Genomic DNA, 288,358 nt, shown 5'->3' with positions numbered 1-288,358 from the left:
GGTATTTGGCAATATATTTATAATGAGGTAATATTTAAGTATTTCATTTTCTTAATTCCCGGAGAACCCCTTTAACCCCTTAGTGACCACCCATACACCTTTTTACGGCGGTCACAAAGGGGCCTTAGGCTGGGCCGCTGCTTTTGTACAGCGGCCCAGTATAAGCCTGCACGGGTCTCCCGTGCAGCGGAGAGCAGGGACCCGGCTCTCACATGAGAGCCCCGGCCCTGCTCTAACAGCCTGGACCGGCAGGAGTGCCGATCCGGGATGTTTAACACTTTACATGCTGCGGGCAATGGCGCCCACCGCATGTAAAGTGCTAACAGAGGGAGCAGACTCCTTCTGTCTACCATCGGAACCCAGCAAATGCGGGGGGCCGATGTGTGTGAAGGCTTCCTGGGGTCTGATGTAGGCCCCAGACCAGCCTTCAGTAATTTCCAGCAGGCTGTGCCTCTCTGGCACAGCCTGCTGGTCAATGTCAGAAAAGCATTGCCATTAAAATGCAATGCACTATAGGGATAGTGCATTGCATTTTAAAAGCAATCAAAAAGCTGTTGTAGTCCCCTTGTGGGACTATTAAGTGGTAAAAAAAACCAAACAAACATTTATTTAATAAAAAAAATCCCATAAAAAAATTACGCTTTTTTTTCCCATTGAAAATACGCTTTTCAATGAAAAAAATTGCAAAAAAGAAATCTTCCCTATATGTTTGGTATTGCCACATCCGTAACGACCTGAACTACATAAATATATCACGTAAATTAACCCCTACGGTGAACGCTGTAAAAAATTAAAATAAATGAATTGCTAATCTATTCTTAGTTGCCACCAAAAAAACTTAATAACAAGCGATCAAAAAGCGCCATTTACTCCAAAATGATACCAATGAAAAATACAAGTCTTGCCCCAAAAATCAAGCCCTCACACAACTCCATATAAAGAAAAATAAAAAAAGTTATGGGTTTTGGGAAGTGGCAATGCAAAAACATATTTTTCTTTAGTTTTGCAAGAAAGTTGTAAAACTTAAAAAAACTATATGTATTTGGTATCACTGTAATCGTACTGACCCAGAGAATAAAGATATTATGTTATTTATACCGAAAAATGAACGCCGTAAAAAATGCAGTGGCAGAATTGCTGTTTTTCCCATCTCCCTCCCAGAAAGAGTTAATAAAAGTTAATCAGAAAGCTATTAATTAAAAACTACAACTTGTCCTGCAAAAAACAAGCCTTCATAAAGATATATAGACAGAAAAATAAAAAAAGTTATAGCTCTTGGAAAGCGACGATGAAAAAAGGAAGAAAAACACTTGGTCAGTAAGGCCCAAACCATGCTGGTCACTAAGGGGTTAATAAGTATGTTCCGTTATACAAAACCCTATGTGCTAATAGAAAGTGGGCACGCCGGATTGTACTGGATGCCACTGCTGTCCGTCTCCTACTTAAGCCTCTGTGAAATGTCACCGTTATGTGAGTCCTTGGAGACGAGATGTATGAATGAGGGCGAGGCTGGGTGTCATTTGTTTGTTCTTGTTTATTGTTTCGTTCATTGTATTTTTCTTTTTCTTTTGAAAATGACAGGTAAAGCCTTTAAAAAAAAAAATACACAGGGATAGGAGTTGCATTTTTGGTTCAGGTAGTCCCAGGAATCCCAGCTGGAGGCAAGTATGTAACAAGCTTTATTGGACATCATATTTTTGGAGTTCTGATATTCATGAGCTTCCGGCTTCTCCTCCAGTAGACTTTCCATTTAGCGGACTCCATGCTGGAGCTGTTCAGTACTTATTTTAGCTAAACAACAGGGTCAATTCAAAAACGTGACCCAGCATGTATCAAGATGCAACTTTTTGAAGTCACATTTGATGTCACTTAGAGTTGGCAAACGGTGTCCCAAATTTTTCAAAAGAGTAGCACAATAGATATATATGCGTCATGTCATAGATATAGAGATATATACAGTGGGATGCGAAAGTTTGGCTAACCTTGTTAATCGTCATGATTTTCCTGTATACATCGTTGGTTGTTACGATAAAAAATGTCAGTTAAACATATCATATAGGAGACACACACCGGGATATTTGAGAAGTGAAATGAAGTTTATTGGATTTACAGAAAGTGCTATAATTGTTTATACAGAATTAGGCAGGTGCATACATTTGGGCTCCACAAAAAAGAAATGAAATCAATATTTAGTAGATCCTCCTTTTGCAGAAATTACATCCTCTAAACGCTTCCTGTAGGTTCCAATGAGAGTCTGGATTCTGGTTGAAGGTATTTTGGACCTTTCCTCTTTACAAAGCATCTCTAGTTCATTCAGGTTTGAGGGCTTCCGAGCATGGACAGCTCTCTTGAAGTCACACCACAGATTTTCCATTATATTCAGGTCTGGGGACTGAGATGGCCATTCCAGAACGTTGTACTTGTTCCTCTGCATAAATGCCTTAGTGGATTTTGAGCAGTGTTTAGGGTCGTTGTCTTGTTGAAAGATCCGGCCCCGGCGCAGCTTCAGCTTTGTCACTGATTCCTGGACATTGGTCTCCAGAATCTGCTGATACTGAGTGGAATCCATGCGTCCCTCAACTTTGACAAGATTCCCAGTCCCTGCACTGGCCACACAGCCTCACAGCATGATGGAGCCACCACCATATTTTACTGTAGGTAGCAGGTGTTTTTCTTGGAATGCTGTGTTCTCTTTCCTCCATGCATAACGCCCCTTGTTATGGCCAAATAACTAAATTTTTGTTTCATCAGTCCACAGCACCTTATTCCAAAATGAAGCTGGCTTGTCCAAATGTGCTTTATCCCACCTCAAGCGGAGATAAGGCTTCCTCTGCATCACTCTCGCCTACAGCATCTCCTTGTGTAAAGTGCGCCCAATGGCTGAACGATGCACAGTGACTCCATCTGCAGCAAGATGATGTTGTAGGTCTTTGGTGCTGGTCTGTGGGTTGACTCTGACTGTTCTCACCATTCGTCGCTTCTGTCTATCCGAGATTTTTCTTGGTCTGCCACTTCGAGCCTTAACTTGAACTGAGCCTGTGGTCTTCCATTTCCTCAATATGTTCCTAACTGTGGAAACAGAAGCTGAAATCTCTGAGACGGCTTTCTGTGTCCTTCCCCTAAACCATGATGGGGAACAATCTTTGTCTTCAGGTCATTTGAGGGTTGTTTTGAGACCCCCATGTTGCTACTCTTCAGATAAAATTAAAAGAGGAGGGAAACTTACAATTGACCCCCTTAAATACTCTTTCTCATAATTGGATTCACCTGTGTATGTAGGTCAGGGGTCACTGAGCTTACCAAGTTCTAAAGGTTTTGGAATCAATAAAATGACAACACAGTGCCCAAATGTATGCACCTGCCTAATTTTGGTTAAACAATTATAGCACACTTTCTGTAAATCCAATAAACTTCATTTCACTTCTCAAATATCACTGTGTGTGTCTCCTATATGATAGATTTAACTGACATTTTTTATCGTAACAACCAACGATTTATACAGGAAAATCATGACGATTAACAAGGTTGCCCAAACTTTTGCATCCCACTGTATATATGGCCTCATGCAAACCGGAGCCATATTATAAATGTACCTAATATTTTAGTCTACGTATAATATTTGTTCTGTACTATGCTGCCTGTTTTGTTTTTTTTCTATTACAGATAGGTCAATGTCCAGCGCGTTTTTATTTCATCCAGGACACAGATGACGATTTAAAATCCAAACCGCTTACGTGTTTCAAGCGAGACCTTGGATTTTAACTTTAGTGCTGGACAATCGACCTGTCTTTGGAATTACTGACTGTGAGCCAGCCCAGCTTGACCTACGAGCACTACTTTCTCTTCCAACAGCTGATCAGCAGGGGTGTCAGGTGTCTGTCCAGGTTATCTTGCATGTCGTGTTTCTGTTCCAGGATGAACCGATTAAGGCTGGGTTCACACGGGCGTGTCCGGATTAGGTCCGGATGCGTCCCGGTGTATTGCGGCAAACCCGCGCGATTAGGTACGCAATTGCAGTCAGTTTTGACTGCGATTGCGTTCCGATGTTCAGTTTTTATCGCGCGGGTGCAATGTGTTTTGCACTCGCGTGATAAAAAACCGACTGTGGTACCCAGACCAGAACTTCTTCACAGAAGTTCAGGTTTGGGTTAGTTGTAGTGTAGATTTTATTATTTTCCCTTATAACATGGTTATAAGGGAAAATAATAGCATTCTGAAAACAGAATGCTTAGTAGGTGATCAATTGAGGGTTAAAAAAAAATAAAAAATGAACTCACCTTCTCCTCTTGATCGCGTAGTTCCCGGTCTCTTCTTTACTTCTTTAATGATGAACTACCGGCTAGGACCTGTGGTGATGTCAGATCACATGCTCCAATCACATGGTCCATCACCACGGTGATGGACCATATGATTAAGGCATGTGATCTGACGTCACCAAAGGTCCTTTAGCCGACAGCTCATCAGAAGAGACTGGGAACTACGCGATCAAGAGGAGAAGGTGAGTTAATTTTTTTTATTTTTTTTTAACCCTCAATTGATCACCTACTAAGCATTCTGTTTTCAGAATGCTATTATTTCCCCTTATAACCATGTTATAAGGGAAAATAATACAGTGAATAGACTGTCACCTAGCAACCATGCGTGAAAATCGCAGCGCATCCGCACTTGCTTGCGGATGCTTGCGATTTTCGCGCAACCCCATTCACTTCTATGGGGCCTGCGTTGCGTGAAAAACGCAGAATATAGAGCATGCTGCGATTTTCACGCAACGCACAAGTGATGCGTGAAAATCACCGCTCATCTGAACAGCCCCATAGAAATGAATGGGTCGGGATTCAGTGCGGGTGCAATATGTTCACCTACCGCATTGCACCCGCGCGGAAATCTCGCCCGTGTGAGCGCAGCCTAAAGGGCATTCTCCATCAAATCAATTGCTTGTAATTTTTTGTGGCACTTACTTCAACTGCATACCCTTGAATATAACGGTGAAGCAGAGTTTTTAGCTTCCTTCACCCTTCAACCCATGGTTCGGCACCGGCAGGCGTCATTCGGTGATGTCATCATTCTTGCTGTGCAAGCTGCCAATAGAGATGTTCTCTATTTGCCATGGCAATACAGGCTAGTAGTAATTGTTATGCAGCGTGAGATTTTATTCCATTAATCTAACAGATTCACTAGTCTTTTGCAGTTTCTCAGAGCATTGCACGGTCTGACCTTGGGGTACATTTGCTAGGACATCAACTCCTGGGTAGATTGTCAGCTGCGTTGAGTGTTTTTCGCTTTAGATCTTTCTGACTTTAGGATGGTGAACTTCAGATTCTTTGGAAACGGCTTTATAACCATCTCCAGATTGATGGGTACCAACAATAGCTTCTCTAAGATCATTGCTGATGTTTTTCCTGCTTGGGATTGCGTTAACACACGCCTGAATGCTTCAGACCTGCAAACTGCCAAAATGTCTGCTTTCCTAGAGCTGGTGACACTTGCTGATGAACAGTTACTGGCTGCTATTTACCCACTTAGGCAGAGGATTCCGGCAGGCAGTTCCGTCACCGGAATTGCCTGCCGTATCCGGCAAACGGATGGCATTTGTCAGACAGATCTGGATGTGGATCCGTCTGACGAATGCATTGAAATACCAGATCCGTCTCTCCGGTGTCATCCGGAAAAACGGATCCGGTATTTATTTTTTTAACAGATTTAAAGGTCTGCGGAAGGACGGATCCGTCAATGCAGCAATTTTACATTTCAATGGAAATGAATGCCGGATCCAGCTTTCCGGCAAGTGTTCAGGATTTTTGACTGGAGAGAAAAATGCGGCATACTGCAGTATTTTCTCCGGCCAAAAAACGTAAGAGGGACTGAATTGATGCATCCTGAACGGATTGCTCTCCATTCAGAATGCATTAGGATAAAACTGATCAGTTCTTTTCCGGTATTGAGCCCCTAGGACGGAACTCCATTCCGGAAAAGAAAAACGCTAGTGTGAAAGTGCCCTTAATTCACATGGAAGAATCAAGGTTGTACTTAATTTTTCACACACAGCTTCTACATTTTGCCTTAGTTATTTTAAAGTAATGACACTATTTAATTTGTCATGCTCCGTAGAATTCTAAGAGGCTGTACTTGTGTCTTCCTAGCCACCCTGAATGTGGAGATCACTTTATGTTTTGAAGTAAAAATCTTGCAAGTTGATGGGGCGCCTCTAATGAGGTGTACATCCCACAACCCTATTGGTTCATTAATTTTGCACTCCTTAAAGGACCTGCCTCACTTGACACCTACAGAAGTCTACTGTATAGATAAGAAAAGTTATTTGGGTCTTTTTTCTGGTTGGTCGGTCGATATTTTGAGAGATTATGGACTATTGTGAAATAAGGGGTTTGCCAAATTCTTGGCTACTGTTTACTAATGTTATGTTGAGCAAATTGCTATGTTTCATAAACTATGTCCTCCTCTTGGGCAAATGCTCTGTGCTGTCTGCATCCTTTCCATAAGACGGCGGCCGACAGAGAGTCATGTGACTCTAATATTGACTATTGAGAGAAAGCAACAAAAAATGAAAGGACATCGCTGCAGACTGAATGCTTCCCAGTGATATGCCACCAATGTCTCACATGAGACAATCCCTTTAAGGAAGATTTGGGTATAGGGCACTCGAGAGGTGCTACATGGCACAAATAAAACGAATACACTCTTTTCTGCCATTGTTAGTTTTATTGATAACAGCTAGCAGGAGAGTTTCATTTTACCTGGCTAATTGGTTGGAATTATAACAGAGGTCACCTCAAAGTCAGTGATCTGAAAACTCGGAATAGTTTAAAACATAAAAGCAGAAAGCAAGATGTCACATTTTCAATATTTGAAAAATGTATTTTTTCATGTTCAATCAACTCATTGCTAACATCAGTAATCCGCACATTAAAGAACAAGTATACAAAATTGTATCTAATCAGAAAAAGCAATGCACATCACAGGTATAGCATTCATCCCTCCCTCCTCTGGCTTACATGGTATCATTCCACGTGTCACATCCCTTTTTAATATTTTCTTTATAGTGAGGTGTCTGTATTTTTCTGACTTGAACCAGTTTTTCACAATGACTTTAAGTTCTTCATCATTTTTATAGTTAATGGTTATGTGAAGGTCATCTTGGGATCTCTGTTGACTGATTTCTAATTGCACATAATAATCAACATAAATGTCATCTGCTTTCCCGTCACTGGCAAAATTATCAATCATTTTAATTCCTGTAGCATCTATCAGATTATAGATATCTTCTCCTTCTCCTCCCTGAAGAAAGTCAAAACCACCCAATGGTTGAATAAGATCGTTACCTCCTGCACCTCTGATGTAGTTACTATCGTAATTTCCTATCAAAATGTCATCATAACTGGTGCCCACTACATTTTCCATTCCAGAGTAGAGGTCGCCTTCAGCATCTGAGCCAGCTCCATATCCAAGATACAGATTTACATATACCCCAGTTTCATTGCCATGATCTCCAAAGAATAATAATGTATCTGATCCTGAACCCCCATATACTGTGTCTCCCCCCAGGCCAGGGTAAATAACATCATCACCTTCACCACCTAAAATGAGATCATTCCCTTCACCTCCATGAATCTTGTCATCACCAGCTCCTCCTGAAAGATAGTCTTTCCCACGAGAACCTTGGAGAACATCATTTCCTTCTAGACCATACAGAACATCAATGTCCTTTCCCCCTATCATTGTGTTATTCAAAGAATTTCCAGTGATGAAGTTTCTTCGCTGGAGGGATCCATATACAGTTGGTACAGAGTGGAGACTCTTACTAGAAAGATCAAGGTGTAAATCAGCAGACATGGATCTTTCATCAACAAATAGTGTCTGGATCTCCAAACTGTCAGAGAAGGTGAACCACACGTCATTGGTCTTAACTATCAAATGTCTCTGATTCTTACTTTTACCAAACATTAAAAGACGACATTGCCATCGGGCAACACGTGGAGCACTGATTTGTGCGTTCAGAAATGTATTTCCCACTTTGAACTGAATATCTTTATAGTTGATATCAAGTATAATATAATCCACCTTTTCATCTTCCGCGTAATTGTTAATTTCATAGTTGCCTTCGTAATGTTTTCTCAGTACATAGGTGTCGCTGCCTTCTCCACCTGTCATTGATGCTCCCTGTGTCTCCGGGTCAATATAATTGTTTTTTTCATTCCCGTATATGTTAATGAATCTAGGAGGACCCATTATCTTAGTTGCTCCTTCATATATACCTGACCTGGTGTCTATGACACTGATCGGTAATGTATCTCTAGAGTTGTCTACGGCAAATATCACAGGAGTGCTTCCCCTGGGAATGCTGAATGTAATTCCATCCTCCGTCCATATTTGTAAATGTCTGTACCTTTCTGATGAGTGCCAATTTAATAGTGTAATGTCGCAGGCGGAATTAACACTGATCCTAAGATTTTTCCTAACATTTATATCAAAGTAACTTGACTGAACTATTGTATTAAAGTTTAGTGAGCTGTATTTCGCCTTGATAAAAAGAATATCCATGGTGTCATCTTCTGAGTAGTTATCTATAATGAATTCACCTTTCTTACAGTCGATGACATATGTGTCACTTCCTCCTCTTCCAGTAAGTCTTCCTCCCCCTTTACCTCCCTGAATGAAATTCGGCTTATTATTCCCTTTGATATTATCATAATGCGAGGAGCCTATCACAGTCATTATATTTTCATTTCCAGGAATGGAATTTAAGTCAACGTCTATCCCGTCCGTAGAGTCGCTATAGTCTAATATCAGTGGAATCAACTCTGGCTTTGATGTGTTTGTTATCTGGAACAACACAAAATCTTTGGATTTCAGTATGATGTGTTGCCATTGCCATCCTCTGTTCCAATCCTTCATGATAACACACGTCTTTCCCTTGGAATCCCAAATCTTCAGAGACCGCAAGGGAACAATGGCAGCCCTCAGGTCTGCATAGCTTCCCGGCAACTCTACTATATCTATCAGGTCATCATTAGCAAAATTATTAATGGTGTCGCAGTCTTGCTTTTCTTGGATAATATACATGTCTTTCCCATCTCTTCCAGCAAGATCATTTTTACCCCCTCTTCCCTGAAGAACATTATTGAGGTGATTCCCTTGTATATTGTCACTATGGTTACTGCCAATAACTGCGACCACTGTCTTCCAAAGTGGATCTTCAAGGGAAATCTGTGCACCTGAATCTTTACTAGAAAAATCCAAAGTGTAAGGCTCCAAAGGAACAATCCCATTCAACTTAACTTCCCCAACCTTAAAGAGAGCCCCGTCCATGCTCTTAAAGCTCATATGTCTATATTCTTCTCCACTAAACCAGTTTTTTATCAGGATTTCATGAAGATTGTTGTTGAAAAGCTTAAGGTCATTTTTTACCTTTCTTGCATAGATTTGTCGAAGAGGAATGTGGAAAATGAGGAGGTCCATCTCTTTATCATCTGCCTGATTACAGATCTCAGTTTGTCCCGCGTTGTTCGGGATATAATAGACATCCTGACCGTTTCCACCATGGACAAAGGTTTTCTGAGGCCCTAAATAGAAAATGTCATTGCCGTCATTGCCATATAATTCATAGTGGTATTTGTCCAGGGTGTAAGAAAGTCCTTCGATTACATTCTGCTGCACGGCATAGAATCGATTAGGTTTGGAATTGCCCACGTATGTACCATGCAGAGATTTGTCATCTGGTGTCAAAGAAGAAATAACATCTTTTGTTTTCACGGGAATGAACCATAGCAAGGTGGCCGTTTTCTGTGTTAGTTTAATATTCACACCTTCTCCAATCCCCATAACTAGATCCACCAACTCACAGTCCTTTTCAAAGGGAATCTCCTTCACAATTCTGTTGGACGTAAGAGGATCGGTTAATGTAATGATAACTGAACTGTGGTCCGTTAACTCAACGTGTAACTTTCCTCCATAGGCAGATTTCTCCCCTTGAGTGAAGTCTATCTTTTTGTGACACACGTCTCCATCACTTTCATCTAAGATTTTGTAGTAGTTCTCAGCTGTTTGCAAGTTGTGTATGATGTCCATGGACCTTTTGTGCTCTTGTTCAAGGTTATAAACATTATAAATTACACCTGGTATACTTATTTGTTCCCATATTTGTACAAAGCTATTCCCTATGTCTCTTAGGGCTAATCCAATTCCCTTGACCACAGCCACAAACTTGTCGCCTACACTGGCATCAGGGGGTAAAGCATCCAATTCATGTTTTATTTCATTGTACATTGGGTCAATAGCTAGACGGACAATACTCAAGACCACAGTGACTGGAAGCATTTCAGGACCGGCCAGAGCGGTTATAAATATTGCACCATCAAGAGCAGCATCTACTATCCCAATTGTAGTGCCCTGGTGGAGATCCTCATATATATTAAACACAGTGAATCCTAATGATAGAATTGGGACTGCTTTAGCTAATTCACCAGCTTCAGCCAGAGCGCTTGTGAACTTTACTGCTGAAGCTTCCTCAAGCCCGGTAGATATCTGGGAGATGGATTTCTGTGCAATATTTCCAGCAATTTTATTAACTGCTGAATTTATACCAGTCATCTCTGTTACTCCATGAACGCCCTGGGCCAGCATCACTCCTCCTTCCCACTTTCGTCCTTCAGCAAACATCTGATTGGCTCCTTGAAATCCCATTAGGGTCCCATAGATTGCAAGTCCATGATTGACTTTATTGTAACCGGAAACATCATTGAAATAGGAATGTAAGACTTCTTCTGACCTTAATGATCTGATTTCACCAGGGAGAAAAAGATCTGATGTCACTGAAGGATTTTTTATATCTTCTACTATTGCTTTAGTGCCACTTTCATAATTCTCTATTGACTTAACTCTCCAATTCTTAGCAAAGTCTTCAGAGACTTGTTCCTTTATTTTATTGGACAACGTCTCCACCAGTTGCTGTTTGTCCTCCATAATTTTTAAATGTAATTCTGTCTCTAAACTCTTTCCTCTTGCTCGCTCTTCCAGGTCGTGAAAATAACTTGGAAGATCTTCAGATAATTGCCCTGGACGCTTTCTGCAGTTCACATCAATTATTGAATTATATAGAGGAAGCCTTTCACATTCACCTCTAATCTTTTCTTTGGCCCCAACTGATGACATTTCTATTGGTTCTGGTAGATCTTTAGGTTTGTAGTCATAATACATTTCTCTGTATTTTCTGGTTAGCCAAAGCTTCATAGCCATTGTAGTTTCCTGTGCAACTTGTTCATTCATGTACGGCTCAGTGGTCTCATAACTCAGGCCTATAGCTGCAGGGTTTCCTTTCCACGTATCTCCTCTTGTCATGGGGTTTCTGTAACGAAACTGTCCCCACGTTGCTTCCACATCCCACAGGAGGCGATTTATCATAAACATTTTGGGATTCCGAACAGCCTCAGAAATATGAGTGGCGAGGACAGCTATCCCGTCATATCCATTTATTTCACCTATATTGTTGTGGTTGTTTCTTACCCATTTTTGTGCCATGCTTGAAAATGATCTAGTATTTCTCATAACGTTCATGTCAGGATATGCTACATGATCTATATTTCTAAGGTCACAAAACTCAACAGATTTATCAGAGTCTTTAAACAGATTTTCATCAGTTGTTCCATATAAGGTAACATAAAAGTCTTTTAGGTTGATGCGGTAGATGTAGTCCTTAAAGCGATAGTATTTAAATGTGTTTTCCAAAGTGTTTTGAATGTCATTATAAATCAGTCTAATTTGTCTGTTATCCCTTAGATTTGAGAGAACTTTCCATGTTTCTTTCAGATTCATATTATTGTCAGCTCTAATTTGATACCTTCTCAGTACATTAGCTTTATCCATCAGCTTTTGCCTTCTTATGTCATTAGAACTGCGTATGATGTCTTGGATATTATTTTTTAGACTCTCTAATCCATCTACAACTTGGACCTGGATGTTTTCATGCAGTATATTTGAATCAATACTTCTTTTATAATATACATCTAAAGGCTGAGTGTCGACATGTTGACCTTCTGTGTTAAACAATCCTCTAACAGTTTCATCGATTCCTTGACCAATATGTTCATCGTCAATATGGTAGAGAAGCCCATTGTCATAGTAGTATAGTGGGTTGTTTTCCATAGTCCTTGGACCTAAAGGGTCAAGTTCATTGCCTATGCTCTGACTTTCTATCCATTCTGGACTTCTTTCCTTTGTGTTGCTCACTTCTATGAGATCCTTATTCTTACCTAAATAGAATTTACGCTTGTGATCGGGGATATGTTTGCCCCAATGCTCTGGATCATCAAAATCAACAGTCACTTTGCTCCCATCTTCCTGCACTATGGTCTTTGTTGTGCGAACAGAGAGTGAACCCACAGATAATCTTGCATTATCCAGGCCTAATAAGAAGTCTTTGGCAAAGGTTTTACCTTCTTCTCCTGCACCAACATCACAAGAGACTATGCTGATTTCTTCTACTTTGTGTAAACCAGATGGCCAGTGAACTTGGGATGAGGGTTCTCGAAGCTTTAGGATAACTTTTGCCAATTGTTCTGATGTTTCCCCACCCACAGACACTCGACCCTCTCTCTGACCTCCATGTCCAACCACAGAGATTTTGGTATTTTCAGTTATATGTACTGTGTCAGTTCCTTCCAATTTTACCAGTTTGAATTGTCCTGATTTTACAACAAACTCCAGTAAGACTTTAGGACGATTTGTATTTGTCTTCTTGTTGAACAAGTAGTCTCCAGCATTTTGTACAGTTTGATCAGACCCAATTCGGACAATTATTTGTTGGTCTATTCCTGTCTTTGATATTTCTTTTGCCACTTCCTTGTCATATCCATTCATAGTTTTGGACACCACCTGTGAATTGCATGTATGAAAAAGAAGTATATAAGTAACTGATAATAGGAACAGAGACAGGTTTATATAGTACTTCTAAAGAATAAAAGGGGAGAGGGGTAGAAGTGAGAAGAATGGTAAGTACACCACAGGAGTCACACTTGGAAGAGTGTGTCTACTCTTCGAACATTTCCAAAAGGTACACACAAGTACAGAATAAGACAAAAATCTGTATTGTTCCTTACTGAAACAACCAGACATAAACCAAGAGATTGTCCCATCATAAAAAGAGCTGATCACAGAGGAACTTGACGTGGGTCTTGTCTATGCCAGCACAGTTGGCAGTAAAGAACTCAATCTAATAGACAACCTTGAACGTTTTGCAGCGGCTCTCTGCAGTGGATGGTTGTATGTGGTTAAATAATGTTAGAAAGTTTATCTGGTTTAGGAAACATTTGAAATACTTAAATAGGAAATTTGAATTAACAATTAGGAACTCATATTCAGAGCCCTCATCTAATGGACAAAGTGAAGAGGGGCTACAAACAGCATTATTCATTTTAGACAAATCAAGATGTCCAGGTATTACACAGACGAACCACAGCTGTCGGTGTGCACTGGGTAATGCTTAATTTTCCCTAAGGTGAAACTGCAAGGGTACTGAACAAACTTCTCACATAGGTTTTAGCTGAACACTGGAAGTCCAGTAGTAGGGCACTTAGAGATCAGCTTAGCACAGGAGGCTCATTCTAACAAAAAGAGTGTCTCTTAAACAGATAAAGCCTTTAATATAACCAAGTAGGGCATTTGATTTAAAGAGGTTGTTACTACAAAATGCATGCAATCTGCAGGCAGCATGTTATAGAGCAGGAGGAGCCAAGAAGATTGATATGCAGCTTTGTGGGAAAAGATTTAGTAAAACCTGTCATTTATAAATTTATACCTCTGCTTTTTCTACCTCCTGGGAGGGAACAGCTATTGGTACAGGAGGGAGGTGTTATCAGTGACTGATAGCACTATGTACACAAGAGATTGTTCCCCTGATTACCGCCGTGGTCCTGGGCACCGTGTTCAGCGGTGATCTGCTGCCTGTGCTTCCCCATTCACCACTGCAGTCCTGGGCCCTGTCCTTGCAGGTACTGTTTGTTCTAGGATCCGCTCCACAGTTTCTTTTCAGCCCTGGCCACAGCATGCTTGCTGTTTCTTCCCTGCAGCACTTTCTTAAGAGCCAGCATGTGTCACTTCCTGTGCTTTATGGGTTAGATCATGTGACCTTGCCAACCAATCCTAGTCCTCCTACACATATATAAGTGGCTCAGCCCCCTTCCCAGATGCCTGAGTGTCAAGGTCCTTGTGTCTTGCAAAGGTTGCTGATTTCTCTGCTTGTGTTCCTGTGTACCTGATCCATGCTTGTGTTACTGGACTCTGCTACCTGTTTAATCCCTGCCTGCTTGCCTTGACTCTCCTGTCACCAACCTGTATTGCCTGATCTGTGCCGCCTGTCCTGACCTATTGCCTGTCTGACTTCGCCTCTGCCTCCTCCTTCGGTCCTGCACTGTTGCTTCTGGTTACCACTCGCCTGCTGACTACGTCTGTACCTCTGGTACCTTGCTCAGGTATCTCCTGGACCACCTGCCTCATGTGCCAATCCTCCTCAAGAGATAGCGACCTGGTGTTCCCCTCGGGAAAGTCTATCCCCACCATCAGGGATACTGTGAAGAATGAGGGGTTCACTTAGACAGCGCCCTTAGAGGAGGTAGGATGTGTGGCGCAGTGGGTTCACACCCCTGGTTCATGACAGAGATAGCTGTCAGTCACTGTTAACCCCTCCCCCTGTACCTATAGCTCTTCACAGGAAGTGGAAAAAACAAATAAATACATTCATAAATTACAGGTTTTACTGAATCTTTTTCCCACAAAACTATATATCAGTCTGCTCAGCTCCTCCTGCTCTATAGCTTGTTGTGACAGGTCTTCTTTAAAGGGGTTCTGCAGTTTATTTAAACTGATGATCTATCCTCTGGATAGATCATCAGCATCTGACCGGCAGGGGTCCGACACCCGGAACCCCCGCTGATCAGCTGTTTGAGAAGGCAGCGGCGCTCCAGCAGCGCTGCAGCCTTCTCACTGTTTACCGCAGGCCCAGTGACGTCCTGACTAGTATCAATGGCTTGGGCGAAGCTAAGCTCCGTTCACTTGAATGGAGCTTAGCCGCTCCCAGGCCAGTTGATATTAGTCATGATGTCACTGGGCCAGCAGTAAACAGTGAGAAGGCCGCGGCGCTCCTGGAGCGCCGCTGCCTTCTCAAACAGCTGATCGGCGGGGGTCGCGGGTGTCGGACCCCCGCCGGTCAGATGCTGATGATCTAACCAGAGGATAGATCATCAGTTTAAACAAACTGCAGAACCCCTTTAAGCTATAATTGCCAGCTGTCCTGGAATATAAAAAAAACTTCCTAAAAAATGCAAGAGCTGTGAAGTCTTTTGGGTCTTAAATAAATGCGAATCTCTCCTCATTCCCCAGTTCTCTGGAATCCTGAGCGCCAAGACAGAGCAACACCCTGGGAGCGCCCTGCAAACTACAGGAATGAGAAGGGAGTTTAGTATGGGGTCTCTGTTAGTTTAGGGAGCTTCGTCTGGGATCTATATTTATTTTAAGTGAGTGGTCTGCGGCCTGGAGGGGGGTCTGATCTGTATATTTATTTAAGGGAGTCTGTGTTTAATGAGATTGGTCTGGGCCTATATTTTTTAGGGTTTCTAGGACCAGGATTAGTTTATGGGATATGGTTTCTGTATTATTGTAGATGGTTTGGGGTCTATTTTCATGTTTAGAAGCAATGAAAATATCATTACTTAATGTATCGCTTCTCAAAATGTCCCTGTTGTCACTTCACAAAAGTCGGCAATTATTCTTTCCGTCATGTCTGCTGCTATTCCCCCTACACACCCCATGATATCAGCAGGTAGGGGAGATTGGAACAAGATGTACTTTAGTATATTCCTGGTTGTTGTCTATAGGGAAGCATTAATAAAGTTTTAAAATTTCCATTTTCCCAAATATGTGCTCAATATCAGGGTCATAATCTGCAGTTGAAAATTCTACTTGTTTGCTACCTGATTTTTCTCCTTATAATCTCTGCTATAAGACGTTTCTTTCCATGTTCGTAATAATTGGTTCCCAGCTCTGTAAAGAGTCGTAGCAGACAGTGTTAATTATTCATCACCAAAGACCAAACCCAGGACTAATACAGACCTCCCAGAATGGCTGACCCACAGTGGTGATCATACTTACCTGGTCCCCACCTCTGGGCCTGGTCTCTATTGCTCTCAGGCTGGCTCTTCCTCTGCCTGAAGCCCTGAAATCAAGGGGGATATGTGACCACTGCAGCCAATCACAGGCTGCAGTGGTGACTTTCTTCTCTTCTATCACACTGGTCATGTGGTGTAAGGGGAGCAGCGGGGACCAGGTACAGTAAGCATGATCACCACTTTAATATAAATATATATTATATTCTCTTTAAAGAATAATAAAGTTAAAGGGGTTATCTGCACTTACTAGCCCAAATGAAACAGATCATCTTGGTTTCTGACACAAAACAACATTTTCCTGCAGCCAACATTAAAGGGGTTCTCCAGGAATTAAGAAAATAAAAAAATACTTAAATATTACTTTACTATAAATATATTCCCAAATACCTTTTAATTGGTGATAATGGCTCGTTTTGTCTGGGGAGCAATCATTAAGAGAAATAAAGTGGCCGCCGTCCTATTCGTACACACAAAACCTTTCCTAATCACACAGGGCAAGTTACTTGAGAGCACTGAGCTAAAAAGCTGCCTTATCCTCCTTTCTGCTTTGCTTGTCAGGAATTATGACCCTGAATAGAGATGATACGATCTTCAGATGAATCTCTGTGGGAATGGAGTTCATAAGGAGACATGAACTACAGAGAAGACGGACAGAACAGGCTGTGGTAATGGAGGACTGCATACAAGTGCTGCTGCTCATTATCCACATCCCCATCCTCCTCTCTGTACTTCATGTCTCCTCATGAACTCCATTCCTACAGAGATTCAGCTGAAGATCATATCAACCTTATTCAGGATCATAATCCCTGACAAGCAGAGAGGAGGATGAGGCAGTTCTTTACCTCAGTGTTGTGAAGTAACTTCTCCTCCTGTGTGATTAGAACAGGTTTTGTGTGTACTAATAGGACGGCAGCCATTTTATTTCTCCTAATGATTGCTCAACAGACGAAAGAATATTTGGGAATATATTTATAATAAGGTAATATTTAAGTATTTACATTTTCTTCATTCCTGGAGAACCCCTTTAAGGGGAGCTAAGTGTAAAGAAATGTTATCAGCTGCCATTTAGTTCAAAGAGTCAACTAAATTCTTATGTAGTGAGCTCCCACTAGTGGTGGCTGCAGGCAGACAGTTTTTTCAAATCCAGAAACACAGTACATTTCTGACAGTTAAAACAGCACCATATTTATTAAGCACTACCACTTTATCTGACATAAGCATTGGGTAAATAGGTTAGGTGGAGCACATTTATTAAAAATTTCACTTAGGCCCCTTGCAGACAAACATGTCCGGATAAGGTCCGGATGCGTTGCGGCAAACCCGCGCGAGTAGGTACCTAATTGCAGTCAGTTTTGACTGCGATTGCGTTCCGTTGTTCAGTTTTTATCACGCGGGTGCAATGTGTTTTGCACGCGCGTGATAAAAAACTGAATGTGGTACCCAGACCCGAACTTCTTCACATAAGTTCGGGTTTGGGTTCAAGGTTGTGTAGATTGTATTATTTCCCCGTATAACATGGTTATAAGGGAAAATAATAGCATTCTGAATACAAAATGCATAGTACAATAGGGCTGGAGGGGTTAAAAATAAATAAATAATAATTTAACTCCCCTTAATCCACTTGTTTGCGCAGCCGGCTTCTCTTCTGTTTTCTTTTTTGAGGAATAGGACCTTTGATGACGTCACTGCGCTCATCACATGGTCCATCACATGATCTTTTACCATGGTGATGGATCATGTGACGGACCATGTGATGAGCGCAGTGACATCATCAAAGGTCCTTTTCCTGTGCACAGCAAAGAAGAAGACAGAACAGAAGCCGGGCTGAGCGATCAATGGATTAAGGTGAGTTATATTATTTTTTTTTTTTTTTTTTAACCCCTCCAGCCCTATTGTACTATGCATTCTGTATTAAGAATGCTATTATTTTCCCTTATAACCATGTTCCCTTATCCCCATCCCGATCGTCTCCTAGCAACCGTGCGTGAAAATCGGACCACATCCGCACTTGCTTGCGGATGCTTGCGATTTTCACGCAGCCCCATTCACTTCTATGGGGCTTGCGTTGCGTGAAAAACGCAGAATATAGAACATGCTGCGATTTTCACGCAACGCACAAGTGATGCGTGAAAATCCCTGCTCGTGTGCACAGCCCCATAGAAATGAATGGGTCGGGATTCAGTGCGGGTGCAATGCGTTCACGTCACGCATTGCACCCGCGCGGAAAATTCGCTCGTGTGAAAGGGGTCTTTACTAAGTTTTGCTTTGTTGACCTATGAGATCTGTGTATCACCCTACTCCTATATACACTGCTCAAAAAAATAAAGGGAACACAAAAATAACACATCCTAGATCTGAATTAATTAAATATTCTTCTGAAATACTTTGTTCTTTACATAGCTGAATGTGCTGACAACAAAATCACACAAAAATAAAAAAATGGAATCAAATTTTTTAAACCATGGAGGTCTGGATTTGGAGTCACACTCAAAATTAAAGTGGAGAAACACACTACAAGCTGATCCAACTTTGATGTAATGTCCTTAAAACAAGTCAAAATGAGGCTCAGTAGTGTGTGTGGCCTCCACGTGCCTGTATGACCTCCCTACAACGCCTGTGCATGCTCCTGATGAGGTGGCGGACGGTCTCATGAGGGATCTCCTCCCAGACCTGGACTAAAGCATCTGCCAACTCCTGGACAGTCTGTGGTGCAACGTGACGTTGGTGGATAGAGCGAGACATGATGTCCCAGATGTGCTCAATTGGATTCAGGTCTGGGGAACGGGCGGGCCAGTCCATAGCATCAATGCCTTCATCTTGCAGGAACTGCTGACACACTCCAGCCACATGAGGTCTAGCATTGTCTTGCATTAGGAGGAACCCAGGGCCAACCGCATCAGCATATGGTCTGACAAGGGGTCTGAGGATCTCATCTCGGTACCTAATGGCAGTCAGGCTACCTCTGGCGAGCACATGGAGGGCTGTGCGGCCCTCCAAAGAAATGCCACCCCACACCATTACTGACCCAATGCCAAACCGGTCATGCTGGAGGATGTTGCAGGCAGCAGAACGTTCTCCACGGCGTCTCCAGACGTCTGTCACATGTGCTCAGTGTGAACCTGCTTTCATCTGTGAAGAGCACAGGGCGCCAGTGGCGAATTTGCCAATCTTGGTGTTCTCTGGCAAATGCCAAACGTCCTGCACGGTGTTGGGCTGTAAGCACAACCCCCACCTGTGGATGTCGGGCCCTCATATCACCCTCATGGAGTCTGTTTCTGACCGTTTGAGCAGACACATGCACATTTGTGGCCTGCTGGAGGTCATTTTGCAGGGCTCTGGCAGTGCTCCTCCTTGCACAAAGGCGGAGGTAGCGGTCCTGCTGCTGGGTTGTTGCCCTCCTACGGCCTCTTCCACGTCTCCTGATGTACTGGCCTGTCTCCTTGTAGCACCTCCATGCTCTGGATACTACGCTGACAGACACAGCAAACCTTCTTGCCACAGCTTGCATTGATGTGCCATCCTGGATAAGCTGCACTACCTGAGCCACTTGTGTGGGTTGTAGACTCCGTCTCATGCTACCACTAGAGTGAAAGCACCGCCAGCATTCAAAAGTGACCAAAACATCAGCCAGGAAGCATAGGAACTGAGAAGTGGTCTGTGGTTACCACCTGCAGAACCACTCCGTTATTGGGGGTGTCTTGCTAATTGCCTATAATTTCCACCTGTTGTCTATCCCATTTGCACAACAGCATGTGAAATTGATTGTCACTCAGTGTTGCTTCCTAAGTGGACAGTTTGATGTCACAGAAGTGCGATTGACTTGGAGTTACATTGTGTTGTTTAAGTGTTCCCTTTATTTTTTTGAGCAGTGTACATTTATCCTTTATTTCCAGATTTCATATTCCTTTTCCTGCTCAGGAAGTAGCACCACCATAAATTTACATCAGACAGTCTGGAATTTACCACTACACATTTAAAGTGTGGGCTGAAGGCTATAGGCACCTTCGACAGTACTATTCTTTGTGTGACAACAAAAACCACAATAGAACCCTGCAGATATGTTAATAGGGTCCATTGCGCATCGGTGGTAAATTTTCAGCCATTTCTGAGTATAGGGGTTAAAAATCAGTCTGTTTGGAGGCTGTCAGTTTCTGTTTTCTTTGAATCTCCTGACCTCATAGACACAAATTATAGCTCAATTCTTATTAAACTGATCAGAATAGGGCTTAAGTAAGTGTTTATGAGGTAAGGAGATTGGCGATAAATTCTACACAGGTGATGGGATTAAAAAAAAGCAGAAAATGACAGACTGATTGACTAACCCTAACCCATGTATCTCAGAAAAGGCCAAACATTTTTAATAAACACCAACTGAAAAAATACTTTTTAGCCCAAAATAAGTAAAACACATTCATAAAGAAATGCCCCAAAGATGTACATAGGCATTAAAGCCAGACAGCGAGCAAACACTGCTTTGCATCCAGCAGAGAAGGCAGAAGTGGATTGCTTGAGCTGGGTCTTGGGCCTTACTCACACTAGTTTTGTGGCTTTCCACCAATTGACCCTATTAACATAAAATGGGACCTGTAGGGTTCTGTTTTGGTTTCTTTAGTTTGCACTCACAGAACAGTAGTTCCAAGGCAAATCGCAGTGGTTTTAATATGCTTGTGTCTTTGCCATTTTTGCAAATAAACTGCAAAAACCATGCAGATATGGACAGGCAAGAATATGCTGATTTATGATACACCTCCATTTTTGGGGCTGCAATTTGGACACAACATGTACCCCAACACTAGTAGATATCACCTAGGCTTGGACTCGCCCGCAGGGATACAGGGTAATCTCCCGGTGGGCCCCTTGTCTCCCACTCCCTGCACAAATGGCACATAACACAGTAGACTTACTGCACCACATACAGGTGAAACTCGAAAAATTAGAATATCGTGCAAAGTTCATTTATTTCAGTAATGCAACTTAAAAGCTGAAACTAATATATGAGACTCATTACAGGCAAAGCGAGGTATTGCAAGCCTTTATTTGTTAGCATTTGGATGATTATGGCTTACAGCTTATGAAACCCCAAAGTCACAATCTCAGGTACCCTTTGCTCAGGGGGTATGGATTTATTATCTGACTAGAGTGTGACACTTTGAGCCTAGAATATTGAACCTTTTCACAATATTCTAATTTTAAGTTGCATTACTGAAATAAATGAACTTTTGCACGATATACAAATTTTTCGATTCCATTTTTTAGCATATAAAAAACATGTTAGATTATTTATTATATTTGAATGTATCCATACGGTGGGCCCTAAGTACCCCAGTCCAACACTGATATCACAGATTATTTGATGGCACTGACCTGAGATCCTGATTTCTCTCTTCTGTACCAGAGAAGACGACTCGGTAGTTTTCTAAGTGCTGAAATCCTTCAGGTACTGGAAACAGATCATACATAAATACATGCTACTTACATAGGCTGGAGCAACACATCTCATGGCTAAAAATCAGAGTGTGAAGATGCAGCATTGTAACTAGTGAAAGTGAATGGGATTGCAGTGTTGTCCTCAAGAACCTGACAGTTACAAAAATCTAGATCTGCTGGACTTTTTGCCAGTTTTGGGTAGCAGTAATATGCGGGTCACAGTGTGATCCCACTCATTTTTTTTAAGATGCTGTGATGTACAGTACAGGAGCATCAAGATGCTGCAGATTTTGGGAGCGAGAATTGCATTATTGTCAACATCAGCATGTAGCACCAGCCTAATAGAAGATACATTCCATAAATGGATCACAGAAATTAAAAGATATATTACTATTATAAACATCTAATGGTCATTACTCAGCATCTCCAAGTTGATGTTTATTATACCTATAGCACCTCTCCTGGCAAATCCTACTATATTGAACCAGCAGAATGGCGAGCGCAGCTCTGGAGTATACTACAGGCTTTAACTCAAGATTGGGACAGGATAAGTAATGTTATATATGTACACAGTGAGAGTGCAGCTCTGGAGCACCAGCACGAGAGTGAGTGTAGCTCTGTAGTATAATAGAGGATGTAACTTAGAACCATCACAGGATAAGTAATGTATGTACGGTGACTCCACCAGAAAAGTGTAACTCCGGACTGGAATGCAGGAAGAAACTCTGGGTCAGTACAGGATAAGTGATGTAATGTATATAGGATGTAGGTCACTCTCTTGGACGCCACCAATTTAAATAAAATCACCACTATATGTGCTTATTTGGTCTCCCAGATCAAGCACGAGACGTCTGATTTTCTTCAAAACTGGGAAACAGATCTTGGCACTTCCTTTTCTACTGGAGAAGTGACCCAGTTATTATCCTCTAACCAGAAAGTTTTCTAGGTGTGTGAAGCTACAAGAAAACTTTTCTATAGTGCTCACCTGCTGGTACCATACTACGCAGAGACTGCACGCTCTATTCCCAGAATGCAACCCAATATGTCGGTGATGCCACTCCTCAGTAGGCACTTTTCTGTATATCTGGTGACAGTGCCCCATTATTTAATCTTTTTGGCACATCATTTGCAAGACAATCTCTCAGATATGCAAAGTTGAGATAGTACTCTCTCCAAAGACATGTCTACTGGGACTGCTTAGATGTATCCAATGTACCAAACCGTTGTGGGCTTTAATCACACATTACTGGCTGAAGCTTGGATCCTAATTGCTTCTAATTGCAATGCAACATCTTTCTCCCAATGGCTGGTGAAACGTGACAGTAGATACTGCATGGAACAGATAGCAGGTTGGGAGACTAGGAGGACTGCCTGGTTTTCTGCACGGTGGGAGGCCTGGATGAAGTATAGAAAATTCTCTGGTCACTGATGGTTCTTAAAAATCTACTTTGAACCACAGTAGCTAGTCTGCTTTCATATTGCTTTTGCCTTGATATAATTTCCTTACCCTACTACCCTTCCCACCTTCCCTAACCCCCCTTTACCCTACTCCTTATTGTTCCATCAGATGTGGACATCCTGCTGTTGCTTGAATTACTGCCTCTTGCACCTGTTGTATTGCATGTTCTTTGTACACTGTTACTTGACTTTAGTCAGGCTATAACTTTTATTTTTATAAACAAACTGTTAAATCACTAAAAAAATCATGTTCCATCACAGACCTGGGCACCAGATCAAACCAAGAAAATCTAAGTTTCTGAAATGAAAGTTGCATAACTTGTGCAGCTAAATTCCCCTTACCATCTTCAATGTCGTTCACACTTTCCACTCTCGGGGAAATCAGCACCAGAGCGAGAGTCCACAGGGCAACACACACCCAGGACGTCTTCTTTCGGGGCAACATCTTCAGATCATCAGCATCTACTACAGAAAAAGGTATACACAAGGTAAAGCTTGGTCACCGCCAGTGATGAGAACATGGTCTCATTGAAGTCAATAGGAGAAGAGCTGTAGTAACGAGCTCCTTCCACTACAAGGTTGTCGGTGCTATTTACAACACCAGAGCTACACCTGAACAGTTCATCGGTGGGGTGTCAGACCCCAGCCAATCAGTTAGTAGTGACCAGTGATGGTCAGTTCGCAGTGTTCGTCAGCGAACACATGCGGGCTGCCATCTTGACTCACAAGTCCGGCAATGCACAGGTAAGCCCTTACCTGTGCCGGGAGCCGGTCTGAAATCAAATGCTGTCACCGGGAGCAGGCAGTTCCGAGAACAGCCCGATGAAGGCCCCCGGCGGCTGATCTCGGAACTGCCTGCTCCCGGTGACCGCATTTGATTTTAGACCGGCTCCCGGCACAGGTAAGGGCTTACCTGTGCATTGCCGGACTTGTGAGTCAAGATGGCAGCCCGCATGTGTTCACTGCGAACTGACCATCACTACTAGTGACTTATCCTGAGGATAGTTAGTAATGCTGGACAACCCCTACTGCCCGACTTTAATATGGGGTTTAGAGGTGGGATATGATAATAATATGGGGATTTGGGTCTGATGTTAAAGGAAGTCTGTCAGCAGTTTTGACTATGGTGTGTGTGAGCGTGATTCTTCATTCTGGACACTGCTTCTTTTTCTGGAGTGCACAGCATGACCTTACTGCTACAGAATCATACTGACAGCATTATTTTACTATGATTCTGTAGCAGTAAAGTCATTTAGCGACACACAGCATTATAAATCGGTATAATGCCATGCGCCTTAGAGAAAAGAGCAGTGTCCAGAACGGAGAATCACTCTCACACACAGAGAGTGATTTCCGCACTAGACACGTTCGTCTGAAACAGCCCTTAAAGATTTATAAGGACCTCTAGAAACAAGTGCAGTCCTTTAAAATACTCAATTTAAAGGATTGGACTTGATGCATGACCGTCAATGAGCACAATACCTGTGAACTGGTGTAATGCTGGGTGATCACATTATACAGATAAAACTCGAAAAATTAGAATATCGTGCAAAGTTCATTTATTTCAGTAATGCAACTTAAAGGGTGAAACTAACATATGAGACTCATTACAGGCAAAGCGAGATATTTCAAGCCTTTATTTGTTATAATTTGGATGATTATGGCTTACAGCTTATGAAAACCCCACAGTCACAATCTCGGGTCCCCTTTGCTCAGGGGGTATGGATTCATGATCTGACTAGAGGGTGACACTTGGAGCCTAGAATATTGAACCTTTTCACAATATTCAAATTTTAAGTTGCATTAATGCAATTCCTTTTAAGTTGCATTACTGAAATAAATGAACTTTTGCACGATATTCAAATTTTTCGAGTTTCACCTGTATGAACCAGACAAAAAAGGACCATAAAAAACACAAGTTACTGATTTTTGAGAAAAATCTTACCTGAGCACGGCTAAGTTGATCGGTCTGACAATTCTGATGGGTGATACAGCACGTTGCATCCTCTGTCCAGTTTTTATAGAGAAGGTTAATACGTTATCACTGCAAACATTACATATATTCAAAGTCCAAGGAAAAATTGAAAGGACATTGACAGTTCCTAGTTAATAGGAAGCAATTTCTCTTTTCTCAGGTATCGGATGTGGTTGCAATGCCCCCAGGTCTTTGTACACATTAAAATTCCCCAAATTTGGGAAAAACAAGAGGGACAGGTGGTAATAGGGTAATATGTATTAGCTGATAAACGCAAATTTGAATAATTGGGCTCCCCTTTTCATGTTGTGCAAACGTAGGTACAACACTAGTGTAGGCGTGTGTGTAGGGAACGGTCGGTGCTGCCGGTGTCGTCTAATTCTCACTTCAAGGGGCTGCCAACCCTCTGGAGGAGTGTAGATCAATGAGAAAAAAACAGGGGGGGGGGGGATGCAGGCAAGTGGTGGCCCATGGTAATCTGACACTTCTTTGGTGCAATATAATGACCACAGCAACGGGTAATAAGGGCTTTTACTTCAAGAGTGATGACAACGCGGTTCGGAGTAACAAGACTCTTTTTTCAAGTCTAAAAAAAATACAAATATAGAAAGGGGGTATGTGACGGTATAGGTCCAACTTATTAGTACCTCAAACAAATATCATAGAGGACGTTAAAAGCTCAAAAACAAAGGGTTTATTCGTTTATTGTCATTAAAAAGAGGGGCATAAAACCCAAATCGTTATGTGTTATAGGCCAAATAGAGGTGAATATACTTGTTCACAATTGACTACACAGGTGTATCTCAGTTAAATACTGCACACCATTGACATGTGTGCGAGTCACGTGAACTGTTCCTCTGGGTGTCTATATGCAAGCTCAATCTGAGCCGTAATGCAGAGACACACAGATCACTGCTGGAAATATTGACTGATACTGTCCATGCACACAGTGGACTATGTAGATGTTGCATAGAATAGCACTGCGCATCAGTTGGTAGCTATCAGTCAATATGATCAATGTGCCAGCAGCAAAAGTATCCACAACAGGCTCAGGCTACTTTCACACTTGGGTTCGGAGCGGATCCGTCTGGTGTCTGCACAGACGGATCCGCTCATATAATGCAAACGCTTGCATCCGTCTGCATAACTGTTTTTTTCAGATCTGATTTTTCACTTGGTGAAATCTCAGATCCGACAGTATATTCTAACACAGAGGCGTTCCCATAGTGATGGGGACGCTTCAAGTTAGAATATACTAAAAGAACTGTGTACATGACTGCCCCCTGCTGCCTGGCAGCACCCGATCTCTTAGAGGGGGCTGTGATCCGCACAATTAACCCCTCAGGTGCCGCACCTGAGGGGTTAATTGTGCGCATCATAGCCCCCTGTAAGAGATCAGGTGCTGCCAGGCAGCAGGGGCCAGACCCCCCTCCCTCCCCAGTATTATATTCATTGGTGGCCAGTGCGGCCCCCCTCCCTCCCCAGTATTATATTTATTGGTGGCCAGTGCGGCCCCCCTCCCTCCCTCCCCAGTATTATATTCATTGGTGGCCAGTGCAGCCCCTCTCCCTCCCTCCCCAGTATTATATTCATTGGTGGCCAGTGCGGCCCCTCTCCCTCCCTCCCCAGTATTAAATTTATTGGTGGCCAGTGCGGCCCCCTCCCTCCCCAGTATTAAATTTATTGGTGGCCAGTGCGGCCCCCTCCCTCCCCAGTATTATATTCATTGGTGGCCAGTGCGGCCCCCCTCCCTCCCAGTATTATATTCATTGGTGGCCAGTGCGGCCCCCCTCCCTCCCTCCCCTAATTAAAATCACCCCCCCCATCATTGGTGGCAGCGGAGAGTTTAATCGCTGGGGCTCCGATCGGTTACCATGGCAGCCAAGACGCTACTGCATCCTGGCTGCCATGGTTACTTAGCAATTTTAGAAGCATTATACTTACCTGCGATGTCTGTGACCGGCCGGGCGCTCCTCCTACTGGTAAGTGAAAGGTCTGTGCTATAAGCAATGCGCCGCATTTGAAAATCCAAGTCCGATACTGTCGGAGGGGGTGGTAATATCCACTCTATACACTGACCTAGAGGTGAAGGTGTTAGAGGCTCAGCGAGACACATCGGATTCTTGTCCCTCTGGGAAATTGTTTGTTCTATCTGAATTGCATCACAAGGTTTTCTGAGGAACATCACTGTACAGTTCTTATGGGACACCCTGGGAGCAGATTCACTGCTGACCTAATTTCTCGTAGATATTGGTGGCCGGGGTTGCCTAATTGTGTTGAAGACTATGTGTTAGCCTGTAGAACTTGTGCACAAGCTAAGGTGACACATACTCGGCCATACGGATCTCTACTTCTGTTGCCCATCCCGTCCAGACCATAGACTCATTTATCCTTGAATTTTATCACTGATCTACCTAATTCTTTAGAAAAGACAGTTATTCTGGTGGTAGTTGATCGCTTTAGTAAGATGGAGCTCTTTATAGCATTGCCGGGCCTACCTAATGCTAAAACTCTTGCACAAGTATTTGTTGATAACATTGTGAAACTACATGGCATTCCCTCTGACGTGGTCTCAAATCGTGGGACTCAGTTTGTTTCCAGATTCTGGAAGGCGTTCTGTACTAGACTGGGGGTACAACTGTCCTTTTCTTCAGCTTTTCATCCTCAGTCAAACGGACAGACGGAAGACGGAACGTACTAATCAGAGTCTGGAGACTTACTTGAGATGTTTTGGTTCTGAGAACCAGGAGGAGTGGTCTTCATTTTTGTCTCTAGCAGAGTTTTCCATAAACAATCATAGACAGGAGTCCACTGATAAGCCGCCGTTTTTTGGGGCATATGGGTTTCACCCGCAGTTTGGCACATTTTCTGGTTCTGATACTTCTGGTATTCCTGAGGAGGAACGTTTTTTGTCATCATTGTCATCTATATGGCGGAAAATTCAAAAGAACTTGAGGATTATGGTATAAACGTATGGCTGACAGGAGACGTATGAATGGTCCGAACCTAAGAGTGGGTGATTCTGTGTGGCTGTCCACAAGAAACATTAAGTTGAAGGTACCTTCTTTTCAGTTGGGTCCAAGGTTTATTGGTCCATATAAGATCACTGCCATTATTAATCCGGTAGCCTTTCGTCTTGAACTTCCTCAGGCTCTGAAGATTCATAATGTGTTTCATAAGTCTTTGTTGAAGAGATATATTGAACCTTTGGAACTGTCTTCCTTGGCACCAGCTCCTGTCATGGTGGACGGTAGTTTGGAATTTCAGATTTCCAAGATAATTGACTCTCGAGTTCTCCGTAGATCTCTTCAGTATCTTGTGCACTGGAAGGGTTAGGGACCAGAGGAGAGGATGTGGGTACCAGCATCCGACGTGAATGCCAGTCGTTTGGTGAAAGCTTTTCACAGGTCTCATCCGGATAAGGTCAGTCCTGGGTGCCCGGAGGTCACCTGTAAAGGTGGGGGTACTGTCACGGACGTTCCAGTGACAGGTGCCAGGAGATCAGTGAGACTGGCAACACTTGGTTTGATCTGACAGGTTTCTTGTGGATCAATTCATATGTTTTGTTTCTGGTGATGGCCCCCCTTTGTCTCAGGTGGTGCTTATGTGGTAATTTATCCTTCCCTATTTATTCTGGCTTCTCCCACCATGCTGTGCGGTTTATACCTTCAGTCTGGTTTTGGATTGCTGGTGTTTGGATCTCGGCGGTGTTCCAGTGCTTCCATAGTTATTTGAAGTTAAGTGTTGCCATTGCCACCCTCTGTTCCAATCCTTCATGATAACACACGTCTTTCCACTGGAATCCCAAATGTTCAGAGACTGCCCCAGAATAACAGCAACCCTCAGGTCTACATAGCTTCCCGGCAACTCTACTATATCTATCAAGTCATCATTAGCAAAATTATGATTGGTGTCACAGTTTTGCTTTTCTTGGATAATATACATGTCTCTCTCGTCTCTTCCAGCAAGTTAATTTTTACCCCCTCTTCCCTGAAGAACATTATTGAGGTGATTCCCTTGTATATTGTCACTATGGTTACTGCCATTAACTGCGACCACTGTCTCCCAAAGTGGATCTTCAAGGGAAATCTATGCACCTGAATCTTTACTAGAAAAATCCAAAGTGTAAGGCCCTTTTCACACGGGCGAGATTTCCGCGCGGATGCAATGAGTGAGAAGTCGGGCTGCGTGATCAAGTGGATTAAGGCGAGTTCAAAAAAATTTTTTTAACCCCTCCAGCCCTATTGTACTATGCATTCTGTATTAAGAATGCTATTATTTTCCCTTATAACCATGTTATAAGGGAAAATAATACAATCTACACAACACCTAACCCAAACACGAACTTCTGTGAAGAAGTTCGGGTACCAAACATGCCGATTTTTCTCACGCGCGTGCAAAACGCATTAAAATGTTTTGCACTTGCACGGAAAAATCGTGCATGTTCCCGCAACGCACCAGCATCTTTTCCCGCAACGCCCGTGTGAAACCAGCCTAAGGCTGTACAGAAATATGATGTTGTTTATCTGTGAAGCCTAAGATATTGCATTGTGTTCTCAGATGTAATAAAGTCGGTTTAATAAACTTTAAACGTGTTTTCCTGGACTTAACTACTGATGTTCTATCAGATTGGCAGTGATCTGACTCTTGGCACCTCCGTCAATCAGCTGTTTTCAGGAGCTGCTGTCCCGGAAACAGGCACCAGAACTACATAGCTTTGTACATGCCAGGTTACTGCGGCATTCAAGTGAACGAAAGCAGGGCTGCAGTAACCAGGCATGTACAGAGCTATTTAGTTCTGGTTCCGGCTCAGTTGCTCCTGAAAACAACTGATCAGTGGAGGTAGAGATAAGATTCTGGGAAATGTCATCTACTCCGGGCTCTGTACAGTTAGTAACCTAACTGCATCACAAACTAAGCTAAGCTGTTTGGGATGTACAGTAGTGCTTCAAACTTTGTGAACCTTTAAGATTTTTTTTATATTTTTGAATATATTTGACCTAAAACTACATCAGATTTACAGTCCTGAAAGTGGATAAAGATAACCAAATCAATCAAAAATATCAGACTTGGTCATTTATTTATTTGTCTGTGAGTGATAAAGGTATGTGAATCTTTAGGATTTGCAGATAATTTGAAGGTGAAATTAGAGTCAGGTGTTTTCAATTAATGTGATGACAATGAGGTGTGAGTAGGCGACTTGTTTTATCTAAAGAACATAGATCTATCAAAGTCTGATTTTCACTACACATGTGGAAGCGTATCATGACATTCCTGAGGACCTCAGAAGAAGAGTTGTTGATGCTCCTTGGGCTGGAAAAGATTATAAAAACATCTCCAAAAGGTTTGGACTCCAGCAATCCACAGTCAGATTGTGTAAAAATAGAGGAAATTCAAGACCATTATTACCCTTTCCAAGAATTGTCAACCAACAAAGATCATGCCAAGAGCAAGGAACTAAAGGCATTTCTCACATCAGCTAATGTTAATGAATAGGGATGAGCAGGAGCTCCGTACAGTATTAGAATGTATTGGCTCCGATTAGCCGAAGTTATTGCTTCGCAAAGTCTCGCGAGACTTCATGCAATAACTTCATAAATTAATTTGTACTGTAAAAAAAGCATTTCCCTAACTCGGGTTCGGTTCGAGTTAGACAAAGTTTCATGCGAACATCCAAAGTCGATTCGCTCATCCCTATTAATGAACACTGAACAACAATGATGTGTATGGCAGGACTGTTGCCAGTCTGCAGGTTGCTAAAGATTTTAGCCCAAAATGATTAAAGCACAAAATCATAAAAAATGCCCCCGAAGGTGTACATAGCTTTTAAAGCTGGCCAGTGAGGCATCCAGAAGAGAAGACAGAAGGGCCGTGCTCACACTAGTTGTGTGGCGTTCTTTTATAACAGAAAGTAAAAAGTTCTGCCACATCGAAATATAATGGATACCAATAATGGACCCTATTAACCTGTCATGGGGTCTGTAGGGTTCTGCTGTGGTTTCTTTTGTTTTCATGCATAGTGGTTTTAAAGAGGACCTTTCATGGGTTTGTAGTGAGATAAATATCTGTATCTGTGGGGTATCCCACGCTGATGCTGCCACCCTGCCTGTTTTTTTTTAAATAGCGCTCCTGTGCCCCGTTATGGCCCGCCCAAAAATGTTGCGCTTAGTATGCCAATACTGGGCATCGGAGCAATGGGGAGGAGACGCAGTCTTTCTCTGTGGGCGTCTACTTCTCCCTGGTTGTAGCGCTGTCCTATCGCAGCGCAGAGCGTCACAGACAGGGAGGTTTACACACGGTAAAGCTCGGTCACTGCCAGGGATGAGAACAAAGTCTCATTGAAGTCAATAGGAGCAGAGCTGTAGTAACGAGCTCCCTCCACTACAAGGTTGTTGGTGCTATTTCCGACACCAGAGCTACACCTGAACAGCTCATCGGTGGGGTGTCAGACCCAGAATCAGTTAGTAGTGACTTATCCTGAGGATAGGCCCCCGCTTGGTAAAGGCTGGACAACCCCTGCTGCCCAACTTTAATATGGGGGTTTAGGTCTAGGATATGACAATAATATAGGGATTTGGGTCTGATATTAAAGGGAGTCTGTCATCAGTTTTGACTATACACTGGATAGGGGCCTGAGAGAGCAGTGCAAACGTAACTTTTGTGGAGCTTTTGTTATCAGGAGAAGTGTGAACATGAAGTTTTATTTTGCCTGATTATGCTCCTACAAGTGCCCAAGAAGAAGAGAGTAACTGAAGTGTTCTCTGAAGATCTGCTTTGCAGCCCCTCACCCTCTGAATGGCAGTGCTCTTCTGGTTAAATGCTACAGTTGTCACTAAGCAGAGGAGAGGGTCTGTGCAGCAGCAGAATACAGAGAGCACTTCACAGTGAAGACCTGCCTCCTGGGCACTTGCAGTAGCAGAATGTAGCATAAAAGAAGTTCACATTCACACTACCTCTGATAATACCTCCAAAAATGTTATATTTGTCTCTTTCTACCTGGCCCCTACCAGGTACTGTCAGCAGTTTTGCATAGTTAAAACTCCTGACAGGTTCAGGTCTGGGGTCTAATATTAAATGGGTAATAGGTGATAAGTTAGTAATCGGTAGGGAATTGACGGCCGGGACCACCACAACAGCATGAGTCTCTGAGTCTGTTGTGTGAATGGAGCTGCCGCCACTCCATTGAACTGTATGTGCTGCTGGAGACGGCTGAGCCCTATACTTGGCTAGTTCCGGTAGCCTCATAGAGTTGAATGCTTGACTGCCACTCCTATTACACAGGGAACTCGGGGACTCCTGCTCTTGTACTTGGTGGTGGTCCCAGCAGTCAGACCCCTCCCCTTCACATACGGTGAGGGATCCTAATCTAGTAATAATTTACTCTTGGGATGAGCGAAGCGCGCTTCAGAACCTAGAGCCAAAGTCGCTTTGCGCAAAACTTCCTTCTAATGCTGTAAGGAGATTCGTCTCTATACAGCATTAAAATGTATGGGCTCTGGCGAGGCGAAACGCGTTATCACCAAAGTATCACAGACAAAAGAAAGGTATCTTTTTAATCAGCTTGAACGAGTCCTACCAGGCATTATTCCTGGTTTAATAGGGTTGATCATGCTGACAGAGCCTCTTTAAAATCTCTTCTATTTTGCTGGTCCTATAAAATCCTGTGGTAGCAAAAGAGATCGATCGATCGATCAGGACCTTTAGAGACAAATGCAGTCATTAGAGGATTTAAAAGATGAAACTTGATGCATGACCATCTGTGAGCACAATACCTGTCAACTGGTGTAATGTGGGGTCATCACATCGTATGTACCATAAAATAAAGTACGCGTTACTGAAATCTTACCTGAGCGCGGCTAAGATGAGCGGTCCGACATTGCTGATGGGTAATACAGCACGATGCATCCTCTGCCCGCTATTTGTAGAGAAGGTTAATAGGTTATTACTGCAAACATTACATATATTCAAAGGGGAGATTGAAAAGATATTGACAGTTATTAGGAAGCGGCTTCTCTCTGTTCTCAGCTATCGGCTTCTGTTGGAATGCCTACATTTGTGTCATACAGTAAAATTCCTTTAAATGTTTTGTTTTTCTCCCGGGAAATCAGAATTATGGCCAAGCCTTTGGAGCGGTCTCTAATATGGAAGGGGCCGCTCTGCTAGTCCCTAAGTATATCCCAGACACAGTGGCGTGTCTGTACATAGGCCTTTGCTGCTCACTGGACAGCGCTGCACTCAGATGTTTCCATCAGTTCCACAGACATTGAATGGGTCCCACTAACCTATGCAACCGATATGTCTGTGGTCTGACAGGTGGAATCATGAGAATGTGGTCCATTTGGGACAAAACACAGCGCTATCTTCATCCGTAATTTGATATTAAATATCAGCACAATCACTGGAGCTACAATGCAAGACAGCACAAGGTCAAAAAGGTAGAAATGATAAACCCCAAAGAGAGCAGAAGGAACTGAAGGATCGAAGGGATCTATGTAATACTACTTTTACCCTATAGAGGCCGCTGCACACAAAATGAGTAGTCAACGTCAACCTTCACTGGCCGGAGGTCTCGGGGTCGGACCATATTAAAAGGGTTGTCTGTCTTCAGTGTGAAGCTACGTATATATTTTCTGACTTTTTCCCCATATTGTGCACAGTCTGATGGGAGATCATCCATGTAGATGAACACAAGATACAGAATAGAAGCACACAGGATTATACGACAAAGTCCTGATTTTATTTCATAGAAATGATTCCCTTTAAAATATACAAATTTACATGGATGATCATGTACATAAATATATTTACAGAAAGCTTTGTGTTTAGGCTCGGAAAGAAAGACGTGAAGATCCATTCACTGACTGACGGATTCATCGTTGCTGTGAGTGAGGAATTGGAAGATTTTTTAACCTGAAAAGAAAAATAGGATCATGATTTTCTTAATCGCAGCTAATCCACAACATTTTTATACAACAACAAAAAATGCTGTTTTGCAGCAATTAAGAAAATCACAAAAAGAGATGACAAACCAGGAAAAAAAAAGGTTGAATCAGAGGTGATGCACTTAGGTCGACTCGTCTGTGTACTGTACAGCATTCCTAAAAGGTTAAGGCCACATGGGGAGGCTGCCAAGTGACCGAGACATGGCTGTGATGATATGGACAAAATCTGAATCAACATGCTCTTCAGCACTATTTGCTCATCTACTGTATTGTTTAAAGAGGACCTCTCCCCGCTCCTGACCGGCCTGTTTTAATAGCTTCATGCATTCCCCATGTAATAACAATTCTGGAGCATCTAGTATTAGGTCTGTATGTTGTGCCATTCCTTTATTATTTCTACTAGAAGTTATGAATAAATTGCTAGCAGTCTGCAGTAAGGGTACAGGGGGCGGTAACCAGTTGGGGGTGTGTCCTTGCACAGACTGACTCTATCCAATCAGTGCTGCCATTATCAGTCTGTGCAGGTACACACCCCCAACTGGTTACCACCCCTTTTTGCCCTTACTGCAGACTACTAGCAATTCATTCATAACTTCTAGTAGAAATAATACAGGAATGGCACAACATAGAGCCATAAGACTAGATGTTCCAGAACTGTTACATGGGGAATGCATGAAGCTATTAAAACAGACATGTCAGGAGCGGTGAGAGGTCCTCTTTAATGGCTGCATAGTTTTGGTCTATTCATTAATGGCTGCACGATTTTCACCCTAAAAACCCGGTGGCTATTAACAATAGATGTAAGCCATGTTGAACAGCAATCCGGCGTGGTTTACCCCAGTCGACCCTCCCTCCAATCCCATTTTTTCCTTTGATCCTAAGTTTTTTTCATGCCACAATTAAAATAGAGAAATGTAAAAGCAGCCATGTCCCTCCTCCTCCTCCTCCTCACTGACTTATGTCTGGCTATAAGATAACTGGATGGAGCAGGAGCTCCCCCCCCCCTCAGTCCCCTCATGTGGACAAAGTTAATACAAGGCACTTACCAATGTATTGTGATTCTCCATATTGCTTCCTTTGCTGGCTGGATTCATTTTTCCATCACATTATACACTGCACGTTTCCAGGGGTTACGACCTCCCTGCAATTCAGCAGCGGTGGCCGTGCTTACACAGTATAGGACAAAGCACAGGCCTCTCTCCAGGCTGAGACCGTTGGAGCACGCATGCGCAGCAGCTCCTGTCGCAGACACCTCGTATCTGCGCTGCAGCAGTGGTCGTAACCCCTGGATACAAAAGCTGTACAATGCGATGGAAAAATGAATCAAGCCATCAAAGGAAGCAATATGGACAATCACAATACATTAGTAAGTGCCTTGTATTAACTTTCCCTACGTGATAAAGGCCACTTGCTGAAGTGAGAGGACCCCACCACCATTGCTAAGGTCCATCCTCTCAGCCATTCAACAGCTAAAAACTGAACAGATCAGCAGGAGAGTAATGGAGCTCTCTACAGGATTTCTACAAGGCTGTTTCAGGACCATGTCACAAATCCTGGAGACTGACAAACAGTGGGAGCAAGATTATCTCCGGTTAACTCAGGAGTTACGGATGTAACTGTAACTCGCTGTGCGACAACGTTTCATTCTCTTCTATTAGAGTTGTAGAAACCATGTCGCACGGCTCACTAGGCCATTTATGTAACTTTGGGAACGTATCGGTCTCATAAGAACGCTATTCCAATCTCTGAGATGGGAGTACCCTTTTTAAGACCACTCACCTCTTCAGAAGCTCTCTGGGTGTTATGTCCGCCACGTTCTCGTTGTCACTGGGGCTTTCGCTGCTGTCATCAGTGTCTGTGCTCTTCTCATTGGTTTTCCTACTTTTTTGTTTATTTTTATGCTTTTGCTTTTTGTGTTTTTTCTTCTGTATTAGAAAATTCAATCAACATACAGTAAATTAGAAGAGATTTCATTGTTACCATCTCCAAAGAAATACTAATTTTAAGACTGCAGTTTTTAATATCCCGCCCATTCAACCAGGGCTGTGGAGTCGGAGGAAATTTTGGGTACCTGGAGTCGGAGTCGGCAAACAATACTCCGACTCCTACTAAATTTAGATTGGAATAAAAAAAAAAAAAGCAAGTTTAAATTTCCCAATTCACAAAAAGTTATAATTAATGACTTCTCTACTGTAAGAATAAAGACCAATGCATGCAGTGCCTCACGTAACCGCAAAACGAACACGTTAAGTGACTGTGAAGAAGCTTTTCATGTGCTTCACTATATGGCAGGCAACGCACAATTAGGAGCTGCAATACTTATACTTTCCATAGTGTTGTGTTCTGCTTTTACAGGGAACGCAGCGTCCATGTGTAACCTCGCCTCTCACTGATAAGGGATTAAATAAATATGTTTTTTGCAGGACTAGAGAGTGAGACACTTGTATAAGTGAAGGGAATGGAGGGCCAATAGTTCAAGACTGAAGCTGTAAACCATTGGAAAAACTGCTGTCATTTAGCTAAGGCTATAAAAACTTGTAAACTCCGATTGTTAGCTTAAACTTTAAACATGACTATGGGATTCTCCTAGGAAAATCATGTTTTAGGATAAATGCCCCGTCCTGGATCCTCCCACTGCCCTATCTTCAGCAGAAGATCAGCACACAACGGAGAAAGCAGCAGGCCAACTACCTCTCTGCTAGAAGAGCTTAGAAGAACTTGTGTTTGTCTTTTGGTTAAACTGTGCAATACAGTAGACTGTTGGCTTCCCAGCCAGTAGTCCTGTGGTAGGTTGCGTTTCTTTCCCTCAAGGAATGTATAAAATACATTTGCATATTAATACAGAGGAGTCGAAGTCGGGGAGTCGGAAGTACATAAAACTGAGGAGTCGGAGTATTTATCTACCGACTCCACAGCCCTGCTTTCAACGACCATTTTTAGTTGCTTTTACAGTAACCACAGTGGTTGTCACCCAGCTTTCCAAAGAACCTTAAAGGGGAAATAAATGTATGGCATATCTATACCCTGTAACCCTCATCTTGTACAATCCATGATGGCTGGCAGCGCCAGCATACAGGAAGACAGGACTGCGACCGTTCCTGCTCACATTCAGAGACTGAAAACACGTACAGTTAATGTGCTGCTCACACAGCGGCATAGGAGATCTCTGACATTGAGTGCTTTGTTTCCATACCAAAACGGTAATGGTTAATGATAATCCTTGCGTCGTTGGGCATCATGAGCTATGGAGAGGGTGGATATTCACACATTATACTAAGTTTCAGTCTCACCTTTTCCTTCTTGTGTTTATGTTCCTTCTTAACCTTGTGCTTTTCTTTGTGTTTTTTAGGTTTCTGCTTCTTAGCGGCTTCATTCAGACTCCCTGATGAGTAAGTGCTTGACGTCGGAGGACCACCTGAAACAGGGTGAATACAGAAAAATTGGAACAGCACACATTGGAAAAGGGCGACTGCCATCTATGTACACATTTCTGCCCGTGTTAACTAATAGTAACAAAAAGTAAAAGCAACTGGTGCAAATATTAAAGGGGTTATCCAGGGTGTTCAAACTAACGGCCTATCCGTAGGCCATCTATGTCAGGTTGGTGGGAGTTTGACACTTGGCACCGCCATCTATCAAGCTTTTTGAATTGGTCTATAGCCTTATTAAAGGGGTTGTCTCATCACAGACAATGGGGGCATATCGCTAGGATATGCCCCCATCGTCTTATAGGTGCATGTGCCACCTCTGGGACCCGCACCTATATCGGGAACGAAGCCCCGCAAGGTGGTGGCTGGAGGACTCCGGTCCGTAGAAATGAATGGGAGCGCACCGCGCATGACTGGCCACCGCTCCTATTCACTTCTATGGGTCTGACCGAAATAGCCGAGCCAGCGCTCGGCTATTTTCGGCGGCCCCATAGAAAATGAATGGAGGGCTGCTGCGCATGTGCAGTGCGCCCTCCAACACTTTCTGGGCTCCGTTCTCGATATAGGTGTGGGCCCTGCACCTATAAGACAATAGGGGCATATCCTAGCGATATGCCTCCATTGTCTGTGATGAGACACCCCTTTAAAGCTACAATCCCCCGCACCACTGCTACTAAATGCACAGCATGTGCAGTACAAACCATGTCCAGCGTGTCCGGGACTGAGAGATTCTGATGATATGTCACATTTTCCAAAGGAGCAGCTTTGGGTACATGAGCAGCAGCTCCACATTTTCTTTGCACCAGTTGAACAACTTACTAGATAGCGGAACAGGTGGCAACTTAGGACCAAATTCTTCCGTGTCCATTTTTTCCAAATCTTCCTTTGCTGCAGGAACAGCAGGAGGAGCCGTGAGCTTTATTGTCGATTCAGGTTCTGTGAATAGAAAGCTCTTTATTAAGATTGTGCAGCATTTTCTTTCCTGTTGCCCCTTCCATATAGCAATTTTACATTCTCTTACCGCAGTATAGGGAACTGCCAGATCGCCCTTGTCATGCTAAGTAAATCAAGACCAACACGCAGCGTGAAGACATCTGACCTGTCTCATAAAGACAGAAGGCTCTGCAGAAAAATGCCGTATTACATGCCGACTATTGAAATGAATAGCTGACCATGTAATAAAGGACATGCTGGGTCCTCTAAACCAGAACCATCAAACCTCATAAAGTAGCCCTGAAACGTGCAACGGTGTATTTAGGACAGCCTGCCGGAGCTCCCCGGATCCAGCATTGCCGGACACTGTACGATTGCCCGCCGATCCCATTGCTCCCGGATCTCCACCAGTCCCCATTATAGTTAAGGGGGCCGTCTGGCAATGCTGGATGCAGAGAGCTCTGGCATCTCTGACCAATACTGTGAAACTTGCCTTACTCTCACTCTTTTCTCTCACTTGAAAGGCATTGATCCGGATACGGCCTTAAGCTAAATGTCGTTTCGGCGCATTGCCGGATCCGACGTTTAGCTTTTTCTGAATGGTTACCATGGCTGCCAAGACGCTAAAGTCCTGGCAGCCATGGTAAAGTTCAGTGGGGAGCGGGGGCGCAGTATACTTACCGTCCGTGCGGCTCCCCGGGCGCTCCAGAGTGACGTCATTCTGGAGCGCCCCAGGAGCTGCACGGACGGTAAGTATACTGCTCCCCCGCTCCCCACTACTACTATGGCAACCAGGACTTTAATAGCGTCCTGGGTGCCATAGTAACACTAAACGCATTTTGAAGACGGATCCGACTTCAAATGCTTTCAGTTCACTTGCATTTTTCCGGATCTGGCGGGCACCTCCGGCAAATGGAGTACACGCCGGATCCGGACAACGCAAGTGTGAAAGAGGCCTTAGGCAGCAGGCCAAGAGAAAGGCAGGATGCCTCTGTACAGTATAGCAGCCACGTCCTTTACATCATCATATACAGCAAAAAATATATATATGTATATGCCGGGAGTCTTCCTGATGCATATGCCAAATACAGCAGTTTGTATGCACCCTTACTGCAAAGCAGTCGATTCTGGCAGGATCAGGAAATCCACTAAATGTAGGTTAATACTGGAGGAAATAATCAGCCGAGTTGGATGTTTGGGGGCTTGTTAGGGCCTACTGCCTTTGCTTCTACCACCCTAACTGTGATTTTGGATGGAATCCTCTTAAAGTGGATCTGTCATATTAATATGATATACAACAGTGATCTATACAATAGTGGCCAAAATGGCACAAAAAAGTAGTCATTTGGCCACTGGCAGTTATGAAAGAATAGAACGGACACACAGCTTCACTCAGAGTCTGGAGGAGCGCTCTCCTCCTCGACTGCCCATCAATGACCACTTGAGGGCCAGGGAGGGGACGCTCTGATCATGAATACATTGGACTCATATGCCACGTGTCCGGTGAATTCTTTCAGCGTTCTTAATGAAAAAAATGGTGTCATATTTTTGTGTAATTTTGGCTACTAGTACGACTGACCGGTAGGGCGGCATGTTAACTAGTGTAGGAAGGCGCAAGGGTCCGTCGTTGATGGAAGGTATGTGTCACCGAGGTTCCTGGCCTCGGTAAAGTAAGAGCCGGTATTTTCAGGTGTCAGCGGCAGCTAATGCCGATTGACACTTTGCTTTTTTAGTATGGCTGTATAGCTGATCCGGGACGGCTCTTACTGGGAGTAGTCAAAGTGATGGGTGGGTGACTACTCCCCACGTTCCAGGCTGGGTCTTGACTGGCCTATAAAAAAAAACAAGCCGGCAGTGTCAGCTGGGTGTGATTAGCTCTCTCCGACAATCGCTGGTGTGGGAACTGAGCCCTGTGCTGGGCTGAAAAGCTGAGACCTGTGTATTGGAAGAGCAGGCCACCTAAAGCCTTCAATTTGACTGCTGGAGGCAGAACTTCCGACAAGGTGACGTTTTTATGTCATGCACAAACTTTCTACCTGGTGTGAACAAACACCAACCTTGCAAAGAGTGTTTTTGGTTTGACGACCTAATGTGGAAATAAACATGGACATTTGAATTACGAACTTGTACTTTGCCTCTGTACTGCACCCGCTTATCCCAACTACCAGAGCGAATCCCCACACTAGACAGATTCCCTTCAAGATGATTCCACCCGCAAGGTTCACTTTGGCTTTTGCTCAGATTTATCATTTAAAAATGGTCATTTTTTTAACTTTTTGGGTGTGAACGCTCTTGATATCTTCCTGGTAACAATAGGATTATGAAAATGATAATAAAAAGCTGGTTACAGCTGTGGTTTGTGCGAGTAGGCATCACCTCCTTGGGGCCAGTACTTTTGAGGTGCATCACCTTGTACGCTGGATGATGCCGCAGTCTCCGTTTTGCTGGTCTCAGCTTCTGCGTTGGGAGCAGGAGACGAGTCCTCTTCGCTTTCTTCATCTGACGAGGAGGATTTCTCATCGGAAGACTCCGCAAATATTGCTTTAAACAAATCGATAGGCGGCCTCTTTTCTTCCTCTTCTGGATCCTGCCCTGATGAACCCTAAAAATAATACATTTAGCATGACCAAGAAGCGTGAATGGAGAGAATATATCTTTATATCTGCCCTTTAAGCAATGCTATGTGATGAGATTCTGCGACAGCTAGCAAACTTATTTCTGTTGCACTTGTAGTAATAGATAGACTTGCCTTGAACTGGCTCCGAACAATAAGTCAGTGGTTCAAAAACAGCGCCACAGCCATTCACAGGTTGTGTATGGTATTGCAGTCCAGCCCCATTCACTTTAACGGAGCTCTCCTACAATACCAAAGACAAGCCATGGATAGGTGTGTGCTGCTCGTTTTGTATGAAAGCAGCCTTGCATTTTTTTTTTTTACTGCTCTTGGACACCCCTTTTTAATTCTATTACAGTAGGATCGCTCGACCATGTGCAGAGCATCATGATATAAAATAAATTAACTCACTAAGATAAGCCCTTTCCCATATGAACACCATAGAGAACTCACTTCAGACCCCCTTCTATGAACAAGAACAATGAGCCCCTATATTATGGATGGAGGAGAATACAGCGACAATCACATATAAAGCTCAACATACAATCAGTGCACAACAGTTTGGCTGATCAGTCTGTCCACGCATTACATGGATAGCCATTCACTTTGGCCTAGCCCCTTGGTGCACCGCAGCTCCTCCACTTTCCACTGCTGTCCCTGCCCCTTGGTGCACTGAAGATCTCATCTGCATAAGGAATAAAAGTATTTTTTTTTTGGGAATACTGCAACCCATTTTCACAAGACAGGTATGATTTTAATAAGCAGAATCAACCCTACCAAGCGGTATGTCTGGGGGAAGGAGGGGATTAAAAAAAAAAGTTTTAAAAAATATATATAAATTATATATATTTTTTTTAAATAATCCCCTCTCCCTGTATAAAAAATAAATAAAAAAAATTATATATATATATATATATATATATATATATATATATATATATATATATATATATATTATAGACCCTTGCAGCAATGGCTATTATTAAAATATAAATGGGTTTATCCTGTACATGAACCCTCTGATGTGGGCGCTATGTAAGTAGTGTTATTACATACATATATCATAGCTGTACCTGGGCTGGGACAATAGCAGCTTCTGTAGACTGTAGAGAATCCTTCGGTTTTGTGTTAGACTCTTCTTTTATTCCTTCACTCTTACTACGAGCTTGACTTAGAAACTCACTGATGGAGTCTGTCTTCTTTTCTTCAGCAGCCGACACATCCCACCTGGATGATTTCTTTGACACTGGAATGTATAAATTATCAGAAAGAGTGCTGCATTACATTTTGATTTCCTGAAGTATACGGTATAGGTTTATTGCTCAAATGCGTCTAAATAAAAATAAAAATAAGGCAGTTTTGCAAATCTGGGTAACCATGGAGACACATAGATCTGCGTTTCTTCAAAATCAAGACTATTTGCAGAATTGCTTCATATCCTTATGTTACATGCATTTAGAATATGCAACTCATTTCAAAAGTCTACAGGCTCTTTATGTATCAGGAAACCCAAATTCCCCATCTTGGCGATACATCTAAGGGTCCATTCACACGTCTGCAAAATGGGTTGGCATCAGTTCCACATTTTTGCGGAATGGATTCGGACCCATTCATTTTCAATGGGGCTGCAAAAGATGCGGACAGTACACAGTGTGCTGTCCGCATCCGCACTTCCGTTTGGAAAAATATATAACAGGTCCTATTCTTGGCATTTCTATTATAGTGCCGGCCATGTGAAGTCTGCAAAATGCGGAACGCACATGGCCGGTGTCCGTGTTTTGCGGACCACAAAACAGTTGCGGAAATGTGAATGAACCCTTACATGTCTAAGGCATGATAGAGTAAAAACAGGCCCACTTACTGTTCTCAGAAGCCTGCTGCAGTTTCTCGGGTCTCGTTGAGGTCATGGGATTAGTTGATGCTTGTGTTTCAGGAACAGTTAGAAAATTGAAGACGGAGTACTTGTCCCTTTTGATTTTTGGAAGCCCAATGATGGTTGATCTGGAAGTCAATTTTTTTATCAACTGTATATAAATCACTAAGTCTATACTTCACCAAAATTCATCCATCGCCATTCATTCGTTACAATATCCATACATCTTTATACAGTATCTATCTCATCCATCCACTTCTCCTATCTATTGACTCCTATCAATCCATCTTCAGCCATGCCTCCATCTGTCTAATCGATCCATCCATGCCTCGGTCTATGCTATCGATCCATCCATGCCTCGGTCTATGCTATCGATCCATCCATGCCTCGGTCTATGCTATCGATCCATCCATGCCTCGGTCTATGCTATCGATCCATCCATGCCTCGGTCTATGCTATCGATCCATCCATGCCTCGGTCTATGCTATCGATCCATCCATGCCTCAGTCTATGCTATCGATCCATCCATGCCTCGGTCTATGCTATCGATCCATCCATGCCTCGGTCTATGCTATCGATCCATCCATGCCTCGGTCTATGCTATCGATCCATCCATGCCTCGGTCTATGCTATCGATCCATCCATGCCTCGGTCTATGCTATCGATCTATCCATGCCTCGGTCTATGCTATCGATCTATCCATGCTATCGATCCATCCATGCCTCCATCTATCTTTTCTATCGATCCATGCCTCTATCTATCCTATCGATCTATCCATGCCTCCATCTATCCTATCAATCTATCCATGCCTCCATCTATCCTATCAATCTATCCATGCCTCCATCTATCCTATCAATCTATCCATGCCTCCATCTATCCTATCAATCCATCCATGCCTCGGTCTATGCTATCGATCCATCCATGCCTCCATCTATCCTATCGATCCATTCATGCTTTGGTCTATGCAATCGATCCATCCATGCCTCCATCTATGCTATCGATCCATCCATGCCTCCATCTATCCTATCAATCCATCCATGCCTCGGTCTATGCAATCGATCCATCCATGCCTCCATCTATCCTATCGATCCATCCATGCCTCCATCTATCCTATCGATCTATCCATGCCTCGGTCTATCCTGACAATCCATCTCTGTATCCCTCTATCCTGACAATCCATCTCTGTATCCCTCTATCCTGACAATCCATCTCTGTATCACTCTATCCTGACAATCCATCTCTGTATCCCTCTATCCTGACAATCCATCTCTGTATCCCTCTATCCTGACAATCCATCTCTGTATCCCTCTATCCTGACAATCCATCTCTGTATCCCTCTATCCTGACAATCCATCTCTGTATCCCTCTATCCTGACAATCCATCCCTGTATCCATCCATCTTATTAATCCATCTATGCATCCATCCATCCATTCATGCATCAACCCACTCAGTGATATGCTGAAGGTAGATATTACTGGAGAAATAGAAGAATGACTGGTATGCCATCAAATGAGTTACTAGGTAGCAGTGACCCCCCCGCCCCCCCCAGCTGCCAATCACTGGGCACCTCCTCCATCTCTGACAGATTCAATGACTCTATAACCGGTTGCGATGCCGTTTTGGGACGGCGCAGGCGAGGTGCAAATTATTAGTGTTTTACTATAATATCTAATATAGCGATGAAGAGCTCTGTTTTAGTGATGACAACCATCAAGTTGTCACAGCCTCGCCCTCATTTGTGCTGCAATTCAGAACTATCAAGTAAACACTGTGAAAATCCAAATTATAAGTTTTTTTGACTGGTCCTAGGTTTTAATGATAAGCAGCAGAACACAATCCCGGTATATCATTATCCTTCACTGCGGTCTTTATGAATTGCTGTGGAAATTTCTAAGCAGTTTAGGTCACGTATGGCTGATTTCTCGATGATCATGGAACTCTAGGAAACAATAGGCAACTCACTAGTTCTTGGCTTTCATGGTCCTTTTGGTAGGGAAACCATCAGAGCAGAGGATAAGATTTACCTGGCTCTCACCTGGCTACACTCCTACACCATTTGTTATATTATGGATGGAGGAGAATACAGCGACAATCACAGATAAACTAGATCAACATACAATCAGTAGACAACAGAAGAGAAGCGACTTTATGTGCCCCTCTACCGACGGGAGCGGCAGGCAAGCCGGGGCCTGTAGAGCGCTGTATGAATAGCATTCTCCTGCAGCTTACCCTGGATAAGGATCGGGGATATTAAAGCGTCTGCACAGCAGTCTGTCCGGGTGCCACTCAAATTTATCCCTCGTCAACTTCCCAAACATTTTCATTTTCACTGCCGCAGCCTTGTCACTCATGTCACCCTGCAGGAGACATGGGGCACATGAAATAAATTAAAGGAGTACAAAGCAATGCTGGACTAGAGGCGGCCGCAACAAAGACTAAGGGCGGCTTCACCCATAGTGGGTTTTAGTACAATAAGATCATTGGCTATTGCATTTTCAGATTGTTTTAGCACGTTAATGTGCTTCATAGTAGATATTAAAGGGGTATTGCTTTGAATCTCAATATGTGAAAAAAATAAAAATAAAAACTCTTCGCCCTATAAGATGTACCTGCAGACCAGACCCCCAATGTTAATTAGATCTCAGCTCAGAGCAACGATGTTAATAAGACCCCCCAATCAGACCTCAGATAATACCCCTAATGTTAAGAAGACCCCATTCAGAGCCTCAATGTTAAGAGGACACCCAATCAGATTTCAGATCAGACCCCCAATGTTTATCAGATCTCAGCGCAGAGCCACAATGTTAATAAGACCCCCAATCAGACCTCACCCCTAATGTTAAGAAGACCCCCATTCAGAGCCTCAATGTTAAGAGGACAACCAATCAGATTTCAGATCAGACCCCCAAAAGACCAGGAAGCGGTAAGTACAGAGCCCACACAGGGAGCACTGTATTCACCGCTCCTCGATCCTGCTGTACTAATGAGCACTCATTTGTATTCGCCCCATAAGACACACTGACATTTTTCACCCACTTTGGAGGGGGTGCATCTTATATGGTGAAATATAGGGTATTTCGGTTTTAAAATCAGCACCATTCCTGTGTGGCCCATGGTACCAACCTTGGTTTCGTTAAAGCGGAACTGAGTTTTAGAGCTTCTCACAAACTAACCCGCTCTTTCTGGGGACAGCGTGAGGATCCATTCCAGCCTCCCCCAGTACTGCTACCCCCGCATCCAGCAAGTCTCAAGCCTGGGGGCGTGTCCTAATACAGGCAGTCTGCCAGTACTATACTGGTCTAGACTTCCTTTCCCATACTTCTTAGGGGAGTCAATTATGATGTGAACTACGCCACTTTTTGGCATAATTTTTTTGCAGATTCGGTAACAAAGGAGATTTGAGGCCAAATCGGACTTTTCCCCACTCACGCCACATTTCTGAGGCAGTGGAAAAAGAGGGTGTGATGTGGGCAGCCCATCTCATTTATCATTTTCTATGCCTGTTTTTGGCGTAGAAAATTACCGTACTTAAAAGGGGTTATCCAGCCCCTATAATGACACCTCTCCAATGCTACTCATATAAGTTATAGTTACCCCGCTCCCCCAGGGAGATGAGGCATGGCTTGTGATCCCTGCACGGCCGGGCAGCAACTCGTGATGCTAGGGAGGCTCGTCCCCGTCAGGCTGCGCCTATATAACTTAGGTGCATTGAGCGCCAGCGGACATAGACTAAGACCGGCATCTAAATCACGTCTTGGTAAATGTCCCTCTTAGTGCCCATTTAAAGACCTCAACAACCAATTGCTGGTAACATACCATCCATATGGTCATCACTGCTATAGTCAGTAATGGGCTGCTAGGGTCACACATCCAGTACGACAAATTATTGCGCTTCTCACAAGACCCTGCATCGGTGACACAGGAAAGGTGAGGAATTTTAACCGTGATTACATTACAATTTGTTTGTTTTGCACATTAGAGATCAATGGTGGTTTTATTTTTTATTTTCTTAGAAGTAATTGGTTTTTCGAATAATTTTCTTACACAGCTCATTAAAAAACAGATACCGATAAACTTTTTAATACTGAAACATTTTCCTCTTTTCTTTTTTACCTCTTGATCCCGCGGTACTTCAACTGTTTCTGAATCATCATCATGTTTTCCTCGGGTGAACCGAGAGGAGAGATGTGAGTTGGTGGGTTTATAAAGCATGGCGGATCGCATGAACTCCTCTCGCTCACGGGAACGTTCCCATTCTGTCATGCTGGAATCTAGACAGCACGCCAGAGCATCTGTAAAAAAAAAGACAGAATTCCAATGACTATTCTGTACATATTGCAACAGGAGTACTTAAAGGGTTATTGCACTAATTGGCCTGGTATAAAAGTGAGAGCCTTCAGGTTATGAAATATATACAGTACAGACCAAAAGTTTGGACACACCTTCTCATTCCAAGAGTTTTCTTTATTTTCATGACTATGAAGGCATCAAAACTATGAATTAACACATGTGGAATTATATACATAACAAACAAGTGTGAAACAACTGAAAATATGTCATATTCTAGGTTCTTCAAAGTAGCCACCTTTTGCTTTGATTACTGCTTTGCACACTCTTGGCATTCTCTTGATGAGCTTCAAGAGGTAGTCCCCTGAAATGGTCTTCCAACAGTCTTGAAGGAGTTCCCAGAGATGCTTAGCACTTGTTGGCCCTTTTGCCTTCACTCTGCGGTCCAGCTCACCCCAAACCATCTCGATTGGGTTCAGGTCCGGTGACTGTGGAGGCCAGGTCATCTGGCGCAGCACCCCATCACTCTCCTTCATGGTCAAATAGCCCTTACTTTCAAAGTTTTCCCAATCTTTCGGCTGACTGACTGACCTTCATTTCTTAAAGTAATGATGGCCACTCGTTTTTCTTTACTTAGCTGCTTTTTTCTTGCCATAATACAAATTCTAACAGTCTATTCGGTAGGACTATCAGCTGTGTATCCACCTGACTTCTCCTCAACGCCACTGATGGTCCCAACCCCATTTATAAGGCAAGAAATCCCACTTATTAAACCCGACAGGGCACACCTGTGAAGTGAAAACCATTTCAGGGGACTACCTCTTGAAGCTCATCAAGAGAATGCCAAGAGTGTGCAAAGCAGTAATCAAAGCAAAAGGTGGCTACTTTGAAGAACCTAGAATATGACATATTTTCAGTTGTTTCACACTTGTTTGTTATGTATATAATTCCACATGTGTTAATTCATAGTTTTGATGCCTTCATAGTCATGAAAATAAAGAAAACTCTTTGAATGAGAAGGTGTGTCCAAACTTTTGGTCTGTACTGTATATAAGCAGCTCTGACAGGGGTTTTCTGATGACAAAAAACACCTTTCAAATTTTCCCTACTAGGGCATGTGGACATTGTACTGAGGGGTGCTTTATAAGCAAGAGTGAAGAAATACAAAATAAGCAGTCATTCTCAAATATTCGGGCTGACACATGTAATACTACATTTCCCCCTCTAGAGGCGCTGCAGAAGACTTCAGTAGATAATGGTAACCTCCACTTGCAAAATCTTGCAGTGTCTCTCATATTAAATCAGTTACAATAGGGCAGTGGCGGCTAACCTCCGGCACTCCAGCTGTGGTGAAACTACGACTCCCAGCATGCTCCATTCATTTCTGTGGAGTTCTGAGCACAGCCAAGGAAGTGTGCATCTTGGGTGTTGTAGTTTTACCACAGCTGGAGCGCCGGAGGTCAGCCATCACAGCAATAGGGCAATCTCTTTAAATTATTGGTCATTGGTACCTTTTTGTCCCGTGTGAAGGCTCCTAATGTAGTTTTCATATCTCTTTTGCTTTTCTGGATTTTTATCAAAAGGTCTAAACTCTTCAGCATTCTCTGGCACCAGTCGTCTGTCAAGCAGAGCTTGCTGGGCCTTGTTGTCCTTCTCCGCTACGGCAGAGGACTCAAAGCGCTTCTTTAAAGCCTCTTGCGCAAGTTTCAGGGCCTTAAGTCTCTGTTCGTCCAGATTCTGCTTTACATCTCGGATTCGTTCCCTGTCTTTCTCGGAAAGGAGCTCCAGCACTGAACTGGGTCCTAAATAATCACACACAAAAATACATTAAAAAAACTAAAGAAACACCCATAATCGTAACGACAGCAAATTGACCGGTGTCCACCTCACTCACCCTGAAGTGGAGCTTCTCCCAATATCTCCCTTCGCTGGGAAGAATCAAGTTGGTGTCTGCTGGTCGGGTGCTCCTTGACAGGTGCCACACTGGGTTTCGAGGAGGATCCAATCATGGACTGAAGAATGGCAGAATTCTGACTGTTCTCAGCAATCACGGGTCTAAAATAGTGAACGGGTCTGTAATCCCTCGGGAGGTCAGGAGCTGGGTAAATCTAAGGACGGTAAAAGACATTGGATGGAAAGAGTAATGGAGACTGATTCTCTCCGAGAACTGGTTTTCGAGCAGATATGAACCAGCAAACCTGAAGTGTAAAGCATGGGGGACAGTGCAATAGCCTGAGCCTCTAATTAGGTTGAGTTCACACTTAGACAGCATAGCTAAACTATAGTATAGTGTTTCAGAAAGCAGATCATAGGGATGCTGGGAGTCAGACCCCCACTAATCAGATATTGTCAACCTATCCTGAGGATAGGTCATAAATATTTAAAACCCCTTTCATTGTCAGACCCCTACCTATTTTAAAGGGGTTCTCCAGGCTTTTCTAAAAACCCGGCAGCCTTCTGACCTGTGCAGGCAAGATGGTTTTCTCAGTACTTGCCCCTCTGTCGATTCTGCCGTCTCTGCGCTCATGTGACTGCCTGGACTGGCTGCAGCGTCTTCCGCTCAGGTCTTGACCAGATGTGTTCCTGAATCTTCCTTTTTGCAGCTGGATGGGAAGACTTAGGAACACATTCAGTCAGGACCTGAGCAGAGGAACCGGCACACAGTCCAGAAAGTCACATGAGCAAGGTGGAATCAGTGGCACCATGGAGGGGTAAGTGCAGAGGAAACCATCTCATCTCCACAGGGCAGAAGACTGCCAGACTTATACAAAAGCCCGGAGGATTGACGATATTTAGATAGATCATGATAGCATAAGGGCTCATGCACACAACCGTATGCCCTACGAGACGTACAGTCCGTGAGCGGGCCATATGTCCCGGAGCGGATTACATCGGGAGCGCACAGCATCATAGGTTACTATGATGCTGTGCGCATCGGGCCGCCCGCGGGGCTATTGTCCTGCACTCATAAGATCATAGGAGTGCGGGACAATAGCCCTGCGGGTGGCCTAATGCGCACAGCATCATAGTAACCTATGATGCTGTGCGCTCCCGATGTCTGCCGCTCCAGGACATATGGCCCACTCACGGACCGTATGTCTCAGAGGGCGTACGGTCGTGTGCATGAGCCCTAAGAAGGAGCACATTGCAATCCTTTAGACCAGGGATGCCCAACCTGCGGCCCTCCAGCTGTTGCAAAACGACAACTCCAAGCATGCCTGGACAGCCTACAGCTATTAGGGCATGCTGGGAGTTGTAGTGTTGCAACAGCTGGAGGGCCGCAGGTTGAGCATACCTGCTCTAGACTCTAAAGAATCACCTACCTTTTTAGATGGAGGCGATTGCGTCGCCAGACAAAAGCCTTCCAGCATTTTGCCGATATACTCAATCTCTTTTGAAGAGCCTAAAAGAAGAGAACAAAAATCAGAACTTGGTCAAGTATAAAAAAAAAAAAAGTATAAACAGTGAAAAAAGGAAGAAAAGGGAAAACAACAATATTTCTAAGAAAAACGCATCAATGGTGCAAGCAACGAGAGAGCAGCAGCAGCAACATAGAAAGTTATCCAGCAACTACTGTGTCCTATGGTAACATTGACCGGGGCACATAGCTGAACTACAGCGGGGGCAGAGGAGGCGACCAAGGGAATTTAGGGAATAGGTGGACTGCAGAAAACAAGTTACACTTGGGGGCAACTATGACAATGTAAAAATATATGAAAAGGACAGCACAAAGATTGTTCTAAAAGTCTTTCTATACCTAGACCTGTAACTAAGGACAAGGAGACATTTTGGTTTCATCATCATAGACAGGATTCTTTACTGTAAGAGCAGGGAGACTATGGAGCGCTCTGCCCGAGGAGGCGGTGATGGTTGATTCATTGTACAGGAGGAGCCGGGATGCCTTCCTTGAATGTAATATTACAAGTAATAAGTACTAGATTACTGGAGACTGGATGTGGCGTTAGGGATTTATTCTGATAAATAGTAGTTAGGAAGGAATTTTACCCTAATACCGGACAACTGGCGTCCAACTCATGAAGGTTTATTGCACATTAGGCTGATAGGGTGGACTTGATGGACATGTCTTTTTTTCAACCTTATCGGCTACGTAACTATGTAATGGTCACCTAACTATAATTCAGGAGAATATCATACTTAGGGCCCATTCAGACGGCCGTAGTGCTTTGCGGATCCGCAAAACACGGATACCGGCCATGTGCGTTAGGAAATTTGCGGACCGCACATGGCCGCAACCGTAATAGAAAATGCCTATTCTTGTCCGTGATTGCAGACAAGCTCTAGATTTTACCGCAGAGCGGAACTGTGTGCTGTCCGCATCTTTTGTGGCCCCATTGAAATGAATGGGTCCGCACCCGTTCCGCAAAATTGTGGAAAGGATGCAGACTCATTCATGCGGCCGTCTGAATGAGCCCTTACTTATAAGAATACGGCCTTTCATAGCGCAAATACTGCAGTAGCGGTGAACGGAATGAGATTTTAAAAAAGGTCATCCGCACGCTGTGGAGAGTGTCAAGTACGCACACAGTTTCACATGTGTGGATTTTAAATCCACAGCACGTCAGGGGCAGGAGATGAAAATCTACTATTAATCTGCACTGAAAACCACAACAAAATCTGGCACAATTTCTCGTGGATATTTTCCGCACTTTTAGCATATCATTTGCAAAAACACTGACTTTGATTGACATACACATGAACTGCCTATAGGTGGCGCTGGAGAGTCATTTTCTCCCTTCTGGAGATGAGCACTTTGCAGAATTCTTCTTCTACGAAGCATTGTGTATAGATGACCCCCAACTATTAGCCTGGCTACAAACACTGTCTACTGTGATGTCCGCGCACTGATCTTTACGGACTGTGCGAGGCATCATTTTCCCTATGCTGGTGGATTCGCCCGCAGATTACATAGGTCCTAGTGTTGGGACACCCTGCGATTAGCAAGAACGCCTCTAACAGCAAAGAGATAACCCAAAGTGGACAACCCCTTTAAAGTCTCCACAATGAGTTGGATCACATGGACATCACAGGTGGAAGGGAAGTTCTTCACTCCAGCTCCACTAAGCAGCAGACAGTGGCTCTTGCTTTGTTACAAGGTCCTCTATTGACTTCAATAGGCACATAGCCTAGAAAACCTAGAAGAGTATCTACAGGAAGGAGTAAAAGTAGAACGGGAGAAGCTAAACTGAAAACCAGTGCAGGTGAAAATGTCTCTGGGCAGCTCTAAATAATCCCGGCACACAATGGCTGGATGTGCATCTCTTGCTTAGTTTCTGGCAAGGACGGGGTTAACCCGACAGCCGTGGTTTATGGAGTGGATGTAAACAGGAGGACACGGCAAACACTGCGCTGCCCACAGCTACGCAAACAAACACCGCGGTGGGCACGCCCCTGTTGATACAAGCGCTTGGCACACAGCATTCGCCAGTCTGGATGTCTGTGAGAGAAAGAGGCTGTCGATAGATGACCGCCCCGGCCGCAGCTGCCGTCATACAATATCCGCTTCTCACAAATATCTATCCCACAAATACCGGGCTGAGGCGTGGAAAGTAACACCTCTAATGGTTCTTTTATCACCATACTATGGGGGTCATCGATCATCAGATATATGCCAGTTTTCTTGCGTATATCTGTCATAGTTTTCGCGCAGAGGTTATTTGCAGCGCAATCTGCGACTTTTCCACACTCATCCGAGGTCTTAAAAGAAGAGGAAGTGACACCAGAATCTTAAATGCCATTCTTAATAAATGACCCCCTATGTGTTTATTTTAAATATTTTTATTTTACTATTGAGTATATAATTAGCTCCTCTCACCTCTCCTGACAAGTCTGTTTTAGTAACTACTTCCCCATGTAATAAAAATTCTGGAGCATCCATTCTTATTCCTCTATTATTCCTGCTACAAGTTATTTTCACGATCATAGAGGGTCAGAAGTCGGACCTCCACCTATCACATAGTGATGGCGTATCCTAGCAATATGCCATCCCTTTATAACATGGGAATAACCCCTTAACCATTGAGACTCATTGGTTTTCACACGAGGTGTATACACAAGCCATGCGATTTATTTGTATTTTTTAATTATGACTAGTGTTGAGCGAACTTGTGTTTTAGGGTTTGCTACAAATGCATCAAGACTAGACAAACATCTCTTAAAGGCTAGGATATGCCCCCATTCTCTGAAAAGGTGCGGGTCCTACCTCTGGGACCCGCACCTACAATGAGAATGGAGCGGGGAAATGAACGGAGAGCGCAATGCGCATGCGCAGCCGCCCTCCATTTATTTCTATGGGGCCGCCAAAAATTTCCGTCTGCCCCATAGAAATGAATGGGAGCAGGGGCCGCGTGTGCACGGTGCGCTCCCATTCACTTCTATTGGAGCAGCGCTTGGTGGTGGACGGATCCCGGGAAATCCGGGGCCCTCCAGCCACAGCTCTCCCCACTCCGTTCTCATCCCTCCTCTGTGACCCGCACCTATCAGACAATAGGGACATATACTAGCGATATGTCCCCATTGTATGTGATGGGAATACCCCTTTAACTAGGCACATCAGCAAGCCAAATCTCTCCTCTGTTTGCTACAATGTATCAGTGCAGAATCAAAGGAGAATTGAAGAAAATATGTGTCTGCTGTGAGCTACGGTGTTAATTATTACCTTTTTTATTCTTATACTCTTTTGGTGCCGTCCATCCAAATAGTCCATCTCCAGTCTCCTCCTCCCGCAGGACCGTGTCGTATTTTGACAAGGGGTCAATGCGGTAAATATCATCATCATCATCTTCCATTGCACCAACACCAAAAGCCTGCCAGACACCGAGGAAACGTAACAACAAAATAACATTATATGAGAAATTCAGCCCCATAAACACACATTACAGATCTAGTGGATGTCAAGCATCTTACCTGGCCAGAGATCCCGACCTTCCTCCCTCTGCTGTTCCGTACGTCACCTAGTAGACTGCTTGTCTTTTCAGAGGCATCGCTGAATAGATTTACATGCGTATCAAAAGAGCCAAACAAAGCCTGATGAGGATTGAGGCCCCGGTATCCCAGCCCATGGACATTGTCTTTTACTGTGAAATCGATAGGAGTCACATCTTTGGGAGCAAATGTAATATTCTCAGGTACGTAGTCATCCTCTTCATCCTGTGGGTCAGCAAAGCTGAAAGGTCACAGTCTTCTACAATAACCACCAATAAAGAGTTTTACATTTTATAAATCTAGAACTAATCTACAGAAAAAGTTGAGTCACTATGTAAATAGACTGCAGAAAATACAAAGATCCCGAGTTACATCCTGTTTTATACTCCAGAGCTGCACTCACTATTCTGCTGGTGGAGTCACTGTGTACATACATTACATTACTGATCCTGAGTTACCTCCTGCATTATACTCCAGAGCTGCACTCACTCTTCTGCTGGTGCAGTCACTGTGTACATACATTACATTACTTATCCTGTACTGATCCTGAGTTACATCCTGTATTATACTCTAGAGCTGTACTCACTATTCTGCTGGTGCAGTCACTGTGTACATACATTACATTACTTATCCTGTACTGATCCTGAGTTACATCCTGTATTATACTCTAGAGCTGTACTCACTATTCTGCTGGTGCAGTCACTGTGTACATACATTACATTACATATCCTGTACTGATCCTGAGTTACATCCTGTATTATACTCCAGAGCTGTACTCACTATTCTGCTGGTGCAGTCACTGTGTACATACATTACTTATCCTGTACTGATCCCGAGTTACATCCTGTATTATACTCCAGAGCTGCACTCACTATTCTGCTGGTGCAGTCACTGTGTACATACATTACATTACATATCCTGTACTGATCCTGAGTTACATCCTGTATTATACTCCAGAGCTGCACTCACTATTCGGCTGGTGCAGTCACTGTGTATATACATTACTTATCCTGTACTGATCCTGAGTTACATCCTGTATTATACTCCAGAGCTGCACTCACTATTCTGCTGGTGAAGTCACTGTGTACGTACATTTTATTACTTATCCTGTTCTGATCCTGAGTTTCATCCTATAGTATACTTCAGAGCTGCACTCACTATTCGGCTGGTGCAGTCACTGTGTACATACATTACATTACTTATACTGTACTGATCCTGAGTTACATCCTATAGTATACTCCAGAGCTGCACTCACTATTCTGCTGGTGCAGTCACTGTGTACATACATTACTTATACTGTACTGATCCTGAGTTACATCCTATAGTATACTTCAGAGCTGCACTCACTATTCTGCTGGTGCAGTCACTGTGTACATACATTACATATCCTGTACTAATCCTGAGTTACATCCTGTATTATACTCCAGAGCTGCACTCACTATTCTGCTGGTGCAGTCACTGTGTACATACATTACTTATACTGTACTGATCCTGAGTTACATCCTATAGTATACTTCAGAGCTGCACTCACTATTCTGCTGGTGCAGTCACTGTGTACATACATTACTTATACTGTACTGATCCTGAGTTACATCCTATAGTATACTCCAGAGCTGCACTCACTATTCTGCTGGTGCAGTCACTGTGTACATACATTACTTATACTGTACTGATCCTGAGTTACATCCTATAGTATACTCCAGAGCTGCACTCACTATTCTGCTGGTGCAGTCACTGTGTACATACATTACTTATACTGTACTGATCCTGAGTTACATCCTATAGTATACTTCAGAGCTGCACTCACTATTCTGCTGGTGCAGTCACTGTGTACATACATTACTTATACTGTACTGATCCTGAGTTACATCCTATAGTATACTCCAGAGCTGCACTCACTATTCTGCTGGTGCAGTCACTGTGTACATACATTACTTATACTGTACTGATCCTGAGTTACATCCTATAGTATACTCCAGAGCTGCACTCACTATTCTGCTGGTGCAGTCACTGTGTACATACATTACTTATACTGTACTGATCCTGAGTTACATCCTATAGTATACTCCAGAGCTGCACTCACTATTCTGCTGGTGCAGTCACTGTGTACATACATTACTTATACTGTACTGATCCTGAGTTACATCCTATAGTATACTTCAGAGCTGCACTACTCACAACTAGTGAAGCTCTGAATGCAGCTTTTGAATACAGGGAGTGCAGAATTATTAGGCAAGTTGTATTTTTGAGGATTCATTTTATTATTGAACAACAACCATGTTCTCAATGAACCCAAAAAACTCATTAATATCAAAGCTGAATATTTTTGGAAGTAGTCTTTAGTTTGTTTTTAGTTTTAGCTATTTTAGGGGGATATCTGTGTGTGCAGGTGACTATTACTGTGCATAATTATTAGGCAACTTAACAAAAAACAAATATATACCCATTTCAATTATTTATTTTTACCAGTGAAACCAATATAACATCTCAACATTCACAAATATACATTTCTGACATTCAAAAACAAAACAAAAACAAATCAGTGACCAATATAGCCACCTTTCTTTGCAAGGACACTCAAAAGCCTGCCATCCATGGATTCTGTCAGTGTAAACGCTTGATTGTTCGATGATCACGCTTCAGAAGCTTTGCAATTTTAAGAGTGCTGCATCCCTCTGCAAGATATCTCACTATTTTTGACTTTTCCGAGCCTGTCAAGTCCTTCTTTTGACCCATTTTGCCAAAGGAAAGGAAGTTGCCTAATAATTATGCACACCTGATATAGGGTGTTGATGTCATTAGACCACACCCCTTCTCATTACAGAGATGCACATCACCTAATATGCTTAATTGGTAGTAGGCTTTCGAGCCTATACAGCTTGGAGTAAGACAACATGCATAAAGAGGATGATGTGGTCAAAATACTCATTTGCCTAATAATTCTGCACGCAGTGTATAATACATTACTCATGAGAACTACTGATTTGTAGCAGCACTCTACTCGGAACTTTCCCATTTGCAATTGCGTTAATTCTGGTAACCTACCTCAGATTCTTCTGAGCCTGTAGGAGGCAGCGCACAACCATACTTCTTCACATTACCTTCTGAAAAGCAAAAATAACACTGTATATTCTACTGTATAATAGATTCAAAGATAGCCTTAAAGGGGTTATCCGAGTTAATAAAAAAAATAAAAAAACACTTAAAATCCATCAGGATATACATATAATTTGGTTAAGCTTGATTTCATCAAGTTAAAACCCATATTTGCACCTTTTCATGGTCCGGTCATTGCTGTGTTTACATGCTGAAGTACATGCTGAGGGGGCGTAAAACAACAAAGCCTGAGCTCTGCCTCATGAATATTTCTGGGCGTGAACAACCTGACCTTCCCCTCCCCCTGCTTTGCACTTTGCAAAAAAAATAAATAAATACACACACAGGGCAGAAGACCTCCCTGTCACATTGCAGCTGCACAGTGTAAGTTATGTTATTTTTCATACATTTCTTTCATGTTTGGTTTTGTTTCTAGTCTAAAAATTTTCTTTCTGTTATTACAGTATATCAAGGAGGACGTATTTGCACTAATTCCAAATTCCGTCACCATAGAAAATGAATGGGTCCGCACCCGTTCCGCAAAATTGCAGAACAAATGTGGACCCATTTGCGGATTTGTGAATGGAGCCTAAGGCTACTTTCACACTAGAGGCAGGATCGATCCAACAGGCTGTTCACCCTGTCGGATCCGGCCAGCCGCTATTTTGCCGTGCCGCTGGACTGCCGCTCTGTCCCCATTGACTATAAAGGGGACGGTGGTGGAGCTATGGCGCAGCACGGCAGTGCACAGCGAGCGGCCACTTGACTAAAAGTCCTGGATTTTCGACTTTTTATGGTACTTTCACACTAGCGTTAGTGTGATCCGGCAGGCAGCTCCATCGTCGGAGCTGCCCGCCGGATCCGCCATTCAGTGTGACAACTGACAGCATTTGTAGACGGATCCAGGTGCGGATCCGTCTAGAAATGCATTGCAATAACGGATCCGTCTATCCGCTTGCCATGTCGATGGACGGATCCCTCTTGCAGTCTTTTTCACAGTTTTCATGTTCTGCGCATGCGTAGACCGGAAGGGCAGATCCGTCCTTCAGTTGTTTTGCAACGCCGGATCCGCAAGGCAGCTCCGTCGTCAGAGCTGCGTGCCTGCTGGATGCGCCGATCAGTGTGACAAGTGACAGCATTTGTAGACGGATCCAGGTGCGGATCCATCTAGAAATGCATTGCAATAACGGATCCGTCTATCCGCTTGTCATGTGGATGGACGGATCCCTCTGTCAGTCTTTTTCACATTTTTCATGTTCTGCGCATGCGCAGACCGGAAGGGCGGATCCGTCCTTCAGTTGTTTTGCACGGCGGATCCGCAAGGCAGCTCCGTCGTCAGAGCTGCGTGCCTGCTGGATCCGCCGATCAGTGTGACAAGTGACAGCATTTGTAGACGGATCCAGGTGCGGATCCGTCTAGAAATGAATTGCAATAACGGATCCGTCCAGCGGCACTGTCAAATAGCGGCAGGGCGGATCCGACAGGGTGAACAGCCTGTCGGATACGTCTTGCCGCTAGTGTGAAAATATCATTAGCATTATCTGTATCTAAGCAATATCTATATTATTCAAACATATATTCAATATGGATATTGCTTAGATAAATCCATATATTGGTGGCAGATAAGGATTTTATATAGCTGAATAATGATGATGATGATCATAATGATGGCCAATTATTTATTTATATTACCCAAGGGGTGTTGAATGTGTACTAGTGGAGGGGGGGGGGGGGGGGGACCAGGGCTGTAATAACGATCCCCAGATGCAGAGGGGAACGTTTACAAACTGACACCTCTAGCCCCAGTGAATGCAGGAGGGACAAACATACCCTGTGCTGCTGGAGAAGAGATCGCATAGCAGAGCCGAGGCAGTGACAAGAGCTGGAGGGGGGAGGGCACCAGAGGCTCTGACGTCTCGTTTACAGAGCCTGGACACTCCCTCAAGCAGAGAGAAGCTTGTAAACGGGACGTCACCAGCAGAGCAGGCTTACTGACGTCAGGTGTAACATGACCCTGAACTGAACTGGCCAAACAGTGATAGATAGGTGATGAAAGTAATTTTAAGAATCTTTCACTGGTCTACAATAAATGCAATTAGAATAGATTTATTTAAGTCGGATAACCCCTTTAAAGGCACCTGTCACCTTTAGTTGTTGCCTTGACACCTGTATTACCCAGCGTACACCTGCATCTCATCATATTAAGATTGGGAAATTAAGCGGAAGTGCAGTGATACTAGAATAGTCTCACTGAAGAGGAAAGGATGCTGTAACAGGTGGGCCCTCAAACGCAGCTAAGTTATTCACGTTTATGGGTGTGCTTTCCTCCCTATCTACAGCCTGTGTGAGCTGCTCTTCTTGGATGCTTTCCAGCCTCCTCACTTTCTGATCTGCCATATACAACCTCCTTCCCTTCCCTCAAGGTTGGACATAGCAGTGTGGAAGGGGAGGAGTGTGACAGCAGAGAGAGGAGTCGGAAACTGGAGCAGAGCTCTATTGGATATATTTCAGATTCAGCAGAACCACCAGCTAGGTGAAGGACTGCAGAAGCAGAAGACTATTTAGAAAGCTGCTGGAAGCCAAATAAAAAACATTTAAAAAAAAAAATCTGTGCAATGGTGTCCATAGCCTTTACATTAATGAAACTTTTATCAGACATTCTGGATTACCGGATGGATGCATTATAAATAGAAGCACATTGTTATAAGCCACTTTTTCTTCTGCAAACATGCTGAAAAACAGGTTACACCACAGAAGAACCTGATGCATTCCTGTCACATGAGACCTGTTAATAAAAGCAGCTGAGATTCTGCGAGACACAAGTAAAGATATGACAGAGCGTGGCCTGGAATTACTTTCCCTGTGTAAACAGATCGCTCATGTCCTGCAGGAAAGTATTAAGATTTGATTCTGATGGGTTTATGTCTCTGTAATGTTACTTGCGACTGAAGGCGATCGATGAGTCAGAGCAGGAATTCCTATGCATCTATAAAAAGGAGCATTACAGACTCACAATTATACATTACCGATAGCTTTATGGCCGAGGTTTTCCCATAAAACTCTGTAACAATGTGCATATATTTATAATCACCCTAAAAATGACATAAACTGCCTGTAAAACTTTACTGCATACCTTTTACACTTAAAGGGGTTGCCAGTTATAAAAAAGGACCTAATTAAAGGTTATATCGGATCCTCGGGTGCGAGGACTTGTATGTGCTTTGGTTCTGAGGTGCCGCATGAACACCCCGTATGGAAAGGATGTACTGGAAGAGGAAAATCCATCATGAAAATCCTTATTTGTGGTCATGGCTTAGGGGGTACTGGCTCTCCTTAAAGGGGTTATCTGCCTTTTTTTTTTATGGTACCTCCTTCATGTGATTTATTGATAATGTTCCCTGGTGTAATTACATGCCGAATGTATGGCACGAGATCCGGGAAGTTCCTGCAACCTAATTACACCGAGGAGCGCAGCGCTGGCCTGGCAGAAATGTGTTCAACACTTTCGCAAAAATCACATGGAGAGGGGAAGGGGGGGGGCATTAAATTTTATTTTTTTTTAATTATAACCGTTTTTTTTAACCACTTTTAAGCTGACCAACTGTGTATGAAAGAATTATTTTTAAATGGTGGCACTAGCGAGATGGTCCTTCTCTTTTTGCGTGGTCATGTGCCGCATGGTACAGGCGTAGCATGTGCCCCCATATGGGGTCTAGTCCAAGTTTATACCACCTGTAAGTTGGTTTACTTTGTGCTAGAATTTTGCACCAAAATAATGGCGCACATGGTAGCATCTTAAGCTACAGCCCTTGGGTGAGATTACAAAAACTGGTGCAAGACAACGTGAAGCACGTCATGTAGGCCAGTATTTGGTGCAAATTACTCCAGAATCATGGCACATTTTGACTAGTAAATGTCCCCCACTGTGTTTATGGACCTGCTTTTTGTTTTTCTGTTTGGACAGAGGAGCAGAAGCACAGAAAAAAAATAAAAACTGAGCCGGACCAGCAGCAGAACCAAATAGACCCTACTGTATGTAAGTCATCATTTTGATGGGAAGAACTGCACGGCATGCTGAGCTATCCGATTTGGGAGGAGGCGCGAACAGGGGATAAATTCATGCTTTCAGTATCGCTCTGCTTACCAGGTTTTTGCTTCTGAGCTCTCCTCTTTGTCCTGGGCCCCACTCCTTGCCCTTCTTTCCACCCCATCTGCCGCAAAAGTTGCACTCCCATTGTGATCCTGAAAATAACAGAACAGCATAGGTCACCATAACAAAAAAAGGAACGGTCTAAATTAGGCGCATTTCTGGCTCAGACTGCAGCACAAATGTCCTTTTTGCGCCACAATCTGCGACTTCTCCCAGCTTACGTAAGGGCTAAAAAAGGGGAATTTACAATTTTCTATGCCTGTTTTAGGTGTAGAAAATGGTCTCAATGTAAGACAGCTAGGAGGCTAGAAGTCAGGGAGGATCCGCCGAAGTTATGTAGAGGCCGGCGCCTCTTCACAACGGCAGCGGATCCACCGCCAAGTATAGGGGTTATTAAGATCGGCGTCTAAAACACCGGTCTTAATACATGTGCCCCTTTGTTCTTTTTTCACAGCGATTGTGATTACAGGCTTATTAGAGAATTGGTATATTTGCTGTTGTCTAACACAGAATTGCATTAAAGGGAACCGGTCATCAACTTTATGCTGACCTCGCTGAGGACAGCATCAAATAGTGACAGATATGCTGATGTCAGCGCTGTGTCACTCATGAGCTAAAAGTAGGTGGCTGCGGAGAACCAGCATCATAATCATTACAGCCCAGGCCTTGAGAAGAGTCACATCCACCTGAGAAGAGTCCTGGTTATTCCTAATCTCCTGCTCTCTCACCCATCTGCTGATGATTGGCAGTTCTCTCCTAGAAAGAAAGCGAGAAAACTAGGTAGAAGACTGTCAGTCATCAGCAGGTGGGACGGAGAGCAGGAATTTTTGAACAACCATGACTCTTCTCAGGTGGCCGTGACTCTTTTCCAGGCCCAGTCTGCAATGATTGTGATGTTGGTTCTCGGCAACGACTTACTTTTAACTTTTAAATGACCGCTGAAATCAACTCACCTGTCTCTACTTTATGCTGCAGTTAGTATGGGCAGCATAAAGTTAATGACATGAAACACCCAGAAACTCGCTGATAAACCAGCCACAATGCTGTGTAGGGCTGGCTCAGCTGAATGTAATGATACTATCACTTAGCGATTCATTGCTTCATTCTGGAGAAAAGGGACTTTCAACCCATATGTGAGATGTTAAGAGCAGCAAGGACAGGCCCAAGCCACTCTGAGCACTTTTGCTCCTTTGTCAGCCCCTGCCGTTGCTTCTTGATTGACAGGGCCTGGTCCCTAGACAGTCATCTCACCTGGCCCTGTCAATCAAGGTGTCGGAGGGGCTGGAAGAGGGAGCAGGAGGAGCATGGGTGCACACAGAGTGGCTTGGGCCCGCCCCCGTGGCAACTTACTGCTCATTTGCATAGCAATTGAAAGTCTCCAACGAAGCAGCGGATCACTCAGTGAAAGTTACCAATACATGAAGCTGAGCTATTCAGCAAATGAGAGGCTCAAGACAGATTCTGATAACAGAAGTCTATTAGGAAGGTTCTGTATGTAAATGTTGCTGTTACACCTTAGAAAGATTTTCGAGTGGATGCCTTTGACGTAAGCCACTATATAGCCATACAGTGGCATATGTCACTGTGAAGTGCTCTCTGCACTCAGCTGCTTCATACCCCCATCCCCTCCGCTTAAAGGGGTTTTCCAGGCGTTTAATATTGATGAACTCTCCTCGGGATATCGGTGGGGGGTCCGACACACAGCACCCCCGCTGATCAGCTGCATGAAGAGACGTGCCGTCTCCTGTCTCTCTTCCTGCTCACCGCTGCTATATCGACAAACCCTGGAAAACCCCTTTAATGTTCCCATGCATGCAGAGCTATTAAAAATGGTGAGGGATTCAAACACAAATCATTAGAAAGCTGCAAAATGTTACAATGATTACACTTTAGACACAAAACCGTTAATCTCCTTTAAATTTATGGACAGTCCCTTTAAGACCAGTATGACACTGATAATGCTGGATCCTTTGCTGACATGATTATTAACATGCATCGTATGTTGAATTGATATAAAGGTCTATACGTACTTTCCTGGCGCTATTAGATCTTCCAGTATGGTGGCTCCCGGGATTGGTGCCGTGACTGATGCAAGCTCTCTGGCTTTTTCCCGTATTCGGTCTTTAGTTTTTGACGCAAAGTCATCCGTAGTCATGATCTCATTTGGAGCTATCCCAAACTCACCGAGATCCTGTAAGTCAAGTAAAATTTTAATAAGGACTTGGGGAGGAGATAGACGATGCAGATCTCATTACACTTGGGGAGACATCTGTTCTTCACTATACACATATGCTCTGCCTACGAGACGTCAATGGTGGCACACAAGCAGCCACCGTCTTCCTTCTCTTTAAGGCTGCATTCACACGACACGTTCGTTTCAATGGGGTCACAAAAGATACATCCGTAGTTCTGTTCCGCGGCACCGCAAAAATATAGAGCATGTCCTATTCTTCTCCGTAATCGTGGACAAGAATAGGCATTTGGTATGTAGCGCCGGCCATATGTGGTCCGCAAAATGTGGAACACACGCGGCCGAATCCGTGTTTTGCGTATCCTCAATTTTGGGACCGCAAAACACTTACGGTTGTGTGAATTTAGCCTGATATATGGGACCCACGGATGTATAACTAGCTAGCCATATAGACCATTTATAGGCCTGGGAAAGCAATCTCTGTGGGAACTGTGATCGGTGGTCTCAGAGTAGCTGTGTCATATCAAAACCACTTTACATACGACATATTAGGGCATATGGACATCATAAAGGGTCCCCTCTCAGAACCGCCTTCTATGAGCCTCAACAGAGAGCTACTATGTAGAAATGCCTGCCATTGAATACTATACATTTCTTACAGAACCTGCTGTAGTTCCTGGCCTCCAGCCTTCCCCAGCAATATCAGCTGTTTTCTGGGGGTGCCAGGAGCTGGACCTGGGTCCACATTCAGAAAGGGGATATAATGGGACAACACTATGAATCAACAAGTCATTGTGTCCGTTTAATACCTCATCATCCATATAATCCTCCGGCCTATTGACTTGCTTTTCGGACCTCCCCTGCCGTGAAGATACAAATGTTGATGGCGTCCAACCTAGAAAACAAGAAAACAAACAATTACCAATGCAGCATATGCCAATCTGACAACCTAAAGGGATTGTCCCATCATAAGAACGTGTTCCCTATCCACAGGAATCAGGGGGGTCTGACTGCTGTGTGTAACGGGGATAAGTTGTTATGGCCGGACAACCCCTTTAAAGCAGAAAACATTTCAGAAAGTCGTCTTCAGACTCTGCCCATTATAGGATACGACGATTCACCTTCTTTTGAGCCAACTGTGTTAAAGTATCCAGCAGAAAAGCCTCCGGTGAAGGCGCCATGAAAACGTTTGTAGCGGCCTTTCTCATCTTTGACGGTTTGATCCTGGAGAGGTATGGGCTTCTTGGGCTGCTCTCCTAAGAAATACAACACATTACATGAGATGTTATGAGAGAATTACAGCACAGGCGGATCAATGGGGGGGGGGGACAACAGTAGACAACAGCTGCAGCGGTGCAATAACGGGTACAGGCCCGTCAATGAGCTGAATGGGGTGTCAAACCTTTCATGCAAAAGGAACACTCGGGCTAGTACTGCTTAGGTAGCTCTGCTGCAATGGTTATAAGGGTAAAGGAGGTATTTGAGGGCATGGAATATGTTTATTGATGGAGGGGTACCACGGCTAACACAGGTTACAGGAGGGGTACCACGGCTAACACAGGTTACAGGAGGGGTACCACGGTTAACACAGGTTACAGGGGGGGTACCACGGGTAACACAGGTTACAGGAGGAGTACCATGGGTAACACAGGTTACAGGAGGAGTACCATGGGTAACACAGGTTACAGGAGGAGTACCATGGGTAACACAGGTTACAGGAGGAGTACCACGGGTAACACAGGTTACAGGAGGAGTACCACGGGTAACACAGGTTACAGGAGGGGTACCACGGGTAACACAGGTTACAGGAGGGGTACCACGGGTAACACAGGTTACAGGAGGAGTACCATGGGTAACACAGGTTACAGGAGGAGTACCATGGGTAACACAGGTTACAGGAGGAGTACCATGGGTAACACAGGTTACAGAAGGAGTACCATGGGTAACACAGGTTACAGGAGGGGTACCACGGGTAACACAGGTTACAGGAGGGGTACCACGGGTAACACAGGTTACAGGAGGAGTACCACGGGTAACACAGGTTACAGGAGGAGTACCATGGGTAACACAGGTTACAGGAGGAGTACCATGGGTAACACAGGTTACAGGAGGAGTACCATGGGTAACACAGGTTACAGGAGGAGTACCATGGGTAACACAGGTTACAGGAGGAGTACCATGGGTAACACAGGTTACAGGAGGAGTACCATGGGTAACACAGGTTACAGGAAGGGTACTATGGCTGATAATGGTTACAGGAGGGGTAACATGGTTGGCACAGGTTACAGGAGGGACACCATGAAAGGAGCAAGCCATGCAGGTCATAGGAAGGGGCACCATGAATGGTGCAGGTCATAGGAAGGGGCACCATGAATGGTGCAGGTCATAGGAAGGGGCTCCACTACAGGCACAGATAATAGGAGGAGGCAAGCCGAATAATACAGGCCATAGGAAGGGGAACTATGACTGGCACATGCCATAGAAGAGGCAACCATGACTGAAGCAGGCCACAGGACAGGGCACCATGACTGGTGCATGCCACAGGAGGGAGCACCACTACAGGCACAGATAATAGGAGGAGGCATGATGAATAGTACAGGCCATAGGTGAGGGAACCATGACTGGTGGAGGCCACAGAAGGGGCACCATGAATGTTGCAGGCCATAGGAAGGGGCACTATGACTGATGCAGGCCACAGGAGAGGGAACCACACCTGTCACAGGTCAGTTGAGACACCACAGTTGGCACACGCTACAGGTGGGGGCACCACGGCTGACACACGCTACAGGTGGGGGCGCCACCGCTGGCACACGCTACAGGTGGGGGCGCCAACCGCTGGCACACGCTACAGGTGGGGGCGCCAACCGCTGGCACACGCTACAGGTGGGGGCGCCAACCGCTGGCACACGCTACAGGTGGGGGCGCCAACCGCTGGCACACGCTACAGGTGGGGGCGCCAACCGCTGGCACACGCTACAGGTGGGGGTGCCAACCGCTGGCACACGCTACAGGTGAAGGCACCAACCGCTGGCACACGCTACAGGTGAAGGCACCAACCGCTGGCACACGCTACAGGTGAAGGCACCAACCGCTGGCACACGCTACAGGTGGGGGCACCAACCGCTGGCACAGACCATTGAGGGGGGGCACCTCAATATTTAGGAGCAGGCTTTGCGTCCAATGCAGGGGGCACTATGGTGCTGTTCTGGCGGTATAGTCCTGATCTGGGACAGAGCTCAGGTTATACCAGGGGTAGGCAACCTCTAACACTCCAGCAGTTGTAAAACTACAACTCCCAGCATGCATTCTTGCTCTGCTCCTCTCATAGAAATGAATGGAGCATGCTGGGAATTGTAGTTTCGAAACAGCTGGAGTGCCAAAAGTTGCTGATCCCTGGGATACACTATCCCCCATAACTCCGCAGAGCACAGCAGCTGCTCCTGGCAGGAGACACTCATCTCAGGCTCTTGTTTATTGTTAATATTGTGTTATAAATAAAGAATTGCAAAAAAACAAAAAAAAAAAACAAAAAACTTTGCTTTCCCCTCCTCCCTGTCACCAACGCTTCGCCCACCATACGGCTACAGCCAAGTTATCAGCGAAATGCCAGCTCCGGTGCATCTCAGAAGTGTCCCCGATCCGCAGGGTCCCCGGCAGCCCCCTCCTCACCCTCTTCGTACGGCTCCAGAGGTTTCCCGTAGGTGACAAAATCTTCCTCCCCATCACTGTCGTGCGCCGCCATCTTTCCTATACAACTACGGACACCGAGCGGGGACAAAAGTCCACCATGTGATTCGCTCCCTAGGGCTGAGGGGCGTTCCTATGGTAACCGACAAGGCGCTGGGCCAGGCCTGGCTGCTTTCAGTCAGGGCTGGCGGCTGTGAGGCTGCAGCAGGGTAATTACCCGCGTCTCTGACTGAAGCCGTGCACTCTGTGGCTGTGGACTTGGTTTAGTTTCGTTGCTATTTACAAAGTCAATGGGGTTATAGCTGAAAGAAAAAAAAACACATAAAACATATCATACCCTCACAAATTACACATGGCTGCCCACTGCGCCAATGTTTTTTATATGCTCCTATTGGAGTGCCCCCACATTGTCTCCAGAAGAAGCCAGAGTGCCCCCATAATAACAGTATGCATTACCTCCATGGTGCCAGCCCCGGTCACCCCCAAATATCCAACCTAAGCCCAGAAACGCGTCAGCCACCGTACACCCAAAGGCACCAGTCATAATTCCTCCACCATAGTTCCTACAGAGTCACAGTGCCCCCATAAGTTACAGTCATAAGTCCTCCAGAGTTCTTCAAGAGCAGAGAGGATCAACGTTTTCTGGTCCGGGGGCCACATATACCAGAACCCATCTCAAGGGCCGCAAAAGAGGTTTTCTGGGAAGCAAAAAGTCCCACAAATCCCCCTTAATTACCCTTAACACCCCTGAAGAAGAAAGTTTGTAATGTACTGACCATCTTGAAGTTACCCCTTCAGGAACCCGACCATGTAAGGCTCCTCTTCTGAAAATGCAGCTTCTGCTGAAGTCACGTCCTTTACCGGGTTTCTGGCTATGGACGGGACGTCACTTCTGTTGTGGACAGGACCAGAACTATGCGCAGGCTCCTGCATCCACCTCATCTGCGCATGTGCCATGATGAGGAATAGTTCTGGTCCTGTCCAGAACATAGTCCAGGCCGCAAACCTGAAAATGGACGCAACGTCAGTGGAAGCAGGATTTTCAGAAGAGGAGCGCCATGCGATGAGGTTCCCAAGAAATGTTCTTCTACAGACGTGTTATATGTAGCTAAGGTGGATTTCGGGGACCCAGAAGACTTCTTTAAGGGGGTTATTACCATCAGAGACAGTTATGCCACATCAAAAGTCCTGTATATGTCAGAAATGTTGTATAGGTGCAGGTCCTACTTCCAGGACTCCCACCTATCCAGATAATGGGGGGTTTCCCCTCGCCCGCAGAGTGCTCCTTTCTGGCGTGCCACACAGGACAGATCTGCCAATACTGTGGGGATCATGGAGACGGCCACACAGTCTACGCCCCCATAACACAGATGCCACAGTACACACTACCCCATACATACTGTGGCCTGTTAGGGCAGTGGCAAAACTACAACTCCCATTAAGAACGAGTTGGGCATCACAATTTTAGGGTATAACGACATTATAGATGGGGGGGATATCCCGCATTCTGTAATTGTCAGGCAATAATGGGCGACCGATGGTTTTGCAGACAAGTTCAAACAGTTTCTTCTACGTTTAGTGTGTGCGTTTTTCCATCCAGATTGTATCCGCATTGCATGCGTTTTTCACGCACGTGAAGATAAACGGAAGAATAAGGCCTCATTCACATTTCCATTTTTTTCACTGATGTGTGCTTTCGCACTTTCTGTGGACAGCATGCGTACCCATTGCTTTTAATCAGTATTGTTTTTACTGACAGTCAGTGAAAAAAATCACAGAGACATTCACTACCTTGGTCCGTAATGGGGACCAAACACGTCCATTACAGTCTACGGGCCCATGAAAAAACGTGGACACAACACGGATGCCACCCATGTTGCGTCCGTGTTTCACTGACCACTGAGAGGAGACGATTTGGAAATTAATTTTCAGCTGAGCAGTGTCCGTGGAATACAGATGACACATGAAGGGCAAAAAAACGGACCAAACACGAATGAAACACAGACTGATTTTTTCGAAATAGACGTCAAACGGACACGGGAATGTGAAAACGCGGCCTAACAATCTACATCTAGCAACCATCAGTGAAAAACGCATTTTATCTGGAGGCCTTTCCGTTTTTTTACGCAAGCCTCATTCGCTTCAATGGTGTCAGAGCTGTGTGAAAAAAAAACCACACAGTATAGAACAGGCGCTTCCGCTGCTGTGAAGCTACAACTCCCATCAAGCAGACATGCTCAGCTGTTCTTCTAACTCCCACAGAAGTGAATGAAGAATCCTGGGAGTTGTAGTTTCTGGACTGCTGGAGGTTGCTGATCCCTGATATAGAACATGCTGCGGTTTTTCCTGAACGCTGAAATGATGCGTTAAAAATAACTCCCATGCGCAAAGACCCACTGAAATGAATGGTCAGGGTTCAGTCCGGATGCTGTGCACTCGCTACACGCATGCGGATGGAAAACGCGTTTGCGTGAAAGTGGCCTAAAGGAGCGTTCATGTAAATCAGCAGATTTCCTCCATCTGGGATTTTGATCTGACATGTATGGATCAGACACGCTTTGGATATACCATAAATATCTATGGTCAGAATATCCTTCCCACCGAGAGGTCACGCCCCCTTATGGCCGTTTAGGGGAAAAATACCCAGTAGTGTGCATTCAGCTCATAAGCAATACATAGAACTCTTTTTACATTGTAATAAATGAATACAGATATTTCCATAGAATAACTCTGCGCTTAGAACGTTCTATGACATCTGTGGTTGGGCTGGACAGCGCCAAATACTGCCGATCCTCCGACTTTGTCCCTCGCACGTACTTCAGCTGTCCCTTAAGAATCCGGATAGTGCAAGGTAATGATTTGTTCCCCGTCTAGCAGTATGTTAAAAAGTAAGGTATGTGAAAAAAAAGATAAGTGGGCCCTACCATATCAAATAGCAGCAAGAAGGATCTGGATCGCCCAAGTGAAGAACGCACGGACGCATTTTCAGTAAATACCCCATGTAGCGGTTTCCACTGACCAAGGCCTGTTTATTCTAAAGTCACAGCCACATCCGAATGAATCTAGTTTCCGAAAATGTTACTTAAAGGGCATCTCCTCTGACATTAATAAGTATGCGGCAGCGTGTTACAGTAGAAGCAAAGTGAATGAAATTTTAAAGAGGAGCCGTCCCCTCCCCTGACACCCCTGCTTCAGTAACTGCTTGTATTCCCCATATCATAACAATTCCGGATCAATCTTATGACTTTGTGTTGAGTTATTCTTCTATTATTCCTGCTAAAAGTTATCAATGAATTGCCATCAGATGGATGTCACTAGTTGGGGGGGTTGCCCTGCACAGGCTGATACTATCCAATCACTACTTCCAGTGTCAGATTGTACAGGGAACCCCCCCCCCAAACTGGTAACAGGCATCTGGTTCTTCAGTGCAAACCGCTACATGGGGGATGCAAGTAGTTACTACAGCAGTCACGACAGGAGAGGGAGCAGGTCCTCTTTAATAAATCTCCTTAAAGGGCATCTGTCAGCAGTTCTGTCCCTATGACACTGTCCAACCTGTTCCATGTGCGCTTGGCCGCTGAAGCCATCTGTGTTGGTCCCGTTTTCCTATGTGCCCGCATTGCTGAGAAATATGATGTTTTATTATATGCAAATGAGCCTCTAGGAGCAACGGGGGCGTTACTGTTACACCTAGAGGATCTGCTCTCTCTGCAACTGCCGCGTCCTCTGTACTTTAATAGACAGGACCATGCAGTGAAAACGTCAACACACCTGGCCCTGTCAATCAAAGTGCAAAGGGCGCAGAAACGCCCCCGTTGCTCCTAGAGGCTATAATAAAACATCATATTTCTCAGCAATGCGGACACATATGAACATGGGACCAACACAGATGCCTTCAGTTGCCAAGTGCACATGAAACAGGTCAGCCAGTGTCATAGGGACTAGTGTTGAGCGAACTTCTGTTTTAAGTTCGGCGTCTAAAGTTCGGCTTCCGGTTAGCGGAGAATCCCGATATTGATTCCGAATAACAATGTGGTCCGTGGTAGCAGAATCAATAATGGCCAATTATTGATTCTGCTACCACGGACCACAACGGAATTCGGAATCCATATCGGGATTCTCCGCTAACCGGAAGCCGAACTTTAGACGCCAAACTTAAAACAGAAGTTCGCTCAACACTAATAGGGACAGATCTGCTGACAGGCACCCTTAAAGAGGACCTTTCAAAACTAACTATATCAGTGGGCAGAGCGGCGCCCAGGGGTCTTCCTGCACTTACTAGTATGTCTGGGCGCCGCTCCGTTCGCCCGGTATAGGCTCCGGTGTCTGCAGCTCACTCTGTTGTATGGGGCAGAGTTTTTGTATTAGGGTTGTCCCTTGCTGCAGCGCTGGCCAATCGTAGCGCACAGCTCATAGCCTGGGAGTCCCAGGCTATGAGCTGTGCGATTGGCCAGCGCTACAGCCGTCTCCTCCTCCCTGTACCGATGGTCTAAATGAAGGGATCAGGCACCAAAAACAGCAGGGGGGCAGAGAGCGGCAGAACGGAGGGGTATTTTAGAAAAAAAAAAAAAAGTGCTGGCATCTGTAGGGGCCGCCCTATCTGGTAAGCATACCAGTTACTAAAGCCTGATGCAGATGTCCGTGGAACACGGTCCATGAGATACTGGACTGGCATTCTGCTTAGCGTCATTGGTTGCTATGACGCTGTGCGCTTTATGCCGCGGCATTACAGTAATATACTCGTATAGATCATATGAGTGTATTACTGTACTGCGGCGGCGACGGCACAAAGTGCATGGCGTCATAGCAACCAATGACGCCGTGCGCTCCTGCACTGAGCAGGATGCCAGTCCGGTATCTCACGGACCGTGTTCCATAAAGGGTCGGCAGTGCGATGCCACACACAGGTTGTGCCTGGTACTGCAGCTCAGCCCTATTGACTTCTCTGGAGCCGAGCTGCAATTCCAGACACAACCCATGGACAGGTGTGGTGCTGTTCTTGGAAGAACAGACTATTTCCTAATCTTGGAAAACCCCAGTAACCACAGAACAATTCTAAATGTTGATTGTTTGTTCTACATTCTCTGCTATTACTAAACCTCCTTTCCTGATTTACCTCCATGACTAGGTCAGTCTGGGAGCGGTCACACAGGCGGATCCACTGGCTGGTTACATAACAACGGTGCAGGACTTCAGAGGAAATGCTTTACCTACCTAAATGCCTGTGTTTAAAGGGGAACGCCAATCATAAATAGGCATTGCCCACCAAGTGACCAGTAAATATATATGTCCTTGAATCGTTGCCTCTTCTGTCATGATGGGATAAATCCTATTCACCAGGACATTTCCTGATAAACCAGTCACTTGTAGGGATGGCTCAGCTGAATGCAATGATACATTTTATGTGGTGATCTGTTCTGGAGAAAAAGTACTTTTAATCCATTTGCAAATGGGAAGTTAAGTGCACCAGGGGCGGGCCCAAGTCACTCTGTGCACCCTTGCTGCTCCTGCTTCCTCTGCCAGCCCCTCCCTCTCGATCACTATTCAGGAACCTGACCCTGTCAATCACAAAGGTGAAGGGGGGGCTGGCAGAGGAAGTAGGAGTATTAGTGGCTTGCACCCGCCCTGATGATAGGTAATCAGTATTAAACACTGGGACAACCCTTTAGGGCTCATTCAGAAGGCCGTATGCTGTCCGCAAAAATGCAGATCCGTTTTTTTGCAGACAGTTCAGCATCCATAGACTTCAATAGGGCCATGTCCTGATTTTCACTGACAAGTATGGCCTCATGCACACGACAGTATTTTTTCACGGTCCGCAAAACGGGGTTCCGTTGGTCCGTGATCCGTGACCGTTTTTTCGTCCGTGGGTCTTCCTTGATTTTTGGAGGATCCACGGACATGAAAAAAAGTCGTTTTGGTGTCCGCCTGGCCGTGCGGAGCCAAACGGATCCGTCCTGACTTCCAATGCAAGTCAATGGAGACGGATCCGTTTGACGTTGACACAATATGGTGCAATTGCAAATGGATCCGTCCCCCATTGACTTTCAATGTAAAGTCAGGAGTTAATATACCATAGGATCGAAGTTTTCTCCAATCCGATGGTATATTTTAACTTGAAGTGTCCCCATCACCATGGGAACGCCTCTATGTTAGAATATACCATCGGATTTGAGTTAGATCGTGAAACTCATATCCGACAGTATATTCTAACACAGAGGCGTTCCCATAGTGATGGGGACGCTTCAAGTTAGAATATACTGAGAACTGTGTACATGACTGCCCCCTGCTCTTACAGGGGGCTGTGATCCGCACAATTAACCCCTCAGGTGCCTCACCTAAAGGGTTAATTGTGCGTATCATAGCCCCCTGTAAGAGATCAGGTGCTGCCAGGCAGGAGGGGGCAGACCCCCTCCCTCCCCAATATTATATTCATTGGTGGCCAGTGCGGCCTCCCCTCTCCCCCCCCCCTTGTTAAAATCACGGTCCGAATCCCCCATCATTGGTGGCCAGTGCGGCCTCACATCCCCCCCCCCCTAGTTAAAATCATGTTCCCCCATCATTGGTGGCAGTGGAGAGTTCCGATCGGAGTCCCAGTTTAATCGCTGAGGCTCCAATCGGTAACCATGGCAACCAGGACGCTACTGCAGTCCTGGTTGCCATGGTTACTTAGCAATTTTTAGAAGCATTATACTTACCTGAAGAGCTGCGATGTCTGTGACCGGCCGGGCGCTCCTCCTACTGGTAAGTGAAAGGTCTGTGCGGCGCATAGCTTATAGCACAGACCTGTCACTTACCAGTAGGAGGAGCGCCCGGCCGGTCACAGACATCGCAGCTCGCAGGTAAGTATAATGCTTCTAAAAATTGCTAAGTAACCATGGCAACCAGGACTGCAGTAGCATCCTGGTTGCCATGGTTACCGATCGGAGCCCCAGCGATTAAACTGGGACTCCGATCGGAACTCTCCACTGCCACCAATGATGGGGGAATGTGATTTTAACTAGGGGGGGGGGGAGATGTGAGGCCGCACTGGCCACCAATGATGGGGGATTCGGAACGTGATTTTAACAAGGGGCGGGCGGGGAGATGAGAGGCCGCACTGGCCACCAATGATGGGGGATTCGGAACGTGATTTTAACTGGGGGGGGAGAGAGGGGAGGCCGCACTGGCCACCAATGAATATAATATTGGGGAGGGAGGGGTCTGCCCCCTCCTGCCTGGCAGCACCTGATCTCTTACAGGGGGCTATGATACGCACAATTAACCCTTTAGGTGCGGCACCTGAGAAGTTAATTGTGCGGATCACAGCCCCCTGTAAGAGATCAGGTGCTGCCAGGCAGCAGGGGGCAGTCATGTACACAGTTCTCAGTATATTCTAACTTGAAGCGTCCCCATCACTATGGGAACGCCTCTGTGTTAGAATATACTGTCGGATATGAGTTTTCACGAAGTGAAAACTCATATCTGAAAAAGCTTTTATGCAGACGGATCTGCGATCCGTCTGTGTGAAAGTTGCCAACGGACGCGGATGCCAATCTTGTGTACATCCGTGTTTTTTCACGGACCCATTGACTGGAATGGGTCAGTGAACCGTTGTAGGACAGGTCACATTTCTTTGACGGACAGGAAACACGGATCACGGCCGCGGATGTACAACGGTGCATTTTCAGAGTTTTCAACGGACCCATTGAAACTCAATGGGTCCGCAGAAAATCACGGAAAACGGAACAACGGCCACGGATGCACACAACGGTCGTGTGCATGAGGCCTATAGGACATGTTTCATTTTTTTGCTGAGCCGTGCAATGGAAGAAAAGGACCCTATAGAAATGAATGGGACAGCATCTAATCCGCAAAAAAAACGAATCCGCATTTTTGCGGAAAGCATACGGCCGTCTGAATGAGCCCTTAAAGTTATAGAGAACCAGTAACCTCTTCCGATATGACTGTTTTAGTAACCAATCCCCATATAATAACAATTCTGGAGAATTTGTATGACTCTGTGTTAAGCCATTCCTCTATTATTCCTGCTAGAAGTTATGAATAAATTTGGCCCCTTTCACACGAGCGAGTTTTCCCGCGCTGGTGCAATGCGTGACTTGAACGCATAGCACCCGCACTGAATCCTGACCCATTCATTTCAATGGATCTGTGTACATGAGCGGTTTTTTCACACATCAGTTCTGCGTTGCGTGAAAATCGCAGCATGTTCTATATTCTGCATTTTTCACGCAGCCCTGGCCCCATAGAAGTGAATGGGGCTTCAGTGAAAAACGCATTGCATCCGGAAGCAGGTGCGGGTGCAGTGCGTTTTTCACCGATGGTTGCTAGAAGTTTGTAAACCTTCAGTTTTTTATCATGCGCGTGAAAAACGCATTGCACCCGCGTGGAAAAAACTGAACGCAATCGCAGAGAAAACTGACTGAACTTGCTTTCAAAATGGTGCGAGTTTTCCTGAACGCATCCGGAGCCGATCCGTCACGCTCGTGTGAAAGAGGCCTTACTTTTTACTCTTGTCTTTGTTTCCCCCCTGCGTTGGAGGAGAAAGACCCTATTTTATGATGAGGCTCGGGCCTTGTCATAAATTTGGCGCACAGTTGGCAGACCGAGGACTCTATAATAATAATTCAGGCGTTGCGACTATTTTTACGCCAAAAGCTTGTGTAAAAATATTCGTAAATGACCCCCAATATCACTTTTTTCCCTAAAAAAATATGCATGTATAAAAAAAATTTCGCTCTTGTTTAACGCTCTCTCGTGCGTGTCCGTGTAATAGGTTGACTTGTAGCAGACAAAGGGACAGTGGAGCCTGATGCATAGTTAATGCTGAAGGTCGTGCAAATAAAGACGAGATCTTTGTACTGGAACATCTGCTGGATGAGAGCCGACTTTGTGGATCGTTTGCAAATGAGACGTGTCTGCAGCGCTGCCGCCGGGAAGAGAGCCTGATCAATTTAAAAAAAGATGTTACTTACCTATTGGCTTTACTATGTTCTGTTAGTACATACAGTACGCCTGTAACAGAGTATCAGCCAGAGTGATGGGCCACGAGGAGTTAAAAGTTCAACCATCAGGCCTGCACTTTCCTCTGCACCACCGGGCTATCCTGCCGATTACAGCTGATCTCTGGGAGCAGGACCCGCCGGTGACCTGCCACCTCTCCTAAGGCCTCTTTCACACGAGCGTGACGGATTGGCTCCGGATGCGGTCAGGGTGCGTTCAGTGAAACTCGCACCACTTTGCAAGCAAGTTCAGTCAGTTTTGTCTGCGATTGCGTTCAGTTCTTCAGTTTTTTCCGCGCGGATGCAATGCGTTTTTCACGCAGCCCCATTCACTTCTATGGGGCCAGGGCTGCGTGAAAAACGCAGAATATAGAACATGCTGCGATTTTCACGCAACGCAGAACTGATGCGTGAAAAACAACGCTCATGTACACAGACACATTGAAATGAATGGGTCGGGATTCAGTGCAGGTGCTATGCGTTCACATCACGCATTGCACCCGCGCGGAAAACTCGCTCGTGTGAAAGGGGCCTAACAGGTCTGTTAAAGGGGGTTTCCGGCATTATCATATTCATGATCTATCCTCAGGATAAGTCATCAATATGAGATTGGCGGGGGTCCGACACCAGGGATTAACCGCATGAAGAGGCGGAGGCGCTCGGTGAGCACTCAGGCCTCTTCCTAGGCCATTTGACGTGACATTCATCGGTCACATGGCATAGGCACAGCTCAGTCCCGTTCAAGTAAATGGGCCTGGGCTGCAATACCAAGCACAGCCACTATCCAATATACGGCGCTGTACTTCTCTCCTCAAACAGTGGATTGGCGGGGGTCACGGGGTCAGACCCCTGCCAATCTCATATTGATGATGTATCCTCAGGATAGGTCATCAATATGATAATCCCAGAAAACCTCTTTAAGATACTTTTGTAATGACACTTCTGGAGCATCAATTCTTATAAGACTATGCCATGCCAGTTACTAGTTGGGGGGTGCCCCTATGCCATGCCAGTTACTACCAACTGGAACTTTATTACAGACTGCTGGCAGTTCATTTATAATATTCTAGTTGGAATAGTAGAGGAATGGCTCAACATAGAATCCTAAGAATAGATGCTCTAGAATTGTTATAACATGAGGAATGCATGTAGTCACTAAAACAGACATGTCAGGAGATAGGAAATAGCTGAATTACCATTTCACAGACCCCTATTATTCTCTTCTAGGCCTGGACTGAAGCCTGCCCCTGGTGAGCAAGCAGAGGTAGTATTTCGTATGCAGATGCCCACTGCCCAGGTCCCCAGACAGGCTTTAGGAAGACATTGGTTGATCTCATTGGTTGAAAGTGGCTTTCAGGTAAGTCAAAGTTTAGGGGTAAGAGGGGTGAAGAATCATCTAGACCAGGGATGCTCAACCTGCGGCCCTCCAGCTGTTGCAAAACTACAACTCTCAGCACAACTCCCAGACAGCCTACAGGTATCAGCCTACAGCAGGGCATTGTGGGAGTTGTAGTTTTACAACAGCTGGAGGGTCGCAGGTTGAGCATGCCTGATCTAGACTATTAATCTGCCCCCTTAAACAACCGCCATTCCAAGTGGCGGTATTACTATTATTGATCCAGTCCTAGCAACACAGAGGCTCAGGTTATGACAGCAGGTAATGAGCTGGTAGCAGTGTTATCACATACCTAAGATAAAGCCCTGCAAGGAAACGCCCTGAAATCTTGCAAGGCAATCGGGATTTCATGACAAAGAGGAAAAGACGTCAGCAGTAGGTAATGAAAGCTCAGCTCCGACCTCCAGTGAGAAGCACGGAGCTGCTGAAAGCAACAGCCTATTACTGTGAGAAGCGTATTTATAGCTGAGCATGGCACTGCCAACCAGGGCTTAATAACAGTCATCTCGACCCCGAGTCCCTGATGGATGCTCCATGTTATGATGGGGGTGGGGTGCTCCAGGTGCAATTGTCTCTCTGCTCCGCAGCCACTGCCTCATGAATAGAGGACGGGCAATTATCAGGGAACATGAGAGCCCTCCACTAATCACTGTACCTTCATCGCAGGCAGGCCTCGCTATATTCATGTGATGGGTCATGATTCTCAGCATACGCTGGAAAGTGCACCTGTCAATCATATAGGAGACTGACAAAGCGCCGTGGTGCACCAGCCATAGTGCAAGGGAAATTTGCAGGAATATTTCAGTTCCTTGGCACGAGCAAGTTAGATTTGGAGCCGTTATAGGGTATGTTCTATCGGAGGATTTTGGGCATGGGTTTCAGACCAGATTTTGTGCCGAAAACTAGGCAGAATCTGCGCTGAAACCGCCTCCCATTTATTTCAGTAAGAGGGCGTGCAGCAGATGTTTTTTTTTTTGCAGCGTGGTTTTTAAGACCGTAGCAAGAATGTAAAGGTCCATTCTTGGCGCGGTTACCGCGCTGACCCCTCTCGAGGCCGCAGTGGGGGCCTGGTCCCAGTTTAGCTCCTTTCAATGGAGATGAACCAAAGGTGGGTCCACATGAAAACCCACGGCACATACCGCAGCACAGTGCATTTGAACATTTTTTTAGGGAGCGCCTAAAACTGTGGAGTTGGGAATTAACCACCTGATGGGGGGGGGGGGGGGGGGTAGCGCATTTCTAGAGAATCGGTGCAGCTCAGGAGAAGTCTTGGAGACGGCAGCGAGAGGTTCGGATTGTAGAGGATGTTCATTTTGAAACATTAGCACAACAGAGAGCAAGGGTAGGGTGGTATAGAGATGAGGGTGAAGATGCAGGGGGTGCAGCACTGTGGGGAGCTTTGTGAGGGAGATTGAATCTTATATTACATGGGTAACAAGTGCAGCGATTGGCACAGCGTACAAACGTCAGTGTAGTGCAGGGATCACCAACCTTCGGCACTCCAGCTGCTGTGAAACTACAACTCCCAGTATGCAAACATGGCTGGCTGTTCTGAAAACTCCCATAGAAGTGAATGGAGAATTCTGGGAGTTGTAGTTTCAGAACATCTGGAGTGCCGGAGGTTGCTGATCCCTGGTGTAGTGACTGGTGGGGGCATCAGTATAGCAGATAGATGAGCCCAGCTGCTGCGTTCAGGATAGATTGGAGAGGAGAAGACCGAATAGTAATGAGTTCCAGGAATCAAGATGAGAAGTGTGGTAAAACTGAGCAACACCAGCACCTATCGGACTGTGTTCACACACTGCAGGTAGGTTAGCGGTAGGACCCACGCCACACTGAGATACCTTGACTCCGATATCTTCTTGACTGGAATATATTGGCCAAAGTCTCACTTTTTAACATCAGCCTGAGGGTTTGGCCAGTATGGTCAGTAGCATATTATTGTGGTGCACTTTTTGCAGTGTTTTATAAAACCCAATAAAACCCAATAGAGAAACTGTTTATTTTTAGTCATTTTATGTTGTGTTTTATCAACTGAATGACGCTCATAAAGAGAGTTACATCGTGTTCTAAGGAACTTTCACCTGTAGCGCGGTGGACGATGTGACACGTCATTACTTTACTCATTTATTACTCTCGGAAGCACAATAGCAGCATCACCGCGCATACATTTCCTCTATTGCTTCTATTAGCTATAAAAATCACAATAAAACATGCAGTGCGTGAAAGTCAGCCAATGCCATTATACCAAACTGTGAGCAGGAAAACTGCTAGGTGTCTAGACACATCAGAACCGACGGCCTGTCTACTGGGTATGAGGGCGTCCCAACTCTTCGATGTCGGGGGAAAAGAAGAATCGGGCATGTAAGATTTCAGTGTGAACCATCCTATGCTCCCATGGGAGACACATCTAGAAGCAGCTTATTCTCTTTCCCCAGTGAAAATACATGCACACTCGGCCGAGCTGAGTGGGAAGGAATAGCTAGTGAAATTAATTGCGAACTAATGACACCGTCGATGACATCACTGCTGTTTTGAGCTCTGTTTGGGCCGTTACTCAGGCATGATGATGGGTGATGTCGCAGTTCACATCGCCTCTGATTGCCAGGGAACACCCTGTGCCAGCAATGATCACCACACCTACTGGACAATCAAAGGCCGGCTGCGAGAGGACCAGAGGAAACTGCTGTACGTGTGGGGCCTCGTTCACATCTCTGTGTCCGTTTGATCCGTGAAGTGTCCAGGTTTGGTCCGTGTGTCTGTTTTTTTGCCCTTGGACAATTAATTCCCAGAGCATGTCCTACAAGTGGTCCACAAAAAACTACTGACAGGACACGGATGCCATCCTGGTTGTGTCGGTGGTTTTTCACAGACCCATGGACTTTAATGGGCGTGTTTGGTCCCCATCACGCAAAGTGGTGCATGTCTTTGTGATTTTTCCAGTGACCTAATGTCAGAAGAAAACCACTGATGTGTGAAGAAACACATTAAAATCAATGGGTACGTGTGCATGGAAAATGCAGATGGCACGCGTACTTGAAAAACGAAAATGTGAATGAGGGCTTAGGCTTTACTATGAAACCTGCGAGACAGAATCAGATCATGGCTTAAATAGAGTAAGATTATAGATGAGCATTCCTGCCTGTAGATGATGAACACGACGCATCATTAAATCAATCCGGCTGATTGCAAACAAGAAAGACACATTGATACATTGTATATTCTGGACCAATGGCACATCGCTGTGTGCAATGAGAAAATGACACAAGGTAAAACTTTTTCTAAAACCTGTATTACACCGTACATTTTTTGGGCAGATGATCAGTAACGAGCAATTGTATGATCACTTGTTAGCGATCATCTGGCAGTGTAATACTGCGGCCGATTGCCCAATGAACGAGCTCGATCATCAGGCAATCCAAATCTTTTGACATGTCAAAAAATGATCATTTGCAGGCGGCAGATCATGGTATCTAATCACGATCTGCTGCCGGCAAACCACTATACAGAATGGGAACAAGCGATGGCATTACGATCGCTCCTCCCCATGCTGCAGAGGAGATCGCTGCATGTAATAGCAGCGGTCTCCTCCGATAGTGAGCAGGCGATTGTCGGTAAGGAAGGCTTCCCTCCCGACAATCGTCTGCCACATCGGGCTGTGTAATACAGCCTTAGGCCCCTTGCAGACGAGCGTTCCTCCCGCAGCGAGTCCGCATTGCAGCACCCGGCCTGACCTCCCAGCACTGACGAGGGTCACATAGCAGCATATTGATTTATGATGCTATGTAACCCTTACAGTTCTGGAATGTACTGGATAACACTTGCATAATGCTACCAGTGTTATCCAATACATTCCAGAACTGTAAGGGTTACATAGCATCATAAATCAGTATAATGCTATGTGAATCCCGTCAGTGCTGGAAGGTCAGGCCGAGTGCTGCAATGCGGACTCGCTGCGGGAGGAACGCTCGTCTGCAAGGGGCCTCAACAATGGTAAATTGACGCTAGGACTCTCAGATTGATGGTTCATTAAAAGCACTTACAGGGGTTGTGCCGTCTATCTATCCACACAATACAGGAGATATAGCTGGTCGCTGGGGGTTTCGACTGTGGGATCCCTGCTGATCCCGAAAACAGGGGTCCCGTTCCCCCATTCTGATGGAGTGGCAGGAGGTGCATGCGCACTGTGGCTCCATTCATTCTCTATCAGAGACAGCCGAGTGCTGCATTGTACTCTGGCGGTCCTATAGAGAATGAATTTAGCAGCAGTGCGCATGCACGACCTCCCGCTCCATCAGAAGGGGCGAATAGGGCCCCCATTTTCAGGATCAGTGGGGATCCCAGCGGTCGTTCCCCAGCGATCAGCTATCTTGCGGCTAGAGAATAACTTATAAACTTGGCAAAACGCCTTTAAGCGCTTTTCATGACCGTCAGAAAGGGAGTACAGGACCCCTATTGTCGGGATTGGTAGGGAGAACGGATAACTTCAAAACTTGCCACAACCCCTTTAAAGGGACATTTCTATTAGAAAAGCTTTTATATCCTACTGTATATAGATGGGTAATCTATTGTCAGTTTACTACTGCTGTGAGCGGGATATGTTATCTGCATGGTAATCGTCATGGTAATAGTAGGAGTAGAATTGGTATAACAGCATGACAGCTCTATCTTTCTCTTGGTGGACCTAGATAAAGATCCCCACAAAAGAGCACTGCACGCAGTCTCATATTCGATGCTCTAATAGGGTCCCTCTCTTGCCATAGTGACGGTCTAACCGGGAGAGTTACAGTAAGCGAGACTGCTTGCCAGGGCAGGAAGTAGAATACATGGAGTGATTTCAAAACATTATGGGGGTCATTTATCAAACTCGTGTAAAGTAGAACTGGCTTAGTTGCCCATAGCAACCAATCAGATTCCACCTTTCATTTTGGAGAGCTCCTTTGGAAAATTAAAGGTGGAATCTGATTGATTGGTTGCTATGGGCAACTAAGCCAGTTCTACTTTACACCAGTATATATATATATATATATATATATATATATATATATAGAAAGTTTTTACAGTATATGGAATAGCTGCAGGGGTTCCTGACATAATCCCCCACCCCCTTCCAGACACACACATACACACTATCACCACCCGGGTAAAAAGCGTGCCTAGAATTGCCCATATGGGGCAGCAGGGGGTCAAAAACGCCACCACAGTTGCAAAAATTGGAATGTTTTTCCCATAAATAAATGTTTCAATCCTAACAAATGTGAGAGGACCCAAAGTACGACCTATAGGTGAATGATCATATATTGTGTTATTTAGAGGGTCAAGTGCTGAGTGCTAGGGGTGGGGGCAATAAGCCCCTATGTCCTCAGACTGGAGCATTGTCTGCACACACACACAGTGCAGTAATGATACATTGTTACAGATTGTCTGCTGTCACCTAGTGATCCTGCCCTGCAGGCTACACCACAGCCTGTTGTGTTTACAAGATGCAGGGGGCGTGTCTGAGCCTAGCTCTGGGGGGGTGGTTCCAGACTAAACCCCGCCCCTGACATTGAGATCGTCAGCCAGGTCTGCCAGAGGCTCAGACTCAGGAGGAGGCAAAGGACAGGACGCGGCAGGAGGATCCGCACTGACCACAGAGACTTCTATCTACGGGGCCGGAGACATGACTGACACTCTGCGTCCACGGGACCTCAAGGGGGGCGCTCTGCCCGATCGCAGCTACTTCCGAAAGGTGAGAGGCAGGTGCTCATCCCCAGAGATCTGTCCCAGCAGGTGGCATGCTGGGGGTTGTAGTGCTACAAAACCCAAATACAATATGGTGATGGAAAAGAACTCCAAACATAGTAATCAGATTGGGGCTTCCTAGCTGCTGTCACTCATGCCATGCTGGTGCTTGTAGTTGTTGACATGCTGGTGCTTGTAGTTGTTGACATGCTGGTGCTTGTAGTTGACATGCTGGTGCTTGTAGTTGTTGACATGCTGGTGCTTGTAGTTGTTGACATGCTGGTGCTTGTAGTTGACATGCTGGTACTTGTAGTTGTTGACATGCTGGTGCTTGTAGTTCATAACATTCTGGGGCTGTAGTTCATGCTATGATGGAGCTTGTAGTTCATGCCATGATGGTTCTTGTAGTTCATGCCATGATGGTGCTTTTAGTTCATGCCATGATGGTGCTTTTAGTTCATGCCATGATGGTGCTTGTAGTTCATGCCATGATGGTGCTTGTAGTTCATGCCATGATGGTGCTTGTAGTTTGTAGTTCATGCCATGCTGGAGCTTGTAGTTCATGCCATGCTGGAGCTTGTAGTTCATGCCATGATGGAGCTTGTAGCTCTTGATGTGCTGGGGCTTGTAGTTCTACAAAAGCTGATGATGCTCAGACTTCTCTCTCTCTCTTTATATCTATCTCTATCTGTATATCCATCCATCCATTTATCTTTCTATCTAAAATATATAGGATATTGTAAGTGGGAAAATGTTTTCCCAGCTGTTGTCTTGCTGGATGTTGTAGTTCCTCCTGTGAACCTTGAAGTTTGGCGATGCTGATCATTTTAATGGTGTATTTGTATTCGGATGACAGACCGGCACCTGCTGCAAGTCAGAAAGTTGTAGAATTATTAGAATTAGGGTCTGATGCTGCCAGATTAATAAGAAAATGATGAAAGCGGCGTTTATTCATGACATGGTATCTTACATTTTCCTGGGCTCAGCTATTTGCTCATTTATTTCTATGTATTAAAGTCCCTACGTTCTTCCTGATACTCCCTGCTGGGGCCTGTAGTTCCACAAGCCTATGGTTTCCGAAGTCCGTCACTATCCGGTAGTCCCCCTGTAAAATATCTAAAAAGAAAAATAGTTCCCTATAATAGTCGATGATATGATAAGAATGGTTTTCACGCTGCTGGGACTTGTAGTTCATCAAGCATCTAAAGATGATTGTTTGTTGGCGCAACACAGGCTGGATCCCTTGTGTTGTTGGGTCCCAGGCGTCCTGTTTGGCAGCTGATGGGTTAAACCGAAAGTCACTCCTCGACGTCGACTGACTGACTCATGTTTCCATCAGAAGTTTCATAAAAGGAGCTGTTATCGCCGCCGTCCCTGTTGGTTTATGTGGGGCTCGGAGACTTGTCACTGGGAGGAACTTCTTACCTGTCCATAATGGAGGGATGGGGGGGGGCAGCTCCTCATTATAAAATGGTTATATATATGCGTCACCCCCCAAAGTAAATCACTGCTGAATATCTCCAATAGGAAATGTCATGTGTGACTGATGACGCATGTGGTAAATGAAGTTACATCAGGTAAGGTGGTGCAAACAGTAAGCACTCCGAAAATACACTTTGCTCCTAGATTACTATTATTTTAGTGTGTGTGTATGTGTATATATATATATATACACTGTAATAATTACATAGGTTTCAGGGATATCCAGCTTTCCTAGAAACAGATAAAATTATTCCCTCCTTCACACGTCAGTGAATCACGGATGTGTTCTGTCCGTGGTCCTCACAGACACACACATATCCATTGACTTTAAAGGGGTTATCCAAGGCTATAAACTGCCCCCCCCTACAAAAACTGAATATACTTACCTGGCTCCCTGCGCCGCTCCTGCTCCCCGCACCGCCGCAGCTGCTTCTCCCCGTGCGCGGATAAAAAAAACATTGGGTGTTAGGGGGAGACCGCCAATGGCAGACGGGGACGAGCCTCCCTAGCATCACCCATGATGGCAGATGGGGGAGGCTCGTCCCTGCCTACCATTGGCTGCTCCCCCCCCCCCCCAACACCCGATGTTTTTATCCGCGCACAGGGAGAAGCAGCTGCGGCGGGGAGCAGGAGCGGAGCGGGGAGCCAGGTAAGTATATTCAATGTGAGGGGCCCGGCATATGGGGGGCACTTTATAACCTTGGATAACCCCTGTAATGTCTGTATTCACACATAAGGGGTTTTCCATGGATCGGGGTCTGTGGTGACGCCACGGAGATGATATGTCCTGTTTTGTCCGTCATTACGGATCCCTCACACACCTTATAGGCTATGGGTCAGTGAAAACCATGGACATAAGGCTGTCGGTGTTTTGGTCCGCGCATTTCAGGGATTGTTGCTAGAATATGCTTTGGAAATAGATTTTCAGCCTGCCAGTGCACGTGGAATACAGATGGAAAAACGGAGGGCAAAAAACTGACACCCAGACCACACGTGGATCCTTCACGGACATCTTCACAGATGAACCACTGGCCATCTTGTCACAAATGTCATCACAGACACGACTTGTGAAAGGGGCTTTAGAAATGGCCGAGTTTACGCTTTTATTCATTCCGTTTTTTTGGGGGGGGGGGTTTACGAGCATTTTTTATTGTTTTATAACATTCATTTTTCTGGTATTTTTCAAATCCTATAACAAAACCTGTGGAAAAAATGCCTGAAAAGAAATCCTACCCAAAGAACAATGCGTTTGGGTTGGGGGGGAGGGGGGGGGGGGCTACTGACCCTAGAAAAGCCACTAAAATCTGAAAAACAAAATGCACTGAATGCAGTTTGTTTCAGAAAGCACTACAGTGATGGCTGACCTCCGGCACTCCAGCTGTGGTGAAACTACGACTCCCAGCATGCTTCATTCATTTCTATGGAGTTCTGAGAACAGCCAAGCAAGCGTACATCTTGGGAGTTGTAGTTTTACCACAGCTGGAGCGCCGGAGGTCAGCCATCACAACACTATAGCATCTGGCTGTATGACATGGCATAGATTGTACCCCGAAAAACTGAAACCAACCTTCGGGTACGTCCACATGCAACAGGTCCGATCTCATCCACATTGCCACTACAGTATCAGGGCTCATTCACACAACCGTATGGTCGCCATTGCCGTGCCGTGGACCACAGTGCACCGACGCTGGCTGCGTGAACTCCATATTGCCATCATTGATTTGAATGGGTCCGCAATCCGCAAGATACAACAAAAGGTTGGCACGGACCCGAAAGAACACGAAAGCGCTTCCAAGTGTTTCCATGCGCTTCCTATCCGCGCCTCCGCTCTGCAAAAGATAGGACAATGGGCAAAAGATTTCTGTATCAAGACACTGTGTATTTTTGGCGCACAGTTCTGCTGCAGATATTCCGTATCGTGCCAGTGTAGGCATATCCTAAGGGTCCATTCACACGTCCGAAGTGTATTGCGGATCCGCAATACACCCGGCCGGCACCCCCCATATAACTGCCTATTCTTGTTTGCAATTGCGGACAAGAATAGGACATGTTCTATTTTTTGTGAAGCCGCGCTCTGGAAATGCGGATGCGGAGAGCACATAGTGTGCTCTCCGCATCCATTCCTGCCCCATTGAGAATGAATGGGTCCGCACCCGTTCCCGATATTGCGGAACGAAAAAAAATGTTGGTGCGGTTTTAACTGCACCCTAACCGCTGCGTGTGAATATACCCTAATTGTTACTTTACAGCTTTGTCCTATTTGCAAGGTAGAAAAGTCCCACAACATCAGGAGAGTCCCTGGTTAATCACCTCCAGCTGACAATTCTTCTTTGAAGACTAATCTTGTGTAAAGGAGGGGGTGCAAATAATAAATACCCCTCCCCCGCGTCTTTCATCCCTTTTCCCGTCCTGAATAGATAGTGTGATGATTTTTCAATGGACACAATTGGAACTAATTTACCTTTAGGATTCAAGGTGACAGAAGCTTTTAATATAACTGACTAGTTGGTGACAACCTCCAGCAATGGAGACAACGTATCATTGTGTATTTTTATTTTAAAAGATTTCCTACATCGGTGACCTTGAAAGACGCGAAACCTGGTAATAGAAAGGAAAATCTAAAATTAAAACGGTAAATTTTTTGTCTCCAGCACTCCCCCCCCCCCCCCCCCATCAATTTTTTAATGTTCAGGATGCAGTGCAGCATAAAGCATCAATAAATGATTACATTACTTTATTACAAGCGTGATACATTGTAGCAACAAATCAGAATTCAGGTGTCTGAGTGGGGGGGGGGGGGGGGGGCCCCTCCTGGGACATGTAAACTAACCCTGCCCCACATCAATGACGGCTGGTGCGTATTTTAACCCCGTGAGGACAGGGAGATTTTTCAGTTTTTGCGCTTTTGTTTTTTACTCCCTGCCTCCCAGGAGCCATAACCTTTTTTATGTTTCTGTTCACATAGACATACGAGGGTTTTTTTTTTGCAGGATAAGTTGAACTTTGTAATGTAATATTGCATACAATGTAGTGGGAAGCTGGAAACAAATTCTGAATGTGGTTTTTTCTTGTGTAAAACTGAAAAAATTCTGACCCCCCCCCCCCATAACGTTTTTCTAATTAAAGGGGTTCTCCGGGCTTTTACTATTGATGACCTATCCTCAGATCGACGGGGGTGCCGCGTGTCGGATCAGCTGTGTGAGGAGACGGCGCGCGCAGTGCACACGTGCCGTCTCTCTTCCTGTTCACCGCTGCTGTCTATGGCAAAGCAGGCAGGAAGAGAGACGGGAGATGGCACGTGCACACTGCGCTCGCCGTCTCCTCATACAGCTGATCGGCGGGAGTGCCGTGTGTTGGACCAACCGCCGATCTGATATTGATGACCTAATCTGAGGATAGGTCATTAATATTAAAAGCCCGGAGAAGTTGTGCTTGATAAGCTATGAGGAGGCTGTTGTGCTCACCGAAGTCTTCCTCATACAGCTGATCGGCGGGGGGTGCCGGGTGTCGGACCCCCACTGATCAGATATTGATGACCTATCCTGAGGATAGAAAATCAATATAAAAGTCCTGGAAAACCCCTTTTAACTTGATGCACATCGTGTAATACGCATTTTAGGGTTCATATTATGGCTGCAAGATCAGAACCACCTGCGGCTCTACTGAACCAGACTAAAATGGTCATAAGGCTCGGTGTCCAGTTTCATAGAGGTCCAAGTATTGTGGAGTATGATAGTGATCAGGCTCCTATATCCGGCGGCACGCCAGTTGTTGTGAAACTACAACTCCCAACATGCATACTTGCTCTGCTCTGCATACAAATAAATTGAGCATGCTGGGAATTGTAGTTTCACAACAACTGGAGTGCCGCAGATTGACCACAGACATAGATAGATAGATAGATAGATATGAGAGAGATGGATAGATAGATATGAGAGAGAGAGATATGAGAGAGATAGATAGATATGAGAGAGATAGATAGATATGAGAGATAGATAGATATGAGAGATAGATAGATATGAGAGAGATATTAGAGAGAGATATGAGATAGATAGATATTAGATAGATAAATAGATATTAGACAGATATATTATTACATAGATTTCTCAAACGGTCTAGAACGCTATGTGGGCAGAAATGACTCTTGGATGTCAGCGCTTTGCATGTGGATCTTACATTTCCGGAAAGACCAGTCTTCTGTTACTGTATTGTCTTGTACTTCTGTTTGGTCTCAGTCACTGATCAGAATCAGCTTTAACTCTTTAGTTTCCAGCTAGAGTTACCAGTTCTCTTGTACTGTGCCACAAAATACCCTTTAAATCCTGTCTTCTGTAAATCTACCCTCGCACAGGTTTCCTTTAGGGTATGTTCACACGGCATAAATTTCAGACAGGTTTCAGCGCGTATTATGCATCAAAATCTTCCTGGAAAAAAAACACGTGACTTCCGCACCCCGTCGTTTCCGGTGGGAAGCCACATTGACGTTCATGTATATATTTTTTCTTTTCTGCAAGAATCAGTGCAAAATACGGCGTACCCGGATTTCTGTTCTGATCCCATGGCAAGTACCTGTTGTGTTTTTCCAGCTTGCATGACCGGCAGTGTGAACCACCACGGTAGTTTTTCTGCAGCAGAATCCAGTGTGTTCTGCGCAGATTTTCATGAATTTTGCTGCCGATGTGCGACAAGGTTCACCCGATGCAAAGGGTGAAATCTGAGCTGGAAATCTGTAAAACAAATTTTACGTATTATCGATTTAAATTCCACACAGGAGGTCAGTTTACTCTGTGGATTATCTTATCGCAGCGTCTACGGCATAGCACTTATGTGGCATTCTTTTTTGCAAAGTGTTAGCGCAGTTTTTGCTGCGATCTGCATTATAAAAAACGGCAACCCTCAGCAACTCTGAACCACAAGTCTCAACATGTCCTGACTTCTAGAGGAGCCCGGTATTCCTCGCAGCTGCCAGGCCTGTGCTTATGTAACAGCAAACCAAGGGGGCCCTGACAATAAACTCTTTTTTAGTCCTTATCCTGGATGGGCCACTTCTGAGTTCGGGCCCCAAAGCAGCCGCTTCACCTATAGCTGCTCCCCTGTCTGAATCCATGTACATGCTGCACAGTCATGTTTTTCCCAATTTCTACTAACGTTTAACCTGTGGCTAAGGATACATGCACACGACAGTGCGTGTTTTGCGGTCTACAAAAAAAAAAAAACTGATAACATCCATATGCCATCGTTTGTTTGTTTTTTGTTGCGGATCCATTGTAACAAGGCCGAAAACGGACAAGAATAGGACATGTTCTATTTTTTTTTTTTTGCAGGGCTACGGAACGGACATGCTGATGCGGACAGCACACTGCATTTTTTGTGGACCCATTGAAATGAATGGGTCTGCATCCTATCCGCAAAAACAAACAAACAAACGGAACGGACACGGAAACAAACAACGTTCGCGTGCATGTAGCCTAATTGTGACCAGCGCTCCCAGTGACTGACCTGCTTCCACCACCTATTAGAAAAGCTATGAGACCAACCTTCCCAGTTGACAAAAATGGACGATTTCATGATAATTCTGGAACATACATACTGTATAATTGCTCCATGTCATTGGAGCTACAAGAGTGCCCCTTGACTTGCTGTATCATCGATCGGCGCTCGTTTCAAGCAAAAGTTCTGCCCATGTAAATGAATCCCAAGGGACCTCTTACGCGGGTCAATAACGAGTGGGCCTTTCACATGGCCTGATGATGCAAAATGCGTGGGCGACCATTGTTACGACCGTTTGTTTCCCATTCTTTGCATAGAGTGAGTGCTGCTGACAAATGCCGACTTTGGCTGCTGCAGGAAATGACAAATGAGCGTTTTGGTTATTTATCGGGTGATTAGCTCCACATTTTATACAGGCCAGTTATCGGGAGCAAGCGTTCATATGAATGTTCATTTCCGATAATTGGCCCCTAGGATACATATACACCATTGATGGGAGGATTTATTACATAGAGCACAAAGCATCTGGACAGGACAATTGTCCCCTTATCAGCAGAAAGGCCTCCGTGCGGACAAGATAACGTTATTTCGCTGTCCCAAGTCATCCATTGTTTTTGTCGCCTTAATTGTTCTTCTTGAACCTTCACATCACAAGGAAATGGGAATACCGTAATCCATTTTGTCTTATCTTCCAAGGGTCAGTTTCTCTTTCAGACACAGCCAAGCAAACATTCACATCCCCTCTAAACACAGGACAAAGGCCTTTATCTGGGGTATTTAAATACAGTTTAGCCCCCCACGGCCACCCTGCCGAGCGTCCCGAATCGGAGCGCTAAATCCTGCCTGTGAAACAAACCTGCGTTCCTTCCAGAAGGGACGTCGTATTGACTCTCGGGATCAGCAGTCAAAGCTTTATGGAAAATGGACCGGCGTAGACTGAGGGGGTTAACATTTCGGGGGACGGCGGGATGGTGATTATATAAATTTTGGGTTTTGACAATTTAATTTTCCCCCAGGAATAATGTCCCTATAGAGGAGCTTGCACTGACCTTGTTAAATAACACGGCTTAAGGAATCTCCAGCAATTAGTTGGGGCCCGGAAACTGAGAGAAGGGGGCCACTTTGTGTCTTGTTTTGTTGGCCTGTGTGTTTCTGCATCAATCAAGCACAAGGAGCCGAAGACAAAGGTTCCATTGAGCCGCACGGTGAGCATGGTCGCATTTATGGCTAGCATCCCAATCTGGCAGCGGTGCGGTACTTCGCCCATAGATAAAGATATTACACATTAATGAGCTGTTGTCTCTGAGGAATCTGGACCTTAAAGGGGGTGCCCGACTTTATTTTAGCCACAAAACGTGCTAAAATAAAATAAAATAAAAAGATCCTCTACACACCAGTTAGCCTCGCCATTTTTGGCACCACTGATCCGCTCACTCTGCATTTACATGACTGTAGCTATACATGCCGAATGACTACTGCAGCCAGTCTCTGGTCTTGCGCTGTATACTACTGATATGAAGTATATAGGACGTCCTGTAAACAGATGACAGTATCATCAGGGCTGGAAATAGCAGGGAATTAACTGGTGAGTATAGGATCTTTTAGTAAATTTAGCCGCATTGGGAGTACCCCTTATTAGGTAAGGGGTCAGCAGCCTTCGGCACCCCTGCTCCTGTGACACTACACCTCCCAGCATGCACACTTACTTGGCCGTTCTTGTAACTTCCGTAGACGTGAATGGAGGATTCTGGGAGTTGTAGTTTCAGAACAGCTGGAGTGGCGGAGGTTGCTGATCCCTGCAATGTTTATGGGGTGGGAGGCTCCCCAATGAGCTATACGACATTAAAAAAACCCACATTTAATTCATGCGGGCACCTGTATCATTGTTTCTGGGCGACAGATCTGCTGCCCAGAAACGGGACGAGTGACTGCAGTAGCCATTGCTACAGTGGAGGAGATCGCTGCATGTAAATGTGGTTGAGCAGGCAATTATTGGGAAGGAAAGGTTTCCTCCTGATAATTGCCTGCTCAGTCTGTGCATGTAAATACAATGTGTATATTAGCACAAAGTAGGGGACAAATAGAAGAAAGAATGGGATCGGACTACACAGACTATGGGATCGGACTACACAGAATGTGTTGTGTGTTACCATGGCGATGCATTGCCTGCATTGGATCTGTCGACACGTCAGCAATTTTTTTTATATTTTATACTTTATTTCGAATCAGATAATTTACAAATCGGTGCACGTAACCTTCAGATTAGGACACCTATACAATGCCGTAGCAAACCTGTGTATATGTCAGTACTGGCCCCTTTAGACCAGGGGTGCACAACCTTTTCTGGTTAGGGGGCCACATTGTCAGCCTGAACCGATTCCAAGACTTAAAGGGGTATTACCAACAGAAATACTATATTTATGGCATATTGAACATACAGTATATATATCCTAAATGTCTTGTTACACTTCTAGTCCTCGCATCTAATGGGAGAATACATGTGAGCAGCCACAAGACACGGACATACACGTCTGTTACCAGATGGTTGGGGGCCGCACAGAATGGTATCGGGGCCGCAGCTTGTGCACCCCTGCTATAGACCCACACAAGTATGATGTCACTGGAACTAGAAATTGAAGAAAGAACATAAGGGTTAAAAAAAAATATATATATGTATATATCTACAAGGATAATTTACAAAGCAATTGCATTTTGTAGAAGGGTAAATGGGTCAGTAAATTGGCGCTATTGCATTGCACTCTATGGAAAGATTGGTTGATGCCTTGGTGGTGAAAAGTGGTACTGCATGTTAGAAAAGATAACGTGTAGCAATTTAAAAAAAATCCCTCTGCTAATTTGATGTCGAGCCCCTGGTTTAGCGGGTTTTTTAACATACTTTGTAGCCTAGCAATTTGCATAGGAGATGTCCTTTCACCTTTAAGGGTCGGTGAGGCTCAGTCTCAATCCTCTGGAGCAGTAGCATGGCGTTACTAATGTAGAGGATAACCTACACTATGAGTAATCCTACATAGTGAGTAACAGGTGAGGTATGGATGCCTTGGTTCCGGAAGAGCAATGATTAGTGTCGGGGTTAATCCGGCGGCGTGTGTTGCATAAAAATAGCTCTTTTCAAGTGCATCCAACCTGCTTTAAATGAGGTTTTATGAGCTGTGAGATTAACATGGGAGGGGCGGCCATTTTATCCGCCGATGACCCACCTTACTTTAACATTTACTGACCCTCCTCTAATTAGGCAATGGTTCATTGTGTCTATTACACAGCTTCAAACAACGCTCGACTTGTAACCTCAGTGATCTGACCTGACATCATAGGGAGGTTGGGAGTTGTAATCTATAGCTGCTGGGCGATGTGAATGGTAATGCTCTATGTAGTCTGTCTCCATTCTAGATCGTTTTGTTCCAGACTCCTTAAAGCAATTGTCCAGCTTAGAAAATCCCTTTTCATATATACGCTATTAGGGAGAGCAGTTAGAAAGAGCGTCTCTTGCTCTGGAGGACCCGTCTTGTCCTATGTTACTCAGAGAACCCATTAATGTGAATGGACACTGTGGTGTAATGCTTCATTTCTCCTGTGGTGGCGCTGCAGGGAAATTGGAACACTCATTGCCACGTTTCCCTATATATTGTAGCTGATCACTGCGAGGAGGATTATACTTGGTTGGGTTATGGGGAAATGCAGCTGGAGAGTTAAAGGGGTTGTGCAGTGATTTATGTTCATGACCTATCCCGAGGATCATAGGTCATCATTATAAATCGCTGCACAACCCCTTTAAGACAGTCAAGTATTTTCTTGTCCTTTCAGCCAAATCGCTCACCTGTAACGGAGTGCGGGGCGCTGGCTGCATCCTCTGACCTTCTCAAGCCTTTCAGGGCAGGAAGCGGAGCTGTTCTGGACCAGCTACCAAGTACAAATGTCTGCAGAGATCTTATGGGGCCACCTGAGATTTGAAGAACTCCCTGCCTCTTAATAGTCTGCCCTTGCTTGACAAAGAACAAGCGCTGCTTTCAGGTCATAAAGTAGATTTTAGCAGTAATGATAGATGGATAGATAGACAGGCTCGGACTGGCCCACAGGGATACAGGGGAATCCCCGGTGGGCCCCTGAGCAAGGTGGGCCCCTAGCCTCCCACCCCCTGCACAAGTGACACATAACACATTAGACTTACTGTACTACATACATATATTCAATGTACAGCACCTCAACCAGCCTATGTTCATATAAAAAACTTGTTAGATTATTTATTATAATTGAATGTATCTGTACAGTGGGCCCCCAAAATAAATTTTACTGGTGGTCCCTAGGTACCCCAGTCCGACACTGTAGAGAGATATAAATATTGGAGAGCTAGATATGAGAGCCATAGATATAGAAAGATAGAGAGATATATTAGATCGAAAATAATTTCTCCAACACTTTCATCATGAACCTGCCTTATAAAGGCTCGTTCACACGAGTGTGATGCCCGTTGCCATATTGCGGATCCGCAATACACGGACACTGTTCCGTGGCCATTCCGCATCACGGATGTGGACCCATTCATTTCAATGGGTCCGCAAATCCGAAGATACGGAACGGAACACTACGGAGTGCTTTCTGGGGTTCCCTTCCGTGCATCCGCACCTCAAAAAGATAGAACGGAAGGATCGCGGACCCATTCAAGTGAATGGGTCTGCGATCCCCATGCGCCTGCCCCACGGACGGTTCCCGTGCATTGTTCGTGTGAATGAGCCCTTATTCAGATAATTTCATTATAATAAAGTCTCCTCTTCTCTGCAGGTACAAGCTGAATCTATAGGAGCTGCTGGGAAAATACGAATTCCCTGCAGCAGCTCGAATAGCAATTACATCACGTACTGGTAATAAAAGCTACTGGACAACTTTCTTGCGGTTGCCCTTAAGATTTATTGCCTTATAGGAGTCTCTTTATGGGCATCTGGATCCAGCGCAGGGCTGCTGAGGCAAAGTGAATGTGCAGTTGTCACTACGTTACTGTAGTCAGGGATCCTGATGGCTGCAGAGTAACCTGAATCCACCAAGGGGATGACAGCCCCGAGGTCTCATCAGCCGAAATACTGGGCATAGTCTTTGTATGGATGCACATTGCTGTGAATGATCCTGTACTCCTCTTCCCAGACATACAGAGACGTTCAGATGATCATTTCTGCAGATTATTTACAAAGTGGAGGACCAGTTTATGTGTTTCACCCCATATACCATCGCCACGTACTAGTTCAGGCTCAGAACAGTTCCTGGCATCACATGGACGTCACTTGCAGAGATCTCAGGCTCTGTAACATGTAATTTTAAGAAGCTAATTACAGGATTCACCTAGGGGCAGCATGCTACACGGTGTTCAGCTCCGCCAACGACCGCATGACTTGTGACCTCTGCAAGATGTGAACGGTGCAATTACCAGCAGCCAAGGACATGATTGCCACATGTAACGTAGAGGCCGATAACGTCAGGTTACTGTATTACATGGCGTCCTGTGGGGGGGGGGGGGGGAGACATAGTGTACCGCTGACCCGGAATATAGCCGATATATATAAAAATATGGAAGACAGGGGAAAAGCAGCAAATGTACTTCTGTGTGATACGTGTTATCCACAGCAGTCTCTTCATTGTGAGAACCTCAGTCTCTGATGAGGAAATCTCTAGAACATTGCCCCCGGGGTACAGCACGTACTGTGCTAACCAGGTGTGCGCAGCGTCATAGGTCGTCGACTCCGGATATCAATAACAAAAGCACTGATGATGGCGGCATATGAGCTCCATCTATCATCCCATATCTATCTATCTATCTATCTATCTATCTATCTATCTATCTATCTATCTATCATCTCATATCTATCTATCATCTCATATCTATCTATCTATCTATCTATCTATTATCTATCTATCTATCAGCTCATATCTATCTATCTATCTATCTATCTATCTATCTATCTATCATCCCATATCTATCTATCTATCTATCTATCTATCTATCTATCTATCTATCTATTATCTATCTATATATTATCTATATATTATCTATCTATCTATCTATCTATCTCATATCTATCTATCTCTCATATCTATCTATCTATCATCTCATATCTATCTATCTCTCATATCTATCTATATATCTATCTATCACCTATCTATCTATCTATCTATCTATCTATCTATCTATCTATCTATCTATCTATTATCTATCTATCTATTATCTATCTATATATTATCTATATATTATCTATCTATCTATCTATCTATCTCATATCTATCTATCTATCTATCTATCTATCTATCTATCATCTCATATCTATCTATCTCTCATATCTATCTATCTATCTATCTATCTATCTATCTATCTCATATCTATCTATCTATCTATCTATCTATCATCTCATATCTATCTATCATCATCTATCTATCTATCTATCTATCTATCTATCTATCTATCTATCTATCTATCTCATATCTATCTATCTATCTATCTATCTATCTATCTATCTATCTATCTATCTATCTATCTATCTATCATCTCATATCTATCTATCATCATCTATCTATCTATCTATCTATCTATCTATCTATCTATCTATCTATCTATCTATCTCCTATCTATCTATCTATCTATCTATCTATCTATCTATCTATCTATCTATCTATCTTCTATCTATCTATCTATCTATCTATCTCCTATCTATCTCCTATCTATCTCCTATCTATCTCCTATCTATCTATCTATCTATCTATCTATCTATCTATCTATCATCTCATAATCTCATATCTATCTAGCTAAAGAGCAAAAATCGAGGCAGCACTCCAAAGAAGGTGAGGGTGGTTGACCCGTTTATTAACCCAGTCGCAACGTTTCAGCCCAGCTCAATGGGGCCTTTGTCAAACATACAAATGATGTCTCCCAAGGGTTTAAATACCCACATAGGGATAAGGATACATAATTACATGATTAGCCACCCAGCAATACATAATTAAAGGGCTTCTGTCACCCCCCATTTAGCAATTTTCTGTATCGGACATTAGCTATTTGCTAATGTCAGTTGAGTCCATATATATCACTCTTACCTCTCTCTGTGGCCATGTCTATCACGTGGAGGAGGGGGCGTGTTTATAGTCCGAGGATGTAACCGCCCAACTTGCTGGTAGTGAAGTAATTAGCATATTATAAAAGTAAGATTTTTAAAGAAATTACAGCACAGAGAGAGGTAAGAGAGATATATATGGACTCAACTGACATTAGCAAATAGCTAATGTCCGATACAGAAAATTGCTAAATGGGGGGTGACAGAAGCCCTTTAAGTATCAATAATACATTATTGATATATAAAACAATAACACAAATAGTATCAATAATTCAAAGTGCATCCATAATCAATAATGTGAAAGTCCATATGACTACAATTGAAAATTCATAAATAAATCAATTAATGTCATAAAAAGATATATAAAATAAAGTGCCTCTGCCTATATTGGTGCTTACACCTGTGTAACGTGCTATGTGTAATTTTATTTTTAGTTTTGTTTTATCTATCTATCTATCTATCTATCTATCTATCTATCTATCTATCTATCTATCTATCTATCTATCTATCGCAGCCTAGCCCAGATATTTCCTATGTGTACTGACCTTCTCATTAGGGATGGGTATTTGCTAAGGACTTAGTACCGGGGTTGGTTGATGCACATTCCCTATCATATGTGATTCTGTATTCCAGGCAGGTCTCCAGTTTTGGGCGCTCCTGCCAGCCATTGTTAACCAGCTGTCGGAGGGCACGCTCTTTCCATGGCGAATCCTCGCTGTGAGCACTAACCGTATCAATAACTGGGTGTGAACTAAAAACCATGCCTACATTGCGCTCTGCACACCTCCACACCCGTCCTCTGATATCACAGCATGTGCTGCTGACCCTTTCTGCATATAGTTCATGCGGGTAAACTTTACATATGATGAGCGTTTTACATGTCATATGTAAAACTAACATAACTCAAAAGGCATTCTTTCCAACATGACTTAAAGGGCATGTCCATCTTTGAACATATTCCTCATCTCTTCCCCTGACGGCCTCCATTCATCTTCATCAGTCCCATGTGTTGCCTGTGGTGTTGTTGGAATTCAACATGTACAAGTCTTCGGTCTTGGATGTTCCAGCAATAGCTTTCTCCCTCTTCAGAAAACTTTCGTGCTTGGCTGAGCATGCATGTGTATGGGGATTAGAAGAGGACTGTGTCTTCTGAAAATTGGACATTTTCCCATATTTTTGTTATATCAAATGGGCACTCACTCTACCTGGACCCATAAAATGGGACATAACTATGGAGGAAAGGGGCAGAGTGTGTGATTGCACCTAGGCTGAGTGGCCTTGGAGGGGGGCTCATATGGTCCCTCATTCTCCTAGGGCCCTCTTAATGATTTTGCACTGGGGTCTGGGAGCTGCCAGTTACACATTTAGGTTTAATGACTGTCGTTCTCAAGTAGTCACAAATTTTCCAGGGCTGACAAATCGCCCCGTCCGTCCGCCCCACTGGGATAATAACGCCTCCTCTTCCAGCTTTTCCCAGATATATCGCCTTTAACAGCCCAATTTACTGCTCATTGAGATAAAGGCTGAACGCAGGGTGTTCTGTGCGTAATGTGACTGTGAGCGGACAATGGCTGCTCCTCGCCTCCCGCTGACACCTCATTGTCTGGTGACATCATCCACCCCTTGTGGTCGCCTTTCACTTAAGAGTGACTCAGATCCTGAGAAGAGTAAACCGGAACAATGCAAGACAACATTAACGCATCAGTATGTCCCGTAAATGCAATGAATACTGTATGCATGTGTAAAGTGATCGCCGCTTTAAAAGGGAATTGCCAGGCTTCCCTTATTGTCCTGTACGGACCGCTCCACCGAATACTAAAACACATCGGAGGCAACCGTTTCGGCTACATACACCCATCGGCCATAATATTGAAACGGGTGAAGTAAATAACTTTTCATGAGTGAGATACATAAGCCAGCAAGTGAACAGCCCTACAAAATGTTTATTCTCTGACCTATTAGAAAGGTACATGATGTAAACTGTAGTGAAGGTAATTTTCTTAACAGTGACTGTATTTGTGAGTTATAACCTCCCTTCTGATTCTCAGCTGTGTCATGTGACCAGCCATCTGACTTTCCAAATAACACTGCACCTGGAAGTCAGTTTCTCTATGTATTCCTAAGGGAGCCTCAGTGTCAGTCTCCTAGGAATGAATAGAGAAGGAACTGACTTCCTGTCCTGTGTCAGTTGGAGGTCAGACTGCTGGTCACATGACACAGCTGAGGATCAGAAGGGAGGTTATAACTCACAAATAATAAAATTACCTTCACTACAGTTTACATCATGTACCTTTCTAACAGGTCAGAGAATAAACATTTTGTGGTAGTGCTTCTTTAGGCTACATTCACACGACCGTAGTGTTTTGCGGTCTGCAAATTGCGGATTCGGAAAAGACGGATACCGGCCCGTGTGCGTTCTGCCGATGGCCGCCACTATAATAGAAATGCCTACTCTTGTCCACTATTGCAGACAAGAATAGGACATGCGCCATCTTTTTTTGTGGGGCCACGGGAGGAAACTACGGATGCGGACAACAAAATTGCAAAACGATGCGGACCCATACGATCGTGTGACTGAGCCATTCTTAAAGAGGTTTTTCAGTAGCGCCCCGAACAGTATTGAAACAAAGTTTTGTGCGAATCGACTTTGGATGTTTCATCTGAAGTCAATTCGCTCATCCCTAGTTATGATTCCAGCAGTCTGCAATAAAGGTCCAGCTGGGTGTGCCCCTGCACAGTCTGGCGCTAACAGTACTGATTAGATAGTGTCAGACTGCGCATAGATACCCCCAACTGGTAACACCCAGATGGACCCTTTATTGCAGACTGCTGGAAATTCATTTATAAACCTCTAGCAAGAGTAATAAAGGAACGGCACAACGTACAGTCATAAGAATAGATGTACCAGTATTGTACATGGGGGATGCAAGTAGTCACTAAAACAGACATGTCAGGGGAGATCACACTTAAGTAGATTGGCCAGAAACTGGCCATATGAGCAGTATTATAGTCACAGACTCTTCTATGACTCTGTGAATGTAACTGTTCTTATGGATGCTGTTTTCCTTCAAGTGGAGATGCCCTTTAATTGACTAGCTATGGCTATACACTATTGCAGGAATCTGCAACCTCCGGCACCCCAGCTCTTCTGAAACTACAACTCCCAGAATCCTCCTTTCACTTTTATGACTGTTACAAGAACAGTAAGTGTGCATGCTGGGAGTTGTGGTTACACAGCAGCTGGAGTGCCAAGGGTTACTGATTCCTGAACTGTTGTCTCCACCAAGAGCTAATGACCTGGGCACAGGACCCCCTTCCTCTCTGTGAACTCAGAGTTGGACAACTGGACAATTCCTTCAAATTTAAACTCTGTATTCCATTAATAGGTTCCAGCTACCTGCTCTGGTTATGGGGATGTGATGACGGACTCTGTTCAGTGGTTGCCTCCTGTTGTGTGACACTGATTTACAAAGAAAAAGCTGTCTTTAACCTACAGCCTGCTGCATACATATCTGACATATATATACATTTTCTTTCTTCATCACAGGGCAAGGCCGTCGCACAGACCGGTCGCAGCAAATTACAGAATGAAAGGGCCGGGCTGAACAATCAGATCCTGAAAGCGATGCGGATGAGAGCCGGGGCTGAGAACCTCCTGCGGTACGTTCCCATCTCTCTGTACTCGGCTACAAAATGAAGCCTTTGTTCTGTCGGCTTCGGTGATCTGAGATTTCCCAGAGCAGATTCCCAACAGATGCCGTATCCTAATGAACACAGCGAGACAGCGCATCGATTGTAGCAACAGTTCAAGCACAGGTTACCAACCTGCTCCCTCTGGAGGACGGCACTGTGACTGTGCACAGGGGGCACCATGCCAGGGTTATCAACCCGCTACCTCCAGAGGACCTCACTGTGACTATGTACAGGGGGCACCATGCCAGGGTTACCAACCTGCTCTCTCCAGAGGACCTCACTGTGACTATGTACAGGGGGCACCATGCCAGGGTTACCAACCCGCTACCTCCAGGGGACCTCACTGTGACTATGTACAGGGGGCACCATGCCAGGGTTATCAACCCGCTACCTCCAGAGGACCTCACTGTGACTATGTACAGGGGGCACCATGCCAGGGTTATCAACCCGCTACCTCCAGAGGACCTCACTGTGACTATGCACAGGGGGCACCATGCCAGGGTTACCAACCTGCTCTCTCCAGAGGACCTCACTGTGACTATGTACAGGGGGCACCATGCCAGGGTTACCAACCCGCTACCTCCAGGGGACCTCACTGTGACTATGTACAGGGGGCACCATGCCAGGGTTATCAACCCGCTACCTCCAGAGGACCTCACTGTGACTATGTACAGGGGGCACCATGCCAGGGTTATCAACCCGCTACCTCCAGAGGACCTCACTGTGACTATGCAGAGGGGGCACCATGCCAGGGTTACCAACCTGCTCTCTCCAGAGGACCTCACTGTGACTATGTACAAGGGGGCACCATGCCAGGGTTATCAACCCGCTACCTCCAGAGGACGGCACTGTGACTATGCACAGGGGGCACCATGCCAGGGTTACCAACCTGCTCTCTCCAGAGGACCTCACTGTGACTATGCACAGGGGGCACCAAGCGAGGGTTATCAATCTGCTCCCTCCGGAGCACCTCTCTGTGACTGTGCACAGGGGGCACCATGCCAGGGTTACCAACCTGCTCTCTCCAGGGGACCTCACTGTGACTGCACACAGGGGGCACCATGCCAGGGTTGTCAACCTGCTCTCTCCAGAGCACCTCACTGTGACTGTGCACAGGGGGCACCATGCCAGAGTTGCCAACCCACTACCTCCAGAGGACCTCACTGTGACTGCGCACAGGGGGCACCATGCCAGGGTTACCAACCCGCTCCCTCTGGAGGATGGCACTGTGACTATGCATATGGGGCACCAAGCCAGGGTTATCAATCTGCTCCCTCCGGAGCACCTCTCTGTGACTCTGCACAGGGGGCACAATGCCAGGGTTGTCAACCCGTTACCTCCAGAGCACCTCACTGTGACTGTGCACAGGGGGCACCATGCCAGAGTTACCAACCCGCTTCTTCCAGAGTACCGCCACTGTGATTGTGCACAGGGGCCACCATATCGGGGTTACCAACCTGCTTTCTCCAGAGGACCTCACCGTGACTATGCACAGGGGGCACCATTCCAGGCTTACCAAACTGCTCTTCTGGAGGACCTCATTGTGACTGTGCACAGGGGGCACCATGCCAAAGTTTCCAACCCGCACTGTGACCAGGCACAGGGGTGAGCATGTCAGGGTTACCAACCTGCCTCCTCTGAAAGACTGCACTGTGACTATGCACAGGGGCACTATGTCAGGGTTACCCTCCTGCTCCTCCTGAGGACCTGATTGTCACTGTGTTCAGGGGGCACCATACCAGGGTTACCAGCCTGCTCCCTCCAGAGGTCTGCACTGTGATTGTGCACACAGGGCACCCTTTTGGAGGTCTTCACTGTGACTATGCACATGTGTGAGCATGTCAGGGTTACCAACCTGCCTCCTCCGAAAGACTGCACTGTGACTGTGCACAGAGGGCACCATGCCAGGGATCAACCCTTTCCGCTAGATACAAAAATAATTCCATATGGAGATGTGTATCTGCATTATATTTTTATATATAATATAATTTTTTTCTTAAAGGGTGTCTCCACTCTTATAGCTTCTAGTCTCACTGTTCCAGTAGGCTTTGCATTTATCTGCATGAGATTTGTTCTCTGGAGACCCAATGGTGTACTTTGGCACAAGACCGCAAGGAGCAAATACAGAGAGCCACATGGACGACATGCGTCATATGACGGCAAGTCTCAGAGCGAGCGACCAAAAACATTTTTTCAACTGTTTTAAAATAGCAGCCAAATTGTGAACGAGTTGCAAGCAGGTTGCAGTCGCCCGTGACTTGCAGTGCAGTCTATGCTGGCAAAGTCTATCTGGATTTTTTGCGACAGCCATGTCCCAGTTGCGTAGGACCACGGATCGCAACTCAACGCCATCAACAAGCATTAGATGCAACATCGCCATGCAATATCACAAGCTTCATGTCGCAGGGCACACTCATTGGCTGCAGTGGACACGTGATCTGTTGTCCAAACAGATGTTGACCCAGAACCTGCAGACCTGGTGGGGGCAATGATGGAGCTGGAGGCTAGCAGATGGGATCAGGTAAGTATGATTACTACAGCGGAGCCAGTCACACTGTGGGGTCTGAGCAAAATGTGAGAAACGCGAACAACCCCTTTAATATAAGCTTTAGGTTTTACGTAGATGTCCTGCAAACCCCAAAATTTGGAACCATATCCTGTGGGGTAAAACCCAGGGAGTCATAACCTGCGGCATTGCAGGCTGGCACTAGTAAGTGCCATTGAAAAGTCACTGTCTTCACTACGATTGTCATTGTGATTAACATGTGATCTGCTTTGGTGGTCCAGGGCTCGCAGCAACCAGGAGGACAATGGTCTGCCATCCCCCAATTCCGAGACTGGAGAAAAACTCCTAAAAGAAAGACAGAAAGTTAACCCCTCTCTTATTTCGGCTCATTGTGAGAGGGAACATAAGAAATCTATTGTGCAGGTCTGTACAGATAGGGTCTAGGAGCATAGTGCAAGATGGGGCCGATCGGCAGAGAATCCTCACCTTGCTTCATAGATGGTGCTGCCCCCCCAGTGCGGACACACTTAGATTTCCCACTCACACTTGATATATTGCACAGGATTAGACTTTAGTTGTCACCTGAGCACAAATTTGCAGACTGTTCCTGAGTATGTGAGGAAATCTCAGCAACTTGTTATTAGGGCAATCGTGTCGGACTGTGATCATCCTGTGGTAACGATCGTCAGGAGCTTGAAGATGGAGACCAGAATAGACAGGGATTTAATTGTAGGTTCAATGAAAGTAAAAGCATAAAACGGATGTCGGTTGTTATGGACCTCTTACACAGGCCGATTTCTGCTCATAACAAGCAGTGATAGACCATACTGTAAGTTAATTGTAAGGGCAGTTGAAGGGCTTTTCTGTTACTTAAATATTAATGGGCTATCCTCAGGATAGTTATCACTGGGGTCTGACACCCAGCACCTCCACCAATCAGTGATGGGCTATTCTCAGGATAGTCTTCAGTATCAGATGAAGTGGGGTCTAGTGCCCAGCATCAATACTAATCAATGATGGGCTATCTCCAGGATAGTCATCAGTATCAGATGAAGTGGGGTCTGACACACAGCACTTCTACCAATCAGTGATGGGCTATCCTCAGGATAGTCTTCAGTATCAGATGAAGTGGGGTCTGGTGCCCAGCACCAATACTAATCAATGATGGGCTATCCCCAGTATAGTCATCAGTATCAGATGGAGTGGGGTCTGACACACAGCACCTCTACCAATCAGTGATGGGCTCTTCTCAGGATAGTCATCAGTATCAGATGAAGTGGGGTCTGGCACACAGCACCTCTACCAATCAATGATGGGCTATCCCCAGGATAGTCATCAGTATCAGATGGAGTGGAGTCTGACACACGGCACCTCCACCAATCAGTGATAGGCTATCCCCAGTATAGTCATCAGTATCAGATGGAGTGGGGTCTGACACACAGCACCTCTACCAATCAGTGATGGGCTCTTCTCAGGATAGTCATCAGTATCAGATGGAGTGGGGTCTGGCACACAGCACCTCTACCAATCAATGATGGGCTATCCCCAGGATAGTCATCAGTATCAGATGGAGTGGAGTCTGACACACGGCACCTCCACCAATCAGTGATGGGCTATCCCCAGGATAGTCATCAGTATCAGATGGAGTGGGGTCTGACACACAGCACCTCTACCAATCAGTGATGGGCTCTCCTCAGGATAGTCATCAGTATCAGATGGAGTGGGGTCTGACACACAGCACCTACTCTGATCAGCTGTTTCAGGCAGAAACTGTACAGTAGATGAAAGACCCCATCCACTTGGATGTGAATTTGACATGTCCTTCAACCTAAATTTTTACTTGTCTAATACATAATACTTCAAAGGAGGTAGAAAGCAGAATGCAAACAATTCGGAGAATGTGTCATATACCTAGGCCATGAAATATGCTCTGCAGGAGATGTCTCAGACCTAACAATGTCCTATTATTTCCCCTCTCTACAGGGCCACCAACAACAGCAAAATCCGAGAGCAGGTTCTGCTGGAACTAAGTTATGTGAACTCCAACCTGCAAGTTCTCAAGGAGGATCTGGAACGTCTGAACATATCAGTGGAGGTGTACCAGCACACAGAGTAAGAGCCGCCATTAGGCCTGGCTATCATTACATGCCAGCACTCATGAATGGCCTTACATCTTTATGAAGAGCAGGTTGACGACCTGTGGGGTGGGAGGTGATAGCAGAACGGCAACCATCACTCCTCCAGCCTCGCCTTTGTTTACCAGAAAGGCATATCGTACATTCCTGATAATATTGAGCCAGGCTATTCAGAGCGTCTCTAAGGAGAGAATGAGAATTCCTTGGCCGATAAGAGCTTTGTGAGCTGTTTACCAGTCACACTTGACATCTATTTGGCTGGGGTTGCACTAGAGAATTTGTAGTTGCAAGGCTGGAATAACACATGCGGGTTATGCGGCAGATTTGGACTCCCCAGGGGAGAAGTTCAGTCTTTTCTTTATACTATTCTTTTCAGATCTTGGCTTTGGCTCAAAAACTTGCATTTGTAATTTTAGCCTAAGACTAGATTCACATCAGAGGCAGAGTTTCCGGTATGCATGCAGCGGTATTGTGACGGACGTTCCCGCGACAGGTGGCAGGAGATCTGTGAGACTGGCAACACGTGGTTTGAGCTGACAGGTTTTCCTTGTGGATCAATAGGCGTCTGTGTTGTTTCTGGTAATGGCCACATCCCTTGCCTCAGGTGTTGCTAATGTGGTCATTTAACCTTCTCTATTTATTGTGGTTTTTCCCACAATTCTGTGCGGGTTTATAGCTTCAGTTTTTAGTTGTGGATAGCTGGTGTGTGGATCTTGGCATAGTTCCTGGTGCTTCCATTGCTCCTTAGAAGTTAAGTCTTTCCTTTCACTTTTGTATTTTGTTTAGGTTCTCTTTGTTGCTTTTCCCTATTGTTTGTATTAGGCCTGAAGGAGACTCCTGTTCGTCCTTCCTTTTGGAGGAACAGGTAGTCTTGTCCCTGCCATTAGTACAAAGGCCCGATAGGGCTAGATAGGTCTCTAGGTATTCCTGTGTATGAACACACCTACCTCTGGGGTCTGTTCATACTGGTAACCAGTCAGGATTTTGGTTAGGGTTTTACTAGGAGGTGTCCATCTTCCTTCCCTAGTTCTCAGGCCTGATTCCCTGTCCCCCCCTCCTTTCCCTCTTATGCTCAGTGTGGTGTTTCCCTCCCACACCGAAGTGTGACAAGTATTGTGTCAGAATGCTAGAAACCCGACAGACCCAATTACAGTCAGTGGGATGCATTGGGCACCAGTTTTCTGTTCCAGCATTGGAATTTTGCCGCATATGTGAACCTAGCCTAACGCTGCATGTTGTATCTACCAACTGGAAAATGGGCAATTTTTGCGGGGTGTTGTCACAGGGAAACTTTGCAGCAAGTTGTCGCCATAATAAATAATGGAGTTGCTTGCATGTGATTTTCAATGAATTCCTATGAAATAGTGTTTTTACGCCGGAATCGCACATGCAGTTTTTGGACCAAAGCCAGAAGTGGATAGACTCCTACTTCTCCTTTTCGCTCGATCAACCTCTGGTTTTGGCTTAAAAAACCTCACCTGAAACTGCATGTGTGATTTCAGCACCTGTTTTACTAATGCCGCTGTTACTTTTTTACAAAAAGAAGCCATGTGTTATTTATTTATTTTTTTTGTGTGTTTTCTGCAACATTTTTTAGAAATTTTTCTTTTTTTTCTTTTAACACTTGAAACTTGGATTTTATTCCGGCATAAAGAGAAGCCTATGGCCAAAAACAACATAAAAACCTAGAACAAAATACCTCAATAAAATACAAATAAATGCACCACGTGCTAAAAGTGCAGAACCCTTTAGAAATAATGCAAAATGCTGGCGTCATTGAAATGAACCTGTGACAGGAGGGGACTGATGTCATATATGTGGAACCTTCTCTGTCTATAGCTGTGTATTAGTAATCAGCATAGTATGCGTCCCCTGATTGCCGGGCGTGTAAAGTGCTGCTGAGGTCATGGTTGATTACTGAGGGCACATGACCCGGCTTCAATCATTTCTAGTCACTTATTAGTGAACGCTCCCTGCCGCCCACCCACTCACTATATTCGGCCTCCTTAGATTAGGAAGGAGCAGAATCAGCAGGATGAGGACACTTAACAGCTGTCGCTGGGCTGAGCTCTGCAAAATGATTCCTCTATGTAACTTTGCCGGATGTCCAGCCACTGAGACCCCCAACAGCAGGGGCTCAAAAGGCCTCCCCAAAAACTGCCCCTCTGTGCTGGCCGGCACCAGCTGCCATGTTCTGTCCTCCTAATCCAGTTGCCTCAGGATGACAATACAGTTGAATTCACGAGTCAGAAAGGTAGCGTCATATCATTACTGGCGGTCTCAGGCGGCCCCTCGAGGATCGGCCCTCCAGGAAGTTTCCCTGTAGGGTCTATGGCCAGTCCGCCCCTGCCCACCAGTCATGAGCTTGGGGGTCCTGAGTCTCTCATTTCAATGGAGCAATGATCTGTGTGAGTGAGCTGGGATACCCATGCTCAACCACCGCTCCATTCAAATAGAGGACACAGGACCCTCATTCTGATGATCAGTGGGGGTCCTATCATTAGGAATGTAATATTTCTGGGAAAACCCCTATAATTGGTTAGTAGTTTTGCCCTTATTTTATATTGAAAGGCGTTATCCGCTCCAATTTGGAAATATTGGGGTGGGAGTGTGGGGGGCACTTATGAGGATGCTACACCTGGTTTTGCCTGTCTTTTACGCCTGGAAAAAGACTCCATGTAAAAGCAGAGCGAAAACTACTCCAGTTAGGGGCTGGAGTAGTTTTGACTCCAGGCGCAGGGATGGTTTTAGAAGTGACCCCCTCTTGAGAAAGAGGGTCCCTCACTCCGGACCACTCTCCTGCTGTCAGCCAGCTGAGGGGTCCACCCGCTGTCATAGACAGAAGGTACCCCTGTTCTGGACCCCTTCTTTTAGCCTCAAAGCCGTGTGCTTGGCTCTATTGTGACGCCACCCAGAGTCTCTATGGCTCTGTACTGTCCAAGATTAGAAAAACATCTGGAAACAGCGCCACTACTGTCTATGGGTTGTGGCTGGTATTGCAGCTTAGCGCTACAGAAGTAAATGGCAATGACCTGCAATGCCACACACAGCCTGTGTACATGTTTTTCTAATCCTAGACAACCCCTAGGGTTGTAGGGTGCTCCCATATGGCACCTTATTACAGAGATATTCTCCCTAAGAAGCAGAGATTAGGGAGATCACTGCCACATGATGGCTCCCGATGCAGCATTGTATGCAATCCATTAGAAAGAGCCTATGGACCGTATCCTGTGATACCAAGGACGCACAGAATTACTGCTTGGCTGCAGAGCTGTCAATCCCCCGTCATCACCCATAATGCATTGCACTCCCATAGGAATGAACACTGCTGTCTTGCTATAGGATGTGCCCTCGTTTGTTGACTCTTCATACATTATCCATTGCAGGCAGAGCGCCAGCATTCCTCTCATCCCTCTCGGCCTTAAGGAGACAAAGGATGTTGATTTCACGACTGCCTTCAAGGTAACTGGAAATATTTTATTTGTATATTGGACAGGAAGATGTCTATAAAATGCGTGGGAGAAGCTTCAAACTGCTGTTGTTTACCCTAGGTTTTAGAGGCTGGGGTAGAATTGACCTTAAAGGGTCTCAGGATAGTTCATCAATATCTCATCAGTAGTAGTCTGATTCCCGGCACCCCTGCCGATCACTTGTTTAAGGAGGCCGCGGTGCTCCCGTGAGTGCTGCAGCCTCCTCACAGATTACGGAGATTGCGGAGCTCATGTATAGGGGGTCAATGGCACTCGCACCCCCCCCAGCGTTATCACCTGCCGACCCGTCTGTAATAATGAACATGCCTTATAGCGATATAAACTAAAGGTTAATATAGGAAACTATTTGTGGGCCCCACAAGTATCATATAGGGGACTCTGGGGACTGTCGGCAGCCGTAACTTTGCCAGGTGATCAGAGTTTAACGAAACCGAAGAGCCGCGAGTAATCGGACAAATATTTCCCCAGAGGTTTCAGCTATTCTTGCAAGGACGCGAGATAAGCCAGAACTGAAAGTTTCTATCCTTAGGGTGACGAGCGATGACTATTTTTAGACTCATCCATTAATTGCACGGAGACCTGAGAGATCCCGACGTCACGTATTATCGTTCCCTGAATCAGCCCGACCCTCCCTCCCGAGTGGAGGAAACTTAATGCAGAAAGTGCAGAGCAGATCTCCAGGAGGTAACACCCATCACTTCCCTCCAAAACTAGGAAAAGATCAGTCAGTGACTAATGCAGAGTACACCCAGCATTCCTCATGGGGGCAAATCATCCTGATCTGTGATCAGGTAGAAGTAACCATTAGTCATTTTCATAATTAAAGTGGAACTCCGCCTAAAACTAAAAATAAGTGGTTTATGCAAAGTGCATACAAGGAGAGTATATGTAACGCAACATTAAAGCTTAATGAAATGTAAGTGCAGTCCTCATACAGGTTGTCATTGGTGAGATCTCCTGAGAAAAATCTATTAGCTCCCATAGACATAAAATACTGGTCACTGCGCCGCTGCTCTCCAGGTACACCGCTGCTCCTCTGTCTATACTCCCGAATCCCTTATCTAAGTCTCCTTGGAGATCACCGTGATTTCAGTGCGGCACCGAGGTCACTGAGCTCTCTCTTGTGATGGGTCGTCCCTATGGCCATCATATTTAATGCAGTCTGTGATTCGACCTGAGCCTGATCTCTGCACAGAAAGTTCTGTCATCTTTACAGTTCTAAATGAACTGGCAATGCTTCATTCACTGATCCAATAGACTCAACCAACATTTAAAGGTCACCTATCAGCTGGATTAACCCTGTTAACACAGACATACTACCTGGTAGGGTTGATCTTGCTGATTAAAATGATACCCGTCTTGTTAATATAATTTGCAGCATTCTCGATAAAAATGACTTTTAGTCTTCATACAAATGAGGGCTTCAGTGCACTGAGGGGTGTGGCCAGCACAGGAAAGCGGGGGAGATGGGGCTAAGCCCCGCCCCTCTGTGCAATGAAGCCATCTTTACATAAAGAATTAAAGTCTTTTTTTCTCAGGAACGCTTCAACCGATTTTCACAATACAGGTATCATTTTGATTGGCAGGAGCAACCCTACCAGTCGGAATGCCTGGTTTACTAGGGTTGATTCTGCGGACAGGTGCTTGTTAACATTTTTTATTAGTGACCAAAGTCTAATTTCACGATCTGCCCTAAATTTTTAACCTCTCGAAATGCTGTAAAGGTAGGTATGTGAAAGAGGTGACAAATTGGTCAAACATTGCAAAGTCGTAAAAATGCCTCATTAGTTAATTATTTGTAGAACGCTCAGTCCTTCTGGGAAACGTTCATTCAGCATTAACTCTGTACCGGCCGATAAATCCCCAAAATAGCATCCCTATGTAAGGAAGGTGTGGGTTCTCCTGTAACGCTGTTTTTTTCACTTGTAGGACTTTATACTGGAACATTACAGTGAAGACGGAGCGGACTATGACAATGAGCTGGCCGACCTGATGGACCTCAGACAGGTAGGGGCTGTTACTGGAGGTGGCTGTGGCCATGTACACGAGATAACTGAGGAATCTGACAACTGTCTAATATGTGACAACCTGAAAAAACAATGGGCAGAAATGTGGAACTTAACCTATCTGAACCTTTTGTATAACAAGGGTCACTTCCTTCTTCTTGAAGGGTCAATTCACTGCTATAAGGGCTCATGTGCACGAACGTGTGCCGGCCAGCGGCCCGTAAACCCCGGGTCTGCAATATACAGGCCCTGGCTGTTTGGGTCCACATCCGTGATACGGTGCACATTCACTTGAGTGGGTCCGCAATTGGGAAGGTGCGGTGCGGAATGGAGGCACGGAACTCCACGGAAGCGCTACTGAGTGCTTCGTGTTTTTTTTTTTTTTCTGTGCCTCTGCACTGCAAAAAAATAGGAAAGGTGTGCATAAACGTCTGAATAAACTGCACGGTTGTTTCCCATGTATTGGGGACCGCAATTTGCAGTCCCCAATGCACGGAATGGCCGGCACATGTTCGTGTGCATGAACCCTTAGAGTGAAGCCTGGATGGAAACATGGTGCAACCTTTGGTATTTTAATATTCAGGCTGCCCAGGGTTGTACATTAAAACTACCCCTTTGCAGTCTGTGGAGGATTTTTGGGTTAATGTTCAGCTGACCGAGCCTTGTGGACATGCACTGTGGACATAGTGGACATGTGGCTGGACAGGGGAGTACCGCTTGGCCCCCTTCCTGTCCTACCTGACCTGGGACTGGGAACGTGTTTGCTTACTGAGAAGTGAATGCTCATGACGTAGCGGCACTGGTGGGACAGGAAGGGGGCAAGTTGTTCTAGCCTGTCCATGCAGAGAGCAGAGTCCTGCAGAGCCTGGCTCTGTATGTATGTGTGAATGTATGTAAAGCATATCCTGTATTTTTCAGACTATATGACGCACCTGATGATAAGAAAAAAAAAATATATTTTTCATTAGACCCTCATATCAGATGTCAGATCAAACCCCCATCAGACCTCAGATCAGACCCCCATCAGAGCTAAAATAAATAAATAACCTTACTTCTGCTCTGGCGGTCTCTCCTGCAGTCACGCTCGCTGGTCTTCCCTGGGCCTGCGCTGCTTTGTCACCTGACTGGGTGCAGCGCCAGGTTATAGTGTGCGTACTGCGTCCTGACACTTTACACAGTCAGGATAGTGCAGCGCGGGTTCGGAGAATGATGTGCTGCCTGTACTCACCGCTCCCCGCGATTCCGGCATACTAGTCAGCGATTCCATAATGGAAGCACTCGCTAGTATTCACTTTATAAGACACATTGTCATTTTTTTCCACTTTGGGGGGGGGGGGGGGGTGCGTCTTATAAAGCAAAAATTATAGTATATATAACATATATGTGTGTGTATCTATGTATCACAGTATGTATACATGTGTGAATTTTTATTGTAGTATAAAGTGTATATACATCACTGTACCTGTATGTATGTATGCATAGATGTCACAGTAGATATGCTTGTGTGTGGAGGCATGTGCAGCATACGCAGTGTGAATATGTGTGAGAAGAATGTATATACTGTATATGTGTCATAGTGTTTATGTGTGTATGTATATCAGTGTGTATATGGCTCCATTCACACGTCCTTGATGTGTTGTGGATCCGTAACACACCCGGCCGGCACTCCCTATAGAAATGCCTATTCTTGTCCACAGCTGCGGACAAGAATAGGACATGTTCTATCTTTTTGCGGAGCTGCAGACCGGAAGATCGGGGCCGCGCTCCGCAAATGCGGATACGGACAGCACACTGTGTGCTGTCCACATCTATTCCGTCCCCATAGAGAATGAATGGGTCCGCACCCGTTCCGCAAAATTGCGGAACGGATGCGGACCCATTTGCGGACGTGTGAATGGAGCCTATGTGAGTGTGAATGTATGTACAGTATATTCACAGTGTGTATATGTATGTCAAGCATGTATATGTGTATGTATGTCAGTGTATATACACTCACCTAAAGAATTATTAGGAACACCTGTTCTATTTCTCATTAATGCAATTATCTAGTCAACCAATCACATGGCAGTTGCTTCAATGCATTTAGGGGGGTGCTCCTGGTCAAGACAATCTCCTGAACTCCAAACTGAATGTCAGAATGGGAAAGAAAGGTGATTTACGCAATTTTGAGCGTGGCATGGTTGTTGGTGCCAGACGGGCCGGTCTGAGTATTTCACAATCTGCTCAGTTACTGGGATTTTCCCGCACAACCATTTCTAGGGTTTACAAAGAATGGTGTGAAAAGGGAAAAACATCCAGTTTGCGGCAGTCCTGTGGGCAAAAATGCCTTGTGGATGCTAGAGGTCAGAGGAGAATGGGCCGACTGGTTCAAGCTGATAGAAGAGCAACGTTGACTGAAATAACCACTCGTTACAACCGAGGTCTGCAGCAAAGTATTTGTGAAGCCACAACACGCACAACCTTGAGGCGGATGGGCTACAACAGCAGAAGACCCCACCGGATACCACTCATCTCCACTACAAATAGGAAAAAGAGGCTACAATTTGCATGAGCTCACCAAAATTGGACTGTTGAAGACTGGAAAAATGTTGCCTGGTCTGATGAGTCTCGATTTCTGTTGAGACATTCAAATGGTAAAGTCCGAATTTGGCGTAAACAGAATGAGAACATGTATCCATCCTCTGATGGCTACTTCCAGCAGGATAATGCACCATGTCACAAAGCTCCAATCATTTCACATTGGTTTCTTGAACATGACAATGAGTTCACTGCACTAAAATGGCCCCACAGTCACCAGATCTCAACCCAATAGAGCATCTTTGGGATGTGGTGGAACGGGAGCTTCGTGCCCTGGATGTGCATCCCTCAAATCTCCATCAACTGCAAGATGCTATCCTATCAATATGGGCCAACATTTCTAAAGAATGCTATCAGCACCTTGTGGAATCAATGCCACGTAGAATTAAGGCAGTTCTGAAGGCAAAAGGGGGTCCAACACCGTATTAGTATGGGGGCACTAATAATTCTTTAGGGGAGTGTATGTGTGAATGTTTGTGTCTCGTGTACTATGTAAGTGTGTCAATGTTCATGGCCCTTCTTTACCACATCCTGCGTCCAGCCCTGGTCTGATTCCTAGGATTAGACAATGTTCACCTCCATTTACTGAATAGGATTATCAGGATATCCAAAGCCATTCCCCCTCTCTAGGCACTGGACCTATGATCCAAGCCAAGGCTCTCCAAGAGTAAACCTTCACGACAAACACCTTTTAACCATTCCATTTTTGCAAACTTTGCAATGTAATGCCAACTTTTTGGCTGCCTGCCCTCACCTTCAGCCTGCTGGACTGCTGCCCTCTTCAGTGGGGTGGAAAGTGTAGAGAGGTAATTCTAGTGAGAAATGTAGCGGAGGTAGGGGGAGAAAAAGGGCGCTGAGCATACTTTCATGCCATTCTCAGAGACCCCTGTAGAATGAGGTGCCTGTGGCTCAGACCCAAAATATGTGAGGAACATACGGACAAAACATGTTCCATACGTGCCTCTCCATATCCGGAAAGTGGAAAAATCTATAGGTGTGCCACCACCCACCCTTCATTTACAGTACTGCTGTGGTCTGTAGTAGTAAAGGGGTCATTGGGACCCCAGGCACTTCAGCTTTTGCACCCCCTGTAGTTACTAAACTATGCCCATTTTTCTTTTTCTTTTCTAGGCATGCCGGACTCCTAGCCGTGATGAAGCTGGCCTTGAGATGTTGCTCAGTTACTTCCAGCAGCTTGGGTTTCTGGAGAACAGGTTCTTTCCATCCAGCAGGAATATGGGGATATTGTTCACATGGTAAGGAATATAAAAAAAAAGGACAAATATGTGAAAAATCAAAGTGACCGGGGCAAGAAATGGCGGTGGGTGCTGGATATAGGATTACATAGTAAGCAGATATTTGATTTTTTTTACTACAGCGAGGGACTTTGTTCTTGGAGCATTTCTCCTCCAGGAGCTTTGTAGACTTCACAAACCTGTAACCGGAGACGCAGTGTGGGTTGTCAGAACAGGTCGGTTTGCTCAGCGAATACCTTCACGCTCAGATTCTCGTCTGATCAGTTTTGTGACGGCGAAAGTGGCCGAACATTAGAGACGTTTATGGTGGAACTGACCTTAGGACATCCTGAAAGGGGAACGCCACCAAAATTACCTTCCAGAAGGCAGCACTGGGGGGCCTAGCATAGGCTGGGAAGTGCACCAGTTCTCACTGGTGTTGGAACGTTTCGATCAGTTCAAAAGGTCCCCATTTTTATAAACGGAGGTTGGCTGCATTCGACAATACCCGGCAAATGTTATCTTCTGACATGTCCGCATTATAGAACCTCCTGTCAGCAGGATCAGCTCCATTAAAGCAGACACTGTCTGGTAGTGTTGTTCCTGCTGATTAATATGATACCTGTCTTTTTGAAAATTGGTTGTGGCATCCCCAAGAAAAATCTAGACTTTTTTTTTTTTTTTTCTTTACGCGAGGGACAAGGGTGGGACTGGATAGCTGAGGAGCACCAAGGGTCTTTTTTTTTTTTTTTCCTTGGGAATGCTGCAACAGATTTTCAAAAGACATGTCATTTCAGTTAGCAGGATTGACCCTACTGCACAGGATGCCTGGTTTAATAGGGTTGATCCTGCCGACTGGTGCTTTTTAAAGGAGCAAAGAAAGCAGTGACCGTTCCGGACTCCCCTTATACCAGATTCACAATAGGCACATTTATGTGTCCGTATTACGGCTGAGCGTCCTGGCCCCCCGAAAAACGGATCTACAGAGCCAGGTATTTATGATGCTGTTGGGGCTGGGACACTCATTCGTAACACAGGTGAATAGATGCATTAGGGCACAGTTACTGATGGGCTGGCAACACTTTTAGAAAGTTTTGCAAGTCCCCTTTTCTGTCCGACCGTGCGACACAATTTTGGCTCATGGCCGGTTTTGCGCCTTGTCTGCCGGTTGGGCGTGACAGGGCAGGGGGTGTTCGGAGGCCATGCTGGTTTTTAGATGGATATTTTGCTGTGTTTTTGAGGCGGATTTGAGTGCAGAATTTCCAACTGCGCTGAAGTCTGAAGACATTTTGCATGCAAAATCCGTCACACATCAGCATCCAGAATTTTCGCAGCTCAAAAACCGCGTTTGAGAAAATAATAAGTTGTGGATTCCCCCTCCTCCCCGCCTTGGATTACATTAATTTTTTTTCCCCCTGCAATTAAATATCCAGGTTTTAGGCTAGGTCTACACGACGACATTTTGTCGCGCGACAATTTTGATAACGATAGTCTATGGTGTCGCACTGCGACATACTGCGAAATTGATTTTTCTGCGACTGTCGCATCGCAGTATGTCGCAGTGCGACACCATGGACCAGGGCTGGCCAACCTGCGGCTCTCCAGCTGTTGCAAAACTACAACTCCCAGCATGCCTAGACTGCTCACAGTTATCAGCCTACAGCAGGTTGTAGTTTTACAACAGCTGGAGAGCCACAGGTTGGCCAGCCCTACCATAGATTATCATTATAAAAATTTTGACGCGTGACAAAATGTTGCGCGACACATGTTGTCGTGTAGACCTAGCCTTACCCCACGTGTGAAATCCCCCAACGCATTGAAGAACACTACAGCCAGCCCCACCCTTGTGCAAAATGGCTGATAGTGAGAGCAAGAGCTTAAGATAGGCATTAGATGTAATGTCCCTTTAAATACGTCCTCGTTATAGAGACTATTAAGGATATAATGATAGATATTTATCATGGGAAGCAGTTCTGCAGTAGAACAGCACATGGCGGTCATCCCCTTTAAGTCATGTGAACGGGTCGGTCGGCAGTGGTCTCTGTTTATTCAGCCTTAAGCAATTAGCAGCGCGGCCAGGTAGGAGCGCAGACCCAGCCACAAACGAAAGCTTCTGTTCCTCCTCCACTCGAGCGGATCTGCTGAGTGCACAGAATAAAAAGCAAGGCTTACAATTAATGACGGGCTGTGTTCCGATGCATAAATTATAGGCTTGACTAAGCCTTTCATGAATCCACAGCCCTGTGTAAACCACTAGATGAATGATGAGGGTGGGGAGATCAATTATCTCGTTGCCTTCTTAATAAACAAAGGAATAAAAACTTGTTTCGTTCTTCCTTTTATGTCTCTGTACAGTAATGCCCTCGGCCGAGGCGGCCGCGTGGAGTCCATGAGGCACATTTACTGAGTTCTCCTTTTTTTTTTTTTGGAAGTAGAAAAAAAGGTGTATTGGCAAATTCTGTCATCAGTTTGCGCCTGATTTATTATCCCTTAATCAATCTGGTTTGTCATTTTGGGGTTTAAGTGCGACCTCTAGTGGTCGTTTTCTTGTAAGACGGATTCAGATTCACTAAAACTGGTCTAAATAGTATGCGCATGAAAATGTGGCGCAAGGGAGCTGAATTTTGGTGCACATCTCCATGAAAGTAGACAAATTGTGGTGCAACTCACCACTCAAAACAGAGACCGAAAAATACGCCACCCTTGGGGGGGGGGGGGGGAGCGAGCGTAGAAATAGACAACATCTGGAGCAAAATAAGGAGCATCTACATAAATAGGACAGAAATTAGGCGCAAAAGTTAGAAAATTTCTGAATTTGTCTTAAAACTCAAAATAGGCATCACAGGTGCAAATGCCTCCAAAACAGTTGATAAATGAGACTTAAAAAAGACAGTTGTAAACAGGTGTTTTCACTGTGCTCTAAAATATATATATATATATATATATAGGGAATGTGGCCTTAAAATTCATTAGGATCCAGTAAAAAAATTAATCTTCATAAACGGGTTGCCCAGGATAAAAAAAAATAAGCGCCTCCCCTGTCCCAGAGGTTGTATGTGGTATTGCAGCTCAGTCTTATTAGATTCATTGGAACTGAGCTGTGATTGCAAGCACAACGCATGGACAGGTGGGACCCTGGACAATCCCTTTAACATTGGAACATGTACATGTTTTACAACTGAAGACTATGTTCGCATGTGTGGTAACCTCATCCAGCCGGCAGAGAACAGCCTACCGGAGTTCACCGGATCCGGCATTGCCAGATACTGTCGTTCACCACATAGACTATAATAGGATCCAGACGCTTTCTGGCATGATTGCAGGGTTTCGGATGGACAAATACCCGACACTCCTTCTGGAAAGCGGCCCGATCCCATTGTAATCTATAGGGTCTAGCAGTGAATGGCAGTATCCAGCACGTGTGGACATAGCCTGTGACCTCTAGTCATCTCTGTCTGTGATCAGTCTTTATAATCAACCTCCTTGTATGTTGCGTAGGTACGACTCCTTCACTGGCGTTCCCGTGAGCCAACCAAATATCTCGTTGGAGAAGGCCAGCATCTTATTCAACATGGCCGCCCTCTACACACAGATCGGAACCCGCAGCAACCGACAGACGAAAACCGGACTGGAGGAGGCGGTCACCATGTTGCAGAAAGCTGCAGGTAACGTCATGTAGTGCGAGGTTCATCCATGATCAGTCCTGGCCATTGGATCATGTCTCATGTTTGTGGTGACTAGCAGACTGAAAGATTGACATCGATAAGCGGCGTATTTTCTATGGTCGCTAATCCTGCACTTACCATAGAAATAACCTGAGGCAGCCATGTTTATGGAGGCAAAATGCCATCGTTATGTCTACCACTACTCGTCTTTGATCCTAAGTTGTCCTCCCCCCTCAGGTTATTATGAATTGTATTCATCCGTCTCTCTTATATTTGGAGGAGCCGCACGAAATTCAATATGGCTGCCTTTATGGTTCTCTGATTAAGGTGTATCCACAAGAGGCCCATAAAGGGTTAAAGCGGTGTGCCATCAGAGACGACCACTATCTAAAATCAGTTGTCCAGGTGATCAGTTGATCGCCCTGGGTTCCGCCCTCTGCTTCCCCTGATATTTTCCCTGTAGCGGCCACTGCAGGAGAAATGTGGTATTACACAGTGGCCATTCGGATGAATGTACTACAGGGAGGGCACGGTTCCTGTAGATTGGCAACCAACCTTAGAGAGCGAATGTCTGTTCTTGCTCAAAGCACGGAACCCGTTTATGAAGTCTCTGTGGGGTGTATACTACGGCTCCCGCTGACCTCGGACTGAGGTGATGAAGACCAGGTGTAATAGGTGCTGTTAGTGCCCACCACCCCCATACGGGCGTGTCGTAGATACCCTAATTCAATGAGCGCTACCCCCCTTCCCCCCCAAGCTTTTACAACAGGGATCTCTTCTGCCTTTCTGTAACATTCTAGAAGGCGGCCACCCGGTGACATCATTGTTTTTGCAGTGTTTGGTCGAGAGATTATCTCGGTTAATGATTAACATTTACTTCTCCCGAGTATTTGCCATCCGGCCATAGTGCACATGGAAGTGACTGCAGGGAATTTTAGAAATGTAGAATTTCCAAAATTCCCATTGCAGATATGAAGACATGCAACTGACTCGCCTGTGCCTTCATTTTGGCATTTCGTCAGCTCATAGAGAACCTTGATCTGTACATTATAACTGATATCCCTATCTGTGCCTAGATGTCTTGTGTATTATAGCGTGAAAACTATCTCCTAATCATTAGAGGCTTGGGCTCCCCTATGCTTTACACTGCAGCTCTGCCAGTTTAGAGTACATGGAGAGGACAGGAATATTGTAAAGTACAAGTAATTAAACTGGAAGTGAAAAGAGATGATTAAGGGCTCGTTCACACGAACGTATTTTGCGTTCCGTATACGGGCCTTTTTCTGCGATCCATATACTGAACCATTCATTTCAATGGGTCCGCAAAAGATGCGGACAGCACTCTGTGTGCTGTCCGCATCCGTTGCTCTGTTCCGTGGCCCCGCAAAAATTATGAGTCCTGTCCTATTCTTGTCCGTTTTGCGGACAAGTATAGGCATTTCTATAATGGGCCTCCTGTTCCGCAATTTGCGGAAGGCACAGGGGCGGCATTCGCTTTTTGCGGATCCGCAATTTGAGGACCGCAAAAAAACCGCACGGTCGTGTAAACAAGCCCTGACATCTCCCAAGGCCAGGGAGTCCCAGTAATGAGGTCCTGGAAATCCACATTAATAACTGGTTATATGTTTCCCGTATACTGGAAGCGGCGTAACATCCGGCTGGTTAATTATTAGCACCCGACCTTCGCGCTTGTAGCCTTTCTCCAAGATCGTGTGAGAATATTAAATGCAGTAGGAGTCAATGATTATAGGGAGAGGTGTTGTCACACAAACAGTAGCCGGGAATCTGCATAAAACATAACATCTCATCATGCAGGACAAAGATAAAATCTGAACCAGCCTGGGAGTCAGCCAAAATGGGAGGGGGGCGAGTGGCTGCCACAGTAAATCTGGTGCCGCTTATCTCGGACAAAAATATAATCAGTTTTGTGTGTCCTTGCCCTGTGACATCCGATGTTGGTGAAGGGTCCAGCGGTACTCACCGTCAAATATCAACCGTCACTTGTATTACGTAGCACTGGATCCTGCATGGTCCCACAGCGGCCGGTGGATGACCCATCTTTTAATCCTCTTGCTCCTGGTAATAAGGTGCTGGACGGTGACTCGGTTACCTGCCAGTCCAGAACAGAAGCTGCTTTGTCAGATTTCAGGTTGACAAAAATTTCAGACCATTGTGTTCTGGATGAAAGGAGTCCAGGTGTACGAGTTTTTCACCCTGAGCATAAGTGGCAGAGGAACCTGTAGGACTGCTATCTCTGCACCCCCTATGGCAAACACTGCAGCAGTGCAGGCACTTTGAGGTGGTGCATTTTGATATTTCAGCTTTGAAAGGACATCATACTTATGCTCCAGTATAAAGGGGACCTGTGTGGGGCGAAGGGGTACCCTTTAAATGGAATTTGAGGATCTGGGGATACAAAGTATATGTGGTGTATTCTAGTAGATGAGGGCAGATATTGTGCACCCCCGAGCTGCAAGTCTTTCATGCAAGAAAGCCAAGCCTGCAAGTCTTCTGTCAAGGACTGGGGAGCCTGCAAGTCTTTTGTCAAGGACTGGGAGCCTGCAAGTCTTGTGTCAAGGACTGGGGAGCCTGCAAGTCGTGTGTCAAGGACTGGGGAGCCTGCAAGTCTTTTGTCAAGGACTGGGGAGCCTGCAAGTCTTGTGTCAAGGACTGGGGAGCCTGCAAGTCGTGTGTCAAGGACTGGGGAGCCTGCAAGTCTTGTGTCAAGGACTGGGGAGCCTGCAAGTCTTGTGTCAAGGACTGGGGAGCCTGCAAGTCTTGTGTCAAGGACTGGGGAGCCTGCAAGTCTTGTGTCAAGGACTGGGGAGCCTGCAAGTCTTGTGTCAAGGACTGGGGAGCCTGCAAGTCTTGTGTCAAGGACTGGGGAGCCTGCAAGTCTTGTGTCAAGGACTGGGGAGCCTGCAAGTCTTGTGTCAAGGACTGGGGAGCCTGCAAGTCTTGTGTCAAGGACTGGGGAGCCTGCAAGTCTTGTGTCAAGGACTGGGGAGCCTGCAAGTCTTGTGTCAAGGACTGGGGAGCCTGCAAGTCTTGTGTCAAGGACTGGGGAGCCTGCAAGTCTTGTGTCAAGGACTGGGGAGCCTGCAAGTCTTGTGTCAAGGACTGGGGAGCCTGCAAGTCTTGTGTCAAGGACTGGGGAGCCTGCAAGTCTTGTGTCAAGGACTGGGGAGCCTGCAAGTCTTGTGTCAAGGACTGGGGAACGAGTCCGACCGGTTACAGTGCAGATCCTGGAGTGATAACCTCCTGTTTGCAGTCGGTGTCTGAAATAACTGAGGTGTGGAGGCCATGTGAATGCGTCAGCAGGGTTTAACGCGAGTGTATCACTGTATCACCTACATAGTTTACTAATTAAAACCGGACACAGAAACATTATTTTATTTCTAATCTGTTTTTATTTTCTTTGTTCTATTTTCCTCCCATGACTGGGGGGGTTTGGGGGCGTCCATCTTATCTTATCTTAGCACTCAAAGATATGTTTTACATCATCCTCATGGATCATAGGAAAGGGTAGTCTGGAGATGACTCATTGACTTCTATAGGAGAGTGTTGTGAGCATGCTCTGTGACCTGTGCAATGGACACTGTGCAGTGAGGGAGAGGAGATAAGCTGTGACATCACGTATTGCGAATGGCGGACCCTGTGTTATTTACAGATTTATGATATCTGTCATAGTAATCTTTCCTGGGATGATAATGAGATGACTGCTGAGGGAGGATCTCTACAGAACAGATTTTTTTCTTTAATATAAATAGTGATGTGAAAACTTAAAATGACCAGACCTTCCTAAAAAAAATTATGCCAAACATAAACACTTTATTTAAACAATGTCATTTTCTGACGGCACATTCCTGTTTTTACAGTATTTCCACCATTAAAGGGGTATTCTGATTATGTTGTAATTCCCTATCCACAGGAAAGGGGATACCTGTTATATTGGTGGAGACTGCTGGCACCCTCAACTGATCACAATAACAGGGCCCCTTATGGAGCCCCCCGAAATGACCGCTGGGCATTCTCCAAAGCTGCTCCATTCATTTCAATGGGAGTTCTGGAGATCGGCTACATGCATGCCTGACTGCCCACTCCATTTATTTTTTGGGGGCTCCTCTGGTAACAGGGGCCCTGTTTTCATGATCAGTGGGGATCAGATCGGTAGGACCCCCACCTATCTAATAGTTACCCCCTATTCTGTGGATCGGAAATAACTTCACATAACCAGAATACCCATTTGGCCGTATTATGGTTGCACTTGGGGGGCCGGGAGCCCCTGGGCCTCTTCTGTGCTGATCACAAGGGCTGTCGCCCACCTTTCCCAGTCTCTGGAATGGTCATGCAGTGATATATTTCTGCTGCTACATAACTCAGTATGTTCAGCTCAGAACTCAGAGAAACCGGACTGATAACCCCTGTGTGTGCCGATGTGGCTGTCATCCAGCTTTCCCCGAAGCTGATATAACTTATATAGCCGAATAGGTGTTTCGTAACCACCTCGCACCAGTCATGTAATTATGGTTTACTGCTGTGATACAATTAGTAACATGGGTCTGGTATAGAAATAGCAGCAGTTACATTGTATCACCGCCCGGTCCTGACATCACAGCCGGCTGCCCTACATTCCATATCATTAATTATTGCCGTCTCTTGTGTTGCACAATATTTGTGTTATATTTTTACACTATTTCATCATCCCTTGTGTTCATTGTATACATGCATCTTAGGTTTTATTCACACGATCCGTCAGAAGAAGAGAGAGAGAAAAAAAACAGGATCCTGAAAAAAACCAAAAAAAAACAAACCCTGTTGCATCAGTTGTTTGTTTGAGATCCGTTTTTTCTTAGACAGTCCTGCAGGCGGTCTAAATTTTTTTAAATCTCGCACGGAAATGGCTCAAACTGATGACAACTGATGCAACAGGATCCGTTGTTTTTTTTTTTTTTTTTTTTTTTTTTTACAGGGTCTTTTTTTTTTTCTCTCTCTTTCTCGTCTTCTTACAGATCAGAAGAACGGAAAGTTAAACGGTGATGTGAATGCACACTTAGAGTCACTCTCCTTTAAGGCACGGTACTCCAATTACATGCGGGGGACACCAGGAGATGTGATGTCAGAGCGAAAGCAGAATTAGGAATGCAGCTCTGGACGTGATTAGAGTATAAGATCAGTACGCGATAACTAAAACAAAGCAAGCACAGTACTAAACTGTCGGAAGTTTGGCAGCTTTCAACACCATTGAGAGATCAAAGGAAATGTTTGCCCACAGCCCAATCCACATCATAAGCGCCTTTCCTCCTGGCACAAGACATCTTTAGGTCTTGGATTGAGTGGGTTGTGTCAGATCTTTATATGGACCCAGGTTAAAGAGGAGCCGTCACCTCTCCCGACACATTCCCCATGTAATAACAATTTTGGAGCATCTATTCTTATGACTCTATTTGTGTTGTGCCGTTCCACTATTATTCCTTCTAGAAGTTTATGACCAGATCTTACCGGTGTGACCAGTTAAGGGATGTGTCCCTGCACCGTCTGACAGCATTGATTGGATAATGTCAAGACTGTGAAAAGACACCCCCGCCCCCCCCCCCCCCAACTTGTAACACCCAGATAGACCTTTATTGCAGACGGCTGGCAATTAATGAATAACTTCTAGTAGGAATAATAGAGGAATGGCACAATGTACAGTCATAAGAAGAGATGCTACATAATTCTCAGGTTTATTTCTTGTTTACTGCATGCTAGAATTTGACTTGCATTTGCTGCTGCTGCTTGGCATTGAGCGCTCTTCCATAGTTTTTTACCCCAGTCCGTATCTTGCTGTTCTTCTCAGTTGCAATCCATTTTAATGACTTTCTCAAAGCGTGATGTGAACCCACCTGTACTTCTGAATGCCTTGCTCATATCTTTCTTTCCGTCTTCCAGGTGTACTCAGCTACCTGAAAGAGACGTTCACCCACACCCCCAGCTATGACATGAGTCCGGCCATGCTGGGAGCCCTCATTAAGATGTTTCTGGCAGAAGCCCACGAGTGTTACTTTGAAAAGCTGATCCTGGCAGGAGTCCAGAATGAGTTCTGCACATTGGTGAAGATGGCGCAGGAAGCGGCGAAGGTACCAGTCACCCTATAATAGACGTCGGCTACCGGTTCTGGCTGCGTCAGTGCTTATTGGCGTCACAGCAACCCGATTGTGGAATGTGTACACGTATAGGTGATCGTAGCTGTTTGCTTTTGCTAGTGATTCAGTACCGGAGCTGGAGGGTGGTGCCCGGGTCAACACAGTGATTGATGCTAAGTGCTTCTGTGTTGCTTCTTAAGGTGCCCGTAGGTGCAGATAATTTATCTGATAAAGGCAGGGTGTCTATGGAAACAAATGACTGCAAAATTCCTTTATCCTGGCTTCCAGTAATCCAGAGCATTTGATGTAGTGTTTTCAAAGCGCAGGGGCAAGAAAACTCAGAGAAGGTCATTGACCTCCATGTAGAGGAATAGACTGAATGGACATGGCTTGACAGGAGAGAAGCTTTACTAGAGCAGACCTGAACGTCCATTGTGTGTTCCCAAATCTAAGACCCCCTATAGAGGTCAGTGGCCTGCTGAATGGGTCGGCTGCCCCCGCTAGGAAGATAGATAGAAAGGTGACAGCTCCCATCTCCCTTTGGCATATGTTAGTGGTTACCTTGCACTAAGTTTCAGGCTGCAGTCTTCAGTCCATGATTTGTTTCCAGACCCCCTTATATTCAGGTTGTATAGTGTGTCCCTCCCGATAATAATTCTGAATGTGAGGTATGTGTGTCCAGGATGCTGCTGTCTACACTAGCTGTCATGTATCAGCACAGCTTCATTCCTTGATTGATTCTCACTAGTACTGGCAGTCACTGATGCTGAGGAGCATACGATTCTCCCCCAGCAGAGTCTGCCCTTGCCCTCTATACTTGTACGCAGCCTTGTGTATGTATCCTCCCTATCTACAGCCTGGGTGAGCTGCCATCCATGGTGGCTTCCCCCCCTCTTCACACTCTGATCTGCTTTGTACAACCTCCTTCTCGCTGCTGCTATCTTTAACAATGAAAGAAGTGAAGAGGAGAGCAGACAGAGCCATTAGAAACAGAAGCAGGGCTCTGGTGCATTTATATCAGATTCAGCAGCACCGCCGGCTAGGTGAAAGACTTGCACACACTCTGCTGAAGCAAAATGGTAGGGAATTTATGATCAAGACAATTTAGAAAGTTGCTTTATTTTTTTCATTTAGGAAGCAAATAAACAATAAAAACTTTAGTGAAAAAGTGTCCATAATGTTTAAGTTATAGAGAGATGGTGTCCATGCGTTTGGGCTTATGAAGAGAATTGCTTGTAGTTTTATTGTCTTTCCCATCTAACAATATTTCTCATCGCAGGTCAGTGAAGTCTACTTGCAAGTGTTTAACGCCATGAACCAGGCTCCCATCAAGGAGAACGTCCCCTATTCCTGGACTGTTATGGTACAAGTAAAATCGGAACATTACAAAGCCCTGGCTCACTTTTTTTCAGCAATCACACTCACCGATCACCAGCGTAAGTCTCCCTCATAGGGAATTGTTGTACATAACAGACACAATCAAGTAATAATGCGACTTTAAAGCTGGCCATAGCCTAAAATGCATGCTGCCATCCTGCTTTTTGTTGCATCGCAGCCATTAGGCCATATAGTGGGATTTTGGTCTTGCCCCAGGACAGCGCTACTATCCTGACAACGTATCTCTGTGCAGTGTGTAACTTTATACGGGTGAATAAAGCCCAGGACAAACCTTTCATCCTTACACTGATCAGGACAACTAATGCAGATTCTCTCCTACAGTGACACCTCGTGATGATGAAGACAAGCAGGAGAAGGCTTTATCGCAGCTCTATGACCACATGCCAGAAGGAATGACCGCAACGAAGATACTGAAGGATAAACAGCAGCGGAACCTGCTAGGTAACCGAACATGGAAGACGTGACATCTGTGATAAATGTGCAGTAATCTGGATAAGGATAAGTAATGTAATGTACACAGTGACTGCACCAGCAGAATAGTGAGTGCAGCTCCGCAGTATAATACAGGATGTAACTCAGGATCAGTACAGGATAAGTAATGTAATGTATGTACACAGTGACTGAACCAGCAGAATAGTGAGTGCAGCTCTGGAGTATAATACAGGATGTAACTCAGGATCAGTACAGGATAAGTAATGTATGTACACAGTGACTGCACCAGCAGAATAGTGAGTGCAGCTCTGGAGTATAATACAGGATGTAACTCAGGATCAGTACAGGATAAGTAATGTAATGTATGTACACAGTGACTGCACCAGCAGAATAGTGAGTGCAGCTCCGCAGTATAATACAGGATGTAACTCAGGATCAGTACAGGATAAGTAATGTAATGTATGTATAAAGTGACTCCACGGGCAGAATAGTGAGTGCAGCTCTGGAGTATAATACAGGATGTAACTCAGGATCAGTACAGGATAAGTAATGTAATGTATGTATAAAGTGACTCCACGGGCAGAATAGTGAGTGCAGCTCTGCAGTATAATACAGGATGTAACTCAGGATCAGTACAGGATAAGTAATGCAATGTATGTATAAAGTGACTCCACGGGCAGAATAGTGAGTGCAGCTCTGGAGTTTAATACAGGATGTAACTCAGGATCAGTAATGTATGTACACAGTGACTCCACCAGCAGAATAGTGAGTGCAGCTCTGGAGTATAATACAGGATGTAACTCGGCATCAGTACAGGATAAGTAATATAATGTAGATTGTATCTCCATAATATATATAATTTATACATTATAAAGAATGGTCTTCTCTGTTGGACAGATTAGTAACCATTAGTTTTAAATCCTGTCTTCTCTGGAGACTATAAAGTTGGGATACAACTAATATGCTTTCAGCTTGTGCTCAGCTCTTGTTGAGATCACATTTCTAGGACATTTTAGTGACATCAGTGACAAGTGCTTGTGACGTGGAGATAACATCCAGGCCTGTACTACTTTATAGAGTTTTATTACATTTCCATAAGTCTAGATGATACCACCCTTGCTCCTAGCCGCACCCTGTTACACAGGACATAGTTAACATTCCTGTTTGCTCTGGGACAATAGAACAAAATCACTGTAAATGGGTCAACAAATGTCTTTAGCGACTGCCAGTCCTCATGCTGCTTCCACCTTACCTCCTGTGAAATAACATGTGCGCAGCCTGGTCACGTCCCGGCCCGATCTCATCCCGTTTGCTTTTCTCCTGTCCATAGGAAAGGCGCATTTATCCAAAGCGATTGTGTGCCACGAAGAAGCCCTGAGGTTGTCTAATCTGTGCAGCCAGCTCAAGCAGATCGACGTCCTGCAAGAGATACTGTCTGCTTTCCACAAGAGGGCGCTGCTCAAGAACTCCAATTACAAGAAAGAAGAGGACTTCCTCGGATTAATGGTGGCCCCTGATATAGTCAGTAAGTTCATTCCGTCAGGTTGACGAAGATGAATATTTTCAAACATAACTAGAATATGGCGGCTTTATTATTCAGTACCTCACATTTGTATCTCATAGATGAATACTGCATTTTGTAATGACTACAGTGTAATCAGGCTACTTTCACACTAGCGTTTTTTGCGGATCCGTCATGGATCTGCAAAAACGCTTCCGTTACAGTAATACAACCGCATGCATCCGTCATGAACGGATCCGGTTGTACGGATCGGTCATGAACACCATTGAAAGTCAGTGGGGGACATATCCGTTTTCTATTGTGTCCGAGAAAACTGATCCGTCCCCATTGACTTACATTGTGTTTCAGAACGGATCCATCTAGCTCCGCACCACATCGCAGACTGAAAAACGCTGCTTGCTGCGTTATTCTGTCTGCGATGGGAGCGCAACCAAACGGAAGGGAATGCATTCTGGTGCATTCCATTTTGTTCAGTTCAGTTTTATCCCTATTGACAATGAATGGTGACAAAACTGAAGCGTTTTCATCCGCTATTGAGATCCTACGACGGATATTATTAGTGGAATTGAAAACGGTAGTGTGAAAGTAGCCTTGGACGTGTAGTTCTGGAGCAGGAGCCCCCCCAAAACAGCCGATTGGCAGGGATATGGGGTGTCGGACCCCCTTCGATCCGATATTCATAGTCTATCCTGATGATAGGCCATCAGAATCAAAATTCTAGACAACCCCCTTTAAAGATGGCAGTTTTATCCAACGATTCATGTTGTGGTATAATACTGTCCCATCTTTATAGGTAAAAGGGAGTTTATGACAACGGATTGGATTTTGAGGGGATTTATATGGAATTGGAAACAGACACAGAAAGCATTAGGGTACCATTACCTATCGGGTGGGGGAGCAGGGCCACATTTTTTAAGGTATTATTATGTGGCAGAACTTTTGTATATACAAGAAGAGGAGGATGTGAAAGTAATGTCTGAAAAGAAAGCCTATTCTCTTTATGGGAAGGTATTATTTGTAATGGAGTCATGCGGATGTGTCACATATTAAGGACTTGTGGTTGAGAAAAGAAAGACACTACTTACTGGATACCATAAAAGATATATCCCGTAAGCAAAAAGAGGCAATTAGGAACATGTCGTATAGGGTATCACAATAGTGTACTGGTCATATGTTATATTACACCCTAAGCTGCAGAATACTTCAAGAAAGAGGAAGGAAGACAATGGTCCAAGATGCAAATTGATTGATGCGGTATACTGTATATTCATTTGGTGCCTAAAATTGCATTGTTACTGGGCCTATATTATACACATATTAAAGGGGTTGTCTACGACTTTGATACTGGTGGTCTATCCTCAGGAGATCGCCAGGGGTCCGACCCCCATTGATCAGCTGTAACACATAGCTCCGACACCTGAGGTCAGTGTAGTCCATTGTGTAGTGGGTGAAGCTGGTAACTGCAGCAAGGGATGAGCGAATCGACTTCGGATGAAACATCCGAAGTCGATTCGCATAATACTTCGTTTGAATACTGTACGAAGCGAGCGCTCCTTACAGTATTAGAATGTTTTGGCTCAGATGAGCTGAAGTTATTACTTTGTGAAGTAAATTAATTTCTACTGTAAAAAAAAAAACATTTCCCAAACTTGGGTTCGGTTCCAAGGTACAGTATTCAAACATAGTATTATGCGAATTGACTTCGGATGTTTCATTCGAAGTCAATTCGCTCATCCCTAATAGTAGCAGCCCTCCCATTCACCCGGTTTGAGTAGAAAGGTAGTCCCACGTATCCACTGCTGCACAATTCAGACTCTATGGGGTTGGCAAAGGTAGACTAATGCTGCCCTAACTTATCTCCAGCAGTCCCATGGAGATGAATGGACTGGCAGTGTGTATGCTCAACCTCCAATCCATTTATACAGGGGGGGGTGCACAAGACCTCCATTCTCATAATTTATGAGGCTCCCAGTGGTTGGACCCCCACTGATCTAACAATTATCCCCGACTGGAGAGGGGTTACCTTGTTACTGGAGTATCCCTTCCGCCTAGCAGTGTTGCCGGTCACGTCACCGATGGGAAGGCTTTAGCACTGCCCTAGCCATTTTACAGGCCTCGCCCTCACCCTAGCCGAGACCCGGTACATCACCGGATCTAATGAAAAAGCCCTTGGCCTGCGCGATTCAGCGCAGGGCAAGGGAGAGCATCAGAGCATGAAATGCTCCAATGCTCATATCAGAGGGGCTGCCTGGGTGAAAAAGAGTATATGTGCGGGTTCAGAGCCGAACTGCTTTGATCTATTCCCATATACCCACGAGCAGGTGTCAGATTATCAGACTTCTTCTATTTCTTGTATGGATAAATCCTGTCCCAGTATCTCGGGCTGTAATCTGCAGCTGCTCCGGATCATGCGCCCTTCGTCTCCGGATCGGCAGATTCCACAGATAAGCATTTCTCATTTTGCTGGAATGTATTCACAATGAAGTCTTCTGATCTTCCCCAGGTAAAACCGAGTACAAGGCGGAGATCATTCTTCCCCCACTCTCCAGGGTGAAAGTGATTGATTTCTTCCAGCGACTGGTACGTATTGCAGCACTACACAAAGATGTCGTTACCGCCTTGTATACACAGCCGGGCGCCAAATACCTGTACGCTGCTGTGTAGATCTCTAGATACCTTTATATGATGAGAACAATAATATCAGTTCTTTAAACATGAGGCCTTCTACAGGGCTTACAGGCAGCTGACTGGCATTGTTCTCACCTCCCTGGAGGTTATTCTTTATCCTATACTGAAAGTATGTTCCATACATTATAGCAGACCGTGTCCTCCTTGCCCCTATCCCCTGGGTTACATGAGCTTCAGATAAGGGCCCGATATGTTGACAGAGGTATCCACGGGTGAATCACATTCTTGCTCCACATATGAAAACAATACGGCAACTAAACAGAGATAGTTCTGGGTTTTACGTGGTAAGATCATTCTGATTTGAGTAAAAAACACTTTTTGCATCTGTATTTCCAGGGCCCCTTGTCAGTATTCTCTGCAAAACAGCGGTGGACGGCACCAAGGAAGGTCCTCCTGACTCTTGAGGATGGGGAGATGGGGTTCATCTTAAAAGGTGACTGCCCTGTACAGATAACCTCACTGGATCCTCTCTGTCCCGCTGCAGTAAGTACAACAGGTTTTGTGCCCGCAAAATATTTTTTGCAGTATCATCAAACCAAAGCGATGTTCCCAAAAATTGTGATGGAGGTCGACATTGTTATAAAATGAAAGAAGAACCCTTACTTAGCTTCTCACCATTCCATCACCGCCAATTTGATGTTCCTGGTGGTCTATGCTTTCACCACTGTAGTGATGACGTCCCCAACTACTGCACATAACCGCTGCAGTCTCTCCTCAGCACGTGACCGCTGAGGCCAGTGAATGGCTGCGGCGGTTGCATGGAGTAGGCATAGACCATTGGAAACAGTGGAGCAGTGGCACTGGGACGGTGGGGGATTGACTACATGAGTATGGTGAGGGCTTAAAGGCAAATGGACACTTTCAGGGCAATTTTTTTGAATTGCATTTTACTCATTTTGGCCTAAAAATTATTTTTTTACAGCTGTTTCTGAGATACAAGGGTTAAAAGTTACAGTCTGTTTTCTTTCAATTACGTCATCTGATGGCTCATGTGTAGCCTCAAACACTGATTATAGCTCAGTTGTTATCAAATTGATAAGAATATGGCTTAAATTCATTTTTGAGGTCAGGAGTAGTGTTGAGCGAACTTCTGTTTTAAGTTCGGCCTCTAAAGTTAGGCTTCCGGTTAGCGGAGAATCCCGATATGGATTCCGAATTCCGTTGTGGTCCGTGGTAGCGGAATCAATAATGGGGGGGCTGGAAAATAGTTGGGGGTCTCTCCTTAGCTTTGTCTTTCAGCTTAGTCTGTGCTTTATACAATTAGTAATATCTCCCCGTTTCATCTTCCAGAGGGCGGGTGTGAAGGAAGGAGATTACATTGTGTCTGTGGAAGACAAGGACTGCAAATGGTGCTCCATAAATGAGGTCATGGACATGTTAAATGGAATAAACGAAGAAGGCAAGGAGATCCGAGTGATCAGTATCCAGGACCAGACGTCGAGCCTGGTACGTGCGCTCCCTCCTTACCTCCTGTCCTCAGCCTCATACCATCAACTTCTAAATACGGAAAGGCTTCATGGTTACAGCTGTGTTTTACTTTGATGTGCTGCGCCATTTCACAGAAGATATAGTAAAGTGTGCCAGGCGGGCCCGTGCTGCACTTCAATTCACGGGCACCGACCGTAGGTCTGCCGCATGCGGATCGCAGACCCATTCACTTGAATAGGGCCCGCGAGCCGCACCACAAAAAAGTAGTTCATGCACTACTTTTTTGCTGTGCGGAGGCAGACAGAAACCCCACAGAAGCACTCTGTAGCGTTTCCATGCCTCTGTTCCGCACCGACCTTCCGGATTGCGGACCCATTCAAGTGAATGGGTACGCATCCGTGATGCGGGGTGCAAACGGTCGGTGCCTGTGTATTGCCGACCCGCTGTTTGCGGGCCGCAATATGGTCACTGCCGGCACGCGTTCGTGTGCATGAGCCCTTGAAGAGTGCCTGACAGCAGGATCAACCCTGTTATACCAAGCATACTGCATGGGAGGGTTGTTTCTGCTGATTACATTGTGAAAGTCGGTTGTGGCGTTCCCGAGATGAGATGACTTTTATTCTCTATGGAAATAAGGGCATTACGGGGTGACCAGCATTTGAAAGTCGAGGTGCACTGAGAGGCTAGGTCACCCTCCCTCGCGTCAAGCCGAGGAGCAGAAAACCGGTGGGGAGACGCTCCTGTGACCTGGTGGCGGACTTGATAGTAAACTATGTTTTTGCTGAAATTTCCCATAGCAGAAGTTTAAGGGGATTGCTGTATTTTAAATGTAAGCATGTAGGAGATTGTTGCATGGGCTCGCCCTGGGGGGAACAAATGGAGAGAATCAGGAGGCCTGGCCAGCACTGGAAGCTGAGGAGCTAAGGTGCCCCTCGGTGCACCGAAACCCTCATTTGCATAAAAAACAAGGGGGGGTCATTTATTAAATTTTATACGCCAGTTTTCTGGCATATATCTGCCGCAGATTGCAGTGCACAGGTTATATTTGTGCCACAATCTGCTACTTTTGCCCGCTCACTCCAGGTCTAAAAAAGGGGGCGAGACGTTGGCGATTTTCTATGCGTAGAAAAGTCTTTTTTTTTTCCCCCTGGAACCCCACAACTAATTTTCACAAGCCAGGTATCATTTTAATCAGCAGTATCTACCCTGCCAGGAAGTATGCATTGTTTTATACAGTTGATCCTGCGGTCTGTAAGTTTTCCGCCCTGTTGTATTACGTGTACGGTTGGCGATGAAACCCACCTCACTTTATAATATCTTCTTCTCCTGTTTATTCAAACAGCACAACAAAAGCGCCACGTACTCGGCCGGGATGCAGAAGACCTACTCTCTGGTCTGTCTAACCATGGACGACGACAAGAACCCCAAGACACAAAAAGCAACAAAAAAGTTATCGTTCCTCAGCTGGGGATTCAGAAACCGTCAGAAAGCAGCGAGCACCCTGTGCCTCCCTTCCGCCACTGGCGCCAAGCCTCAGAGCAGCAAACTTTTCCTCTCACCCTATGACAGCCGGGCGTGCGACAGCGCTATGTACTGACCCCCGTCTCCCAAAAGACTCCGAACTCCTATAGAGACAACTGTGACAATCCCGCAAGCTGTGACTGTGATTCTAATTTATACATGTCCTCCTTTGTATCACCTCCCATACCGGCAAGGTGTCATCGGAAGATAGGAATGGACTAAAGGGACCCCTCTAATTCTACTGAAACATGGAATCGGTTCTAGTTTTCTGCGTTTTTTTACCATTATTTAGTCATCTATATGAAATACCATAATCAGGTTTAGTCCATAAATCAGTAGCATTTTTAACTGTTCCATGGCAGCTGTAGATGCACATTGTTCTTGGCGTAAACTGCAGTGGAAAATCTGCCCGAACTACATGCACGGATATCAACAGCGTAGGGTGAAATACACCGCATAAGTTGAAATGCCGCAGGTTTAAAATTTGCATTGCAGTTCTACGTCTCTGTTACTGTAAATGCAATGGATTTTCTGCTGCAGAAAAGCCACAGCCTGTGTGAACACGCGCCAATAATCAGCGAGAACGATGCAGTATATGTTGGCGCTATACAAGATGGAATTTTCACTCTAATTTCATCCCGCTTTGCGGTTATCCCTGCTGCTGTTTTTAATACGGCTGTAGATTTGAAATCGGCGTAAAAAAGGCAAACACGCCCTCATTGCATGGGGCTAATCCGCATGTGGACGTTCTTACTGGAAATCCCAGGATCGGATGCAGATTTAACCCTATGCATCACAAAGGGTGAGGTTTTTCAGGAGAAATCCGCAGTAAGTCAATTTCCTGCATGGTGGGGGTGAGACTTGGTAAAATCTCATCCACTTTGCTGCTACTCTAATGCGCTGAGGATTTTACACCAGTAGTTACATGGAAAATCCACGGCGTGTCAGCTACGTGAGAACATAACCTTGCATTTCTGCTGAGGATCCCACATTGGACTTTTCCACATGACTTCGTCGTGTGGACGCAGCCTTAGGCCTCTTGCACACGAACATGTGCGCCCCATGGCCCGCAAATGCATGAACACCCACCGTGGGGCAGCGGATCGCGGGCCCATTCACTTTAATGACTTGCACTTCCCCTTCCTGCTGGATCCACTTCCAGCTTTGGCTGAAGAACCTGCAGGAAAATCTGCCTTTAAAAACCCCCTTGAATAAAAAAAAAAAAACTACCCTAAACGTAGAGTATGCGGCCTCCAAGAACAATTCCTGGTAATTTGCTGCCACCTGCAGGCCATAGGCGGGTAGTGCATCACTGACATTAGTTCCTGCATTCTTTAGTAGAACTTGATTCACATTTGTATGATTGTTGTATCACATTAGTAAGAATAGTCTGTATTTTATGTGTAGTATAATCCTTTTCAGCTCATTTATAATATTTTACATGTGGACCAAAGACTAAGGTACTTAGAAGGGATGCCGTTATAGACTACCCCCACTCTCCTCCAGATGCTGCTATAGACGATGTTATCACTGCTTAAACTACAGCAGAAGTGTATGTCAGTGAGACGATTTCAGATATCCGAGACCTAAACCACTATCCAGTATGAAGCTGGACGTGTTGTAATAATGTGCATGTTCTTTCTGCATTTATATGGCGTGTATATGTAATTATTGCTATGTGGCGTAGCAGAGTTCAGCTCTGAAGGTTGTTCTGTGACGTTACAACCCCTAGAACAGTGGTCGGCAACCTTCGGCACTCTAGCTGCTGTGAAACTACAACTCCCAGCTTGCACACTTGCTTGGCTGTTTTTATTTTTTAAACTCCTATAGAAGTGAAAGGAGGATTCTGGGAGTTGTAGTTTCAGAACAGCTGGAGTGCCGGAGGGTGCTGATCCCTGCCTTTAGAATATCCTGGCTGATGCTGGGAGTTGTAGTATCACAAGAGCTGGAAAGTTCCAGACCACTTTTATATCTCCAAATGTGCAAACGTCACGTATTAACTAGGGCGCTGACTGCATTTTTAACTCTTACACTGCTAGATAAAAGCCATCTCTTCCTAGATGCAACTTAAGGGAACAAGGTTAAAATGTTTGAAGTGTTTTTTTTTCTTCTTTTGCATATGTATGACGATTCCCCTATTATAAAGGGAAGCGAGTCAAGATTGTACATATTTGTGAAAATATAGATTATATGGTTTATATATGTTTTTTTTTAGGTTTATATAAGACTGTATATATTGAAGTGTATTTAAGAGTAAATATGTAAACTCTGATCACTAGACTCGGAATATATCGTAGGTGCCGTTGAAAGCAGAGGTTGACGTTTTTTTAAAAACCCTGGTGCCTACAAAGTTTAAGGCCATGGACAGCTTTAACACAGTTTTTTTTTAATTGTTCATTTGCTTTCTAAATGGTCTTCCTTAAAAATTTCCTTCCATTCTGCTCCTGCAGGGTGTGTGTAAGTCCTTCCCCTAGCTGGCGGTGCTGCTGAATCTAACATATATCCACCAGAGTTTTGCTCTTGCTTCTGATGAATCTCTCTGTATCCTACCCCAGCTTCACTCAGTGTTAGAGAGAACAGCAGGTAGGGGGGCGATGGTTGAGCATGGCAGATTAGAGGGTGGAGAGGGAGGAAAGCATCCAAGGAGGGCATATCACACTGTATTTAGATAGGGCGGAAAGCAGACACAAGGCAGGGACAATCACATAGGCCAGAGGGGGCACTCAGAGCCCTCTCTTTGGGCACCCACACCCAGGTTAAAGTCTATGGTGTACCAATATGCCTTCGACTTTTCCTGCCATTCTTCAGCGCAGGGCGCACTATGAACAGCACAGGCAGCGCATTGAATGTAGACAGGCTATTATAGCTGAATGATAAAGTACATGGAAGTTATACCATATTGGACTGTAGTATTCAGGTTAAATTGCCGTGTTGGAACTTTGCGATAATTAAGTGGGTTTTGGGTTGCAGTTTAGGCTTTCGGCCTCTAAATGGGTCGCCACCGCTGACATAGCCTTTGTAGAGAAAATGCAGAGCACCCACATCAGCCTCCACAGGAGAAGGCGGAATCACACAGTTCTCGCATTAGGGGCTGTGAAGAGAAAGACATTTATCCAGGGATGATGCTGTGCTGATGCAGGAGCTCTAGGGAAGGCAGCAGCATCCTGGACACACAGATCCTGCATGTATCACTGGGAGAGACACGTCCACGTGCGAAAAGTCTGAAACTAGGAGCAGGTTCTAAACTGAATATCAGGAAGAAGGAAAGAAGACCGCAGAAACCTAGCGCAACTTTTTTTTTTTTTTTTACTCAAGCTAACCACTAACATAGGTAAAATATGTATTTGTCCTTAGCCTTTAAATACTGACGATTAGAAAACCTTTTACAGGTTGAGATTATTTTGTGCAATATTTTGTTTGATGCTCTATTAAAAAAATAATAAAGCCCATTGTTAAAGTCATGTTTTTTTCTCAACGACAGGAATTAGTCTGTCTAAGTGGAATAAAAAAGGATTTGCATAATGTACAGTGTGGGGTTTTATTTACCGAGAGGTAGGTAACACTACCAACACCACTAGGGCAGGGATCAGCAACCTGCTGTGAAACTACAACTCCCAGCATGCACACTTGCTCCGCTGTTTTGTAACTCCCATAGAATTGAAAGGAGGATTTTAGGAGTTGTAGTTTCAGAACAGCTGAGGTGCCGGAGATCCCTGCACTAGGGGGCAGTAGTGTACATTTCAATAAAGGTCACGGCGTCTGCTGACCGGTGTCTTCTCCACCTTGGGACACACATAGGCTATGAACCACAGCAATGCATAATAAATAGGCAATTACAATGGACCAGGAGCAGAGGGGCCACTCAGCTACAGCTCAGGGTGGGGTTACATTACGGTTTATGCCTCCGTTTGATGTATAATTACAAAAACACAGCACACCACGTTCTTGTATCCTGCAGAGTCTGGTAAAAAAAATTATGTAAACGTTATGTTTATTAATATATAATTTTTACATGAATTAAAATATATCAAAAACCAATAAAAATTACTGTTGGTAAAAAAATAAAATATATATTTTTTACAATGGAACTCTATGGTGAACGGGTGCCACTTTAAGGCATCAGTCGGAGACATCTGTTTAATGTATACGTTAAACAGATGTGTGTGAACGCAGCCTTAGGGCCAGGTGTCACACCTTGAGAAGGAAGAGAATTTTCTAGTGCCACCTATAGGCAGCTAGGGATATACATCTCTTCTTTCTGAAGGAGAGCTAATTCACATACTGCCTGTGCGACTCCTTAGGCCTTTTTCAGACGGGCGTTGCGGGAAAATGTGCGGGTGCGTTACGGGAACACCCGCGATTTTTCCGTGCGAGTGCAAAACATTGTAATGCGTTTTGCACTCGCATGAGAAAAATCGCGCATGTTTGGTACCCAAACCCGAACTTCTTCACAGAAGTTCGGGCTTGGGATCGGTGTTCTGTAGATTGTATTATTTCCCCTTATAACTTGGTTATAAGGGAAAATAATAGCATTCTGAATACAGAATGCATAGTACAATAGCGCTAGAGGGGTTAAAAAAAAAAAATAATTTAACTCACCTTAGTCCACTTGATCGCGCTGCCCGGCTTCTCGTCTGTCTCCTTTGTTGAACAGGACCTGTGGTGAGCATTCATTACAGGAACAGGACCTGTGGTGACATCACTCCGGTCATCACATGATCCATCACCATGGTAAAAGATCATGTGATGACCAGAGTGACGTCACCACAGGTCCTGTTCCTGTAATGAATGCTCACCACAGGTCCTGTTCAACAAAGGAGACAGGCGAGAAGCCGGGCAGCGCGATCAAGTGGACTAAGGTGAGTTAAATTATTATTTATTTTTTTAACCCCTCCAGTGCTATTTTACTATGCATTCGATATTCAGAATGCTATTATTTTCCCTTATAACCATGTTATAAGGGAAAATAATAATGATCGGGTCTCCATCCCGATCGTCTCCTAGCAACCGTGCGTGAAAATCGCACCGCATCCGCACTTGCTTGCGATTTTCACGCAGCCCCATTCACTTCTATGGGGCCTGCGTCGCGTGACGCTGAATATAGAGCATGCTGCGATTTTCACCGCTCATGTGAACAGCCCCATAGAAATGAATGGGTCGGTATTCATTGCGGGTGCAATGCGTTCGCCTCACGCATCGCATCCGCGCGGAATACTCGCCCGTGTGAAAGGGGCCTTAGGCTACTTTCACACTGGCGTTTTGGCTTTCCGTTTCTGAGATCCGTTCAGGGCTCCCGGATCAGTTTTGCCCTAATGCATTCTGAATGGAAAAGGATCCGCTCAGAATGCATCAGTTTGCCTCCGATCTGTCACCATTCTGCTCTGGAGACGGAGCAGCGTTCTGGTGTCCGTCTGACGAACCTGAGCCAAACGGATCCGTCCTGGCACACAATGTAAGTCAATGGGGACGATCTAGCATAATAGAAAACGGATACGTCCCCCACTGACTTTCAATGGAGTTCATGACGGATCCGTCTTGGTTATGTTAAAGATAATACAAACAGATCCGTTCTGAACGGATGCAGACTGTTGTATTTTCTGAACGGCTCCGTCCATGACTGATCCGCACAAAACGCGAGTGTGAAAGTAGCCTTACACCAGCTGGATCCGCCTGAGACCTCGGTGAATGGCCGGGGAGGCTCTCGTGGTTCCAGCCCGAGTTCTTCCTGCAGATAGACTTGGCGCCATTATTCCAGCATCAAGTTTGTGTAAAGAAGGAATGGATGTTGCTGGCGATTCCTCGTCCCACCACGGCCTCCAAGTCCCTGAGAGAAGCGTTGGAGAGTTGCTGGATGCTGGGAAAATACTGGAGGAGCTGAAGAGCCTTCACCCGTCCTACGCCGGGTATCCTCTGTACAGTCTGCAGAATACTGGCTTCAGAATGATGGCTGCGCTTCTTACCAAGGAAGGGGTTGCTGCCCAATTCTCGGCTTCGCTCTTGTACCTGTTCCGGGTGTTCATTACATTACATTAGATTTTTATCAAATTTGATTTTTCACAAGCAGAAAGACGTTACAGGGGTACGCCGGTTACATTAAGTTATCCCCTATCCACAGGATAGGGAATAACTGTTAATTCAACAGTAGGACCCCCACCGATCACAAGAATGGGGACCCCATACGCCCTGCAACGAACAAAGCACCCGGTTAGGTATGTGCGTGGTCGCTCCATTCATTTCTATGGGAGTTCCGAAGACAGCCCAGTACAGCGCTCGCCTATCCCTGGAATTCGCACAGAAATGAATTGATTGGCCGCACGTGTGGATAGGGGACAACCGGAATACTTCTTTAATTAACCCTCTAGTGCATATTAACCCCTTAATGACAAACCTTGAACCTCAGTTATATGGATTTCTACTGCCCCCATTGAATGCAATGCTAGCCGTCTAAACCTCTGTACTACCAGCTCCCCCTAGTGGTGGCTGCTTGCAGATAAAGTTTAATTTAAAGGGGGTATTCCAAAATTCCGGTGAGAAATGTGACCGCATGCTGCAGGCTCCTTATGCACAGAGCAACAGTACAACACTAAAGTCACACATTTCTTTTAATAATATTTGTGAATTTTTTCCCAATTTTACAGTACTCTCACAAGTTGTCAACGCAGCCATAGCGTCTCCATAGGGAATGCGGCCTCTCACAAAGTAGATCTTCAGCGTATCTGCGACCTGTGGGGCCGTACCCAAAAAGAGGTTTCCCAGAATGCCAACTTATCACCTATCCATAGTGTCTGATCGTGGGGGGGTTAGACTGCTGGACCCCTCCCTGATCAACACTGAGCATGTCCACTTTCGCTCTATTCAAAGTCTATGGGACTGCTGAAGATAGCGGAGTACAACGCATGCTCGACCGGACACCCGCTCTCAAAATCTGTGGAGATCCCAGTGACACTTCTCATCCTTTAAAGGGGTTGTCCCATAACAATGTACCTCCCATCCAAGGGACAGGGGAGAAGTTTCTGATGTGTGGGGGTCCAACTGCTAGGGCCCACGCCCATCGCTAGAATAGGGACCCATGATCCCAGTTGGAATGCTGCGGCAGACATGCATGCGTGTCCGACACTCCATCCAACTTTACGGGGCTGCCGGAGATAGACGAGCGCTTCTACTGCGGATATGAAAATGGGACACGTGTTTGTGTCTGCTGCTCCATTCAAATGGGGCAAAGCGGTCCCCGATCAGCAGCCCCCCCACTGGGCGCACCCCCACTGTTCAGACACTTAGCTCTTGTCCTGTAGGTAGGGGGATAAGTTGTTGTCAGCCCCTTAAAGACAGCGCTATACGAGTCCTGTAAGCGATTTACTCACCAGATGAAATATAAGCTGAGCGGCTTCACTCTGCCCGCTGACCGGGAGCAGCGTCATGCCGAGTTCCAGCACCACAAAGTCCTGCACTGGAGGGAAGTACTGATCGCTGAGCCGCGTCCGCTCCGCTATCACAACGCCTTTCAAGTCGGTGGCCTTTGAAAAGTCAAAAAGGATAGAGGTGAAGATGAAGAGTGGACAGGTGGACGCAATGTGGTCAGGTAAGGCCCAGCTGAATGCTGATTGGTCATCCTGGTCATGGAAAAAGAATGATTCTGATGGGACGGCAGATAGTTTACCTTACGAAAGCGGACAAGTCTTCTTCTAAAAGCGTTCCCGCTCACCAGGTCGCCCTCTGATACGTACAGGACGCAGGCTCGGTGCGACAGATGGAAGTCTACCAGACCCAAGCCGTCTTCAAACAGCAGCTTCACCTTCCCTGTAGAAGGAAGATTTAGGGTTCATTGTCCCCCAGTCGGGGCGCAGGTTCACTGTATGGGGCTAATCCATGGTGGGATCCGTGCCATTCACAGCACAAACCTGCAGGAGAATCCGAGAGGTGGCATCTGCTGCAGAGTCTGTGGGCACTGGGCGCACCACCGATACAGGGGGACTCACTCTGGGGGCGCACCACCGATACAGGGGGGCTCGCTCTGGGGGCGCACCACCGATACAGGGGGGCTCGCTCTGGGGGCGCACCACCGATACAGGGGGGCTCGCTCTGGGGGCGCACCACCGATACAGGGGGGGGATGGGGACACTCACTCTGGGCGCACCACTGATACAGGGGGGGATGGGGACACTCACTCTGGGAGCACCACCTATACAGGGGGGCTCACTCTGGGCGCACCACCGATACAGGGGGGCGCACCACCGATACAGGGGGGCGCACCACCGATACAGGGGGGCGCACCACCGATACAGGGGGGCGCACCACCGATACAGGGGGGGGCTCACTCTGGGCGCACCACCGATACAGGGGGGGGCTCACTCTGGGCGCACCACCGATACAGGGGGGGGCTCACTCTGGGCGCACCACCGATACAGGGGGGGGCTCACTCTGGGCGCACCACCGATACAGGGGGGGGCTCACTCTGGGCGCACCACCGATACAGGGGGGGGGCTCACTCTGGGCGCACCACCGATACAGGGGGGGGGCTCACTCTGGGCGCACCACCGATACAGGGGGGGGCTCACTCTGGGCGCACCACCGATACAGGGGGGGGCTCACTCTGGGCGCACCACCGATACAGGGGGGGGCTCACTCTGGGCGCACCACCGATACAGGGGGGCTCACTCTGGGCGCACCCTGGGGGGGGTCTCTCACACCTTGTAATAACTGCGCCAGTTCTGTTCCTCTCCATTTTTCACTCCCAATGATGTGTCCGTATGGAACGGCGGAGGCTCCGGCCCGGACTGGCGTGCTCTGTGTCGTCGACATCCTGTATATGGCGGTATCCTGCAGCAGAGAACACTTGGTCACAGTAATGCATCAGATAGCGTTCTACAAGCCATACGGCTCCGCTACGACCACACACCTCCTCCTCCCCGCTATTTGGACGGTCAAAGAGGGACATTTATGGCTCACTGGGTGAAAGTCCATTTCCCGCATCTATAAGGGTTTCCTATTACACAATAGTGCAAAATGTATCTGAACATAGAAATGTCTAAAATCCCAATTGCATCAAATAATATACAAGGCGAAGGCGGAGACTAATATACAGAGAAACACTTTCTGGGTCAATATTGTAAATGCAATAATGGAAATCTGGGTCAGAAGTAGGAACACTGGGAGGTCTGCATCCAGATCTGGGAGGACTACAGACAAGTCACTAAGGTACAAACCCTTTAAAACCGCTCCAGTACCGCAGCTCCATGCTACTCCATCTCTTACCAAAGAACCGCCAATATCACTGCCTTAAAGCTGATTGGACAACGAACGTTTACTCACCCTGAAGTGGCCAATCAATGTATCGCTCGCTGTTAGGGGGCGGGTCTTCTCGTACCACGGCCATTAGTTTTCCTTGCGAAACTTTTCCCCCTGTCAGCGACGCGTCCGGTTACTAGGGACACGAGTATCGCACACGCTGATTGGTCAGAACGTAAAGGCTGGCCAATGGGAGGAGGCGATGATCCCAAGGTGTCCCTGAGGAAGCGGCTGTTGAAGAGACTGGGAGAGACTAGGAGATCTTGTGTGGAGAAATAACGGGCGCCCCAGAGGACGAGGCAACATGTCCTTCCCGTTCAGGAGGCGACGAGACAACCAGTTTGTGAGTAGTAGTTGTGGTCGGTCTGGTGGACTGGACGTGAGGCGGCTTCCTGACATGATTACCTGTCTGTCCTCTGCGTATTGATGTCATGTACTGTGTATGATAACGTGTCATATACTGTGTGTGATAATACTAGTGATAACGCGTCGTGCACCGCGTGCGTCAGCGCGTCGTGCCGTATACCGCGTGCGTCAGCGCGTCGTGCACCGCGTGCGTCAGCGCGTCGTGCACCGCGTGCGTCAGCGCGTCGTGCGCCAGCGCGTCGTGCCGTATACCGCGTGCGCCAGCGCGTCGTGCCGTATACCGCGTGCCGTATACCGCGAGCGCCAGCGCGTCGTGCCGTATACCGCGTGCGTCGTGCACCGCGTGCGTCAGCGCGTCGTGCCGTATACCGCGTGCGTCAGCGCGTCGTGCGTCAGCGCGTCGTGCCGTATACCGCGTGCGTCAGCGCGTCGTGCACCGCGTGCGTCAGCGCGTCGTGCACCGCGTGCGTCAGCGCGTCGTGCACCGCGTGCGTCAGCGCGTCGTGCACCGCGTGCGTCAGCGCGTCGTGCCGTATACCGCGTGCATAAACGCTTCTGATAATGCGTACACCGTGGCGTATACTGGGTGCGTCGTATACCGCGTGTCATATACTTTGTGATGCCATATTCCACCTCCTCCGTGTATCCGGACGTCACATGACTCGCTCCGTTATACAATGTGTGGATGATCTTGATGTATTTTTGTTGTTTGTTTTATCTGTGCTTAGAAACACATCGCCCACGGCCTCATTCCCGCAGCTACGGTAGCTCCCCGATCTGCTGTCCCTCGCACCCCTCCCCCACGTAGCCCCAACCCTTCTCCGGAGAGACCCAGGTAGGTGTCTTTTTTTTAGTACTTCCCCCTCGTGTGCAGTCGCCTCATGTGTGTGTCTGGGTGCTCTAGGGGGGTCTCTACTTCTAGGGGCTGTATTGGACTCTACAACTGTGAGGTGAACGAAGTTCTGGTTTTAGGGAAATCCAGTCTTGTTTTTCAGAAATATCACGATTAGCAGGACGGCTTAGGCTACTTTCACACTTGCGGCAGGACGGATCCGACATGCTGTTCACCATGTCGGATCTGTCCTTCCGCTATTTCGCCGTGCCGCCGGACTGCCGCTCCGTCCCCATTGACTATAATGGGGACGGGGGCGGAGCTCCGACGCAGCACGGCGAAAGCCGGCGGACTAAAAAGTCCTGCATGTCCGACATGGACGGATCCGACATGGTGAACAGCCTGTCGGATCCGTCCTGCCGCGTGTGTGAAAGTAGCCTAAGCGTAGAGTTTGTATTATTATTATTTTTTTACCTGCCAGCTTGGGTGACTTTGTCCTGTCTTTGTCTCTCACACGAACCTTTTGCTGCCTTTTTAAACCACTGCGATCGTTTACAGCAAAGGGTAAATGTTCTGTTTTACTGAATGAAATTTTAAAAAATCCTGTTCATGTGAAGCCGTCAAACCGCGCCATTGGTGTAAAACACGTTTTCCCCGATTTCTTCAATGGGGAAAAAAAATTTCAATGAAAACCAGGCGTTTACTTCTAATGCTGCACCGATCGCAGCGCTCATGTCTTTCTTTTTTATTTTACTTACTGGTAAATAATCTTTTTTGTTTCCTTGCTCTCTAGGTCCGCTCTTGCTGCTGCCATTTTGATGACTTCTTTAACTGGTCGGACAATTGCAATACCCCAACCACGCCAGAGATCCTACTCTGAGAATGACAGCACTTACATGGACAGAACCGATCAGATCGAGCCCTACGCCACAGCCAGGGATCTGGGAATACAGTAAGCTTGGTGTCCCTTTATGTCTTACCTCTTAAAGGGGTATTCCAGTTGGTTAAAGGGGTTCTGCAGTTTTGTTTAAACTGATGATCTATCCTCTGGATAGATCATCAGCATCTGACCGGCGGGGGTCCGACACCCGGGACCCCCCGCCGATCAGCTGTTTGAGAAGGCAGCGGCGCTCCAGGAGCACCGTGGCCTTCTCACTGTTTACCGCAGGCCCAGTGACGTCATGACTAGTATCAACTGGCCTGGGCGCGGCTATGCTCCGTTCAAGTTATGCTAATTATATGGGGAACCGGCCGTGCAAGGCTCTATGCTTTAGTTGGTATGTGATTTTTGAGCTGGCAGTAACCCTGTATCTCGGACACACCCGATAAACTGAATGGGGGGGGGGGGGGGGGGGGATTTACCAAAACTGGTGCAAAGGAAAACTGGCTTAGTTGCCCATAGCAACTAATCAGATGGATCCTTTCGTTTTCCAAAGGCGCTCTGAAAAATGACAGGTGGAATCTGATTGGTTACTATGACATAGACTTCAGCTATAACTTCTGCCACTTTCTGGCGAAATTTATAGTAAATGCGGCAGTGGTACAAAGCCACACCGCTTCCGCTGAGCCACGCCTTTACTCCACAATTGTGACGTATAGGCCTTGATAAATGTCCCTCAATGTCTCTCCTGTCACACGTCTGGACGGAGCGCAGATCTGACATACTCTGGGAGGCGCATTCTTCTGTGCTCATGGCCTCCCCTCGAGTAATCCATGAGTAGCATCAATCCGTCTGAGCATTCCCCGGGCTCCGTTAGTCTGCGGATTCTCATCATGTCCGCTGATGGGAAGACCGTGCACTCTTCTTTTAGGAAATAATAAAGTGGATTGTAAATGGTCGTCCTCTTGTACTAACATCTAAAATTGGTTTAGGCAAAACTGGAAGGCGTATTCCAGTCGTGGAAACCGAAGGTCGCCGGTCATGTCTTTTGAGTTTGAGGATGACGACACGGAGGAACAGATGTCTGACATTGAGCAGGTGTCTGAGAGGAGAGATGAAAGCGCCACACAGGAACCCCTGTATGCCATTCCCCATAAGGGCAAACAGGTAAGTCCCGGGAGCGTGTAATGAGCCTTAGGTGTCCTTTCTCATTCAGCAGACGTGGCTACATTGCCGCTGCGGGGAGTGGCAGGCACTAGATCTTAGGCCATATTCAAACAGACAGTGATTTCCATCAGTGATTTTGAGCCAAAACCAGGTGCGGCTCTAAACCCAGAGCAGGTGCAGATCTTTCCCTTATACCTTATGTCTGTGGAGGCTCCACTCCTGGTTTTGGCTCACAATCACTGACCGAACACTTTGACTGGACCTGCGATGCAGTTCCCCTGCGCAGCAGGTGGTCACTGATGGGTATAAAACGGCACATTCTATTATATCATAAAGATTAGTAAGAATAGTAGTCGTGTAGAGTAATATTCCACATGGCACTTCATGTCCATTTAAAGGGCTGCTGTAGCTCTGATGCGATGATGCAGCATTGCTTTCGATTGAGGGGCTGCTTTTACGGAGGATTTACACTGGTCATAAGAATATGTATTCAGCATTTCACATTTGCCACATAAATTTCGACATTCGGCTTTCAGATCAACTCATTACATAAGATATTTCTCTAATTGAAGTGATGACAACATTTTCGCCAAGTCCTGAATTATTTTGACAGTAATTAGATAATGCAACAACATTCAAGATGAATTATTTGTACAAATCAACGCTCGGAGTCTCAAACAAATTTGTGATACAAGTTGACGCAGAGATTATTATCTAATGGCTCATTATAATCGTGGAGATACTTTCAGTTCCAGTTGAAAAATTGCATCTCTCCGTGTGCAGTGCATGTCATGGTGCTGACCAGGTTATTAAGGGTGCATCCTCAGATTGGGTCACAATTACTAGTGCAGGTCTCGGCAACCTCTGGTGCCCCAGCTGTCGTGAAACTACAACTCTCAGCATGCTTCATTCCCTATGGGGGTTCTGAGAAGAGTGAAGCGGGTATGCATTCTGGGTGCTGTCGTTTTAACCACAGCTGGAGTGCTGAAGGTTACTGTACTAGAGGGTCAGTACACTCCTCAACATTGAAGCTGCAACACCGAGAAGTAAAAGCCATGAATTTTGGAAATCACAGGGCAGATAGACACGTTAATGATATGCAAATGATGAAAAAACGGAAACAAAATATTCAAAGCATCTTACTTTATTCAGTATCAAGTATGAGCGCCACGTGCAGAGATAAGTGCGCTTACACGTCTTGGCATGCTATCACTGAGGTTTTGAATGGTTGTCTAAGGAATGCTCTACCACGCTGAATGCCCTCGGGCAAGCTAATCGCCAAGATCCGCTGATGGCAGCTCGCTTTGCAGTGGCTGATCAGTGATGTGCTCAGTGGGAGACAAGTCCATGGTAGTACAGTTAGGCCATTCAGGCTGCTCACAGTAGCACGAGCAACATGCAGCCTGGCATTGTCCTGTGGAAAAATGGCTCCTGGGACGTTTTGGAGAAATGGCCGCATCACTGGTTCCACAACCAAATCAATGTAACACCGAGCTGTTACTGTACCTAGAGGGGTTCTTCTATCCTTTATTATAACTTCACACACCATAATCCCAGGATTAGGACCGGTGTGGTCATCAGACCAATCTCCATCTATCATTGCTTCCAAGGCAAAAGTGGGACTCGTCACTGAATAGGATTCCAGCCTCCATTGCCATATTGCTGTGCACCGTGGGCCTTTGTGAGTGGTGGTGTGACGTCCGTGAACACCTGTAGCTGGATTGCTGGCTAATAGCCCAGTGTCATGCAGACGCGCTTTGGATGGTTTGTGTGGACGCTCTTTGCCGCCCTAGGCTTGGGATGTGACGTCCAGTTTCACTTGCAGTACAGAATAGATCCCTAGGCTCCATCCTTCTAATCAGACGGCCTATTGCTTTTATTTCACTTTAAAGTCTTTCTCCCACCCACCAGGACGCGCAAAATTGAACAGTACTGACATCTTGGCCTAGGCGCATAGCGATTTGCCGGAGTGATAAACCAAGGTCTCTCAGGTCAAGGGTTCTGCTCTCTCAGTTGCGACAGTGTCCTTAACTGGCACGTCAATGAACAGTAGGCGTCGCACAATCATCCTACATGACTTGCTCTGATTTTTGAGGTTTCATGTGGCTACATTTTGCTTTCAATTTGGTTTTTATGCCCGTTCTACCTGCCACAGATTGGAGCAAGGTGCTTGAAAATGTGATCATCTGCAGATCTAGCGACACTTACCACTACCTCGATTTGACAGACATAGCAGAGCTGGGGAGAGTTCAGAGGAGGGCAACTAAAGTAATAACTGGAATGGGTGGACTACAGGTCCCAGAAAGGTTATCAAAATTAGGGTTATTCAGTTCAGAATAAAGACGACTGAGGGGAGATCTAATTACTATGTATAAATATATCAGGGGTCAGTACGGAGATCACTCCCATCATCTATTTATACCCAGGATGAGAGGACATCCTCTGCGTCTGGAGGAAAGAAGGTTTGTCTACAAACATAGAAGAGGATTCTTTACGGTAAGAGCAGTGAGACTATGGAGCTCTCTGCCTGAGGAGGTGGTGATGGTGAGTTCACTAAGGCCCCTTTCACACGGGCGAGATTTCCGCGCGGGTGCAATGCGTGAGGTGAACGCATTGCACCCGCACTGAATCCGGACCCATTCATTTCTATAGGGCTGTGCACATGAGCGGTGATTTTCACGCATCACTTTTGCGTTACGTGAAAATCGCAGCATGTTCTATATTGTGCGTTTTTCACGCAATGCAGGCCCCATAGAAGTGAATGGGGCTGCGTGAAAATCGCAAGCAAGTGCGGATTCGGTGCGATTTTCACGCACGGTTGCTAGGAGACTATCGGGATGGGGACCCGATCTTTATTATTTTCCCTTGTAACATGGTTATAAGGGAAAATAATATCATTCTGAATACAGAATGCATAGTACAATAGCACTGGAGGGGTTAAAAAATAAATAAAAAATAATTTAACTCACCTTAATCCATTTGTTCGCGCAGCCGGCATCTCTTCTGTCTTCTTTGAGGAATAGGACCTTTGAAGACGTCACTACGCTCATCACATGGTCCGTCACATGATCCATTACCATGGTAAAAGATCATGTGATGAGCGCAGTGACGTCATCAAAGGTCCTATTCCTCAAAGAAGAAGACAGAAGAGATGCCGGCTGCGCGAACAAGTGGATTAAGGTGAGTTAAATTATTTTTTATTTATTTTTTAACCCCTCCAGCGCTATTGTACTATGCATTCTGTATTCAGAATGCATACCATGTTACCACCTTATAACTATGTTATAAGGGGAAATAATACAATCTACACAACACCTAACCCAAACCCGAACTTCTGTGAAGAAGTTCGGGTCTGGGTACCACATTCAGTTTTTTATCACTCATTGCACCCGCGCGATAAAAACTGAACAACAGAACGCAATCGCAGTAAAAACTGCCTGAAATTGGGTACCTACTCGCGCTGGTTTGCCGCAACGCATTCGGACCTTATCCGGACACACTCGTGTGAAAGAGGCCTAAGAGTTTAGGAGGGGCCTGGATGTATTTCTGGAGTGTAATAATCCTTACTGGAGGCGATTTCCTGATCCAGGGAGTTATTCTAGTTGCCAGATTTGGAGTTGGAAAGTATTTTTTTAGCTAGAATGAGAAAAAATGCCTTCCTCTGGATAAACACTGTTCCGGATGAATGGATGTCTTTTCAGACTCATGTCCTTGGGAAACAACTGTCAGCTGTGAGAAACTTCAATTGTCTATGTGACCCAGAATGTTACCATTCATTGACTGCGATCTTGAAAATGCTGAGACATTGGGACTTTTCATTGTACATTGCTTTATATACGTAAAGGAGAAAAAACACCTCGGCTTATTCAAAATGCCATAGCTCTTATGTTTGTCTGAAGTCAGGAAGTTGTACGCTGATATTCTGATATTTTTTTATTGATTGCAAATACAGTGAAGGAGTTTAAGCATGCATGGGATAGGCATAAGGCCATCCTTCATATAAGATAGGGCCGGGGGCTATCCATAGTATTCAGTATATTGGGCAGACTAGATGGGCCAAATGGTTCTTATCTGCCGACACATTCTATGTTTCTATGTTTCTATCACATTCCTGGCAGCTTCATAGCTTGGGCATTGTGCTAAAAACTTCCAAGAACGCCTGCGGGTCAGATATGGAAATGCAGTGCTGTTCAAATATCCTGCAAAGCCTCTCTCTAAGGCCTCATGCACGCGACCGTAGTTCTGGTCCGCATCCGAGCCGCAGTTTTTGCGGCTCGGATGCGGACCCATTCACTTCAATGGGGCCGCAAAAGATACGGACAGCACTCTGTGTGCTGTCCGCATCCATTGCTCCGTTCCGTGGCCCCGCAAAAAAAAAATAACATGTCCTATTCTTGTCCATTTTGCGGACAAGAATAGGCATTTGCGGAAGGCACACGGGCGGCTTCTGTTTTTTGCGGATCCGCAATTTGCGGACCACAAAAAACGGAATGTTCGTGTGCATGAGGCCTAATGCCAGCTATTGGTGGCTACCCTTTAAAGAGGTTGTGTCGCTTCAGCAAATAGCATTTATTATGTGAAGGAAGTGAATACAAGGCACTTACTAATGTATAGTGATTGTCCATATTGCTTCCTTTGCTGGCTGGATTCATTTTTCTATCACATTATACACAGCTCGTTCCCATGATTATGACCACCCTGCAATCAATCAGTGGTGGTCGTACTTGGACATTATAGGAAAAAACACCAGCCTATGTGCATTCCCACGGTCCCGGCCACCAGAGAGACCGGGGCTTTTTCCTACAGTGTGCAAGCATAACCACCACTGATGGATTGAAGGGTGGTCGTAACCATGGAAACGAGCAGTGTATAATGTGATGGAAAAATTTAATCCAGCCAGCAAAGGAGGCAATATGGACACTCACAATACATTAGTAAGGGCCTGGTATTAACTTTCTCTACATGATAAATGCTACTTGCTGAAGTGAAGCTGTAGAACCCCTTTAAGTCAGTGTCCGAAACAAAACCAGAGACACCCATCAGTAGGCGGGACTGTTTCAGAGCTGTTGCTCCGTGTCAGTACAGGGTAGGGCTCTGGCAGTGTGAAGAGCTTTTTCTGCCGGCTTACTGTAGGTGCTAGATGTCCATCATTGCTGTATCGTCTTTTGGCAGTGATCGGCGACCTCCAACAACTTCAGCTGTTCTGAATCTACAACTCCCAGAATCACAGCCAAGTAAGTGTGCATGCTGGGAGTTGTAGTTTCACAGCATGTCATATGGTATGTTGGTGTCTTCACGCTTACCGGGTGGTTGCAAACACACATAGGCTGGAAGTATACTCATTCACAGCTTTAATGGAGTCATTCGCATTCACACCAAAATGTTTGTGAGAATCATTACCAGACAAAGGGAGATCCTGCATTCACAGCCCCTACTAAGCATGTTCTAGAGGACTGCCAGCCGGTGGAGGTGTGCAGATGACTGTGAGAGCAGGCTACAAGGTCTAAGAGGTCTGTGAAGGTTCCCATTCATCCAGGTCATGGTATACCAGAAATCAGAGTAACTGGACTTGTCGGATTTTCTCTCGAAGGCGTTTTGCTACTCATCTGACTGGCTTTCGAATTGAGAAAGTCAGAAATTGAAACGTCATTCTCTTCAAGAGAAAGTATCTTTCCAGTTGCTCTGACTTATTACTACTGATGTGGGTTTATAGGGTTTGTGCCAAGAGATAACTTTATCTCCTATCCACAGTAAAGGGAGGTAAAGCATTTGGCCAAGGGGACCACCACCGCCGATTCATTCATTATTTTTGGGGACTACTGCTCCATTGATCCGCCAGACCTGTGACCCTTGTTCTCATGATCAGTGAGGTTCCCTGTGGTCGAATCTCTTTGATCAGAATCTTATCCCTTATTCTGTGGATCGGGGAGAGGATACGTTGATCTCCTGATACACTTTAAGCCCCCTTGTTATAAATTACCATGATGCTGTGGACGTCAGGCAGCCTGCGGGACTATTGTCCCGCACTCATATGATCATACAAATGCGGGACAATAGTCCCGCGGGTGGCCCGACATGCACAGCATCATTGTAATCTATGATGCCATGCGCACGATCAATGCCACTCCGGGACATATGGCCCGCTCACGGACTGTATATGTCAGAGGGCATACGGTCGTGGGCAAGAGGCAACATTTAAACCTAATTGTATTCTCATGTTTCTTTTCCTAAATGTGTCTTTCAGAATTAATTAAAAGCCTCCATCTTAAAAGTAAGGTGTGTTTGTAGGTGAGCTCCACAGGCACCCATACTCACTGGAGTCTTGAAGCAGAGATCTGCTCTGTGGTATGCCTGGAAGTATTAAAGGGGGATTCCAGTTATATAAAGTTATCCCTCAATCATATGCAAGTGGTTAAATATTACATTACTGCTGGGACCCCGACTGATTATGAGAATGGGGTCCTTGTACCCCGTGGCGTTGCTTCCCTCCCTGAAATGAATGGAGCGGCCAGTTGGGTATGTGCATGGGAGCTCCATTCATTTTTATGGGAGTTTGGCTATCTGAATGGAGCCCATCCACTGCTCTGTTCATATAGAGGGGCTCCATGGGGTATGGGGCCCCCGTTATGATCAGTAGGGGTCCTGACTGTAGGACCCCCTCGACTTAATAGTTATTTTCTATCCTGTGGGTAGGTCAGAACTTTATATAACCGGCATACCCCTTTAAGCTGCTCTCCAATGGCAGCACACTGCAGCCCACATCTCCGCTTCCTGGGTATGACCTGGAGTAAGGCGAAGGGAATGGGGTTATCAAAATTAAAAACTGGAAAAAATATTTTAAGAAAGGGGCAGAATGGCTTAAAAAAATATAGTACTCCCCTTCCAATTCTCCGACCCTGCCATTCTGGCGCTCCCTGGGTCCCCTGCTTCTTAGTCCTTCTTGACAATCATTGGCTGAGAGTTGTCACCGTTGTGGCCTGTGATTAGCGGAGTGGTTACACTTGTATATTAAGAGTATACAGGTTGTAAAGACCAGCCGAGGGGATCGGGAAGGATTGGAACTGGAGAGTCACGCACCGACAAGCTGAGTATTTTTTTTTTTAAACCATTCTTTTTTAAGATTTTTTTTTTTTTTTTTTTTTCCTCCAGTTGGAGATCCCTTTTCATGTGTCATGTCCATATAGTCTAAATGGGCCTTAAAGTCTTTCCTCCACACCCCACTGCCTTATGTTTTACTTGTTATGCATCAAGCTGGCCAGGACCAGAAGGCTCATCTGAAAATCTTCTGTTAGAAATAGCATTTTACTTGATTTTAAAATTACAATAAAAGAAACTTTTTATTTCCTTGCAGAAGAAGACAAAACCCCCGGAAAGAGCGGATGTGGAACGTGGACGGTCATCTCCTGAAGTCATCAATTATCCAGCAGAATCAGAGTTGCACACCACAGAAGGTCTGTTGCAGGGAGGGCGGCAGGGTACGGGCAGTGCCTGTGTTTGTATCTTCATGACCCACTGTGCTGGATATCAAGTTTAAAGGGCTTCTGTCACCCCACTAAAGTCATTTTTTTTTTTTTTTTGGCTACTTAAATTCCTTATACTGCGATATATCAATATATAGTGCTCTTACTGATTTTCGTTCTGTAGTTTCTTAAAAAAACAGACTTTTATAATATGTAAATTACCTCTCTACCAGCAAGTAGGGCGGCTACTTGCTGGTAGCAGCCGCATCCTCCTTTCATAAAGACGCCCCTCCTCCTGTTGATTGACAGGGCCAGCGAATGCGCTCGTCCTCTGACTGGCCCTGTCTGCGTTCAAAATTTCGCGCCTGCGCTGTACCGGTCTTCAGTCGGTGCAGGCGCACTGAGAGGAGGACGCTCGCTCGGCCGTTCCATCCTCAATGCGCCTGCGCCGATGACGTCACATCTACACCCGGCACAGGCGCACTGAGGAAGGAGCGGCGAGCGAGCGTCCTCCTCTCAGAGCGCCTGCACCGACTGAAGACCGGTATGGCGCAGGCGCGAAATTTTGAACGCAGACAGGGCCAGTCAGAGGACGAGCGCATTCGCTGGCCCTGTCAATCAACATGCGGAGGGGGCGTGTTTATGAAAGGAGGATGCGGCTGCTACCAGCAAGTAGCCGCCCTACTTGCTGGTAGAGAGGTAATTTACATATTATAAAAGTCTGTTTTTTGAAGAAACTACAGAACGAAAATCAGTAAGAGCACTATATGTTGATATATCGCAGTATAAGGAATTTAAGTAGCCAAAAAAAAAAAAAAAAAGACTTTAGTGGGGTGACAGAAGCCCTTTAATGTAAACTGGTCATTATACTGGTTTACAGTGAACTACCTGCATTCTCTGATGCCCTGAGGTAGCGTATACTAAGTGGCTTCTTACACCGATAATTGCAAGGCCACATCTTTGCCCACTGATAACTACAGTCCGCCAGGATTTGCCTTATATCGAATGGTATGAAGCCCAAATTACAGTGCCATAAAGTACTCAAATTACGCTCCTTGATAAAAAAAATAATGCACCCAGATAGAAATGTCATATTACTGAAAATGCCTCAGGCAGATATGTAAATGGTTAAAGGTGTGGTCCGATTAGACGCTGTGTCTCGCCACAAGAGGCCCTAAAAGTGCTTTTCCCTCTGTCCTATAAAAAGACTCTCAGAGGCTACTTTTGGGTTGTCTACCTCTTGGTGAGAGATCGTTGACTACTAGTCATGCCTCTACGATGCACTGAAAGAAGCAGGATGGTCATTTCAAAGACTTGTTGGGGGCAGTAGTTAAGTGAGGACACGTGCACACATGGAGAACAGGCTCTGCATGGTCCAAACAGGATTGGTTGATCGGATGACAAGCATAAATGCCTCCTACAGTTTGGTTATCCACCAATTGGACACAGTTGGCCCCTTCATTACACACCCTTGTCTCTGCCAAGAACATTTCCAGGAGCTTAGTAGGAGGAAACGTGGTGTCATAGCGTTCATTACGTGTCCCGCGATTGACAGCCAGCCACCGCTTTGTTTGCAGTGGTGTCATGAACGAAAAACCTGAATTGCTCCGTACTAGAACCGTATCAAGCGACAAATCCAGGTTCGGTTTCAATCCCACTAGAGTTGGGTTTGAGTATGGAGGCCTCGTGATGAGCACTTCAATTCGGCCTTTGCTATGGAGTCACACACTGCCCCAACTGCTGGGAGCCATCGCATACGACAGTCGGTCACCTCCTAGTAGTGATACGACGACACTGACGGAGATATGTGCAGGACATCCTGCAGCCACATGTGCTCCTCTCATGGCCGGTCTGACAACTGCTGCTGTGATGATCTGCGGAGCCATCGCCTACGACAGTCCGTCACCCCGAGTAGTGATACGAGGTCACTAACAGTGATAAGTGCAGGACATCCTGCCGCCACATGTGCTCCTCTCATGACGGGGCTGACAACTGGCATTTTTCAGCTTGATAACGGATACCCACACACTGCAGGGGGTTCCCAGGATTGTCTCCTACTGATTACAACTCTGCTGCCAGTTACCAGCATTTATGGGACCAGCTGGGATACCAGCTTCACCAACCTACAATTGTGCAGGATCTACAGGCCCAGCTGTAACCTCTGAAGGCAAATGTGCTGCAGGATACCGTGCTGAACCTGTATGCCTCCATGACCAACTGTATCCTCTTTTATCCAATCTAGTATCTCACCTGGTATCCAGGCTAGAGGCCGTATGTCACCTGGTATCCAGGCTAGAGGCCGTATCTCACCTGGTATCCAGGCTAGAGGCCGTATCTCACCTGGTATCCAGGCTAGAGGCCGTATCTCACCTGGTATCCAGGCTAGAGGCCGTATCTCACCTGGTATCCAGGCTAGAGGCCGTATCTCACCTGGTGTCCAGGCTAGAGGCCGTATCTCACCTGGTGTCCAGGCTAGAGGCCGTATCTCACCTGGTGTCCAGGCTAGAGGCCGTATCTCACCTGGTATCCAGGCTAGAGGCCGTATCTCACCTGGTATCCAGGCTAGAGGCCGTATCTCACCTGGTATCCAGGCTAGAGGCCGTATCTCACCTGGTATCCAGGCTAGAGGCCGTATCTCACCTGGTATCCAGGCTAGAGGCCGTATCTCACCTGGTATCCAGGCTAGAGGCCGTATCTCACCTGGTATCCAGGCTAGAGGCCGTATCTCACCTGGTATCCAGGCTAGAGGCCGCTAATGGGGGTACTAGAGCCCCCTTTCATTTGTACAGGTTTCCCCAATATTCTCCTTTCTCTAATATTGTGACCTCTTCCCTTTATCATCATTACAGTATCAGTGCGTGTATATCAACTGTAACCGAATAACCGCTCCATATGGTTATCTAATAGGTGTATACAATTTCGCAATATTTCTTCTCCTCGAGTAATATTAGGATTTGTCAGTGGTCACAAGCTATGAGTAGTGGGAATTTTGGCTGCTCAAAAAACTTTTGGGGAATTCCCCAGTTAAATCTAAACTAATAATGTTCTCCGGGTCGTATAACTGAATGACTACAATATATTGATCTCGAGACCATGAGGAGTGAGATGGGTATTTCTCCTTTAGGTCTGGAAGCATCGGTTGTGTTAGATTAATTAAACCTGCAGCTTTTTCTAAATGCCATGGCAATTAAATCTTGGAAGACCTTTACAAGCAAAGTATCATTTACCTGATTGATTTGACAAGGAAAAGATCAGTCTCTCTATTCTTGTGTCTCTGCCGCCAGACGCTATAGATTTCCTGTCGTGTCAATTTTTTATTTTTTTTAATTTCAGAACGCAGTTGTTGTTGTTTTTTTGTGTCCTATGTGCCATCAAATATTATATTTCAGACCGGGTTATAAACTATTCATTAAAGAGGGATGTTGCGTTTGGCACAGGCCCCTACATGTACACTGACACAATTTACTGCTAGTAGAGACTGTTAAGACTATGATATGAAATCAGTGTTTGCAGTTAGAGAGCTTATTATTCTGGCTCCTTGACCAGGTGTGCTTTTCTGTCCTGACTCCGCAACCAGGTTCTAGCTGTCCTGACTTCTCCACCAGTTGCCTGCACCACTCCGTCCTGGCTCCCCGACCAGGTTCTTGCTCCCTGCTGTCCTGACTTCTCCACCATTTGCCTGCACCATTCCGTCCTGGCTACCACTCCGTCCTGGCTCCTAAATCTAATCCTACGCCTGTGATCTGCTTAATTATGTATAATATTTCCTGTGAATCACATAAGTGTCTGGCATTGACATAGCCGAGCATAACACACGGGTGTGGGGGAGGGGTTAGTCAGGACAGCAGGGAGCAAGAACCTGGTCGGGGAGCCAGGACGGAGTGGTGCAGGCAACTGGTGGAGAAGTCAGGACAGCAGGGAGTAAGAACCTGGTCGGGGAGCCAGGACAGAGTGGTGCAGGAAACTGGTGGAGAAGTCAGGACAGCAGGGAGTAAGAACCTGGTCGGGGAGCCAGGACGGAGTGGTGCAGGCAACTGGTGGAAGAGTCATTACAGCAGGGAGTAAGAACCCTGACCAGGTTCTTGCTCCCTGCTGTTCTGACTAACCCCTCCCCCACACCCGTGTGTTATGCTCGGCTATGTCAATGCCAGACACATATATAATTCACAGTATATATTATACGTAATTAAGCAGATCACAGGCGTAGGATTAGATTTAGCTCAGACATTTGTGATTTTTTTTAATTTTATTTTCCCTGCTAGAAATGATCATTTCTACAGCGATGAATCCATCATAAATTGTTTTAAGTTGCTTATTCAGCCTCCTCCAGCAGCGAAGGACAGTAAAAAACATAATCATTTACGATTCTGATTAATCCCTCTCTCAACCTCTTCATCAGAGATCTTCAGCGCTTCTGTCATTTGTAGTTTGCTGATGAAATGCTGCACTTATAAGATTCATGTGTCCTGCATTTCAACTCGGTTTTATCTGCCGCGCTCCTGCAGAAGGGAAATGTTGAGACCCATCAAGTTATAGCGGGGGAAGGACAAAGGGCCAGAAGATACAGAACACAACGCTCATGGCCGCTCTGCATCGAATATACACTTACTAAGTTAGTTTTAGCATGAGAGGCGAGAGAGGCGCTCATAGGGTAATAGTTTCTTGTTTAAAAAGAGGTAATGGTTATGCTCACCTTTTTGTGTTGTGCAAGCATAGACACAACACTAGTGTAGGCGGGTGTTTAAGTGGTGGTCGGTGCTGCCGGTACCTCCTCTATCCCACCCGACCTCCAAATATTCACACAATACAGTAGCATAGTTTACATCATCCTTAAATGCACCCCCCCCCCCCCATTACCTTTTCATAGCACATTGCCAGCATCCACAACCATGGTTACTTTTAACCATGTAACTGCCAATCCTGACAATTATCACTGCTCCTCCATATACAATCCTTGGTTCGTTTGCAAGCATTTGTGCACATACTTGTGTGTGCACCTCTGTATATGTATGTGTGCACACACAACTGTATATGTTCATGCCCATGGACGTTCTCTTGCACACATGTAGTTCATGGATTGATTTTCATTTATTATTTATTTTCTATGTTTATACGTATATGTACATTTATTCATTTATATTTATATTTTATGTGATTTATCACCCTGTATATAAAATTGGGTGACTCAAATTCATTTATCAGCAATTTTTATCAATTTTTATTGTTCTTTATCGTTCGCTATAAACTGCTACTACAATCTGCGAAACGATCAGCTATCATTTTAATATATACATATATCTATCAATTATGATTACTATCTCTAGTGAGCACATCTATGACTGATTTACGTCACATGATTTTATCTCCAATCCTCAAACTACACATTTTGGTTATTATCGCTATCATTGCTATTATTATCATATGTCTTTGTTCCTTTTACATAATACTGTCATTAAAATAAAGTATTAATGAGCAGGCACTCTATTTATAGGCTCATGGGAGGCAATTTTATTAAATAAATGTTAAAATAGAGTTCAAAATAACGAATATTTGGTATACATAATTCATATAAATAATTTCTAGCAGCAATATCAATATATAAGACAATTCATAAATAACAGCAGTATCAATTGATAAATACGATTGGAGGATAGCAGCAGCGTAAGCAGCAAATAGTTAATAAATAAAATAAAATATTAGCAGGAGTATCCTTTAAAATGGAATTGATGGTATTACCAATAATTCCATTTTAAAGGATACTCCTGCTTTTATTTTATTTTATTTTATTTATTAACTATTTGCTGCTTACGCTGCTGCTATCCTCCAATCGTATTTATCAATTGATACTGCTGTTATTTATGAATTGTCTTATATATTGATATTGCTGCTAGAAATTATTTATATGAATTATGTATACCAAATATTCGTTATTTTGAACTCTATTTTAACATTTATTTAATAAAATTGCCTCCCATGAGCCTATAAATAGAGTGCCTGCTCATTAATACTTTATTTTAAACCTATTTTTATATTGACAAGGGTGAGTCAAATTGAGCAAGAGCACCTTCTCCAGAAAACCAGTGGAGAGCCGCCTCTGTCTATTATACAATAATACTGTCATTACCAGCATCGATCTTATTACTACGTATTAGAATTGAAAAAGGAGTGGTGTTCTACTCCGAAACGCGTTGTCACGTAGATGCAAATAAAAAAAAAATTGTGTCCGACCACTTGAGGTCGTGTTATTGCGCTAAGAGGTATCAAAAACAGCGGACCACCAATACCCCACACCCCTCTATTGTCTTTAAGTTAGTTTTAGGTATTTTAGGGTCATTTTAAGTAAATCCCATATTATTCATATGATAGGCCATAAGCCAGTCGGTACATGATCCCGAGGAGATCCTTCAGCTGAGAACACTGCTAGTTCCTAAAGTGAAGGGGCAGTGTAATACCGCAGCTTTGATTGCTGGCACTGGACTTCTCCAGAGCAGGTTCTCTACCTAGATTTCATTTCTGCTTTTCTGAACATGGTTTTGACGATTTGCAGTATAATAAATCTCTGAGCAGACGCGAAGTAAAGCTGGTGGTTGCTTGTCTTCTGCATAGAGGATCTTGTGAAGTTCTTTCTTAATTGTCCGTGTTTTTTTCTTTCAGAGTGTAAAGTTGATGCTGCAGCAGAGTCTCCAATTCCTCCTCCCGATTCAGAGGAAATCAAAGAGCAGAAGGAACAACTGGTCAGATCAGGTAATTTGGCTACTGTGGTATTTAAAGGGGTTGTCCATTTTCTAATAGAATGTCTATAATGCCCTTGCCTAATGGGTACTGTCCTAGGAAAACCCAAGCCCCCTCATGTCTTACCTGAGCACCCCATTTCAGCATTCCCCCACTGTCCATGGATCTGGTAATTTGGGTACTGTGGTATTTAAAGGGGTTGTCCATTTTCTAATAGAATGTCTATAATGCCCTTGCCTAATGGGTACTGTCCTAGGAAAACCCAAGCCCCCTCATGTCTTACCTGAGCACCCCATTTCAGCATTCCCCCACTGTCCATGGATCTGGTAATTTGGGTACTGTGGTATTTAAAGGGGTTGGCCATTTTCTAAAATAATTTCTATAATGCCCTTACCTAGTAGGTACTATCCTAGGAAAACCCAAGCCCCCTCATGTCTTCAGTGTCCCCCACTGTCTAGGGATCTGGTCCACAGACAGCGGCCACGTTGGCCAAAGGTGGCTAGTGTCTGCTGCTTACAGACTCAATTCATGGACAGCGAGGGACACTGATACAGGGAACTCAGGTAAAACATGGGGTGCCCACTAGGTTGGGGCATGTTTTATAACATGAATTCAAAGAATAAACAAGCTTACGCAGGTTAAGTGAATAAATATATTTACTAAATGTGATAAAAAATAAATATAAAGCAGACAAATCACGTGCAGAGTAGTACAAGTAAAAAACAATCACTGGCCTGGACCGATGACGTCTTCCCTTTCGGTTTTAGAGTTGACGTCATCGGCGCAGGCGCACTGAGGGAGTGCTGAGGAAGCGAGCGTCCTTCTTTCAGAGCGCCTGCGCCGAAAGAAGACACGTAAGGCGCAGGCGCTTGATTTGAATTGCAGACAGGGCCAGCCGGAAGAGGAGAGCGCTCGCTGGCCCTGTCAATCAACAGGAGGAGGGGGCGTTTTTTTGAAAGGAGGATGCGGCGGCTACCAGCAAGTAACCGCCCTACTTGCTAGTAGCGAGGTAATTAACATATTATAAAAGTGCGGTTTTTAAAGAAACTAAGCCACAGAAAAAGGTAAGAGCACTATATATTGAATAATCGCACTATAAGGATTTTTAATTAGCCCAAAAATGAAAAATGACTTTTGGGGGGTGACAGAAGCCCTTTAAGGAAGAATAACGAGATTGCTATCTTCCCTAAAGGGGTTGCCCACCTTTTAAATACCATATTGTAAGGAGCATAAAAATAAACTGAATTTGCCATATACAGGCTGTTAAAGAATGATCCTGTGAGGACTTTTAGTATGGTGCCACTTGGTGTAAAGTGTTTGTCCACCTAATGAGCTGAGTGCTGGTGGACACACATGCTCAGTCACTCTCCCTGCAGCCAGGCCTCTGCATAGTGATTCTCTATTCACTGCAGGGCAAGCAATAGAAATGGCTTTCTGCTCTGCTTGTCAGGAAGGAGTCAAGCCTCTGTAGTAACATGGCAGTATAGCGGGGAGAAGAGGGAGATTGATTGTGTCCGGAGCCTGCCCCTTGCATCACAGATTAGCAGCAGCATCGAGGGGGCCACAAGAAAGAAAAAAAAAAATTTTTTTGTGTGCTATAAACAATGCAAATTACCTTTTTAGGGTTTTTGGTATGAAAATGATTCTTGGGGAAACCCCGTGATGGAACATATGTTAGTGGACTAGTCCCAGCTCATTATTCTCTGCCAAGTAGGAGTAATGTCCTGAACATTTCTATGCATTACTTGTATAGCTATATTGGGATCAATGATACAGAGACTTCCGCTTATTACACTATACAGGTTCCCCTGTGGTAGCAAGTCACAAGGCTTCTGAAAGACCCCAAAGCCAAGAGGAAGACCCACAGTGGCGGGCAGCAGCTCAGCAACTGACAGGCAGGAACCTGGAGCTGGCCTCCCAAGTGGAAGAGCTGAAGCAGCAGATAAAAACCATGCGGGTGAAGGTGAAGAATCTGAAGAATGAAAAAAGGGGTTTTCAAGAATTGTTGAAAAACCCTCGTGCAGAAGGTAAGCATAAAAAATAAAAATAAATGAAATGCTAAAAACATACTGGGGGAAATGTATCATTTCCCTACGTGTCTCTTTTGGCATAAAACTGGTAGCAACGGGTGTTTTTACGCCACCCTCGCCAATGTCCGAAAAGGCGTATGACGACGACAGAGTGTTGGCACATTTGTCATCATTTACTTCAGAAACTGACATAAATGATGACTGAAATTTATAGCAGCTCCGAGCTGGAGTAGATTTCAGTCTGTCATGGACTGCCCTAGGAGGCATTTCATTTATGACTAGGTCTGCGCCTCATAAATGTAATGCCTCCTCTGGCAGCGCAGGCCCCATCAAGCCCGGGATAGCACACGCCAGCCTTCATAAAGCAGGGCCATTGAATCTTTTGTGCATTGGATTAAGGTGCCCGTACAGAGCACAGTGTAGGAGCAGAGGGCTGTTTGTGAGAAGACCGACAAAATGATAACGTTTTCCCCACTGAAGTCAGTACACAATACCTGCCACTTTTCCCTACCTGTGAAAAGGCTGTCATCACCCTGGTCCCTATGTACTTCTCGTGTACTTGGAACGTAAAAAAATGGCAAATATTTTGTATCTTTGTAATATGCTTACTATTAAAGTTGTCCTTCGTGTCCCCCATGCCCTACTGCGACTACTGAGCTGCACTGATTTCATGGAATTTGAGGTTGACTATGCTCATTTAATGTTTCTTTCATAGTGGAGACCGCAGAGCTGGTTTCTCTCCAAGAGCAGGCACAAGAATTAGTAGATGAGAACGACGCTCTAAAAACGACAATCCATCGACTGAATGTGGAGCTGAGCCGCTATCAAACCAAGTATCGCCCCATATCCAAGGAAGAGGTACTGTCTGTTCATACCAACTATTTTTCCATTCCATCCACCATGACGGCCACAAGTGAGAGATGACCCTTGACCTCTGTGGGGGGGGGGGAAGGAATACAGAGAGAGAGAGTTTAAAACGGCCCCACCTCCCCCCTCCCTCAGTGTTTTCCTGTCCCTAGGGGGTCCGCATACAGAAAGGCCTCCAAAGAGATTTCTGATCACGGCCCACAACCCGGGAGTCCAGGAAAAAATCTAGCAGGGAGTATTGGATGTAGTCAATTCAGGTGTCATCATAAAAGTTCCAGACCCCGAAAAAAGGGAAAGGGTTCTACTCAAGCCTCTTTTTTAGTAAAAAAGCCTGACGGTAATAAATCTAAAACCTTTAAACATATCAAAATTGTACAGAAAGTTCAAGATAGTCAGTCTCCTCTACAGTTCCCCTGATCCTAAAAGGTGCCTTGATGACGTCAATAGACTTAAAGGACGCCTATTATCATATACCGATGCATCAGAGTTCTCAAAAGTATCTAGGGTTTGCAGTAAGAGATCCAAAGGGTTCCCTCCACCATTTTCAGTATGTGGCTCTTCCTTTCGGCATATCATCAGCCCCAAGGATTTTTTTACCAAACTTGTGGTGGAAATGATAGCCTCCCTACGCTGAAAAAGAGCAAATGTCGTTCCTTATCTAGTAAGGACAGAGGACTTTATAAACATCCTATCAGATCTCGGTTGGTTAATAAATCTAAAAAAATCAGTACTCACCCCATCCACGAAAATAAGATTCCTGGGCGTTATGTTTTATTCTATATCCCAGAAAAAACCTCTCTTCCCCAGGACAAAGAGAGAAGGTAGCAAAGTTCCAGAGACTCCACAGATGCTCTATTCGGAACGCGATGAGTATTTTGGGTCTCCTGACCTCCTGCATAATTTCAGTCCCATGGAGTCAATCCCACACCAGAATAATGCAAGCGTGGATCTTACGGAATTGGGACAGGAGACAATCATCCCTAGACAGACTAATCAGTATTCCACTTTTAGTCAAAATAGATGTAAACTGGTGGAGGGAAGAAGAGAATCTTCTTCGGGGCACAAGCTGGATCAAAATTCCAGAAATTCAGATAATGACCGATGCCAGCGCTTCAGGTTGGGGGGCAAAAATAGGAACTCCTTACTTCCAGGCGGATTGGTCCGAGGTCATGAAGAACAGATTCTCAAACTACAGAGAACTGTATGCAGTTCTTATGGCCCTTACAAAAGCTCAGTGTCTTTAAAAAAAAAAAAACACATCTGAATTTTTTTCCGGACAACATCATGACGGTAAAATACTTGAAACACCAGGGCGGCACAAGATCCAACCCTCTGGGGGACGTATCAAAAAGAATTTTCTCTTGGGCAGAGAGAAACGTTTCTTCTTTAACGTCTGTTCATTTTTAAGCAGGGGTGGGGAACCTTTTTGCTGCCGAAGGCCATTTGGATATTTGTAACATCGTTCGGGGGTCATACAAAATTCTCAACTTAAAAATTTGACGGCTGTATTTGGTGAAACATATAAGTGACTTAGGGGTAAGTTACACATATTGCGCTTAAGTTAAACAAATCTAGAGCGCTGTATTTTTGCAGCACAAAATGGCGCCTGCAGCACTATATATTACAAATAGTACAGGCGCCATTTTGACAACATCTAGCAGTCTAATATTTAAGTTGAGAATGTTCTATATTTATTTGGCATTAATGGCAGCCAAGCTCTTCCCAGTTTGGTTCAGAGAGGGGTTCACCCAGCTTTTACGCTCCCTGCCACTATCCCTGCCTTTCTTCACAACTGTCCCTACCTTTGTCCCTTTGTCAGCCTCAGATCTGCCCCCCACCCCAATCGGCCTCAAATCAGCCTCCTATCAGACACCCCAGCCTACATCGGCCTCAGATCACACCCCCATCAGACCTCCCAACCTCAGATCAGACCCCCAGCCTCAGATCAGACCCCCAGCCTCAGATCAGACCCCCCAGCCTCAGATCAGACCCCCCAGCCTCAGATCAGACCCCCCAGCCTCAGATCAGACCCCCCAGCCTCAGATCAGACCCCCCAGCCTCAGATCAGACCCCCCAGCCTCAGATCAGACCCCCCCCAGCCTCAGATCAGACCCCCCAGCCTCAGATCAGACCCCCCAGCCTCAGATCAGACCCCCAGCCTCAGATCAGACCCCCCAGCCTCAGATCAGACCCCCCAGCCTCAGATCAGACCCCTATCAGACCCCCCAGCCTCAGATCAGACCCCCTATCAGACCCCCAGCCTCAGATCAGACCCCATTAGACCCCCCCCCCCAGCCTTAGATCAGACCCCATCAGACATTTAAAATAAATAAATAAACTTTCCTCTCCAGCTCCGGACGGCGCTGCCACTTGGCAGATTCACTTACCTCCCTTGTCTTCTTCCTGCCGCTCTGTACTGGGACCTGACAGCGCACAGCGTTAAGCCTCAGTCACACGTCAGTGTTTGGTCAGTGATTCCCATCAGTGATTCTGAGACATAACCAGGTGCGGCTCTAAACCCAGAACATGTGCAGATCTTTCCTTTATACCTTATGTCTGTGGAGCCTCCAATCCTAGTTTTGGCTCACAATCACTGATGGAAATCACTGACCAAACACTGACGTGTGATTGAGACATTGGTGTTCTATAAATGGTGATTTTAGGTGAAAGACTCCCTTTAATGACCGCTTCCATTAGACAGCGGCCGTGCCTGGTATTGCAGCTCAGCCTGATTCATCGGAATGGGACTGAGCCCGGCCTAGGCCACGTGACTGATAAATGTTCCGTCGCTGGCCTACAAAGTGCCGCAGTCTCTTCAGCTGATCGGTGCCATGAGTCGGACCCCCATTGAAAAATACTGATGGCCTATTCTGAGGACAGGCATCCGTTTTAAACACTCGGACCACCCCTTTAAGTGAAGTCTCTTCTCCCTCTGGCTGTCTCAATGACTGCATATGAAGGTTCCTATGTCACTGAAGCTAAAGAGATGCTTTGGTTTGGGATCACTATAACGAATACACTAAAATATGGCAGTTTTCATACAGTATAAAGTAAAGTGCTAGTAAATGGCAGGTTGTAGTATGTCTTTATAAAATGATTAACCAGCTCTCGATCTGCCGTTGATAATATAGTGCATATTGAGACTTCCTGACTTTCCTCCATGGCTTTTGTCAGAGGAAACGTGGATTGGACATTTTTTATTTCATTATGTCGGGTACTTTTGTTCAGCAGGGAGATGAACCGCTGTCTGGGAAGTCAGGGCAGCGCCTGGTCTCCCTCTCCGCCACTTAGATATACTCGCCTCTCCGGCCAAGGTGAGAAGGTATGTTCATGGCCAAGTCAGCGGACATGTCCGGTCTACGATCACGATTAAAGCCGGCCCCGATATCTGAAGTGAGAAAAGCCATAACCTTATTATTAGCTGCATGTTCTCCAGAATGAAGCCAGAAATGTTTTAGTTTTTTTGTGTTTGATGCCTTAACTTTGTCTAGGGGTATGTAGGTTATGTATATAATGTAACGGCAAGGTCTCCTCTGCTGGGCTAGATATACTCCTAGCACAAATACGGATTTAATGTGTCTGTTCAGTTTAGAAAAAAAAACAACAGACACAACCTAAGACTTGTGTACGGATCAGTGGCCATCGCCATAGGAACCCAAATGAAATCTTCCATTGTTGTCACTGCTGACGCGAAGACGATGCACAATAGTGATTTTTTTTAAGGGCCCCATTTGCTGGGACCAAGATACATAAATGACCAGTGCTTGCTCCCGATCGGTGCCCTGTGTGAACATGCCATTATTTGTCGGGTGATCATCCCGTGTAAAGAGGGGCTGTATGGGGACTAGCGATCACCGATGGCCACACTCACATTTTATCCAGAGATACGATTGTTTTCAATTTGAATTAGTAAATGAGAATGTCGCGGTCCGCTGGACTACGCAAAAGGGCCGATACCACAATGAAACGATGTGTCGGCTTCAGCAGCCAGACGCGGGAGCGCCTTCTCTCCGCGTTCCTTGTCCTGCTATCAGCCCAGCAGCAATCCCGTGTCTAATGAAATTGTCGAGGTCGATTGTAGCTGTAACGTTCTAATCCGGGATTGATTCTACTGGTAGAAAAACATTTTCTGCCCTAATAAATTTCACTTTGGTTCCCATCATCTTCCAGCATGAGGCGAGTTCCTTGGAGCTTCTCTCTGAAGGGACATTTAACAGAGGACGTATGGTGGGCATGGAGCGCCTGCGCTCTGCGTGGGCCACGTGCTGTGCCCCTCGCCGCCGTAGTATGCTGGCCGTCAGCTGCCCTCCTTGTGCAGCGGTTTTCAGCGATGAATAATGCAGAATCTCTCTACATTGAGTGTAATGTAGTCCTCAGGGCCAGGGAGACTCTTGCAGCTCTGAACCACATAGTTCACTTGCCAATTCATTTTGAGCCTTCTATATAAATAGCTTGTTAACCGCAACCTAAAGAAAGAGCTGTCAAATAGTAATGGTAAAGCTAGGGGGCAGTATTAGAAGAATGTGAACAATACAGCAGACTCAGAAGGGAATGACACCAGATTCCACATATAATTGGTGTATATTTACAGTATCAGCATTTAAAGGGGATGTGTCATGAAACATATTCTACATTCTTCAACCCAGCACCTCGATCTGAATACATTTGTAATTGCATGTATTTAAACATTTTATACACTGCCTGTCCCCAAAAAAAGTAATCACCTGGATATTACTGCAGGGGCGATCATCTTTCAGCTGGCAACAAGTTATTTAACCCCGACTGGTGCAATGAGTTGCTTCTCATTTCTTAAACATCTATGTCGAAAGACACATCTCTTGGTCGTGGAAAAGATGTCTGTTTGAGAAGGGTCAAATCATTGGCGTGCATCAAGCAGAGAAAACATCTAAGGAGATTGCAGAAACTACTAAAATTGGGTTATGGACTGTCCAACGCATCATTAAAAACTGGAAGGATATTAGGGACCCATCGTATTCGAGGAAGAAATGTGGCCGGAAAAAAATCCTGAATGATCGTGATCGGCGATCACTTTGAAGAAAAACAACAGTATAACTCAGGGCTATGTTTAATAGTGAAAGTAAGAGCATTTCCACACGCACAATGCGAAGGGAACTCAAGGGATTGGGACTGAACAGTTGTGTAGCCGTAAGAAAACCACTAATCTGTGAGGCAAACCAGAAAAAAAGGCTTCAATTTGCTGGGGAGCATAAAGATTGGACTCTGGAGCAATGGAGGAAGGTCCTGTGGTCTGATGAGTCCAGATTTACCCTGTTGCAGAGTGATGGGCGCATCAGGGTAAGAAGAGAGGCAGATGAAGTGATGCCCCCATCATGCCTAGTGCCTACTGTACAAGCCTGTGGGGGCAGGGCTATGATCTGGGGTTGCTGCAGTTGGTTAGGTCTAGGTTCAGCAACAGTATGTGCTCCAAGAATGAGGTCAGCGGACTACCTGAACATACTGAATGACCAGGTTATTCCATCAATGGAGTTTTTCTTCCCTGATGGCACGGGCATATTCCAAGATGACAATGCCAGGATTCATCGGGCTCAAATTGTGAAAGAGTGGGTCAGGGAGCAGGAGACATCATTGTCACACATGGATTGGCCACCACAGAGTCCAGACCTTAACCCCATTGAGAATCTTTGGGATGTGCTGGAGAAGGCTTTGCGCAGCAGTCAGACTCTGCCATCATCAATGCAAGATCTTGGTGAAAAATGAATGCGACACTGGATGGAAATAAATCTTATGACATTGCAGAAGCTTCTCGAAACAATGCCACAGCGAATGCGTGCCGTGATGAAAGCTAAAGGCAGTCCAAGGAAATATTTTTGGTGGCGACTTTTCTTTGAGACGGGCAGTATATATACACTGAGCTATTCAATACAATGTTTCTGTTTGTTCTTTTTCTTATATTTTTTTTTTGTCCGTCTCACTGAGCTGGTCGAACGTGCTCAATTCAAATCTTCAACTGCCACCAGCCATATGTTCTGTGGCAGTTACAGGGAGAGAGCTGCTGCAGAAAGGACACGCCCCCGAGCTGCCAGGCGGAACATTATATAGCAGAGCAATGTGCGGTACTGGGCTGCGTCTAGGTTTGTTAGAAAGGTACAGTCATGTACTATAATGTAAGATTAAAAATTTTTACGTCAATCATGGCATAACCCCTTTATGCTCCATCCCGGGCATGACTTGGAACACCCAGTCGTGGGTGGGATTTGCACAAACCCCAACCATTTTGAGTTGAATTTGCCAAGATTGTCTCTGAACGTTTAGTACAATCCCAGCAAATTTGGGCCAGTATGGCCAGTATAAGTACATGGGCATTTCTGAGCTTAGAGGTGTGCTTGGATACACCTGTAGGAACCAGTTTGTTCTGTGAGGCTAGCAAGTGCAAAAATGAGACCCCTCTAAGTGGTTTTCCAGGAACACGTTGGCATTTCTAATAGAAAAACATGCAGCTCTACACCGCTACCCTGCCCAATTATTAAAAAACAGCAGCCCCGCATAAACGCCGTCCAATGGGACACTGTATGACCTTGTGACTGTGTCCACTAAATGCTCCAAGACGTGCATGTTGCCTATCCAAGAGTTTCTCTTTAAAACGTAAAATCAAAAAACTAAGGAAAGGGTGGGGGTGGGGGAGCCCTATACCTAGGATGTGCCGTCAATTTATGATTGTGAAGGGGCCGACCTCTGGGACACCCATCAACCCTGAGGGAAAAGCATTTGCAGCTTCTCGTGCATTGAGCTGTGCTGCAGGAAAAGACGTTGAAAGAGGCAGCACTGCATATCCCTGCAGCCGCTTCATCCCTAGGTTTGGTGGGACCACCACTGATCATAAAGTGATGGCGTATCCTAGTAGGTTCACATGGGTTAGATCTCTACACGTTCAGAGTCGATAGGGCTGATGGCCATAGGTGAAACTTTATTCAGTAAAAATATTAAAATCCGCGAGCTGCCGAGCGGAGTTATTGAAGTCGTCCGCAGAAGAGCCTTGAGTTTCAGATTTCTTCTGGTTTCTTAGTGACGCATGAAGCTCGCTGAACTGTGAGGCGTCCCGATCTGTACGCCGCGTACTGTGCCGCGCCGTCACCATGCCACCTTCTAATTCCGTCTGACAGCAGATCCCACATCGGCCTCCCCGTGGGACACTACTCCAGACTAAGAACATTTTTCCTCCTTACCGCGAGCATGAGCCGTGAATTGGGATTTTGACAGAATAGGAAGAAATGTATTTGTGGTTTAGAAACATTTCAGACAATGGAAAGAAAATGTCTGAGCAGAGCGGCCGTGGATTTGGCCTCTTTGTTTCTATAGCAGATGATGGCGTCTTGTTCCCTCTGATGCAGCTACAGATTATTGCGTATTGCCGTCATGACACCTTATTAAATGCAGCATACGGCATGTAAGCATTGTGTAAAGGGCATCTGTCAGCAGTTCTGTCCCTATGACAACGGCTGACCTGTTACATGTGCTCTTTGCAGCTGAAGGCATCTGTGTTGGTCCCATGTTCATATGTGCTCGCATTACCGAGAACAATGATGTTTTATTATATGTAAATGAGCCTCTAGGTGCAAAGGGGGCGTTACCGTTACACCTTGAGGCTCTGCTCTTCAATTGCTGTACCCTCGACCCTTTCATTGACAGGGCCAGTCAGTGTAAAAATGTCATGCCTGGCCCTATCAATCACAGTGCAGAGGGCCCAGCAGTTGCAGAGAGAGCAGAGCCTCTAGGTGTAATGGTAACGTTGCTCCTAGAGGCTCATTTTCATATATTAAAACATAATTTTTCTCACCAATGCGGGCACATAGGAACATGGGACCAACACAGATGCCTTCAGCTGCCGAGTGCACATGAGACAGGTCAGCCAGTGTCATAGGGACAAACCTGCTGACAGATGCCCTTTAAGCGGCTTCTGATGCTACCATTGCGGCTTCAGTTTTTTAACCCCTGAAAGAGGAATTCAGGCTAGTAAAAAGTATTCTCTATCTTCTAGATCAGCCGTTTGGGGGGATATTCGACAGCTGATTTATTATCACTTCATCCATCTATAGCCGAGTACCAAACTCTGCTCTCTCTGGGAGTCCTATAGGCTTTGTATGGAGCATTTAGCAAACCTGCTTACTACCATATTAGTGCGCATGTGCACGAGTTCAACCTGCCTCACCATCTGCCTGGGGGCACAGGACCCCTGTTCTCATAAGTAGATTCCAACTGAACTATCGAGCAGGTAGGGGATAGCTTCTAAACAGATTAGTCACGGTCAGTTTTGGCTTTAAAGGGGTTGTCTGAGCTGCAGGTATTGATGGGGCATCAATATCGGATCAGTGACTAGTCTGACACCCCCCACTGTCAGCTGTTTTGGGTTGTCCTGGTGCCAGAAACCATCAAGTGTATAGAGCGGAAGCAGAAGGCTCTGTACTCGGTGTAGCTTCCCGCGCTAGCCCCCCAGTCACCCTGACACAACCACTACCCGTGTCCTTCCAGCTACATACGCTGTATGGTTTCTGGCACCGTGGATTCCCCTGATGATAAGTCCTCAATATCCATAGTCTGGACAACCCTTTTAAGGATACAGCATTTATTTTTTTTTGCACATTTGGGATGCATATAATTGTATTAATTTTGGAGGAAGGGGATGGAACAAATAATAGCAATTCCACCATTTATTTATTTTTTTGTTTGTTTTTACAGCATTCATTAGCTGCCTGTCAGTATTATACTGATGGGCTAAGGATCACTTCCGTGACTGACCGGGGGGGACTATATTAGGCACCATCCTGCTACGGTACCCTCAGTGGAAACTAGCTTCCTCTGTGACCTCTCTTAGGTGGGACGGTAGCTGTTAACTCCAGCTTCTAAGGGGCTAAGCAGCCGGGGTCAGAGCAGACGATAGCACGGGCTCAGCTTCTGAAGCTGTACTATCTCTGTGCCGCACCCGCCAGATCTGCACAGCGGGGTACAGGAACAGGTAGATGAGCCATCGCCAGTGTGACGGTTCTATATCCACATTATTCTCTGGATCAGTGATGGTCTGCGAGGTCTCCCACTGATCATAAAGTGATGGCATTTTGTAAGGATATGCCTTGAAGATGGGAAAACCCCTTTAATTATGTTCTGTAGACAGTTTAAAAGGCATCTCGTTTATCGTGCACCCTTCAGTTACATTGGTTTCCCTTTTGTCCTATTTCAGGGTGTAAGGATCGGCGGATTACCCCCAAGAGGACCTCCACCACCATGGCTCGTAAGTTTTAGATGTCTGTCATCTTTTTCTTTCCTTGAAGTATAAAACTTGGTCTTTTTTTTTTTTTATATATTTTTTTATTTAAGTTTTCAATTATAATCAATAAATCCTAACATTAGATTAGATTTATTTTTTTTCAAGCCTTTTTGGCATGCTTTTAACATACCATGCAGAATATACGGGATACTCCTGGTAGACCAGCAGATTGTGGCTCCAGGACAGGTCTTTACAGCTCATAAGGATGCTAGAGCTTGACATACTGATAGGGAATCTAGATTGTAAGCTCCACTGGGCACAGAGTGCTGATATTGTCTGTAGAGCGCCTTTTGCACATGATGATGTCTGTGTACGCCCCGGAGCTTAGCGATTTGGCACATGCATAAGGGCGCCTTGTCATCATCTTTAAAAGCGGTAGTTTGACTACAAACAAGTATATAAGAGGACGGAAAAATGCAGACTTAATAATCTTCTATCACATTTAGGGTCCATTCACACGTCCGTATGTGTTTTGCGGATCCGAAAAACACGGACACCGGCAGTGTGCGTGCCACAATTTGCGGACCGCACATCGCCGGCACTCTCATAGAAAATGCCTTTTCTTGTCCGCAATTGCGGAAAAGAATAGGGCATGTTCTATTTTTTAGCGAAACGGAAGTGCGGATCCGCAAATGCGGATGCGGACAGCACATTCCGTCCCCATTGAAAACGAATGGGTCCGCAAAATTGCGTAACGGATGCTGACCCATTTTGCGGACGTGTGAATGGACCCTTATTTTGGCTGCATTTGATATGCTCTTGGTAGTATGGGTAATCAGCCGCCATGGATAATTTTGCAAGATTGATCCTGCTTCGTCACATCCTAAAAGAGAACATGACTGGCAAGGATAGGTGTCCAAAACCTACTGTCTGTGCAGGAGAAGTCGAGCCCAGTCTGTCACACTGACGAGAGAAAAGCGTCTCGCACACTACACGTAACGATTCAGGAACGCAGGCGACCTTAAAGGGCACCTCTTCTGACTAGTCTACTTTAGTGACTACTTGCATTCCCCAAGTCATAACAATTCTGGAGCATCTATTCTTATGACTGTACGTTTGTGCTGTTTCTCCATTATTTCTGCTTGAAGTTGTGCCATTCGGTTATAACTTGACTGATTTGCAAGCAGTTTGCAATGAAAGTCCAGATGAGTGTTGCTGGTTGAGGGCGTGTCCCTGCACAGTCTGACATTATCCAGTCAGTGCTGCCGGTGTCGGACTGTGCAGGGACACCTCACCAACTTTTAACACCCATCCATAGTCCTAAGAAATGATGCTCCAGAATTGTTAACATATGGGGAATGCAAGTAGTTACTGAAACTAACATTTTAGGAGAGGAGACAGGTCCTCCTTAAAGAGTTCAATACATGAAACTTCTGCACGAAGCAGCATCACTCACATGTTAAACTCCCCGCCACTCCAACACCGATGCCCTGTTTGTCCTCACTGGTCTTCATTTTCATAGTTTTCTGAGTGACCACTGCTGCCAATCACTGGCTCCAGTGGTGATGTGCCACATACACTACCATCACCACTGAGGCCAGTGATTGGCTGCAGCAGTTACTCGGATATCTGACATGGCATCATTTCAGAAAAATAATCCAGGCAGAGTCGGCCAGAGTATCGGTACTGGATTTAATTGGTAATTTTTTGTTTCCATTTTTAACATTTCCTGGAGATGCTTTTATTTCTTGAACTTACAGACTTCCCCTTTTAAAGGGCGTCTGTCAGCAGATTTGTACCTATGAAACCTGGCTGACCTGTTCCATGTGCGCTTGGCAGCCAAAGTGCAGAAGGTGCGGCAGTTGCAGAGAGAGCTGAGCCTCTAGGTGTAATGACAACGCCCCCTTTGCTCCTAGAGGCTCATTTGCATATAATAAAACATCATTTTCCACATATGAACATGGGACCAACACAGATGTCTTCAGCTGCCAAGTGCACATGTAACAGGTCACCCGGTGTCATAGGGACAAAACTGCTGACAGATGCCCTTAATAGTTCAGACTTGATTTCTTTGCGTGGAAATGCCACTCTTTGGTTGCCAGTCGCTCCTCTGTGCAGGGCACACGTGGGGTCCTGATGGATTCTGGTGATAGTACATCCCCGTAGCACCTTGTTGGGGCTTCTGTCCGTTTATGATTCCTGCGCGAGGCAGCATTTGGCAGATGGGGAAGAGCCTTTAACTTCTGTTCAATCCCTGTTTGTGTCCTCCGTGAAAGGTCTGCATGTTGGAATCCAATGATGTTTTCTCTCATCGCTGAACACCCTGTCATGTTATTTCTGCGGTAAAGCGGCAACCTTTACATTGACCTTTTTCTCAGCCTGATATTGAATATTGCATTTTGATGTCCCAAACCCCTGCGATCCCCCAGACCTTTTATGTTGTTGGATGAAATGTATATTTCATGGAAGGGATTTCTCTGCTTTACATATCGTACAGCGATTTGCAGCAGTTCTTTATGGGGTACTCTGAGGCCTCGACCAGCTGACTCTACGTGGGTTAAATCCATATGAGAAATAAGATCTGGAGCGTTTAATAGTAACAAATTCATTTTATTTCTTGGCAGCTGGATATGAAATATTTGTCGCCGTTGTTGCTTGCCTATGAAGACCGAATTAATGAGAAGGATAATTTGATCCTGGGATTTGAGGTGAGTTGTGACCGACTTGCATGAGTTGAGTCCAAATAAAATTCAGACATTAAAGGGGTCATCTGGGCTATAGATATTGATCATTTATTCCGCAAATAAGTCATCAATATCAGATTGCTGGGGGTCTGACACCCTTCACGCCAACTGATCAGCTATTTCAAGCAGTTGTGGCACCAGAAACTACACATGTATACTGTATGTACACTATGCATCCATACTGTATGGAGCTGGAAGCAGAAGGCTCTGTACACTGTGTAGTTTCCGTCACCGGTGGATGTTTGAATGCTGCAGTATTCCATCATGACCACCACAAGGTGTACAGTGCTGTCTGCTTCCACCTCCATACACTGTGTAGTTTCTGGTGCCGCAACTGCTCCACAAAGCTGATCATTGGTGGTGAAGGGTTTCAGACCCCCGCCGATCTGGTATGGATCACCTATCCTGAGGGTAAGTCATCATTAATCTGTACTTTGGACAATCCCTTTAAAGGGAGTCTGTCACCACAGTTTGCCTGCATAGAGCTGTATCATAACTATAGAATGATGAATCAAATGGTACCTGTCTCCTTTTTGTTTTGATGTTCACCAAAGGAAAAAACACAGTTTTATTCATATGTAAATGAGGGCTCGCAAGTGCCCAGGTGCGCCGTTCGAGGACTGTAAGTGCCCAGGTGCGGCGTTCGAGCTGTAAGTGCCCAGGCCGCTCATCCTTCTTCTCACATAACCCCTCCCCAGACTGTTGCTTGACTCACCCTGTAAGCCTCTTGCGTCATCCAGTGTACTGGACGAGATCCCGCCGGTGCATGCGCACTGCATGGAGCGATGCTGCTGCCCACAATGGTCATCACAGTGCGCATGCGGGATCTCATACAGCCAACTGTATGACGCAAGAGGCTTAGAGGGCGGGCCAAGCAACAGGCTGGGGAGGGGTTGTGTGAGAAGAAGGATGAGCGGCCTGGGCACTTACAGCCCGAACGCCGCACTTGCGAGCCCTCATTTACATATGAATAAAACTCAAGTGAATGGGTCCGCGATCCGCATGTGGCGGCCCCACGGTCGTGTGCATGAGCCCTTAGACTGTCAGATTATCACTAACGCGCATTCATAGGAACGCTCATTAGCAATTATCAGGCAGAAAATCTGGCCGTCTAATATGACCTTTAGGCTAAATTTTAATTCCTGCAGTCAGTGGGTGGCGGAATCAAAAACAAACAGCAGGCTGGCAGCTCAGGGGTCTACAGATCAGGGGATGTGTCCTTTCTGCTGTAACCTTCACAGCTTCTAACAGCGGATGTGGCTGGTGACACTTGAAGGATGGAACTGAGCATGTGCGACCACCTCAGTAGGTGCACACGCACATTACTATACAGATTAAATACCAGGGGGCACAATTGTAATGAAGTAAAGTGAATTTCCCACAACTGGAGCATTTTTGTAACCAAAAGTAACTTGTTTTTTTATGCCGAGTTATTAAAACAACACTTAATGGAGGCACAAACCGCAGGCAGCATCTTCATCATCCACGCGCAAGCGATATTTTGGCAGGGCGCGGGGTATATGTAGCAGCTAGATGTCCAGCTTCACCTACACTTGCATTAATCGGCAATAGGAGAATATTTTGGATGAGGTGTGGGCAAACTCTCTAAGAGCCGTCTGTGTAGTTTTGACCCCTTCCCGTATATTTGGCTGTATGTAAGCTATATTGGTAGAGTGACGAGTCACTCAGAACCAGATACCTGAATGGATGGCATGTCCCTGCGAGGGAAGTTGAAGGAGCTTCTTCAGAGCTATACCTGGTCATACATGTTAGCGGTTTGCCGGGTGAGTGTGCATGATTTTGGTGATTATCTGATGTGTATGGGGGGGGGGGGTGGCACTCCTGACGGCAGAAAACAGGGGAGAGAAGGGTTGAACATGTTGAATTTCATCATGTCCGACCCTTTTATTTTCAGGGGGAGGCAGTCTGCAGTTAGAAATTGTGACCAGAAATGTACGGTAGTTTTAGGTTTGCATGAATTTCCGGACTTTCATAGTCGTGGGCCTTTTCCTAGTCACTCCAGTCGGCCGATCACCTTAGCTGAAAGCAGACCGTTTGCTCTGGGATTTGCACTGGTTCCTGAGCCCAGTAAAGGGTTAAAAGCCATGTTTCTAGTTATTTACAGAAGTTTAAATGTCCATAAGCCGCTGTCTCACTGTCGAGATGCTCATATTCCTCTTCATGTGGATTTGTAGAACCTAATAATGTGCAAATGACTTGCGGTTCAGAGGCTTAAAAGCCCTCGATAAGGAGATTGTGCGATTATGATACCAGTAGTAATGGCTTTCTTTTTCCACCTGATTGAATATGATGAGGCACCGAAACGCACAAGCAAATCTGCGCTTTAGATGGAATATTTGCAGGATGGTGTACAGTCACATCACACATGAGGAGCCATTCGTATGACAGCAGATCCTTAGATTATAGTTTTTTATATTATATTTTTTTTATATTATTTCCGTTGTCTGATTTTGCTGCAGGCGGATACTGGTTATGAAAGGGGTGTTCCAGTAACAATAAGTTATCCACAGGATGGGGGGATATCTGTAAGATCGGTGGTCCGACTGCTGGAACCCAACAGATCATGAGAACAGGGGTCCCGTGTCCGTCATTTGAAAGGATCAGTAGCCGAGCATGCACACTGCCGCTTCATTCACTCCCTATGTGACTATGGGCTTGTTCACACGACTGTGTGAATCCCGTGCCCGTTCTGTGGACCGCAAATTGCGGTCCGCAATGCACGGGCACCGACCGTGGCCCAGCCGCATGGGGATCGTGGACCCATTCACTTGACCGACCATCTAATGTGTATCGAAGCCTCCGGTGAGACCCCCACCACTCTAAAATACATGGCCGGCCTCATGTACACACCAGAGGACTGAACAGTAGGCACTCATATGGAGATACAAGTCTGTCTGAAATATGTCCTATATAATGGCTTCTTACTTCTCATAGTTATACGGAGCCATAACGCACCTGTGTACACGGGCCTTTTTATTTCTTTATATGTGAAACTGTAGCTTTTCATGCCATAGTTGCTATATGGTTGTCTATAGATGCCCTTCTAGGATTGTTCCTAGTTTAAGGACAAGGAGGGGATACGTGTATTTCTCGCACTTTTTGATGTGCCGTTCCAGACGGCCATGTGTAAACCCAGCCTTTATGAAGGTGAGGTCTCTTCACTGCATTATATGTGACTTCATTTCATTATTTTATTTTCCCACCTTCATTAGGAGGAACTGAAGACCTTCAAAGCCAGAGTTAAAGAAGTGATAGAGGAGAATGAAAAATTGCACCAACTATTGAACCAGGAGCGACCAGTATCCAATAAGGAGTGGTAATTATATATTGATTTGTATAATCTACCGTATGAAGACAAATAATTTCTTTTGCACTGGTCTTCAGTCTATTATGTCTATCAATGCCTTGAAAAAACATGTTTTGTAGAAGATGAGGTGTTGAAATGGTCCACAATAGACTCACGAAAACTTAGTGTTTCCCGTTTTCCATGAAAATAAAATTATGTTACAATGAAAATAAATTTTCCCAACTCTGTCTTTCAGGGAGGGACTGCAAGCTCAACATAAACTCCTTATGGAGGAGAACAGAATTTTGACAGAGCAGTTAGAGGTCCAAGAAGGAAAGAGCCGAGAGAATCACTCCAATCATGTCCTGGCAGGTGAGATCACCTATGTTCTAGTTACCTGTTTATTGCTGTGGTTAATGGATTTCTTGCCGGTTGCCCTGATACCTGGCACAGTGTCTCTCATGGGCAATTAACTCCAGGTTAAAGAGATTGTCCAGGTTTTAAATACTTATGACCTATGCTATTCCTTAGGATAGGCCATCTAATTGGGGGTGGTCCAATTCCCAGTAATCCCACCAACAAGCTATACAGTGAAAACGTCCTTGCACCTGGCCCTGTCAATCAAAGTGCCGAGGGCTCGGCAGTTGCAGAGAGAGCAGAGCCTCTATATGTAACGGCAACACCCCCATTGCTCCTAGAGGCTCATTTGCATATATTAAAACCCTTTTTTCAGCAATGTCGGCACATATGAGCATGGGACCAACACAGATGCCTTCAGATGCCCTTTAACCAGTTCGCGACCGCCCGTTGACTATAAACGTCCTGGTGGTTGGGACTTTTCTGGATGGACGTTCTAGAACATCCGTTCAAAGATTGGAACTGCACACTAATTATGCAGCTGCTGAGTCGGAGGCTCGCTGTCAATGACAGCAGGGCAGCCCATAGAGAAGCCAGGTCCCTGCCTTCTAGATGGCTGTATACACAGTGCTGAACAAGCACTGGGTATACAGATCAGTGAGCGATATGCCGCTTCCTGTTCCGGCCCCAGTGATCATGTAAATGCCGGAGCTGGAAGACTGCAGGAGCTGCTGGATCTTCCAAAACTTCGATCAACTCAGTAGAGAGGATATACAGCGCTCTATAGTGTTATACAGCCTCTCTGCGTACACAAGACCATCGGCAGAAAAAAAAAATAGTACTCAAATAGTATAGAAAATGTCACAATGACAATGAAACACCTGCTGGGTCAAGTGCTCACTACACCCCTTAAAAATTCTTTGGGTGGTGTAGTTTACAAAATGTAGTCACTTTTTGGGGGTTTTCACTGTTGGGGGTACCTCAGGGTCTCTTCAAATGCAACATTTTGCCTAAAGACCATTCCAGCAAAATCTGCCCTCCAAAAACCATATGGCGCTCCTTCCTTTCTGAGCCCTGCTGTGCACCCATACAGCAGCTTCCAACCACATATGGGGTTTTTCTGCATTCTGCAGAATTGGAGTAATACATATTGAGCTTTGTTTTGCTATTAACCCTTGATGTGTTACAGGAAAAATTGATTAAAATGGAAAATCTGCAAAAAAAAAAGACATTTTTAAACTTCACCTCCATTTTGCTTTAATTCCTGTGGAATACCTAAGGGTTAACAAGATTTTCTAAAATCCATTTTGAATAAATTGACGGGTTTTGTGTCTAAAATTAAGTCATTTATGGGTGGTTTCTATTATGTAAGCCTCACAAAGTTACTGGAAATCTGAATAGGTCCTGAAAGTAAATTTTTTTGAAAATTTTAAACATTTCTTCTAAAATTCTAAACCTTCTAACGTCCTAAAAAAATAATATAACATAACCAAAATGACCTAAAGTAGACGTAAGCTGAATGTTCAATTAGTAAGTATTTTTCGAGGTATCAATATCTGTCTTTAAACTCTGAGATTAACATTTTAAAAATAGTGAATTTTTCAAAATTTTCGGTAAATTTTGAATTATTTTAATAAATAAAGGTAAAATATATTGACGCAGATTTACCACTAACATAAGGTACAATGGAGGTTAACAGAAATACGTCTATATTAGGCATATATCTGGCGCTGATTCTTTGCGCCGCAATCTGCCTCTTTTTCCCACTCGTACCAGGTCTACAAAATTGGTAGTGGCTTGGGCGGGGAAATGGAAGGGGCCGGCAGGCACATCTTATTCATCATTTTCTACGCCTGTTTTAGGCATAGAAAATGGTCTAAATCTACGTCAGCAAGTGAGCTGGCATAGATTTAGAAGCGGCGGTGGATCGGCCGAAGTTATGTAGAGGCCAGCGCCTCTTCATAACTCTGGCGGATCCACCGCCAGCTATAGGGGATATTAAGACCGGCTTCTAAAATGCCGGTCTTAATTAATGACCCCCAGTGTGTCACGAAAAAACAGTCTCAGAATGGCTTAGATAAGTAAAAGTGTTCCAAAGTTATTGCCACATAAAGTGACTTGTATGACCTTTTGCAAAGATTCGCAAAATTAGGCCTGGTCTGGAAGTGGTTAAGGAATCACTCAATACTATGGCTAAAAATATTTGTAATTTTATATTTTAATAGAATTATTATTAAATGATACTAAAAAGTTGAGCAGGACACCATGGTCCCTAACACGGACCTCAGTGCCATATGGATTATTCAGACAGGAGAGATCATACAATGAATGAACAAAAGTTTCTTGTGCCTAAAACTTCACGATTGCCCGAAGAGAGCTGAGAATTAAAATGAGCGCAACCCTCCTGTGTTAGCCCTGCCTTGTAGAGAGCGATAGCAGTAAAGCTAAGCAGATTTCATAAGGTTACTGTACCTTTAATCCATAAATCTAATTCAGTTAACCGCGTCAGAGAGACTTCAAGTGTGGTGATATTGATTATGTACTAGATTATCACACAGCTTGCATGTAGATGCTTGGAGCTGGTTTTAACGGTTCCATCCATCTTCAGCTATTACTTGTGGGCGCCTAAGGAAATGAAAATTTAAACAAACCCTTGCATTGATGGCTAGTGCATTACAGGAATTATGCTGTACAGTGACCTTGTCATGTCTAACATGGCATTCGCCATAGATTAACATAAATATTCCCTTTCCACGCAGTCTCCGAATTAACGAAGCAACTAATGGTTTTGGAATCTACAAAGCGGAATCAAGAGGAAGAATTGTTAGAATTTCAGAAGCAGCAGGAAGTTTTACGCTCCAAGTACAACGAGCTGAAAGCTACCATGGATGGCAGCGTCTCTGCCGAGGAACACGTTGCCATGGTGAATGAATTAAAAAGGTACAGCGCCTCGCCCCGTGTGATGAGTAGGGATGTCTCCATCAACATTCATTCACTTTTAGCTAGTAGTTCACCAGCGCGAAGGAGATCTAAGGTCAGAAATAAGTCCTCTGTAATGGCTGCACGTTTGCCCGCAGTGACGCAGTGTTTAAAATTGTCTCCTCAAGTCTCCGAGACACGGATCTGATTTCCTCTTATGTGTCCCTCATCGGTCATTAGTAGAGGAAGCTTTCAGTCTGTTAGACCGCAATGTTTGTACTTCTCATCAAAGATGAAAGAAGGATGGGAAAGGAGGAAAGAAAAAGAGAAGAAAGAAAGATGTTGGGACAGAAGGAAAGCTGAGATAAAAAGCAGGAAGTAAAGATGGGAAAGAATGGGACAGATAGCAAGATGGCAGCGAAAGGTGGGAAAGAATGGGACAGATAGCAAGATGGCAGCGAAAGAAGGAAGGAATGGGACAGATAGCAAGATGGCAGCGAAAGGTGGGAAAGAATGGGACAGATAGCAAGATGGCAGTGAAAGAATGGGACAGATGGAAATATGGCAGCGAAAGAAGGAAAGAATGGGACAGATAGCAAGATGGCAGCGAAAGGTGGGAAAGAATGGGACAGATAGCAAGATGGCAGTGAAAGAATGGGACAGATGGCAATATGGCAGCGAAAGAAGGAAAGAATGGGACAGATAGCAAGATGGCAGCGAAAGAAGGAAAGAATGGGACAGATAGCAAGATGGCAGCGAAAGGTGGGAAAGAATGGGACAGATGGCAAGATGGCAGCGAAAGAAGGAAAGAATGGGACAGATAGCAAGATGGCAGCGAAAGAAGGAAAGAATGGGACAGATAGCAAGATGGCAGCGAAAGGTGGGAAAGAATAGGACAGATAGCAAGATGGCAGCGAAAGAAGGAAAGAATGGGACAGATAGCAAGATGGCAGCGAAAGAAGGAAAGAATGGGACAGATAGCAAGATGGCAGCGAAAGAAGGAAAGAATGGGACAGATAGCAAGATGGCAGCGAAAGAAGGAAAGAATGGGACAGATAGCAAGATGGCAGCGAAAGGTGGGAAAGAATGGGACAGATGGCAAGATGGCAGCGAAAGAATGGGACAGATAGCAACAAGCTCAGTCGGTGGAAAAATATAAATGTTATGCAGCAACCCAAAAAGAAAAAAAACATTTTTATAGTGCAAAAGTAGAAAAACGTAAAACACTGTATAGATTCTGTATTCTAGTGATATGCCTTCAGTATATAAACTGGGAATTCCCCTTTAAGACCTGCCATCATCAATATGTCTTGGCCAAGTATCTGCCCTGTAGGCTGATATTGAGAGCGTCGCAGAGTGTTATAAAGCAGCAACTTATTTGCTTCCTGCTGACTTTGCTGCCACGTTAAGGGCATCTCATTATCTGCTGAGCAGTCATCTGTTTCATCCTCTGGAATTACCAGCCTAGAGATAGAAAGCAATCACTTTCACGCTTCGTTCTCAATCACCCAGACTGATTTCTTCTTGAAGTTCTGGCCTGGTTTGATCTCTTCAGTATTCATGTCAATATATCAGACCAAGAACGGTCAGGTGTGCACCTCCTCTCCTGCATCGAGGTCTGAAACGCCACCGCAGGAACATTGTAGAGTAATATGTCCCCCTTTTGTCCTCAGACTCCAGATAAACATTACGCTTCATTAAATTGGCTCTCTGGGTAAAGAACATTTTGTGTCTGCATCAGAAATAAAGTGCAATTGTGCTTCTCTCCGGCAGCCAACTTCAACAGCAGCAAGAGAACGGCAGAAGAGAAGTGCACGATCTGATGGGAAAGATGACGGCTCTGCAGGCAGAGAAGAAGGCTCTACTTCTCCAGAGGAATGACCTGTTAGCCGACAACAAGATCCTGGAGGCAGAAGTGGAGGCCGTTAAAAAGTCTAACAGGTTGGCATTGCTTATGATGATCAAAAGGTTCATTGCAGTATTAACTACATGCCCCCCCCCCCCCCCAAAAAAATAAATAAAAATAAATAAAAATAAATAAATTATAATGAGGGTAATGGTGTTATTACACTGCCCATTAACTCGTTATTACACCAGCCAATGCAAAATATATGGGGAGGAAAGATTGCTACTGTGATCATTCCTCCCCCATTCTGTTGTATTGGTGATCGGCAGCAGATTTCTGATTACATGGAGCAACGGGCTGCCGATAATCGCCCATTTCTTATGCTGCATAAAACATGCAGTCAGCCGACAAACGGGCGTGTAATGGGGCTTTAAAGGGGATGTCCCCTTACAAGGAAGAGGAAATGGGAAAAGGATCTGGGGGACATCCCTAAGGAACAGTGGGAAGATATATTGGAGGCAGTCCCGAGAGTGTCTGTAAGTGAACAGGGCAAGTTGTCACAACTGTTTATCATCCACAGAGTCTACAAAACTCCAGTGTTTTTACGGAAAATTGGGGTTAGAACTGATGACAATTGTCCAAAATGTATGGTGGAAGGTGCAGATCTGTTTCATATGCTTTGGTCTTGTCCAGTGCTAAGTAGTTTTTGGGATGAGGTGCTGACTTTGATTAATCGTAACCTGGAGTTGAGGGTGCAGAAGGACCCAAAGATCTGTGTGCTGGGATATGTGAAGGAGATTGGTGGGGGAGAGGCGGTCAAGGTGGCAGTTGGGAGACTATTGTATGTGGCCAGGAAGTTGATTGCTTTTAGGTGGATCCAGGGGAGTCCGCCAACAATGGAAGAATTTGTGAGAAAGGTGCATGATATGTTGACTTTAGAGAGGGGAGTGTTTGTTAGGAGAGGATGTCCTCAGAAATTTGAAAAGTTGTGGAGTGTATGGTTGTCTCACACTCATGTCGTAATATAGATAGGTCTTGAAAATTCATGCTCTGATCTGGGGGGGGGGTTTGGTAGTTGGGGGAGGGGGAGGGGGGGATTGTTGGGTGTTAACAGTCAAATAATCCTGTAACTGTTAATTTTTTCTTTTTTCTTTTTTATTGGTATATACATTATGTACAATAACTGTGGGAGTTGTATCAAATATCTGGATATGTGATAATGTTTTATACAATTCTTTGTATATGAGACGTGGAGGGGGGAAAATAATAGAAAATTGTAGACACAAACTGTCTTGCAATATGCCAATTTTATTTGAATAATAAAAACGATTTGATTGAAAAAAAAGGGGATGTCCCATGAAAAATATTTTACATTTTTCGAACCAACACCTGGATCTGAATACTTTTGTAATTGAATGTCCTTAAAAATGTATTCCCTGAAATCTATCTGTATAGCGCCACCTGCTGTTTGCCCTATATCTAATTTCTCTGTCCCGCTTACTGAGCTGGATGCACATGCTCAGTTCCATCCTTCAGCTGCAGTAGAAAGTATACGAGTGCACGTCCCCTGAGAAAGTACCTGCTCCTTGAGAGTGCACGCCCCCTGAGAAAGTACCTGCTCCTTGAGAGTGCACGCCCCCTGAGCAAGTACCTGCTCCTTGAGAGTGCACGCCCCCTGAGCAAGTAGCTGCTCCTTGAGAGTGCACGCCCCCTGAGCAAGTAGCTGCTCCTTGAGAGTGCACGCCCCCTGAGCAAGTAGCTGCTCCTTGAGTGCACGCCCCCTGAGCAAGTAGCTGCTCCTTGAGTGCACGCCCCCTGAGCAAGTAGCTGCTCCTTGAGTGCACGCCCCCTGAGCAAGTAGCTGCTCCTTGAGTGCACGCCCCCTGAGCAAGTAGCTGCTCCTTGAGAGTGCACGCCCCCTGAGCAAGTAGCTGCTCCTTGAGTGCACGCCCCCTGAGCAAGTAGCTGCTCCTTGAGTGCACGCCCCCTGAGCAAGTAGCTGCTCCTTGAGTGCACGCCCCCTGAGAAAGTACCTGCTCCTTGAGTGCACGCCCTCTGAGAAAGTACCTGCTCCTTGAGAGTGCACGCCCTCTGAGAAAGTACCTGCTCCTTGAGAGTGCACGCCCCTGAGCAAGTAGCTGCTCCTTGAGAGTGCACGCGGCCTGAGCAAGTAGCTGCTCCTTGAGTGCACGCCCCCTGAGAAAGTACCTGCTCCTTGAGAGTGCACGCCCTCTGAGAAAGTACCTGCTCCTTGAGTGCACGCCCCCTGAGCAAGTAGCTGCTCCTTGAGTGCACGCCCCCTGAGCAAGTAGCTGCTCCTTGAGAGTGCACGCCCCCTGAGCAAGTAGCTGCTCCTTGAGTGCACGCCCCCTGAGAAAGTACCTGCTCCTTGAGTGCACGCCCTCTGAGAAAGTACCTGCTCCTTGAGAGTGCACGCCCTCTGAGAAAGTATCTGCTCCTTGAGAGTGCACGCACTCTGAGAAAGTACCTGCTCCTTGAGAGTGCACGCCCTCTGAGAAAGTACCTGCTCCTTGAGAGTGCACGCCCCCTGAGACGGTACCTGCTCCTTGAGAGTGCACGCCCCCTGAGACGGTACCTGCTCCTTGAAAGTGCACGCCCCCTGAGACGGTACCTGCTCCTTGAGAGTGCACGCCCTCTGAGAAAGTACCTGCTCTTGACATCCCTGCCTTAAAGGGGTTGTCCAGGTTTTTGCAAGTGATGGCCTATCCCCACAATAGGCTATCACCATCCGATTGGCGGGGGTCCAACACCCTTCGCTCCCACCTATCAACTGTTCTGCCGTATGAACTACACGGCGCGGAGCTTGTTACTGCAGCGCCACTCCTATACACTTCAGGGGGAGCAGCGTTGCGGTAAATGGCTCCACCCACTACACAATGGATGGAGCTGTGTAGCTCCCACTATGGAGCCATTGTGAAACAGCTGGTGGGCAAGGTTGCAGGCTGTTGGACCCCAAATGGTCAGATACTGATGAGTGTCCACAAAAAGAAGCCATCATACGGCTATGTCAACTGAAATAAGAAGTTATGGCTCTTTGAACGCAGGGATGAAAAACCGTAAACGTTGCTGCCAAAATTAGTTTGGGGTTTGATGGATAAAGGTGATTTGCTTCAATGTGTGTGATTGAAGTAGGTCTGTTGGGACCACCACTTATCCTGTGGACATGTGCACCAACTTCCCCCTCCCGGTGACACGGTCGCCTGAATTTTATGGGTAAAAATATCACTGTTAAAAAAAAAAAATTGCCAAAAGGTTCAACGCGTTTCAAGGTGCGACTTATTCATGGTGCATATCCAGGAATCGTACAGGAAGGCTGGATGCATTAATAAGTCTCTCTGCTGGGAGCTGCCATTTCTTTTGTTCTCCATCAGAGTGCAGGGGGCTCAGTCTTTAGACCCCTCTTGAAATGATTGTTTGTCTGCATGCAGTGAATGCTGCGAATGATCTCATGACATGCACCGCCACATCCCATGTAACAGCTTGTTATATTCATAAATCTAACCTTACAATTAGGAATTTCAGCTTGAATCGCTGCCTGTAATTAAGCGGCTGGTGATTGTATAACATAAAGCACTGTTCATGGCAGGCATCCCAGCCTGACCGTGTTGAATTCTGCCGCCACTGAGCCGTTTTATTATGTACTTGTGCTTCAGGAAGATGCAGAGGAGGGTCGGCCAGCTGAAGCAGCAGTTGGAGGACGCGATGGAGAAGGAGGTGACGGCACATCAGTATCTTGCCAATCTAATAACGCTGGCTGAGAGCATCGCTGGGGAAAGAGATGAGCTCATTAATATGGTGGGTACAGATTGTCGAAAATCATGGCTGCTTTCTGCAGGAAACATTGCCACACTTGTCCGTGGGCTGTGTCTAGTATTGCAGCTGAAGTGAATGGTGCTGAGTGTAATACCAAACGCAACCTGTGGACTGATGTGGCGCTGTTCTTGGAAAAAACACATTGCTGTTCATGCTTAATTTGCACCATTAATATGTGAAACACAGAATCACAGTCTTGAAATTTACCAGTGCACTGTATATAACTCTGGCACCTGAAATTTAATGTGGATAAGTGCAAGATAATGCACCTGGGGCGTAAAAACCCAAGGGCAGAATATAGAATATTTGACACAGTCCTGACCTCAGTATCTGAGGAAAGGGATTTAGGAGTAATTATTTCAGAAGACTTAAAGGTGGGAAGACAATGTAATAGAGCAGCACGAAATGCCAGCAGAATGCTTGGATGTATAGGGAGAGGTATAAGCAGTAGAAAGAGTGAAGTGCTTATGCCGCTGTACAGAACACTGGTGAGACCTCATTTGGAGTATTGTGCGCAGTACTGGAGGCCATATCTCCAGAAGGATATAGATACTCTAGAGAGAGTTCAGAGAAGAGCTACTAAACTAGTACATGGATTGCAGGATAAAACTTACCAGGAAAAGTTAAAGGACCTTAACATGTACAGCTTGGAAGAAAGACGAGACAGAGGGGATATGATAGAAACTTTTAAATACATAAAGGGAATCAACTCGGTAAAGGAGGAGAGCATATTTAAAAGAAGAAAAACTACCACAAGAGGACACAGTTTTAAATTAGAGGGGCAAAGGTTTAAAAGTAATATAAGGAAGTATTACTTTACTGAGAGAGTAGTGGATGCATGGAATAGCCTTCCTGCAGAAGTGGTAGCTGCAAATACAGTGAAGGAGTTTAAGCATGCATGGGATAGGCATAAGGCCTTCCTTCATATAAGATAGGGCCGGGGGCTATCCATAGTATTCAGTATATTGGGCAGACTAGATGGGCCAAATGGTTCTTATCTGCCGACACATTCTATGTTTCTATGTTGGAAGAGTCTCTTGCTACTTCTGATCTGTGGCCAAAAATCCAGCAGCCTTGGAGTTTTTACAGCTGTCATGTCGCATGTAGTAACACGGCCACATTTAGGCTCCATTCACACGTCCGTGGATCCGCAACACACCCGCCCGGCACCCCTATAGAAATGCCTATTCTTGTCCGCAAGCTGCGGACAAGAATAGGACATGTTCTATCTATTGCGGAGCTGCGGACCTGAAGATCGGGGCCGCGCTCTGCAAATGCGGATGCTGACAGCACACTGTGTGCTGTCCGCATCCATTCCGTCCCCATAGAAAATGAATGGGTCCGCACCTGTTCCGCAAAATTGCGGAACGAATCCGGACCCATTTGCGGACATGTGAATGGAGCCTTAGTCATCACTGGCAGTGAGGCCCTAGAATGGATTTCCTTAGACGCCCACTTAGCCACATGAAGGACAGCAGTTTTTCGTTCAATGTACCGTTCGTAACGTACCGCTTCCGTTCAGATAATACAACCGCATGCATCTGTTCAGAACCGATCCGTTTGTATTATATTTAACATAGCCAAGACGGATCCATCTTGAACACCACTGAAAGTCAATGGGGGACGGATCCGTTTTCTATTGTGCCAGATTGTGTCAGAGAAAACGGATCCATCTCCATTGACTTACATGGTGTGCCAGGACGGATCCGTTTGGCTCCGATTCGTCAGGCGCTTCGTCTGCCTCCAGAGCGGAATAGTGACTGAACGGAGGCAAACTGATGCATTCTGAGCGGATCCTTTTCCGTTCAGAATGCGTTAGGGCAAAACTGATCCGTTTTGGACCGCTTGTGAAAGACCTGAAACAGATCTCACAAACGGAAACCAAAACGCCAGTGTGAAAGTAGCTTAACATTTGCGCCTGTTTCCAGGTGTAAATGTAATTAAATTTGCCGGGGCTGGAGTACCAGCCCCAGCATGTTCCCCGCCCCAACCGTCATGCCCAAATGACCTACAAGACGTAAAACCATCCGTCTGCCAAAATTAGTAAATGTGCCCCCCCCCCCCCCCATGTCTCTTATTGCAGCCACACTTGCAGTAAGGAAGCATGAGGAGGGGTTTGTGGCCTGCTGCCTGCTTCTCTTCTGTTCTACGGCTGCTATTCTTCAGACAGCTGCATCCTGGACGAGAGTCACGGCAGAGTCCAGGTCGGAAATGATCTGGACTTGCTGCTGACTATAGGTGTGGGGGGCAGGCTTGGTCCATGGTGCACTGCATACACTATATAACTCTGCAGACATTTACCATTGTAGACAAGCAGCGCGCTCCCCTTCTCAGTCTGTATTTTATATCCTATCCACTTACTCGGGTTCAGTTTATCCGGGGATCTGAATGGATGGTGCAGGCTGTGTCCTTGATAAGCCGGAGAAGCGAACATGTCTAATAGGTTGTGGCATTACAGATGGCAGGCAGCAACTCCCTGCCCTGAGCCTCAGCAATCCTGGTGACATTCTGTGCGGAGAACGTGATGTGTTCTGATGTCTCGGCCTTCGTGTCTATTTTAAGGTTACCTAGAAGCTAAAACATCTTCCCCGTGGAAATCTTAGCAACATGAAAAGCTCACGATGCAATCTTTAGATGCGGGAATGATAAGGACAGACACGGGCCACGTGTTTAGTGCGTGGATCATCTGGAATGACTTTTATAACTCTGAATGGAAGTATGCCGTAAATACTGTAAGTGTAAGGACGCTAGGGGTCTGACTGCTGGGACCCCCAGCAATCACAAGAATGAGGGTCTCCAAGTCCTCTTTGAATGGCGCAGTAGTGCTCGTGTATGACCACCGCACAATTCACTTCCACGCGTGTTGCTGAATTGATTATTAACGGTTTATTGTTCTCGGTTTTGCACGTCGACCCACGTCGGTTGCCTCTCAAGCACGGGCTGGCCCTGCCCTCAGTCTGTAGCTGATCTGTACCATTGGGGCAGGTTTCTATGCTTTTTGCACACTGTCATTAATATGCATCTACTTTCTTCCATTCCCCCCCATTTTCGTGAACTGAGAGTTTATGATGTGCCATACCTTTTAAGATGGTAAGTGGTCTCCGGCTGGCAGTCAGCGCAAAATTCTCTCCAGTCCAGGCTGGCATTCGTGATGAGAAGATGAAATCAGCATTTTTGGAAATTTACTCTTTTTAGGAGACTGGCAAGGTGAACAGGGTAAAACCACACCTAAAAATGCTTTGGTTTTCGAAGTGTATATTCTTCTACGTGGGTGTAACTACCAGGGCAGGAGGAGGCATAGCAATTGCCATGGGACTGTGCCAGTGGGATAGTTATGCCCCCTAAAAAAGCTGAGTGTGAAAGAACAGTCTGGGTAAGGCCGGATTCATCTGAGCATGCTCGGTCCTGGAAACGCAGTCCGTATGTCTGCCACATCTCCTGGACTGACTGCGGCTCCCCTGACCCAAATGGATTTATGATGCAGCGAGTTCACTGGTCTGATGCCCTCTGATCTCAGCCCGGAGATAGCCCCTAATGGTGGAGCCACTCCGTCCTCGTACCTGTCCTGGTTTGCCCTGGTGGGCCTTAATCATCAAAATTACTCCCTATTACTCCAACGCGTTTCTCCCAACTCGGGTTCCTCAGGGGGTCCATATAAGAGAGATAAAAAGGGCCATCTCCGGGCTGAGGGTGAGGATAGGGTCTCTATATGGAAAGTTTCCTGCTTAGAAGCCTTATTATTCCTCCCACCCTCTTCCTCCCCTATATTACGCCTAGTTTTTGGTTTTCCGTTTCAACTTTTTGTATTTTTCTGTATCTTTTCATTTCATGATATACCTACCTACTGATTAGGGCTGCGATAGCCAGTAGTGAGACCTTATTGGTCTAATTTTAAATGATTCTAATAAAAAAAGGTTCTAGTTATATAGGACCCATTGCTTTGCTATCTTACATATCTGCTTTTGTCTATGAATATCCTCCATATATGTGGTATGAGCTCTGACCTGTTGATTTTTGTATGTGGTGTCAGCGGAAGAACAAAGACATGATGAGTAGTTGGTGGCCAGATGGCCTAGTCTTTGATTTGTCTTTGGAACTGGGGAATGTCCCTTGTATTTGATATCACCACTTGTTTCCCCCCTCGACTTTGAATAGAGCTGGTTATGGACAATTTGCACCCAAATCTATGGTGTTTTTAGTGGCTTCTTGAGGTGTGCCAACTCTCTTATCCCCAAGGCGGTGATCCCAGAGACCTAATTGACCCCCAAGTTGTCACAGGATACTTTTCTGGTCAGACATATGGAGTAGATTGTGACTTTACCGTACCTATTATTCCTGTGCTATAATATTAGGGTGTGCGTGATCCCTGTACTGTGACATCACTGTGTGCATGACCCCTGTACTGTGACATCACTGTGTCCATGACCCCTGTACTGTGAAATCACTGTGTCCATGATACCTGTACTGTGACATCACTGTGTCCATGATACCTGTACTGGGACATCACTGTGTCCATGATACCTGTACTGGGACATCACTGTGTCCATGATACCTGTACTGGGACATCACTGTGTCCATGATACCTGTACTGGGACATCACTGTGTCCATGATACCTGTACTGGGACATCACTGTGTCCATGATACCTGTACTGGGACATCACTGTGTCCATGATACCTGTACTGGGACATCACTGTGTCCATGATACCTGTACTGGGACATCACTGTGTCCATGATACCTGTACTGGGACATCACTGTGTCCATGATACCTGTACTGGGACATCACTGTGTCCATGATACCTGTACTGGGACATCACTGTGTCCATGATACCTGTACTGGGACATCACTGTGTCCATGATACACAGTCCATGGTTCCTGTGCATTATGGAGACCAAAATAATCATGAGCTTCCATGTTTCGAACTTGCTGCTAGAGGTGATCATTGTGCGGTGAGGCACCATTATAGGTTTTGCTATGGGGCCCCATGGTTACTTCTTACACCCCTGTTGCTCACATTTTCTGACCTGTCCACCAGAAAGAGTTGTGGTCCTCTCCACCAGTTCTTAGACAGGAGTTCCGTCCTAGCGGTTCAATACCGGAAACAAACTGACCAGTTTCATCCTAATGCATTCTGAATGGAGAGCAATCCGTTCAGGATGCATCAGTTCAGTCCCTCTTATGTTTTTTGGCCGGAGAAAATCCCGCAGCATGCCGCCGTTTTCTCTGCGGCCAAAAATCCTGAACACTTGCCGGAATGCCCATTGAAATGTATTAGTGCCGGATCCGGCATTAAAATTGACAGATCCGTTCTTCCGGTGCGCAAATGCGCAGACCTTTAAATTTGTGAAAATAAATAAATACTGTATCCGTTTTTTCCGGATGACCCCGGAGAGATGGATCCTGTATTTCAATGCATTTGTCAGGCTGATCCGCATCCGGATCTCTCTGACAAATGCCATCCGTTTTGCGTCCGGATTTCCCGATCCGGTAGGTAGTTCCAGCGATTGAACTGCCTGCCAGAATCCTCTGACGCAAGTGTGAAGGTACCCTAGTAGTAATGTGTGGCAGGGGCCACTGGATGCCCCAGTAAAAACACCAACACCAGTGGGGAATGCCTTGGACGCAGCCCATGAGGAAAGAGGGCGCCTACCTCAGCTTTACCCTTCCCCCATCTTAACAGTTTTGTGCTACTGCACAAGTCTTCCCCTCTCCAACTCTGTGATGTTGGTAAACTTACTGGGTTCTGGACAGTATTAGGGAATGAATGGTTTTCTCGGTGACGGACTTTCATTTACAGTGTGATGGATCCTCATAGTGACTTCTCCTCTCCATGTCTCTGAGCCGATGCGGTGCGACTTTCATATCATCCATGTTTCAAAGAGTGGTCCTTTTGAGGTTAAAGCATTCTGTTGAGACTCGCAGTAAAAGATTTTAGTGGCTGTGATCATAAAACTTCATCTATAAGCCATGTCTTAAAAGGGGTCTGTCGGCTGATGAACCAGGCACAGTGCCATGGAAAGCTAGCTCCCCTGAATGGCATGAAACCTTTCACTTAGCGATCCGTTCATTGTAGAAAAAAAGTACTTTTAAACCTTTTATGCATGTGAGCATTTAAGTGCACAGAGGGTGGGGCCAAGCCACTCGGTGCACTCTTGCTCCGCCTGCTTCCTCTGCCAGCTCCTCCCTCTCCTTGTTGATTGACCGGGCCAGGTTCCGGCATAGTCCTCTCACCTGGGCCTGGCAATAAAGAAGGAGGGTACATGACTGTTGTTAGCTAGACCGATCTTAACAATTTGCAAAGTTTTTTTTAACCTCTGTCTCTGAAAAAAATGATTTATACCACATTTTAATTTTGTGAAAATTCTGCTTAGACTAAAGGCCTGGAGGCTGAAAAACAAGGGGCCCTGTCTACGATGATGGAAGGCGGTGTTCGCTTGGGGCGATTAGAAGAGATGGTAAAGGTAAGAGCAAAGACTTGAATAGTAATGAAAGTGGTTGATTAAACTAAGCAAAGCTGTCTGAACTAAAGGGGCAGCCTGATGTTAAAGGGAACCCGTCATCAACTTTATGCCGACCTCACTGTGGGCAGCATAAAGTAGTGACAGACATGCTGATGTCAACGGTGTGTCACTCATCAGCTAAAAGGAAGTGGTTGCCGAGAACCAGCATCATAATTATGCAGCCCAGGCCTTGAAAAGAGTCAAATCTACCTGAGAAGAGTCCTGGTTATTCCTAATCTCCTGCTCTCTCGCCCATCTGCTGATGATTGGCAGTTCTCTCCTAGAGAGAAAGAGAGAAAACTCGGTAGAAGACTGTCAGTCATCAGCAGGAGAGCAGGAATTCATGAATAACCAGGACTCTTCTCAGGTGTCCGTGACTCTTTTCCAGACCCAGTCTGCAATGATTGTGATGTTGGTTCTCGGCAACCACTTCCTTTTAACTTCTAAATGGCAGACCACTGAAATCTACTCGCCTGTCTCTACTTTATGCTGCTGTTAGTATGGGCAGCATAAAGTTGATGACCAGTTCCCTTTAAGGGTCCATTCACACTTCCGTGTGTGTTTTGCGGATCCACGGATCCGTGTATAGCTGCGTGCACAATAACGAGCTAACTGCTGGTGGACATGCCTGGCTCAGTCACTTGCTGGATCCTCATTCCTGTTCTCGTAACAGTGATCCTCTAGTTACTGAGATTGCTTCTACCCCGAACTTGTGCCCCGAAGGGCCCCGAACCTGTGCAGCAGGACAGCAGTATCCATCAAAGTTGCATTGACTTGGTAGCAGACATTTACTATTTTTTTTTTTCACCACTTCAGACTTCACGGTACAATTGCAGGGGAACTTTCTTGGGAATACTTTTACAGCTGCCAGAGGGGGGAGTAGACTGACTAGGAACCTACTGGGACCAGAGGGGGGAGGATGTGGAGCAGGTAGGAGTGAAAGACATGGGATGCATGAAAGGAGTTTGGGTATTTGTAGGCAGAATATAGAGAAATTGGTCGTGTGACATTGCCCAGTAGCCTGCCTAAAATAACACAGATTAGCGGTGGTGCTGAGAGGGACACAGGGATGTAAAGATATGTTATTCGGTGTGTAAATGGGGCAAAGTATTTTAAAATAGTGGCTAGTAGCCTTTTGGTTCTTCTCTATGAAAGTAGGCATGCATTTTGCTTTTATTTAATGGAAGCTGTAATACCAGATGCAGCCTGTGAACAGGAGTGGTGCCATTTCTGGAAGAATTAGCAGACCCTTCTCCAGAGGAACAGTATCTGCAGTCCGCCGGGTGCATTCGAAAAGGGCTTTTCTAGTCACTGTGCACACTATCTGGTCTGCATATGAATGTAATGTATGGAAGAAGTCGTGCATCGTGCAGTACGTGATTTTACGTTCTCTCTTTACTTTGTCTGTATAATCCACTCGCTCATAATTCTGGTATTTCTAGCCTCGCATTGTCTTGTAGCGAGACAGTCTGTTCTGCTGCATCTTTCTCCACACATAATAAAGCAATAGTGACATTAGCAGATTTGCTGCAAATGGGGATATAACGTCACGGCTTCTTATTTTTATCTCGCTGCGACGCCCACACAGTTTAGTGACAGCCTCGGAATTCCAAAAAGTAGAGAGTGACTCACCTAGCGGAGTAGTCGTCCAAGTCGCACAGATCCGTGGGTGAAATTCTCCAGGCAATAGCTGCTTACAGCAGGGAAGAACGTGCCTCTCCTTACACCTATCGATTGCCTACCCGAGGTGGCCTGGCGCTACTTAGAGGAATTTCACAAGCAGCACTCTTAAAGGTATACTCCACTTTCGTGTTTTGCCTTTTAGCGGTTAAATGGGTTTTCCAGAACCTACCTTGTGATGACCCAAGCTTAAGACAGGGCAATAGCATCAGATCGGCTGTGGTCCGACTCCTGCCACCTGTACTCTTCAGCTGGTTTCACAAGCCGGAACCATGCACCAGAACTACACTGGTCTGTCCACTAGATAGTGGCCAGGCCTGTGGCATTCTAGTGTGGCCTGGCAACTACTCGGTGGATGGAACTGTGTGGTTCTCGTGTCAGTTTCTGAAAACAGCTGATCGTCGGCGTGCCAGGAGTAGGACCCCCACCGAGCTGATATTGATGACCTATCCTAAGTTCGGAAAAACCCTTCCAGCTTTATACCAAGGTCCATGACGGTCTACAAGGCCAGCAATGTAAAATCTGAAGTTAAGGCCGGGGTTACACGCCACTCTTGGCCTCAACACGCATTGCACAACCAAAGATCAATGTGTAACAGTGCAACCGTTCAACTGAGTGAGGTTGTAGCGTGAATCACAAGTTGCCATGACTCCAACCCTAGACCTGCTAAAAATCCAACACCACCTTAAGGTACACCCGCAGGGAGGTGGGTGCACTGCACGGTTTATGCAGAAAATCTCCAGCAAGTACAGTAGCAGCAAAGTGGATAAGATGTCGGTTTATGCTGCATATTTCCTCTGTGCAGAGGGTGAAATCTGCATCAAAATCCACATGTATCCTCATGGAGATCTTTCTGTGGATTTTTCATGCCAAAATACGTCCTGTGTGTGCGTATCATTAATTTGATAATAAGCACACACTGTACAGGTACGGCACGCGTTCGATGGTGTTAAAGGGGACCTGTCGTCAAACCAAAAGAATTACGATACATATATATTCCTGTTTGGCCATGATTTCCTGAGCATGGCATAGTTGCTATTATGAATATGCCCCCCCTTCCTGTTGTTCCTGTGCCCCGATAGTTGCAGCTAGCTCCACATATGTAAATCTGGAGTGACTAGCCACAGAGGTGGGGCCTGTTGCTCCTCTTCTTTGCTAGTGGAGGTGTCCTCTCGCTGTGATAATCCCTGTCACGGAGAATCATGGTGCAGCGGGATCTTGAAATAACTGGCAGTTTTTGCAAGACAACAACACTGCGTCATAGTTTCAGATAGGACCTTATTTCACTCACACTGGAGAGAGACCCCACAGAAGATGAAAAGAAGAGCCCACCATCGCAGAAGAAGAGCCCAACGGCCGCCAACGTCACGGAAGAAGAGCCCAACGGCCGCCAACGTCGCGGAAGAAGAGCCCAAGGCCGCCAACGTCGCGGAAGAAGAGCCCAAGGCCGCCAACGTCGCGGAAGAAGAGCCCAAGGCCGCCAACGTCGCGGAAGAAGAGCCCAGCTGCTGCCAACGTCGCGGAAGAAGAGCCCAAGGCCGCCAACGTCGCGGAAGAAGAGCCCAGCGGCCGCCAACGTCGCGGAAGAAGAGCCCAGCGGCCGCCGGCGTCGCGGAAGAAGAGCCCAGCGGCCGCCAACGTCGCGGAAGAAGAGCCCAGCGGCCGCCAACGTCGCGGAAGAAGAGCCCAGCGGCCGCCAACGTCGCGGAAGAAGAGCCCAGCGGCCGCCAACGTCGCGGAAGAAGAGCCCAGCGGCCGCCAGCGTCGCGGAAGAAGAGCCCAGCGGCCGCCAACGTCGCGGAAGAAGAGCCCAGCGGCCGCCAACGTCGCGGAAGAAGAGCCCAGCGGCCGCCAACGTCGCGGAAGAAGAGCCCAGCGGCCGCCAACGTCGCGGAAGAAGAGCCCAGCGGCCGCCAACGTCGCGGAAGAAGAGCCCAGCGGCCGCCAACGTCGCGGAAGAAGAGCCCAGCGGCCGCCGGCGTCGCGGAAGAAGAGCCCAGCGGCCGCCGGCGTCGCGGAAGAAGAGCCCAACGGCCGCCGGCGTCGCGGAAGAAGAGCCCAACGGCCGCCGGCGTCGCGGAAGAAGAGCCCAACGGCCGCCGGCGTCGCGGAAGAAGAGCCCAACGGCTCGCGGGTGTCGCGGAAAAAGAGCCCAACGGCCGCCAACGTCGCGGAAGAAGAGCCCAGCGGCCGCCAACGTCGCGGAAGAAGAGCCCAGCGGCCGCCGGCGTCGCGGAAGAAGAGCCCAGCGGCCGCCAACGTCGCGGAAGAAGAGCCCAGCGGCCGCCAACGTCGCGGAAGAAGAGCCCAGCGGCCGCCAACGTCGCGGAAGAAGAGCCCAGCGGCCGCCAACGTCGCGGAAGAAGAGCCCAGCGGCCGCCAGCGTCGCGGAAGAAGAGCCCAGCGGCCGCCAACGTCGCGGAAGAAGAGCCCAGCGGCCGCCAACGTCGCGGAAGAAGAGCCCAGCGGCCGCCAACGTCGCGGAAGAAGAGCCCAGCGGCCGCCGACGTCGCGGAAGAAGAGCCCAGCGGCCGCCAACGTCGCGGAAGAAGAGCCCAGCGGCCGCCAACGTCGCGGAAGAAGAGCCCAGCGGCCGCCAACGTCGCGGAAGAAGAGCCCAGCGGCCGCCAACGTCGCGGAAGAAGAGCCCAGCGGCCGCCGGCGTCGCGGAAGAAGAGCCCAGCGGCCGCCGGCGTCGCGGAAGAAGAGCCCAGCGGCCGCCGGCGTCGCGGAAGAAGAGCCCAACGGCCGCCGGCGTCGCGGAAGAAGAGCCCAACGGCCGCCGGCGTCGCGGAAGAAGAGCCCAACGGCCGCCGGCGTCGCGGAAGAAGAGCCCAACGGCCGCCGGCGTCGCGGAAGAAGAGCCCAACGGCTCGCGGGTGTCGCGGAAAAAGAGCCCAACGGCCGCCGGCGTCGCGGAAGAAGAGCCCAACGGCCGCCGGCGTCGCAAGAGAAGGCGTCGCAGGAGAAGCTGGAGAGGAGCCCAGCGGCCGCCGGCGTCGCAGGAGAGGAGCCCAGCGGCCGCCGGCATCGCAGGAGAGGAGCCCAGCGGCCGCCGGCGTCGCAGGAGAAGAGCCCAACGGCCGTCGCCGACTCAGGAGAAGAGCCCATCTACCGCAACGGAAAAAGATCACAGCAGATGCGGTTCTGTCTGAACCTATCATGCAGCGTGGTCTCGACCCTGCAACATGATTCACCTCCGTGGCTAGTCACATTTGATTTACATATGTGGAGCCTAAACTATCGGGACTGAAGAACGGGGGTAGCCTATATTCGTAATAGCAACTAGGCCATGCTCGGGGAAGCATGGCCAACAGGGATATAACTGTTTTGCTCTTTTTTGTTTGGTTACCAGTCCCCGCACTGTTATAAATGTGCGGCACGTGCTCCTAGGCTTTAAAGCCATGCCATTCTAAAAGTACAGCACAAGTTTAAAGTGTAACTGTCATATTTTTTTATTTTTATTTGCTAGTTTATTAGAGCTAGGCATGTCTACCTGAGTTAGTCTGTCAATGATTGTCAAAAGATCTGTAATTACCTTATAGTAACAGCTGTCATTAATGTCCTCTGTCCCTTTCCACTGGTCCCTTAAAAGACAGTTGCTAGGGCTTGTCTGTCTCTGTCTAAGAAGACAGGAAGACATAGGGGTGGTCCTTCACACTGCATGGCTGCATTAGGCTTCAGAGTGAGGAGGCGTGTCTCTCAGTAATCCAATCTGATTGGCTGGCAGGGAGCTGCTGGCTACAGCAAGTGTGTATGGGAAGTGAGGGAAAGCAGTTTTGGCCTCAGAGAACTGGCAGAGGAGCCACCCTGTGAAGGTACTCATATTGTAGAGGTTAAAACAGCTGTAACGAAGGGAAAAACTCAAAGAAAACAGTTGTATGTGAAGAAACTAAAGACCGCTTTATGCATAATGCTGCAGCAGCAGTAACATGCTAAAATAGATTTTTTTGATGAAAACATGGTGGTTACACTTTAATGTTTCTGCAATTGAGCAGGAAAGTCCCAGGTTTTCAGAGACAGCGGAGGACCTCCAGGAGGAGACAGAACTTCCGTAGCAGGGGCAATAGACAGCTCTCTACCTGTGAGGGCCCCTGTTTCACTTTTGCATTTTATCCATGACTATTTTTAGGTTCACATTTTTGGCGAGTTAGTTTGGGTCGACACTAGATCATCTGCGTAGTAAATATTGTAGCAAATATTAACTATCTCTAGTTAATTACTAAAACGGCAATGTCGGAGGACAGGCAGGTCACCTTTGAGTGGCCATATTCTGTTTTTTCAGCCGTTCATGTCTTTGTTACTATTCTTACGATAAGTGCTCCATTGACATAAATTGCCAACAGTGTCTGGAACATGAATATGACCTGTGGATTCGTTGCCATGGCAATGTCCTGCGCACATATAATAATTGTCTGCGAGATGTAATAAGTCCTTATAACGATCACTGACCATGAATATGGGTGTGCACAAGGCCACGGGGCTGTTATTTCTGGTTGCCCCGTGCTGCAGTTTGCAGCGGGGAACCTCAGATGTTTATGCTCCGTTTTTATGCCTCGATCATTGATTGGTGATAAAAATTATGCACACATTTGGGGCAGATTAAATCTCTTAATGATTTGACAGTGATCATTTTTCTAAATACATTTTATTACCCAATTCCCACCCTTTTTGACAAAATAAGTCCCCTCTTACCTGATTGTTGTCTTTCGTCTCCCCTGGTTACGGCCACCTCTCATGTCGAATACCGCCTGGCCGCGCTTGCGCAGAAGACTTAATATTCTCTGCCGGCCGGGCCGCGCAATGTCCTGAACGCGCACGCTGCCGCGCATGCGCCATGATGACTTCTTCCTGGCCAGTATAGTACAGAGCCGCGAACGCGCACGCAGGCTCTGTACTATACAGGCCAGGAATAAGTCACCATGGCGCGTGCGCGTTCAGGACATTGCGCGGCCCGCGTCTTCTGCGCAAGTGCGGCATGGCCGGGAGAAGACGTCAATCAAGCACCGCCGAATCCAGGAAGTGAACATCGCGCGGGACGAAGGTAAGTATGAAAACTGAAGATGGGAATACCCCTTTAAGGCATCGGAATGACATGCAATATTTTTGGAAATGCCTGTTAGTAATCTTTTTCTATTAAAGGAGCATTGCCTTCTTGTCAGAAGGATAGGCCATCCCTTTATGACTGTGGGGTCCAGCCTCTGGCACACTTACTGATGTTGAGAATGAAGGAACTTCAGCGCTGGTGTCTCAGGTCTAGGGCTGCATCCCATTCACTCTTTTTCCCTGTACCGCCCCCCGCTGTCCAAATGTACTGCACTTCAACCCCTTTAAGATAAATTCTGCTGTCTGTAGTTCTCTGCTAATGTGGCTAGGAGCACCACTGTGCAGGGAAAACTTTAAAGGGGTCACATCACTACGCTGGCCTCGCGTCCCCTTATTTCCATGGATCCCAGAGGCCGGGCCGGCACCAATCCTAAAGTGATGAGATATCTTAGTGATACACCATCACATTAGGAGATGATAATACCGCTTTAAAGACTTTTTTTTCCAGGAAGTAAATGTCGATGACCTATCCTTAGGATAGGTTATCACTATCTGCTTGGTGGTGGTCCGACTTCTTGGCACTCCCGCTGATCATCTGTTTGCTGATGTTCTGGCGACACTAATGGAAGCAAACCACTGCACAAATGATCATGGGGGAGGGTGCCTTAAATGGCCAAAAACTGCCAGGCATTGGCTGGGGAAAGATTTGGACCCACGTGCCCTAAGGAACTGGCCAGAAGGCCTATAGAGAATAGAGAAACTGCCGCGGCCAGAGAGGGAGGAGTGGGACCAAAAACTAGGTTAAGTAGCGCAGCTCCCTTCCTCGCAGTGGCAATCGCGGGGCGCCATCGCAACAGATTCCCATGGTGTGCGTTGTCAATCAGATTCTTTTTCTTAAATTATTTTCAATAATTTTCCCTTGGATAAAAGCAGCATGAAGAAAAAGTATAGTTTTAAGTGACTGGACGTATCTGATGTTTGCGCCCTTCCACCATACTGATTTACATTAACATCTATTGAAAGTGGATTTGTCATTAGAACCTCTCGTACAATTATAAATGGAAACAAACCATCTCCACGTGACAAGATGTTGGACTTTTACTGTGTGGTAGGTTCACGTACATCCATGTTTAAGTAGACCTCATATTACATCTTACATTTGAAGTGTTTAACGAGTAACAAAACATGAGACCCATACCAAGTCAATGCATGACCTCAGCCTACTGCTTTACTGGTGACGGGGAGGACTTCTCTTGGCGGTGGCTTGCAACCTTTGTCAACTTCTCGAGGAGCAGTCACACATTCCTTGGCACAGGCACTGGCAGAAGCCATAGACCAGACACACGGTTAAACTAGACGGGACAAGGCTGACGCAAACTATCCCAAGGGTCACTTTCTGAATTACCAGCAGATAAATCCCAAGGGGTAAGGAACCAAAGTAAAAAAAGCCAAGGAGCCAGACTAGTATCCGGGGAACATGGTTACACAGTTTGGAGAACAGGTCGTGGTCTATTTGGCCATGAGAACTTATGGAGGCCGAGTCTAGACTGTGTTCTGCATAGTAGTCCGAGATGGTGTTTTGACTTGGAGTCCTGGTAGAGTCCCTTTGTACTTCCATAATTGTGATCACTAGGCAATTGGAAGACCCGTGAGAGGGACTCGAAGATGCCAGGTTTTTGGGTGTTAGCACCACTTCGTTGCTGTCCGATTTGCACATTGTTTTCTCCGCCAACTTCGATAAGATATTTGTGTCGTCCGGGAGGCCTGCGACCTCCTCTTCCTGAAGTTCAGTCTCATTGCGGCAGAAGGGGCAGCAGATACACGGAGCGCCTCCTCCTAAATTGAGGATCTTGGATAGACATCTGGCACAAACTCGGTGAAGGCAGTTTAGGATCTTGGGCTTACGACTGTGAGTGTTGAATCTCTGGTAACATATCTTACATTCCAGCTCGTCGGCTGTCAGCGTTTCCTCCGCGCTCATCTTGTAGCATTGCAGGAAAACTGCAAAATAAATGAAATCTTATGTCAGTGTCACTGTATTGGAGAATACGTTCTTTAGACGCATAAGGAACTAGTGACCTGGGATCAGTGCGCAATGTATTGGGCGAACCAGATGCCGACAGAAGCAGAACTGTGGTGTCATAAACTACTCCCTAGACCACTGACCAAACATTATGGACCAGCGTTGCCACCTCTGACTTGTCCCTAGCTACAATGGACTCAAGTTTGATATAATTTTGAGTATGCGCTGATGGACGCCATTACATTGACTGTAGAGGTCACTGCCAACAGAAGGATTGATGGCCTAGCCATTGGATAGGCCGTTAATATATAATTAGCATGGGTCTGACCCCCAGCCCCTCCACTGATCAGCTGTTCATGAGTAGCTGGAAATACTAGTGGACGATGTTGCACTGCGGTAACCTGCTGCGTCCGCTACACTGTGGATAGAGTTGTGTAGATCCATAGCTGCTCTCAAACACCTGATGGGAGTGTGTGCAGGTGTAGGACCCCCGCCAATCGGATACTGCTGGCCTATCCTGAGGATAGGCCTTTAATAGTAATCTCCTGGGATACCCCTCTAAAGCAGCACTTCGACATTTTTTGCCTATATCATGTAATATAAGTGATGTACGAATTCTGGCTTGTGTGCCATCTTGGTTCCTTATGGTATGGTTCCCTTTAAGGTTACATTCACACGACCGTAAGTGTGACCGCACATGGCCAGCGCTATTTAAAAAAATGCCTATGCTTGTCCAAGAATAGGACATGCTCTATATTTTTAGCGAGGCCGCGGAATGGAACTACGGATGCGGACAGCACACAGTGTGCTGCCCACATTGAAATGAATGGGTCCATACCCGTTCCGCGAAGTTGTGGAACGGATGCGGAAACATTTATACGGTCGTGCAGCCCAAAGTTCCCATTATGCTTCTGGCTTGAAGGGCAGCCAGTGATAGATCAGTGACTTCTGCTGCCTGGCTCACACTGCAGAGTCTCGGTGTCTTCCTGTGTGATGCAGCTTCAGCCTGTTTCCCCCGTCTCCTGCTTGTGATAGGATTCTCCTTGTCATCTCTTACTAACACGAGACAGGGAGAGGAGTGTGAAGCTACTTCTCCTAGAAATACACTGGAGATCCCGCACACAGCATTCACCGTTAGTATAGACAAGGTAGTGAGAGCCAGGGGAGCTTTACAGCTCTGCAGCTAATCATTGTATGGAGTATTAGATCACTGCTCTTCTGGCCCCTTAAATGGGGAACACATGATATCTTCAGGAGCACTCTTTCCATGGAGGGATATACTATGGAAGGAGGGTGGAGGTGAGTGCGGGTGGGTCTGATAGCTGTCAGATGGCATTTGATAAATAATGAAGCTAATCTTACAGTTCTCAGAAAGTCAGCCATTCAGGAGAGCAAGCTCTGGACTGGTGCTCGTAAAACAAGATCCCATAATTAAAGGGGTCAGATATATTGATATAACCGATCTGGGAGGAATCAAGTTACACTGCCAGAATACTGTAGGAGTGCTCCCTTAAGGGGGGGGGGGGAGGTTTATGTTCTTGACAATGACATCTTATCCTTAGGACAGGTCATCAGTATTAAATTGTGGGGTCAGATTCTTGGTACACTAGCCAATCCGCTGTTTGAAGGGGCCGCTGAGCGCCACAGCCCCTTCATGGTTTCCAGGCATATCTCTGTACATTTAGTAGGTATTACAGCTCAGTCCCATTTATTTGAGCACCAGGCACAGCCGTTACCCAATGTATGGAGCCGAGCCCGGTGTTCAAATAAATGCCGTAATACCTGGCACAGCCACTATTAATGTATGGCGCTATGCCTGGTAAACACTGAAGGGAGCAGGAGGAGGATAGGCCATCCGTTTTAAAGAACCAGAATACTCCTTTAAATGCTTGTATACATTGTTAGTTATAACTCAATTACCCCCATGTCATCTGCTCTGCTAGCATCAGTGATTCTTACACCCTTCATACACCAGGAGGCTTTGGATGAACTCCAGTCTTGTTCATAGAGGATTTTAAACTGTTCTGTAGTGCATGAAATTCTGGGATGAGGAGGGAATACATTTTTCATCAGTCAGCCGTACAATAGGCAGGCGGCGGTCTATGGGGGCTGTCAATAGATGCCGTCCTAATCGTGTAAGCAGACGCATGGCCTACTTTTTATCTAGGATTCAGATGAAACCTGCATTCTGAGAGTAACTGGAGCTTTTTATGACTTCCCCCAGCAGTTTCCTACTTTCCCATTTCATTACTTAAGCACTTAGATCCAGGTTTAAGTGACTCTAATCCCCTCCCGGCAAAGGGTTAAGTGACGAGCAGAATATTGCAGCTCCATTACCTCTGATCTCATGGAACAGATGAGGAGAGGATGACATCGAATCCCTCATCGGCCGTCATCCCACATCATAATGCAGTGACATAAAATCTTTCAGCACTTGTGTATTGAGGACATGTATAGAGTATGCCACGCTTTCCCATCCCCCACACATCCAGGGCCGGGTTCGATTCCTGCAGTGTAGCGGGCGAATAAGAAAAAGGTCCATGTACCCGCTTCTTCATCAGATCGCATCCGTAACCGTTACTACATACTGACACCTTTTATAAAAAACCCATGGAGCGCACCAAGAGAAAAGGGGGGGTGCTGTCTTAATAAATGACCCCCGAAGTTTATACATTTTATGAACTTCATCCTTATTTTTCACATAATTATACGGGCGTAATTCTAGATTTTCATGTCTTGGGCTACTTTAACCCAACTAACTATGTATTTTTTTTATATGTTGTCTATACCCACTTTTGAAAGATGGAACTGAGCATGTGCGACCACCTCAGCTTGGGGGACAGAGAAATTAGAAAAAGAGCAAAAAAGCAGGTAGCGCTGTACAGATGGATCTCATTGAATAACTCGGTTGCTGTACTACATTTTCAATTACACGCAATTCCAAAAGTATTCAGATCCAGGCGCTGGTTCGAATATTTTTGCGGGACGACCTCTTTCGAATGGAAGCTTGACAGATGCCCAACAGTAACATCCGACATCTATAGCCTATTATTATATCCATTTAACAGATACTTTATTACATTTTTATTTTTTAAATGAAGCTATTCCATCCAGCAAAAAATTAAAAAACTGCAACCCTGACATATACGGGATGCCAAAAGGGCCTCCGTCCAGCGAATGGGGGCCTATTGGTCCTTTTAAATCCGGGAGCTTTCCTGGCGGTTGCAGTTTGAACAACCCTTGGGTATGCTCACTGTGCCTCACCATTATAACCCTCCTAAAAATTAAAGGAGTATTCCCCTTTCAAACATTTATGGCATATCCACCAATGGGAACCCCCAGCCATTGGCTGATGCTGGCAGGGAAGGTGTCCTTTGGGAAATGATCTATTACGGTACATGGATGGGCTGGGTACTTCAACGCTCTGCCTAAGGCCTCATGCACACGACCTTTGTTTTCTTCCGTGTCCGTTGTTCCGTTTTTTTGTGATTTTCTGCGGACCCATTGATTTTCAATGGGTCAGTTGAAAACACGGCTAATGCACCGTTTGTCATCCGCGTCCGTGGTTCCAGTCCGTCAAAAAAAATAACCTGTCCTATTTTTTTTCACGGAAAACGGTTTGCGGACCCATTCAAGTCAATGGGACCGTGAAAAAATGCGGAGGCACACAAGATTGTCGTCCGCGTCCGTTTTTTTCCTATCATTTGCATGGCAAACTTGACTTAGACTTTTTTTTATTTCCTTCATGTCTGGTGGTCCTCCAAAAATCAAGGAAGACACACGGAAACAAAAATGGAAACGGATCACGGAACAACGGAACCCCATTTTGCGGAACGGAACACAACAACGGTCGTGTGCATGAGGCCTAATAGAGGGGGTTCCCGAGTAGGACCCCCCCTTCCCCTCTCTTTCATACATATGTCCTATCTAGGTTGTCCTTACAGGACGGGAGCCGTGTGCACGCTGGAGGACTGTTGCCATCCTTACAATTTGCAACAGGGATGATGAAGGCCTTCGTCGCGTCACCGTAGGAAATTATTGGGGGCTCCAGCGATGGCGCCCCACGTTTAATAAACTACTGGCTGAAGACTGTGCAACCTACAATGCATCAGCGCTTCCAGGAGACCATTACTAAACCAGCAGGCCGATGCGATGCCACGTTTGTACCTGGCTGCATCGCTATACATTATGCAGGGTCTTGCCGTCTCTACGCATTGCCTCTGTTGTTGGTAATGGGTTTATCGTCTCGGAAAGGAATACGTGTGAAATGATTCTCGTGAACGCCCCATGCTTCATTTCGCACTCTGCAGCCATCCCCGCAAGTCTGGGCAGACCGATAACAGAGAGCAATACATGGCGGACGTCGCCCCCGTACCTATTAATTACAGGATTTGTACACACTCCTTTTTTCCTCTTCTGATTGATGCCTCTGAATTATTCCCAGCCTATTCTGCCCTTTACCCCACATCGCGGACCCTCAGACTGGAAAATGTATCTTTTCTTCGTCTCTGCCAACACATACAAATAGATCCTTTATTCTGCAAAAGGCTACAGCGCTGATGAAGACATAACGGCAGCAGGGCACTTGCGGGCTGTCACTTGCAATCCTCAAGGCTGTCACCATAATGACACGCTGCCTGCGATGACATCCCGGGGCCCCTGCTGTATGACTTTATCGTTCTGCATAATGCATGGGAGACGCACAGCACGGGGATGCTTGTGGCACATCTATAGTTACAGATAAGAGCACAGCCTCGGTAATCACCATGATAAGCAGCCGGCACCACTAGGTTGAAATATAATTTTGCATTGGTTGTCGCTGAGATATTAATGGGGATCCAAACCGAGAGGCTGACTCATTAGCATGCCGAGATGGTTTGTCGGCTCACAGAGGTTACATACCGTACACTGTATAATGGTTCATCCCTGTACCAGTCTTTACCACCTGTGACGAGCAGCGGGCATTGCACCCAGTGGCATGCTACCATCCCTCCTTCAGTACAGTTGACCCCAGGGGCGGACTGGCTATAGACCCTACAGGGAAATTTCTTTTTTGGTAGGATGATGCCCAAGGCCCCCCCCCGAGCTCCTCATGGCCAGTAGCTGGATACCTAGCGATCTGATGCTGTAGTAATTAATGCTAGGGGCATCAGGTACTTGTGCACTTGACCTGTGGCTGCGGGTGCCCTTCTGAATTGAACTGTAACTTCATTCTCAGGATGGCAGTACAGTTCAATACTGCAGTGTGGTGGGGGTGGCAGTATGTTGTGCTGCGCTGTGGTATTTGGTCCTGCCGGGGTGGCAGTATGTTGTGCTGCGCTGTGGTATTTGGTTCTGCCGGGGTGGCAGTATGTTGTGCTACGCTGTGGTATTCGGTTCTGCCAGGGTGGCAGTATGTTGTGCTGCGCTGTGGTATTTGGTTCTGCCGGGGTGGCAGTATGTTGTGCTGCGCTGTGGTATTTGGTCCTGCCGGGGTGGCAGTATGTTGTGCTGCGCTGTGGTATTTGGTTCTGCCGGGGTGGCAGTATGTTGTGCTGCGCTGTGGTATTTGGTCCTGCCGGGGTGGCAGTATGTTGTGCTGCACTGTGGTATTTGGTTCTGCCAGGGTGGCAGTATGTTGTGCTGCGCTGTGGTATTTGGTCCTGCCGGGGTGGCAGTATGTTGTGCTGCACTGTGGTATTTGGTTCTGCCGGGGTGGCAGTATGTTGTGCTACACTGTGGTATTCGGTTCTGCCAGGGTGGCAGTATGTTGTGCTGCACTGTGGTATTTGGTTCTGCCAGGGTTGCAGTATGTTGTGCTGCACTGTGGTATTTGGTTCTGCCGGGGTGGCAGTATGTTGTGCTGCAATGTGGTATTTGGTTCTGCCGGGGTAGCAGTATGTTGTGCTGCGCTATGGTATTTGGTTCTGCTGGGGTGGCAGTATGTTGTGCTGCACTGTGGTATTTGGTTCTGCCGGGGTGGCAGTATGTTGTGCTGCAATGTGGTATTTGGTTCTGCCGGGGTGGCAGTATGTTGTGCTGCGCTATGGTATTTGGTTCTGCTGGGGTGGCAGTATGTTGTGCTGCACTGTGGTATTTGGTTCTGCTGGGGTGGCAGTATGTTGTGCTGCAATGTGGTATTTGGTTCTGCCGGGGTGGCAGTATATTGTGCTGCGCTATGGTATTTGGTTCTGCTGGGGTGGCAGTATGTTGTGCTGCACTGTGGTATTTGGTTCTGCTGGGGTGGCAGTATGTTGTGCTGCAATGTGGTATTTGGTTCTGCCGGGGTGGCAGTATATTGTGCTGCGCTATGGTATTTGGTTCTGCTGGGGTGGCAGTATGTTGTGCTGCACTGTGGTATTCGGTTCTGCCGGGGTGGCAGTATGTTGTGCTGCAATGTGGTATTTGGTTCTGCCGGGGTGGCAGTATGTTGTGCTGCGCTATGGTATTTGGTTCTGCTGGGGTGGCAGTATGTTGTGCTACGCTGTGGTATTCGGTTCTGCCAGGGTGGCAGTATGTTGTGCTGCGCTGTGGTATTTGGTTCTGCCGGGGTGGCAGTATGTTGTGCTGCGCTGTGGTATTTGGTCCTGCCGGGGTGGCAGTATGTTGTGCTGCAATGTGGTATTTGGTTCTGCCAGGGTGGCAGTATGTTGTGCTACGCTGTGGTATTCGGTTCTGCCAGGGTGGCAGTATGTTGTGCTGCGCTGTGGTATTTGGTTCTGCCGGGGTGGCAGTATGTTGTGCTGCGCTGTGGTATTTGGTCCTGCCGGGGTGGCAGTATGTTGTGCTGCACTGTGGTATTTGGTTCTGCCAGGGTGGCAGTATGTTGTGCTGCGCTGTGGTATTTGGTCCTGCCGGGGTGGCAGTATGTTGTGCTGCACTGTGGTATTTGGTTCTGCCGGGGTGGCAGTATGTTGTGCTACACTGTGGTATTCGGTTCTGCCAGGGTGGCAGTATGTTGTGCTACGCTGTGGTATTCGGTTCTGCCAGGGTGGCAGTATGTTGTGCTGCACTGTGGTATTTGGTTCTGCCAGGGTGGCAGTATGTTGTGCTGCACTGTGGTATTTGGTTCTGCCGGGGTGGCAGTATGTTGTGCTGCACTGTGGTATTTGGTTCTGCCGGGGTGGCAGTATGTTGTGCTGCAATGTGGTATTTGGTTCTGCCGGGGTGGCAGTATGTTGTGCTGCGCTATGGTATTTGGTTCTGCTGGGGTGGCAGTATGTTGTGCTGCACTGTGGTATTTGGTTCTGCCGGGGTGGCAGTATGTTGTGCTGCACTGTGGTATTTGGTTCTGCCGGGGTGGCAGTATGTTGTGCTGCAATGTGGTATTTGGTTCTGCCGGGGTGGCAGTATGTTGTGCTACGCTGTGGTATTCGGTTCTGCCGGGGTGGCAGTATATTGTGCTGCGCTATGGTATTTGGTTCTGCTGGGGTGGCAGTATGTTGTGCTGCACTGTGGTATTCGGTTCTGCCGGGGTGGCAGTATGTTGTGCTGCAATGTGGTATTTGGTTCTGCCGGGGTGGCAGTATGTTGTGCTGCGCTATGGTATTTGGTTCTGCTGGGGTGGCAGTATGTTGTGCTGCGCTATGGTATTTGGTTCTGCCGGGGTGGCAGTATGTTGTGCTGCACTGTGGTATTTGGTTCTGCCGGGGTGGCAGTATGTTGTGCTGCGCTATGGTATTTGGTTCTGCTGGGGTGGCAGTATGTTGTGCTGCACTAGGGTCTCTGCCTATTTGTGTTGTCCCATTCTCTATCAATTTGGATCCGAACACAATATGGGGCGTCTTTAAAAAAAAATTTCCCAGGGCCACTTCAAGCTTCCAGTCCGCCCCTGGTTGACACCACTAGATGCGCCATGATTTTTTCTGTGGGTTCTGCCAAGCTGCAGCATTCTGAGGAGGGCTCATAGCCCTTTGGCCTCCCATAAGCACAGAACTATAGATCTGAGTGACCCTTTAATTCGAATGTCACTGTATGATGGAGTATTGCAGGAGGGCCGTGGTAGGTGTGTTCTAATCATTGCCAAAGTTCCTTCTCTGCCCTCAGTTTAGTGTCAAACTGGCCTTGAGCTGAAGACCTGACAAATCTGGGACAGGCTGGTTGCTAGGGACAATTACATTTAAAGGGCTGCGATTGTTAGGCATTGTGTCCATAGCAACCAGCCTGAATGTGCACTCAAATGCTGCCATACAGTGCCCAATAATAGTAGTTACATACAGTGCCCAATAATAGTAGTTACATACAGTGCCCATATGATATACAGTTGATTATTACCCCAGTACACTATACACTATATTGCCCATATAATACTGCCATTCAGTGCCCAAATAGTATGCAAGTCGTTGCCCATATAGTACCGCCATAAAGTGCCTGTGCAGTACTGCCATTCATTACTTAAAGGGGCTGTCCAGCTCCTTATTTTATTTTATTTTTATTTTATTTTTTTATAATGCAATAAAATATCAAAAGGCGAAATAGCTCTCACTTCCCAGACACCCTGATCCGCACTGATTGGCCGGAGGCGGCTGAAGAAAGGCCTGCGGAGAGCACAGAGCATTGGCGAGGTTAATATTTCTCCTTTCTTTTATGAATAGCTTAGAATGTAATACAACAAAACAAGGGCTGGACGAGCCCTTCAAATAAAACTTCCATATAGTGCCCAAAGGGATCCGCACATTCGCAATGTGCTAATTATAGAGCGGAAATGTCGCAGATCCAGAGTGGACTAATACAGCCATCCAATGCTGGGATGGTCCCTGGTAGTAAAGTTTTACATGCTCCACTTTTGGGTTGCTCCTCAGGGTCCAGTCCTCAGTGGCCCCCTAATAAATGGGGGGGGGGGGGGCTTGGTTTATTCCCACCCGCCCCCATAAACCAACCCTGCGGCTAGCAGCAGTCACTCTGTCATTCCGCTCCTCGGTACTAGTCATATATTCATTATATCACACGTACGTTTTCGCTTTGCCGCAACATTCGTGTGAATAGAGGTGTCAGTCAGTAAATTATCAGACCTGACAGAACTGTTATATAACTCCCGGGGGACCCCCGCACCCCCCCATCCTGACAAGCAGTCAAGGGCATTGATTTCCAAAGGCTTTCATTAATATTAATTTCCACCAATATAATATTTGCCCGTGATTCATTCATTATTAATACACGGGAAGATTGCAAGTGCACATTAGCCGTCTGACAAATGTTCTTCAAGGGGGAATGAATTAGCAGCGTAATTTGTACTCTCACAAGTGCGTCTGATGACAGACTGCTATTAGCGGCGCCGGGTATCACTAAATAGTATCGGTGTCGGATAATTAAAGTTGCTATCAGCTCACGAACAGCTCATCCAGATGTGTGAGCGTCCATGTCCTGCAAATCACAGGAAGCATCGGGGTTAGGTTCTAATTAACCCCTGAATCATTTAAAGGGTATGTCCATCTTCATCACCATTGATTCAGTATACCCAGTGCATCTAACATAGAAATGAAGCAACTTTGTCAGTGGTTTTGATTAAAGGGGGGTTATCCGTGAACTAGTATTGATGACCTATCCTCTGGATTGGTCATCAATATCAGATCGGTAGGGGTCAGACCCACTGACCAGATGTTAGCAGAGGCCGGAGCGCCGTGGCCTCTTCCTAGGCCAGGTGACGTACATCAGTCCCATGGCCTAGTGGCCGCTCAGCCCCATTGAAGTGGATGGGGTTGAGATGCAATACCAAGCACGGCCACTATACAAGGTACGGCGCTGTGCTTGGAGAAATGCCGGGAGCCTGTAACAGCCGGGACTCGAACTCCCGCCAATCTGAAAACGATGACCTATAGGTCATCATTATATTTACCAGAATTAGGCAAGGGCTACACGGCGACACCTGTCCCGGCCAGGATCTCTGAGTAGCGGTGATCCCATAGAAATGAATGAAAACGGCACGGCAGTCGAAAGAAATCCGGCTGAATTTCTTGCGACTGCCGCGGCAATCTTATTTATTTCTATGGGGTCACCGCTACGCAGAGATCCTGGCCACGACGGGTGTCGCGTGACCAGTGTAGACCTTGCCTAAACCAATTAAGATCTCTTTTTAATTGGTTTTGTTTTGTATCTACTGCTCCAGTGCAGACCTGTGCGTCTCCATGGTTACAGACTACAAACAAGCCTCCTGTTGTCTGATCCCGCAGTCAGGCTCCTTTCCGTCTGACATAGGAGCTGTAGACACGAGATGGGGGAAGATTTGCCCTCGAGACTATTTGCAAAGTTGCTTTCGTTTTCATTTTCAATGTGCTTTAAAAAGAAAAACATTGTAAGGTTGGAGGTAGCCATTACTATTGGCATCCAGTACTACCAGGGGCATGGAGGGCAGGACCCCACAGTGGGGCGCATTACAGGTTACATTATTTTTGGACTGATCCAGCTTGCTGTACATGTCTCGTGGTATACTCACCCCTATTTTGTACTATTTGTAGCACCGAGCACCATGACCTAAACACATTGGTTAATCTAGAGCTCCATTACAGAGGTGGACGTACGAGAGGCAGCCCCATAGTGCACCTCAAAATGGGCCTCCCTTTATGGCACTGGGTCTGTCTATTTTCTTACTCCACTTCCCCTTACCATGACCCTTCAGCCAAATTCCCACCCCCCCCCTTGCTTTCTCATGATACAGTTCCTCTGGAACAGGTAGCAAATGGGAATTGGGACCCCCTTCTCTGCCTGACCCCCCACAGCAGCCACATCGCCCTTGGGAGCATCAACCACGATGAAAAAGCACTGACTCAAACCCTGAAGTTGGACCTTTGCGGATCCAGAACGGGCACTGACATGTGAATTAGGATTTTCCTGGTGCTCCCCTCCTTGTAATGCCATAATCGCTGCAGTCAGTCACTTACCTCAGTGGTCATCATGGTAGTCGGGGACGTCTTCGTTGCAGTGCCTGTCTGTTTGCAGCTGTGATGTTTCTGACTGCCCCACGTGACCACTGACACCAGGGACTGGCTGCAGCGACCATGTCGGGTAGTCGGGAGCGTCGTTGCTACAGCTCCGGAAACTGAGGCACTGTTGGCGGGGGATCACATTAGTGAGTAAGGCAAAACCCTCTGCCTTTTTGGGTCCCTGAAAACCCCCAGCAGTGTGTGACTCTCTGAGAGTCAGCCGGTGGCCACAGCGTCCCTCACAGTGAGCAGGGGTTGCTGCAAGGCAGTTAGGCCCATTTACACTAGTTGTTATGTAAACTGCTCGAAATCGGCGCCTGTGCAAAAATGTCACTATTTGCACCATGCTCGTCAGAAGGTAGAAAAGTGGACGTGGTCACTGGAGTGGGTGTGTGGTTTATTAGTTTGGCTGTGTTAGGTTGAAAGATAGAAAATGGGACAGGTGTAAAAAGTTTATCAAGAGGTGCAAACCACTCCAGCTATTATTATTATTATTTTTTTTAAAGACTGGCACACGAAGCGTGTGATTTTTGAGGGTCCGACACCTGACCAACAGCAGTGGTGCTCCAGTCTACAGTGTTTATCCAGCCGCAGATGAGATTCTTTTAATATGTTTTGGGTTTATGCTTGCTGCAAGTGAATGGAACTATTGCTTCTTTTTTCTTCTGGAGCAGGGTTCATTGCAGTGCCTCTCGAAATGAGCAGGGAGGGTATTATTCACTGACAACAAGCAGAGAACTTGACAACGGTTAAGAATTGACACTGTTAAGGTGGCATTCACGCCGTATTTTCCATCCGCATCTGATCAGGTGCGGACTCGGTCATTTCAGTGCGGCCACAAAAGCTGCCCACGTCCGTGTGTCCGATCTACGGCCCCACAAAAAAAATAAAAAATAAATGGAACATAAAAAAAAATATTTTTTTCTGAGAAACGATGGCACATGCTGATCTGCAAAATGTGGGACGCACACGGCCCGTATCGGTGTTTTGTGGATCCGCAAAATGGATGCGGTCATGTAATAAGGTCACAGAACTGGAAGATTGTCCTAGGAATAAGTTTATTAAAGGGGTATTCCCACCTTACTTCGTTAGAATCTGCCCCCACTGATCCTGAGTATGAAGGGGACACTGAGCCCCCGTTACTGGCACCTGACTACTTGCTGGGCTGTGCAGGTAGCTGCAGCAAGGCTCCGGTCCGTGGGCTGGGTCTCGTAGTGCAGCTTTTTCGAGTGGGTATGGACAAAAGAGACGCGTTCTCTGGAAATTGAAACCATTTTTCTAATTCTGGAAACCCTTTGAAAAACCACAGTCCCAGCATATAGCAGGACAGAAGGACATACTGCGCTGTTAGTAGAGTTTTTTTTTGTATCTTATCTGTATCCCTATTTTTTGGGAAAGCAGGGCGATGGATTTGGCAGCCGTTACGGTTTCTCACCCAGCTTTCTCAGATTGCATAACGATGGTTGAGGACTCTCGGAAAGCTGGGTGAGAGATCCCTTGAAGGGACTGTATTGACCGACCTATTGGTCGCAACTAAGATGGCCTTTCTTAGCTTGACTGTCCTATGGGTCACCGCTTTATCCTCCCCCTCCCTCTCCAGCAGCAGACAGGTTAAATGGCTATGACCGCAGCTATATCCCAAGGCTAAATCCCGTCTGCCTCCCAGATCACAGCCTACTTGTAGCATGCACTCTACTAGTGAACCAGCTGTTAAATACTGCAAGCGTTGCTGCCATTAATAAAACATAGTCCTGGATTGTGTGTGTAGCCGTGCATCAATACGAGCATCAAGCAAAATTAACCCCTCTTCCAAAATAATGCAATTAATGTTCAGTTCCTCCAACGCTTTATGACCTTGCATTGCACTGAGTGTATTAATAGCAGAAGAGAGACTGGGGGGGGATGATGATGGAGAGTTGGGGGTGGGGGGTTTATAGGATTATGTATGGCTGACATACCTGACTTTAGGGGGTCAGCAAGACGTCACCGAGCATCAGCTGGGGAAGCGACGGACGATGCCAGGTTGTCATCCTGCCAGTAAGATCCACATGTCCTCCTTCACTGCTTACAGGTGTACAGAAAGAAGGCTGCGAGCACCGTGCAAGGCATCACTCACAAGCTGACGGAGCAGGAGGAAGACTTTGCAGGGAAGGCAGCCCAGTACCAGCGAGAAATGAAGTATCTCCGCTGGCTGCTTCAAGACAGGCAGCAAACCCTCAGCGAAGTCTTGCAGCAGAAAAGGTAAGTCGCTGACAGAACAAAACAGACCAATTAGATGTGACTGGTAGGAGGAGGAAAGCAGCTGCATTCTTCTTTTTCATCTAAGTCCTATCTGCTGTGGACGTGCATGCAGCAAATGGAGGCTTTCCTTCCCTCCACCCCTCCAAAAGAAATTTCCAAAGATAAGGATCAAATGTGCCTTCTTCACCGAGGACGCGGGGGCTCCTTTTGCATGGTGAGGTCTACAGTGACCCGGGGCTTGGTACTTACATCCTGGCCGCACATCTTGCTGATAGGATGCGAGTGCTACTTAGTGCATGGTAGATATGAAGGAGCACAAGGGAAGTGACTTCATTGGGACTAAGGAGCAGTTAATTGGCTGATTGATTCCAGCGGTGATGTGGACCGTGCGTCGGATCTCGCTGCTCTTCTCAATTCTCCGGAATATAGGGTTTTTTGGGTTTTTTTCTTCTTCTTTCAGGAAGTAGTAGCCATAATCACTGCTTACACTAAGGATATATTTTCTGCTACCCTTCAAATCTGTGGACAGGCTAGGCTTGTAATCTGTCAGGAAAGCTGCTGCTGAAGATGTCAACTTCCCCGCCCCTGGGCTGCTATATCCTGATTATGGAAAGGCCACTAGAACTACTAATGCTTTTCAATCTGTTTTTTTATTTAAAAAAAAACCTAAAAAAAATAAATAAAATGAAACCACTTTGCAAAAAGTCTTAATGAGAAAAATCTACCATTTTATGTATACTGGTCTTACGTAGTCCAGTGTGTCTCCATGGTTACAGACTACAAACAAACCCAGTGTAGTCTGATTCTGCAGACATGCGTAAGGCTGGATGACTCATACCGTTCGTTTTTAGTTTTTTTTCTTTTTTTTTACATGTTTGCTTGCCCAGCCACAAGTTTAATGATCCCAACTTACAAGATCATAGGGATCTATAATGTTGTAGGTTAAGGCCATTAAGCCCGCGGACGGGCTGAGAAACATGTCCAGAATCTGATGACAGGCAAATTTATAAGATTAGGCAGAGAGAGGCCAAGCAAGTTATAAGAGCTTCTAAAGCGCAGGCAGAAGAGAAATTAGCTCAGTCAAGGGAAAAAGGCGATAAGGCATTCTTCAGATACATAAATGAAAAAAGAAGGAAGGTATATGGAAGAAGATAAAGAACTAGCTGACTGCCTCAATGAATACTTCTGTTCCGTTTTTACAAAGGAAAATGAAGGAGAAGGATCTCAGTTAGGAAAGAAGACTAATGAATCTTTTGACGCATGTGTCTTTACAGAGGAAGAGGTTCTCAGTCAGCTGTCTAAAATTAATACAAATAAGTCACAGGGGCCTGATGGGATACACCCAAAGCTATTAAAAGAGCTCAGCGGTGAACTAGCAAAACCATTAACAGATTTATTTAACCAATCACTGGCAACAGGAGTCGTCCCAGAAGATTGGAAATTAGCAAATGTTGTGCCCATTCACAAGAAAGGTAGTGGGGAGGAATCAGGCAACTATAGGCCAGTAAGCCTGACATCAATAGTTGGGAAATTAATGGAAACCATACTTAAGGAGAGGATTGTGGAACATCTAAAATCCCATGGATTGAAAGATGATAAACAGCATGGGTTTACTTCAGGGAGATCATGTCAAACTAATCTTATTGCTTTTTTTGATTGGGTGACTAAAACAATAGATGGCGGAGGTGCAGTAGACATCGCTTATCTAGACTTCAGTAAGGCTTTTGATACTGTACCACACAGAAGGCTTATAAATAAATTGCAGTCATTGGGCTTGGACTCCCATATTGTTGAATGGATTAGGCAGTGGCTGAGGGACAGACAACAGAGGGTTGTAGTCAATGGAGTATATTCAGACCATGGTCTTGTTACCAGTGGGGTACCTCAGGGATCTGTACTGGGACCCATATTGTTTAATATCTTTATCAGCGATATTGCAGAAGGCCTCAATGGTAAGGTGTGTCTTTTTGCTGATGACACAAAGATTTGTAACAGGGTTGAGGTTCCTGGAGGGATACACCGAATGGAAAAGGATTTAGGAAAACTAGAGTAATGGTCACAAATCTGACAACTAAAATGTAATGTTGATAAGTGCAAGATAATGCACCTGGGGCGTAAAAACCCAAGAGCAGAATATACAATCAGTGACACAGTCCTGACCTCAGTATCTGAGGAAAGGGATTTAGGGGTCATTATTTCAGAAGACTTAAAGGTAGGCAGACAATGTCATAGAGCAGCAGGAGATGCTAGCTGAATTCTTGGGTGTATAGGGAGAGGCATTACCAGTAGACTGAGGGAGGCGCTCATGCCGCTCTACAGAGCACTAGTGAGACCTCATTTGGAGTATTGTGCTCAGTACTGGAGACCATATCTCCAGAAGGATATTGATACTTTGGAGAGAGTTCAGAGAAGAGCTACTAAACTAGTACATGGATTGCAGGATAAAACTTACCAGGAAAGGTTAAAGGACCTTAACATGTATAGCTTGGAAGAAAGAAGAGACAGAGGGGAGATGAGAGAAACTGCTAAATACATAAAGGGAATCAACAAGGTAAAAGAGGAGAGAAGATTTAAAAGAAGAAAAACTGCTACAAGAGGACATAGTTTTAAATTAGAGGGGCAAAGGTTTAAAAGTAATATAAGGAAGTATTACTTTACTGAGAGAGTAGTGGATGCATGGAATAGCCTTCCTGCAGAAGTGGTAGCTGCAAATACAGTGAAGGAGTTTAAGCGTGCATGGGATAGGCATAAGGCCTTCCTTCATATAAGATAGGGCCAGGGGCTATCCATAGTACTCAGTATATTGGGCAGACTGGATGGGCCAAATGGTTCTTATCTGCCGACACATTCTATGTTTCTGTGTGTGAGTCCGGCCTTACTGCACCCCTTCAACCTCCTCTTCTTCTGAATCCTCGTTACTCCATCTCCTCCCTCTTTCTACTGTCTATAGCAGTGGTTTTCAGCCTTCTCATTCCAAGTGCCCCCTAGAAATAAGAAGTTCAAAGTGATAAATGTTAACAAAATAAGGCTATATCCCTGCCCTGGTCGTAGACTCTGTTGTAAGCCTCTGAATAGTGCAGCCGCTAATCTTCCTCTCAAAATGACACCACATTAGGACCAATGATTAATGACTACTACCTTTTAAATTACATTCTTCACTACCAAACCTATGGGAGAACACAACACTACACCTCATACCTTGATGTAGACGTTCTCTTTCCTCATCTTCTCCATTCAGTCCAGACCCCCATGATGACTTCTTTCAGCCATCTTGTCTCTGCAGAGTTTGTCACACCGGCATCTTAAGTTCCTACTTCTCCATTATCCTTCCACCATCCTGCCACCCCCAATACTGTGCCTGCTGTGCGCCTGTTTTAGTCTAAATGCAAGGATTCTTACATTAAGAAGTGGCGCTGGATACGTTGGAGTTATGGAGAGGCCGGCGCCTCTTCATAACTTCGGCGGATCCACTACCAGCTATAGGGGTAATTAAGACCGGCGTTTTGATAAATGTGCTCCTATGTCTTTTAATACTTTGGATGCTGGATCTCCTTTCAAACGTTGGTCCTGACTGGAGCCCAGGCCGGGACAGAATCCGCGCGATAGTAACCACCTCTCCCGGAGTGCCGGTGAGCTGGATATACAAGGTTTATACAGTAATGTTGCCCGTTTTAGGCCCTGCACGGTCATAATGCCATTTTTGTGCATTCGCTTAGTAATAAATGTCGCCTTTGTGCTCCCTAAACAGCAATAACGTGGCTTTGACAGTAATAACGCAGCACAGTGATATTCACCTCCTTTGTGCCCAGTACACATAAAATGAGCCCCCTACAAAGTAGTAATGCCTCCTTTGCACCCCTTAGAAAACAATAAAAGTGGGCATTTTTTTTAGTGAGCAGCCAAATTTCGCAAATCATCTCAAATAGTTGTTTCCCTTTTCTCCAGAAAATAATACACTAGTTCAGGCACACAAGGTACAGTGATGTCCTTTCCCGTGCGCCGGGGTCACATTTTGTGGCTCGCAGGCTTGTGGCCTTCAGAGGGCTCATGGCTGCCTGCTCTTTCTTAGGACGTGGATAGAGTTAAAAGTGGTGCTTCCCCAGGGATCTCCGGCACCAGGCCAAAAGTCTGGTGGCTCAGATCGCTGGGGGTGGTGCCCTCAAGAATGGGGACCCTTAGGACTTGACCACTTGTACCCCCTTGAGTGGCACAGACTGGGGGAGGGCTCTCCGTTGCTGGACCCGCACAGATCTGACTTTTATGATACAACTGACAGGTCCTAGATGAGCCAAGCCACGATGGCTGCTGGCGATTGATGACTTACTGGTGCGTGTGACTAGGATGATCTAGCATCGCAGTCGTCCGTTATTGCTCTTCGTCTTCTCCTCGATCATAGGGTTGAGTTTCCTTTAAGATGAGAATTTCCTATTACAAAGGGTTTCTTCCAAGAGCCGAGCAGAAGTAATGAGCCCGTTAGGAACCTGATCCGTGTGATTATCCTGTTCTCTCAGACAAAGGCTCAATTCTGCGTTCTTTAATAAATACGAGAAGCCGCCATCCATATTCATCTCCCGATTTCTCATCCTGGCATAAGAACACGGTTCCCTGTGATTCCAGTGGCGTATAGGAGCACATTCCGGGATTTTACATCCTTAATTAATGCATTTCCAGGAGCCGTCCCTTGATGACCTCATGGCCCGTGCCCCGTTATGTCACATATACCAAGTGGTATCAAAAACTTCCCCGTGGTGTAGTGGAGAGTAACCCATCTCTCTGCCCCCACAGCACCTCTGTATTACAGCCCATAGACTCCATCCGTCCCATAGACTGTGAACAGAGCGGCAGTGCACGTGTCCGACCACCAGGGGACTGGGGATCCCAGAGGTCGGACCCTCGGCTTTCAGGCATTTACCTGGTAATCTGTGGATAGGGGATACGTATTGATTCTAGGAAGTAGAGGCGTCGTCTGCTTTGGGCAAGCTCCTGTGGGAGCATGCCCACGCCATGGGGGAGGGGCATCTCCACATGTGTCATATTATGTACCTCCAGCATAGATTATGGGAGAACATGTACATTACCCTGAATGTTTCCATGGCAACCAGAAGGAAACCTTCCATTCTTTACACTGCAGCCTGCATTTAAGGAACCGGTGCAAAGTTGAACCAATCTTTGTATTTCTAAGTGACTTTGCTTATTTTGTTAGTAAATGGCTTTTAAAAGGGTTTTGTGAGATTTTTTTTTTTCTTTTCTTATCCCCAGGATAGGTCATCAGTATCTGATCAGCGAAGGTCCGACATCCGGTCAGCTGTTTTGAGAAGGCACTGGCGCTCCTGTGAGCTCATGAGTTTACCAAGCACGGCGCAGTCCATTGTATAGCGGCTGCGCTTGGTATCGCGCTGAGCCCCATTCACTTTTATGGGGCTGAGCTGCGCCTAGGTCGTGTGACTGATGAACAGGAGCTCCGGTGCCTTCTCAAACAGCTGATCTGCGGGGGTCTCGGGATGGTCAGTGGTTCATTCGTGAAAAGGTCCATGAAGGCTCAGTGTTTGGTCCGTGTGCCTGTTATTGGCCTTCCATGTACACTGCTAGAGCATCTCCTAGCAATGGCATCCGTGTTTTCTGGTCTAATGCGCTGCGGTTATATCCGATCTGTTGCCTTTTGTTCCAGGCGAGCTGTGTTTATACAGTCACCATTTATTTAGTTCTTATAAAAAACGCCATAAATGTCCTCTTATTTATTTTTTATGTTTTCTCTCTAATGATTTTCCACAAAATCGAGGCAGTCTGCCGGTGATCGGCGATGGATTTGTGTGTTTTCCTTGTCACTCTGGAAGTAGATTATGTACATCATTTTCTATTATCTCTGAGAGCCTCGTAGGAAGAAAGTATTGTGGATTCAGATAAGAGCAATCCATCACTGGAGCTGCAGCAAAATCAATGTGATTACACATCCCGCCAGCCCATCCCAAGTTTCATAAGATGCCCACCACACACCGGACCCGACGTGTCAAGTGATTGCGCCAGCGGGACGCAGCCTCATGGAGAAAGCTGAAAGAGTTCCAACTCCATTGTATTGTCTCCTGGTATCCTGATGCTATATGTACTAAACAAGTACTCCTGCCCAAATACTACCCCGATGCTATATGTACTGAGCATATACCCCTGCCCCTGTATTACCCCCGTACTACATGTACTGAACGTGTACCCCTGACCCCCTACTACACGTACTGAACGTGTACCCCTGACCCCCTACTACTCGTACTGAACGTGTACCCCTGCCCCCGTACTACACGTACTGAACGTGTACCCCTGCCCCCCTACTACTCGCACTGAACGTGTACCCCTGCCCCCTTACTACTCGTACTGAACGTGTACCCCTGCCCCCGTACTACACGTACTGAACGTGTACCCCTGCCCCCCTACTACACGTACTAAACGTGTACCCCTGCCCCCCCTACTACACGTACTGAACGTGTACCCCTGCCCCCCTACTACACGTACTGAACGTGTATCCCGTACTACACGTACTGAACGTGTACCCCTGCCCCCCTACTACACGTACTGAACGTGTACCCCGTACTACACGTACTGAACGTGTACCCCTGCCCCCCTACTACACGTACTGAACGTGTACCCCTGCCCCCCTACTACACGTACTGAACGTGTACCCCTGCCCCCCTACTACACGTACTGAACGTGTACCCCTGCCCCGTACTACACGTACTGAACGCGTACCCCTGCCCCCCTACTACACGTACTGAACGTGTACCCCTGACCCCCTACTGAACGTGTACCCCTGACCCCCTACTGAACGTGTACCCCTGCCCCGTACTACACGTACTGAACGCGTACCCCTGCCCCCCTACTACACGTACTGAACGTGTACCCCTGCCCCCCTACTACACGTACTGAACGCGTACCCCTGCCCCCCTCCTACACGTACTGAACGTGTACCCCTGCCCCCCTACTACACGTACTGAACGTGTACCCCTGCCCCCCTCCTACACGTACTGAACGTGTACCCCTGACCCCCTACTGAACGTGTACCCCTGACCCCCTACTACACGTACTGAACGTGTACCCCTGACCCCCTACTACACGTACTGAACGTGTACCCCTGACCCCCTACTACACGTACTGAACGTGTACCCCTTACCCCATACTGAACATGTACCCCATTTTTTATTTTATTACACTTATTTGTACCCTGCTCGTGTAGAGGCACTTGTTATATATTTACATTTAGTCTTGGACTACTAGTTGCCTACTCTTGACACGTGCATTTTTATTATTGTAAATGTTATATTGTATGAGTTAAAAATTCACTTTTATTATTTATTTATTTAATAAACTGGGAACTATCTTATCTATCCTACTGATTTAAAACTTTCTACAGTTGACCCTTTGAGTGCTAAATAGTAATGTACTTTTTTTCTCCTATTAGCTGGTGTTGCAGTAGCAGTGGTTTTTTGTATATAGTCTGTGACTGAATTTATCAGTGTGCACCTGCTGGATTTCCAGTGGTGGCACTTTACCTCCTGTACTGCCTACTGACTTTGCAACATTTATGCTAACTGATGCATTGGTGTAGCCATATTGCTCTGTTTGTTACTATTATGATAGCGATTCAATTGTTGCTATTCCTGCCCTATAGTTGTCTGCTGGTTCCTATTGGCGGTGCAATTGATCACTATACTGCCTATTAGCTACTCGGTAGCTAGCACTCTGATAATGGGTCTCCTGAGATCTAAAAATCTAGTCACTGCCCCCCGACATGTTTCGCCATATACATGGTGTCTTCAGGGGATCGGGCAGTCTGCGCAGAGACAACTAGTAGTCCAAGACTAAATGTAAATATAGAACATGTACCCCTGACCCCCTACTACACGTAGTGAACGCGTACCCCTGACCCCCTACTACACGTACTGAACGTGTACCCCTGACCCCCTACTACACGTACTGAACATGTACCCCTGCCCCCGTACTGAACGTGTACCCCTGCCCCCCTACTACACGTACTGAACGTGTACCCCTGACCCCCTACTACACGTACTGAACATGTACCCCTGCCCCCATACTGAACGTGTACCCCTGACCCCCATACTACACGTACTGAACATGTACCCCTGACCCCCATACTGCACGTACTAAACGTGTACCCCTGACCCCGTACGACGCGTACTGGACGCGTACCCCTGACCCCGTACGACGCGTACCCCTGACCCCGTACGACGCGTACCCCTGACCCCGTACGACGCGTACCCCTGACCCCGTACGACGCGTACCCCTGACCCCGTACGACGCGTACCCCTGACCCCGTACGACGCGTACCCCTGACCCCGTACGACGCGTACCCCTGACCCCGTACGACGCGTACCCCTGACCCCGTACGACGCGTACCGAACGCGTACCCCTGACCCCGTACGACGCGTACCCCTGACCCCGTACGACGCGTACCGAACGCGTACCCCTGACCCCGTACGCCGCGTACCGAACGCGTACCCCTGACCCCGTACGACGCGTACCCCTGACCCCGTACGACGCGTACTGAACGCGTACCCCTGACCCCGTACGACGCGTACCCCTGACCCCGTACGACGCGTACTGAACGCGTACCCCTGACCCCGTGCTGAACGCGTACCCCTGACCCCATACTACCCAAAACCATACGCAGCAGTGAAAACCAGTAGCCGACCTCTCGCTGTGGCAGCGTTACACTAGCTCTGTTTTGCCAGAGACGGACATCACTGTTCCTTGTCATGCTGCCTGAATGATGGAGCCTCAGCTTCTCCCCAGGAAATAAACAGCAGCGTCTGGCGCCGCTTTTTTGGGGGGAAATGATGAAAGCAGATTGCACTTGTAGTGTCAGGCTGCCCCCCCAGAATGGCATTGTAGGTCACATTTGGCCCCTTGGAACATCTGCTATATACAGACCTAGCGTTATACAGACACAGCTGCCCTGCGTTCCGACCGAGGGGGGAGTCCGCTACATACGCTCAGCGGATCGGCTCACCCAAGTGATGGCCTGTGCATCCATTGGAATAGCGCTATAAGAGCACCTTACATGATCTCCCCCCCGCCACATCAGAAATGTATATAAGGAAAGCCTCCCCATGATGCCGCCTGTCTGCTGATTGTGAACACTCAGTGTAGAAGTAATTTGGTAATTGCCCAGAGCGCAGAATGCTTAGACGTTACTGTAGAAATGAAGCAAATTACTGTTACTGTGCTCCTGATAGAACAGCACAGCGAGTACACGGCGTTCTCTACCATTGTATCCTCCAGCAGACGGCGGCGGAGCACCAGTCATTATTCACTCACACGCTGACAGAGGGTCCCTGTCCATCAGATCACCGAGAGAGTGTCAGCACTGCGGAGAGGAGATTACATCCCAGAACGGAGAAAACAGAACTAAAGAAATGTGACTTCAGACGTTAGAGAACTATTTCTACCCCACGCTCCATGTCCTAGCTGTAGGGTAAAGGTCTACAGCCTGTGGTGCTCCAAGAGTCCGGAAACTACAACTCCCAGCATTTCTACTCCATGTCCTAGCTGTAGGGTAAAGGTCTACAGCCTGTGGTGCTCCAAGAGTCCGGAAACTACAACTCCCAGCATTTCTACCCCACGCTCCATGTCCTAGCTGTAGGGTAAAGGTCTACAGCCTGTGGTGCTCCAAGAGTCCGGAAACTACAACTCCCAGCATTTCTACTCCATGTCCTAGCTGTAGGGTAAAGGTCTACAGCCTGTGGTGCTCCAAGAGTCCGGAAACTACAACTCCCAGCATTTCTACCCTACGCTCCATGTCCTAGCTGTAGTGTAAAGGTCTACAGCCTGTGGTGCTCCAAGAGTCAGGAAACTACAACTCCCAGCATTTCTACCCCACGCTCCATGTCCTAGCTGTAGTGTAAAGGTCTACAGCCTGTGGTGCTCCAAGAGTCAGGAAACTACAACTCCCAGCATTTCTACCCCACGCTCCATGTCCTAGCTGTAGGGTAAAGGTCTACAGCCTGTGGTGCTCCAAGAGTCTGGAAACTACAACTCCCAGCATTTCTACCCCACGCTCCATGTCCTAGCTGTAGGGTAAAGGTCTACAACCTGTGGTGCTCCAAGAGTCAGGAAACTACAACTCCCAGCATTTCTACCCCACGCTCCATGTCCTAGCTGTAGTGTAAAGGTCTACAGCCTGTGGTGCTCCAAGAGTCAGGAAACTACAACTCCCAGCATTTCTACCCCACGCTCCATGTCCTAGCTGTAGGGTAAAGGTCTACAGCCTGTGGTGCTCCAAGAGTCCGGAAACTACAACTCCCAGTATTTCTACCTCACGCTCCATGTCCTAGCTGTAGGGTAAAGGTCTACAGCCTGTGGTGCTCCAAGAGTCCGGAAACTACAACTCCCAGCATTTCTACCCCACGCTCCATGTCCTAGCTGTAGGGTAAAGGTCTACAGCCTGTGGTGCTCCAAGAGTCTGGAAACTACAACTCCCAGCATTTCTACCCCACGCTCCATGTCCTAGCTGTAGGGTAAATGTCTACAACCTGTGGTTCTCCAAGAGTCATGAGACTACAACTCCTAGCATTGATATCTCACACTCCATGTCCTAGCTGTAGGGTAAATGTCTACAACCTGTGGTGCTCCAGGAGTCATGAAACTACAACTCCCAGCATTTCTTCCCCATACTCCATGACCTAGCTTTAGGGCAGAGGTCTAAAACTCTTGGCACCCCAGCTTTTGTGAAACCACAGCTCCCGGCATTTCTAACCATGTCATAGCTATGGCATTCTAGCTGTTGTGAAACTACAACTCCCAGCATTCGGTTGTTGGGGGCATTCTAGAAGTTTTAGTTTCCCAGTAGCGGGAGAGCCACAGATTAAAGATCTTTACCGTATGGTGTTTTGACGTGATGTGAACCCAGCTTAAAGGGGTCGTCCAAGAGATATTCAGACCTCCAGACATAGCCGACCTGCACAGTTGATGATGGATTCGCTCTGTACCGACATCAGTGGGGGCATGAACACCGCAGCGGTGACCTGCTCCCCTTGCGGCACATGTGACATCACAGAGGTGACGGGTGCTTTAAGAAAGGTAGGGATTCAGTCTTATGTTTAGTGTATGATGTCAGATTTTTAAATATGTCTAAAATTAGCTATTTATTCCTGGAAGACGGATACAGTGTAGACTAGTAATGGCTTCCTGCATAAATCGCCGCCTCTTATCCTTATGTACGGCGACATATTATTTGAATTACTGCATCTAAAAAAACACTCCTGAAAACCGCTAAAAATAAAAATTTTTACTCTGCAGGAAAAAAAACTTAGTGCAGTCGGTGGCTCTTAGGGTTGGTTCCGGTATTGGTGAGGCACACCTATGCTGTGGCGCACTATTACTGCGGCCTATGCGGTAATATCTATATGTGGAGAAGCTGTAAGGGAGCCCAGGAGCAGAGGACACTAAAAATCGCAAAATCCCGTTTTAGAAGAAGCAGGCGACTCGTGGGCATCTATTCTCTAGAGAATTGGGCTGGAAATGCTCGTAATACAGAGATTATCACAAAGAGCCGTGTGGTTTTCATGCTGCGCTGTTTCTCCGCGCGCAGACAAATGATTTTCCGTAAAACCTCACGAGGCCGCCTGAACGAGCTGCAAATAGCAGCAGCCGGAAGAAGCCTGATTGTACTTTCAGCTCACTTTCTGACACCAGCACATATATTTTCTTTCTTGCAGACAAGTGGAAGAACAGCTAGAAGTCATCTGGGAGTCGGCGGCTAATGACAACAAAGAACTGAAAGCGCGTTTACACGGCGCCATGAAACAGAAAAACCCGGGAGGCAGCGACTTCTTTCTCCAGCAGGACTCCATCGTCGGATACAGCTTCAGTTACTGCGACATGAACTCCTCGTCCCATGGCGATGACCCCTTGAAGTAGTCCAGTGATCGGAGAGAACGAAAAAACGTGTCCTAGACAAATCACCTGTACATATTCTATTAAATCTGTATCCTGCGAAAGCTGGGTGACAACCAATATGGCGGCCATCAGCGTTGTCGCCAAGCTTTCCTAGGTTCTCAAAATGTTTGACATGGAAAATCTTATCAGATTTGCAGCTGAAATCAGTTAAAACTTTCTATATTTAGCAGATTAAAGGGGTACACCCATCATTAGAGGGGTTTTCCGAGGCTGAATATTGATGACCCAACTGTAGGATAGCTCAGCAATATCAGGTTGGCGGTGGTCCAGCACCGGCCCCCTTCACCCACGATCGTCGAGCGACACGGCCACTTCATTGTTTTACCTGGTGCAGCGCCATAGATTGTATAGTGGCTGTGCTTGGTATTGCAGCTCAGTCCCATTCCCTTCAGTAGGACTGAAGTGAGGCCATGTAACCGATGAATGCGACATCACCCCCCCCCCCCCCCCCCCCCCCGATGATCCGCACAGCCAGGTCTCTACATAGTGGTCCTCTGTTCACTGCAGGGAGGCCAATAGCAATAGCTTTCTGCCCAGGCAGTCTAAGCAGTAACATGGCAGTGTGGCTGAGGAGGGGAAGTAAGAAGGGACCGTATTGTCAGCTGCCAGAGGGGGAAGGAGACCGATTCTAACCACAGTCTGCCCCCAGCAGCACCAATGGAGACGCATAGAAGCGAAAATTCTATAAAGGGTACTATATTCAGGCCTTGTGGTATGGTAATGGTTTGACAGCTGAGATGCCATTGTGTAGCTTCCCGTAGGCTGTGTGTCGGAGTAGTTTTAAAACCCATCTACATTTGTGGCTCCCGAGATACTATGTGAAGGCAGTCCGTATGATATGCGATCTCTGGAGGCTGCAGGTGGAATGGTTTTGCCTTAGTTGTCATTGGAAATCTTTGACCGGGGTGACCAGTGTTACAGCAGCAACCCATAGTCCTCAGAATTCCTGACTATAGCTGCAACCTCTTCCTGTGCTCGGTTCCACAGGAGGTAGAGCAGCTCTGAAGCACAAACTTCTGCTCTAACGAGCGAAAACCGAGAGCAGAGGAGAATTTATGAGCACATGGACAGTTTGATTACTTCTGGGGAAACGCGTTTTAAGGAAAGTGTTAGACTAAACAGGGAAGGGTCATAATCTGTGCAATACGCAAAGGATGTAGACTTTCCATTTTGGAAAAAGGCTGGAAAGTAAAGATTCTTTCAAAAATAGTGTTAGTTTTATTTTTTTCTTAAGTAACAAACTGTAAAGTGAATGAACAAAACAGAAAAATCTATATCCTATCAATATTCGGTGCGACCAGCTTTTGCCTTCAGCATCAGTTCCTCTAGATACACTTGAACACAGTTTCTGGAGGAACTCGGCAGGGAAGTTGTTCCGGAGATCTCGGAGAACTAAGGCCAGATCATCTGTGGATGAAGGCTTGCTCAGATCCTTCTGTCTCTTCATGTCATCCCAGACAGACTGGATGATGTTGAGATCAGGGCTCTGTGGGAGCCATATCATCCCTTCCAGGACTCCTTGTTCTTCTTTATACTGATGATGATAATTCTTAATGACATTGGCTGGATGTTGGAGGTTGTTGTCCTGCTGTAGACTAAATTTGGAGCCGATCGGACACCTCCCTGAGGTCACAATTATTCCTGACCAAATCTCCAGCTTCATTTGTTGAAATGCAGCCGCAAACTTGCAAGGAACCTCCGCCATGCTTCAATGTTCCTGCAGACACTCATTATTGTACCACTGTCCTTTTCTTCAGCGAACTAACTGCCTTCTGTTACAGGCAAATATTTAACATTTTGACTCCTCAGTCCAGAGCACCTGCTGCTATTTTTCTGCACCACAGTTCCTATGTTTTCGTACAAGGTTGAGTCGCTTAGCCATCTTTCTAGTAGATAGGTATACCAGGTTTCTGCAAATTCTGAATAATGGCACTGCTCTTCTGATTTGGATGTGAAGTAAGTGCAATGTGTCTTCTCATCTGCTGCACTAAGTTTTCACTACGTCTACGGTCTTCAATGCAGTCTCTGTTTTTTGTGCTTCTTCAAAAGTGCTTTACCAGCACGTCTTAAAACCCCAGTCTGCTTTGACATCTTTGTCAGGGAATGACCTTGCTGATGCAGTCTAACTACCTTGCGTCTTGTTGCTTTGCTCAGTCTTGCCCTAGTGTATGACCTGTGACCTGAAACTGTCTTCCACAACCTCAGCTTTGTAGCAGAGTTTGGCGGTTTCTCTGCTAGTTTTAATCCTCCTGCACAGCTGTTTCAGTCAATGACATGTACGACATGTAAAAATCATTATCACTTGTTTGATATAATTGGTTAATCATACACCTAACAAGAGTCATTCTAGAAGAACTGATGCTGTTTTGAAGGCAAATCGAAATATCGATTTTAAATTTAGATTTCCCTTTTATTCATTCACTTTTTGCATTTGGTTAATTTAATAAAAATTAACTATTAACACTTCTATTCTTGAAAACATTCTTACTTTGCAGCATTTTTTCACATCTGCACCAATACCAAGTGTCAATATTCTATATTATTATTTTTGATGGAGATTAATTTTATATGGAAATCTATAGCTGTTATGAAAGGCAGTGCAAGGAAACAATGGACGCTTTGCATTTTCCCTATATGTATATAACTGTATGTATGCATGTGTTGATAACATCGGCGGGGAGTGACGCCCCCTATAGGACGTCTCCATTGGACACTGAATGTTTACATCTTCACCAAAATCACTTGATGCTTTTTAAATTTGCACAATTTAATATATTTGTAGAATATCAATGCTTTATTTTTTATTTTTGCTAAATTAAAGCGCTCTATTTTAATGGTGTTGCTTATCGTTCTTGTCTTTGCTTGTACATTGGTCTGACACTCTGAGAGCAAAGCCTCGTGTCACATAGTGATCACCACAGTAGGTCCCTCAGACTTTTTCCGTCAAGTTGGTTTATACTGGTGAATGGAAATGTTGGCTGCCATTACAGCGTCCAGGTGTCACCGTGCTTTCCTGGTCATGTAGTGATGCATCCTGGAGTTCTGTATTAATAACTAAGCAAATCCGATACTCCCAGTTCTTGTAGATGGGTGACAACCATTGTGAGTACTTGCAGATGTTTTAATTCGTCCAGAGGGTCTGCAAGTAACTCTGCAAGAATGCTTCTGACCGTCCGCAGTTGCATCAGGAGCAGGGAGTAGGTTGTCAGTGACACCCGTGCTCTCCATAGAGAAGGCAGGCGCCATATTTTACCACCACTACTTTCCCGATCGCTGTATATAAGGCAATCAGTGAGCACAATGTATACGGCTCAAGAAAGGGCCATGACCCTTCCCGTTCCGTGTAGCCGTACGAGCTGCTGGGCTTTGTTACCAGTTACAGGAGAAAATCGGCAATAAAAAATTATAATAATGCAATATTAGAATGCCCCCTAAAGGTCTTATGGGGTATGGCTTTATAAGGGAACACAGTGTAAAATAAAAAAATGCCACCACGAGTCCCCACCGCAGCTTCGAGCTCCACTCCCGGAGACCGTAAGCTATATATCCCTCATGTGAAAATAAGTAACGGACAGGAGACATTGTTTATTTTTATTTTTTAAGTATAAAAAGTAAAAACAAAAAGTTCTAAAATAAAGCGGAGTATCACTGAAAAATGACACCAAAAAGTATTTGAATAACCAAACACACACACAAAAAAAAAATATATATCTTACTTTCGAACTGACATGTATTAAATTTTTTTAATGTTTCTGGAAATGAAAGGGGGCAAATAGCCTGGTCTTGAACTGGTTAATAAAGAGTTCTGAATGGAAAAATCTGACGGCTTATGCGGTGATACATATTCCCTGCTGAAAGTAGAGTCAGGGAAGGGCGATCAGCTAATCGCCCCTGGCACAGCCCTGTGGTGCCCCCTGCATGGGAAGTGCAGTATTACATGATGGCTGAGTCCACCATAATGGGAGCTGCTTGTACAGGATGGCTGTCACTCAGCTTTCCCAGTTGTGACTGTAATTAAGAAACCACTGACTATAGTCATTAACACGTTGTCGTAAAAAAGTGACAGCTGTGACTTCTGGTACGTCAGGTCGCATAACGGGTTCTGCAGGACAATTGGGTCCCACAAGAGAATGAACTGCTAGATCGTAAGCTCTTCAACAGGACTTGGGAGAGTGCCTGCAGGACTGACAGAGGAGGCCCCGATGTCATGCATAGCCTGCTCCTTCGTGCACAAGTGTCAGAATGATCCTGGACGTTGGAGACCGCATGGAGCCATCAGAGGGATTTTTGCTGGAATGTGGTAGGTGCCAAATCTGGGTAACGTATTTGCAGATTATATAGTGCAAAGGGATATAGCCTCTGTGCACTTAAAGGGGTTCTCCAACCTGTGAATATAACTATCCTGGAGTGGAGATCATGAACAAAAATAACAATATCTGCCATTTTCATTCATTAAAACCTGATCCAGTAGAGTTATGACATTTACTTCCATAGTATGACCTCACCTGGTGTTCAGAGTGTCTATCAATGTGCCCGTCCACCTACTGAGCAGAGTGCTGGTGGACATGCATGCTCCTTCCAGTTCTCAGCATAATGATCCTCTGTTCACTGAACAGCGGCCTATACAATCTGCTTCTTCCCTGCCTTTGAAGCTCTGCCATATACAGCAAAGCTGATGAGAGACCTTGTGAGGAATATTTTGTGAGCATGAAGTGGTATTTCTATTCACTGCCCTAGACTCCTTGGTACGTTTATTATATCTGTGAGGGAACTTTATTGAGGACATTATTTATGGTAGCCAGAGGGGGAAGGAGACTAACTTTAGCTGAGTGCTCTCCCTACTGCAGGATCCTCAGTCCTGTTCTTAGCATTGTGATCCTCTCTTCACTGAACAGCGGCCTATTGTGCAGAATTCCACAGTTCCAAACTACACCTGCAGGGGTTATACTTGTGGCTGCAAGAAGGGGAAGGAGTCTGGGAATTTACTGGGCACTAAAATTTACAGCTGCCAAAGAAGTAAGGTGCCTAACTGGGAACTTACTGGGGACTATGTTTACAGTTACCAGGGGAGGAAGGATCCTGACTAGATGTTTTTGGAAACTCTGTATGCAAGGGGTTCTGAGAGTTGTAGGCACAAAATCTCACCCCAGGAACAGCACAGATAAGCTGAGGTGGTCATAGTGAAGACAAAAATCCTTAGAAATGTGTATTTTTGGGGTGAAAACAGTGTAAAGTAATTGAAAATTGTAAATGAAATGTATTCCCTTTACCTCTTAGGGTACATGCACACGACCATTTGTGTTTTGAAGTCTGCAAAACACGAATACAGGCCTTGTGCATTCCACATTTTGCGGAACGGAACAGCCGGCCCCTAATAGAACAGTCCTATCCTTGTCAATAATGAGGACAATAATAGGACATGTTCTATTTTTTTTGCAGAACAGACATACGGACACGGAACGCACACAGAGTCATTTTTGCTTTTTTGCAGCCCTATTGAAGTGAATGGTTCCGTATATGCCCCCCCCCCCAAAAATAAATAAAACGGACACGGACAAAAATAAGTTTGTGTGCATGAGCCCTTACGCTGGAGCATCTTTTGCATTGTGTTGCCCCTCTGTTACAACTCCTGTAACTACAGTTGCAAGAAAAAGTATGTGAACCCTTTGGAATGTTATGGATTTCTGCACAAATTGGTCATAAAATGTGATCTCATCTTCATCTAAGTCACAACAATAGACAATCACAGTCTGCTTAAACTAATAACACACAAAGAATGAAATGTTACCATGTTTTTATTGAACACACCATGTAAACATTCACAGTGCAGGTGGAAAAAGTATGTGAACCCTTGGATTTAATAACTGGTTGAACCTCCTTTGGCAGCAATAACTTCAACCAAACGTTTCCTGTAGTTGCAGATCAGACGTACACAACGGTCAGGAGTAATTCTTGACCATTCCTCTTTACAGAGCTGTTTCAGTTCAGCAATATTCTTGGGATGTCTGGTGTGAATCGCTTTCTTGAGGTCATGCCACAGCATCTCAATCGGGTTGAGGTCAGGACTCTGACTGGGCCACTCCAGAAGGCGGATTTTCTTCTGTTTAAGCCATTCTGTTGTTGATTTACTTCTATGCTTTGGGTCGTTGTCCTGTTGAAACACCCATCTTCTGTTGAGCTTCAGCTGGTGGACAGATGGCCTTAAGTTCTCCTGCAAAATGTCTTGATAAACTTGGGAATGTATTTTTCCTTCGATGATAGCAATCCGTCCAGGCCCTGACACAGCAAAGCAGCCCCAAACCATGATGCCCCCACCACCATACTTCACAGTTGGGATGAGGTTTTGATGTTGGTGTGCTGTGCCTCTTTTTCTCCACACATAGTGTTGTGTGTTTCTTCCAAACAACTCAACTTTGGTTTCATCTGTCCACAGAATATTTTGCCAGTACTGCTGTGGAACATCCAGGTGCTCTTGTGAAAACTGTAAACGTGCAGCAATGGTTTTTTTGGACATCGGTGGCTTCCTCTGTGGTCTCCTCCCATGAAATCCATTCTTGTTTAGTGTTTTACGTATCGTAGATTCGCTAACAGGGATGTTAGCATATGCAAGAGACTTTTGTAAGTCTTTAGCTGACACTCTAGGATTCTTCTTCACCTCATTGAGCAGTCTGCGCTGTGCTCTTGCAGTCCTCTTTACAGGACGGCCACTCCTAGGGAGAGTAGCAGCAGTGCAGAACTTTCTCCATTTATAGACAATTTGTCTTACCGTGGACGGATGAACAGCAAGGCTTTTGGAGATACTTTTATAACCCTTTCCAGCTTTATGCAAGTGAACAATTCTTAATCGTAGGTCTTCTGAGAGCTCTTTTGTGCGAGGCATCATTCACATCAGGCAATGCTTCTTGTGAAAAGCAAACTCAGAACTGGTGTGTGTGTGTGTTTTATAGGGCAGGGTGCTGTAACCAACACCTCCAATCTCATCTCATTGATTGGACTCCAGTTGGCTGAAACCTCACTCCAATTAGCTCTTGGAGATGTCATTAGTCTAGGGGTTCACATACTTTTTCCACCTGCACTGTGAATGTTTACATGGTGTGTTCAATAAAAACATGGTAACATTTAATTCTTTGAGTGTTATTAGTTTAAGCAGACTGTGATTGTCTATTGTTGCGACTTAGATGAAGATCAGATCACATTTTATGACCAATTTGGGCAGAAATCCATATAATTTGAAAGGGTTCACATACTTCTTCTTGCAACCGTATATGACTACAATGACAATGGGTATTAAAGTTTGTCATGTACTGAGGGGAATGATTACACTCAGATTTTTACTTTGTCTACAATGTATGCCTGCATTTTCAGGAGGAATCCCAGAGGAATAGCACAAGTTCTAAGGAAATTCTGCACTGGAATCCTTTAGTATAATTCATGAAGGCAAGATGACGGCAGAATAACATACAGTAACGAGGCGGTTATATCCCCCGATGTTTACAGTGCGAAGCACAGCAGTGTAGGTGTGAGCGCAGTGTGATTGACAGGTCCTGTGTTGAGTGATCAATACACACATGAACGTAATTTTCATAGACGCACACGCCGATCGTGATCATGTATGTGTCTCTGAACCCAGACATCACGTGTCGCCAGCTCCCCATTTCTCACCTTACTTGACTTCTCCGTTTCTGGCACGGAGCTGTAATGCCGCCTTTTGTCGCACAGCCCTGGAGATTTGTGCGGCAGATGGCTCACATCATATCTAACGCGGCCACAATAACCTTCTCTCCTCTGCCAGGGAACGATAAGCTCCGTCATCTCGGTGTTAACGACACAAGTGACAATTATAGAATCAATCATTTTCATGAATCCTGAACTTTAACCGCTCCCATTTGCCGGTCCAGGCATCACTGTTCACGTGCCAGCTGCACTGCAAAAAACTGCACTGCAAAAAAAAATAATCACTCCGAGATCTAGTATTATTTTTCCATTCTTCTTTTCCGCCACTTCTGAGACCTGCGACCATTTGTACAATAGACTGCGATACTTCTGTACTGCAATGTACTGTAATTTTACCCATATCCTATTACTCCCTGGCATGGTAGGCCTGGAGAAGTTCACCCCCTTGCCATCTATCAGATCAGCAGGGTCCAACACCTGGCACCCCAGCAACTTACCCAGCACAGTGCCGTACATTGTATAGCGGCTATGCTTGGTATTGCTATGGGACTGATCCTCGTCAAGGCCATGTGACCGATGAACGTGACGTCACTAGCCACAGCACTGCAGCCTCTTCAAATGGCCTGTTTTTTAGGGGGTGCCCTGCCAATCTCATATTGATGACCTGTCCTGAGTATGGGTCATCAATATTTAAACCCTATTTATATATTGAAGCCATTAAATAAACAAGACACATTAAGCTCCTCATCTCCCCCTAGTGGTGACGGCAGGTAGCCAGAATTCTGTTTTACCATAAAAGACTTTGTTCTTGGAAAAAATAGGATCAGAACATGTGAAGGACCTTTTTCTGTCACTTTATTTTTTACCTTGCAGGACCTCCTCATGATCTGCTATAATACACAGAAGGCAGCGAAAACGATAACGCCCGATGTGAAATGTGAACCTGGCTGTAACAGAGGGTCATTGTCCTGGATCCTGCACGAAAAGCCTCTAATGAGCATCACAGGAACCACTCCTGTTATCCAAATTCCTCAGATTCTCCTCCCAGTAAAGTATTTCTAATATTCCCTATGACTATAATAGCCGTTGTATGCACAGCCCTACTCCTACATCGAGGTGCAGAACAAGCCGTGTCACAGGGTTGCATTCCGTTCTCATTTTCTTCCAGGTATACTTTATTGTTTTATTGTGCTGGTATGGATGTCCTTGAATGAGGCTGCCTGATGTAGATTATGTACTTTTATTGTAGAGAAGGGTCGGCACTGCCTGAATGATTGCGGTGCACGTGTCGATAGGCGGGCGTCCCAACTTGCGAAATAGAGTAAGAAGACCGTCACTCGCGATGAATTTTCCAATGCCATTTATTCAGTCACTTATTGTAAAGCATAGTGACGCGTTTCAGCACACACTCGTGCTTTCTTCAGACTATGTAATACAATCCTATCATTGCGTCTTATATACATCCAACAGACAAAAAAAACGGAACTGACGTCATGATGTTAAGCTCCTCCCACATGGGAGCCGATACAGATGAAACAATTGTAGATACATAGAAATCAATGTAGAGCGGTCGAAATTCAGGTCCGCTGAAAATGAAACCTAAATTAAAATGTGAATATTATATACACATGATCGAGAACTAAATGAAGCCAGAAATGTTATAGTCACGATTAAGCCACGATTAAGAATATATATAACGTTTTTACTGTCGCATGTGAACATGCCCTTAATTGGGATTTGTTCACCAGAATGGGGATGGGTGAAGGTGGTACCTCTAATAACACTGGAACAATTGTTGCAATTCAAACACGGAAATGTGCCCTGACGCGGCGTAGTCAGTGTAGTTTGCCTCAAACTTGGTCTATTAGTGCCTATGTCGGCTCTAATAATTTTATCACGGATATTGTCCGCTCTTTTAAAGCACATCATTGGTGGATTTTGAAATGCCTCTATCTGAGGACATGATCTAGAGACTCTGTGCCAGTGCTTATTAACGATACCCCTAATCTTTTGTGTCCACGGGTAGGTATTTCACCACTAATGGGATGCGGAACGGTTTGTTGATTTTTTTTGTCCCTGCGGCTTATCAAGTTTTTTCCTTTGGGATTCTAATAGGTGTTTGGGATAGCCTCTGTTAAGAAATTTACTTGTCATTTCTTTCATCCTTATTTGACAGGTGTCGGGGTCAGTGACGATCCTTTTCACCCGTTGATATTGGGAGAAAGGGATGGCTTTCTTGATTGCTGGGGGATGACTGCTTGTGAAGGTAAGTAAACTGTTGCGGTCAGTTTCTTTAATGAATAAATCAGTGCAAACCGTGCCATCCTCATTACATATCAGCCATGTGTCAAGAAAGGATATTTTATGTGCATGGTGAACTGAAGTTCACTCCAAATGGAATTAAGGTAACTGTTAAATTCCGTGAGGGATCGAACGACGCCCCGCCACACACAAAACACGTCATCAACGAATCGACGCCAAAATGTACAATGTTTCAAATATAGTGGGTTAGAGTAGACAAATTCACTCTCGAATGATGACATGTAACTGTTTGCGTACGGCGGTGCGACGTTCGATCCCATCGCAGTCCCACGACACTGTTGAAAAAAACGTGTCCTGAAATAAAAAATAATTTTTAGATTATGTACTGTCAAGATGAGTGAGCTTTGGGGGAGATCACGGAGTTCACATAACTTTGCAGAATTAAAAAAAAATATATCTGAAATAGAATTGTTGTTGGCACACGACAGGATGAAGCCTGTTACAATGGCATTTCACTTGTGCCGTTGTACCCTGAGCGCCAGCGGTGGCAGCTTGTTGGATGAACTGGTGCCATTATGTTGAGCCACTGGTCTGCGTATCCTGGCATCGGTTACTTGTCGTGTGAATTGTGCCCATTTGCTTGTATCTCTCCTCAGTTCTGCATTGCAAAGCTGAAAGGGGTTATCCCATCTTAGACAACTAGGATTTCTGATAGCTGCGGGTCCCACCCCTGTGACCCGCACCTACAAGGAGAACGGAGCCGGGGAGAGTTGTGGCTGGAGGACCCCAGGTTTCCCGGGGTCCGTCCACCACCAGGCATAGCTCCCCGCCTCTCCCATTGAAGTGAATGGGAGCGCACTGCGCATGCGCGGCCACCGCTCCCGTTCATTTCTATGGGGGCGACGGAAATAGCCGAGCCAGCGCTCGACTATTTTCGGCGGCTCCATAGAAATGAATGGAGGGCAGCCGCGCATGCGCAGTGCGCCCTCCTCAACTTTATCCGCTCCGTTCTCCTTGTAGGTGCGGGTCCAAGAGGTGGAACCCTCACCCATCAGACAATGGGGGCATATCCTAGCGATATGCCCCCATTGTCTAAGACGGGATAACCCCTTTAAACATTTATCTTGCTGTATTTGTGCCCATCTGCTCATCTAATGAGTTTAAGGGCTCATTCAGACGGCCGTATGAATGAGTCCGCATCCGTTCCGCAAGTTTGGGGCCGGAAAAGATGCGGACAGCACACGGTCTGCTGTCGGCATCCGTGGTTCCGTTCTGCAATTGCAGACAAGAATAGGCATTTTCTATTATGGTTGCGGCCATGTGGGGTCAGCAAATTGCAAAATGCACACCGCCGGTATCCGTGTTTTGGGGATCAGCAAAGCACTACGACCGTCTGAATGGGCCCCAAGTCTCCTATATATGCTTCTGAGTTCTGTGACCTGCCCTGGTTGTGCATCATGTCTTGCTTTGATCCGTTTGGAGTTCGTCTGTGCCCTGTGCTGGAGTTTATATCTCCAGTTTGTGTCTGGATTGTTGTGGTCATGTCCATGTCTGAATTCTGACCTTGTGTCATATGTCATTCTCCAGTGTCTGTTCTATGTACACTTGACCTTGTCATGAGTTGTATGTGCTCGGGTAGAGTCAGCCCCACTGTGTCTGAACTGTGTCCTGTTGTGTCAGTTTGAACATCTTGTGCATTCTTCCGCCTAGATGTCTTGAGCATTGCCGTCCAGTATTCACTATGTTTGTATGGGTTCCTGAAGTCCGTCTTGCTAAGTTACTGTATATGTGTTCACTGTGGCTAAAATTGAATGGGTTCCTGAAGTCTCTCCATTCACCAGTGCTCCGTGTTTTGTCTCTTTGCCTCTATTACGTGTTTCCCTATTAGTTCTGTATTAGTGTCTAGTCTGTGCCTCTGATGCCTTGCACTACTGTCAGCTGCCGAGTACACCAGGAGGTAATGGTCCGGTGTCTCTCCTGCAGTGAAGTTCACATCCCTAAAAGGGGTTAAAGGGTGAAAACCAGGAGAGTGCCGGAATAACGCCTTTAGGGTTTGGCCCAATTTCAAACCACAATTGGATCCACAACCATTGTCTCTATCACCTGTTCTTGTACATAGGAGCAGTATTATAGTAGTTATATTCTTGTACATAGGAGCAGTATTATAGTAGTTATATTCTTGTACATAGGAGCAGTATTATAGTAGTTATATTCTTGTACATAGGAGCAGTATTATAGTAGTTATATTCTTGTACATAGGAGCAGTATTATAGTAGTTATATTGTTGTACATAGGAGCAGTATTATAGTAGTTATATTCTTGTACATAGGAGCAGTATTATAGTAGTTATATTCTTGTACATAGGAGCAGTATTATAGTAGTTATATTCTTGTACATAGGAGGCAGTATTATAGTAGTTATATTCTTGTACATAGGAGGCAGTATTATAGTAGTTATATTCTTGTACATAGGAGGCAGTATTATAGTAGTTATATTCTTGTACATAGGAGGCAGTATTATAGTAGTTATATTCTTGTATATAGGAGCAGTATTATAGTAGTTATATTCTTGTACATAGGAGCAGTATTATAGTAGTTATATTCTTGTACATAGGAGCAGTATTATAGTAGTTATATTCTTGTACATAGGAGGCAGTATTATAGTAGTTATATTCTTGTACATAGGAGCAGTATTATAGTAGTTATATTCTTGTACATAGGAGGCAGTATTATAGTAGTTATATTCTTGTACATAGGAGCAGTATTATAGTAGTTATATTCTTGTACATAGGAGCAGTATTATAGTAGTTATATTCTTGTACATAGGAGCAGTATTATAGTAGTTATATTCTTTGAAAATTCTCTTTTTATTGAAAAGTATATTGAAATACATACTACAACATTATGCAGTGACATATACAAAGTGGTTGATATCGTACATTGCTTTGAGTATACATAACAGCTTGAAGGACTGTAGATATGGACCTAAACAGAATTCCGTATATAAATAACAGGACAATACTAATTTCCCATTTTTCACATATAGACAGAATAATCATATCCCATTATACAAGTATTATGCAAAGGTTACAGATGCATCTTACCAGTATATAAAGGTCTTGTAGTATGACTGGTGAACATAATGACGCAGAAATAGAGGAAAAAGGGGAGGGGAAGGATATGGGGATAGGGACAAGGAATAGGAGGGAGGGAAGGATAAAGAGGAATAACCAAAAACAACAACAATCCATCCATGACACTCGTTCGTTTGCAGCATATTAGATATCTAAAGTGCATATTGAATGTATTCATATTCACAGGTATTATTTTGTCAGTGACTCAGACATGGTCCAGAACGCGTACCATTAATGCGCATATATACCCTCTACCCGTGAGCTCATAATGTACCACTACTAGCAGACCCGTGAGCCGTCTGACTATTCGGAGGGTCATCCCTAAACATGAGCCAGGGTGTCCAAAGCTTCACATATTTATTGTGATTCCTGTCCTCCCAACTCGCCAGTTCCTCCATACGACAGATATGGTCCACCTTGCTCAGCCATGCCTCCACAGTGGGGGGTTCTGTACTCAACCAGTGCTGCGGGATGAGCAGCCTTGCCGCCTGGAGTAATTGGGTGGTTAAGCATCTTTTTGAGGGAGAGAAAGAGGGAGTCGGGAGCCACAGGAGCACAAGAGTAGGGGGCACTTCCACAACTACTATAGTAGTTATATTCTTGTATATAGGAGCAGTATTATAGTAGTTATATTCTTGTACATAGAAGCAGTATTATAGTAGTTATATTCTTGTACATAGGGAGCAGTATTATAGTAGTTATATTCTTGTACATAGGAGCAGTATTATAGTAGTTATATTCTTGTACATAGGAGCAGTATTATAGTAGTTATATTCTTGTACATAGGAGGCAGTATTATAGTAGTTATATTCTTGTACATAGGAGCAGTATTATAGTAGTTATATTCTTGTACATAGGAGCAGTATTATAGTAGTTATATTCTTGTACATAGGAGGCAGTATTATAGTAGTTATATTCTTGTACATAGGAGCAGTATTATAGTAGTTATATTCTTGTACATAGGAGCAGTATTATAGTAGTTATATTCTTGTACATAGGAGGTAGTATTATAGTAGTTATATTCTTGTATATAGGAGCAGTATTATAGTAGTTATATTCTTGTACATAGAAGCAGTATTATAGTAGTTATATTCTTGTACATAGGGAGCAGTATTATAGTAGTTATATTCTTGTACATAGGAGCAGTATTATAGTAGTTATATTCTTGTACATAGGAGGCAGTATTATAGTAGTTATATTCTTTATCAAATTTCTTTTTATTTGAGAAAAAATACACAGTCATGTATAGAGACAAACATCTTGTGTCCAGACGCAGCTGGATAAGTGCATAGTCAGCAAACACAATACATTCAAGGTGATTGCATACACGACATCAAATAATAAAGTGACACATGTAAACAAATATCTGACGAGGGGGGGGGCTAACAAGACAAAGGAAGGTAGGTTGGGAGAGAGAGGGAAGGGGGAAAGTTGGATGTCAATCAAAATCTTAAGTCAAGACATATCTAAGCCTAGAATTTGCGGTATAGCTTCCAAGGAGACCATAGTTTAATAAAAACTGCTCTAGAGTGATTTTCCCAGTGGGCTAATTCTTCAAACCGATATAGTTGATCAATTTTTTCCGTCCACATCAAGAACGAGGGAGCTGATTCATTTTTCCACAATAGAGGGATCAGCAGTCGAGCTGCCGTAATAAGCATGGTTTGTAAATTATACTTTGAAGGAGTGAGCGTGTTATTTGGGCACCAGAGCAGCAGGAGTTTTGCATCTAAGGTAATCTGACTATTGCATATCCTGTTAATAGCTGCTTCTACTTCAACCCAAAACGGTTTTATTTTCTCGCAGCTCCACCAAATATGAGATAAAGAACCAATGTCTCCTCCACACCTCCAGCAACTGTTTGGGATAGCGGGATTGAGCTTGTGAAGGAACTCCGGTGTCTTATACCATCTTGTAAGTAATTTATAAGAGTTTGCCTGTATTCTAATACAACGGTTGAAACCATGTGAGTGTGTGAGGATGAACGCTTTTTCAGGTTCTGACAGGGACAGGGAAAGCTCCTTCTCCCAGGCTGCAAGGAACCACAGATCTGGAGGTGCGGAGGAGAGTAGCTCCTTGTAGAATGTGGAGAGAGGTTTCTTGGGGCGAAGGGCGTTAGAGATTTTCCCCTCCAACCAAGAGGGATCTACCGTAGGCCTGGGAAAAGATTCCAAAAGCGCCACGTCCTTCTTAAAAGCCATAAGCGCCAGGAAAGAGGCTCCCTGAACCCTAGGGATTTCATATATTTTACTCCAATTTAAGGCACCTGATACAGTTATGATGTCTTTCAGTTTAGAGTTGGCTAGTATAGCCCAAATTCCTGTTGCATTAGAGGTGGTAGGGTGAACATATGCCTGCAGCAGATCTAATGGGAGACTCAAACTTGGAAACCTAAGGGTCGAGGACCCATATAGTTTAGTCCATTCCAGTAACAGACCCTTCCATAAGGGCGAGGTAAACTTATTATTAGCAGTACATTTGCGTACGCCCCATAGAACTAACTTGTCCCTATATGAAAGCAAATCACACTCTAGTCGGGAGACAAGGCCAAGAGGGCGCCAGGAGACGAGGCTCAAAGCTCTGTTTAGCATTGATGCTTTGTAATAAAGGTGGATGTCGGGTAGGCCGAAGCCTCCCAACCTCCTCTCCCGAGTAAGAGTGGCATAAGCCAACCTGGGGGACTTACCAGACCAAACAAAGGTTGAGATGACCCTGCGGACCTCCACAAAGAAGGAATGGGGTAGCCAGATAGGGAGGGTTTGGATGAGGTAGAGCAGTCTGGGGACAATAAAAGCTTTAATGAAGTTTTTCCGCCCAATCCAAGAGATAAACGGAAGTTTTAGAGAGTGTAAGTGTGATCTAATGGATTTCAGTAAAGGGACATAATTTAACTCAAAAAGATCTTCTGGTTTTGCTGAAATATGGGTACCTAGAAAAGGGATTGACTTATTGGCCCACGAAAAATCAGCGGAACCTTTAAGCGTGTCTACCATAGCGGATGGGCAAGAAATATTCAGGGCCTGTGACTTAGTATAGTTGATCTTAAAATTTGAAACCGCTCCATATTCTTCAAAAAGGGCTTGAAGTCTGGGGAAAGAGGTTAGAGGGTTGGACGTTATGACCAAAAGGTCATCTGCAAAAGCGGCCGTTAGGTGGGTATGCGACCCCAAGGTGATCCCCTTAATGTCCGGATCTTGCCTGATCCTGGCCAACAGGGTCTCCATGACAATAACAAAGAGGGCAGGTGAGAGTGGGCACCCCTGCCTCGTCCCATTAGTAATGGGAAAAGCTGGAGAGAGTGTCCCAATAGTAGTTATATTCTTGTACATAGGAGCAGTATTATAGTAGTTATATTCTTGTACACAGGAGCAGTATTATAGTAGTTATATTCTTGTACATAGGAGCAGTATTATAGTAGTTATATTCTTGTACATAGGAGCAGTATTATAGTAGTTATATTCTTGTACATAGGAGCAGTATTATAGTAGTTATATTCTTGTACATCGGAAGCAGTATTATAGTAGTTATATTCTTGTACATAGGAGCAGTATTATAGTAGTTATATTCTTGTACACAGGAGCAGTATTATAGTAGATATATTCTTGTACATGGGAGCAGTATTATGGTAGTTATATTCTTGTACACAGGAGCAGTATTATAGTAGTTATATTCTTGTACATAGGAGGCAGTATTATAGTAGTTATATTCTTGTACATAGGAGGCAGTATTATAGTAGTTATATTCTTGTACATAGGAGCAGTATTATAGTAGTTATATTCTTGTACATAGGAGCAGTATTATAGTAGTTATATTCTTGTACATAGGAGGCAGTATTATAGTAGTTATATTCTTGTACATAGGAGCAGTATTATAGTAGTTATATTCTTGTACATCGGAAGCAGTATTATAGTAGTTATATTCTTGTACATAGGAGCAGTATTATAGTAGTTATATTCTTGTACACAGGAGCAGTATTATAGTAGATATATTCTTGTACATGGGAGCAGTATTATGGTAGTTATATTCTTGTACATAGGATCAGTATTATAGTAGTTATATTCTTGTACATAGGAGCAGTATTATAGTAGTTATATTCTTGTACATAGGAGCAGTATTATAGTAGTTATATTCTTGTACATAGGAGGCAGTATTATAGTAGTTATATTCTTGTACATAGGAGGCAGTATTATAGTAGTTATATTGTTCTACATGGGAGGCAGTATTATAGTAGTTATATTCTTGTACATAGGAGCAGTATTATAGTAGTTATATTCTTGTACATAGGAGCAGTATTATAGTGGTTATATTCTTGTACATAGGATCAGTATTATAGTAGTTATATTCTTGTACATAGGAGCAGTATTATAGTAGTTATATTCTTGTACATAGGAGCAGTATTATAGTAGTTATATTCTTGTACATAGGAGGCAGTATTATAGTAGTTATATTCCTGTACATAGGAGCAGTATTATAGTAGTTATATTCCTGTACATAGGAGCACTATTATAGTAGTTATATTCTTGTACATAGGAGGCAGTATTATAGTAGTTATATTCTTGTACATAGGAGCAGTATTATAGTAGTTATATTCTTGTACATAGGAGGCAGTATTATAGTAGTTATATTCCTGTACATAGGAGCAGTATTATAGTAGTTATATTCTTGTACATAGGAGGCAGTATTATAGTAGTTATATTCTTGTACATAGGAGGCAGTATTATAGTAGTTATATTCCTGTACATAGGAGCAGTATTATAGTAGTTATATTCTTGTACATAGGGGCAGTATTATAGTAGTTATATTCTTGTACATAGGAGGCAGTATTATAGTAGTTATATTCTTGTACATAGGAGCAGTATTATAGTAGTTATATTCTTGTACATAGGAGCAGTATTATAGTAGTTATATTCTTGTACATAGGAGCAGTATTATAGTAGTTATATTCTTGTACATAGGGAGCAGTATTATAGTAGTTATATTCTTGTACATGGGAGCAGTATTATAGTAGTTATATTCTTATACATAGGAGGCAGTATTATAGTAGTTATATTCTTGTACATAGGAGGCAGTATTATAGTAGTTATATTCTTGTACATAGGAGGCAGTATTATAGTAGTTATATTCTTGTACATAGGAGGCAGTATTATAGTAGTTATATTCTTGTACATAGGAGCAGTATTATAGTAGTTATATTCTTGTACATAGGAGCAGTATTATAGCAGTTATATTCTTGTACATAGGAGCAGTATTATAGAAGTTATATTCTTGTACATAGGAGCAGTATTATAGTAGTTATATTCTTGTACATAGGAGGCAGTATTATAGTAGTTATATTCTTGTACATAGGAGCAGTATTATAGTAGTTATATTCTTGTACACGGGAGCAGTATTATAGTAGATATATTCTTGTACACGGGAGCAGTATTATGGTAGTTATATTCTTGTACATAGGAGCAGTATTATAGTAGTTATATTCTTGTACATAGGAGCAGTATTATAGTAGTTATATTCTTGTACATAGGAGGCAGTATTATAGTAGTTACATTCTTGTACATAGGAGGCAGTATTATATTAGTTATATTCTTATACATAGGAGCAGTATTATAGTAGTTATATTCTAGTACATAGGAGCAGTATTATAGTAGTTATATTCTTGTACATAGGAGCAGTATTATAGTAGTTATATTCTTGTACATAGGAGCAGTATTATAGTAGTTATATTCTTGTACATAGGAGCAGTATTATAGTAGTTATATTCTTGTACATAGGAGCAGTATTATAGTAGTTATATTCTTGTACAGAGGAGGCAGTATTATAGTAGTTATATTCTTGTACATAGGAGCAGCATTATAGTAGTTATATTCTTGTACATAGGAGGCAGTATTATAGTAGTTATATTCCTGTACATAGGAGCAGTATTATAGTAGTTATATTCTTGTACATAGGAGCAGTATTATAGTAGTTATATTCTTGTACATAGGAGCAGTATTATAATAGTTATATTCTTGTACATAGGAGCAGTATTATAGTAGTTATATTCTTGTACATAGGAGCAGTATTATAGTAGTTATATTCTTGTACATAGGAGCAGTATTATAGTAGTTATATTCTTGTACATAGGAGGCAGTATTATAGTAGTTATATTCTTGTACATAGGATCAGTATTATAGTAGTTATATTCTTGTACATAGGAGCAGTATTATAGTAGTTATATTCTTTGTCAAATTTCTTTTTATTAAACAGCAAGTCATAAAAATTGTAGACATACATAATGCACAATTCAGGATGAATGAGTACAGACATGTCCTGAGCATAATTGACATTATAATGCATATGCTACATAGGACATATATATAGTGCGGATCTTCAAGGCACAGTCATCTAGAACTGGTTGATTTAACTTTTGACATGAGACCTGAGGTAGTTAGGTCAAACAAACATAAGAGGAGGGAGGGGGGGGGGGGGGGTGTGGGGTGAGGAGAGGGAGGGGTGAATGTGTCCTTAGAACTGGACATATGCGATCGGAGGTTATTTAGGATATCTTATGATGACTCCAAAGGGAGAGATAAGGCTAAACACCTTCTATACTCATTAATGGGTCAGTCCCATCTGAGGGACATTTTCAAGTTTGATTGTCGATTAGAGATCGCTAAGGTGTTGGTGTATTGGTCACGTGTCTATATGCAATCCAGGGGGCCCATAGCTTCTTGTGCTTCTCGTGTGCCCTAAGTTCCCAACCTGCAAGCTCTTCCATACGGTGCACATGATCTAATTTGCATAACCACTGAGAGGTGGTGGGGGGATCCTTACTCAGCCATTTTTGGGGAATAAGTAGCCGTGCAGCTTGAATCAAGTGTGTGGCCAATTTGTTCTTTGCTGGCGACAATTCTTTTGTTGGAAGCCATAAAAGAACCAATATTGGGGTTAATGTCAGGTTAGTGTTTAGTATTTTGTTAATGGCCTGTGAGATGTCATCCCAATATCCTCTTATTCTGGAGCATGACCAAAAGATGTGCAGAAGAGTGCCACTCTCCTCTCCACACCTCCAACACTTATCATGATCGCTCAAACCACTGAGAAATAATTGTTTAGGGGTAAGGTACCACTGTGTGAGGACCTTATAGGAGTGTTCTTGGATCTTCACACATCGTGAGAAGCCATGCGAGTTTGCGTGCATACGGAGAATATCCGTTTCCGAAAAGTTGGTTTTAAGGTCATTAGCCCAGGTTTGAACATATTGTGGGGTCGTACGGCGTATTGGTGTGATCAAGGCCAAATACATAGTTGATATCAGTTTGCGTTGGGGTGAAGAGGGGGTTGCTAGTTTTTCAAACCATGTCTCGGACATTACACATGGCTTCTGAGTGGTTAGCTGTTTCCCTGCAGACTTTATGGATATTAGATCTAAGAAGTTAAACGTACCCCAGGCCAAGCTAAGGGGATGCTGATCCGGCAAGGTGTTGTTTATCTTTTTTATAAATTCAGCGGTAGAGAAACCTCTTAATCTGTGCCAAATCTGAGAAACATGAGATCCTGAAGATTGAATCGAGTATGGCACAAGGTCTGCTGGCATTAAACTAGGGGGGTTCTGTAGGAGCCCATAATCCTTGTTGAGCTGCTTAATGACTAGACTAGTACCCTTTAGAAGGACATGTGAATGGAGTGACGTATTTGCTTGACCCCATAGGGCTGCTTTCTGTGGTTGGGTGAGCTGCATTAGTTCCAGATCTGTTCCCAATGAGCGATAGACAGGGGAATGAAGCTGCAACCACCTCCTCAGGTGAATAGCCCTGTAATATGTTTGGACATCCGGCAGTGCTATACCTCCATGACCACGCCCCAGTATCAGTCTCTGGTGAGAAGCCCTAGCTTTCTTACCGCCCCATAGGTAAGTTGAAAAAAGTCTGCGTATCTTGGTGAAATATGAGTTAGGTAAAAATATTGGCAACATCTGTAGTATATACATGATTTTGGGAAGGACGAACGCTTTTAGGATGTTCTTCCTTCCCATCCATGAAGAATAAGGGAGGCGTAGCGACTGGAGCAGGTTTTGTACCTCTGTCAATAGGGGAGTGTAATTAAGTCTGAATAAATCTTCCGTGGAAGCAGGGATTTTAACTCCTAAGTAGGAAACACAGGAGGACTGCCATTTAAATGGCGTATTCAATTTCAAAATGGCTATGGAGCTCGCTGGAGCGTTAACATTTAAAGCTTCTGACTTGGTATAATTCATTTTGTAGTTTGATAGCCTACCATATTCCTCGAACAATGCCAAAAGATGCGGGAAGGCCTCGACCGGGTTAGAGACCATGATCAGTAGATCATCGGCATATGCCACGTTAATGTATTCTATGGCGTTATTTTCTGTTTTCACACCACGTATATTTACATGGTCTCTAATGGCCTGAAGAAGGGTCTCCATGACCAATATATATAAGGCAGGAGATAGGGGGCAGCCCTGACGTGTCCCGTTGCGAATAGGGAAGGATGGGGACAATGTGCCATTGACCCTGATTCTAGCACTCGGATCCTTGTACAACGACATGACTGCCTCCTGAAATCTCGTCGGGATTCCAAACTTCAATAAAGTCCTCTTCATAAAGTCCCAGCTCACCCGGTCGAAGGCCTTCTCCGCATCCACACTGAGCAGCGTCAAGGGGAGGTTTTTCTTTTTAGCCCACTGTATTGCCGTAATCAACCTACAGGAATTATGATTCCCTTCCCTCCCTGGAACAAAACCAGATTGGTCCGGGTGTATAAGTTTAGGGAGTAGTTTACCCAGACGTGTCGCCAGAAGTTTAGCCCATATTTTTATATCTACGTTAAGTAACGAGATTGGCCTAAAACTACCGCAAAGAAGAGGGTCTTTCCCTGGTTTGGGGAGGATGGTTACCGTGGCCTCCAGTGATTGTTTATGAAGGGTTTCACCATTCAGGAGTGCATTGCACCACGTTACCAGGTGGGGTATTAGTATATCTGAGAATTTTTTGTAGTATCCCACTGGGAAGCCATCTGGGCCAGGACTTTTACCCATTGGCATGGAGGACAATAACTTTTTCACTTCTTTTTCAGTAACTGACTCTAATAAGGTGTCACTTTCTTGGGAAGATATCTGGGGTAGATTGAGACCTCTCAAAAACAGGTCTGTTGCATCTGATATTGATGGATCTGGATGTTTGGGGTCTGTCAGGCCATAAAGTTGCTTGTAAAATTTTTGAAATTCCTCTGCTATGTCCGCTGTTTTATGCAGCATATTTCCATTGCTAGATTTGATATTGGGTATGAACAAGGACTCCTTCCTTTGTTTAATAAGGGAGGATGTCAATTTAGATCCTTTATCCCCGTGGGAGTAGTGTTTAAATTGGGCATATTGATAGGCTTTTGCGTTTTGGATGTTTAAATGGTCTTTTAGTTTGGATCTTAGTTGGGTCAGTTCAGTCTGAACTTTAACTGCTCTGGACCGTTTATGGACCGCTTCTTTATCTGCTATCTGAACCAAAAGATCTTGGAGGATCCTTTGTTTCTCTTTTTTGACCTTACTGCCTAAGGCTATCAATTCCCCACGGATAACTACTTTGTGTGTCTCCCAAATTGTCGTCTGGGGCATACCTGGTGTCGCGTTATCCTTAAAGAAATCATTTAGTTTTTGTTTCAGGTTTGAGATATCTGATTGTCTATCTAGCAGCGTCTCATTTAGGCGCCACTGTCTAACTGAGGCAGGTAAGCTGGAAAATCTGAGGGCAGCAGAGACTGGGGCGTGGTCAGAGACGGACACAACACCTATGTCAGCCGAGTCCACCATATCCACGGCATTACTGGACAGTAGGATATAGTCTAACCTCTTATATGATTTGTGTGGGGCCGAGAAGAAGGTGAAGTCCCTAGTATCTGGGTGGGCTAGTCGCCAGACGTCCAGCAGATTCATGTCTGATATGTACCTATTGATGCACCCCAGTGCTGATTGGGTCAATTGGGAGGAGCCGTCAGAAGCATCAATCAAAGGATTCAGTGTGACATTGAGGTCTCCCCCGATCAATCTAATCCCCTCTGCAAACAGATCTAGTTTACTTAGTGTAACCTTGATCCATTGTTTCTGGCCACGGTTAGGGCTGTATAAACTAGCGAGTGTGACCTTTTGTGTACCAATGAGGCCTTTCACGAAAATGAAGCGGCCCTCAGGGTCCGTCAGAGTAGATATCAATGTGAATGGTACTTTTCTAGAAATTGCAATACCCACTCCTCTTTTTGCCTTCTCAAAAGCACTGAAATACCAGTGTTGGAAGTATGGGTTCTGAATTTTAGGTACATTTGTCATTCTAAAATGCAGTTCCTGAAAGAAGCAAATATCTGTGTTATTCTTTTTTAGCAGACGGATGACCTGAGAGCGCTTTTGTGGGGTGTTAAAGCCCCTGACATTATACGTTGTACATTTAATTGTCGACAACATTGAGAAAACTTGGTGTCTTTGGAATCGGCAAGCTCAAGTTATTCACCTCCACCGCATCTAGGGAATGAACTAGTAACATCATAACTGAAGTTTCTGTCAACATGACAAGTATAACAGTGCAATGACTCCCATGCCGGCAACACCGCAGCAGGTCACTTAGCTGCAGTGAAGCGGGCATGAGCAGCCATTTAATCAGGCACATGTACCAGGTTTGTGCCAAGATAACCCTGGTAGGTAGGGGGGGTACAAGATGGAACCATAGTATCATAATGGTGTCCACATTGCGCCACCTGCTGAACTGGTGCGGGATAGCACCTTACATATTATGGTCTAGAAAATATGCAAATAAATTTATATTGCAAAGCAGAATATCTGCCCCGCAGGTTACAACAAGAACAGGAGCTATACATTGCACATGACAGACAGGTATACTTGCGGACTTGTGATTGAACAAAGCGCATGAGAACCTGTCCCTCTATGATATTTGTGAAAAAACACAACAGAGACTCAGCAAGGACATCTGTTTAGTCCCAAGGACTTCAAGTGTCTCTAGATCTGTGCTGGTTCCTCTTCTTCTGTGAGGCTTTAAACCATCCTGAGGCCTCTGGGAGATCTGGCAGCTGTGTTCCAATCTCAGCAGACGGCAGCCATGATGGCACATCTAGTGGATCTGTTTGCAGCAGCTCCCAGGCCGCCTGGAGATCTTGTGGCAGGCGAATGGTGCAGCGCTTCCCATCAACAGCAAATGTGAGGCCAAAGGGGAATAGCCATTTATATGGCACCTTGTGATGGCGCAGATGATCAGTGAGGGGCCGCAGCGCCCTCCTTTTATTCAATGTGGAGGATGCCAGGTCCTGATAGATGGAGATTTTAGCCCCCTCATATATGATCTCCTTCATATTTCTGGCAGCTTGCATTAGGGCAGCGGTGTCCACATACCTCAGGAGACCGCACACCACGTCTCTGGGGTTCTCTCTCTCTTTTGGCTTCGGCCTGAGCGCTCTGTGGATTCTTTCTATTTGAATCTCGGCCGCTCTGGAGCTTCCCAGGAGCAGGGAGAAGATGGCGCCGGCAGCTTCTGGTAAGCCTTCATGTGGGGTGCTTTCAGGCAGGCCGCGGATCCGGAGGTTTTTCCTCCTATTCCTGTTCTCCTGGTCTTCTATGAGGGAGTATGCAGTGTCCAGTGAGGCTGCCAGAGCCATGGTGGTATCGCTTGCAGCTCTGATTTAATTCGAGATGGACGCCTGGTTACTTTCCAGTGTTTCCACCCTCGTGCCGATATGCTTCAGGTCAGCTTTTATCTCCTGCAGATCCTGAATCACTGGGGTAAGAGCTGCTGATAAAGCCTGCTGCAGGAACTGCCTGGATATCGGGGCAGCACTTTGTGATGTGGGGCCTGCTGTGTGCTCTGCAGCAGCTTCATCTTCTCCCTCCGAATCCCTGCCCCAGTCATCTAGTTCCGGCAGCACCATCTTAGGACCGGCCGGCACAGGAGCTGGAGTTTTCTTGTTGAGATATTTATCCATATCTGAGGCACCGCGCTCCGGTTTGCTGACTTCAGGTTTCTCTCTGGGTATATATCTACCGACTTTTCCCATTCTTGAGTGGTTTAGACCGCTGAATTTACCAGTTAGCAGAGTGGTAAGGAGGAGAGCTCTCCTACATGCGTCCTGCTAGGTCTGCGGCCAGGCTCCGCTATATAGTAGTTATATTCTTGTACACAGGAGCAGTATTATAGTAGTTATATTCTTGTACATAGGAGCAGTATTATAGTAGTAATATTCTTGTACATAGGAGGCAGTATTATAGTAGTAATATTCTTGTACATAGGAGGCAGTATTATATTAGTTATATTCTTGTATATAGGAGCAGTATTATAGTAGTTATATTCTTGTACAGAGGAGCAGTATTATAGTAGTTATATTCTTGTACATAGGAGCAGTATTATAGTAGTTATATTCTTGTACATAGGAGGCAGTATTATAGTAGTTATATTCTTGTACATAGGATGCAGTATTATAGTAGTTATATTCTTGTACATAGGAGCAGTATTATAGTAGTTATATTCTTGTATATAGGAGCAGTATTATAGTAGTTATATTCCTGTACATAGGAGGCAGTATTATAGTAGTTATATTCTACATAGGAGCAGTATTATAGTAGTTATATTCCTGTACATAGGAGGCAGTATTATAGTAGTTATATTCTTGCACATAGGAGCAGTATTATAGTAGTTATATTCTTGTACATAGGAGCAGTATTATAGCAGTTATATTCTTGTACATAGGAGCAGTATTATAGTAGTTATATTCTTGTACATAGAAGCATTATTATAGTAGTTATATTCTTGTACATAGGAGCAGCATTATAGTAGTTATATTCCTGTACATAGGAGCAGTATTATAGTAGTTATATTCTTGTACATAGGAGCAGTATTATAGTAGTTATATTCTTGTACATAGGAGGCAGTATTATAGTAGTTATATTCTTGTACATAGGAGGCAGTATTATAGTAGCTTTATTCCTGTACATAGGAGGCAGTATTATAGTAGTTATATTCCTGTACATAGGAGGCAGTATAATAGTAGTTATATTCTTTGTCAAAATTTCTTTTTATTGAAAAAAGGTAGCAGAATAACAACAGTGTCGGAACATACCAACTTCACAATTTGCCATACAAGACAAAGGCATCACTTATACTGTACTTAGTTAGTAGTAAAGCATACATTTCTTTATAATGTACATTGAATTATGTCGCAATAGGATTTAACATAGTGAGTGTTATATAGACAATTTCACGACAAACCTAGATCCTGTGAAGTGCCTTATTTCTATAACATAATTGTTTCTTGCATAGGTAAGCTTTATTATGAAGAATATATGTCAGTGAGTATTGGGATAACTATGTTGCCTGAGGTGAACTAATATTAATTCCTACCACCAGTACTTGTATGAGGAGGAGAAGTTCCAACCATAAAAAGGGGATACAAGGGAGAGGGAAAGGGGACATTAGTCCTTCAACTTGGGATGGAAGGGAATTGGGATGGTGAGGCCTCCTAGGGGGGGCCCTCCTGAACACACATGTTCAAATGCTTTTCATGCATGTTTTGTCTAAACACGCTCTACCAGGAGTTGTTGGGTTTTGGTGGTCATGGTTGAAATTATAATAAGGCGACTGTATAAGTTGCATCTCTATTATCTTAGCGCACCTGAGGGTCTGTTCCCTGGTTCCTGTATGTCAGCCATGGGGACCAAATTTTTAGATATTTCTCGTGCCGTCTGATCTCCCAGCCAGCCAGCTCCTCCATTCTACATATCTTGTCTACTTTCATTTCCCAATGTGGGAGTGCAGGCGGTTCTTCACTGAGCCACTTCTGTGGAATTAGAAGCCTTGCGGCTTGTATTAAATGTGTAGGCAAGCTTGATTTGGATGGAGACAAGCCTGGAGTAGGAAGCCAGAGGAGCACCAATTCTGGCGATAGCTGGACATGTCTATTCATAACTTTGTCTATTACTTCAGATACTCCTTCCCAATACTCGCGTATTTTTGGGCAAGACCAAAATATATGTGTTTGCGATCCACTTTCCTCCCCACACCTCCAGCACAGGTCAGAATTGCTAAGGCCTTTAGTAAATAGTTGTTTCGGTGTGTGGTACCACTGAGTTAGTAACTTGTATGAGTGCTCTTGTACTCTCACGCATCTTGAGAATCCATGCGAATGTGCGTGTATACGCAAAATATCAGTTTCTGAGATATAGTAGTTATATTCTTGTACATAGGAGCAGTATTATAGTAGTTATATTCTTGTACATAGGAGGCAGTATTATATTAGTTATATTCTTGTACATAGGAGCAGTATTATAGTAGTTATATTCTTGTACATAGGAGGCAGTATTATATTAGTTATATTCTTGTACATAGGAGCAGTATTATAGTAGTTATATTCTTGTACATAGGAGCAGTATTATAGTAGTTATATTCTTGTACATAGGAGCAGTATTATAGTAGTTATATTCTTGTACATAGGAGCAGTATTATAGTAGTTATATTCTTGTACATAGGAGGCAGTATTATAGTAGTTATATTCTTGTACATAAGAGGCAGTATTATAGTAGTTATATTCTTATACATAGGAGCAGTATTATAGTAGTTATATTCCTGTACATAGGAGGCAGTATTATAGTAGCTATATTCTTGTACATAGGAGCAGTATTATAGTAGTTATATTCCTGTACATAGGAGGCAGTATTATAGTAGTTATATTCTTGTACATAGGAGGCAGTATTATAGTAGTTATATTCTTATACATAGGAGCAGTATTATAGTAGTTATATTCCTGTACATAGGAGGCAGTATTATAGTAGTTATATTCCTGTACATAGGAGGCAGTATTATAGTAGTTATATTCTTGTACATAGGAGGCAGTATTATAGTAGTTATATTCTTGTACATAGGAGGCAGTATTATAGTAGTTATATTCTTGTACATAGGAGGCAGTATTATAGTAGTTATATTCTTGTACATAGGAGCAGTATTATAGTAGTTATATTCTTGTACATAGGAGCAGTATTATAGTAGTTATATTCTTGTACATAGGAGGCAGTATTATAGTAGTTATATTCTTGTACATAGGAGGCAGTATTATAGTAGTTATATTCTTGTACATAGGAGGCAGTATTATAGTAGTTATATTCTTGTACATAGGAGGCAGTATTATAGTAGTTATATTCTTGTATATAGGAGCAGTATTATAGTAGTTATATTCCTGTACATAGGAGCAGTATTATAGTAGTTATATTCTTGTACATAGGAGCAGTATTATAGTAGTTATATTCTTGTACATAGGAGCAGTATTATAGTAGTTATATTATTGTACATAGGAGCAGTATTATAGTAGTTATATTCTTGTACATAGGAGCAGTATTATAGTAGTTATATTCTTGTACATAGTAGCAGTATTATAGTAGTTATATTCTTGTACATAGGAGGCAGTATTATAGTAGTTATATTCTTGTACATAGGGGCAGTATTATAGTAGTTATTTTCTTGTACATAGGAGCAGTATTATAGTAGTTATATTCTTGTACATAGGAGCAGTATTATAGTAGTTATATTCTTGTACATAGGAGCAGTATTATAGTAGTTATATTCTTGTACATAGGAGCAGTATTATAGTAGTTATATTCCTGTACATAGGAGGCAGTATTATAGTAGTTATATTCTTGTACATAGGAGGCAGTATTATAGTAGTTATATTCTTATACATAGGAGCAGTATTATAGTAGTTATATTCCTGTACATAGGAGGCAGTATTATAGTAGTTATATTCCTGTACATAGGAGGCAGTATTATAGTAGTTATATTCTTGTACATAGGAGGCAGTATTATAGTAGTTATATTCTTGTACATAGGAGCAGTATTATAGTAGTTATATTCTTGTACATAGGAGCAGTATTATAGTAGTTATATTCTTGTACATAGGAGCAGTATTATAGTAGTTATATTCTTGTACATAGGAGGCAGTATTATAGTAGTTATATTCTTGTACATAGGAGCAGTATTATAGTAGTTATATTCTTGTACATAGGAGCAGTATTATAGTAGTTATATTCCTGTACATAGGAGGCAGTATTATAGTAGTTATATTCTTGTACATAGGAGGCAGTATTATAGTAGTTATATTCTTATACATAGGAGCAGTATTATAGTAGTTATATTCCTGTACATAGGAGGCAGTATTATAGTAGTTATATTCCTGTACATAGGAGGCAGTATTATAGTAGTTATATTCTTGTACATAGGAGGCAGTATTATAGTAGTTATATTCTTGTACATAGGAGGCAGTATTATAGTAGTTATATTCTTGTACATAGGAGCAGTATTATAGTAGTTATATTCTTGTACATAGGAGCAGTATTATAGTAGTTATATTCTTGTACATAGGAGGCAGTATTATAGTAGTTATATTCTTGTACATAGGAGGCAGTATTATAGTAGTTATATTCTTGTACATAGGAGCAGTATTATAGTAGTTATATTCTTGTATATAGGAGCAGTATTATAGTAGTTATATTCCTGTACATAGGAGCAGTATTATAGTAGTTATATTCTTGTACATAGGAGCAGTATTATAGTAGTTATATTCTTGTACATAGGAGCAGTATTATAGTAGTTATATTATTGTACATAGGAGCAGTATTATAGTAGTTATATTCTTGTACATAGGAGCAGTATTATAGTAGTTATATTCTTGTACATAGGGGCAGTATTATAGTAGTTATATTCTTGTACATAGGGGCAGTATTATAGTAGTTATATTCTTGTACATAGGAGCAGTATTATAGTAGTTATATTCTTGTACATATGAGGCAGTATTATAGTAGTTATATTCCTGTACATAGGAGCAGTATTATAGTAGTTATATTCCTGTACATAGGAGCAGTATTATAGTAGTTATATTCCTGTACATAGGAGCAGTATTATAGTAGTTATATTCTTGTACATAGGAGCAGTATTATAGTAGTTATATTCTTGTACATAGGAGCAGTATTATAGTAGTTATATTCTTGTACATAGGAGCAGTATTATAGTAGTTATATTCTTGTACATAGGGGCAGTATTATAGTAGTTATATTCTTGTACATAGGGGCAGTATTATAGTAGTTATATTCTTGTACATAGGAGCAGTATTATAGTAGTTATATTCTTGTACATATGAGGCAGTATTATAGTAGTTATATTCCTGTACATAGGAGCAGTATTATAGTAGTTATATTCCTGTACATAGGAGGCAGTATTATAGTAGTTATATTCTTGTACATAGGAGCAGTATTATAGTAGTTATATTCTTGTACATAGGAGCAGTATTATAGTAGTTATATTCTTGTACATAGGAGCAGTATTATAGTAGTTATATTCCTGTACATAGGAGCAGTATTATAGTAGTTATATTCTTGTACATAGGAGCAGTATTATAGTAGTTATATTCTTGTACATAGGGGCAGTATTATAGTAGTTATATTCTTGTACATAGGAGCAGTATTATAGTAGTTATATTCTTGTACATAGGGGCAGTATTATAGTAGTTATATTCTTGTACATAGGGGCAGTATTATAGTAGTTATATTCTTGTACATAGGGGCAGTATTATAGTAGTTATATTCTTGTACATAGGAGCAGTATTATAGTAGTTATATTCTTGTACATAGGAGCAGTATTATAGTAGTTATATTCTTGTACATAGGAGCAGTATTATAGTAGTTATATTCTTGTACATAGGAGCAGTATTATAGTAGTTATATTCCTGTACATAGGAGCAGTATTATAGTAGTTATATTCTTGTACATAGGAGCAGTATTATAGTAGTTATATTCTTGTATATAGGAGCAGTATTATAGTAGTTATATTCTTGTACATAGGAGGCAGTATTATAGTAGTTATATTCCTGTACATAGGAGCAGTATTATAGTAGTTATATTCCTGTACATAGGAGCAGTATTATAGTACTTATATTCCTGTACATAGGAGCAGTATTATAGTAGTTATATTCTTGTACATAGGAGGCAGTATTATAGTAGTTATATTCCTGTACATAGGATCAGTATTATAGTAGTTATATTCCTGTACATAGGAGCAGTATTATAGTAGTTATATTCTTGTACATAGGAGCAGTATTATAGTAGTTATATTCTTGTACATAGGAGCAGTATTATAGTAGTTATATTCTTGTACATAGGAGCAGTATTATAGTAGTTATATTCTTGTACATAGGAGCAGTATTATAGTAGTTATATTCCTGTACATAGGAGCAGTATTATAGTAGATATATTCCTGTACATAGGAGCAGTATTATAGTACTTATATTCCTGTACATAGGGGCCAAACTGAGACAATTAAGTTTTGCTCTTACAGAGCAGCTTCTGCAAGAAAGTTAATATTGATTGCATATAGATGCTATAAAGGTGTAAAGTTCCCATTCATCCATCTGTGGAGTCATAAAACGAGTCCCTCTCGCTGTTAATAAAGTGCAATAAATTCCTTTTTAAAGTACATTGTTATATAATATTCATTCGTTCAAAATGGCTATGCGAGTGGTGATGCTCTGCAGACTACGGATTCCTTATCTAAAGTGAAGCATTTAGTGGCGATAACAGGAATATGTCATGTTCAGCTGGTTTATACGTAACCCAGTAATTTCACTTGTCAAAGTCTACATGCTAAGTGCACGATGGAACGCGTCCTCCGTATCATGTCTGCATAAATTAATGGCAACACAGAGCAATAAACCTAAAGATTAACCAGTGGATGATCAAAGCTGTCGATCCAAGAATCATTATGGGAATATTAGCAATCTCTATGGTTGTTCTACAGCCGAGTGCCCACCTGTAATGTCCCACAGTAGAACTGTAGTCTATGTTCTAATGCAAATGCCACCTTCCTCCTTTGTAGGTATACACCCTTAGGTGGCCAGTGAGGCATATTTTATTTGCAAAATGGCCAAAATCACGCAAAAAAATAAAAATTTGAGTCTGTCTCCTCTAAAATCAGTTGCAGTGTACGCCTACCACCAATACCAGCAGGTAGAGCGTCCTAAACGTAGATTTGGCCCTTTAATCCTGAGAAAATGCTTCTTTTTATTTGTATGCAAATAAGGTTTTCGGTGCACCGTAGGCAGGGCTCCTCTATTCGGTGCACCGTAGGCAGGGCTCCTCTGTTCGGTGCACCATAGGCAGGGCTCCTCTGTTCGGTGCATCGTAGGCAGGGCTCCTCTGTTCGGTGCATCGTAGGCAGGGCTCCTCTGTTCGGTGCATCGTAGGCAGGGCTCCTCTGTTTGGTGCATCGTAGGCAGGGCTCCTCTGTTCGGTGCACCATAGGCAGGGCTCCTCTGTTCGGTGCACCGTAGGCAGGGCTCCTCTGTTCGGTGCACCGTAGGCAGGGCTCCTCTGTTCGGTGCACCATAGGCAGGGCTCCTCTGTTCGGTGCATCGTAGGCAGGGCTCCTCTGTTCGGTGCACCGTAGGCAGGGCTCCTCTGTTCGGTGCATCGTAGGCAGGGCTCCTCTGTTCGGTGCATCGTAGGCAGGGCTCCTCTGTTCGGTGCATCGTAGGCAGGGCTCCTCTGTTTGGTGCATCGTAGGCAGGGCTCCTCTGTTCGGTGCACCATAGGCAGGGCTCCTCTGTTCGGTGCACCGTAGGCAGGGCTCCTCTGTTCGGTGCACCGTAGGCAGGGCTCCTCTGTTCGGTGCACCGTAGGCAGGGCTCCTCTGTTCGGTGCACCGTAGGCAGGGCTCCTCTGTTCGGTGCACCATAGGCAGGGCTCCTCTGTTCGGTGCATCGTAGGCAGGGCTCCTCTGTTCGGTGCACCGTAGGCAGGGCTCCTCTGTTCGGTGCACCTTATTTGCCCTGTGTCATTTTTACCGCTGCTGCTTTACTGGGACAGAGATGGTGAACCAAATGGACCAGTCTACCCCACGGTGCACCAAAAAACGTATTTGCATAAGAATTAAAAGGAGCATTCTAGTACCGGATTTTCACAAGAAAGGTACGGTTAAGTTTAAGGGATCTCCATGTAATCTGCTCATTATGACACTTTGGGCATGTTGGTCACCGTTCCGGTTGGCGGGACGGTATTAACACCGCTGGTGTCCGCTCAGCCTTTGCACCGTCTATTACCTTTTAACTCTGCATTTCTTCATCAATTACTAACTTTTACATCGTCTCTCAAAACAAATTATTGTCACCCAGGAGGAATGAAGCGGATCAGGGATGTGTATGTGATAGGACGCATCATAGGTCAAGGCTAGAGAGGAGCGAATTTCACTTCGTTTGGTGGTAAAAGGTGAAGTGCGTTATGGATTCCGTTACCACGGATCATAACGCAATTCTATGATGGAATGCCTTTAGAGGCATTCCGTTATTCATTCCGTCATAATAGAAGTCTATGGGCTGCAAAACGGATCCGTCCCGTTTCCATTATGCAGGGGAGTCCTCCCCTGCATAACGGAAACGGACGGATCCGTTTTGCAGCCCATAGACTCCTATTATGACGAAATGAATAACCGAATTCCATTATGCATTCAGTCATAGACTTGCGTTATGGTCCGTGGTAACGGAATCCATAACGCACTTCACCTTTTACCACTAAAAGAAATTTTCTCATCTCTAGTCAAGGCGCCTGTTCGGCTGGAAACGCGGGCGGGTGTTTACACAGGGATGAATACTTTTGCAGGCTTTCTTTGACCCTCTTGGCACGACCCTTTTTAGTTGTCATTACGCTTTTGATGAAAATCATGTCGGCTTTCATTTTTCTCTTCTGCCGGCACCGTCCTTGTGTCTTATTTTGCAGAATTGAGGCTGAGCTGCACTTCCGGAAATCACCCACGGACAAGAGTGGCGCTGTTTCTGGATGAAAGCAGCGGTATTTTCCTAATTTCATACAAAATTAATCTGGCCATGCAACTTAAGATGGCGCTCATGCAGCTGACAGCTATTCTTCCTTACTTCCCCCATACACATGCATGCTCAGTTCGGTCACGCATGCATGTGTTCTGGATGGGAAGAAGGAAGAAAGTTGCTCCCAGACACTTGTACGATGGCTAATCTCCCCCTGAGAAATGAAATCCAAATTGCCCAATCCTTCTTTTTTTTTTTTTTTTATTCCCCTGAGGAAAGCCAGGATACCCCCATACACATTACACGGTCACCTGGACCCGCCGTGTCCTCTGCACTTTGATTGACAGGACCAGGTAGTGAAAACGTGATCACGCCTGGCCCTGACAATCAAGGTGTAATGGACATGACAAGCGTGAGATTGTATTTGGTCTCCCCAAACCCACTGGCATCTGTTTGCTGGTGTCGACTCCGGCCACAGGGCGCACATTATGGTGGAAAAATCGGCACATTTCTCATGTGGTCAGGTCCCCAATGTGGCACCCGGTGCCGTCTACGCTTCAATCAATGTCCCTTATGCAAAAAATATATATGGCTAGGTGAGTAGTTTTGTGGAACTACCTCCTCGCCTTCCAGTTCCTCCCGTCCACTGCTTTGGGGTGCAGCCTTCATTTCCACCCCAAATCCAGATTTCTGTATATCTTTCTGGCTGATCTACGCCCATAATGAGTTTCTAAATTCTCCTGTGTGTAGGCTCTGCAGAACAAGAAGACTCTGTATGCGGCTGCCCAGCCGGGCGACCACTGTGCGCGGGATACTGTCTGACTGCTCAGTGCAGCAAAACAATACACATTGCAAACAGACGTAATGGAGATGATAAGCCGAGCGTTGTGCAAGCATTCCGCTCTGCCATAATTAGGCTATGTTTAATAATTACTGACAGTGACCTCTGCTCTCCTGTTCCTCAGTTTCCCGTCCGGATCGGAAAGATTATTTGTGAACTTTACCTGCGCCTTATAACACCCCTGAAGACGCTCGGCATCCAGTCCAGAGCCTCGGCTCCCAAGAGCTTCACACACAAGGTAAGTTCTCTCCACCTCGGTGGGGTTTAGTCCGTTGCATCGGGGGTTATGGCTCTTAGCCATGCAACGGGCGACACAGAGGTGTTTGTAACTACCAGGACTTCCATTATTGGGTAATTTCACCCGTCCTCCATCATCTTATGACTCTGCTGAAGATGCGGGCGCCCAACTATGCCTCCTCCCCAGCTGCCCCATCTTTTGCATTAAATTTCAATCTGACACCTTGGTGTCGGACGGACGGAATTTGTCCGTGATGTGTGGACCTGTTTAGTCATTTGCCCTTGGATTGTAGGAATCCTCTCTGTTGTACGGTCATGATGATTGCAACCGCCGTTTCTTGTTGTTGTAAATTGTAGGTTTTTACAGTCAGTCGATCACAGGGCTAAAAGCATGATTAGTCGGGGGTCTACTTTATGGATTCTAGCCGGGGTGCACATTGCTACAAACTACTTTGCTTCCCAGTTCCTTTTCTATCCGCATTACCCTGTGTGTAATTAGGTGTGGTGAACTGAAGGACCCCTGTAAAGATGCCCAGAGAAGGGGCCACCTCACAGTGCCTCCTTTTGTGGTGTCTTTGGTGCCACCATGTTTTACATGACCAGCTGTAGTATACTACAGCAGCCATCATAGTTCCCCCAGCCGGACCCCTGATGTTCTGCAGCATCTGAGGTGTGTATTAGGCTTTGTTCACATCTGCACTAGTAACATCCACTGTTCTGCTCTGTCACAGCAGCACAATAACCACCACCATGGTAGTGCCTGGAGGACAACACCTGATGGATCCCACAGACTACAGTGCGTCCGCAAAGTCTTCAGAGCCATTGACTCTTTTCACATTTTGTTATGTACCGGCCTGTGCTAATAGAAAAATGATACAGTTTTCCCCCATCATTCTGTATTCATTAACCCATAATGAGAAAGTGAGAACTGAATGATAGAAATCCTTGCTGATTTATTAAAAAGGAAAAACTAAACTCTTGCATTGACCTAAATCTTCAGACCCTTCACTCAGGACCTAAATCTTCAGACCCTTCACTCAGGACCTAAATCTTCAGACCCTTTACTCAGAACATAAGTCTTCAACCCCATTCCTCGGGATGCAAGTCTTCGGCCTCTTTACTCAGGACATTAAGTCTTCATCCCCTTTGGCAGTGATTCCAGCCTCCAGTCTTCTTGGAGATGATGCCGCAAGGTTTACACCTGGAATCAGGGATTTTCGGCCATTCTTCTCTGCAGATCCTCTCAAGCTCTGTCAGGTTGGATGGGGGCCGTCGGTGGACAGACATCTTCAGGTCTCTCCATAAAATGATCCATTTGGTCCAGGGCTCTGGCTCAAGGACGTTCACAGAGTTGTCCCTGAGCCGCTCCTGTGTTGTCTTGGCTGTGTGCCTAGGGTCATTGTCTGGTTGGAAGGTGAACCTTTGGCCCAGAGCTCTGGATCAGGTTAAGAATATCTCTGTACTTTGCTGCATTCATCTTCCCCTCCACCCTGACCCGTCTCCCTGTCCGTCCAGCATGATGCTGCCACCACCAGCCTTCACTGTAGGGATGGTACAGGGCAGGTTATGAGCAGGGCCTGGTTTCCTCCAGACTAGGGTTGAGCGAACTTGTGTTTTAAGTTCGGCATCTAAAGTTCGGATTCGGGTTATTGAATAATCGCGTTATGGATTCTAAATTCCGTTATGGTCCGTGGTAGCGGAATCCATAACGCGATTCTTCGATAACCCGAACTTTAGACGCCGAACTTAAAACACAAGTTCGCTCAACACTACTCCAGACATGATGCTTAGATTTGAGGTCAAAACGTTCACACTTGGTTCCATCAGACCAGAGAATCTTGTTTCTCACAGTCAGAGAGCACTTCCAAATGCATTGTATAATGACATCCGGTGGGTTTCCATCATGGAGCCTGGCAGGCCGCAAAATTTTGTCCAGCATTTATGATGTGATCTGCGATGGAGACCCCTAACACAGATGTGATCAAAGCCTTATGTGTTCTGTAGCTTCAGACTATCATGTTCTGAGGTGTGTATTATGAGGTTCTGCAGCAGCTGAGGTGTGTATTATGAGGTTCTGCAGCAGTTAGTGGGAGGGGCCATACCGGATACTAGAAGGGGACAGGGCATGGGGGAGCTATTCAAATTCTTGCTATGGGGGCCATTGATTTCTATGTATGCCCCTGGAGACCCCATACATATTAATGGTCGGAAATCCAATCAGTACGGCTGGCTTTTCTGTGGCATCAGGTCTGCTATCGGAATAGGATGGATCGCTTCTCGGCCTCAAGTGTAGTATCAGTTCTTATCCGTCCTGGTGGTGTAGTCTGGGGCACTGGGATGTGGAGTGGAGCAGAGAACCACACGGAAGTTAACCCTAGGATATACACCTTTGGCCATTAGTGCCATATGGCAGGTGACCAAGAGCCTCCAGATCAAAGTCATGGGCTGAGATGTTTGAAAGCCAGGAGTGGTGACGCTGGGCTGCCGGAGTCCACGGAGTGATGGTACATTTGGACGCACTTCACTTTCTCACATTTTGAGACCACTTACCTCTCATTGAATGGGCTTCGGCTGGCATAAGATGAGGAATTTACCGGCAGAATGTCCGTACCGTAATGGCACACATTCACTTTATTTATTTTTTTGTGTTCACTGTGGGGCTCATTTACAATCAGAAATATACTCATAGTAGGTGTATTTCTAGTGCAAATTGCGGCGCAAAGGTTATTTGCGCCGCAGTCTGCGACTTTTCCCCACTCAGGCCGGGTCTACAAAAGTGGGCGTCGCGGCTTGTGTTAGTCGTAGAAAATGGTCTAAATGTAAGACAACTAGTAAGGCGGCTTACATTAGGATCGGCGCGGGATACGCTGAAGTTATGTAGAGAAGACTGCTGTCTTAACAAATGACCCCCTCTCTGTTCACTTTCCACATTGTCACTAGGACCATTCAAGGTTGTGGCGCCCTTACAGGCTACCCCCTGAGGTCTGGGGCGGCTATCAGGTTCCTCGCCACCCTGCAAACCCCTTGGTCTCGCCCTCCGGGGAGAAGCCAACACCTGGGGTGGAAGGCAGAGCAAAGACTGGCGTTTCTTCCGCTGAGGGATGGCCGCTAGTTCTGGGCCCTTGCAGGAGCCTTCTGGCCCAAAGGGGCTGGGATTGGTTTATGGGTGGCTGTTCTCTTATGGAGAGGGCCCACAATAGACTGCAACCTAGTGCACGTTTTTGTGTGGCACGCTACACGATTTTGTTGCACAGGGGTAGGAAGAACGTACTTCGAGCTTTAAAAAATAAAATCAGAATAGAATAGTTTTGTGTGTCCTCCTCATGAGATAAGTAGTGCCTTTGGTGACTGGGAGCCGAGCGTCTTCACCTGCCCCCTCCTGTATTGACATGGCCGCCAACCACCTTATGTTTATAATCAGCCTAAATCTAATTTATTTTACACCTGGTAAGATAAATTACACCCATTGTGACCTGCCCAGTCACTGCCCGCCCATTGTGACCTGCCCAGTCACTGCCCGCCCATTGTGACCTGCCCAGTCACTGCCCGCCCTTTATGACCTGCCCAGTCACTGCCTGCCCATTGTGACCTGCCCAGTCACTGCCCGCCCATTGTTACCTGCCCAGTCACTGCCCGCCCATTGTTACCTGCCCAGTCACTGCCCGCCCATTGTGACCTGCCCAGTCACTGCCCGCCCTTTATGACCTGCCCAGTCACTGCCCGCCCATTGTGACCTGCCCAGTCACTGCCCGCCCATTGTGACCTGCCCAGTCACTGCCCGCCCTTTATGACCTGCCCAGTCACTGCCTGCCCATTGTGACCTGCCCAGTCACTGCCCGCCCATTGTGACCTGCCCAGTCACTGCCCGCCCATTGTTACCTGCCCAGTCACTGCCCGCCCATTGTTACCTGCCCAGTCACTGCCCGCCCATTGTTACCTGCCCAGTCACTGCCCGCCCTTTATGACCTGCCCGCCCTTTATGACCTGCCCAGTCACTGCCCGCTTACTAAAGCTACCTGTGTAGTTAAATGGTCCACAAAGAATCTAGAGAAACACACGATAAGGACACTTGTCACATGCATTGCGCATCTGGTGAGCGGTAAACCCTCTGTGCAGGTTACTCTGCTTTTGCATCAATGTACAGTTTACGGTACAGTCACATGTGGCGGATTTTTGGCAGTGTATAGAGTAGCCCCAAAGTGCATGAGATAAAAAAAAAATCTCATCCAAACGCTGCAAAAAAAGTTCGGCAACCTAATCTGACCTGCAGCTTATTTTGCTAGTGCATATACATCCCGTCCGGACATTACCCTCTGGGCTCATCCACACGTAGAGGAATTGCTGAGGATTTCACTACCAGCAAAGTGAATAAGACGCGGAGTACATTTTCCATGTAGAAACCGAGCTGCGGTGCAGATTTTCCAATCCACAGCATATTGCCGGCTCACTGGGTAGAGGAGGACGAGGTTAAAGGGGTTTTCCGAGTGTTTTATACTGAAGACCTGTCCTGAGGATAGGTCGTCAGTATCTGATCAATGGGGGTCCAACTCCCACCACCCCACTGATCAGCTCTTTGAGGGATAGTGATGACCTATCCTGCAGTATACAACACTCGGAAACCCCCTTTAAGGATAGGAGGATGTTTCGCCACAGCTACATGTTTACCACGTCATCCACTAGAAGGTTGATTGCTTTCTAACTTTTATGATTTTCTGGTGTCACAATAACGAGGAAATAAACCATATTGTGCCCCTAATTGGCCAATTTATTAGCGATATCAGCAGAACGCCAACCTGATTACAGCATTTACAAGCAGATACTATGTATTTTTATTGTGGCACATGATCACATGATCTCATTATTACTTATGACTCAGGATCCGGCGATCGGCCTCGGCGGGCACCATGGGCGAGGACAGCCTAAGGAAGCGAAAAGAGGGGAAAAATGAAGATAGCCAGTCCATCCAGAGCAAGCAGTCCACCGCCATGCAGCTCAAGAAGCAGGTAAGTGCCCTGCAGCGACTGGAGTCTAGTGGCTGCAATATTTAGGACTCTCACATGAGATACCTGTCGGCATAGATTTAAAGTCCTTCCTACAATTCAGCCCATACTAAGGGCACTGTTCATCCGGAGCCACCTGGTTCATAAAATACAATGCATCATTTACACATTAAAGGTCTGTGGTTGCCCCCCTCCTCTAATGTGCGTGGGCAGCAAAACTATCCTCCAGTATCTGTCAATAGTTTAAGAACCATTACCGGCATGTTGGTTTTTTAACATGCGCCCTGTGGAGATAAGCGGCGCCATCGGTCTATATGGCAGTTAATCCGTGCATGCATGTTTACACTTTCAATGGTTTTTCTTGCCCAGTCCTTTACCACCTCTAGAAAGATGCCTGATTTGCCCGTCTGTCACTTAACCCCCAGCGGTTAATGGCGTCTCTACGGATCCTTAAAGGGGCTGTCCTCAGAATAGTCCATCAATATCAGATCGGTGGGGGTCTCACTCTCAGCACCCTTGGCACTTGTATGGGTGCTGAGCCCCCTGTATTGTTTAGGGCTCTTTCACACGAGCAGATGCCGTGCGAGTAATCTGCTGCGTAAAAGAGAACTAAGCCCCGTTCCGGACAGCAGAGACACGGAGCACTAACATGACTGATGATGCTCCGTGCCTCTCTCTGATATTTTTACTACAGAATCCCAGTGAGGTAAAGTGGTCACCATGATTTTTGTAGTAACAAGATCACAGAGAGGCACGGAGCATCGTCAGTCATGTTAGTGCTCCGTGTCTCCGCTGTCCGGTGCGGGGCTTGGCTGTTATTCACACTGCAGGTGACACGCACAGCATCCGCTCGTGTGAAAGAGCCCTTACATGGGTCTGTCTGTCCGTACGCAGACTACTTATTAGCAGCCATGCAGAATATCGCAGCTTCATCCCATGCAAGTGAATGAACAGGATGAAGCTGTAATACTCTGCAGAAGTTTGTATCGGTAAATGGGCCCATCTTACAGTCCATTTTCTGAGAATAGGCCATCCGTTTTCGGATCAAAAAAAAAACCACGTTAAATCTTTGCTTAGATCTAAAGATCGCCACTTGTGACTATTCACACACATGCACCCACTACTCTGCTGGGATTTTTGGGGTCCTAGAGGTCATACCACCGCAACTTAGGCTACTTTCCCACTTGCGTTTTTACCTGAGCCGGCAGGTAATTATTATGTATTATGCAACTGGCTGCATCCGTTGTGAACGGATCTGGTTGTATTATCTTTAACACAGCAATGGGCGCTGGATCCGTTTTCTATTGTGTCTGAGAAAACGGATCCGGCACCATTGACTTGCATTGTGTGTCATGCCAGATCCGTTTTGCTTCGCATCCCATGCCGGACAGAAAACCGCAGCTTGCGGCAGTATGTGAACGCCACCCAACGGAATGCATTTTGAAGCACTCTGTTCAGTTTTGTCCCCATTGACGATAAATGGGGACAAAACGGAAGCGTTTTCCTCCGGTATTGAGACCCTGGGACGGATCTCAGTACTGGAAAAGTTAAACGCGAGTGTGAAAGTAGCCTTACTCCTTTATAGCTCATTCGGTTCACATGTCCCAGAATGCTCCGAGATCCTGGTTGGAGAAAAGTGACTATTTGTTTGCTGCGGGCCCCCCGTAATAATGAGACGTGAATGTTGGAGACCTCATAGAGAGGTGAGATCATCTCGCAGCATGGAGGCATCCAGGAATAGACTAATAACTCAATCTGTAGACACCTCGTATTGATCGCCTCATCGCTGCTGGGTGGTTAAATATAGCCGACTCCGATCAACAAAAAGACAAGAGGTTTTCATCAGATGACTCAGCCGCCTATTTATTAAGCTGCGTCCCATCCCCCACCCCCAGGGCATCACTAGTTCATAGAAAGGCGAGGAGCCAGACCGCTCGTGCAGCTCAACCCCCACCAGACCCAAAATAGGAACCAATGCAGATAATACTGCATGGATCGGGGTCGGGGGAGTAGGGGTGCCGTTACTCTGCACTGTTTTGGCCTATAACACACAGAGGTATATTTTTTGGTCTCCTTTACCGTTCCTCTCCATCACCCCCGACGTGCTTGTGTTCAGGTCCTTCTCACGTCTCTGAAGTGTGCACTCAGCATGTGAGCTTGCATTCTGCTGGAGTCGACAGCGGGCGCCGTGGGTTAATGAATGCAGCCTTCAGTTAATATCTATCTGCCGCAGGTTGTCTCAGCGCGCAGTCTCCATTATGTGGAGGAATAAAGAAGCAGATAACATGAAATTCAGTGCTGCCGCCGGCAAGTCCTGGTCTCTGCACAGCTGAGATGATATTATCATCCAGTCATTACCCAGGCTGGGAAGACGGGCAGTGTTCGGGTCTATTCACACCTGGAAGATTTGTTACAGTATGTATGAGCGGTGACGTGTCTGTGGGACTCATCGCCGCAGAGGCCAGTCATTGGCTGCAGTGGCTTACATGACCCCGTCCTTCCAGGCATTTGCAGACCAATGAATGGAGCAGGTGACATTTTTTATTTATTATTATTAGATACCATACACTCCAGGGGCTAGATAAAACCGTCCAGAATCCTGGAAAACCCCTTTTAAGCTGCCCATACACCTTAGATCTGAGCTGATTATGTCATGTGTATTGAGGCCTCCTGACGGCTGATGTCGAGGATGGGGCATGTTGGATTCAGTTGCCCAGTGGGAGATAAGCTGAAGGCAGAGGAGGCTGGCACCTGCCAAGCATGCATGTGCATGGGGGGATCAGGAGGGTTAGCTGTAGGCTGAAGGAACGTTCTCAGCTGTAGACTGCCACACAAGATGGGTGTCATTCGACTGCTCGTCCAGCCGATGCCACTGGAGAAGAGTCCCGGACTCCTCGTCATCTGGTGACTTTGCAGGGTTGGGCGGGTTTGCTATAGTTTGGGAACTTAAACCCCAGCTGCATAGAAGCATGTTAATGGTTTAGTGGCCCCATAACAGGTGACAAGTTCCCTTTAAGGCCATACACATTAAAGGGGTTTTCTGCGAATTATTATTTTTTTTTTTTACTGATGACCTAACCTCAGGGTAGGTCATCAGTATCTGGTGGGGGTCCGACATCCAGGACCCCCGCCGATCAGCTGTTCGAGAAGGCAGTGGTGTTCCAGTGAGAGCCACGACTTTCTCTACGCTTTTCCTAGGCGAGTGACATGACATTCTGCCTCTGTCCGACTGCTCTGTCTGTGCAAGTGCTACAGCATTGAACCGGGAAGCTCTGGATGAGCAGCAACGCGTGCTTCGATATAATACAATATATGTGCATTAGTATAGCAGTATAAACCTCCTCTGTGATGGACTCTTCCACTTTGCTGATCGGCCACGTTCCAAATAATTGGGAGTTTCTAGGAAATTGGCGATGGCTGTGACCGAGACACTCTGGAGCTTTATAGTACAAGGCCGTGGATTCGCGGCTGGCGTACACTTGTCCCCATGCCAGGTAAACAGACCTCAGCGGGATAAAAGGTTCATGTTTTATGGGGTAATTGCTCATTATCGCCATAAAAGGATCCGGTGAGCGGTCATCTTCTGGTAATTAGCAAGTAAATTGTTCTTATTTAACGTGAAGGTCAAAGTCTGAGGACAAGTGCGAATCCTCATCTGCCAGGAGGAATTTATGGTTCTGGAGATGGTTCACCTGTCTTCCGCCCAGTAACCCTGTCAGGACCGGGCAATTTCCATTTTTTTTTTTTTTTTTTAACTCCTGGCTTTCGCGGGGGTCATAGATTTTTTTTAATATTTCCCTTCATATAGCCGTTTGAGGGCTTGTTTTTTGTGGGACAAGTACTTTCTAATGGCTGTTTAATATTGCATACAATGTATTGGGAAGCTGGTAAAAAATTCCAAAGGGTGGAATTGGAAAAAAAAAAAAAAACACAATTCCGCCACAGTTTTATGGGTTTGGTCTTACGGTGTTCCCTATGCGGCAAAAATGACTAGTTCCTATCATTCTCTGGGTCAGTATGAAAACAGCAATACCACATCTACAGGTGAAACTCGAAAAATTTGAATATTGTGCAAAAGTCCATTTATTTCAGCAATGCAAATTAAAAGGAATTGCATTAATGCAGCTTAAAATTAGAATATTGTGAAAAGGTTCAGTATTCTAGGCTTAAAGTGTTACTCTCTAGTCAGCTAATTAATCCATACCCCCTGAGCAAAGGGGACCTGAGATTGTGACTTTGGGGTTTTCATAATCATCCAAATTATAACAAATAAAGGCTTCAAATATCTAGCTTTGCCTGTAATGAGTCTCATCTGTTAGTTTCACCTTTTAGGTTGCATTACTGAAATAAATGAACTTTGCACGATATTCTAATTGTTCGAGTTTCACCCGCATACTTGTTCATCACTACAATTTTTTTTGGAGGTGAAGTGAAGAAAAAACAGCCAATCTGGCACTTAGATTTTTCGCCCATTCACCGAATGGGATAAATATTTTAATAGTACAAGCGTTTTCAAATGTGGCAACGTCTATGATGTTTATTTTTTTTAAATTCTTTTATTCTTATTTTAATTTTGGGGAAAGAGGGTGATTTTGAATTTTATAACTAGCAGGATGATTTAATGCATTTAATGTTTGTGTGTGGTTAAAAGATACCGTATTCACAGTGTCCTCCATAACAGTGACCATAACCCCTCCCCTTAAGTAGTGACCTCCACAGCCGCCCTCCCCTTAAGTAGTGACCTCCACAGCCGCCCACCCTTTTAATAGTGACCTCCGCAGTTCTCCACCCCGTTAACTGTGACATCCGCAGCACCAGGGGCGGATTGGCCATAGACCCTACAGGGAAATTTCCTGGTGGGCCGATGCCACTCAAGCCCTCCTCACAACCGCCAGCTGGGTACATAATGATCTGATTCTCTCCTACGCACCTTGCCAGCAGGTGCCCTCCTGAATTCAACTGCATCAACATCTTCTTAACAGCGATACAGTTTAAGGGCTCATGCACACGGATACGCATACGGTGGGTCCGCAATACACGGTCACTGGCCGTGCGCATCACGGATCGCAGAACCATTCACTTCAATGGGTCCGCAATCCCGGAGATGCGCAACGGACCGCATGCACTACTTTTTTGCGGTGCGGACAGATCACAGACCCATTCAAGTTGAATGGTTCTGGATCTGTCTGCAGCCGCCGCACGGATGTTGCTGTGTAATGTACAGGACGGCCAGCACACGGTCGTGTGCATGAGCCCTAATACTGTGGTGCAGGTGGCAGTATTTTATGCCGCACTGTGGTATTTGGTTCAGCTGGAGCGGTATATTGCTCTGCACTATGGTATAGCTGGCCCTGCCTTCTTCTGTTGGCCCTTCCTAATTCTGTTGCCTTCTGTCAATTAGGACCTTAACTGTGACCTCCGCAGCGCACGACCCTATTAACTGTGACCTCCGCAGCGCACGACCCTAGTAACTGTGACCTCCGCAGCACACCACCCCATTAGCTGTGACCTCCGCAGCACACCACCCCATTAGCTGTGACCTCCACAGAGGCCCACCTCCTTATGACAAGAACCGTACGTCCTAGAGAGCTGAGACCCGAAGTAAAAGCTTCCTAGACACCCGATGTACCTATGTGCCAAATTGGCTATGCATAAAGAATATGATAGAAAAGCACTCCTCCATCTCTGGCAGTCGCACCCAAACCCATCGGAGCCCGATTGCAAAATGCCGATGGGCTGACACAGGGAACATAGATTTCCAGCACAGAATAGTAATATTGTCTGCTGATTATCCTAGCCCGGGACATCTGATAATCTGGCAGCTCTCATGTTCTAATGATGCCAAAGTAAAGGAATTTTACTGACATTCTTGCTCATCTCACGGCAGCCACATACCTGAGAATCTAACGCTTTTAGTTACGGCTTAGAAGCTGTGAGGGCATCATGTGACCGCGGCCCTGCGCAGCGACCGCTGACCTGCACCTTTGTTTTCCGCAGGTGGGACTGCTCAGTGGGATAAGTCTCATTGTCGGAACAATCATTGGGTCTGGAATCTTCATTTCCCCAAAATCCGTCCTCAGAAACACAGGTGCCGTGGGGCCCTGCCTCATCATTTGGACGGTGTGCGGGGTGATTTCGATTATGGGTAAGTACGACCCACACATATATAAAGCTCGGTGACCGCCTTCAGTGCAGTCTTCATAGGGATAGCCTCTCTGCCTATGCCGCAGTACATCCTGCTCTCCTGTACTGGGCTCTGAGATAGTGGAGTGCCAGTCCCATACATGACATGTCCTTCTTGTGTATCTGCAGGTGCCCTGTGCTTTGCCGAGCTTGGCACAATGATCACAAAGTCTGGAGGTGAATACCCGTACCTCATGGAGGCCTTTGGACCCATCCCCGCCTTCCTCTTCTCCTGGGCCAGCGTCATCGTCATGAAACCTTCGTCATTTGCAATCATATGTCTCAGCTTTGCAGAGTATGCATCAGCGCCATTTTATCCGGGCTGCGAACCCCCATCGGTGGTCATCAAATGCCTGGCCGCTGCCGCCATCAGTAAGTTTAGGGACCACTCATACACAATAGCTGGGGGGACAATGTTTGGGGTACATTTAATCTTTGCTTTCTTCTGTCCGGCAGTGACGATCACAGTGGTGAACTGTCTGAGTGTGAAGCTGGCTTCTTATGTGCAGAATTTCTTCTTTTTTGCCAAAATGATCATCATCATCATCATCATTGTCAGCGGCATCGTCCTGCTGATACAAGGTACGCGAGGTGCAGAATCGGGCATGGGGGGGATGAATTACTTATTTTTCCATTACACATAGGACTGCTCCCCTCCGATATACAGCGCCACCCTTGTCTACAGGACGTGTCTGATATTGCACCTGGCCTCGTATGAGTGTGCAGTGTACTGACATACCATCGTCTCATCTTTAGGAAATACTGAGAACTTTACAAACAGCTTCGAAGGCTCCAAAATCACAGCCGGGGGGATCGGTCTGGCGCTCTACAATGGTCTGTGGGCCTATGATGGATGGTAGGAAGATGTCTTCTATATGAATATCTGTCCTCTGTGTCTTAGCATACATCGTCCTGCTTCTGACAATCAACAACATGGTGCCAGGTGCCACAATCTCACGTGGTCACTGACGATCATGGCTGCATTCTTCCAAAAACAGAGCCACACCTGTCCATGGGTTGTTTCTGGTATTGCTCCACTGACATGGATGGGGCTGAGCTGTATTACCACACAGTTGTCATATGTATATACAGTTGCAAGAGAAAGTATGTGAACCCTTTGGAATAATATGGATTTCTGCACAAATTGGTCATAAAATGTGATCTGATCTTCATCTAAGTCACAGCAATAGACAATCACAGTCTGCTTAAACTAATAAACACACAAAGAATTAAATGTTACCATGTTTTTATTGAACACACCATGTAAACATTCACAGTGCAGGTGGAAAAAGTATGTGAACCCTTGGATTTAATAACTGGTTGAACCTCCTTTGGCAGCAATAACTTCAACCAAACGTTTTTCTGTAGTTGCAGATCAGACGTGCACAACGGTCAGGAGTAATTCTTGACCATTCCTCTTAACAGAACTGTTTCAGTTCAGCAATATTCTTGGGATGTCTGGTGTGAATCGCTTTCTTGAGGTCATGCCACAGCATCTCAATCGGGTTGAGGTCAGGACTCTGACTGGGCCACTCCGGAAGGCGTATTTTCTTCTGTTTAAGCCATTCTGTTGTTGATTTACTTCTATGCTTTGGGTCGTTGTCCTGTTGCAACACCCATCTTCTGTTGAGCTTCAGCTGGTGGACAGGTGGCCTTAAGTTCTTCTGCAAAATGTCTTGATAAACTTGGGAATTCATTTTTCCTTCGATGATAGCAATCCGTCTAGGTCCTGATGCAGCAAAGCAGCCCCAAACCATGATGCCCCCACCACCATACTTCACAGTTGGGATGAGGTTTTGATGTTGGTGTGCTGTGCCTCTTTTTCTCCACACATAGTGTTGTGTGTTTCTTCCAAACAACTCAACTTTGGTTTCATCTGTCCACAAAATATTTTGCCAGTACTGCTGTGGAACATCCAGGTGCTCTTGTGCAAACTGGAAACGTGCAGCAATGTTTTTTTTGGACAGCAGTGGCTTCCTCTGTGGTATCCTCCCATGAAATACATTCTTGTTTAGTGTTTTACATATTGTAGATTCGCTAACAGGGATGTTAGCATATGCCAGAGACTTTTGTAAGTCTTTAGCTGACACCCTAGGATTCTTCTTCACCTCATTGCGCAGTCTGCGCTGTGCTCTTGCAAACATCTTTACAGGACGGCCACTCCTAGGGAGAGTAGCAGCAGTGCTGAACTTTCTCCATTTATAGACAATTTGTCTTACCGTGGACTGATGAACAGCAAGGCTTTTGGAGATACTTTTATAACCCTTTCCAACTTCATGCAAGTCAACAATTCCTAATCATAGGTCTTCTGAGAGCTCTTTTGTGCGAGGCATCATTCACATCAGGCAATGCTTCTTGTGAAAAGCAAACCCAGAACTGGTGTGTGTTTTTTATAGGTCAGGGCAACTGTAACCAATACCTCCAATCTCAACTCATTGATTGGACTTCGGTTGGCTGACACCTCACTCCAATTAGCTCTTGGAGATGTCATTAGTCTAGGGGTTCACATACTTTTCCCACCTGCACTGTGAATGTTTACATGGTGTGTTCAATAAAAACATGGTAACATTTAATTCTTTGTGTGTTATTAGTTTAAGCAGACTGTGATTGTCTATTGTTGTGACTTAGATGAAGATCAGATCACATTTTATGACCAATTTGTGCAGAAATCCATATCATTCCAAAGGGTTCACATACTTTTTATTGCAACTGTAGATGCCTTTAGTATATCCTGCATATATTTATGCCTTGGTATTATTGTACATTGCTTTTTGATCTTGTTTTTTTTTTGCCGCCAATTGCAGCAAAAACCAGGACAAAACAGCAAATATACAGTAGTCTTCAAAAGCATAGGAGTGTAGGGCTGAAGGATAAATTACTGCGCACCTGCAGTCCAAGCAGAGCCCAACGCTCCTCATGGATGGGGCGCCCCTGTATATAGTTATTGCGCCAGCGTCTAGCACTGAAAGGGAGCCTGTCAACAAGAAAATGCAATGTAAGCTACAGGCTACATACCATGTATGGAGCAGAAGGAGCTGAAAAGACTGATTTATAGTTTTGTGGGAAAAAATTCTGTATAAGGCCTCATGCCCACGACCGTATGTTTTTTATTATTTTTCTCCTCCGTTCATTGGGGGGGGGGGGGGGGGGGGGGGAAGACTTGACCATGGGTATATGGCCACTAGGAGGCAGACACTAAGCACAGAAGTGTGATCTCCTCCCACCTGCTATACCCTTCTTGCAGGGACTAAGCTAAAACAGTGCAAAAGCAGTAAAAAAAGCAAAATGGAACTGAACCAAGCCGCAATGAAGTCCAATGAAACAATAGAATGGGTGGGAACTGTGTCCCCCAATAAACGGAAGAGAAAAAGATTTTACCCTAAGTAAAGAAGAATCTAGTTTTCTCATCTGTGTTATTGGGGGGCAAGGCTTGACCAGAGCAATCCCAACGGTGGGCCAGAATACACAGGGGTAGGAACTAGGGATGAGCGAATGGACTTTGGATGAAACATCTGAAGTCGATTCGCATAAAACTTTGTTTCAATACTGTACGGAGCGAGTATTAGAATGTATTGGCTCCGATGAGCCAAAGTTATTACTTTGCGAAGTCTCGCGGGACTTCGCATAATAACTTCAGAAATTGATTTATACTGTAAAAAAACATTTCCTGAACTCTGGTTCGGTTCCAAGGTACCACTTGTACATTGGAAATGTTTTTTTTACAGTATAAATCAATTTCTGAAGTCATTATGCGAAGTCTCGCGAGACTTCACAAAGTAATAACTTCAGCTCATCGGAGCAAATACATTCTAATACTGTACAGAGCGTACAGTATTGAAACAAAGTTTTATGCGAATCGACTTCGGATGTTTCATCCAAAGTCGATTCGCTCATCCCTAGTAGGAACGGTCAGAGAACCGCTGTCTGCAGCACTTTGCACCAACGTAAAGCGTCTGAGGATGCAAAAGTGTGCACCCTGTAAATCCTGGAGAAACCGTGTAAAGACGACCATGTAGCAGTATTAAACACCCGAAGGGCTGAATCCCCATGATGTACAGCCCGGGAGGCCCCTACTACACTCACAGAATGAGCAGTAACACGAAAAGGGTGGTTCCTGGTGTTTATTACGGTACGCTTCCACAATAGCCAAACCGATCCATAGAGAAATGGAAGATTTAGGTGCCGTCAATCCTTGCCCGTCAGGGATCATGAAAAGGGAAACCGCCTTCCAGAAGTATGACGTCTGCCACAGATAAATGCGAATAGCCTGATGCAGATCCAGAGTATGGAGAGAGAGAGCTCCTAGGAGTGTGAAGGAGAGGGGCAAAAAGAAGGCAACACAATCTCCTCATTGAGATGGAACGAGGATACCACCTTCGGAAGGAAAGACTGAACAGGACGAAGGACCATCTTGTCCAGATGGAGCTCTAAGAAAGGAGAGCGACAGAAGAGAGCCACAAGTTCCGACACCCGTCGAATGGAGGTGACGACCACCAGAAAGGCTACCTTATAGGAGACAAAACAGAGATAAATCTGCTGCAAAGGCTCAAATGGCGATGACTGGAGGGCGTCGAGAAGATTAAGATCCCACGGGTTGGTGGCTGGTGGTGGGGATGAGCAATCGACTGCAAGAAGGTTCAAAACAGCCAGGTTGCACTGAAATAAAGTAGAAAGAGGTGAGACTTGGCCCTTGAGGGAACCGAGCGCCAGCCCGTCTCCAGGTTGGATTGACACAAATGGGCACATGAAGGTAAGCGTCCTTGATATCTATTGAGGACAGATATTCCTCCTGCTCCATGGACGCAATAACTGACTTCAAGCATTCCATCCTAAAATGTTGCACCCGAAGGAAGCGGCTGAGACCTATGAGGTCCAGGATGGGCCAGACCGTACCCTCCTTTTTTGGAACCACGAAGAGATTGGAATAAAAACCATGAAAATGGTCTTGGACGGGAAGTGGAATAGTCACGTCCTGCTAGAGGAGAGTGTGTATAGCTTGAAAAAAGGCACATGCGGCGGAGCAGGAGTTCGGAGGAGAGGAATGAAAAAAATGGAGTTGGGGGAGAAGTGAACTCCAGCTTGTACCCTTCCGAGATGACTTCTTGCACCCAGATGTCCGAAACGTGAGCCAACCAAACGTGCAGACGGCTGTCCACTCTACTGGAAGGGGATGAGGGACGCAAGTCATGCTGAGGAATACTTCTCTGTTTCGGACTTGGAACTCTCGGGGTGAGGATGCCATGATGGACGAGGTTTGAAGGGAGTCTTCTGCTTCCCATCCCGGGTAGACTTGTCATCTGGCCGTTTGAAGCTGGAGAAATGCCGAAAAATAGGTCTGTTCTTTTTGGACCCGGTGAAACTAGGGGATTTGTTCTGCAGCAAATGGGTGCTTTTACCACCTGTAGCATCACAGAGTCTCTCACCCAGACGCATGCCAAAGAGTCTACCGCCATCAAAGGGATGGGCTGCTACGGCCCGTTTTGATGTATTATACTCTGCCCAGAAGGAAAGCCAGAGGGCATGGCAGATAGCCAGAACTAGCAGTGGGCGCTGAAAGCCGGGCAGCACCGAACAATGAAGGGGTTGGACCATGAGAAGGGAGGCTAGCAGGAGCTAAATACCCTGGAAGAACCAGAGACAGGGGCATGAAAAACAGGTCAGGAAGGTGTCACTTACCTGTACAACATTTTCTGCCCACCCTTGTGTATTTGGGTCTAATACATTGTCAGGAAACAAGGCAGTAACACATTGTAATACAGGAGAACTGCGGCGCAGTATATGACAATCAGAATATCGCACAGAGCAGTGAAGTCTCAGAGTGGGGGAAAAAAATATCTAATAAAGCTTATTAATAAATAAAAAGTTATAAAGTGAAAAGAAATTGTGGTATCCAATCATCTTATGTTATATATTACTTGATTTCACAAGAAAGGGAGGATGTTAGGAGTTATACATGGTAACCTGTTTACTGCCACCTGCAGGCTATATAGATATGACAGTTTATAACCTTTGTTATATTGTTTGTCTGAATAAAGTTTGTTGAATTACCTCAGATTGCCTCAGGAAACATTAAAAATGTTTTAATTATTCCCTATTAAAAATCCTGATGATATGCGAAAAAATGGAAAAAAAATTAAAATAAAAAAATACTGACAGTGTCATAAAATAGAAATATGTAAGTGACCCTCATTCTGCTTCAGTGTGACTTTTTAGAAAAGGGGGCCTTTGTTTTCTGCCCCCTGTGATCGGGCACCATCTGACGTGTGTGAATTATGCTTCTCCCTGCAGGAACCAGCTCAATTATATTACAGAGGAGCTTAAAAATCCATACAGGTAAGAGGCGAACGCCGCTGATTTATTACCCAGAATTTACAGAAGGGATCTGAGTATTGATTGCAGGAGAATGTGCTTAACTCCTGGACGGCCAGAGGAAAATGAAGAAGGAATAAAATCCCACTAAGTTAAAGGGGTTGTCCACCATGAGAAGCCGTCACCTATACACAGGATGGATACTTCTCCAGTCAATCCTATGGGCTGCCAAACAGAAGTAGAGCAGAGTACAGCAACTCGGCTGTCCACCAGCCCTACAGAGATACATGGAGTGGTATAGCTGCTATAACCTGGGCATCTCCTCTATATAATTATATATGTACAGCTGGTATAAGTTATACATCTTCCTGTATATAGGGATATGGACCATGCTGGTATAACCTGGGTATCTCCTGTATATAATTATATATGTACAGCTGGTATAAGTTATACATCTTCCTGTATATAGTGATATGGAGCATGCTGGTATAACCTGGGCATCTCCTGTATATAATTATATATGTGCAGCTGGTATAAGTTATGCATCTTCTTTTATATAGAGATATGGACCATGCTGGTATAACCTGGGTATCTCCTGTATATAATTATATATGTACAGCTGGTATAACCTGGGTATCTCCTGTATATAGATATATATGTGCAGCTGGTATAAGATATACATCTTCTTGTATATAGTGATATGGAGCATGCTGGTATAACCTGGGCATCTCCTGTATATAATTATATATGTACAGCTAGTATAAGTTATATATCTTCCTGTATATAGTGATATGGAGCATGCTGGTATAACCTGGGCATCTCCTGTATATAATTATATATGTACAGCTGGTATAAGTTATACATCTTCCTGTATATAGGGATATGGAGCATGCTGGTATAACCTGGGCATCTCCTGTATATAATTATATATGTACAGCTGGTATAAGTTATACATCTTCCTGTATATAGGGATATGGAGCATGCTGGTATAACCTGGGCATCTCCTGTATATAATTATATATGTACAGCTGGTATAAGTTATACATCTTCCTGTATATAGGGATATGGAGCATGCTGGTATAACCTGGGCATCTCCTGTATATAATTATATATGTACAGCTGGTATAAGTTATACATCTCCTGTATATAGTGATATGGACCATGCTGGTATAACCTGGGCATCTCCTGTACATAATTATATATGTATATCTGGTATAAGTTATACATCTTCTTGTATATAGTGATATGGACCATGCTGGTATAACCTGGGTATCTCCTGTATATAATTATATATGTACAGCTGGTATAAGTTACACATCTTCTTGTATATAGAGATATGGAGCATGCTGGTATAACCTGGGTATCTCCTGTATATAATTATATATGTACAGCTGGTATGAGTTATACATCTTCTTGTATATAGTGATATGGACCATGCTGGTATAACCTGGGTATCTCCTGTATATAATTATATATGTACAGCTGATATAAGTTATACATCTTCTTGTATACAGTGATATGAAGCATGCTGGTATAACCTGGGCATCTCCTGTATATAATTATATATGTACAGCTGGTATAAGTTATACATCTTCTTGTATATAGGGATATGGAGCATGCTGGTATAACCTGGGGATCTCCTGTATATAATTATATATGTACAGCTGGTATAAGTTATACATCCTCTTGTATATAGTGATATGGACCATGCTGGTATAACCTGGGCATCTCCTGTATATAATTATGTAAGGACAGTTGTACAGTGTGCATGTGCTGCCACCTAGTGGTAGAATTTGTTGTTTGTCATATTTTATAATAAGAAAAGCTGGTCACAGAAATTCATTATTACATAACGATGATTTTATTTTTTTCATACTTTTGCGCAGAAACCTTCCCTTCGCCATCATACTTGGGATCCCGCTGGTTATGGTTTGTTACCTGCTGGTCAACATTGCCTATTACACGGTGATGACCCCCACCGAGCTCCTGCAGTCTCCGGCCGTTGCTGTGGTAGGTGGGCCGTGAAGGCTTTTTCCTCCCAGTTTGCTAAATGAACCAATTAATCTGTGAATCTGGTTTATGGGGATAAGATGAGGCAAAATTGTCATCACCTCAAGCCCCAACTGTGGTCTAAACATTGGGGGGGTACTAGTAGCCCCATTACTGGATCCTATAGTCGAAACTCTCTGAGCTTATATTAGATTGTGAGCTCCTGGGAACAGATGCCTCAGAATATGTGGGATTTGGTATAATGTACGCTGCAGGTGACCATCTGCGCTCTCTTGCAGACCTTCGGGGACCGTGTCTTGTACCCCGCAGCCTGGCTCGTGCCTTTGTTTGTGGCATTTTCAACCCTTGGATCTGCAAATGGATCCTGCTTCACCGCTGGAAGGTTAGTGATGACTGCACCTCTAAAACAATGTGTATATACTCGAGTTGTATTTGATCCTAGGCCAGGGTTGCCCAACCTGCGGCCCCCAGCTGTTCCAAAACTACAACTCCCAACATGGCCTAATAGCTGTAGACTGTCCAGGCATGCTGGGAGTTGTAGTTTTGCAACAGCTGGGGGCCGCAGGTTGGCCATCCCTGTCCTAGGCCAATGATGGCTAACCTCCAGCTGTGGTAAGACTACGACTCCCAAGATGCACACTCGCTTGGCTGTTCTCAGAACTCCATAGAAATAAATGGAGCATGCTGAGAGTTGTAGTTCCCCCACAGCTGGAATACGGCTTCGCTGTCCCACATATGTTCCCAGAGTCCTCTTTGGTTGTGCAAGTAACACCGCCATGCGGAAGGAATATTCAGTTGACCGCCCTCTTTCCTCAGGCTTACGTATGTGGCTGGTCGTGAAGGACACATGCTGAAATTCCTATCGTACATCAGCGTCAAGAGACTGACCCCGCTGCCGGCCATTGTGTCCTATGTACGTCAACGTGAGATCTGTCACAGTTTCCCTTCCCCCGGCTCCATGTGGTATTTGTACATTTTGCTTCAGATCGGGTCAGGGGAATGGAAGGAAATTATTATTTATTTTTTTTACAAAAAAATCAATTGGCTTAAAACGTCCTAAAATTTGGGCACATGCTAAGGAACTCCTGACAGAGGAACTCATGGGAGCAGACAGGCCGTCCTTTCTTTGGGGCCCCTACAATTCCTGTGTCATGCCCCGCCCCCCCAGGCCATGCACTAGCCTTCCTGACCTCCATCCTTCTTTCTCTCAGGGCATTATTGGAATGTGTTACATTATCCCGGCTGACATCGACACCCTCATTAACTACTTCAGCTTTGCCGTCTGGTTATTTTATGGATTAACCATCGCTGGCCTGGTGGTCATGAGATTCACAAAAAAGGACATGAAGAGGCCGATTAAGGTAAATGAGCAAAGTATAGAAGCGTTCCAATGCAGCAATGAAGCAGCTTATTATCATTTCCTACTCGTTTTGTCCATACAGCTCCTATGCAGGCTTATGTGCTTCCATGGTAACAGACTCCAAACAAGGCCTGTAGCACCTAGTCCTGCAGTCTTTCCATCTGTTCCCTACTAGAGATGAGCGAACTTCTGTTTTAAGTTCGGCGTCTAAAGTTCGGCTTCCGGTTAGCGGAGGATCCCGATATGGATTCCGAATTCCGTTGTGGTCCGTGGTAGCGGAATCAATAATGACCATTATTGATTCCGCTACCACGGACCACAACGGAATTCGGAATCCATATCGGGATCCTCCGCTAACCGGAAGCCGAACTTTAGACGCCGAACTTAAAACAGAAGTTCGCTCATCTCTATTCCCTACTACTTGCTAACATATGTTTGGAAAGGAAGCTAGAAGTACAGGACTGATGGCAGGACAGCAGGGCTGGACTACGCACGGGGTCGGTGGTCTTTAACCGTAGCGGTAGCTAGCTTTGCACAGAAGGATAGACTGTTAATCAGGATTCAAAGTTGCTTGTACAAGCATTGTTACAATAAAAATAAAAACTACTACAAAAGTTTACACACCCTTTAAATCATTTCCTTACATACAGTAATTGGGTATTCCGGCCTTTGTAAGTTATTCCCTACCCACAGGATAAAGGGTAAACTATTAGATCAGTAGGGGTCCTACCGTTGGGACCCTGTACTACTGCGAGCCCTCCGAAATGAACAAAGTAGCAGAACTGGCAAGTGCACTGCCGCTATATTCATCTCTATGGGAGTCCTGGAAAAGCTGCTGTGTCTGCAACTCACAGAGAGGCCTCATGCACACGACCGTTTTTTTTGCGGTCCGCAAAAACGGGTTCCATTTTTCCGTGATCCGTGACTGTTTTTTCGTCCGCGGGTCTTCCTTGATTTTTGGAGGATCCAGGGACATGAAAAAAAAAAGTAGTTTTGGTGTCCGCCTGGCCGCGCGGAGCCAAACGGATCCGTCCTGACTTACAATGCAAGTCAATGGGGACGGATCCGTTTGACGTTGACACAATATGGTGCAATTGCAAACGGATCCGTCCCCCATTGACTTTCAATGTAAAGTCAGGAGTTAATATACCATAGGATCAGAGTTTTCTCCAATCCGATGGTATATTTTAACTTGAAGTGTCCCCATCACCATGGGAACACCTCTATGTTAGAATATACCATCGGATTTGAGTTACATCGTGAAACTCAGATCCGACAGTATATTCTAACACAGAGGTGTTCCCATAGTATATTCTAACTTAAAGCGTCCCCATCACTAAGAACTGTGTACATGACTGCCCCCTGCTGCCTGGCAGCACCCGATCTCTTACAGGGGGCTGTGATCCGCACAATTAACCCCTCAGGTGCCGGACCTGAAGGGGTTAATTGTGCGGATCATAGTCCCCTGTAAGAGATCAGGGGCTGCCAGGCAGCAGGGGGCAGACCCCCCCCCTCCCTCCCCAGTTTGAATATCATTGGTGGCCAGTGTGCGGCCTCCCCGGGCCCCCCCCCCCCTCCCTCCCTCTATTGTAATATCATTGGTGGCCAGTGTGCGGCCTCCCCCCGCCCCCCCCCCCCCCCTTTTTGTATTATCATTGGTGGCCAGCGTGCGGCTCCCCCCCTCCTCCCTCCCTTTATTGTATTATCATTGGTGGCCAGCGTGCGCTTCCCCCTCCCTCTATTGTAATATCATTGGTGGCCAGTGTGCGGCCTCCCCTCTCCCCCTCCCGATCATTGGTGGCAGCGGAGAGTTCCGATCGGAGTCCCAGTTTAATCGCTGGGGCTCCGATCGGTAACCATGGCAACCAGGACGCTACTGCAGGCCTGGTTGCCATGGTTACTTAGCAATATTACAATATTAGAAGCATTATACTTACCTGCTGCGCTGTCTGTAACCGGCCGGGAGCTCCTCCTACTGGTAAGTGATAGGTCTGTGCGGCGCATTGCTTAATGATCTGTCACTTACCAGTAGGAGGAGCTCCCGGCTGGTCACAGACAGCGCAGCAGGTAAGTATGATGCTTCTAATATTGTAATATTGCCAAGTAACCATGGCAACCAGGCCTGCAGTAGCGTCCTGGTTGCCATGGTTACCGATCGGAGCCCCAGCGATTAAACTGGGACTCCGATCGGAACTCTCCGCTGCCACCAATGATCGGGGGGGAGAGGGGAGGCCGCACACTGGCCACCAATGATATTACAATAGAGGGATGGGGGGGCCGCACGCTGGCCACCAATGATAATACAATAAAGGGAGGGGGGCCGGGGGAGGCCGCACACTGGCCACCAATGATATTCAAACTGGGGAGGGAGGGGGGTCTGCCCCCTGCTGCCTGGCAGCCCCTGATCTCTTACAGGGGGCTATGATACGCACAATTAACCCCTTCAGGTCCGGCACTTATCTTTTATACATTCTTCTGGTTCTCCTCCTCAGGTCCCAATTGTCATCCCCATCGTGATGGTTCTGGTCTCGTTGTACCTGGTGCTGGCGCCCATCATCGATGAGCCGGACTTTGCCTACCTGTACTGCGTGATCTTCATTCTGAGTGGCCTCATCCTTTATTTCCCCTTTGTGCACTACAAGGTCAAATGGGCGCAGAAGATAACAAGTAAGTGCTGCCAAGACTTTCCTACCAACTCTGCGGATTCTAGATGAGGCCTTGTTCACACATCAGTTTTTTGGAGCCAAAACCAGGTGCGGGTCAAAGACACAGAACAGGTGCAGATCTTTTCATTATACCTGATCTCTGTGTAGCCCGCACTCCTGGTTTTGGCTCACAAAAACTGATGGCAATAACTGATCAAACAACGGACATGTGAACAAGGCCTTAAAGGGGTTATCCACTTTTTTTTTATATTGATGAGTGAATCTCATATTTTGAAATTCGTTCACACTTCGTTTGTTGATAAAAGCAGAATTGCGTTATGGACCCTGTTACCACGGACCATAACGCAATTCTATGACGGAATGCCTTTAGAGTCCTCTCCTGCATAACGGAAACGGGACGAATCCATTTTGCAGCCCATAGACTTCTATTATGACGGAATGAATAACGGAATGCATTCAGTCATAGAATTGCGTTATGGTCCGTGGTAACGGAATCCATAACGCAATTCAGCTTTAACCAACAAACGAATTTCATAAGCAGAAATTTGCTCATCTCTATTGATGACCTATCCTCAGGAGGGGTCGTCAATATTAGATCGGCGGAGGGCCGACACCCAGCACCCCCACTGGTCATCTGTTTAAACAGGAGGCGGCGCTCTTATGAGCACTTCCTTCTCTTCATTGCTTACCTGCTCGCAACCGCAGCAGTGAGCAGGGGTAATTACATCTTAGCCGTCCCATTCACTTCCTATATCAGGGAATTGCAGTGAATTATTATGGGCTTTCCCCCACTGATGAACCTGGGGCATATTAATTCCTAGCTGTTTGGATGTCTGCTGCTCCATAGGCAGAATATGGAAGCAGTAAGGGGCAGTATTCCCTCCAAACCAGGGGGTAAAGCTCTGGCAGCTGCCATCACCCTGTCCTCCGCACACTCTCTACGGTATGTCTTTCTCATTCCAGAGCCAATCACCATGTACGTACAGATGATCATGGAAGTGGTTCCTCCAGAATAGCCCAAGATCTAAGGACCCAGGTTACAAGACTGATGATGAACCCAAAGAAAAGACTGTGCAGGGGTCTTTACCCGCCGCACCATTGTACATAATGTAAATGTCACATTTCTCAGGAAAGCAGCCGCCGATGTGGATGAATCTAACCCTCCAGCTGTCTGAATATTTTGTATTTTTTCATTTACTTTTATTGAATGCGTCTTTTCTACCTCTGTGTAAGGGGGATTCAGAGCAATAAATATACTGTATTTGAGGGAACCACGTCCTCGCCGGTTAACACTGCTCCTCGCGCAGCGAACAATGATAGAAGAGGATGAATGCGAGCCTATGAAGGTTTCTGCACGTTCACAACTGGCTTTACATACAGTAACAGTACCACAGTCTTGCGGCAGTACAGTTTGCCGTGGGCCCTAATTAAACTTGAAGAGCATCTGTCAGCAGATTTGTACCTATGAACTAGCTGACCTGTTGAATGTGGCGTGGCAGGTGAGAGAGCAGAGCCTCTAGGTGCAACGGCAACGCCCCCGTTGCTCCTAGAGGTTCATTTGCATATAATAAAACATCTTTTTTTCTCAGCAATGCGGACACATATGAATGCGGACACATATGAACATGGGACCAACACAGATGCCAAGAGCACGTGGAACAGGTCAGCCAGTGTCATAGGGACAGATCTGCTGACAGATGCCCTTTCAGGTCGCACTGTTTAGTCGGTTCGCCTTGTAAATGTCAGTGCAGCCATACTATACAGTGTGGTCATCATTCGTTTAATTAGAGCCTGTACTGCCAAGCCATGACCATGCGGTGTGGTTGT

The 288,358-nt window shown here is 45.4% G+C and overlaps 7 protein-coding genes across 12 annotated transcripts; 3 read left to right on the top strand and 4 right to left on the bottom strand.

Moving 5' to 3' along the window:
* Window positions 1-6,848: 6,848 nt before the first annotated feature.
* On the bottom strand, window positions 6,849-25,221 carry LOC120979991. The gene is made up of 5 exons (XM_040408852.1): window positions 25,003-25,221; window positions 23,400-23,522; window positions 21,537-21,612; window positions 15,978-16,047; window positions 6,849-12,885 (listed from the first exon to the last, which is right to left on the bottom strand). Exons 2-5 carry the CDS (start codon window positions 23,500-23,502, stop codon window positions 6,949-6,951), a joined length of 6,186 nt encoding a protein of 2,061 aa, XP_040264786.1. The 5' UTR covers window positions 23,503-23,522; window positions 25,003-25,221; the 3' UTR covers window positions 6,849-6,948.
* Window positions 25,222-33,756: 8,535 nt separating this feature from the next.
* On the bottom strand, window positions 33,757-67,262 carry GPATCH1 (G-patch domain containing 1). Of its 2 annotated transcripts, none has more exons than XM_040410123.1 (20): window positions 67,159-67,262; window positions 64,611-64,745; window positions 64,299-64,384; window positions 63,329-63,489; window positions 61,293-61,390; window positions 57,098-57,156; window positions 54,035-54,277; window positions 53,787-53,934; window positions 50,434-50,513; window positions 49,005-49,218; window positions 48,622-48,912; window positions 46,937-47,115; window positions 45,053-45,180; window positions 42,811-42,950; window positions 42,023-42,195; window positions 40,712-40,937; window positions 38,222-38,338; window positions 37,265-37,389; window positions 35,754-35,899; window positions 33,757-33,942 (listed from the first exon to the last, which is right to left on the bottom strand). In XM_040410123.1, the coding sequence occupies exons 1-20, from the start codon at window positions 67,229-67,231 to the stop codon at window positions 33,903-33,905; spliced, it is 2,862 nt and encodes a 953-aa protein (XP_040266057.1). In that variant the 5' UTR covers window positions 67,232-67,262; the 3' UTR covers window positions 33,757-33,902. The 2 variants fall into 2 exon arrangements, with proteins under 2 accessions (XP_040266057.1, XP_040266058.1); XM_040410124.1 differs by having other exon boundaries at window positions 40,745-40,937.
* Window positions 67,263-83,159: 15,897 nt separating this feature from the next.
* RHPN2 (rhophilin Rho GTPase binding protein 2) lies at window positions 83,160-134,487 on the top strand. The gene is made up of 15 exons (XM_040410543.1): window positions 83,160-83,305; window positions 100,927-101,039; window positions 105,562-105,690; window positions 109,100-109,175; window positions 111,134-111,211; window positions 114,919-115,043; window positions 118,521-118,687; window positions 124,619-124,806; window positions 126,092-126,248; window positions 126,532-126,651; window positions 127,973-128,167; window positions 130,668-130,744; window positions 131,189-131,335; window positions 132,143-132,298; window positions 133,623-134,487. The coding sequence occupies exons 1-15, from the start codon at window positions 83,237-83,239 to the stop codon at window positions 133,875-133,877; spliced, it is 2,052 nt and encodes a 683-aa protein (XP_040266477.1). The 5' UTR covers window positions 83,160-83,236; the 3' UTR covers window positions 133,878-134,487.
* Window positions 134,488-139,351: 4,864 nt separating this feature from the next.
* FAAP24 (FA core complex associated protein 24) lies at window positions 139,352-143,045 on the bottom strand. Its single transcript, XM_040410545.1, has 5 exons — window positions 143,005-143,045; window positions 142,489-142,618; window positions 141,459-141,598; window positions 141,163-141,315; window positions 139,352-139,804 (listed from the first exon to the last, which is right to left on the bottom strand). The coding sequence occupies exons 2-5, from the start codon at window positions 142,598-142,600 to the stop codon at window positions 139,559-139,561; spliced, it is 651 nt and encodes a 216-aa protein (XP_040266479.1). The 5' UTR covers window positions 142,601-142,618; window positions 143,005-143,045; the 3' UTR covers window positions 139,352-139,558.
* Window positions 143,046-143,292: 247 nt separating this feature from the next.
* CEP89 (centrosomal protein 89) lies at window positions 143,293-228,446 on the top strand. 4 transcript variants are annotated; one of them, XM_040410540.1, is made up of 18 exons: window positions 143,293-143,429; window positions 144,181-144,287; window positions 145,078-145,236; window positions 146,157-146,331; window positions 153,683-153,782; window positions 160,446-160,535; window positions 162,326-162,550; window positions 163,269-163,411; window positions 172,635-172,685; window positions 175,286-175,369; window positions 178,639-178,742; window positions 178,969-179,084; window positions 181,829-182,009; window positions 183,762-183,929; window positions 187,509-187,650; window positions 194,041-194,130; window positions 215,888-216,057; window positions 227,778-228,446. In XM_040410540.1, the coding sequence occupies exons 1-18, from the start codon at window positions 143,391-143,393 to the stop codon at window positions 227,977-227,979; spliced, it is 2,346 nt and encodes a 781-aa protein (XP_040266474.1). In that variant the 5' UTR covers window positions 143,293-143,390; the 3' UTR covers window positions 227,980-228,446. The 4 variants fall into 4 exon arrangements, with proteins under 4 accessions (XP_040266474.1, XP_040266473.1, XP_040266476.1 ...); XM_040410539.1 differs by having other exon boundaries at window positions 153,683-153,806; XM_040410542.1 differs by lacking the exon at window positions 215,888-216,057 and having other exon boundaries at window positions 153,683-153,806; window positions 227,778-227,964.
* On the bottom strand, window positions 202,079-202,876 carry LOC120981067 (E3 ubiquitin-protein ligase RNF182-like). The gene has a single exon (XM_040410544.1). It carries the CDS (start codon window positions 202,874-202,876, stop codon window positions 202,172-202,174), a length of 705 nt encoding a protein of 234 aa, XP_040266478.1. The 3' UTR covers window positions 202,079-202,171.
* Window positions 228,447-262,787: 34,341 nt separating the features above from the next.
* SLC7A9 (solute carrier family 7 member 9) lies at window positions 262,788-287,793 on the top strand. Of its 2 annotated transcripts, XM_040409674.1 has the most exons (13): window positions 262,788-263,004; window positions 267,880-268,006; window positions 274,001-274,148; window positions 274,316-274,558; window positions 274,643-274,768; window positions 274,943-275,042; window positions 280,475-280,519; window positions 282,382-282,505; window positions 282,784-282,887; window positions 283,322-283,418; window positions 283,717-283,866; window positions 286,358-286,532; window positions 287,495-287,793. In XM_040409674.1, the coding sequence occupies exons 2-13, from the start codon at window positions 267,908-267,910 to the stop codon at window positions 287,545-287,547; spliced, it is 1,464 nt and encodes a 487-aa protein (XP_040265608.1). In that variant the 5' UTR covers window positions 262,788-263,004; window positions 267,880-267,907; the 3' UTR covers window positions 287,548-287,793. The 2 variants fall into 2 exon arrangements, with proteins under 2 accessions (XP_040265608.1, XP_040265610.1); XM_040409676.1 differs by lacking the exons at window positions 262,788-263,004; window positions 267,880-268,006 and adding an exon at window positions 273,560-273,577.
* The last annotated feature ends 565 nt before the right edge of the window (window positions 287,794-288,358 follow it).

This window comes from Bufo bufo, chromosome 10 (genome assembly GCF_905171765.1).
Source record: "Bufo bufo chromosome 10, aBufBuf1.1, whole genome shotgun sequence".
Lineage (NCBI taxonomy): Eukaryota > Metazoa > Chordata > Amphibia > Anura > Bufonidae > Bufo > Bufo bufo.
This window is presented reverse-complemented; position numbering and strand designations above follow the sequence as displayed.

Coding starts and splice junctions, on each gene's coding strand:
- LOC120979991 (XM_040408852.1), bottom strand. CDS start 23,502: ATGTTGCCCCGAAAGAAGACGTCCTGGGTGTGTGTTGCCCTGTGGACT. Junction 21,613..23,399: donor TGTGAACGACATTGAAGATG/GTAAGGGGAATT, acceptor ATCTGTTTCCAG/TACCTGAAGGATTTCAGCAC. Junction 16,048..21,536: donor GAGAGAAATCAGGATCTCAG/GTCAGTGCCATC, acceptor GACTCTTTACAG/AGCTGGGAACCAATTATTAC.
- GPATCH1 (XM_040410123.1), bottom strand. CDS start 67,231: ATGGCGGCGCACGACAGTGATGGGGAGGAAGATTTTGTCACCTACGGG. Junction 42,196..42,810: donor GCAGCAGGCTTCTGAGAACA/GTAAGTGGGCCT, acceptor TATACATTCCAG/TGTCAAAGAAATCATCCAGG. Junction 40,938..42,022: donor CTGCTATTGTCCCAGCCCAG/GTACAGCTATGA, acceptor TATTATTTTTAG/GGTTCATCAGGGCAGGATCC.
- RHPN2 (XM_040410543.1), top strand. CDS start 83,237: ATGACTGACACTCTGCGTCCACGGGACCTCAAGGGGGGCGCTCTGCCC. Junction 118,688..124,618: donor CATGTTGCAGAAAGCTGCAG/GTAACGTCATGT, acceptor TCCGTCTTCCAG/GTGTACTCAGCTACCTGAAA. Junction 126,249..126,531: donor CACACTCACCGATCACCAGC/GTAAGTCTCCCT, acceptor TCTCTCCTACAG/TGACACCTCGTGATGATGAA.
- FAAP24 (XM_040410545.1), bottom strand. CDS start 142,600: ATGTCGACGACACAGAGCACGCCAGTCCGGGCCGGAGCCTCCGCCGTT. Junction 141,599..142,488: donor ACTGGCGCAGTTATTACAAG/GTGTGAGAGACC, acceptor TTCCTTCTACAG/GGAAGGTGAAGCTGCTGTTT. Junction 139,805..141,162: donor CTCAGCTTATATTTCATCTG/GTGAGTAAATCG, acceptor CACCCGGAACAG/GTACAAGAGCGAAGCCGAGA.
- CEP89 (XM_040410539.1), top strand. CDS start 143,391: ATGTCCTTCCCGTTCAGGAGGCGACGAGACAACCAGTTT. Junction 163,412..172,634: donor GCCCCATATCCAAGGAAGAG/GTACTGTCTGTT, acceptor GTCCTATTTCAG/GGTGTAAGGATCGGCGGATT. Junction 179,085..181,828: donor CTCCAATCATGTCCTGGCAG/GTGAGATCACCT, acceptor CTTTCCACGCAG/TCTCCGAATTAACGAAGCAA.
- LOC120981067 (XM_040410544.1), bottom strand. CDS start 202,876: ATGAGCGCGGAGGAAACGCTGACAGCCGACGAGCTGGAATGTAAGATA.
- SLC7A9 (XM_040409674.1), top strand. CDS start 267,908: ATGGGCGAGGACAGCCTAAGGAAGCGAAAAGAGGGGAAAAATGAAGAT. Junction 274,769..274,942: donor CATCGTCCTGCTGATACAAG/GTACGCGAGGTG, acceptor TCTCATCTTTAG/GAAATACTGAGAACTTTACA. Junction 282,506..282,783: donor AGTCTCCGGCCGTTGCTGTG/GTAGGTGGGCCG, acceptor GCTCTCTTGCAG/ACCTTCGGGGACCGTGTCTT.